This window comes from Misgurnus anguillicaudatus, unplaced genomic scaffold, assembly GCF_027580225.2.
Source record: "Misgurnus anguillicaudatus unplaced genomic scaffold, ASM2758022v2 HiC_scaffold_29, whole genome shotgun sequence".
NCBI classification, from domain to species: domain Eukaryota; kingdom Metazoa; phylum Chordata; class Actinopteri; order Cypriniformes; family Cobitidae; genus Misgurnus; species Misgurnus anguillicaudatus.
This window is the reverse complement of record NW_027395279.1, coordinates 9150511-9438868: the sequence shown is the minus strand read 5'-3', so window position 1 is coordinate 9438868 and position 288358 is coordinate 9150511. Positions and strand designations below refer to the sequence as shown.

General features: G+C 38.0%; 12 protein-coding genes across 18 annotated transcripts; 4 read left to right on the top strand and 8 right to left on the bottom strand.

Annotated features, from left to right (window-relative positions):
- The first annotated feature begins 46054 nt into the window (after window positions 1-46054).
- LOC129436604 (prostaglandin E2 receptor EP1 subtype) lies at window positions 46055-50940 on the top strand. The gene is made up of 3 exons (XM_055194830.2): window positions 46055-46517; window positions 48901-49790; window positions 49910-50940. Exons 2-3 carry the CDS (start codon window positions 48945-48947, stop codon window positions 50183-50185), a joined length of 1122 nt encoding a protein of 373 aa, XP_055050805.2. The 5' UTR covers window positions 46055-46517; window positions 48901-48944; the 3' UTR covers window positions 50186-50940.
- Window positions 50941-52943: 2003 nt separating this feature from the next.
- Window positions 52944-70023, top strand: LOC129436605 (interleukin enhancer-binding factor 3 homolog). Of its 2 annotated transcripts, XM_055194831.2 has the most exons (19): window positions 52947-53079; window positions 54927-55002; window positions 55163-55386; window positions 55473-55653; window positions 55842-55989; window positions 58065-58156; window positions 60242-60337; window positions 60445-60556; window positions 62579-62676; window positions 62766-62877; window positions 63079-63189; window positions 63274-63479; window positions 63560-63715; window positions 63801-63938; window positions 64049-64192; window positions 64286-64409; window positions 65914-65961; window positions 68853-69218; window positions 69307-70023. In XM_055194831.2, the coding sequence occupies exons 2-19, from the start codon at window positions 55000-55002 to the stop codon at window positions 69459-69461; spliced, it is 2514 nt and encodes an 837-aa protein (XP_055050806.2). In that variant the 5' UTR covers window positions 52947-53079; window positions 54927-54999; the 3' UTR covers window positions 69462-70023. The 2 variants fall into 2 exon arrangements, with proteins under 2 accessions (XP_055050807.2, XP_055050806.2); XM_055194832.2 differs by lacking the exons at window positions 68853-69218; window positions 69307-70023 and adding an exon at window positions 66505-66893 and having other exon boundaries at window positions 52944-53079.
- A 196-nt stretch (window positions 70024-70219) lies between these two features.
- On the bottom strand, window positions 70220-77435 carry LOC129436607 (intelectin). Its single transcript, XM_055194833.2, has 7 exons — window positions 77276-77435; window positions 77011-77157; window positions 76386-76633; window positions 76143-76301; window positions 70801-70921; window positions 70607-70710; window positions 70220-70510 (listed from the first exon to the last, which is right to left on the bottom strand). Exons 1-7 carry the CDS (start codon window positions 77325-77327, stop codon window positions 70373-70375), a joined length of 969 nt encoding a protein of 322 aa, XP_055050808.2. The 5' UTR covers window positions 77328-77435; the 3' UTR covers window positions 70220-70372.
- Window positions 77436-78640: 1205 nt separating this feature from the next.
- LOC129436608 (phenylalanine--tRNA ligase alpha subunit) lies at window positions 78641-86993 on the top strand. Its single transcript, XM_055194834.2, has 13 exons — window positions 78641-78841; window positions 79367-79504; window positions 81659-81757; window positions 81867-81985; window positions 83132-83224; window positions 83354-83482; window positions 83723-83838; window positions 83951-84035; window positions 84147-84246; window positions 84341-84509; window positions 84730-84807; window positions 86313-86427; window positions 86585-86993. The coding sequence occupies exons 1-13, from the start codon at window positions 78695-78697 to the stop codon at window positions 86688-86690; spliced, it is 1494 nt and encodes a 497-aa protein (XP_055050809.1). The 5' UTR covers window positions 78641-78694; the 3' UTR covers window positions 86691-86993.
- Window positions 86994-94579: 7586 nt separating this feature from the next.
- Window positions 94580-216436, top strand: LOC129436618 (synaptonemal complex central element protein 2). Of its 5 annotated transcripts, none has more exons than XM_055194848.2 (5): window positions 94580-94647; window positions 95218-95307; window positions 95411-95487; window positions 95583-95790; window positions 95941-96439. In XM_055194848.2, the coding sequence occupies exons 2-5, from the start codon at window positions 95221-95223 to the stop codon at window positions 96133-96135; spliced, it is 567 nt and encodes a 188-aa protein (XP_055050823.2). In that variant the 5' UTR covers window positions 94580-94647; window positions 95218-95220; the 3' UTR covers window positions 96136-96439. The 5 variants fall into 5 exon arrangements, with proteins under 5 accessions (XP_055050823.2, XP_055050824.2, XP_055050825.2 ...); XM_055194849.2 differs by having other exon boundaries at window positions 94589-94637; XM_055194850.2 differs by having other exon boundaries at window positions 94644-94754.
- LOC129436616 (GTPase IMAP family member 7-like) lies at window positions 129979-131469 on the bottom strand. The gene is made up of 2 exons (XM_055194845.2): window positions 131356-131469; window positions 129979-131277 (listed from the first exon to the last, which is right to left on the bottom strand). The coding sequence occupies exons 1-2, from the start codon at window positions 131372-131374 to the stop codon at window positions 130364-130366; spliced, it is 933 nt and encodes a 310-aa protein (XP_055050820.2). The 5' UTR covers window positions 131375-131469; the 3' UTR covers window positions 129979-130363.
- Window positions 146312-147846, bottom strand: LOC141362908 (GTPase IMAP family member 4-like). Its single transcript, XM_073865176.1, has 2 exons — window positions 147757-147846; window positions 146312-147678 (listed from the first exon to the last, which is right to left on the bottom strand). Exons 1-2 carry the CDS (start codon window positions 147773-147775, stop codon window positions 146642-146644), a joined length of 1056 nt encoding a protein of 351 aa, XP_073721277.1. The 5' UTR covers window positions 147776-147846; the 3' UTR covers window positions 146312-146641.
- On the bottom strand, window positions 155605-181256 carry LOC129425795 (GTPase IMAP family member 8). The gene is made up of 11 exons (XM_073864934.1): window positions 181238-181256; window positions 181120-181167; window positions 178532-179491; window positions 172219-172284; window positions 171841-172131; window positions 171645-171760; window positions 171436-171534; window positions 170958-171081; window positions 167995-168099; window positions 157011-157034; window positions 155605-156932 (listed from the first exon to the last, which is right to left on the bottom strand). Exons 1-11 carry the CDS (start codon window positions 181254-181256, stop codon window positions 155878-155880), a joined length of 2907 nt encoding a protein of 968 aa, XP_073721035.1. The 3' UTR covers window positions 155605-155877.
- Window positions 195441-198194, bottom strand: LOC129447654 (E3 SUMO-protein ligase ZBED1-like). The gene is made up of 2 exons (XM_073865006.1): window positions 197031-198194; window positions 195441-196641 (listed from the first exon to the last, which is right to left on the bottom strand). Exons 1-2 carry the CDS (start codon window positions 198098-198100, stop codon window positions 195969-195971), a joined length of 1743 nt encoding a protein of 580 aa, XP_073721107.1. The 5' UTR covers window positions 198101-198194; the 3' UTR covers window positions 195441-195968.
- A 2023-nt stretch (window positions 216437-218459) lies between the features above and the next one.
- On the bottom strand, window positions 218460-281820 carry LOC129436611 (NXPE family member 3-like). Of its 2 annotated transcripts, none has more exons than XM_073865159.1 (8): window positions 281785-281820; window positions 224533-224597; window positions 223879-224310; window positions 223379-223794; window positions 223223-223299; window positions 222263-222466; window positions 219346-219683; window positions 218460-219254 (listed from the first exon to the last, which is right to left on the bottom strand). In XM_073865159.1, exons 1-8 carry the CDS (start codon window positions 281810-281812, stop codon window positions 219060-219062), a joined length of 1755 nt encoding a protein of 584 aa, XP_073721260.1. In that variant the 5' UTR covers window positions 281813-281820; the 3' UTR covers window positions 218460-219059. The 2 variants fall into 2 exon arrangements, with proteins under 2 accessions (XP_073721260.1, XP_073721259.1); XM_073865158.1 differs by lacking the exon at window positions 281785-281820 and adding an exon at window positions 225043-225145.
- On the bottom strand, window positions 229973-243743 carry LOC141362800 (NXPE family member 3-like). Its single transcript, XM_073865049.1, has 9 exons — window positions 243388-243743; window positions 237804-238002; window positions 236427-236491; window positions 235833-236264; window positions 235333-235748; window positions 235150-235226; window positions 234691-234894; window positions 232706-233043; window positions 229973-231050 (listed from the first exon to the last, which is right to left on the bottom strand). Exons 2-9 carry the CDS (start codon window positions 237865-237867, stop codon window positions 230856-230858), a joined length of 1791 nt encoding a protein of 596 aa, XP_073721150.1. The 5' UTR covers window positions 237868-238002; window positions 243388-243743; the 3' UTR covers window positions 229973-230855.
- On the bottom strand, window positions 265832-280652 carry LOC141349161 (NXPE family member 3-like). Its single transcript, XM_073864933.1, has 7 exons — window positions 280632-280652; window positions 280043-280474; window positions 279543-279958; window positions 279385-279461; window positions 272137-272340; window positions 266216-266553; window positions 265832-266124 (listed from the first exon to the last, which is right to left on the bottom strand). The coding sequence occupies exons 1-7, from the start codon at window positions 280650-280652 to the stop codon at window positions 265930-265932; spliced, it is 1683 nt and encodes a 560-aa protein (XP_073721034.1). The 3' UTR covers window positions 265832-265929.
- Window positions 281821-288358: the final 6538 nt, after the last annotated feature.

The window sequence follows — 288358 nt, the reverse complement described above, 5'->3', positions numbered from 1 at the left end:
ATGTCATTACTTGTCATTAAAATGTCAATAAGTGTTAATACTATGTCAAATAAAATAGACATGTTAAAATATTATACTGTAACTTTATTTACACTCACCTAAAGGATTATTAGGAACACCTGTTCAATTTCTCATTAATGCAATGGTGTAATGGTGTGGGGGATGTTTTCTTGGCACACTTTAGGCCCCTTAGTGCCAATTGGGCATCATTTAAATGCCACGGCCTACCTGAGCATTGTTTCTGACCATGTCCATCCCTTTATGACCACCATGTACCCATCCTCTGATGACTACTTCCAGCAGGATAATGCACCATGTTACAAAGCTCGAATCATTTCAAATTGGTTTCTTGAACATGACAATGAGTTCACTGTACTAAAATGGCCCCCACAGTCACCAGATCTCAACCCAATAGAGCATCTTTGGGATGTGGTGGAACGGGAGCTTCGTGCCCTGGATGTGCATCCCACAAATCTCCATCAACTGCAAGATGCTATCCTATTAATATGGGCCAACATTTCTAAAGAATACTTTCAGCACCTAGTTGAATCAAAGCCGCATAGAATTAAGGCAGTTCTGAAGGAGAAAGGGGGTCAAACACAGTATTAGTATGGTGTTCCTAATAATCCTTTAGGTGAGTGTATATGCACAATACATAAAAAACTGACAACTAACAGAACTTGTTATTCCTCACACAGAGGGCTCTGAAATTTTCTGACATCAGTCTCCAAATGCAATAAAATATAATTTTATCAATTTTAATTAGTATTATTATATCATTATTGGATGATTGATTTTATTTCTGTGACACCTGGAGGAAACTTAAAAAAAAACATTATGAAGATTCTTAAGATCTTCATTATGAAAAAGAAACATTATTCGTGATGCTGTTATTTGACAGAGTATTAACACTTAATGACATTTTAATGACAAATTATATTTGTACCACTGTAGTTGAGGTCAAGAAAAATATTCATGACGCTGTTATAAAACTATTTGACATAGTATTAACATTTAATTACATTTTAATGACAAATTATATTTGTACCACTGTAGTTGAGGTCAAGAAAAATATTCATGACGCTGTTATAAAACTATTTGACAGAATATTAACACTTCATGACATTTTAACAACAAATTATATTTGTACACTGCAAAAAAAGATTTTCAAGAAAAAAAATGTATTTGTATTTTTGTCTTGTTTTCAGTAAAAATATCTAAAAATTCTTAAATTAAGATGCTTTTTCTTAATGAGCAAAACAACCCAAGAAAATAATCTGCCAATGGGGTAAGCAAATTTTTCTTAAATTGTTCTTGAATTTAGTGTTTAAGAAAAATTATCAAGATTTTTTTGCTTACCCCATTGGCAGATTTTTTTTGCTTGTTTTATGCACAAAATCACTTAAATTTGATATTTTTGGTCTCAAAACTAGACTTATTTTCTTGGGTCGTTTTGCTCATCAAGAAAAAGCATTCTAATTTAAGAATTTTTGATATTTTTACTGAAAACAAGACAAAAATACTAAGTATTTTTTTCTTGAAAATCATTTTTTGCAGTGTACCACTGTAGTTTAGGTCAAGAAAAATATTCATGATGATGTTATAAAACTATTTGACAGAGTATTAACACTTTATAACATTTTCCTGACAATTCAATTTGTATTTGTAAAAAGTGATCAGTTATGTTGTCTTGGTAAGATCAAGTAGTCATGACAAAGACATCTCAAACAATTTCATCTTTGCAATAAAAATGACATAACTGAACAAATGACACTTTTTGACAGATGTGATAAGTAAGGAATAATTGATGACGGGCCATTGAATTATAAGAAAATAATGCACACCAAGGTGGTAATGTTACACCGCAGGTGTGCATTATTTTCAATTAATTTAAAGGACCGGAGTCAATTATTCCTCTTATACCACGGTTACCACAAACATTGCTCCGGTGCCTATTTTTAAGACATTTGAAAAGATAGGTGTGCGGTTTACAGAAAAATAATCAACACCCATAGAACATTTCTCAGCCAATCAGAATGCAGCATTCAACAGACCCGTGGTATAAACGTGCATAAAATCTCCTTCCAACATAAAGTGTTACCGGGTGGTGTCGCAGTAACATCTACAGTAGAGACCATATTTTCACAGTGTACATTTGTGCAATGTTTTTTTAGACATGTCATGTGACTCTGAAAACGAATGTTTTAGTGATTTACTGTTTAGTGATTTACATAAAATCGTCCTACATAATGTAAAGAACACTGTGTGAAAATATAACCTTGACATTTTTAATATTAAAGGAATATTCCATTTTCTTAAAAGAAAAATCCAGATAATTTACTTACCACCATGTCATCCAAAATAACAAATATACACTTTTAAAGCACAACTTCTCATCTAGATCCGGTCGTCATGCGCTAGCGTGACCCGACGCAATACGTCATCACGTCAAGAGGTCACAGAGGACAAACGCGAAACTCCGCCCCAGTGTTTACAAGTGTCTTGAAAGAGGACCGTTCCTTCATTGTTGTATGTTAACTTATACTAATTAATGTCTTTGTGTCAGTTTATTGTTTACAATGGTCCGCAAATGTGCGTTTTATATATGTAACACGTGACCTCCCTACGTCACTACGCATTTACGTTAGGTCGCGCTGGACCGGACCTAAACGAAAAGTTGTGCTTTAAAAGTGTATATTTGTTATTTTTATTGTCATAAATGACAATCGTTTTGCTAGATAAGACCCTTATGCCTCGTTTGGGATTGTTTATAGTCCTTTGAAACTCTGTTGAAAAAAACTGTTAAGTGTTGAGTTAAGCGTTAAGTGTTGGTGTCTATTAAAGTCCATTAAAATGAGAAAAATCCTGCAATGTTTTCCTCAAAAAACATCATTTCTTCTCGACTGAACAAAGAAAGACATAAACATTTTGGATGACATTGTGGTGAGTAAATTATCTGGATTTTTCTTTTAAGAAAATGGAATATTCCTTTAACTACGTATGGTGAAATCAAAATTTGAAGCTCTGTAATGCGTGTTGCTTTAATGAAAGCGATGAAGAGGTGAATCCATGTGCAAAAGGTGTTTTATTGTAAAATCCCAATAAGGGCCAGCAAACAAATCCAAACAGGGTTATCCAATAATCGAAATCCAAATACAGGCTAGGTTCAGGGCAGGCAGAGTAACAATCAAAATCCAAGGTAACAGGCACAGGTCAAAAAACAGGCAGATCCAGGTAACAGATTAAACAGATAAACAGATAACAAAAACAGAATTCAGGTAACAGGTCTCAGACAGGTAACAGACAGGCTTACTATATATAGACAGACAGGAAGTGTGAACTGTGACATGGCATGATGAATATCAAAATAAAAGTCAGAACAGAGCAGGGTATCAAAATAAAAGTCCAAAATACAAAAATACACAGAACACAAGTAAACACAGAACAAAACCATTACAGAACCCCCCCTCTAAAGGGCGACTCCTGGAGCCCAACATACACATAATAAAGTCCAATAGAGGGTGGGCGGGCGGGCCAGGACCTCTTGGCGAAGGCAGGGCAGTTCAGGAGAGGTCCTGGGTCATATGGCCAGTATGGTCCAGGAACATGAGGCAGATGCGGGCCTGGGTCATGGGGCAGATGCGGACCTGGGTCATGGGGCAGATGCGGGCCTGGGTCATGGGGCAGATGCGGGCCTGGGTCATGGGGCAGGCTAGGACCTGGGTCATGGGGCAGGCTAGGACCTGGGTCATGGGGCAGGCTAGGACCTGGGTCATGGGGCAGGCTAGGACCTGGGTCATGGGGCAGGCTAGGACCTGGGTCATGGGGCAGGCTTGGACCTGGGTCATGGGGCAGACATGGAGCTAGATCATGAGGCAGGAATAGACCTGGAACACAGGGAGAGGAAGGGTCCGAGCACACTTCGGCCTCCGCCTTGGTGTCCTCTGCCTCCTCCCTGTGTCCGGGTACTACCCCCCCCCCAAAAAAACTTGGGAAAGCTCCCAAAGCCCAGGGTGGCGATGTCCCAGGTGGTGGACCAGATGAATCAGACAAGACAGGTGAATCGGGCAGGACAGACGAATCAGATGAGTCGGGCAGGACAGACGAATCAGATGAGTCGGGCAGGACAGACGAATCAGATGAGTCGGGCAGGACAGACGAATCAGATGAGTCGGGCAGGACAGACGAATCAGATGAGTCGGGCAGGACAGACGAATCAGATGAGTCGGGCAGGACAGACGAATCAGATGAGTCGGGCAGGACAGACGAATCAGATGAGTCGGGCAGGACAGACGAATCAGATGAGTCGAACAGATCAGATGAGTCGAGCAGATCAGATGAGTCGGGCAGATCAGATGAGTCGGGCAGATCAGATGAGACGGGCAGATCAGATGAGACGGGCAGATCAGATGAGACGGGCAGATCAGATGAGACGGGCAGATCAGATGAGACGGGCAGATCAGATGAGACGGGCAGATCAGATGAGACGGGCAGATCAGATGAGACGGGCAGATCAGATGAGACGGGCAGATCAGATGAGACGGGCAGATCAGATGAGACGGGCAGATCAGATGAGACGGATGAATCAGATGCAGGGCCTTGAGGAACCTCGGGAATAACAGAGCAGAAGGCAGACCAGACGCACCACAGGGCTATGGCAAATTCAGGTAGTATATATTCAAGAAGACATACCTCAGCGGTAGCTGGTTCAGGCATGGCGGCCATTTTGATGGCAGGTGCAGGGTGAATGATAGCCCTCCTAAGTGCTGGTGTGGTGGTGACGACGGCCCTCTGAAGCTCAGGTGCAGGAATGGTTGTAGCTCTCTCGAGAACAGGTGCAGAGACAGGCAGGATGGCGGCCATTTTGGGAACGGGCAGGATGGCGGCCATTTTAGGGACAGGCAGGATGGCGGCCATTTTGGGAGCAAGCATGGTGGCGGCCATTTTATGATCAGGCATGACATATTCAGGTTTGGGCAGAACCGGCATGAAATGGCTTGATGGGTTGTGTAAATTCACTGGAGGTGTATCCGCAACACCCACAGTAAATGGTGAGCCACACAGTAACAAAGCAAAGTCAATATAACTCTCCAGGGACCAGGCAGACATATCACGTGGCATACACAAGCGCGGCCATTCGTCCAAAGCATTATAGAACAGGTTCTTCAGAGTAATGTCATCAAAATGTACCTTGTAACTCAAGTCCAAAAAATCCTTAACATATTCCTCAATCGGACGGTGGTTCTGACGGAGTGCAAGTAGTGCATAAACAGGTTTCATGGTGCTGGTGGGAGATTACTGACCTTTGCTGGATTCCGGTTGTGGCTGAATATTCTGTAATGCGTGTTGCTTTAATGAAAGCGATGAAGAGGTGAATCCATGTGCAAAAGGTGTTTTATTGTAAAATCCCAATAAGGGCCAGCAAACAAATCCAAACAGGGTTATCCAATAATCGAAATCCAAATACAGGCTAGGTTCAGGGCAGGCAGAGTAACAATCAAAATCCAAGGTAACAGGCACAGGTCAAAAAACAGGCAGATCCAGGTAACAGATTAAACAGATAAACAGATAACAAAAACAGAATTCAGGTAACAGGTCTCAGACAGGTAACAGACAGGCTTACTATATATAGACAGACAGGAAGTGTGAACTGTGACATGGCATGATGAATATCAAAATAAAAGTCAGAACAGAGCAGGGTATCAAAATAAAAGTCCAAAATACAAAAATACACAGAACACAAGTAAACACAGAACAAAACCATTACAAGCTCCTTATCTCATAATTGGATTATGAGACTTCAGTCTGGATTTTACAGACAGCATAAGATATACAAGGTCTCTCTGCACTCCGTGTCTAAAGAGATCAAACACGTCTCTGTGGTTTTCTGGTATGAAGATATGGCTGGAGTTCAGTCTAAGTCTATGAGTTTTTTCACCTGTCATCATGACAGGCAAAAATCTTAATTCACTAAGAAAAGAAGCAGCACACCTCTCTTCAACAACAAGCATGCTTTAAAGAGATAGTTCAGCCAAAAATAAAAGCTCTATCATCATGTTCTTATCCTCTTGTTGTAAACTTAAACGATATTTTGATAAGTGATTGTAAGCAAGCAGTTAATGGTACCCATTGACTTCCATAGTTGGATAACCAAATACTATGGATGTCAGTGGGTACCAACAAGTGTGAGCTTTTTTCAAATATAGCAAACTCATACAGGTTTTGAACAACATGAGAATGAGTAAATTATGTTTTTTTCGGCTGAATTATCCCTTTAAGGGCAAAATGAATTAAATATTTCAGTATTCTTCTGTATTACATTCAGTATTTCATTTTCCTTTTTTACTTCCACCTGTTTCTGATATAGTAACTTTTTTTGCACATTTTAAAACCACTTTACAAAAATGCAGATGAATAAAAGCCTGCTATCAATGTTTTTGTGTCTTTCTAAAAATGATTCCCTCAAATGACTCCTCCTAGAGCCAAAGTAGAAGATCTAAAGACACGATTTCACAAACAAACACACATGGCTAAATATAGATAATTGTAGGAAGCAGGTTTCATTTAAGAGCAGTCTCCTGGCTCGGCTATTGATTGCATTGACGCATTGAGGAACATTAAGTCCAGATTCATGTATTGCCCTTTTGGTGCACAGTGTCAGCGTGAAGTCTTGAGTAGTTTTGCATTGATAACTGCTGTAATAGGAAGAATGCCATGATTTGAGTTTGATGATGTTTGTGTTCCTGTTTGCATATCTTTCTGTGAATCTTTCAACAGGATCTCTCTCTGTCCTCCGGAGTGATATATCAGGAAAAACTGGAGCCGGTCAGCCTGTCTGTGCTGTGTATATGCATGTATGTCTGTTTGTTTCCTTGTGTGTGTGTGTATGTGTGTACCTGGTAATTATCACGTTGTGGGGACCAATTGTCCCCACAAAGATAGAAATACCAGTAATTTTGTGACCTTGTGGGGACATTTTGAGGTCCCCATGAGGAAACAAGCTTATAAAGCTTAAAACAGAATGATGTTTCTTGAAAATGTGAAGTAGGATAAAAGTTTCTGTGCTGGTTTGGGTTAGGGAATATAATATACAGTTTGTACAGTATAAACCATTATGTCTATGGAATGTCCCCACAAAACATGGAAACCAGAATGTGTGTGTGCGCGTGTGTGCGTGTGTGCGCGTGCGTGCGCGCGCATATGTGTGTGTGTGTGTGTGTGTGTGCATGAATGTGTGTGTGGATGCTTTCAGCGGAAATAACATAAACAAACAGCTTTTGTGGCCCAAACCTAACTTCTGGTATTCCTCCACAAAAAAATTCATAACAAGTCCTTCCAGAGTAGATTATTTCTGACAACAAGCAAAATAAATAACCAGCAATTACCTGAGTTCATATCACAGCTAAAGCGTATCAACCATTACACTGAGCTACACTGCCAAAAATGACTTTTTTTACTTAGTATTTTTGTCTTGTTTTTAGTAGAATATCTAACAATTCTTAAATTAAGATGCATTTTCTTGATGAGCAAAATGACCTAAGAAAATAAGTCTAGTTTATAGGCAAAAAAAATGTACAATTTAAGTGAATTCGTGCTTAAAACAAGTTAAAATATCTGCCAGTGGGGTGAGAAAATAAGGGCCTGTTTACACGAGAACGCTTGAGGGTGAAAACGTAAAAATATTTTATCGGATGTGCATTTCGATTACATGGTGACGGCGTTTTTTGGGTTAAAAAACGCAAAAAAGTGAAACCACCCTCCAGAGGGGAAATCTTAAAAACGATCTACCCTCACGTTCCCGTCTAAAGGGTAAAACCACAAAAGTCTGCTCACGGTGGCATTCGTCGCATACGCGTTTACGTCACAGGCATACGCCAGTTCAGGAAAATAACAACAAACATGTCGGATTATTTCCATACGTTGGACCTTCAAGTTACCATAGCAGCTTTGATAAATATACAAGTCTTTCCAGCAGTTGTACGAAATATTCACAGCTAGTATTACTGATCAGAGAAGGCGCATTAATTACCTCCATCAAATTGTTGATGCGTCAATTCGTCGGTGGCAAACCAGATGGCTTTGGATGAGACCTGGGACAACAAGGAAGAAGGTTGTACGCAGGCACGCGGACTTGGTGGTGTTGTGTGTCAGTGCTTCACATTGCCACCTAGCCGCCTGGAGTGCATACTACATCGAATATCACATATTTTTGCGTCACCGTATACACGCAGATTTCTTCCTCAATACGCTTGTATAAAAGCGGAATAAAACGTGATAACGCAACGCCACTTTTGCGTTTTCTTTTCAGATCATTTCCATGTAAACGTAACCTTAATCTTAAAATCTTTTTTCTTTAACGATTAATTCAATCAAAATGTTCTCACCCCATTGGCAGATATTTTTGCTTGTGAGAGAGAGAGAGAGAGAGAGAGAGAGAGAGAGAGAGAGAGAGAGAGAGAGAGAGAGAGAGAGAGAGAGAGAGAGAGAGATTAAGTGATAAAATATGCTTGTAATCTAAGGAGGGAAAAACAGATCATGTTCCCTCAAGATATTTTGTAATGTACTACTGTATCAAAAATGTATTTATCATTATTAGTAATATGTGTTCTACACTGCAAAAAAATGACTTTCTTATTTAGTATTTTTGTTTTGTTTTCAGTACAAATAACTCTTAAATTAAGATGTATATTCTTGATGAGCAAAATAACCCTAATAAGTCAACAAAAAAATACAAAAATACAAAAAAATATACTATTTAAGTGAATGCACTGCAAAAAATGTTTTTTAAAAAAAATCTTAGTATTTTTGTCTTGTTTTCAGTAAAAATATCTAAAAAAGTTTAAATTAAGATGCTTTTTCTTGATGAGCAAAATGACCCAAGAAAATAAGTCTGGTTTTAAGACCAAATATATCAAATTTAAGTGATATTGTGCATAAAACAAGCAAAAAAATCTGCCAATGGGGTAAGCAAAATTGTCTTGAATTTTTCTTGAATTTAGTGTTTAAGAAAAATGTTCAATATTTTTTTTGCTTAGCCCATTGGCAGATTTTTTTGCTTGATTTATGCACAAAATCGCTTAAATTTGATATTTTTTGGTCTAAAACCTAGACTTATTTTCTTGGTTTGTTTTGCTCATCAAGAAAAAGCATCTTTATTTAAGAATTTTTAGATATTTGTACTGAAAGCAAGACAAAAATACTAAGATTTTTTTTCTTGAAAATCTTTTTTTTTCTTTGCAGTGTGTGCTTAAAATATTAGTCTATTTCCTTAAAAAAATCCCAAATGAGGCATAAGGGTCTTATCTAGTGAAATTATTGTCATTTTTGACAAGAAAAATAAAAAATATGCACTTTTAAACCACAACTTCTTTTCTTCCTCGGGCTGTGTGACGCGCCAGCGCGGCCTCACGTAATTTTTTTTCGGTTTAAAAGTGCATATATTTATTTTTCGTGTCAAAAATGACAATCGTTTCGCTAGATAAGACCCTAATGCCTCATTTGGGACAAGCAAAAATATCTGCCAATGGGGGTGAGAATTTTTTTTCTTGAATTAAGTGTTTAAGACAAAAGTTACCCTATTTCAAGATTTTTTTTTACTCACCCTATTGGCAGATAATTTTGCTTGTTTTAAGCACAAATTAACTTGAATTGTATATTGGTTGTCTAAAAACTAAACTTATTTTCCTAGGTAATTTTTTAATTTAGGAAAAAGCATCTTAATTTAAGAATTTTTGGATATTTGTACTGAAAACAAGATAAAATACTAAGTAAGAAAGTCGTTTTTGCAGTGACAACTTTTTTGCAACTTCGATTTTCAAATAGTTGTATCTCGGACAAATATTGTCCTAATAAACCTTAGCACACCAATCAAAAGCTTATTTATTAAACTTTTAGAAAATGTATTCATTTCAATTTTTAAGTGAATGTCTCACTTTTGCCTCTGTGGGATTTGGGTTCTTGTTTTTTTTTTTTTTTAAGTATACGTTTTTGTATGATTGACATTCTACAAATTCATCTCAAATCCCTCAGCACTACTTACTCGTGGTAAAATTACCGCATTGCTCATGCTATTGTGGCTTATTGGTTCATTTAATTCGGATATTCAAAATTCAACCATTGCTTTATTAATTTTTCCAGTAAAATACTGTGAGTCCTGGATGTTGGATGACTTCTTGTGAAAACAGCATGAACATTGTCAGGTTGAAGATCAAGGAGATTTCTGTATACATTTTAACCTTTAAATAGCAAGAGTGGGCTGTTATCTTCTGAGAAGAGATTATTTATCTCATTACGTTTGTTTAGGAGGATGGCCAGTGTAGTTGCAGTCATTCATCTGAATTTATCTTGCCTGGTGATAGTTTCACACAATAATAACATGCTCTCGGTTTAGCATTGAGAACGTTTGTTTTGTTTGGCAAACAAAGATGCGTGAGGATCAGTTGCACTTGATCCAAACAGACTATTTCAGAACAATCGCTGTTTTCTTGATCCCGGACAGCGAGCGGATGTTTGATGTGCTGTACTGTATATTTGGCACAAGCGCCGCAGCAAGAAGAGGTATACAGAAGATACGGTCATCAACAAACACCTCCATGATGGAGCAAAAATAGATCATACAAAAGCAATTAAACAAATCTTTCATGAGTGACTCATGGTTTCAGATCGTGTGATGATTTCCACTATCCAGCAGCACGCACTGACAAACCTGTGTGTTTGTCTATTGAAGTTTATGGTTGACAGATGATTCAACACAGCTCAACACCTTTACATAAAAACAAGGCCTACGAGTGGAAAAGTTTATCTGTGTGTCATTTAAAGCAATAGTACATTGAAAATAAAAAACCTCCCTAGCTTTTGCGCTAAACAGTAGCCAACATTTAAAGCCCATCTATCATCAGAAAAAGAAGTCTGTACATCTCAGATGGGTTAATACACTGCAAAAAAATATTTTCAAGAAAAAAAATCTTTCTAATAAAAATATCTAAATTTTTTTAAACTAAGATGCTTTTTCTTGATGAGGAAAACGACCCAAGAAAATAAGTCTAGTTTTAGACCAAAAATATCAAATTTAAGTGATTTTGTGCATAAAACAAACAAACAAACAAAAAAATCTGCCAATGGGGTAAGCAAAAAATTCTAATTCACTAATTCACTAAATTCTAGAAAAAATCAAGAAAATTTTGCTTAACCCGTTGGGAGATTTTTTTGCTTGTTTTAAGAAAAAGCATCTTAATATAATAGTTTTTAGATTTCTTTACTGAAAACAAGAAAAAATACTAAAAAATACAATTTTGTATGTATTTTGAAGCTAAATACGTTTGTGAGAGAAAACGATTCATATTTTGAGCGTATTTAGCACTCATGTTTGAATATAAACACATCTAGAATCCAAAATTGCGGCATATCGACTTCACACCAGTACGTAAGACGATTATTGGTTTCTCGAGAGTCTCGTAATTGCGTGTTACTGTCACAATGCAAATGAGCTAAATATTTTACTTGTTATAATTTTATTACATTTTTTATGTTAAAATATTTTCCCTTATCTAGTGGGAAATAGGCAAGATATAGTGGAAGAGAGCTGGGGAGATGTTTTTATATTTTTTAACAGACTGATTCCATGGAAAGTCGTGTTATAGTCATGCAAAATTTGATTAATTTATTCGTGTCCATGGAAAGACATTTTTTTGTGCCTTGAGAACGAATGTCTTTTTTGTGTAACTCGCACAAATTTCTATAAATAGTTTTTTCGTGTCATTTTATGTATTGTTTTCTCATTGTATTTTCCTATTTTCTTACCATTGTCGCTTGGGGTTGGGATCACTTTCTGCGACATCCTAACCCTAATATATTAAGTTCATCCTAACCCAAACCCAAAATCTAACCCCAACCTCAAGCGACAATGATTTAAAAATAAGAAAATGAGAAAACAATACATAGACGGACACGAAAAACTCGATAGAAATTTTTGCGAGTGTCACGAAAAAGACATTCGTGCTCAAGACACAAAGACAAGCTGAATTTCGTGCCATGGATACGAATAAATTACCAAAATTAATTATAACACGACTTTCCGTGAGATCATGTTGAGTTTTAATCAACAGATGCAGAAAATACCAAATCTGCATAACGTTTGGAGGCTATAATCAGTCCTTCCAGAAAAACGCTGAGTTTTTTTGTGATTGTTGCGGGCAAAAATCCTCGATTTTGCGGCACGTTTTCTTAAAAAATGCGATGGAATATGCGGGATATTTATGCGATGGAATTGCGTGAATTTGCGAAAATTGCGGAGCTTGCAAAAACTGCGGAAACTTGCAAAAGCTGCAATGATGTTCACGTCATATAATCACGTCACTTCATAACGTTCCCATGGCAATAGAGGACACGGCTGCGCTTTTGGGAAGTAAATGCAACATTTTTCAACCTTCTGCTAATATATATGTGACTTTTTGCTACGAAAATGCGGAGATTATGAAATCATGCAAGCCCTGCATATTTTGTGCGCGGAAATATGTAATTAATGCGGTGAAAGTGCGTCGTATTTGGAAAAAATGCAGCCCCGCATAAATATGCAAACTTTGGCTGATTATGCAATATATCGCGCGATCGCACAATCGCGTTTTTCTGGAGGGACTGTATAACAAGTATAAAAGATGGAAATCCTCTACGTTTTAAACTAGAACTGTATTAAATTCACTCCATGCACTCAGTCCCCCCATTTCCAATTCTGTCCTTGGGTGCATCCCAATTTGAAGGCTGAGTCCCCTGAAGGCCATATCCGAAGGCCAATGATGTCACCGTACCATGACAAAATAGATCAGATGGATCCAGCCTTGGCTATCCCAAGATTCAAGGCGCTCCTGTGACGTCTGGTTATTTTAAAATAAACATAACTGTAGTTAAATAAAAGTGTATATTTTGCAAATTAAAAGTCCCTGTTGTGTTTACTATTATAAATTATATTCTAATTATATTAATTAATTAATATTATTGCTGCAATACTGTGCATGTTGCATTTTACTTTTGTATATTTCTAATGTTGGTAAATTTGATATACTGATGGGTAGTTTAATTTAGATCAATGCGTCATATTCTCTAAAATAAAGTACAAATATATTATTTTATATTATTTATTTTTTAAAGTTTAAAACATCTCTGCTGTTGTGTCACGCTGACTGGCACGGTGGGCCAAAACAACAGGTGTTGTAACTCGCTTCAGAGGCTAGATCCCAATTGGGATGCACCCCTTATCTAGCCTTATATACACAGTTGACACTAAGTAAGCCATTTTGTGGATGTTTATGTCAACAAAACACTTTGAATGTTTGATGCTATTAACTCATTCACCACCTTTCAGCCTTTTTGAGAAAAGTTGCCCACTGGCATTTTTGTGATTTTAACAAAAGTTTCATAAAATTCCTTGCAGGAAAAATGATCTTCTATAAATATATAAACATACAAATTATATCAAATTAAAGAACACACCCTCTGCTTTCAAACAAACAATAAACAAACAAACAAACAAACAAAATTGGGAAAAAACGTTTCATTATATATTTACTTTTTCCACTTAATTTAACAACTGAAATATGGATATTTCTCTTCAAAAGTACAACATTTTGAGCAAAAAGCTTAAAAAATTGCGTTTTTGTAAAGGAATTTATGTTAGAGATCAGACTCAGAATGACTATCAAACATAAAGGCAGTTCAAATAAATCATTAAATATTTTTAACTTCCGTTTTTGATAAATTCGGTTTGGGGCCATCCAGTGGATAAAAGCGGTATTACACTTTCACTTTGAAATTCGTCCAGAAAGGCATATTTATTAGTTAAATATTAACTCATAATTGACGAGATAACTCGTCAATGGCGGTGAATGAGTTAATACATTGCTGCTTTTCGTTAAACATCCCAATCTGTCTGACACAGACACATTGGCTTAGCCGATATCATTTTATTTTAAATGCGTTGCACCTACTACGCATGTTAATTAGCCCTCATTATAGTATCGGTAGACCGTCTGCTTAAAATCTGTAAACAATTCATTGTGATGATCTCCCGAACAAACAGTAGTGCTAGTAGTGTGAGTTTGGGTTGGGACTTTCTGTTTGACAGACTGTTTACCAAAATTTGACATTACAGTAACCATGTTTGGTGTTTCCGAAATGAACTCTCTCTTCTTAAAAGTACAACGATCAAATGTAATTCCCTAAAATGTGAAGTATGTATTTTAAATCCCATCAGCTTCATTGTTTCCATTCTTTCAACATCTGGGCTGTTAATCACGTTAATCTGAACGGTTTAATGTTGAAGATGCTTCCTGTGGAGCAGATGAGATTTTGGACTCTGCAGGCTCTTCTGATGAGCCGTCCAAACAGGTTTGACCTGGTTTAACAGAAAATAACTCCAGTCTGTCTTCTCCTCCACATGCAGCTTGGCTGAAGATTTACATCTGAAGATTACAGGAAATACTTTGGTGTTCTGTATTTATGAATAGTGCCTTATGGGCTTGCCTGAAAATTTTGCATGTGGATCCAAAGTTTGTTTCATCCTTGCAAGTTTCCAGTTATCATGTGGAGATTATTTCTTAAATCCGATGACTGAATGCCTGTCCAAATCAAAGTCTGCATTTTTACTGCTACTATTTATAGTTTTCTAAATCACAATATCTTTCTCATCAAACATAAAATGTTGTATTAATAGGACCGAGAGCTGTAGGTTACAGGAAATCAAGTATGGTCCAGTGATTTTCAATTACAGAGGAACTCTCTTGTCATTAGTTAATGGTTTATATTCAATCATTTTTATTTAGCAGGCTAATGAAAGCAACTGGCAGGATACACACGACTGCCATCCAAACCTGACTTATTCAGCAATGTGGAGAACTTCATAGTCAGTTTGTACATGAATGAATGGAAACTGCTCCAGATTAGTAAAGGTATGTGCATATACTGTACATATTTTCCAAATATCACTACTAATACAAAAATCCAATTTCAGTTGTTTTTACATCAGTTGTTTATTATCACTTATTTTAAAGGCATATCTGCTTAACATAATAACATTTAAATTACAACCCTGCTGACAATATTTTTGCTGTTAGTATTGCTAAATCACATCGTACACAGTTTCAGCAGTAACAACATAAACAAGCAGCTTTTGTGGTCAACACGTAACTTTCGGTTAACTCTGCTAAGACTAAATAACAACAAAGTACTTTAAACGTAGTTTATTTATAAAACAAGCAAAATAAACAACACGTAGATTACCTAAACCAAATCATTTGTTATTTTCAACAAGGTATTTGTTCAAGAGTTCAGTTTAGCAACTAGTCCGACCATTAAAAAATTGAAACTGGAAGTAAAGTTCAGACCAGATGTGTATCGCGTCACCGCACGTGCGTCCGATGAAACCGTCTATATACATATTTGCTTAATAGCACTATGAAATGAACAAAAAAATAAGCTTACTTTTATATTAAAATGGTACATTCCTAAAAAAAACCTGTGTTCTGCTGTGAATAAAATATCGGGTTATGAGATTTGCAAATCTTTGCATTCAGATGTTTTTTTACTGTAATTTTTTTAGAATTTTAATGAAATGTAAAAATGCTATGGTACTAAAAACCCATAATTTAGTTACCTCTATAAAACCTTTGACATACAGTAATAGATTTAACAAGACATTACACTGGAAAAAATGATTCATTGAATTTAATTAAATTTTTTAAGGTTGCAATCAATTTATTTAAGCTATATTTAAACAAAAAAGATTAGTAACGTAAAATAAAATATAAAACTTTTGTTTAAATGTAGCTTAAATAAATTTTACCACTTACCTTAAAAATAAAAATAAAATTAAAATTGATTAAATTCAATGAATCATTTTTTTCAGTGTACATTAATTTTTACAGTAAAATAAAGAAAAAAGTAAAATGTTTCAAAAAATAAAATGTGTGAATTACCATATATTTTATGTTGAAAATCTGTATAATATTGAACTTATTATATACATATATTAATTATACATGTACATTTACTGTAAATTATTGTTTAAATTATGGGTAAAAAAGTGACTGCATGCATGATTTCACATTTGTTTATTTTTCCTCTTATTTGTTACCAGTTATGTACATAAAGGTGTTTTATGTTACATTTTGTGCTGTTTAGCATATTTTTTAATGCTATAAATGTATGCGCTAAACAAATACATTTAAATTGAATGAATGTTCTCTATTGTGAAGCTGCTGGCTCTTTGATCGCCCCCTGGTGGCTGGCTGCAGTACAAGTCATAAGCCCCGCCCTCTCCATGCAAACGAACGGGACTCGGGTCAAAATAAAAAAATAAATTACACTTCCAATCAAATTTTCCGAAAGATGGTTTTACTTCTTGCTCACTACTGCGCAGGACTTGTCCCGAAATCGTTACTGCGCAAGACCCAAGATGTCAGCGCCACTGGCGGCTTCACTTTTCACCAATGGAAGAGAGCGAACGGGCGTCATCCATCTTTTTTTACAGGCTATGTTTCACACCGACGAAATTAGTTGAATGTAACTCGCCTTATATTAGCAAGACAAAAGAGGCGTTTTGATTTGGACGTGCAAGCATTTGGGCGGAAGTTTGATGCTGCAGCATAGCCTCATAAGCCTAGTCCACAGATTCCTTCTGCGCATGCTCTTGCTCCAAACTGACGTTTTGCGTAACATGTCAGAGCCCATCGTCGTACATTTTACGTTCAACTATGGAAGGAAGCGACGTCGTGTCATACACCTTTACAGTCTATGGATCAAATGTGCCAGTGTTATATTGGTAGCTATGTTAACACTTTAACAAACTTAAACTAACTTACTCAGCTACAGGTCTTAATCAACCTCTGCATCAAATTACCTCAAAGAGAAAACTAAATCCTAGAAAGTTTGCACTAAAGCCAAGTATTGCAAAAATGACACAATTTTTGGATTGTGAAGTAAAGCCACAGTAAAAACAGTTCATTAGTTTGCAGTTGCCAGAAGGTCTTGTGTGACTCGTTCAGAACAGTATAAACACTGTGACTGGGTTTACACATTGAAAACATTGCGTTGTTTGTTTGTCCAGCAGCCCAACCAGCCAAACATGGGCTTAACCAATAAATTGGGTCCTGGACTGTTTTGGTCTGACCAGTGAGAAACAGACGAGTGTACTGGAAATTACGGGCAATTCTGTTTGGTTCTGCTAGTGGGAAATAAATGTTATTTCTCAACTTTTAATGAGATTTAAATTGTACTTAACACAGAGTTAGTCATTATTGTTTGTAACTTTCTCTCAAGAAATTTTGTTTATGTTTTTTGTTCTGGTTTTGCCATTAGGTTTAGAATTAATGCTGGATGTCCAGCAGAGCCAAAAAAGTCCATGTTGTTTACTTGGCAAGATTGCTAGGGATGATCTGTCTCAACCTATTTATGGAAGATCAACAGATACACGCAGTTATATGTGGACAGCAGATGATCACAAATACAGATGTACTAAACTCAGGTCTGATTTTCTTTGGGGATTTAATAAAAGTGTTAACAAAAAGCTTACCAAATCTATCCATAAGATGAATGTGATAGCTATTCTTAAGTTTGTGGACAAATGTTTAAATATTTGTACTTGTAAACGGTTTTAAATTAAATTGGGAAGATATTTCCAAGATTAATACGCAGATGTTTAGAAAAAAGATTTAATATACACCTGTCTACAGGTACATGTGTATATATGCTACCCAGTCTCACAAAATTGTGTACTTATCACGTAATTTTTTTATTCTTTTTCGTGATACTGTCACGAATTTCCGCATTTTTCCGCAGTCAAAATTTTTGAGTTAACTAATATTTTTAAGTTACATTATGGTAGAATTTTAAAGCAACCAGGTAAATTACTTTTTTTAAGCTGAACCAACAAATCTTTTTTATATTGTGTGCAACACAAAAGGAATTTGTGAAGAACCTATAGAATTTCATTGTGACCAAAAGACAAAGTTTTTGACTTTAACCAACTCAATATGTATATATCAGCCCAGTCACACGAAATGATGTACCTATAGTCACGTAATTTTTTATTCTTTTTCATGATATTGTCACGAATTTCCGCATTTTTTCGTATGATCGTATCACGAATTTCTGTTTACGTGTCATTGTCACGTATTGGTTACTCAACTGCTTTTTCCTATTTTCAAACTATTGTCGCTTCGGTTTAGGGAATTTGGTGTTTGCATTAGGTTGTCACTGGCATTACGAAGTATTGGTTTATACTATTTTTTCTGATTTATTTTTTTATATTTTCTACATTTTAAAACATTGACGTCTGCCGTTAGGGTTAGAGTTGGGTTTGGGAAAGGATGTCATTTTATGTAAATCTAACCCTAAACCGAAGCGTCAATGGTAAGAAAATAGGAAAAAACAGTTGAGTAACCAACACGTGACAATGACACATAAACAGAAATTCGTGATACGATACGATCATACGAAAAAATGTGGAAATTCGTGACAATATCATGAAAAAGAATAAAAAATTACGGTACGTAATTTCGTGTGCCTGGGCTGATATATACATATTGAGTTGGTTAAAGTCAAAAACTTTGTCTTTTGGTCACAATGAAATTCTATAGGTTCCTCACAAATTCCTTTTGTATTGCACACAATATAAAAAAGATTTGTTGGTTCAACTTAAAAAAGTAATTTACCTGGTTGCCTTAAAATTCTACCTTAATGTAACTTAAAAATATTAGTTAACTCAAACATTTTTATGGCAACTAAAGCATACCAGCAAACTGGTTTGGAAGAACATGACAGGTATTTTTGGGTAAAATTAAAAAAAAGACAAAGCTCATTTAGTACATGACATGTCAATGTTATCCATAAAATATTTAACAATTTATATTTAGTTTCTTATACTTACATCAGAGAAGTGTTTAATACTCAGTGTGTATGTGTGTGTATTTGTACTTATAACCCCTTTATTCGTTTGCCTATATTATGCTTTATTTATTGCCTTTGTTATTTTTTTCTTGTTGTCACATACCAAAGTCTCACTGAAGATATAATCTGACATAATACACCCGTAAGTGTTATCACACACACACACAAGGGAATCAAACAGAAGATTTCAGTGGAATCAGGCTGTGGAATTTATAAACATGACAATTTCCTATCATTCCTTAAATAAAATATAGATAACACTGGACATTTTTAAAGTTCATGCATTTGTCTTGTTTACACAGAATGACAGTGTGGTTAAATATAGCTAGTTGAACTTTAAAACTTGCATATATTTATTTTTTTCATCTATTTATTTATTTTCCAGCTGTTAACAGTTCACCCAAAAATGAAAATCTTGTTATCATTTATTCGCCCTCAAGTTGTTACAGACGTGTATACATTTATATGCTCTGCTAAACACAAAGGAAGATATTTGTAATGAAGCAGAAATAGGAGCACCATTGACTTCCACAGTACACTCTAAAAAAACAAACGGTGCTATATAGCACCAAAACAATTGCTTTGGATCGTAACGATAGAAGAACCATTTTAGTGCCATATAGCACCGGTGAAGCACCAGTGAAGCACCAGTGTAGAACCATATAGGGGCCATATAGCACCACATATGGTTCTACATAGCACTATATGGTTCTACACAGGTGCTTCACTGGTGCTTCACTGGTTCTTCACCGGTGCTATATGGCACTAAAAATGGTTCTTCTATCGTTACGATCCAAAGCAACTGTTTTGGTGCTATATAGCACCGTTTGTTTTTTAGAGTGTAGAAAAACAAAAACTATGGAAGTCAATTGTGCTCAGAAACGGTTTGGTTACAAACACTGCTCAAAATATATTTATTTGCGTTAAGCAGAACAAAGAAATGTATGCAGGTCTGTAACAACCTGTAAATCAGTGGTTCTCAATCTTTTTTCATTTTCTGTAAAAAAAACCGAAGCATGTTTGGCAAATCAACATATTTTATAAGTTATGTCAACTTTTTTTTAAGCCAAAACATAAAAAAGTAGGTTGAATTGACTTGTAAAACCAAGATGTTTTAATTTTTTTACAGTGCACAGCAATATTTCAAGCCCCCCCCTCCACTCTCTCAATTACTACCTAATTAAATAGAGCTTGGTATGATGTAAATGTGTTACAAAATAACCAAAAAATAATAAATATCTTGATTTTTGATCGATTTAGCGTATTATAACCCTTGTTTTGTATTATTTTGGATAACTTTAAGTCATCTTGAGGCCCCATTTGAAAGCAGTTAAAGCCCCCCTGTGGGCCCCGGACCCCTAGTTCAGAAACACTGCTGTAAATTATGACAGAATTTTCATATTTGGGGGAACTATCCCTTTAAGTCCTTTATTTGTCTGCAGCAAAACCTGAAATTATTAAATAATTTTCACATTTTTGCTATACTAAGGTGAGGCAACAGATGGATACACACTAGCAAACAATCTCTGGCGGTTGTAAGCAGTGAAGAAAGAATTTGCCGTTGAACTGTCCTAATATTGCTTTTCTGCTAATGGCTTTTAAATTCGTCCCTAGTACCAGCATACTGTACAATGGGCAGTCCAAAGTTGAAGTCCTTGCTGTACCTATAGCAAATATTACAGTATTACTGTTCAACATGTTTGTAATTGTGTTTGGCTGCTTAAGCAACAATTATAAATAATATAAACAAATAAAATTGCACAAAAATGGTTTTGCAATAAATAAAGTATATACACTTCAAATATTAAAGGTGCAGTGAGTAATTTTTAGAAGGAAATGCAGAAGACAGAAATGCAATAATACATACCTATATTATCAGGGGTGTATAAAGACCTTTAATAATGAACCGCTATGTGTTTATTACCTTAGAACGAGACCTTTTTATCTACATACACCGGGGGTCCCCTTATATGGAAGTCACCATTTTGTGCCCCCATTTTTCTACAGAAGCCCTTAACGGACAATTTTTTTTACTAAGTTGTCTCCGAAGATGACATGTTTGTCTGGTGGCGGCTACCATAGCTTCTCTATGTGTTTCAAAATTGAGGGGTGAGCAGTGGACTAAGCTGTTGGTTGCAATTCGCAACCTCACCACTAAATGCCGCTAAAATTTACACACTGCACCTTTAATACTTAAAGGGATAGTTCACCTAAAAACTGAAAATTCTGTCATCATTTACTGACCCTCGAGTTGTTACGAACTTGTATAAATGTATTTGTTCTGATGAACACAAAGCCAAAGGAAGATATTTTGAGTAGTTTGTAACCAAACTGTTTTTGAACACCATTGACTTCAATAGTATTTGCTTTCCTATAGACGGTTTCAGCAGTAACAACATAAACAAGCGCCTTTCGTGGAAAACATGCAACTTCCGGTAAAATTTGCTAAGAATAAATAACAACAAAATCTGTTTAAAGTAGTTTATTTATACAAGCCGCAACATAAACAACATGTAGAGTACCTACTACCTAGTAAACCAAAACAGTTCAGTTTCAGCAACTAGTCAGACCATTAAACAAACAGAAACCAGAAGTAAAGTTCGGACCACACGTGTAAGCGCGTCACCGCACGTGCGTCCGATGAAACCGTCTATATGGAAGTCAATAGGTACCGCCAATATATAATAACATCTTCTTTTGTGTTCAACAGAATAAAGAAACTCAAACAGGTTAACAACATGAGGATTAGTAAATGAAAAGATTTTCATTTTTGGGTAAACTTTATGCCTTTAAAGGTAAACACCACAGTTTTTCAATATTTTACTATGTTCTTACTTCAGTTTGGACAAATTAATACATACCAATCTTTTTTCAATGCGTGCACTTAATTTTTATACAGCGCGTTGTGAATGTGTTAGCAGTTAGCCTAGCCCCATTCATTCCTTAGGATCCAAACAGGGAAGAATTAAGAAGCCACCAAACACTTCAACCTCAAGCGCAGTAATATTGACGGAAGTTTGAGCAGGAGTGGGAGTAGTCAGGAGTGATGATGTTACTACGTGCCGCGGTCAAAGTGCTACAAACTAAGTGCTCTTACGCCATAAATTACAGTTCTCATATTTATCCGCTTAAAAAAATCGCTACATTTTATTTTGTGCCACCATAATTACTTGTGTAACTACTCATGTAACAGTCTTTAAATAGGGAAAACATGGAAATGTTTGGTGGCTCAAATTCATCCTGTTTGGATCCATAGGAATGAATGGGGCTAGGCTAATTGCTAACACATTTATGACACACTGAACAAAAATTAAGTGCACGCATTGAAAACAGATAGGTATGTTTTAATTCGTCTAATTGAGGTAAGAACATAGTAAAATATTGAAAAACGTGTGGTGTTTTCCTTTAAAAACTAAACTTTTTAAAATGAAAAAAAAAAAATCCAAATTGTATTCCAATTGTTTCAAATTGTATCACAAATTGCAATACAAGGTTTTACATGGTTGCATGGAAATCCAACTCAGTATGCATCGCCTGTACAATATTTAGACTTCTGTCAAGGCTTTGAATGTCTTCAATAAAATACTCAAAACAATGTCAATAAGTAACTCATTTAGATGAGTAGTTTTCTTTCAGCACAGCTCCTGATGAAACGGAACAGTATGTGCATTAGTCTGGCGGTGGAAATGTGTGTGTTGTGAAGCAGACGTTCGCACAGCTCTCAGGGAAGGGTGTGAGAGCCAAAAGCTGGCCATGACCCAAAGCACACATGCTAGAAGTTACCAGCGTCTCTTACTTTGTAACTTAATGTAATATCAGCACAGCCTTCAGTGTAGCATGCATGACTAAAAAGCATTGACCATGATTGATCTTCTCTTGCATTTGGGTGAATTGGCTGAATGCAAAAAATGTAGAAACATAATACAGAACGTTTAAGATGATTCTACATATATACAAAAATCCTTTTGCTACAACCTTTGCTACTAAATGTAAAAACTCAGCTGAGTTGTGTAAAAAACCGTTTGAGAGTCCACTCAACAAACTCAATAAACAAGACAAGTTATGAATGAATGGCGGACCTTCTTGCTATTCAGATACTAATGATTTGACGGGAAAGAGTCTCCAGTACTCGACACATGAAAGGTTGTTTTGGTTTGGGCCCTTCCTGCCCCCAAATGGCCACTGGTAATTCTGTCTTTGGAGCTTTGGCCAATTTGTGCTAGGAAAAACAGTTCATGGTGCCAATTTCACCTTGTTCGGTAGGTTAAAGGGAATGTGGACAAAATAGTCTTAAAAATGAGCCCAGTTCTCAGGAAATCTTGTAGGAAAATTACAAGCACGCTGTCCTTGAGAAAATTGCACTATTATAGCGGTCTTGCGTCTATGAAGAACCACAAATGGTGATTTGATACTTGTTCTTCAGCTCCCACTTGTGTAAATTACATATGGGTCAAAAAGCAACAGTGGTCCAAAATCACAATGCAAAACTAAATCTGAGCCGTATAAGGAGAGGGACCAAAGAGATATTGGGCTCTATCTTACACCCGGCGCAATGCGGGACGCAAGTGTCTTTTGCTAGTTTCCACCCTGCGCAATTATCATTTTCACGTTTAGCGCCATGTTGTTTAAATAGCAAATGCATTTGCGCCCCCTTTTGCGCCCATGGGCGTTCTGGTCTGAAAACGAGGTGTGTTCAGGCGCATTGTTGGCGCGTTGCTATTTTGAGGCAACTAACAGACTACGCCATTGACCAACAGAAACCTGGTCTAAAGTCTATTAGTAATGCGCGCCTAAAAACGGGACAACAACGTGGGTTTGCTCATCACATACATGAATGCGTAGCAGCACAAAAATGCTTTTAAATATGAAAGATTAAAGGATTGAATGTAAAAGATTATTATCGAGTCTCTTGGACATAAATGAGAACCGATTATGAGACAATAGAAGGTGCAAAGAGCTGCTTTACCTGTAAGTAAATAAATGCTTTGCTTTAAAAAAAATTCATCTGTTTTTAAATGTTTTTTTAATGCTACCTCACGGATTTTATGTATATGATGACTCTGTACCTGTGGATATGGTGAGATGAGAAACATTTTTAAGTAATGCTTAAAAAATACTTGCGACGCTGTCCAAGTGCTGAAACGTGCGGAGAGCCGTTTGTAAATTATTTTTCTCCTGTTTGTTACAAATAAAGTATTTTTAGAGTACAAACCTTTTCTTACATACTTGTAATTTTTTTTGATGATATTGGATAGCCATACATTTAAAGCAATTAAAGCCTGCTTTTTTACTTCCATGACTAAAAGAAAATGGGTTTTAAAGGTTTTAATAAAAAAATAACAATTTCAAGTCTGTCATCTAAATAGGGATTAGACATAGCACCAGCGCAAGAGGCTTTTAAAGGGGATGAGAGCTGAGACTCTCATTGGTTTGTTGCACGTTACGCCCAAAATACTCCCATTACTCATTAAAAAATAGGACCAACCCTTTTCGATCATGTGCTCGGCGCACAAACCATTGCTCCTGTTGTTAAATTATCAAAAGTAGATTCGGACACGCCCATTTAGACGTTGCGCTGTGCGCTCTAGACAATGCGCTTAGATTGTTAAAATAGGGCCCATTATCATCCATTTAAGTACACTTTTGTACCTAAAAGGTGCACATTGGTACATACTGGTATCTCAAAAGTACATATCTGCACCTAATAGTACATATTAGGACCTTATAAAAGGTCCCAGTGACAACTTTTGTGTCATTTCTCTGAGAGTGTATTGTATTTTCAATGTAATGAAAATGTGATCTTATGAGAATTTGTGTGTATTTTTACCTAATTATACTTGCGTTTCACGTATAATATCAATGTGTTGACGTGACTAATACATTAATTATTTATGTATTAATCGCTAAACAGACGTACATATTTCATCAAAGCAAAAAATGCAAACGAAGTGCTGCATGGGGTGTAAAATGCTCTTCTCGGTGCTCTTTGGATGCAAGGGATAATTCTAATCAATATATAAGAAATCTCCAAGGCACTCGAATGGTGTAGAAATGGTTAAAAAGCCTTTATTTCACATGGCTTAATCTTTAAAAACAACGCGTAGGTGTAGTTGTCACCTGTTTTTAAAGATTAAGCCATGTGAAATAAAGGCTTTTTAACCATTTCTACACCATTCGAGTGCCTTGGTGTAATGGGTTGCTTTAAAGAAAGCGATGAAGAGGAGAATCCATGTGCAAAAGGTGTTTATTTGTAAAATCCCAATAAAGGGCCAGCAACCAAATCCAAACAGGGTAAATCCAGTACACGTAATCCAAATAACAGGCGAGAGGTCAAGGCAGGCAGAGTCACAATCATAAATCCAATAAAACAGGCGTGGGTCAAATAACAGGCAGATACAGGTTAGCAGAAACAGATAAACAGGTCACAGATCACGAAAACAGGTAACAGGCTGGGCATACGGATGTAATATACAGCAGGGAACAGGTGTACAGGAAGTGACTTATATACAGGAACAAACAGGAAGTGTGAAGCGTGACATGGCATGATGAGTTTCAAAATAAAAGTCCAAACAGAGCAGAGAATAAAATACAAGAACAAATAACAAAAATACACAAAATACAAGAAAATACAAGACAAAACCTTACAGAATCCCCCCTCTAAAGGGCGACTCCCGGAGCCCAACATTCACAAAACAAAGTCCAAATAGAGGGTGGGCGGGCGGGCCAGGACCTCTTGGCAAGGCAGGGCAGTTCGTAAGAGGTCCTGGGTCATGAGGCCAGGATGGTCCAGGGTCGTGGGGCCAGCATGGTCCCGGATCATGAGGCAGATGTAGGCCTGGGTCATGGGGCAGGCTAGGACCTGGGTCATGGGGCAGGCTTGGACCTGGGTCATGGGGCAGGCTTGGACCTGGGTCATGGGGCAGGCTTGGACCTGGGTCATGGGGCAGGCTTGGACCTGGGTCATGGGGCAGGCTTGGACCTGGGTCATGGGGCAGGCAGGGACCTGGGTCATGGGGCAGGAATAGACCTGGCACACAAGGAGAGGAAGGGTCTGAGCACACTTCGGCCTCCGCCTTGGTGTCCTCTGCCTCCTCCCTGTGTCCGGGTACTACCCCCCCCCCAAAAAAACTTGGGAAAGCTCCCACTGTCCCAGGTGGCGATGTCTCAGACGGTGAATCAGGCCGGACAGACAAATCCGATGAGTCAGGCAGATCAGATGAGTCGGATGAATCAGATGAGTCGGATGAATCAGATGAGTCGGATGAATTAGAAGAATCAGAGGAGTCGGGCGGATCAGGTGAATCAGGCAGATCAGGTGAATCAGGCAGATCAGGTGAATCAGGCAGGTCAGGTGAATCAGGCAGGTCAGGTGAATCAGGCAGGTCAGGTGAATCAGGCAGGTCAGGTGAATCAGGCAGGTCAGGTGAATCAGGCAGGTCAGGTGAATCAGGCCGGTCAGGTGAGTCCAGGGGTTCGGGTTCAGGGCCTTGAGAAACACAAGAGACAAACGAGCAGCAGGCAGACCAAACGCACCACAGGGCTATGGCAAACTCAGAAAGTCTATAGTCCAGGAGACATACCTCAGCTGTTGGTTCAGGCATGGCGGCTATCTTCACGACAGGTGCAGGGTGAAAAATAGCTCTCCTAGGTGCAGGTGTGGTGGTGACGATGGCCCTCTGAATAACAGGTGCAGGAATGGTGATAGCTTTTTCACAAACGGGTGCAGGTGTGGTGGTGATGATGGCTCTCTGAAGTACAGGGGTAAGAATGGTGGTGGTTTTCTCAAAAACAGGTACAGGTGCAGAAACAGGGAGGATGGCGGCCATTTTGGGAACAGGCAGGGTGGCGGCCATTTTAGGGACAGGCAGGATGGCGGCCATTTTGGGAGCAAGCATGGTGGCGGCCATTTTGATGTCAGGTGCTGGGTGAATAATAGCCCTCATGAGTGCAGGTGTGGTGGTGATGATAGCTCTCTGAAGCTCAGGTGCCGGAATGATGGTAGCTTTCTCACAAACAGGTGCAAGTGCAGAGACAGGCAGGATGGCGGCCATTTTAGGAACAGGCATGGTGGCAGCCATTTTACGATCAGGCATGGTGGCAGCCACTTTAGGAACAGGCATGGTGGCGGCCATTTTGGAATCAGGCAGAACATAAACAGGTTTAGGCAGAACGGGCAGAACATGGCTAGGTGTGTGGTGAATATTCCCTGGTTCATTATCCACCACACCCACAGTGAACGGAGAACCACACAACAACAAAGCAAAGTCACTATAACTCTCAAGGGACCAGGCAGACATATCGTGTGGCATACACAAACGCAACCACTCATCAAGAGCATTATAAAAAAATGGTTTTAAAGTGTCCTCATCGTAATGCACTTGATTACTTAAATCCAAAAAGTCACTTACAAAATCCTCAATGGGCCGGTGGTTCTGACGGAGTGCAAGTAGTGCATAAACAGGTTTCATGGTGCTGGTGGGAGATTACTGACCTTTGCTGGATTCCGGGTTATGGCTGATTATTCTGTAATGGGTTGCTTTAAAGAAAGCGATGAAGAGGAGAATCCATGTGCAAAAGGTGTTTATTTGTAAAATCCCAATAAAGGGCCAGCAACCAAATCCAAACAGGGTAAATCCAGTACACGTAATCCAAATAACAGGCGAGAGGTAGGGATGGCTGACGCGAAACAGTCGTTCCGAAGCTTTGCGAGATCCCGAAGCGCAGATGTGTCGAAACACTGATCCGAAGCGTGATTCAAAACACCCATGTCACGTGACTATGACCAAATGAAGCCTCGAAGTGTTTCACTAAGTGTTTCATCAGGTGTGGTCTGCCGAATCAGCCTTTGATTGGCACGGTCGGGAACAGACAACACAATCGCACATCTGTATAAAAGTGAAATAAACGCATATTGACCTTGTGGGTTTTTGTGAGAGGAGTTTTTTAAAGGCTGGAGAAATTATCTGTAAAAAAAGAAGTAGGCTAATTCCTTTCACACACAGCAGTTATTTATATGTGACATGGTGGCTTGATATATTTTATTAATTTCTTATTGTTTTATGAGGTATTTATTTATTTATTTAATAGACCATCTTACAGTTATTGACAATAATGAGCCTAAAAGCTCATGTAGTTGTCAAACAGATGTTAAAACAACAACAAAAAAATATGTAACTTCATTGTGACAACGGTAATAATAACGCATTTTCCAGGGTTCGATCCAAGGGTTTTTTGCATGAGAGTCGATGACACTACCCACTCTCCCACCTGATCACTTGTGTTAATCAATCAACAGGTGGGATACAATTTGTCAGCGCTCGTCTAAAACCTTGTCAAGGCTGCTCTATGGTAATACGTGCGATTGACCACTAGATGTCACTGTGGAGGCGGTTTCGAACCATGTTTCGAAGCCTCGACACAATTGATTCAACTGTTTCAGTGTTTCACGAAGCCTCGCTCTGCCCATCACTAGCGAGAGGTCAAGGCAGGCAGAGTCACAATCATAAATCCAATAAAACAGGCGTGGGTCAAATAACAGGCAGATACAGGTTAGCAGAAACAGATAAACAGGTCACAGATCACGAAAACAGGTAACAGGCTGGGCATACGGATGTAATATACAGCAGGGAACAGGTGTACAGGAAGTGACTTATATACAGGAACAAACAGGAAGTGTGAAGCTTGACATGGCATGATGAGTTTCAAAATAAAAGTCCAAACAGAGCAGAGAATAAAATACAAGAACAAATAACAAAAATACACAAAATACAAGAAAATACAAGACAAAACCTTACACTTGGAGACGTACATATTTGTTGTATGTATTCCAATTCATAAATATAAAAATCGTGGGCATTAGCGTACGTTTCTTATTTGTGTTTATTATTTTAATAATGTTTTCAGTCGTATTTTCTGACTTATTTATTTAAGTTACTTTACTCATTTACCTAATAACATGTTCATGACTTTTAGAGAATTACACAATATTCAACAAGACTATGCTTTAGACCTTAAAATTAATAACATTTCTGTAATCATTTAACCATTTTGTAATGTTTAGTTTGTTTCCAATGACACCCAAAAGGTGTTTTCTCCTATCAACAACCATTACATCAGAACCAGACTGATCTCATAGAAAATCATGTAAAATTTGATTAATTTATTCGTGTCCATGGCACGAAATTCACCTTTTTTACGTGCCTTGAGCACAAATGTATTTTTCGTGTTCAATTCAATTCAATTCAATTCAATTTTATTTATATAGCGCTTTTCACAATTTGGTAATTGTATCAAAGCAGCTTTACATAATAGATGCAGTGAAAAGCACAGAAAATCGACAGATAGCACAACATAATAAACGATAGCACAAGCAGTTAAATTTGCTACGGCTATAAACCAACATTATAAGCAAACGTATAACTAATGTAACGTATAGAAGTTAAGCCCAAAAAGACTGCCTCCCCGGGTTGAAAAACCCCCTAGGAGAAAAAAACCCCGGAATTTTAGCCGGGGAAGTAAAAAAAGTCATAGGAGGAAAAAACACATATACTGTCACGGTAGGAAAATCCATTGTTTTCCTCCGTGTCATGTTTGTATGTGTGTGTTGTTCACTTACCCTGCCATGTGCTCGTTAGAGCAATCCCTGTCACCTGTGTGTTGATTGTCTCGCTCCAGCTGTTCATCATTACATCATCTCCATATATACTCACCTGACTTTCTGTTCCCTGCCAGATTCTATTGTTTGCTCAGTCTCCGTGTTGTTTGGTTGTTCCGTGTGCATTGGATTACGTGTTTCAGTTTGGATGTGTATTGTCGTCGTCGTCTTCGTGTGGATGTTCCGTGTCAGTCTGGATTTCACCACTGCTCACCACTCCACCAACGTCGCACTCAAAACACCAACTTCCACCGTAGTCATCGTCACCATTGCCAGCAACAACACCGGACTGGATTACTTCCGCATTGACATTGAATACTCTCTCTTTGTTTATATTTAATAAACATTGTTTCATTTTACACCTGCGTTTGCTTCCGTCTCTTACAAGTCATTACAGAAGAATCTGGCCAACATGGAAGCAGCAGGTGGTCAACCAATCTCCGCGTTGGAGGAGTTTCTCCAGCGATCGATGGCTCGTATGGATCATCAGGATAAGACCATCGAAGATATGCGGAAGGCCGTCCAGGTAATGGTGGCGAAGGTTTCCGAGCTCTCTCAGCGATCTCCGGACATCACGCCTCCCACTGCGCCACCCATGCCGCCCGCACCATCTTCACCTCCAGGGGGTAGTTTCATCCCGGAACCGAGACTTCCGATCCCGGAGAGATACGCCGGTGAGCCCAACTATTGCCGTACTTTTCTCTCTCACTGTTCTTTACATTTCGCCCAACAGCCCCGGACATTCTTCCTCGAGGAAACCAAGGTAGCGTTTACGCTCTCACTTCTCTCGGGCAAGGCTGCCCTCTGGGGGACGGCGGTATGGGAAAACAAGGACAACTGTTGTTCCTCGTTCGCCTCGCTTTCTGAAGAGATGAAAAGGGTTTTCGACCGCTCCGTCGCCGGGAGGGAGGCCGCCCGTCTCCTCACGGATCTCCAGCAGGGGGAGCGGTCGGTCTCAGACTATGCCATCGAGTTCCGTACCCTGGCGGCGGAGTGCAGGTGGAACGAGGAAGCGCAGTGGGATCAGTTTCTGCATGGGTTGGCGGATCGGATCCAGCGAGAGATCGTTACGGCGGAGTTACCCACCTCTCTTAATGGGCTGGTGGATTTGGCGATCCGGGTTGACGCACGCCTGTCCATTTCAGTCAGAAGAAGGACTCACGCCACGTCCCAGTTGAGAGGGGAAGATGCAGGTCCATCCAGTGAAGTGTCCGCCGGCGGTCTCTCAGATCCGAAGCCCATGCAGGTGGGTCGAGCTCGGTTACCCCGGGAGGAGAGAATGCGGCGGAGATCCCTGGGACTTTGCAGGTACTGTGGCGAGCTGGGTCACCAATGTCAGCGGTGCCCGGTTAAAGGACCACACCCGATAGCCAGGCAGAGGCTACTTTCGGGCGGGATCTCCGCACAGAGGACCTCTATGACATCTACCTTCCTCCCGGTGAGACTACGGTGGTCCACGAAGTCACACACTGGGCACGCACTTCTGGATTCGGGGGCGGAGGGCAATTTCATCGATAGCTCTCTGGCACGTAAGCTTCAGCTACAGTTCATTCCACTCACCCACCAGATTGAGCCCTTCGCCCTCAATGGACATCCATTACCCACTATCAAGCACACCACTGCACCCATTACACTCATCACATCTGGGAATCACACTGAGACAATTTCATTTTTTATTACTGACACTGCTCTCGCCCCCATAGTTCTTGGACATCCTTGGCTTCATCTCCATAATCCCAGGATTGACTGGAAATTGGGTTCCGTTATCAGCTGGAGCGAGGAGTGTCATAAGTCCTGTCTTGTCTCTGCTTGTGTTTCTGTGTCTGAGTCTGTGTTTCAGGGGAAAGCAGTGGATTTGTCTACCGTGCCCGCGGAGTACCACGACCTGAAGGAGGTGTTCAGTAAGTCGCGGGCTGATTCTCTTCCTCCTCATCGTCCCTATGACTGTGCGATAGACTTATTGCCAGGTACGTTTCCGCCTAAGGGCAAGTTATACTCTCTGTCCGTTCCGGAGATGGAGGCCATGGAGAAATATATTTCTGATTCTCTGGCAACGGGGTTCATTCGCCCTTCCTCATCTCCAGCGGGGGCGGGGTTCTTTTTTGTGGGGAAGAAGGACGGATCCTTGCGACCTTGTATTGACTACCGAGGGTTGAACAACATCACGGTAAAGAATACTTATCCTTTGCCGTTGATGTCTTCAGCTTTCGAGAGGTTGCAGGGAGCGTCCGTTTTCACTAAATTGGACTTACGTAATGCATATCATTTGGTTCGCATCAGGAAGGGGGATGAATGGAAGACTGCGTTTAACACCCCTCGTGGCCATTTTGAGTACTGCGTGATGCCTTTCGGTCTCACGAACTCGCCGGCAGTCTTCCAAGCACTCGTTAATGACGTGTTGCGAGACATGGTAGACCAATTCATATATGTTTACCTGGATGACATATTGATTTTTTCTTCGTCTCTCCAGGAACATTTGCAACACGTACGACGAGTGCTTCTGCGGTTGTTAGAGAATGGGCTTTTTGTCAAGGCGGAAAAATGCGTTTTTCATGCACAGTCTGTTTCTTTTTTAGGACACATCATTTCGACTGAGGGTGTTCGCATGGATCCTGAGAAGGTTAAGGCTGTGGTAGATTGGCCATCCCCAGAGTCTCGCAAGGCCCTGCAGAGATTTCTGGGGTTCGCCAATTTTTACCGGCGTTTCATTCGCAATTTCAGCCAACTAGCCGCACCTCTGACCGCTTTGACCTCCCCTGGTTTGACGTTCAGGTGGTCAGATGCAGCTGAGGCTGCATTTGCCAAACTGAAAAGCTGCTTTGTTTCAGCTCCCATTCTCGTTACCCCTGATCGTTCACGTCAATTCATAGTGGAGGTCGACGCGTCAGAGGTGGGGGTAGGAGCAGTGTTGTCCCAGCGCGCATCCTCAGACGGAAAGGTTCATCCTTGCGTGTATTATTCCCATCGTTTATCTCCTGCGGAAGTTAACTATGACATTGGCAATCGAGAGTTGTTGGCGGTCAAGCTAGCACTGGAAGAATGGCGTCACTGGCTTGAAGGGTCGGGTGTACCTTTCATTGTATGGACGGACCATAAGAATCTCGAATACATTAGAACTGCCAAAAGACTTAACTCCAGGCAGGCTCGGTGGGCATTGTTTTTCGGTCGTTTCGATTTTACACTTTCTTACCGGCCGGGTTCCAAAAACATCAAACCCGATGCTTTATCCCGTCTTTTTGAGCGTTCCGATCGTACTGCTACTCCCGAGCCCATTTTACCGGAGAAAATCATTATCTCCGCGCTCAGATGGGAGGTCGAATCGAAGGTTTTGACAGCCTTAGAAGGGGTAACGCCCCCGGCTCGCTGCCCACCGAACCGTTTATTTGTGCCGGAAGGGTTACGGTCAGACGTCCTCCAGTGGGGTCATGGTTCCAGTGTTGCTTGTCACCCAGGGGTTAGTAGAACTAGGTTTCTAGTCAAGCAACGATTTTGGTGGCCTGGTATGGCTCGTGACGTCCACGACTTCGTCTTGGCTTGTTCGGTTTGTGCCGTTGGTAAGACTTCCAATCGTCCTCCAGATGGGTTACTTTTACCGCTTTCTGTCCCTTCGAGACCCTGGTCCCACATTTCGCTAGATTTTATTACCGCCCTCCCACCCTCTAAGGGTAATACGGTGATTTTGACCGTAGTGGACCGGTTCTCGAACGCGACCCATTTCATTCCCTTGCCCAAATTACCATCAGCCAAGGAAACAGCGGTAGCTGTCATTGACCACGTCTTCCGAATACATGGCCTCCCGACAGACGTGGTCTCTGACAGGGGTCCCCAGTTTGTGTCCAAATTTTGGCGAGAGTTCTGCAAATTGCTAGGGGCGACTGTTAGTCTTTCGTCCGGGTTTCATCCCCAGAGCAACGGTCAAACCGAGCGAGCCAATCAGGACGTCGAAAGGGTGTTGCGATGTCTGGTTTCCAAGAATCCTTCGTCCTGGTGTCAGCAACTCTCAATTGTGGAGTACGCACACAATTCTCTGCCGGTGTCATCTACGGGCATGTCTCCATTCAAGTGTAGTTTAGGGTACCAACCACCTAATTTTGTCAGTACTGAATCCGAGGTGTCGGTTCCCTCCGCAAACGCACTAGTCCAGAGGTGCCACCGCACCTGGACCAGAGCTCGCAGAGCTCTGCTCCAGGCAAGGTCACGCACCAAGGCCAAGGCCGATCGCCACCGGTCGAAGCCTCCCCGATACGTCGTCGGTCAAAGAGTGTGGCTTTCAACCCAGAATATTCCGATGCGTTCCGTCTCGAATAAACTTGCTCCCAAATTTATTGGCCCGTTTTCTGTTACCAAGATCATTAATCCGGTAACAGTGCGTCTTAGCCTTCCTCCTGCGTACAGGAGGGTTCACCCCGTCTTTCACGTTTCCAAAATTAAACCGGTGATTTTTTCCCGTCTTAATCCGCCTGCCCCGGTTCCCCCTCCGCCTCGTATCGTTAATGGGGAGACCACATATTCGGTTAACCGTATTCTGGACTCCAGACGGAGGGGACGCGGATTTCAGTACTTGGTGGATTGGGAAGGTTACGGTCCGGAGGAGAGAAGGTGGGTTCCTGCTCGGGACATACTGGATCACCGCCTTATTGATGAATTCAATCAGCAGGTAAAGCAGGCTGGGAACGCCGAGGGGCGTTCCTAGGGGAGGGGGTACTGTCACGGTAGGAAAATCCATTGTTTTCCTCCGTGTCATGTTTGTATGTGTGTGTTGTTCACTTACCCTGCCATGTGCTCGTTAGAGCAATCCCTGTCACCTGTGTGTTGATTGTCTCGCTCCAGCTGTTCATCATTACATCATCTCCATATATACTCACCTGACTTTCTGTTTCCTGCCAGATTCTATTGTTTGCTCAGTCTCCGTGTTGTTTGGTTGTTCCGTGTGCATTGGATTACGTGTTTCAGTTTGGATGTGTATTGTCGTCGTCGTCTTCGTGTGGATGTTCCGTGTCAGTCTGGATTTCACCACTGCTCACCACTCCACCAACGTCGCACTCAAAACACCAACTTCCACCGTAGTCATCGTCACCATTGCCAGCAACAACACCGGACTGGATTACTTCCGCATTGACATTGAATACTCTCTCTTTGTTTATATTTAATAAACATTGTTTCATTTTACACCTGCGTTTGCTTCCGTCTCTTACAAGTCATTACATATACACATTGAAACGGAAGGAGATTAAGCGGAGATTAAGCTGAGATTTTATGTATTGTTTTCTCATTGTTTTTTCGTATATTCTTACATTTGTCCCTTGGGGTTGAGGTAAGAATCGCTTTCTGTTACATTTTTCCAGGCGAGAATAGTTATAAAAGTTGAAGAAAAACATGTAGAAACCAATACAAAAAAGTACATCCTAACCCAAAACCCAAATCTAACCCCAACCCCAGGTGACAATGATTTAAAAATAGAGAAAAAATTAGAAAACAGTACATAAAATGACACGAAAAAGAAATTCGTGCCACGGACACGAAAAACTATTTTGTGTGAGTAACACGAAAAAGACATTCATGCTCAAGGCACATAAAAAAAACGAATTTCGTGCTATGGACAGGAATAAATTAATCACATTTTTCATGACTATAACACGACTTTCCGCCAGATCGTGTTGATCAAAACACAACAAAAGATGTTAATTTAATTCATTCGTTGTAATCCACATCTTTAAAATTCATATGTGTTATGAATTCATATAAATAAGGTAAGTAAATATTATACCTTTCAAAATATGCAATATGTCAATAGTACCATAATGCTGCACTGGTCTTGATTTCAACTGTTATTTATTTGCAGGACCCTAAAAGGTTTTTGGCCCAAAGGACATCGTGTCATGGAGGAACTAAAAGCTTTTCTAAGATAATCAACAATTTGTGTTCGGGTTTATGTGGTTCTTTAATCTCAGCAGGTTTTGATGATGCCAAATTACAAGCAAGGGTTAGAGATAAATCTCAGTTTGGATAGATGTTTGCCATTTGCAATGATGATTCATTTCAGATTTTAGAGATCCAGGAAGAATTTGTGCGCATTGTACCAGAAACCAAAATCAAGTAATTGTATTAGTATCACAGCAGGGGTTATTGCGGATCAGAATAGAGAAAACATTTTAGCGTTAAGTGTTCAGAATAAGAAAATCCACTGAGACTACAGATGAGCCTGAAAATATGACAGCATTGTGTCATTGTGGGATTAGCAAGATTGACCTCTTATCTGTCAGCCTAAAGGAAACTTTGTGTGCGTAGAGGAAACCAAAAGCAATTAATTTAGTCCTTCACGGTTTAAAATATCACATTTAGTGAAACATTTTATAGGCCGGAGGGTCTGGATGCCTTTGTTAGAGACCTTTCAACAAAATATTCCACTTGTGTTTTTTATATGATACTGGTCTGTGGGGATTTTCATGTGGGCATTTTAATTGCCTCTTTAAAGATGTTGTTTGTGGCACAGTCTTTGAAAATATATTTTCGTCTTTCGAGGTTTAAATCCTAAGAACATAAAGCCATGGGCCATTAAAATTTAAAGGAAAGATCTTGGGTGAAAAATTTACATGTTGTTGATTTATTATATCACTATTATTTTTAAGCTTTAAGCTAAAAAAAAATGCTCATTTTCCAGCTCCCCTACAGTTAAACATTAGATTTTTACAGTTTTGTGAATCCATTCAGCTGATCTCCGGGTCTGGCGGTACCACTTTTAGCATAGCTTAGCATAATCCATTAAATCTGATTGGACCATTAGCATTGAGCTCAAAAATGACCAAAAGAGTTTTAATATTTTTTCTACTTAAAACTTGACTCTTCTGTAGTTACATTGTGTACTAAGACTGACAGAAAATAAAAAAATTTGATTTTCTAGACCGATATGGCTAGGAACTATATTCTGGTGTAATAATCAATGACTTTACTGTCGTATTATGTCTGCAGCAGGCGCAATGGTATATTACTCAAAGCCTGAAAGTAGTCCCCTATTTTCGGGCACTACAGAATATCAATGCACCTCTTGCAGCCATGTTACGGAAGCAAAGTCCTTGATTATTACAGTCAATAGTCCCTTTCACACATACAGTCTTTACTGGTAATTTACTGGTAAATTGCAGTTAACAGATCATGTGTGAACAGAATCTTTCCGGTAAATCAGTGCTCCCAATTTACCAGTAAGACAGGTTGTAAGATTACCAGTAATTTACCGGTAAGCCGCGCTATGTGTGAACGAAAATTATAGGATAACCGGCATTTAGAACGAACGACGTCAGACCGTGCTGACAGCTTCAGGCCAATCATAGCGTTTTAATACAAATGACTCGTTTACCCCCGCACTGTTTACGGACGTTTCCACACACATGCTGCTTGAAAGTTGAGCACACCTGAAGTTTACGTCCACATTTCTTCACAAAAGTTGTTTAAAACAGCTTACCGCCGAATTGCTGACGTCCTTACGCGCCCTCTGTGAAGCCTAAAGTGCAAACAGTACTGTTGTTAAAAACGCATTTTCGGTTTGACGTCGTCTCATTCAATGTTGTTTGGTCATGAGCAACTTCGCGACTGTTTACCACAGACGTGAAAACAGCGGATTGTTTACAAATACAACACTGAGCTTGCCGCGTGCTACAGGTACTTCCGCTTTCTCAACGAATTTACCGGTATTTTGATACTGATGTGTGAATGATGTCTTACTGGTAAAATAACGGAACGCCACTGCGTGTGTGAACAGCACATTTTTGTATTTACTGGTAAATTCATTCTGGTAAATTCATGGTAATTTACCAGAATTACTGTGTGAAAGAGGCTAATGACTGTAGACGGGGCTTTGTTTGTGTGATGTCACACAGTGTGTCTAATAAGACTGCTTTGTTCAATGAGGATTAAAAAGAATGAGAGGGTGAATTTTATTTTTTATGGTACGGTTGTTGTGTTCACACACTGCATTTATGTCCTTTTACACCTTGTAAAAGTGGATTTTGCATGATGTGTGTCTTTTAAAATGCTTATGACTGATCTAAGACAATGAAACACTATAGCAGGCCATTACGACAAAATTTATAGCTATTAAACTTAAAGGCCTTGAAAGAAACCACTGAGGGCCACAACACCTCTTAGACATCACTTTATTAATCTTCCGAGTCAATAAATCTATGGCTGTTTCTGGTCGCTGTCAGCACAGGTACTTGACTCTGAGACAGACTGGAAAATTACTTTATTGGGGAGATGTGCTGTTTGTCATGAGCTCACGGTGTGGCACATCTGATTAACCTGCCAACATTTACAGTTTATAGTTTCAAGGGAATTTACCGTTCTGGCCGATGCTGGGAGCTAATTTTTTATTCGTCTTTTATGAGGGCTAACTGAGCTGCTGAACGGCTTGCCAGACACAGATAAGAAACTCAAAACATGCCAACATATGTGTGTGTGTGGTGAACAGAAGAGGTGGTTTAGCTTCATAATTCCAGTAGTTCCTGTTACATAATGCAACGGTATGTTACAGTTCTCTGATAGTGCCCAATGCAGTGCACTACAAAGGGTTAAAACTAAAAGGAAATGTAAATGCTAAGAGAATTTATCCATCAGTCAATGTATACCACCGCAGTATGACACAAAGGCTATGTGTAAAATAGCTCCCTATACCCTTAAAAAGTGCACTATTTTAGGGGACAGTTATTTGTAGTTGTGTTGGAAATTATAGTGGACATTATAGAGTGCTATTCTTCAATCCCATAATCAGGGCTTTGAACTAGATTTTTTCCCAATTGGTTTGTTCCGAACAGAAACAGTATTTTAACGTTTCCGGTTCAACCCTAAACTTGACATTCCTGAACCTGTTAGAACAAAAAAATAAAGTTCCTGAACCGGTTGATAACGTTTCATGTGGGACAAACAATTAAGTAGGCTGATCATTAGGACATTAAACTTAAATTATTAGTCTACATGTCTATTTTGTCATCAAACATTAAAAAAGGCTACATTATGTAAGCGGCATAACTGTACTTCTGACATGCCTACATTTGTCAGCATACATGAATTAAGACAAGGACAATTTCTGCCATGTCGTTTATTGGCAAACAACTTAAATGTTTTTATTAGAAAAAGAATACTGTGGTATTTCGAGATCATTATGTTTGTATGTGTCCTGTCAGGAACAGAACGATTATTCGCTTGCTTTTTGAAACGCGTCTCTCCGTGTATGCACTTTTGAGTGCACTTAAACACGTCGAATGGACGAATTCCAAACAGCGCTTCGGAAAAAGATGCAGCAAAAACAGTCGCTCCACATAAAGTGTAAATTACGTTGTTTTTCAGTGCTTTATTCGCCAAATGTATTTTAACTCTTTCACCGCCAGCATTTTTAAAAAAAGTTGCCAGCCAGCGCCAGCATTTTTCATGATTTTCACCAAAGTTTAATGCCTTCCAGAAAATGTTCTTCTTCAGATATATAAACATACAATATACCAAATAAAAGAACAGACCCTCTGCTTTCAAAAAAAAAAAAAAAACGTTTCATCCTACCTTGATTAGTTCTTTTGTAATCAGCTTTTGAATATGGGTAGGTTTCTGCAAAAACACCACATTTTGAGCAAAAAGCAAAAAGAGATAATTCCATTTTTGTGACGGACTTTTCATAGAGATCCCATTCAGAGCGATCTTTAAAACAGACACGGACATGCAGCAGCTTGCCAGAGGGCAATACTTCCGGGTTTAAAAAGGAAGGGCGCCACCTAGTGGATAAAAGCGGTATTGCGGAAAGACGGAAATACTCGTCATTGGCGGGGAAGCGTTTTCTCTTGATTGACGAGATATCTCGTCAATGGCGGGGAAAGAGTTAATGGGCTACAGTATGAGACACAGTAGCGCAACTTTCTCTCAGGTTTATACATCAAAAGTTCAGATCTTTGAAGGGCATAGGGATAATCGCGTTTGATTGGAGTTGGACCGGACACATTTAACCGCATGTGCGTCGGTGCATACAGAAAATTGCTCACTTTAGTGCCTTTTTGCGGTTAAATTGTTTAAAATCACTTAAGTGTTTACATTTACAAGCCTTTGAAACACGTGCAAATGATCAACTTTCACTCTATTTAAATTTGCGTATTAATCTTCGAATCGCAAGCAAGCCGAACCGTGGGTCGTGATCATACACTGTAAAAAAAATCCGTAGAAATTTGCAGCTGGGTTGCCGGTAACTTACTGTAGATTTAAATTTATGTTATTACTGGCTACATTTTGTTCAAAGTTAAATGAAAATTAATCATTTACAAGTCTTTGTCTTTACAGAATAAAACTAGAAAAACAGCATCAAGCAAAACATTCTGGGAAACAAAATCTGAAGCAAAAAACAGAAAAAGGTTTATGATGATTTCTGGTTCCCAGAATGCTTTGCATGAGGCTGTTATTGTATAGTTTTATTCTGTAAAGATAAAGACTTGTTAATATTTAAAAATTATTCAACTTTGAACAAACTCTTGCCAGTAAATAACATAAAATTAAATCTACGGTAATTTACCGGCAACCCAGCTGCAATACCATCGTAATTTCTACGGATTTTTTTACAGTGTAGACTGTAAAAAAAGATGGACGACGCCTGTTCGCTCTCTCTTCATTGGTAAAAAGTGAAGCCGCCAGTGCCCGATACAGCGCTGACATCTTGGGACTTGAGTCTGCGCAGTAGCGATTTCGGGACCAGTCCTGCGTAGTAGTGAGCAGGAAGTAAAGCCGCGAAACCCCACCCTCGCTCTCGCAGAATGCGCATATCACACGATATAACAGCTGTCAATCATGACGTGACACCACCGTTTTTATATCATTAAATAACTAACTAAACACAAACTTATTTTAAAAACAAACATTTGAATTTACATCAGCGTGATAAAAACTACAGTAAATGACAGAAAAAATTTTTGTTGGTCTCAAGTCCCATTGAATAACATTGGGAGGCGGGGTTTATGACCTATACTGGGACCAGTCACTGGGGGGCGATCGAGACGTTTTGGCTTCAATTTTCAGGGCTTGTGCGGCACGCTTGGTCGTGATCAATTATGACCTGGTACACCACTAATTAGTATTAAAAAAACAAACATCTTGAGATGCTTTGTAACCTATAATATTTACCTCTTATGATTAAGCATTAGAGACTTAGGCTTGAGTAGACTACTTGCTACTCATTTCTCTGAGTCAACGACGACCGGAAGTAAACTTCACCGAGTCATATTGCACAGAAATCTTCTGTCAAAGAATGAAAAAAATAACGGTATTAACCAGTTACCATTATTTTAAATAAACAATTCTGTTCCGGAACATATATTTTTTAAAGTTTCTGGTTTCGTTTCTGTTCCTTGCAAAACATCGAAAGTTTCAGATTTTTGTTTTCATTCCATGAACCAGTTCAAAGCCTTGCCCATAATGCATTGCAGTGTAAGGTCACTGGAATTTTAGTGAGCTTAATTCAGAAATTATAAAGAAATTCTGAAAGGTTCTAAAGAAGTATGCCTTCTTCAATTATACGTCACAGTTTTTTGCCTGTTGCTTTGCTCAGATGGTGCCAAGCGTGCGACTGCATGAGATCATGAACATTTTTGGTTTATAGGCAATCAGACTTTAATATTCCTAATTATAGCTCAACCATCGGAAAGGCCAAAAACAGCTCACACAGATAAATCTTACAGCAATTTTGAAAATATGCAATTCATCATACTTACCCCTGAACATTAAAATGGCAATTATTTACTGTTGATTCGGTTAACTTAGTATTTTAAATTTTTGTTTTCTCAACAATTTAACTAACTAGCCCAGCAAACTAGCACAGAATTTCACGTTCGGTAAATTTGGTACTTTGCATCATGTCATATGAGATGTGTTGTTTGTTTCCCAGACAGGTCTTGGCAATGTCACTGCTTAAAAAAACCATTGCAGTGCACAACAGTCCCAATTCTCAAATGTTTGCTTAACTTTGAGGACAAGGTGACCACAGTTGTGCAATAAGACCCTGAGGCTGTCAGACTGTGTTGTGAATATAAGATCCTTCTCGGCATTATCTGTTTATCTTTATATTTATTTATTTATTTATTTTTAAGTAAGTCTTCAGTCATTAATCCGTTTATCAAAGTGGCATTCAAATGTTAAAATATATGAGACTCCATAACAGTTTCCATCATCGCGCTCATCATTTCCCCGCAAAGACCAAATATCCCAGAGGAGGAAATGTGGGTTGCCAAGATGCTGTACATCAAACATTGAAACGTCATATGCTCTCTGTGTCTCTGACCTCTCTGCCAGGTTCAATCTTTGATGGCTGTGAATCTCGCTCAAAATGTCCCTGGAGAAAATGGCTCCAGGTTTTTAAGTCACTTTCGGGTCTGTATCAATTCACTTTATAGACTTTCTCCTTTTTTCTCTTCAAACAGCATACACATTACATTTTATTTTGGGTAAAAATGCAAGGAGCACCAGAGCCAAAGAGACTTGGTTAGGCTCTTTTGAAGTGATCTTGTGTGCTTTCCTTGAATATTGAACTAACTTCTTCAATACAAATGAATAAGAAAATTTCCCCTGTGGCGTATTTTGTGAGCTTAAAGCTGATGACATTAGAATGTCTAATTAAGATGTTTTGTCTTCGTCTGCGTCTCACTAGAGGTCACGATTCAATACTCATCAAATTTACAGCATTAACCAAAATTAGGCAAATCTAAAGCCATCATATGATTTTATTGCTCATCCATCAATTTGGTCATGTGACCAAGATGTAGTTATAGGGGATATTTTGGTTAAAGCTTAGGGTATAGTTTACCATCTGGTTATCATCACTTTGCAGGATACTTAAATCACACTGTTAGTCACTTTGAATAAAAATACTTGCATGTGCAAAAAATGACATGGGAAAGAAATCACAAATGTTTCTTTGACAGAAATGAGAATGACTTTTCTCCGGATAAGGTGACACCACACAGTTTTAGAGGAAATCTTAAACTTTTCTCAGATTTGCCAAGATAGCAAAGTCTTCAATCAACAATAAGATATTTCAAAATAAACTGGAACATTTCTCAATGATCCCGCCAAGACCAAATTGTTCTTTTTCGGGGTTTTTTGTTATGACCAGTAAGTCTGAGGCTTGAAGATGTTCGACTGTATCCGTCCGTAATGGTTCAGACAATAGGAACAACCAAAACCACAAAAGATGCGTAATGTCAGAAAACTATAGGAAGTCATTATGTGTTTAGTGCCTCAATCTGAGCCCAGTTTGAGATGTTGGTTAGATTTCTACTGAAACACTCTGAAAGGAGATTAAAGGGACACTCCACTTTTTTTGAAAATATGCTTATTAAACATTTGATTTTTACCTTTTTGGAATCAATTCAGCTGATCTCCGCGTCTGGCGGTATCACTTTTAGCATAGCTTACACTCTAAAAAAAACAAACGGTGCTATATAGAACCAAAACTGTTGATTTGAATCGTAACCATAGAAGAACCGTTTTTAGTGCCATATAGCACCGGTGAAGCACCTGTGTAGAACTATATAGGGGCCATATAGCACCACTATAGCACCACATTTGGTTCTACATAGCACTATATGGTTCTACACAGGTGCTTCACCGGTGCTTCACCGGTGCTATATGCCACTAAAAACGGTTCTTCTATGATTACGAGCAAAGAACCACTTTTGGTGCTATATAGCACCGTTTGTTTTTAGAGTGTAGCACAATCCATTGAATCTGCCCTACTGAAAAATCCAGCTAAACCAGCATAAGCTGGTGAGCTGGTTTTAGCTGGTCCCCAGCTTGGTTTTAGCTGGTTTTGCTGGTGTAGGAAGCTGGTTTTGCTGGTGTAGCAAGCTGGTCTAGGTGTGTTTTGGTCACATTTTAAGCTGGTCTAGCTGGACTTAGCTGTTCATGCTGGAATACCAGCTGGCCCACCAGCATGACCAGCTTTGTAAGACTGGGAGGACCAGCATAAACCACTTTAAACCATCTAAAACCAGCTACCAGCTTATGCTGGTTTTAGCTGGATTTTTCAGTAGGGTGATTAGACCATTAGCATCGCTAACTATATGCGAACTATATTTGCATATAGTTACATTGTACTAAGACCGACAGAAAATTTAAAGTTGCAATTTTCTAGGCCGAAATGGCTAGGAATTATAGTTATAAGCAGCCGAAAAGAGTCCCCTTAGTATCTTTCAATGGCAAGGGACTATTTTCGGGCAGTGCATAGTCCTTGATTATTACGCCAGAATGAGAGTATAGTTCCTAGCCATATCTGCCTAGAAAATGGCAACTTTTAATTTTCTGTCGGTCTTAGTACACGATGTAACTACAAAGGAGACAAGTTTTAAATAGAAAAAATATCGAAACCCTTTTGTTATTTTTTAGCGTGATGCTAATGGTCTAATCAGATTCAATGGATTATGCTAAGCTATGCTAAAAGTGGTACCGCCAGACCCGGAGATCAGCTGAATGGATTCCAAAACGGTAAAAATCAAATGTTTAACTCTAGGGGAGCTGGAAAATGAGCATATTTTCTCTTTAAAGGCACTAAACGTTTTTTTTTTAAAGAAAAATCTGAGGAACAGAATATAACAGAGCATTTTTTTCTCTTTTTTTTGCAGTTTATTCTCAACTACTAAAGCAGATAATAAATAAAGAAGCATATCTTCATGACCTTTGTAACCTTTGGTTTGTTAGGTATGTTTTCTAATCCAAACCATATCTTTGCACTTTTGTTTCCAGAAAGTATGCAGGAATGGAGGTGAATTCTGCATTATATTCTTCTTGCATTTGGAATCCAAAAGACCTTTTTACCATCTTGTGTGATCTTTTTAAATTAGTGCTGTGGGGATTTATTTGAATGTATTAATATAAACCGATTCAGACCTGTCAATATACAGAGCAATGTGATTATTATATATTTTACTATGTCAGTGGTCCCCAACCTTTTTCACTTCAAGGCCCCCTAGTTGCCCACAACAATATTTGAAGGCCCCCGCTCACTTAATTTTTTCATATAAAATTAAATAAAACTTGGAATTACTAGACAGATGTATGTGTGCTACTAAAATGGCCAAAACATCTCAAAACATCTTGATTTTTGCTTATTTTAATGCTTGTTTTGTCCCATTTTTAATAATTTAAACCAGCCTCCTGCTTGGGAAACATTGTATTATGCGCTGCAAAAGCAATCACACCAATCCTTTCAGTTGACACAGGCTTAGTGCCAAAAGTATGCAGTTTAGGAAAATATGTAATGTCAATAGGCCTCTTGTTAGATGAACTTGATCGCCCTTTTATACAGTAACCACCAGCTGCTGTACTCACAACATTTTCCTGTTCCTACACACTCAAATAAAAGCAGATTATGCTCTGTGTTAATTTTATAAGATGACAATATTAAACATTATCTGGTGCAAAATGTACACATCTTGTCAGCACACAGCATGTGCACAAAAATTGCTCATTCACAGCCAAGAGAAATATAAAATATATCTTCAACATTCTCTCTTGGCTCATTTCTCTTCCTTCCCACCCAGTCTGGAATGTTATCATTCCCATCTTTAATTCCTAGACCAGACAAATTCAAAATTGCATTAAAATGCTAATTCTGCTCTGATAACTGCCTTCAACTTTTCCTTAGCAACCACATAGTTAAAAATGTGCATTTCATTTATTTGGCTATATTAGACTGTTGCTTAAGCAGACATGTGTTATGGTCCTGATAATGTCCATGAAAAACTTAGTCTTAGCTGATAAGTCAATTGCATCCAAGCCAGCAATTTTCTGTCTATATGATAAACGGCACTTTCAATGACTCAGAAATAGACTAAGAAACCTACAAACAAATGTGTTATCAAACATGTGGTACGTAATTCATGTTTCATGTGACGCAGCAACACAGTTGACAAAATAATTAATTTTCATTAACATATTAATGAACATAAGTCATCCCTTACGAAAATTAACCGAGGTTTATTGCGTTAAAAGTGTACCATTTTTTCATCAGCAAAACTATGATTTTACTACACTAACCATGGTTTAACTTTGGTTTTTAGTCAAAACCATGGTTATTTTGTGGTTACCATAACTGTAGCAAAACCTTGGTTAAATGTTGTAAGGGATTTGCCAAATAATCAATTTACCACATTAAGGGGATATAATATCAAACCAACTAGTTTTTATCTGACTTTTTGGCTGACACGAAATGTACCCAATGACTAAATTAAGACTTTAGTCTGGATTTCAGGCTCACATAAATATCTAAACAATCTGCGTGCATCTCTACTGCCCCAAAATACTCCACGTGCTCATGACAGCCAAAAGTGCTGCACGCGCCCACAGCCGCCCACAACTGCTGCACTAACCTATATGATGCCCAGAAATGATGCACGAGCTCACTGCGCGCTTCCATGTCCACTTGCGCCGCACTCAACACCTATAACTAATGCCGAAAACGATGCACGCGCTCTTTGTGCCAAAACCGTGGACCGTTTATTATGCTTCGATGCACAACGACAATTTGCAGCATCAGTGAGCGCGTAAATATCTCCTGAAGCCTTTACAAGTGCCCGTGCTATAAATACAGCAGCGCGCGCGGACACTGGCCAGTTCACAAGCTATAAAACTCGTGATGGACGTCTCTCTTTCTCTCTCTCCCTCTTGGCTGCTTTTACAAACTTCAACTTGACATTTTAATAGGCTTTTCTCAGACTGACCAAAAATACAAAGATTGTTGTCGGACAACAGGACTTTTTCTTCTGGAAATATTTTTTCTTCTGGAAAGACTTGTGGAAACCTAATGTCGCCTTTTGATTCAAAGGAAGTTTATTTCTACCTGTGCTGTTTAAAGTGAAAATGTTGTTTAGGTGGAGTGATCCAGACTTGGATAATATACAGTGGATCTCAAATGGTAAGTGGTTGGCTTATTATTCTATTTACAGTTTTTGCCTATTGCTTACACACTAAATCCGAATGCTTAGACCAAAGCCTCAATACCTAAACTTCTTGTAGCATATGCTTAAACACAGTGTAACCATAGCTTAAACACATTGTCAACTTTGCACTTTGTTTGCAATTCTGTAGCACACTTATTGCGAAACACTACACACGTTTTCTTACATTAGACACATTTTTAAAAAACGAAATCACCTATTATCATTGGGAAAACACTCTGTTCAAATTGCAAAAGTCATCTGGCAATTATAGGCACTTACATACACACCTGAATACACTTGTACAGAAAACAGAACACCAATCGGTCTGAGTCTTAGAACTACAAATAGGCCTCAGGTAAGACATTCTGAGAACTTTGCAAGCATGGAGGCAATGCGAGTAAGAGTAAGAGGAGGACAAAGAGAGAGAGGAGTTGGACGTGGACATGGAAGAGGACAAAGACGAGGACCAGTGCGGAGACGTGTATCGGATGACATCAGGGCTACTCTGGTGGACCATGTCATAAATCATGGCCTATCTACTCCTGTACCTACTGTATGTGTCACATGATTCTGTATCATATTACAGTATTACTGTACAGTACTATTCAAAAATGAGTAGTGCTGTGAAGTATATGTCGCCTGTGATGTCGACGAGGTCTTGTGGCCAGATCCGAACAGAAGGAGGGATCCATAAGACCCCCCAGGCCCCCACCACACACATACATGCGCACACAAACACAAAACAAGTGTGTTTTTCCCCACAATAGCAGTTTATCCAGTATTTGTTTTGTTTTTTACTTTTGTTTTGTGGCTAAATGTGATGACTTGTGGTTCTATTTTTCTTTATTTCTTTAAGAATGTTTTTTTGGGGGGGTAAAAACTCTTGTTTGATTACTGAATAAATTTCAACAAATAAATATATCTTTAAATAAATCTACTTTTGAGTTTTACTAAAGACTGAGTCTAAGAAAATTACGATAAAAACAAAACCACAAAGACTGCAGTGTTATATATAAAGCGGATCAGTGTGTTGCTGGTGATATGAAAGAGTAATTCAAATGGTGCTTGTGTGTATGGTTTTGTTACAAGAATTTCATTTTTAGAAAGGAGTGCTAAGTTTTGATTGCAGTGTTTCATTTTGGCATGGATGTGAGTTGTTAATCTCCAAGTGCTATGTCTGTGTGCCTTGTGTGTAGAGTTTTGACATAATTAGCCAAATTTTGCAAAAAGTGTGTAAGCAATAGGCAAAAACTGTAAGGGAATAGAAAAACTTGCCATTACCCCCCCATCTCTCTCTCTCTCTGTGGTTTTACTTAATGTTACTTTATGAACATTATGTTACTTTGTAATGTGCAAATAACCAATATAGCATATATAGAAAGGCTATACAGTCCATATATGGTTACACTGTCAGATAAAATGTACAAAAGCTGTCACTGACGGTACCTTTGAGATTTATTAAAACTCTTTAAGTACAAATGTGTACTGATAGCTTTTGTACCTTTATTTCTGAGAGTGCAATATAGATACAGACAGTTAGTATAATGAATATGAAAAAAATATATAAAGTAAAAGCTATTTCCAGCTGATCCGACCTTTTATATTTACTTTTGTTGGTGATAATTTAATGTTATTGGGTTGATTCATTTAATTTATTTACATGACTCACCATTTACTTTAAGATTATCTTATAAAACATTTTAAAGTGTACCAAAAATTATCAGCTCTCTCAACATTTTTAAGAAGTTGTTTAGTTTGTGTTATTGAAAAATACTGTGTTTTGGTCAGCGGTCAAAAGTGTTGAAATTTGTACTGCACTTTTTGCTTTCTCATGTACCCTGAAGGGGAAATTGTGAAAAACAATGTTCCTATTCACTGTATGTGCAAGGTGTGTCAGTAAATGCTGCCAGCTTAATTTATCTCATTGGATGTCACTCTATAAATAGAAATAGGGATATAATTACTTGCTTAAGACTTTTATTATGTTTTTTATTTATGTAATGCAAACACAGAAAGTGACTCTATTTACATGTGATAAATAACAAGAGAGAAACAAAAACATACATATTCCCAAATCCATTCTGATCATTTCTGTGTATTTGTGAATGTATGTTTGTGTGAAAAATGACAAATAGTTCCCACCCCATGCCACCACTTGCATGCCAATCCTACCCTATTTCCTTTTTGGGTGCTTATTGCTTAAGAATTTGAACAGATTAAATTGTTCCAAGTTGACCAGGCATGCATCTCTCCTGATAATAAAGCTAATTTGACTGAATACAGTTGTATATTCACCATCCTAGCTATAAATGCACATCAGCGGTTATTTAAAGCACTCTTTTCTTTATTTCTCTTTAGGTATGAATCTCTAAGGTTATCGGTGCCCATCCCATAGCCTGGAGATGTTAGCCATTCAGCACTACAACAACTCAGCTCCGGTTCTGGAAGAGCATTTCGCCAATCAGACGCAGAAGTTATCTGTGGAGACAGAGGTGCAATGCATGGAAAACCTGACCAGCCCCTCAACAAGCCCTATGATAGCTGGCCTATCCATGACACTGGGCATTGTGTCCAATATCATAGCACTGATCATCTTGGCCAAAGCTTACGCCCGCCGGCGGAAACATTCGAAGGCCACCTTCCTGCTCTTCGCCAGTTCCCTAGTGGCCACGGACCTCGCCGGTCACGTAATCCCCGGTGCCCTGGTCCTGCGGCTTTACCAGTCCGGCACTGCCGGGCGGCACGGAGAGCCGGATGCCATTTGCCATTTCTTGGGCGGCAGCATGGTGTTCTTCGGATTGTGCGCGCTGTTTCTCGGATGTGTAATGGCAGCTGAGAGGTGCATGGGCGTGACACAGCCTCTCGTGCATGCCCGCATGGTATGCACTGCGTACACCAAGATAGTTCTGGTGATTATATGGTCTTTTGCTTTATTTATAGCACTTTTGCCCTCCATCCATTTGGGTAGATATACCTACCAGTACCCAGGGACCTGGTGCTTCATTAAGGTGTTAGACAAGGACACAACCATCACAGATGTGATATTTGTGCTGCTCTTCTCTGGACTAGGACTGACGTCACTGGCCGTGGCATTTATATGCAACACAATCAGTGGTGTGACGCTGGTGATCGCCCGACTTCGCCAGAGGACCTCCCACCGGAGATCAGCCAAATCACATGATATTGAGATGGTGGCACAATTGGTGGGGATTATGGTCACTTCTTGCATCTGTTGGAGCCCTCTGCTGGTGAGTATAACCACTACAACAAAGCTACTTACAGTATGGGTGTTAAATCAGTACTTACATTCAGTGCTGGTTCATATGGTTTCAACATGGTACTGACTAAATGGCTCTTTTTTTAACAGATCTTTGGGCTGATGTCAGTCATTAAGTCATACCGTGGTTGTATGAGCGATGATCTACAGTCCTACCAGACTTTATTGGTAATGGGAGTGCGTCTTGCTTCCTGGAACCAGATTCTGGACCCTTGGGTGTACATTCTTTTACGCCGGGCAATCCTCAGGAAGATTTACCGTTTGACCACCGGACGAAATCCCAAGAGAGGGAGCACATTCCGGCGCTGGGAGATTAGCTCCTTCCAGAACTCGATTAATCGGAAAAACGCGATTAATCTAAAATGATGAACTGTGATTAAGGCCTGGCACGTGGAAGAGACATGGAAAATATTTAGAGGAAAATCTGAAGGATCGTATTAACCACATATTTGCACTGCAGTGGCACAGAAAGAAGGCAATACACCTGTGCTCAAATCATGAATGTAGGAGCAGCATACTGGAAGTTAAACTCAAGCTATATCAGCAAAATGCTGGTTTAACCACAGAGACTTTCAATCATAAATGCTAAATAAAATGTGAAATGTGACTGTGAGTTTGACTAACATCTGCATGTTTCCTTTTTTTACTAAGTGATGGCCAGTAAAACTACATTTCTTGATAACAAATGACGTTTAAAAAAACATGAAAAATAGAAATCAGATTACAAATGTTCTCTGCCATAGAAGTCACAATAATAAAATGTGTTGTTTGTACCTATCTGTATGTTTTAATGGTTTAGCTATATTCAGGGTCAACATCCACCATCGTAATTTGTAAATCTGTCAATTCATTGTTAAGTGATCTCTTTAGCAACTTCACTCAAATCTCAAGCTTCCAGGTGTATTTCATATTTTTGTATGCTGTTTTCAGCATGGTGTAATTCAAGAAATAGTATTATAAATAATAAAAAGTGTAAATATTAAAGCAATGTAAAGGCAGAGCTTTTACTTGTCCAGAAGTATAAACAAAATGTTATTATGGTTTTACTGTTCTTGTATCTGTATATGTGTGTTTACCTTAATTATTTGTGATCTTGAAAAGTAAAAGGAATGGTAAATGTATTGAATGTTTTTTTTTACCAAAAAAGTCCAAAAGGTTATCTATCTTTCTTTTGATCAGCAATGGTAAGCTCTCAAAGCAGATTGGACACAACCTTAAAGGAAAACACCACCGTTTAACTGAACTGATTAATACCTATCTTTTTTCAATGCGTGCACTTTAAATATTTGTACAGTGCTTCTTGAATGTGTTAACATTTAGCCTAGCCCCATTCATTCATATGGCTCCAAACAAAAGTTTTATTTTGTGCCACCATACTTACTTCTGTAACTACTCATCTTTAAAGGAATAGTCCATTTTCTTAATCAAAAATCCAGATAATTTACTCACCACCATGTCATCCAAAAAAATTTATGTTTTTTTTTTGTTCAGTCGAGAAGAAATTATGTTTTTTTTTTTTTTGAAAAACATTGCAGGATTTTTCTCATTTTAATGGACTTTAATAGAGCCCAACACTTAATACCTAACTCAACACTTAACAATTTTTTTCAACGGTGTTTCAAAAGACTATAAACGATCCCAAACGAGGCATAAGGGTCTTATCTAGCGAAACAATTGTCATTTTTGACAAGAAAAATAACAAATATGCACTTTTAAACCACAACTTTTCATCTAGGTCCGGCCGTGATGCGCCAGCGTGACCCCACGCAATACGTCATGACGTCAAGAGGTCACAGAGGACGAACGCGAAACTACGCCCCAGTGTTTACAAGTGTTGAGAAAGACCGTTCCGATGTTGTTGTATGTGAAATGATACCAATTAATGTCTTTGTGTCAGTTTATTGTTTACAATGGTCCGCAAATGTGCGTTTCATATATGTAACACGTGACCTTTCCACGACATTACGCAATTACATTAGGTCATGCTGGCGTATCACAGGATCGGACCTAGACGAGAAGTTGTGGTTTAAAAGTGCATATTTTTATTTTTCATGTCAAAAATGACAATCGTTTTGCTAGATAAGACCCTTATGCCTCGTTTGGGATCGTTTATAGACCTTTGAAACTCTGTTGAAAAAACCTGTTAAGTGTTGAGTTAAGTATTAAATGTTGGGCTCTATTAAAGTCCATTAAAATGAGAAAAATCCTGCAATGTTTTCCTCAAAAAACATAATTTCTTCTCGACTGAACAAAGAAAGACATCAACATTTTGGATGACATGGTGGTGAGTAAATTATCTAGATTTTTCTTTTAAGAAAATTGACTATTCCTTTAAACAGAAAAAACATGAAAGTGTTTGATGGCTTCTAAATTCATCCCTCTTTGGATCCTAAGGAATGAATGGGGCTAGGCTAAATGCTAACACATTCACGAGGCGCTGTACAAAGATTAAAAGTGCACGAATTGAAAAAAGATAGGTATGTATCAATTTGTCTAAGTTAAAGTAAGAACATAGTAAAATATTGAAAAAATGGTGGTGTTTTTCTTTAAAAGTAGTTTTTTACCTTTTTTGTGTTAAATAGTGACAAAGTATATAATTTTCTAGTTTGTGTAAAAGAAAGGTTTCAGATTATTTAGATTTATCTGATCAAAAAGCAGTTATTATAGATGTATTGTGTGTTAGTGTCTCCGTACCATAAACATTACAACCAAATCAAAATTTCGTACAACCCTGATATTGCATTTTAATTTTATATATGGTTTATTCACCCACACACTTTATTATCCCATATTATTGACTTTTACATATTATTAAGAAGATGTCTATGAGACTCAAAAATGCATTTCTTTCGTTAGTTTATCATTATGCTGCATCGCCCCCAATCGACTAAAGCCGTGTCCTGCACTGTCTATGCCTCGTATCATATGGCCTCGTATAAACAGAATATATAAACGTCTAAATTTTTACGTGAATAAGAAAACTTATTCATAGGATATCGTAAAATAAATGGCTTGACAACAAAACGTATTAATAAGTCTCAGTGGACATTTGAAATGATCTTCCATATAAATCACGATTTATTTAAATGCATCTGATTTCGCAATATACACGCCCCCGCCGCCTCGGCGGCACACTGACTAATCCTATTGGTCAACTGGAATCACGTGTCATGCGTCATCTTATCCCACGGCCAGCCCAGGGCACGCTGATTGTCTACAGCGGCAGCATAGCGGTTGGTTGCATCTTCGTCGCTGAACTGGTGAGTTGATCATAAAATATATCAAATCTACAATATTTAACTTGGTATTAAGTAATTGTAGATAAATACATTTACATTTACTCCTAATGTCTATTTTAGGCTGTTTGGTGTAGTCTGCAAATATGTAAATATTTACCGCAAAGGCGGCGGCTAACGGTTAGCATGCTAGCACGTCGTACTTTCATTAAAAATCGTTGCAGCCAAGAAATAATTGTAGAATAATTTAATACGTGTGTCTAAATGAATTACATAAACGTTTTTACTGTCTCGTGTTTAACGGAAATTCACATTCAGATGGCAATAAATGTATCAGCTTAGCTTGTTGGGGGAAGGGCCACGACCATTTTATGTTTAATGTCTCTCATTGTTCTTAAAAACGAGGCAAGCTCCATACATTTTTTGTGTATATGTTAAATTTCAACGTTTTTTTCAGCGTATTTCGGATAATGAATGTAATTTTGGTGACTACTTTCTTTCATGATGCTTCAGCTCTCGGGTGAACACGACCTCATTGTCTGACTGCATTAAAATGGCCGCACAGCTGTTGTGTATACAGAGTTGACCCAGAGTATTTCTTAACGATAACATATAATGCTTTTGTTTTTGCTGTTTAATGAATACATGCGTGCATATTTCGTTATTTTTAGCCGTAATTGTATGGTTTATGATGTATTGATTTTGAAATTGTGTCCAACAATGGTTTTGCTTTGCAACGACGACCCCATCTTTTAAAAGTAAATATTGAGATGAATGTTTAGTTGTGTTCTTGTATAAAATGTTAAATTAAAAAATTTCCTTTGTTTTCATAAACATGTTTATTTTAAAGGGCAGCTTACCATCTCGAGCTGGATCTGGTCTTTGTTTGGTTAACTATAATAACTTAAAGTAAGATGCTCTGTTATGTAAAACTATTACTAGTAATTTCCGCAAAAAGTCCTTGAAAATATGCAATAAATTTCATTTGTACCCACCACCAAGATACAGAGATGAGCGTGACCCTGAGCGAACAGATAGAATTTCTAGTTATCACTTATGCGACTGGAAAAAACAGAATCAAGAGTACAACAAAACCTATTCTATCAGTACCAATCAATACAGCATTATGGCATTTCAATCCAGTAAATAAAGTTTCCAGTCCATCATTAATGAAAATTTTGGTTTGTTAATTTCATGCACTTTGAACTAGGGGTGCCACAACTAATCGAAAAAAATTGATAATAGATGTTTCTTCATACAGCGTAAGCAAAGTTGGGCACTTTTTTTTCTAACTATAGTGAAAATTCTAAGTGAGTAAATATTTAGTTTTTATCCTATCAGTCGATTAATCGCAAAATAATCGCCTATGAAAACAGTCGTTAGTTGCAGCCCTACTTTGAACTATGCTGTCTTTCACAGCAACGATTTCAACTGTAAATGGGAACGTTTTATGTGGTTTCGCTCTTCGTTTGCACAACAATGGCATTTTGGGTTCATTAAAATGAAAACTTTTGAATATGGGTTTCACAGTGCAAGTGCGAAGTCGTTTGTGTAAACTATGTAAACGCGAATCTGAGATATTTGTGACATCATGCGCACGTGTTAATTCCGTTAATTGGCTTGCACAATATAACCAAAACAACAGGCAACATACAGAGTTTTTTTAACATTTCTCCCAGAAAGCTTACAAAATTTTGGCGCTTTATAGTTCAGGTTCACTTGTATTAATAAACCCATCTCATCATCCATCTAAACAAACTGCTTGATGCATTTTCCATCTTGATTTTTTGGAGTATTTATCGCTATGTAGGCGAATGAGCTGAATTTTGGAGGTGAAATCCCAAATAACTTGCATTTGTATTTCATTACAGTCCAACTGGAGCAGCATTTCTCTGTCTCGGATAGACCAACACTGCAAACCTGAAGCACCATTTTATTGCAGCTATGGTAAGTACACAATGTTAAGATCTATGTTTAAACTGTGTAGGTGTTTACCCACAGAAGATCTGTAAATTTGGACTTGCAAATTGTGACTACAGATGTCTCATTTATATCTAGCTTTATATATATTTTAAATATACGCTTTTATTACTTTGTTTCTGTAAAGCCTCCTCCAATTCGTCACCGCTCCATGCGCATCTTTGTCAATGATGATCGCCACGTCATGGCCAGGCACTCAACCATCTATCCCACCCAAGAAGAGCTCGAGGGAGTGCAGAACATGGTGTCCCACACTGAACGAGCTCTTAAGGGTGTCTCTGATTGGCTGGACGAGCAAGAGAAGGGAACCGCCAAAGCAAACACCTTGGAGCCGGAAGGAGAAAAAGAGACGTAAGTGATCTTGTATTCAGACTTTTGCCCATTATGCATTTTGTGTACTTTAAACCTGATTTTGCCTTTTCTACGTTGTCCTCCAGAGAGCCCAAGCCTGGGGACCAGCTCACACGGTCTCTGCGCGGAGTAATGCGCGTTGGGCTGGTCGCTAAAGGTCTTCTGCTGAAGGGAGATCTGGACCTGGAGCTTGTGCTGTTGTGCAAAGACAAACCCACCATCACCTTACTGAAGAAGGTTGCAGAGAATCTAGCCGAGCAACTTAAGGTACATCAACATGATGCATCCTGTTTAACAAAGTCCTTTTTTAGTTCCTACAGATCCAGTTTAGTAGTTCTTGCGGTATTATTGCAATGATTATATTTTGGTGCATCTCCTATGGAGCACAATTCTGTAGTGCAGTAGTGTAGTATACTATAATATATTACCCATCTTGTAAAATATCTCTCATGTAGGTCATCACCGAAGAGAAATATGAAGTCAAGCCTTTTGTCCGCGAGGCCACCATTGTCATCAAAAACTCCAAAGAGCGACCTTTGACTTTGACCATTCACCTGACGTCACCTCTCGTGCGGGAGGAGGTGGAGAAGCAAGCAGCTGGAGGTAGAGTTTGATCCTGCACATCTTACGCCACCTATAACCACCCTCACCCCACAGACAGGAAGGGCAGATGGGACGGACTCGGGCAGGGATATTGTTTATTGGGCCTTCAATGGAGCTTGGGGATGTTGTGTACAAAATAGCCATGTAACACAGTTTGCTATGTTTAATGCCACCTAAAGTGTGATGTTTAGTTTTGATGGCCCAATATACAGTAAAAAAAAAATGGGAATGAGAAGCAGAGGAACATGGCCCTTACCCTTTAAAGTATTTTTTAAAAAAGTTTCATGAAGGCTTACTGAGAATTAGGAAACAAAAATCACAAACCTTGTTGTTTGCATGTGTGCATATATTGAAGGATTGGAACAGTTTGCATTGCAGCAAAAATGAGAAGCAAAAACATTACTGAGCTCTGGTTCTTAGAGTCGCCAGAACTTGTTGCCTGTGCCTTTAAACGGCTTAAAGCGGGCCATAGGGGTTATAGATAATGCTAGACATTTGGACACGATGTAAAGTCTATGTACAGACACTGTATGCAGAGTGCTTAATAATAGTAATTTAGTGGATCACAGTTAAAGTTTATAGTATAGAGGGTGAGTTTTAAAGTCAACATGAAATTAAAATTGATCTTTTGCTTATTCCTGGCCTTATTACATCTTTAACCCCCGGTTTCACAGACAAGGCTTAAGGCTAGTCCTAGACTCAAACGCATGTACGGATCTTAAAGGGGACATATCATGAAAATCTGGCTTTCATATTTAAGTGCTATAATTGGGTCCCCAGTGCTTCTATCAACCTAGAAAACGTGAAAAAGATCAACCCAGTAACTTAGTTTTGGTAAACCATTCTCTGCAAGTATGTGAAAAAATAGGTCATTGAAATGTGTGATGTCAGAAGGGGGTAATACCCCCCATAATCTGCACTATCCAACCAGTGCAGAGATCAGCACATTTGTATTTAAAAGGACGTGCCTCAAAAACAGCTACAAAGTGTCTTTTTTTAAGCAAAAATTTAATGCGTATGTACTCTGGGGACACCAAAGATTTATTTCACATATTGAAATGTCCCCTTTAAAACTTGCACATACAGATCTTAAAATATGCCAGGGTATTGATTTGTCTTAAGATGCACACCAGTAACATTTTTCTAAGGCATGTTTTTAAAAAATATGCTTAAACGCCATAATTTAACTAACCAGGCCTAGACCTCGTTTTAGCTAAGCCTTGTCTGTAAAACCTGGCCTAAATGTTATAACTTGCTTTACATCTGACATTACCACATCACATTTCTGATGATGCCACCTTTGGTAACCAAATGTTAACCTTTTGGTAATGGCTATTTTGACTCTTTCCATCAACAAACACTATAATGGGTCCTAAATGGATTTTCATGTTGACTTTAAATCAGACACACATTTTTCTTGACCGGACAGCAAACATAAAGAAATAAATATAGAGGTGAGGCTGAACTGAAGCCTAGCCCTATCTGTGACCCCACGGTTAATGACACCTGCCTCAGGACATCACAAGCCATCAGTTTTGCTGCAGTGTGGACTTGTTTGGATAATACCTTTTGTGTATCTAACTACTGCTGCCTGTGGTTCAAAATCTGATTCTCTCTGTCAAGCCTTCTAGTTTGTCAATTTTAGGGACGCTGGACCTTTGACCAACTGGACACTCTCTGTCTCGGAAGGGGCAAGGCAGTGCACCCAGAACAAAGCGGGGGCGAGGAGGAGGGGTTTCCCTATTACGCATAAAAGCATCCGGATCTTAATAATTTTAGGGCACATAAAAATTCTCAAACCCTCCTCTTAATATGTATCAGTTCCTTGTAAATATATACACCTGCATGCATCTTAAAGGGAAATAAAGATCTTCACCCGGTTTTTAAATCTGTTCACCCGGTCCCAGATGGTTGTTTTTATATATGTCGGTTTATTTACCATGGGGTAGTTCTTCCTCCTCTCCCCTCCACACTGCCTTTGGTAGGGGTTATCTGCCTCCTCTCCCCCTGGCCGAGAGACAGAAAAACCCCCTTGGTCAAACTGTACATTGTCTTCTTATTCCACCTGCCAATAGAAACGCTATCAGTCAACGATCCCCCGGATGTTCTGGACAGGCAGAAATGCCTGGCTGCATTGGCGTCTCTCCGCCACGCCAAGTGGTTCCAGGTTTGCATCTTGTCTTTATTTGTCTTCTAGTAGTTGAGTTTTCGTTTTTGTTCAGTTTTCGTGTTAACATTATTTCATGCTTTATCTTTTCAGTTTTGTGTGGATTTTTCAGTGTTTTCGTATATTAATTTATTTGTGGGAGTGTATTGGCCTATGGTAACGCGTTATATTCTTGCTGAATGGTTTAAATTGTCTTACTTCTCCCTGATAAGCTTAACAGTTATTATTTGTGTATTACATTGCAAGACAGTTTTGTTTTTGAGAAACTGGGACATGCTAGTATTTTATTCAGACTGTCACATTTGGAGTGCAGATACTACCTGCCTCTTAATTTTACAATCTTAAGTGCAGAATCAATATATTGGGTGCAATATTTCTACTTTGTCGTATTATTTGACACACATGACAACTAGGGCTGCACGATAAATCGCATGCGATTGCCATGCGCGTCTTGTCAGTAAAGCCACTTCCTTGATTAGTAGGACATCGCCACTAGCTGCTTTCAGATGGAGTGGCATTTACTACACAAAAACGTAGTTTCCTGGAAAGCTAGGCAATATCCTATTCATAATCGCAGGCGATTCATCTGCGATTATGAATGGCTTGTCGGTGAACTACAGCTTTGTGTAGTAAATGCCGCTCCATTTGAAAGCAGGTGATGGCGATTTACTGCTATTCAAGGAACCGGCTTTACAAACAAGATGAGCATGACAATCGCATGCGATTTATTGTGCAGCCCTAATGAGACTTATCTTTTGCTGGTCTTGCGTTTTTGTTATTATTGCAAGCCTTGTAATCATTACGAAAATTATCTGACAGTATAAAGAGGAACGTTTTGGGTTCATTACAAGTTTATTATCAGAATTTGTGGTGTGATGTTAATATTTTGCGTCAACGTATTTTTTGCGTCGTCAGCATCGATGACGTCGACGCGTTGTCCTAGCCCTAATATTAAAATAGTGTTTTAAAACAGCCATGATACTTTAATGTTACATGTCACTAGTATGGTAAAATAAAAACTAAATTGGACGGTCTCATAACACAGATTGAAGGGAAATGTGATAACTTGCTCAAGTGCGTGATATGATTATACCGTGAAAGTTTAGATAAACTATAACGTTTGTAAAATTAATCTGAACTATATTAAAATATATTTTAAAACTGAAATTATATGATGCCACACGTAAAATATCGATATGAGGTACCTTTATTTTTACGCACCTTATGTTCACTGTATCCACCTTTTTGCGAAAGCGCATGTTTTCGTCTTCTGAAAAATACTGGCGCGGGTACTGTACACGGACCCTTGCAAATGCATAAAAACACAAATATACTTTGTTTAAATATGATAAAAAGTGAATCGAAATTGTATAACATAATTTATTATGAGGTATCGGCCTACGTTGTATTGATGCCTAATAGAATTAATATTGCATTTTGACGAGATGTCCAATTTAAACCCCAACTTTGCTATTTGCACCATAACTTTTAATGTTATGCCCGAATTTTTGTTTATGAATAGTTTAACTTGTTTTGAACTCAAAATTTGATTTTTATTTGAAGTTTGTGTTATTGCTGGTGCTCTTGCTAGTTACGTTTGGTTTAGATTTTTTTTTATACAGCTTTTTTGTGGCAAAAAGAAATATTGCACCTTTTCTGCCATTCAGGATTTCATTAATCCTCTGCAATGCATATTTTATAAATACAGCTGCAGCTTCCAGATCAAAGACAATAGCTTCTTTATTTTTTATCTTTTAGAATAATCTAGCTTTTATCAACTCACAATTCTGATATTCAGTGTTTTATCAGAAATCAAAAAAATAAGCTGAGTTTGTAATTTTTTTTAATCTTGATGTTTTTTATGTACTTTATGAAATAATATCTGTCATATACAAAGGTGCTAAATAGAGCAGTATGTATTTTGTACATCTTAACCACCTTCATCACATTGCTAATGCTTAGCCACACACGTTATTCTGTATCTGCACCATTTTGTTTTTTCGTACTTTGTTTTAGTGTTGTTGTGCCTCATTGTGAGTCTATGAAATAAACTGGTGGGTCTATCCTTCCTGCTTGTGTTTCTAGGCCAGGGCTAATGGACTCCGATCCTGTGTGATCGTCATCCGCATCTTTAGGGATTTGTGCGCTCGTGTTTCCACCTGGGCCCCTCTTACTGGATGGGTGAGTCCCAAAAGCCTTTCGTGTCATCTTGTTCTGGTATTTCTAATCCTGTGATTATGTTCAGCAGGTAGAAAAACATTCATTTTAATGCCTCTTATTTCTTGAAGCCATTAGAACTGCTGTGCGAGAAAGCGATTGGCACCGGGAACCGACCAATGGGAGCGGGAGAAGCCCTCCGCAGAGTTCTAGAGTGTCTTGGATCTGGAATCCTCTTGGAAGGTCAGTGTTCACTGCTCTTGCCTCCTTAGGGGCTTGACACACCAAAGCGTCTGAAATGCCTAAAAATGCCTGGAGGATGCCAGCTGAGTGCTTTGGTAGATGTGATACTAAAGGTGTGAGCCAGTTGGTTGATACTTGTCCCGCCCCTCCTCCACTGTGGTTGGACGGGCGTGTGAGAACTGACATTGACGAGTGGAGCTTTTCACCCAAAGTTGAGTCTTTCAACTCTCGGCACTCAGAGCTGAGCGTGGAAAAACACAGAGCGCCGGCTTTCAGCGCAGAAAAAATGCTAGCTGCTGGCTTATTTGAAAAACTGAGAGCTTCCATTGGTAATTGACAATTGAAAACATGCGCCGGCCGCGGGCGTAAAAGCCTTGGTGTGCACGCCCCCTAAAGCCCCTTAACTGGCACAGCTCTTTTTGAGTGGAGAGGGGAGGGGTGGTGATAAGATGATGAACACCTTCAAATTAATATAACTGGCATTTTTTTGGTCTAGAAGCCTAATCTTAATCTTGTTTTCAAATATGACACCTAAAGTTTTTCAACTGTCTGGAGGTGAAAAATGAAATCAAAAATTGTTATATATATTTTTTTTATAATGAATAAAATAATGCAATAAAGTATATATTTTATACATAAAATTATCACCACAAGTGGGGTGTGTTACACTTTTAGTGGTTTTACCAACAACAGCCACTAGGTGTCAACGATTTGCTGCATACTCTTGTCACAAATTAATAAATTACTATCACTGCATTATTATTACTGCTAAAAGGTTTTGAAATATGAAAACTGCATTCTTAAACCTTTTCAGCTATATATATATATATATATATATATATATATATATATATATATATATATATATATATATATATATATATATATATATATATATATATATATATATATATATATATATATATATATATATATATATATATATATATATATATATATATATTAGTTTGTCGTTATAGATTAAAATTTACATGTAAAATATTGAAGTAAGCGGGTGTCCTGCTCATAGTACAGCACCCGTTAATGGGTGTAAAGGCACGCTGTGTAAGATTTCTGCATTAAAAATCCAAAAATTACTAGCACAGGTTTATATATTAAGTCTTCTCGCATTATCCCAAATGGTTTTTAATGATTGATTGAATCCAGATAGTTCACTGGTTTACCCACAGGGCTCCAGACTAACTTTTTTAACTAGGAGCACAGTGGCCCCCAACTGAAAATTTTAGGGGCACATACCGTAAATCAACATGCTAACCAAATATTCACATTTCTACCAAGTAATACACTGTATTACTAATAAATATTTTGATGATAGATGCAGAAAGTACAATGTGCGGTTTTAAATTCAGTGTCACATCAGAAAAAAAGGTCAAATTTACTGGTCGCACATGTGCGACTGGATGTAAAATTCAGTGGCACACACTCAAATTTTGGTGGCAAAATGCGTCTGGAGTCCTGACAACGTTATGCCATTGTTCATAGGGTCGCCTTTTAGTAATGTTATTGGTTTAAACCATGTTAAATGTGTCCCACTACATGCAGCGATGTGCAGACTGACCGGCCAAATTTTTTGCTTTTTAAGATTTTTAAATTTTTGTCATCAAGCTGCGCCTTTATTTTGCATGGTGACCTTTAGTGGTGGAAAATGTTGATTCATCAGGCTTACATATGTAACAAATGCTGTTGCCAATATTGTATTTCCCAAAAAGTTATAAATTGAATTGAATTAAATGAATTGTGTCAAAATAGCACAGTGTTTAGTTAGATGTACAAAACTGCATCATTAAACAATTTTTTTTATATTTAAGTAGCGGAGCACAAAGTTTGCTGTAAAATAAAATCATTTTTACTAATTTACTCCAAAATATATGAGTAGATGACTCATTTAAATGTAGACCTTTCCAAAAATGTAATTATACTGCAGAGGCAACTTTATCAATTGCCTTGAAATTTATAAAAGCTATTTCTGACCTGTTAAAATGTGTGTGTGTGTGCTCTTAGGTGGTCCAGGCATCTGTGACCCATGTGAAAAGGAACCAACTGATGCCATTAGTCACATGAACACCCAACAACGAGAGGACATTACACAAAGTGCTCAGGTATAACCCGAATTCGCTGTATATTTGATACTTATCTATGTTTAATTGTTTGGGATTTTTAATGAGAAAGTCATCTTTTTGATTGACAGCATGCCTTGAGGCTTTCTGCTTTTGGACAGCTGCACAAAGTTCTTGGTATGGACCCGCTCCCCTCGAAGATGCCCAGAAAACCAAGAAGTGAAACTATTATAGACTACACGGGTAAAACTGTGGTCCTTTACTCCACAAAACGCATCTTTTTAATATCTCACACTTTTGTTAGTATGTTTCTTTACGCATACTGTACTTTTTGAAGAATAGTTTGAGAACTATATACTTAAAGCAACTGAGAATTAATGAAATTGAACTGCTTGCTTGACCTAAGTGAGAAAAATACTCAATTTCTGTCATCTATCGCTACAGTTCAGATCCCACCCAGCGCGAACTACGTACCCCCACTGAAACGCCCTATAGAGGAGGAGACAACGGACGAGAAGAATCCAAATAAGAAGAAAAAGAAGTTGCAGAAGAAATGTAAATATTACTTTTTATTTAGCACATAACAAAGTACAACTGTTTGTGTCTGTGCAGATCATAAACTTTGTTTCCACCCCATAGCTACGGACGATAAGGCTGAACCTTCGCAGGCAATGAATGCTCTGATGCGACTGAACCAGCTGAAGCCAGGGCTCCAGTATAAACTCATCTCTCAGACCGGTCCGGTTCACGTGCCGGTTTTCACCATGGCTGTGGAGGTGGATGGAAAGACCTTTGAAGCTTCAGGTCCCTCCAAACGTGCAGCGAAGCTACATGTGGCTGTCAAAGTAAGAGACCTTGATATGTTAAAAGATAGAAAAGATTTACCATGCCAAAAACTAAATCCATCTTAAATGTGATCCTCTAGGTCTTGCAAGATATGGGTCTGCCTACCGGAGTTGTTGCCGAAACAACAGTGAAACAAGAAGAGCCACTGGTGACCCCACAGGAGACCATGCTACCACCAGTGGCACAAATGGAGCCAGAGCTAGCATCCACCAACACGGACAACATTAATGACGAGGTATTGAAGTTCATCTGACAGCATAATATGAAGTGTAAAAAGTGGCTTGTTCGAATCTGAAATCTGGTTTCTGGTGGTCTATCAGAACTCTCGAGCGCAGGGCCCTATCCTCACCAAACATGGGAAGAATCCGGTGATGGAGCTAAATGAGAAACGCAGGGGACTGAAGTACGAGCTCATCTCTGAAACGGGCGGAAGCCATGACAAGCGCTTCGTCATGGAGGTAACATACGTAACCTTATTTATACTGGGCAAATACTAGTGATCTCCACTAGTGAACTAAAATACTTCTGCTTTGTGTATCATGATGTTTCTTATATTTGCCCTCTGTAGGTGGAGATCGATGGAGAGAAGTTTCAGGGTACCGGTTCTAATAAAAAGGTGGCAAAGGCTTATGCGGCATTGGCAGCCCTGGAGAAGCTCTTCCCAGAAGGCTCAAATGCGGACGCAAACAAGAAAAAGAAAATGGCTTCAATGGTACGACTCCTTTCATCAGATTTCTTGTTAATTAGCATTTGCTGGAAAGAGAGAATGTTATCTCTGATTGGCTGATTTGCTTTTTTTCTTTAGCATCCCACTGGATTTATGATGAGTGGGCCTCCTGGTGACCTGGCAGCCAATCCTAGGGGCAGAGGAAGAGGGCGTGGAAGGGGGCGGGGTAGAGGATTTAACAACGGTGGAGGATTTAATCAAGGTAATCTTTATGATAAAAAAAATCTATTCTTTATCTTTTTGTTCTTTGTGTCTTTTTGCTGTTTTTCTTTCTACTTTTATTTAATTTCTTATTATTTATTTTAGGTTTTTGTCTTTTTTGTTCTTTCAGTTTTTTTTCAATCTTTCATTCATTCTGTCTGTCTTCTTTCTTGCTTTTGTTGTTTTAACTGTTGTTTGTTTGTTCTTTAATTCTTTCATCTGTGTGTTTTTCCTTTCTTTTGTTCGTTCTATTTTCTATTTCTTTTATTCTTTCTTTCTTTTCTTCATTCCTTTTGTCTTTTGGTTTTCATCCTTTTTCTGTTTTGCTCCTTTATTCGTTCCTTCTGTTCATTCTGTTTTAAAATTGTTTGTCTTGTTCTTTCTATCTTTTGTTCGTTCTATTTTCCATTCCTTTTTATCTTTCATTCTTTCTGGTTTTCATTCCTTTTTCTGTTCATTATTTTTCATTCGTTCTTTTTTCATTCGTTTTGTCTTTTTGTTCTTTCTTGCTCCTTTTTCTGTTCCTTCCGTCTTTTGTTCATTCTGTTTAAAATTTTTCTGTCTTTTGTTCTTTCTATTTTCCATTACTTATATCTTTCATTCTTTCGGGTTTTTGTTTCTTTCTTTCGTTCCTTTTGTCTTTCGTTATTTCATCTTTTCTTTCCTTCTGTTTTGTTCATTCTGTTTTATTTTTTGTTCTTTCTATCTTTTGTGTGTTCTATTTTACATTCCTTTTATCTTTCATTCTTTCTGTTTTTCTATTTCGTTCCTTCCGTCTTTTGTTCCTTTTGTCTTCCGTTATTTCTGTCGTCTTTTCCTTCCTTCCTTCATTCATTCATTCATTCATTCAGTATGTGTTTTGTTCCTTCTATTTTTAATTCTTTCTGTCTTTTGTTCATTCTTTTTTCGTTCATTTTGTCTTACGTTATTTCTTTCTTGCTCCTTTTGTCGTTCCTTACGTCTTTTGTTCATTCTGTTTTAAAAAAAAATTCTGTCTTTTGTTTGTTCTATTTTCCATTCCTTTTATCTTTCATTCTTTCTGATTTTCTTTTTTGTTCCTTTTGTCTTTCGTTCCTTCGTTTAAACCTTCGTTCGTTCTGTGTTTTGTTTCTTTAATTTTTCTTTCTTTCTGTCTTTCATAAATTATTTCTTTGTTCTTTCTACCTTTTGTTTTTTCTTTTGTTCTGTTTTTCTTTTTTCTTATTTCGTTCTGTTTTTCTTTCCTTCTATCTTTTTGTTCTTTTTGTCTTTTGTTATTTCTGTCTTAAATTTTTTTCTTTATTTAGTTCTTTCAATTTTGTTTTGTTTGTTTGTTTGTTTTCTTTTGTTTCTTCTTATGTTCTTTTTTATCTTTCTTTCCTTCCCTGTTTTCGTTCTTTATATCCTTTCTTTTGTTTGTTCGTTCTGTCTTTCTTTCTTTTGTTCTTTTTTTCTAAATCTTTCATTAGAGGAAAAAAGACTAGTTGAAAATGTTTTTAATTATTATTATTATTTTTTTTACTTAGGTGGATATGGATCATATGGCTATGGGAGCAATGCTAACACTGGCTACAGTGAGTATTTTTTCGTATTTTAGTTGGAGGCGATGATGTCATTTAGTTTATTCATAGCAAGAATCGCCATTATGGCTTTTAATATCCAGAATGTTTTTTCAGAGTTCTCTTTTTGGTCTTTGTTGCCTTTGACATCAGAATATCATCTTGCTTTGAAAGTCTGAATTTACTCCTGATTTTAGTTAAACTGGTTCTGGATCTTTTTACTGGACATTTCGACATTCAATGAACATAGATCTACGTCTGTGCTCTGTCCGCCATCCATTTGATTTCTCTGCTTTGTTGAGCCATGGGACGCAAACTTTCCTCGGCGAAAAACGAGAAACCTTTCCCACATGCCAATGCCATTTTCTGAGGAAAGACCTTCTTTAGGGTGACCGGAGCAGAGAAATCTAAAAAAAAGCAAACAAAAAACAAATTGATTCAGCTTAATAACTGATTGAAATTATTGACTCATGTCCATCGACTTTGGTCATGGCATGCCAAATCAATAACACAGAAGAGATCTAATTCTGTGCTTCTCTGCTCTGTTTCATCCTATAGGTGACTTTGTCTCAGACTCCTATGGCAACAACGAATTTGCGACACAATCCGACGAGTCTTTTCAATAAGCATGCAAAATAAATGAAAACTAGAGACTTGGTTTACCCGCATTATGAATTGTACTTGTGAAGTATTTCCCACGATCTCACCTTTAAAAAAAAAACTCCCCGACGATCACCTTAACACTGTGGATGCAAATGGGACTATGCTGCATTTGGCTGCTGTGGAAACCAGAAAAAGACGTGATTGGTCGTTGACCTGTTTTTCGTGCTGTGATTGAATTTTCAGTTTTCACTTGAAGTCACTGTATGAGCCATTTTTGCCTCCGGTTTTGTTGTACTTTTCTGAAATTATGTCAGTAGTAATTACATTTCAATTAGTCTCTTCTGTGCATTGTCATGTCGTGTCGTTTTTTTAATTTTTTAAATGACAAATAAATCTTTTGTATTGTGGTGAATACCATTGACTGTAAAGAATGGGTTTCTTAACGGGTTATGGAAAGGGGTAGATGCAGATTTTTTTAAAACATGCATTGTGAACCAGTGAACAAACAAAGCATCTATTTGCAGCATTTTTATTGTTTTATAGTTTGCTTGGTATTTAGTTGCTTCATAATAAAATCTGTGTAAATTTTTTTACCTGCAAGACAAACAAAACATTTAATAAATCTCGATGATAAATCTCGAAGGTTTGAGGTCGTGTGCGCGTGCGTGTGTGTGTTGGGGATGGGCGATAATTTCCATGTGATTGTCATTGCGCATCTCGTCAGTCGGTTTCTTAATTAATTGTAAATTGCTTTCAGATGGAGCGGCATTTACTACACAAAGCCGTAGTTCACTTACAATCAGGGCTATTTTGCACTTATTATTGCGGATATATCGCCTGCGATACGCATATGATATGGCCCAGCTTGTCAGTGAACTATGGCTTTGTGTAGTAAATGCCGCTCCATCTGAAAGCAGCTGATGGTGTTTTATATAGACGGTTTCAGCAGTAACAAAATAAACAAGCGGCTAATAACAAAAAAGTACTTTAAACATATAGTTTATTTATATAACAAGCAAAAACAACAACACATAGATTATATAGGACACCAAAACGTGTTATTTTCAATGAGGCATTTGTTCAAGAGATCAGTTTAGCAACTAGTCAGACCATTAAAAAAAAATAACCGGAAGTAAAGTTCGGATCCAGACGTGCATCACGTGCGTCCGATGAAACCGTCTATTACTAATAAAGGAACTGGCTTCACTGACGAGAAGCGCATGATATTGCATGCAAATTTGTGTGCGTGTGTGTGTTTTGTGATGACTTTTTGCTGTGAATATTAATTTGCTAAAGTTGCATTCAAACTAACCAGTAGTAACAACTTTTTTTAATCCAATTGGAATCATTTTATTCCAGTTATATAAAATCTGGAACCATAAAATAAAATTTTATGAACAATTATAATTGGCTAATGGCGTTATTGTAACGTGACTTTTAAACAATACTGGATATTTATTAGGGATGCACCGATAGGATTTTTTTGGGCCGATACCGATTTAAACAGACAACTTCTGGCCGATACCGATATTAAACACTTGTATACAATACTATACAGTTGGTCTATTAGCTAGTTTATTTCTGCATCAAATTATTTTTACTGAACATGGATTGGATCTAATTAACATTCAACTGACCAACATGATAAGAGAGGCACAAATTAAGCTAAAACAAATATAATAAGACAGCATGACAACCTTCAAAGGTGGTTTTTGCTATTCAGCATTTATTTTATTAACAACATTAACTAATTTTTTACATATAATGGATTTCTTTATGCAGTTAATTAATAATCAATCGGTATCGGCCTTTCTCGTGCTATTGCCGATATGCCGATGGTTTCAAATTCATCAAAAATCGGCCGATAAATATCGGTGGCCGATACATCGGTGCATCACTAATATTTATTATGTTTGAATGTTCAAAAGATTGAAGTCAGGTTGGAAACAACCTAATTTATCATGGATAACAAAAAGCTGTAAATGTTTTTAGGTTTTTGGTTCAATAAATGTAAAAAGTATGCACAAATTAATTTGACATTATGACTGTGCAACCTATAAAAGTACATTTTGGTTTCATTTTTTTTCCATCACCATGTATGGATGTTTATTTTGTACCAAGATGCAATGTACAGCAAAAATGTTTTTAGGCTCTTACTGAAAGAAAAGCCATTAAAAACTCAAAACCGTCTGAAAATGTATGTCAAATCCTTATGTGAAGTATCAATTATTGTAATTTATAATTATTGGTTATTGTAAATCTTTGATCAATCCGAGTGATTTTATTGTTTGGTCCCTTTACAGATTTCTACAATAACGAGGGATCAAACGGTGGTTCGGTGGCCTCGGGTCCTGGACCTACCGGACCAGTCGCAAACACTACCGGAGGATCATCAGGACCTCCCGGCTTCGGTTCATATTACCAAAATGAAGGAGGCTACACAGCCCCTGCTCCAGCACCAAAAGTAACTCCCAAAAAGCCACCTATGCTCCAAAACACAAAGCCTCAAGGGACCGGAGCAGGTCAGGGTTCAGGCTTCGGTCAGTACAACCAGGGCTTCGTACCGGCCAAGAAAAACTTCGGCCAACCACAAGGCGGAGGTGGAAACTTCAACTACAGCACGGCTTATCCGTCCCAGGTGACCGGAGGGCAGGACTACGGCTATGAAGGTGAGGAAAAACAATCACAGGATTGTGCGCTTTTACAAATTTGTTCGGTTTAATTTTATAATATAAAGTATCATTTCTTATCCCGCAGGTTACAACAACCAAGCAAACTACAACGCACCGCAGCAACAGCAACAACAGGGTGGAGCCAACCAAAACCAGAATTTTGGTGGTAACACTTCTTACAACAGTGGACCAGTTGGATACGGTCGAGGAGATCCCAATATGAACTACCAGTACAGATAAACAGACCATATTTGTGTGCTCTGCCCTTATTATTCCGCTTTTCATTGTAGAGTTCCCAATCTTAGGCTTTGATCACCATCAGACCACCTTGGACTTTAAATGGCAGTGTCTTTAGACTTTGTGCAGAATAGTGTATTTCTATGTTTCTTTAAGTTGTATTCCTTATCGGTTCTTGAAATCTGTGAACTTTCCCTAAACTGCTGTCTGAAGCATAGCATGTGAAGACCAGATGTTAGTTATTACGCAGTGGCATCCAGATATGATTTTAACCATTCGGAAATGTAAAAATATAAGATGCGTTAAGTTGTAAATCTTTTGTTTTATCTTGTTTTTTTCCTTCCTCCAGTTGACCAGCAACATTTCTTGACTTTGCCTGTGATTGTTAACTTTTTTTTTTAGAATGCACCTGTGATATGTTTTAAGTGCTTTTGTGAATGTAAAGGTCGTGACGTGTCAGGTCGGTGTATCATTTGGCATTTTTGGGACGGGGGACCTTTTTATTTTCTGAACAATGTGGAGAAGAATGTGTGGTGTTTGTAATAAAGGATTTTATTTTGGAGGATCTCTGGTGTTTATGAATGCAGTCATATCTCCAAATATTTGTTGGAGTCTTGCAATTCCATAGATAAAGTCTAACCAACTAAATTACTGTTGTTGTTGGTCTTATTCATCAAGCGCTTTTCTAGGTTACCCCTTTTGGTGGCAAAACCATTTAAAGATCGGCATGGGAGTAAATAATGAAAATATAGAAATTAAAGTAATAAGTAAACTATTTTTATTGCAGTTCTGTTTTTTTATTTACCAAAAGTTTACTTCAAAGCAAGGCTTTAGCCTTCCCAATTTCTATTTAATACATTGTTACGCATGCTTTCACAGCAGTTTGAAACTTAATGAATGATCTGTTGATACTTTTATCGATAGAATAGCATAACCGTTGATTCAATCATTTCTTTAGATGCACTTTTGGTCTCGTCGGCGCTCCAGTCAAGAGCCGTGAAGTCTCCACAATGGAAACGCTCCTGAAAAAATCCTCCACCACCAATGCAATACTGAAAAAAACAAAATTGTATCAGATTGACAACTTAACCAACACTACTATGCTTGTGATATTGATTCATTTAAACAAGGAGGAAAGCTTTACTTACATGTTGAGTGTTGCATCCAGTTGGTTTAACTCCAGAGCACATGGCTAAGGCTGATTTATCCGTGTTAAATGCTCTGAAGGTGACGAAACCAGACTCAAACTCATCTAAGATGAAAAACATCACAATTTAAATCCAATAAAAAGCATTATTATATGCTATACTTGATTCTCAGAATATTTGTAGGTGTTTTATACCCTTTAAAGATGATCCATACAGGGCTGTAGTTGAATCTTTGTCTCCAGTATCATATACTACTGGACTGCTGGGTCCCATGTCAGCCTTACATTCACCTGCTGCAAACTTCAGAGGATATTTCTGTCCAAACAGGAACAGAATTTAGAAATGTTAGTGTCTATGTGAGATATTATCTTTATACACTAGTCAACATTCAAAGTTGTCCTATAAGGCAAGAACACGTATTGTTCAATATTTTAAGACAACTTTTATGAAAGGTTTTGATCCACTTAAAATGTTGACTAGTAGTATATTTAGCAAAGGTTTGCTGATTTTATATATGTCAGTCCATTTTATACACATTTGTTTGTTTTTTGCAGCTTGTTTTGTCAGTGTAAAGTCACTAGAGAGAATTGCTTCTAAACAAATGTATTGCTGAAACACATGACAAGCAGTGTTGGGGTAGTTACTCAAAAAATGTAATTAGTTACTAGTTACTAGTTACTTCTTTAAATTGTAATGAGATTACTTTACTAGTTACTGCATTTGAAAAGTAACTTCACTACTTATTACTTTACTTTCCTTTTTCTTAATTTACCACATAGATACAAGGACATGGTTTAGGCGGGGTCGGCTGATGATGAGTGACTACTTTAAATGACCGGCCAGGGCTCTACAATAACTTTTTGCACTGGTGCACTTTTCTTAGGTGCACCAGCACAAAAGTTAGGTGCACCATAATTTTTGACCACATCGGATTTATAGTTCGCCCAAAAATTAAAATTCTGTATAATTTACTCACTCTCATGTTGTTACAAACCTGTATAAATGTCTTTGTTCTGGTGAACATGAATGAAAATATTTTGAGGAACGTTTGTAACCAAACCATTCATGAGCCCCATTCACTTCAATAGTATTATTTTTTCCTACTATAGAAGTGAATGGGGCTCATGCTTGGTTTGGTTATTAACATTTCTCAAAATATGTTGCTTCGTGTTTATCAGAACAAAGAAATGTATACAGGTTTGTAACAAAATGAGGGAGAGTTAATGATGACAGAATTTTTTTTTGGGTGAACTGTCCCTTTAACACCGCAAGTTAGGCTATTTTATAATTTTCATGTTGTCATTCCATTTTCCTTATACAAGTCATGCACAGTCCTGTTTGATAACCCGCATCCGCGCGATTAAAATAACAGTTGACCCGTTATCCGACATCAGCATCAATTTATTTCATACCGTTTTACATAAAGTTTGCGACCGGCCGCACCGCAAATCGTGATGCAAGTAGAAACCTTTAAAGATCTTCATGCAGAACATTGACAGAAATAAGCACAGGACCATGACTGTTCACATTTATAATCATTTAATGTGAAACTTTGTGAGGGTCGGCAGATTGACAGCTGAGCGGACAGCAGTGTTTGAACACTCATAAGCGCTGCGCTTATATTTATTATTACCTTATAAATTGATGATATGATTGCAGTGATTCCAAAGGGATGTCCAAAAAAACTCAAGTAGAATGTTAAATGTTTAAAGTTCAATGTCTCTTTCTCGCTGCCCTGTGTAAACCCACGCGGGTGATGGCATGAAACGCGTGAGGAGCTTGCATTTTGCATTACCTTAAATTACCTTAAATTATGGTCATACAAATAAAAGTAAAACAACATTCAAAACTGTAATGTGTACATGTATTTATGTAAAGTAACACTCGCAATAATAACAAAACATTGTGCTATTTTAAATAGGTAAAAAGTGTTTTTTGCTGCATCGGTTTGGGAGCACGTAACACAAAAAATAAACTCATATAGGCTATAGGCTAGTTTTGAATTCGTTTTGTTAATTTGCTAATTATTTAAGTGAAACACATTTAATATAGGCTTATTTATTTTATTATTTTTTCACCAAAGAAAGACGTAACCATCACGTTCTATTCATTTTAATGCTTTTTGCGCATAAACTAAACCCTTGGGGGAATTATTTATAAATGAATCAACAACGCAAATCAAGGAATTAACTTATTTCTCTATTTAAGACAGTCTGGCAGGGCGGTAACAGCGATTCATCAAACACCGAAAAGTTTATAGGATTAGATTTGGAAGTAAGATTATGAAGAAAACAGCGGTCCTGACTCCTGGCTTTTTTCTATAAATTGGGCGCACGCGACATTGCTGTTCGGGTTACGTTCAAATAATTTTCTTTAAAAGAATTATGCTCTGGGTCTGACTCGATTGAGGTTCATTAACTTACCTAATTCCGTCTTCGGACCTCTCGATCCCTGACCGGTAAATTAAGCAGGATCTTTCGCCACAAGTGTTGTATTGCCATGCTGGGCTTACAAACAAATGCTCAGACAGGTTGCTCATCGCGTTGTCAGCAGTTGAAAGACACTTGTCGTGTGGGCTGTGGGCATAGTGTGCATTTCACACGAATATTTTTGTACTTTCGAGCAATACGCTGAAAGTAATGTGAATATCGCCCCAGTGGCTGAAACCCTCCGTCTTTATTTCCCGCTCCCATTTGCACCAGCAGCTACGTCAAATCAATCTCTATGGCAACGGCACACGTACAGGGACACGCATGCACGCACCACTTAAACAGACAGAACTTTACACCCAGGCAAACACTGCTTGGGTAACGCAGGAAAGCGCGTTCCTATAGTCTAGTAAAGTAGTGTAGTTACCAATATTATTAGTGTAATGCGTTACTTTACTTCGTTACCCAAAAAAGTAATATAGTTACTGTAATCCGTTACTTTGTAACTTGTTACCCCCAACACTGATGACAAGGTATGTGGTGCTGACCCAATACGGCAAAAAATATATTTTATAGTATATTACAACAGTTCATAAGTGGTGTCACTGATTTGGGAAAAGAACACACACAAAATGGCCGATTTTCGATATAAAAAGTGATTGTAAACTTGATTTTTGTTTACCTTTTTCACAGTCTTGGACATGTCAAAGATTGGTAAAAACATTGGCTTAGAATCATTTTTAGTTTTTGTGTAGCATCAGTTTTTATTTTTTCTCCCTCATTTATTGTAAGTGGCTGTTTTCGCCCCATTGACTTCCATTATAACCACATTTTTTGATTGCTATGATTGCCTTTTTATCATGCATTTTTTAATGTTGGTGTTTTTTTTCCTTTTGCTAAGAGGTCAAATTTGTCATTTTTACTGTTGATCACCATGTGGCACTATTAACCCTTTGGTAGCCCTGTGCAAAAACAAAGCTTAATTTCTGGCTTCTACATGGAGTTATATGGAGTATAACTCCATAATAAAAGCATATTTGTGTGTGTGTTCTGTGTGCGTGCGTGCGTGTGTGTGTGCATGAAAAAAGATATTCTGTAAAAATCTTCTCTGCATTAGATTTATGAACATAAAACAAAAACAGCCACTAAAGGTAAAAAAGTAAAAACTGATGCTACACAAAAACTAAAAATGCTTCAAAGCCAATGTTTTTACCAATCTTTGACATGCCCAAGACTGTACTGTAAAAAAGGTTTTAAAAAATCCAGTTTACAATCACTTTTTATATTGAACATCTATCATTTTGTGTGTATTTTGTGTGTGTATGTTTTCATCCACTAACAAGAAGAAAGGTAGTAAATTTGAACAATGCACAAGGGTAAATATATTTCAAAATATAGCCTACAAAAATGGCCAATAAATATATTTGCTGAATATATTTTGGAATATGTTTATTACAAAAATATATTTTTCACTGATATATTTTTTGGACATTTGTTGTATATTTTGAAACATATTTAAAAGTAAATACATTTTAAAGCATTAAAAATATTTAGCCCTCCATATATTTTAGGAAGGAAATATATTCAAAAAAATAAAATAACAGTTTTAAAAAGGTTCAAATTAAATGTATTTTTAACTTCAAAAATATACTATATAAAATAAACTTCTATTTAGTATATATTTAAAATATATTCAGGCAAAAAAGATTTTTTTTCATATGGGATGTAAAATTAGAAATGTATTTGCTTGCCTTTAAAATACATTTTGAAATATATTTTTAAAACATGAAGGTTAAAACTAAACATATTTCCAAATTCAAAAATATATTCAATTGAGCATTACTTTCTACAAAATGTATTTAGCATATTTTTGAAATATATTTTTGGCCAGAAAAAAAAATTTTTGTCATATGGGGAATTGTGGAGTTAAGCTGTTTTCTAACATTTCTCTGTTCAGAGTTTGGGCGGGGCTAAAACGGTGGCCTGATGATGCACTGGAGCCACCGAGCATGGCCCTGCCCCTAAAACAATTACGAGCATCCATTCAAGTTGCAGCGGTATTTGAAAGCTAGGGAGGCCTATGCTGCGTCCGAAACCGCCTACTACATACTATATAGTACGCGAAAAGCAGTAGGCGAGGCGAGTAGTATGTCCGAATACATATCGAAAAACAGTATGCAAAAAGTCCCCGGATGACCTACTACTTCCGGTTAGATTTTGCAGTGTGCATACGATGTACGCTTCACTATCCCATGATGCCCCGGGAGAGGAGTTATCCAACGAAGAAGACGAGGCATGCGGTTGTTTTCGCGCTGAAATGACATGACGTGATGACGACGTATGTCACGTGATGTAGCAACATGGCGGATGTAGTACGTCCGAATCTCATTCATACTACCGGGATTCATACTATACAGTACCTACTGTTTTAATGCCAAGTAAGTAGGTACTTCATCTAATTCAGTACCTACTATACAGTATGCGGTTTCGGACGCAGCCCTAGTCCACACATATACGGGTATTTTAATAAACACAGTTGTTCCCTTCTTCATTAAAAAAATCTGCAAACACGCAAAAACCTGGTATATTTATCGCTTTTATAACAGTTCCGTTTCAGTCACCTCATACTGCGTTTGCGTGTGGACAAATAGCCAAACCGCATAGAAAAAAAGTATTTTTTTAGCCCTGACAGCAGACACACCCCCCATTTGAGAACAGCTTGCTTGTTTTTTCAAGATTAATGACGTTGTTTTTCACTCTGTTCGCGAAGTGTGTTTGAGAAACAATTGCACAACTACCTCTAAAGTTTACACATCAAGAGTTATAAACTTCAAAGGGAACGGGGCATAGGGATGATCACTTCCGATTGGAAAATGTCCTTAATATCGGACTTTAACTCTGGCTTTTGTCCAATTAGCCTTTAATATCCTGTTTCACAGCATTAAGCCAACAATTTTTTAGCAATACATCTACAAATGTTCTGTTTGCTGAGACTACTTTATTACTTCAGTACTTAAGTACTCTAGCTTATGGAAATTATTTAAACATGTTCTGAATTCTGTATATTGGTATAAAGTTAATAAGACCAGCAGCACTGTGTGATTTACCTTGAATAAGTGGTACAGGTTTCCACCATGCTCACGAAGAAAGTGGCTTTCTGTATGATAGCGAAGGATCGCAGCAGTCGTCCAATCTTTCAACACTTTATTATTGGGAACGTGCCACACTGCCACGTCCTGTGCTTGAATGTCATAGTACCCAAGATTCTGTAGGATGTCAAATCAAATGCCATTGATCATCACCTTTTCATTCAGTAACTGATGGTTAGTTGAAGTGTCGTGATTTATCACCTTGTAATCGTCACCAGTCGAGCTCTCCGCCGTTCCAAAAGTTGCAGTGTTTGCCCATGTTTCCTCTCCCTCTGGCCTGTGTTGGTCATTGCCCTGCTGACTTGACCATCGGTCACCGACGGTGCACGCCCCATGAATGTTGTTCTCGTGTACACTGGCCACAAGTGTCCAACCTCCTCCGGCTGTGGTCATATCACAGAAGGTCTGGTACACTGTACCGCTCTTGGTTGTCAGGAAGTATATACCATCTAAAGTGAAATAAAAATCCCACATAGAAATTTCAATGCCAACCCTGTTGAACAAACAAATACTGGTGGTTTCCATTGCAAATACCATTATGAACCCCCATTTAAAGCATTACAAAATTGCTTTATGTAGTGTTTTTGGTCTTATTTCAATAGAATACAATCTTCTAGATAACATCCCACCAACAGAACCCAACACATTACCCGTAGAGACCCACAGAGACCACTATAGTTTCCATTAAAACCAATACAATTCCCATTATAACCATTTAATACATTACATTTGGTTGTTTTCTTTCTGCAGGAAAGACCGTAAACTCCAAAGTCCAAAAATGAAATATTCACAAATGTAAAAGTTTTAATCAGGGCAGCCTACTTACTCTGAGTAGCACCATATTTCTCTTTAATATCCAGACAGCTCTGGGAGAGGATCCTTAACTTGGCGTGATACTTGCCTAATTCTGGGTTTATATACGTGCCATTTATAGTAATGGGTCTTGGGGTGACATTTCCCAAAACACGGAGTCCTGCAGACAGAAGTTGAGACATGTCAATATTAAAAAATTTTCAAATTATATTTAAATCATATAAATGTAGTTGAACATTCCAGAGTAAATACTACAGCAGTACTCATGATGAACTTACCCGTGTGACTTAAATGCATAAAGCACATCAGAAACAAAATGAAGCGTAGCATTTTTTCCGTTTTAAGCTTGTAGCTCTTTTCTAATGAAGGTTCAAAACTTTCCTCCGTGACTGTGTCTTCGGTCCAGCTTATATTGGAATAAATGTAATGTATTGGGCAACAAAGTCAATATGTTTTAGTCTGTAATCATTAAATACACAATGATCAGCGCTGCATATGAAATCATGGGAATGCCCATTATTGAAACATTGTTTGCAATTCAGGGTTTATGCAGTTTTTACAGATCCAGAGACAAACCATTTGTTTGTCCTGTAAACATTGTGCCATAAATGCCCACTTTCATGTGATGACCCTTCTAAGGCCAATGTCCACAGATATTACTGTCTGTCCCGTAATTTTAAGGGACAAGGGAATTTCCAAACAAGTGTCATTTAACACAAGTGTATTTTCTCATTAACAAATGTAAACAAAGATTTGAAAGGGATAGTTCACCCAAAAATTAAAATTTTGTCATCATATATTCACTCTCATGTTGTTACAATCCTGTATAAATTTCTTTGTTTTGACGAACATGAAGGTAGATATTTTGAGGAATGTTTGTAATCAAACTTTTGTGGACCCCATTCACTGCCATGGTATTCTTATTCCTACTATGGAAGTGAATGGGGCTCACAAACTGTTTGATTACAAACGTTCCTCAAAATATCTTCATTAATGTTCATCAAAACAAATACGGGTTTGTAACAACATGAGAGTGAGAAAAAAATGACAGAATTTTTATTTTTGGGTGAACTATCCCTTTAAGCATGAGAAAACAATGAAAAGCGCTGTATAAATGCAGTCCATTTACCAAAACTTAATGTTTTAATGTTTTTGTTTATGATAACACTATTTGTTCTGTGTGTTTATTTGGCATCAGCAAACATTCATATTTTAAAGTCTTAATATTGAAATAAAAAATACGGAAATAAAAAATAGTTTTCATCATTATTATCGTGTTTCCATGTTACCATAATTTTGTTTGGTAAACAACACGTTTAACTATTTTTAAGTATGGGGCTAAGGAAAAAAACATACTAACATAAAATACAGAAATATCAGATAACATAAAACTATGTGTGGAAAAAGCTCTTTCATGTCAAGAAATTTTTTGAAAAAAAGTTACTAAGTGTGTTCTGTGTTTTGGTTCCTGAGGAGCTGTGCAAACAGATCAGCGTGACATCAAAGTACCGCGATAGCTTTCGCAGAACTTTGATGTCATATTTCGGTCAGTCTGCGCAGCACTGCATTATGTCAAACGCAGCTCTTCTTCTCGTTATTTACGGTAATTATAAACACGCGCGTGTCTGTTTTTATAATTACGGTAGTGTGCGTGACATCACGTCCGGTTCCTCATCCGAGCAGAAGGCGACTTCAGCATGGCTGACACCGGTCTTTTAGAGTCTTTATTGCGGCTAGTGGAGGCCTCAGACTCCGGGATTGACAGTCAGGATGCCGCAGCGAATCTCAGTCTCGATCATCAGCTGATCGTCGGAGCTGTGAAGAGTCTGCAGGCTTTAGGAGAGGTAAACATCTCCGGCTGATGCAACAGCCCTGTCAATGAGACTTATTCAATGTCTGAACGGCAAATTATAATGAGATTGAGGGGGAATTAGCGTTGAATTATGTAGAAATGATCTACCCAGATGATATGTAGCTACTAATAATATAATTGAAATATAGTAATGTAAGTTAGACACATATTTATGTCTGTTTATATACATCCCAAGATAAACCATCAAAGAAATTATAATGGATTGAATGGTTGTAACTTAGTGGGAACTGTATTTTTCATAATGGAAACTATAATGGGTCTCTGCTGGTAATGTGTTGGGTTCTTTTAGTGGGATGTTATCTGATGGATGGAAACCAATAGACACAATCCTATTAGAATAAGACCCAAAACACACTACATTAAGGAATTTTGCAATGGTTTTAATGATAAAAGGCTTCATAATGGTTTTGTAATGGAAAACATTAGAATTTGTATGGTTTTTTGTTGGTGCATTGTCTAATATGAATGGCTTGTGATTGGTGGATGATGTGTTCAGGTGATCACAGCAGAACAGAGATCCTCCAAACACTGGGAGCTGACAGGAGAGGGCTCTGAGATCGCCGAACAGGGCAGTCATGAAGCCCGAGTCTTCAATGCCATCCCCGCTGAGGGTCTGCCACAGAATGAACTCATGGTGAGAGAGATTTATAAATATACATTATAATTTAAATATTTAAGAAATATATGTAAGCGTGAAGATTCAGACAGTCAAGGACAAGAACCCTGAATAGGTTTATGTTAAAATAATGATCAACTTGTCTTGTACTGTAAATTTTTTTTTTACACAATACTTAACAATAAATGCACACATATAAGTAATTCCAGCGTTATGCACGTAACATTTGTAGTCACGCTAAAATATTATCTGTCAGATAATATATTGCCAGTATATTGAACATATATTGATTGATCTGTTTATATTTTCCTAAACACTTGGGATCTCATTTATAAATGGGTCTGGAAAAGTGCATACCCCAGTTCCCATGCAAAGGTTGTGATCTATAACAAACAAACTTGACAGGAGAATGAACTTGCAGGGTGGGATCTGAGGATGATTAATGTACACACACTTGCAGGTGATCTGTGATTTATAAAGGGAACATTGCTTTGTTTTATGAGTCTTAATATTTTTTTGGCATATGCCATTTTTGGCTTTTGTGCTTACGTAGAGTTTTAGTGAGGATCATACGCACAGATTTATAAATGAGACCCCTGATGAAAGACTCTAGACATCAGAAAAATATCAGTCTATACACGTGATTTCTATTTTAGATAAGAGAAATATGCATTCATTATGGATGTGGAAAAGGACATACATTTTTATGAGAGATGACATAGTTTGTTGGATTTTTTTAAATTAAAATACACAAACCAGAAGCAATAATACCCAACAAATAGAGAAGGAATGACCCTTCAAATAACACATAACAGTGTTCCCATGGGTCATGGAATTTCTGAAATATCATAAAATTTTGAAAGTCAGGGAATTTCAGGGATTTTTGTTTGTTGCTTTAAATTTTGGTTTCCATTTCTCAAAATGTAATCCACTTTTTAACCATTTCCAGGTCCAAGCCACCACTGACAGTAATTTAAACAGCTGTATATTGGCACTGTTTATGAATTTCACGCATTTAAGCTAAATTTTTATAAATTCACAGTGTACACTACGTTATCCAGACTCACGCCTTATGGCATCTCAGACATAGGTCATGGAAATTCAGCTTTTTAGTCAGTGAAAGTCAGGGAATTTGACTTCGAGTGTGAACCCTGTATAAAGTTATTAATGTTTCTGGGTCCATTCATGGGAAATAAGTACCGTTATGGATGACTATTGTAAAATCGGCCCTTACCCGACGACTATATGGAAAATCTAAATAAATGCTTCAGAAACTTTTAGAGAGACCTCACATAAGTGTGTATAAAACCACCAGATATTGACATCTGAGCAGAGGTGTATAATACTTAAAGGAACAGTATGTAGGATTGTGGCCAAAACTGATATTGCAATCATAAAACTTGTGGCTAAAACTGGTACTGCAATCACACAACTGGTGGCCGATACACAACATGACAACATAAACATCAGTTGAGGGCTGCAACTCCACTTTTTAAATGACAATATCCTGGCCAGACCACTGTTGTCAGTGATATAAATATTTGAAATGAAAATGATTTCTTAATGTCTAGTGACATATCAGGGCCATTTTTGATTAATTGATATAAATTTCTTACATACTGTTCCTTTAATTATTTTAGCTACATTTTCCAAGCATCTATGCTTTATCAGAGTGTTTGTCTTTGGAAAAAATGTACTTTTCTTTATTAAAAAATGTTCACTACATTCTAAAGCATAGAATCATGCTGTGTATTCATTATATATTGCCTTTTAAAATTGATTTAATGCCTAATTACATTAAATTTACATTCTTGAGTAAAAGTACGAAAAATAATTTGTTCTTAAGTAAAAGTACAAAAAATAACTAGATGTTTAAGGTACTTAAATATTAAATATAAACCAAAAACTTGAAATTATGAAATGTAGTGGAGTAAAAATTATGATAATATGTTTTGGAATGAAAAACACTAATAAAATATGAATAATTGAAAATTTACTTTTAGGTAGAAAGTAAAAATACTTAAGTACTATACATCTCTGCATCTGAGCTACTAGTATGTTGAAAACCTTTGTCAAAATCTTTATTTTTCACGATAAGGTTGACATTTGCATGAAATATGTTTTAAAACATATGAAGCCTGTGATATCTTAATTTTCCTGTACTGTTTTTAGAAAATGCCAAGCGGGAAGGTTGGATTCAGCAAGGCCATGTCTAACAAATGGATCCGTTTGGATAAAGGTCATGAGGGAGGACCCAGAATCTTCAGAACCGTGAGTTTTATATCAAGTAGTCTAATCTTTACATTATTGCACAGATATAACTAAACTAATAACAATTATTAGTAACTAATGTTGTGTGTGTTATGAACTCATGTTTCAGGTGGAAACCATTGAAGACACAGTGAGGGGGAAACTGCAGCTGGTGCAGAAGGGACAATCCTCAAAACTGGAAGAGAAAGAAAAGAATGAACTGAAGAAACGAAAACTGCTTGCTGAAGTGTAAGACAGAGTCCTGTTTACACCTGATATTATTGACATATATATTATTATATACATGTCATTATTATTATAGACAGGCTCTAAAAGGGGATGAATCCCATAGACCCCCCAATGTTAAAATGTCTAACTTTACATCCTGGTACAATAATGGGTTTTGGTCTATATAGCTAATTTTGCCCTTAATGGCAACTGCGAGGGGAGTGAATTTTTTTGTAACTCATCCATTTAAATTAAATTAAGCCTTAAAGTTCTGCATAATTAACTCTTTCCCCTGCCAATGACGAGTATTTCCGGCTTTCTGTAATACCGCTATTATCCGCAACTCATAAAACCCGAAAGTATCACCCTAGTGCAAACAGCTTTACTGTATGTCCGTGTAAGTTTTGAGATCGCTCTGCATCTGATCTCCATCAAAAGTCCTTCACAAAAAAGGCGACCGCCGGCTCCGCCCACTTTGGGTTTCAGAAATGCTTTTCAGAAACATACGTGTGATGTCACAGACCATGTTTAAAACAGTCTGTTGTTTACACCTGATAGTAATATGCCTATTTAATTTTTAGGAGGACTGAGCACAGTTTGTATATCGCACACAACATCAGATTGCAGGAAATCTTAAAAGTGTGCAATTTATTTAACTTAAATAATGATTAGTTGTTATTATAAGTTATGTCAGTGGTTCCCAAACTTTTTCAGCGTGCGGCCCCCCTTGTGTACAGTGCATTTTTCTGCGGCCCCCCAAAAGACAATTTATGATAAAAACAGTTTAAAAATGTAATATTTTAATTAAACAAAACATATTAAATGATACCTAGTAGTGCTGTTGGTTAGTTGGCTTATTATTTTTTAGGTTTAATTACACAGAATTCATGATAAATGAATGTATTTTATAAAATGTCATAAAACTGGGGCCCCCCTGGCACCATCTCGCGGCCCCCCGTTTGAAAACCACTGGGTTATGTGACAGCACTGTGCTTGTGAAGCTTTGTGTTGTTTTTCATCATGATCAGTAGGAGGCGCCATAGGTTTTTCTTTTTTACATGCAACCTAGAATCACTTTCACATGAAACTTTTTCTCTCTTGTTTATTTTATTCATGAGAAAGTCATGTTTTTTCGAATATATTTATTCTCCCATTTGTTTTTTTCAGGACGGTTAAGTCATACTTGATAGCTAAAGGAAGCAACTTCAGTACCACCATTACAAAAGCAGAGACAGAACTCACACCAGAGATGATCGCCAGGTGACATTTTTTAGTTTGCATATTTGTCCTTTCATTTTCCATCTCCGATATGTGCATTGTTTTTCTCTGGTCTTTAACCGTGTCTCATTTGAATCTTGTTTTCTTCTGGTCTTTTTGTCGATTTCTCAGTGGAAGCTGGAAGGAGAAGAAATTTAAGCCTTATAATTTTGAAGCAATGGGCGTGGCTTTAGACTGCGGTCACCTGCATCCGCTCTTGAAGGTCCGGACGCAGTTCAGACAGATCTTCCTCGAGATGGGGTCGGTCCATTACACTTAACCCACCTCAGCCAAAAAATTTTTAGTTATTTTGAGAAGTGTCATCATGTAGTCAGATTTGTAATAAATAATGTTTACAATGATATCTGGTTTGGAGAAACTGTAAATAATTCAATGCAACCAGCAAATAGGTCTCATGGTGATTCATAATCTTATAATAGTGTTATCACCTTACTGCTATTGGTTATTTCCTTATATATTAATGCTGTCTATCATTCACAGGTTCACAGAAATGCCCACTAATAACTATATCGAGAGCTCCTTCTGGAACTTTGATTCCCTGTTTCAGCCCCAGCAGCATCCAGCGAGAGACCAACACGACACCTTTTTCCTTTCTGGTAAATTAAATGATCACCTCTGTGCCAGACATTTTCTAAACTTATAATCGACTTGTCTCTGATTATACCACTTGCCATCAAAGCATATTTTTGTGATGTTTGTGTTTTTTAGATCCAGCACTGGCTCATGAGTTTCCTCAGGACTATCTGGAAAGAGTAAAGAAGGTTCATTCTGAAGGTGGTTATGGATCACAAGGGTAAGACGATCCAGATGTGAAATTTGTTAATGTGCGATATAAAAATCTCCTCCTTTCTGTACTGTATTATTAGATATTTTTATTATTATAACATTTAGTATGAATTTTAAGGTATAAGTATGATTGGAAAATTGAAGAGGCTCAGAAAAACATCCTTCGAACACACACCACAGCGGTCAGTGCTCGGATGCTGTATAAACTCGCACAGCAGGTGAGGAAGCACTCTGTCAATGTTTAATAAAAACATTAAAATGCACATATAGCAAGCAGTGTTTGAGATCTTGGCGGTTTTGTTTGTCTTATAGGAGAAGTTTACACCAGTGAAGTACTTTTCCATCGATAGAGTTTTCCGTAACGAAACGCTGGATGCGACTCATCTGGCGGAGTTTCATCAGATCGAGGGTGTGGTGGCCGACTATGGTCTGACCCTGGGTGACCTCATGGGCATTCTGCACCAGTTCTTTACCAAACTAGGTATTTATAAGTAGTTACTTAACTAGTTCATCATAGTTGAACGCCTCTCCCAATATGCAAAAATTTAAGATTTGTAAGATTTGTTTTTGTGTAAAAGTTGTGTCACAGTCATTTAACATGATAAATACCCTACTGAAGTGTTTCTCAATAAACGGATAAATTGCTCGATTTTGAATTTTTAGACAATCTGTGATTATTATGGTTTAATATTTTATTTCAGGAATTACAAAATTACGCTTCAAGCCTGCTTACAATCCTTACACTGAACCTAGCATGGAGGTTTTTAGCTATCATGAAGGTAAAGTTCTCTATCTATCTATCTATCTATCTATCTATCTATCTATCTATCTATCTATCTATCTATCTATCTATCTATCTATCTATCTATCTATCTATCTATCTATCTATCTATCTATCTAGCGCAAATAGAAATGGCAGAACTGTTTGAATTATTAAATATCCATCCATCCATCCATCCATCCATCCATCCATCCATCCATCCATCCATCCATCCATCCATCCATCCATCCATCCATCCATCCATCCATCCATCCATCCATCCATCCATCCATCCATCCATCCATCCATCCATCCATCCATCCATCCATCCATCCATCCATCCATCCATCCATCCATCCATCCATCCATCCATCCATCCATCCATCCATCCATCCATCCATCCATCCATCCATCCATCCATCCATCCATCCATCCATCCATCCATCCATCCATCCATCCATCCATCCATCCATCCATCCATCCATCCATCCATCCATCCATCCATCCATCCATCCATCCATCCATCCATCCATCCATCCATCCATCCATCCATCCATCCATCCATCCATCCATCCATCCATCCATCCATCCATCCATCCATCCATCCATCCATCCATCCATCCATCCATCCATCCATCCATCCATCCATCCATCCATCCATCCATCCATCCATCCATCCATCCATCCATCCATCCATCCATCCATCCATCCATCCATCCATCCATCCATCCATCCATCCATCCATCCATCCATCCATCCATCCATCCATCCATCCATCCATCCATCCATCCATCCATCCATCCATCCATCCATCCATCCATCCATCCATCCATCCATCCATCCATCCATCCATCCATCCATCCATCCATCCATCCCAAATAGAAATGGCAGAACTGTGTGAATTATTAAATATCATATTGTATATTAAAGCCGCCTTTCCATTGTTCATGATATTTGGACACGGCTGTCAGAGTTTCGCCACCTTGTCACAGTCGTCATTAAATTTTAGTTTAATCGTAGATCTTTGCCAACATGGGAAAGAAGCTCATTTTAGAGGTCTTCTCGGTCCAAAGAAATGTATGCGACCCGAAATGACCAGAATCACTTTTTTCCGAACCCGACGTGCACAAAAATTTTTTTCAAAGAAAGACACGACTGGAGACAAACTCGACAAAATTAGACCCGAGTCCGACCAAAAGGCAATTTTTTTTGGACCCAAATGTAAACGAATGTAAAGTGTGTATCATGCGGTATAGACGCGAATGTAAAAATTTTTGTACGTACCCAAAGCCAAAACGGATCGAAAATTACTCATCCGCAGATGGTCATCACTTCATGCAGTCCCTTTGCGACTCTCCATAGGAAATAATTGACTTCCGCTTAATTGGCCGTTGTTTATCGTGTACAGTAAAAAGGCGACTTAAGGTGTTTGTTTCCACATACTCCACTAATATCTAAAAAAAACATTGAACATTTGAACTGTAGTTTGATAATGTAAAACCTAACAAACTAAATCTCTTTCAGGTTTAAAGAAGTGGGTTGAGGTGGGGAACTCTGGGGTCTTCAGGCCGGAAATGCTGTTGCCAATGGGTTTGCCGGAGGGCGTGTCTGTCATCGCCTGGGGTCTGTCCTTAGAGAGGCAAGTCAACACTCAATACATATATAGATTATAAGTATCTGTTATTCCACATAAAACAGCTATATATATATATATATATATATATATATATATATATATATATATATGTCCATTTGTTTCTCGTACCTTTATTATTTTTATTTTCGCTTTCTGTTAGGCCTACCATGATCAAGTATGGCATCAACAACATCCGGGAGCTCGTGGGGCACAAAGTCAACCTACAGATGGTTTACGACAGCCCTATATGTCGACTGGACTCTTAAACTATACGCACTCGTTTGTCTACGCAGGATTACTCATTCACAAAAGCTTGTCGAAATACGCAATGCATATGGATTCGTTGATAGTCTTGATGGGACTCCATTGTTACCAAGTCACCCTGATTTACATTCTTCTCCTCGGACATTGAGTTTGAAAGGATTGTGTTGGATAGGCCGACATCAAAGTTGTAGGGGATTCGAGTAACGAGAAAAAACGATTCACTTGTTTGCATGCTAAATCTGACAACCTACAGATATTGTGTACCACTCAATACCAAATACAGAAATCCCCAGAGAATTGGTTAATTTGTATATTTCTGATGTCAACTGTATCATATTTGATGATTTTAAATAATGTGATTAGTCAGATACGCCCGTTTATCATCAGAGCTTTGTTTAAAGAGCCACACAGATTTTTTCCCACAGCCTGTAATACAATAAAACCTATTGAAGTCCTCTACTATAGAAATGCTAAATTAAAATAATTTCAAGTCACTATTGAAGTCATTTAATAATGCATTTAATGAAACTATAGCCATTTGTAAATCCTGGCCTGTTTAAAGTTTAAAGACTGTAAGACAATTACATCTTTTAAGATACCCGTGTTTGTCTACTGTTAAAAACTCTCAAGAGGTTTAAGTGAAGGTTGTACACCATTTGTTTAAATCCAGTGAACGCGGCTAAGCTTTCTGCCCTTCATGTAAATTTTCCTGATCGGTTTTCTCCCAACATTTCTTTGTGGGCCCCTGAGTGTACACATAATTGTTGGTCTATTTAAACATGCTGAATGGCTCAATAATTGGACAAACTCAGCCGTTGGGTTAAATCAACCCAGAAAACGTTTCAATTTGATCCAACAATAGGTTTAAACAACCCTGCATAGCTTAAATTACAATTGTTTAGGTTTGGTTTGTCCCTTTTTGTCCCAATGCTTGGATAAAACAAACTTTATTTGGGGGTGTGTATCATTGTTTTCCTCATTTTAAGATGTCTCGAGACTCCTATGTTATATTCCTCAAAGTGACAGTGTGTGTGACCTCTATAAGGGTTATTAAGGTAAAACAATATACACATTATATATATCATATGAACACAGTCCTGATTTGAGAGGGTTTGTTTGGCAATATTTCGTTTTTGGGCTTCATTATAAATGTCTTGGCTCACTGGTTGCTCTTTAGGAGACGAGGGAATCCTTTGTGAAGGATTACGTCTTGTTTACGTAAGTGTAGTGACATCTTAAGTGCCCGGGTCAAGGTAATGCCCTGTCGATTGGAAATAGCCTGAGATCAGCCTTAGTGTAGTCACAGCTTAACATTTACTACCTATACAAATTTCTAAACTGGATTCAAATAATTAACCACCAGAAATGAAATTCACTAGTATTTTTTATTCTCCATATTATTTTAAAAATATATTTTTAGTAGGGCTGTCAAAAGATGTTTGTTTGTGTTTACATAACATATGTGTGGGTACTGTGATTAATTATATTTATATATAAAACCCTCCCAATCATGTAGATATTTAAGAAAAATTGGTTATATTTATATATAAAATATTTATATATAATATAAATTATACATATGTATATACAGTATTTAAATGCAAATATTTCTTAAATATATACATGAATGTGTGTGTGTATATATACACAATATTTACACACAGTACACACACATATGTTTTGTAAACACAAACTTATTTTGGATGCGATTAATCTTTTGACAGCCTTAATTTTTAGTTTCTTATAAGAGACTGTGGGCATTGCACCTTACCATACTTGACAATCGGGTCACTTTTTTAATGTATAGTATACATATATTAATGTTAAATAATAAGGAATATTGGGTTATATCACAGTTCTTTATTTACAGAAATTGTGATCATTTATAACATCATGAATTTTATTCCAGTGCAAAACCATCCCCAAGAAATGTTTAAAGACATCCAACATTCAAATGAATCAACAATTTCCAAAAGGCCCCGTCTCAATCATCCAGTAAGCTTCTTGATCCTTTCAATTTATTTGGCTTTAGGCATCCATCCAAACAAATGTTCCCTGCTCTGATTTCCAAGCGTCCTGTAAAGCGACGCTCCTTTTGAGACCGCCTGACACTGATGAGATTTTTCGCTTTTATTTGAGCTGTAAGTCTGGAGTTATGCCATTAATGCTGAATGAGAATGTAATGCAAAGCATTTCAAGTCCCGGTGTTTTTTTTTTTTTTTTTTTGGTAAATTAATCCTTCTTTTGGGGTTAACTTGTGATGATGTGCAGCAATGCTTATAATGGAGTTTCTATAATCGCCTTATAAAACCACACATAAGTATGACTCAAGCAATCCGTCTTTTGCATTTCCAAGTGACATTTCCGAATCCAAAAACTGGCAAGAAAAAATATGATACGGAGAAAAGCTGTAACAAAATGCTTTTGGGTTCCAGACGGATATATTTAAGTAGGGAAGGTCGTAGGGTTTGATTCCCATGGAATGCATGCAGTGATGAATTGCATGTCTGGAAGTCACTTTGGAGGATGATGTATAAATGTTACTGTTTCAGGATCTTAATAAACACAGCCAAAAACAAATATACGTTCAGATATGCACATAATAAATGTACTGAGGTGTCTTTTGATGTACAACTTATGTCCATGAATCCTGTGTTTGTTTTCCTGCTTTTTAAAGTCTCAACCCATGCAGTGGATTTTACAGCGTCCTAATCATAGGTTTTGCCCTTTCCATTAAAGTTTCATTGTTTGTTGTCTCTCAGATATCTCGTGAAATAGTATAAGTTGCTCCAGGACTGTTGGGTACAGATGAGCTGTTGTGGGTGGTGGATGTGGGAAAGAAAGAGGGAATGTATGGTATAGTGGTCAGCATGAGAGGGCTGAGCTGAGGGCTGTCGTCTGATGATATGGGGATAACCACATCATCCTGATCCCACACGTGAAAGGCATTTGAATGGGAGAGAGTCAAGGCTATGGGTAGGTGACTGGGTCTGATGCTTGACAAGTCACTGTCTTTATCTTCATCTTCTTCATTAGGGCCAAGCACACAGTCTGTCAAGAGGGATACATGTAATGTTATAACATAATTAAAAAATATATTTCATAAAGTTATTCCTATTCATCCCTATTCTATAACATTTGTATGTGATCAAATATCATTCTTGTTTTATCATTTAAGTTAGATTAGGTTTACTGTATAGTACACTAGAAAAATTGATAGCAACCTAGGGTTCGTGTAATTTCTCAATGGCAACAATAAATACCTTTGTGTTGGCATGCAGCCTAACTCCAGCATACACTTTTAATAAAGAGTATACATTGTAGAAGTGCAGAATGATACGTATCTTACCTACTACATCATTTGCCAGGTCTTTGATCAGATGTCCAACTATTGCATAGGCGACTGCAACAATGACCAATGCTGCCATTAAAAGGTACAAAACTCCTTTTGGCAAGGGTATAAGATCTCTAGCCACAGGCTTGTAGTCTTTAAACATCGGCTCCTCGTTTGGGAAGGAGTATTGAAAAGCATGTCCAGCCTTTTCCGTAAAATCGATACTTGTAACGTTGACTGAATTCATTACCAGTCTCTCTTTTAATACCAAATCCATCTCAGTAGGCAGAGTTTATTTCCAATGTGCATTTCTTTTCCCATGAATGTTGTTTTGATTTCTCAGAAAAAGCTCCTCTTTGTATACTAATCTGTAAAAAAAAAAATCCAGATTCAAACATCATAGCTTCACATAGTATTTGTTTGATCAAGGTTAAAAATAACCAAACTTGGGAAACCAAAAACTTTCCATTGCACCTTTATTTTTAAGGTTGTAGTTTAATTTGGATATTGTACAGACTTGTTTACTTTATCTATAAAGAAATAAGGTAAAGATATGTATTTATTTTTGCAACAAGAAAGACGACAGTAGGCTATTAACAATCAAATTTCCACATTGTTATTGAAGTCACTAAAGGTTGTAAACAATTTACACATCTAATGTAGGCTAAATGACTTTTAATCAATAATTAATAAATTTGTTAGATTTATTTATATTAACAATATTATTTCGCTCACCTTCATCTCAGCTGTCCGTTTCGTAGCGACAGAAGGTGTGTATCTATTACTTCAAGACTCATTTTGCTCGATGTTCTTCTTTATTTATTGCTTTTGGCTATTGAAGTATGATATTTCTATTTTCTGTATGTTGAACAAAAAACTGTGAAAATCGCTAAATAAATAAAACTGAATTGATAAAATGTAATTGAATCGAATCCAGAGTCAAATGGACGTGTTGCGCATGCGCGTCAGTGCAGTGTGCGCTGTCCGCGGTGCTGAAGCCGCTCAACGTCCGCGCGCCTCACGGCTGAAGGCAAATTTAGCTCTCAGCCTGAACAACATTTACAAGACCGCCCACTTTCCAGCCGTGTTAATCCGCTGCTCATCATTGGATAGAGGTAGATAAACGTCTTGATCCAGCCCACACTGAATTGATAATAGCAGTGCTGCTCACGTCTGACGTCCCTTAATTCACGCTAAGTTAAGGATTCCACGAAGATGGTGATCCCTCTGAATAAGACATGTTTTCCTATTGACTCGCGTCTACTCGACTAATCTTGCTTTGCATTCGCAGAAATAAAACACTGTGCAATACGTCCAATATAGCCTATTATAATTATGGCTAACATGCTGGTGATTTTTTAAAAGTAATTTCTAATGGTAATTTTTCTCCATCAGCATTCAGCAAAAAACATAATTGGTAAATTTGTGTAATCTGTCAATGTCAGGGCTCCAGACTAACATTTTTCACTAGGAGCACAATGGCCCCCAAATGAAAATTTTAGGGGTGCAAACAGAAAATTTAGGGGCACACACCGTTAATCAACATGCTAACCAAATATTTACATTTCTACTAATTTCCACTGTATTACTAATAAATACTTTGATGATAGATGCAGAAAGTACAATGCGCTGTTTCAAATTCAGTGGCACATCACAAAAAAAAGGTTAAATTTACTGGTCGCACATGTGCGGATGTAAAATTCAGTGGCACACTCTCAAATTTTGGTGGCAAAATTATTATTTAAATAATATATTGATAGAGCAATATGTTTATATGCAGTTGATAATAAATACACTGTAAAGGTTGGCAAATACCTACCCAATGCAACAATAACCAGACATTACATAAAACCCTTAGGCTGTTTGTTGGCAGTAAGTTTGTGACTTTGTTCTTGATTCATGGAACTGTTTAATCTCTACTTAAATGCTTAATTAGACCTGGTGCACTTTGTACCTTTAGCTTGTCACTGGGACTGTACAGCCTTCATAGGTACTGGATAACTGCTGTTTGCTTTTGCACATTATGATGTACAGAAATCTTAACTTTAAGGGTAGGTAAGGTATAAATACAATTCTGTCTTATAGTAAAACATACAGAAAAAGAAAAAAAAAATGAAAGAAAATATTTGACACATTTTTATGCATGTTTTGAAGGGGACATATTACAAAGATCTAACTTTTTTCATGTTTAAGTGCTATAATTGGGTCACCAGTGCTTGTATCAACCTAAAAAATGTGAAAAAAAAGATCTTCACGAGCCCCCACTGTAGTTTTGGTAAACCATTCTCTGAAAGCATGTGAAAAAATAGGTTATTTAAATTTGGCTCCCCTTGTGATGTCAGAAGAGGATAATACCACCCCTTAATTTGCACTATCCAACCACGGCACTGCCTTTTAGACCCTGTCCCAAATGGCACACACTGCTTGTGGACTTCCTCAGAGTACACACTTTGATGACATCATGTAGTGCAGACCCTTGACGCGAGTCCACGAGGGCAACCAGAGTCGTATTTTGGGACAGACTCAAGGATCACGCCGGAAATAGGAAAAGAACGCTTGCCCATCAGTGTGAACTTCTTCCATACGTCATCTGATTGCTCTTTCGCAAGGACTTTTAAGTTGTTAAAGTGTGTGGAGCCTGCAGCAGTGCGCGCTTCGCCCAAAGACTGCATCGAGGGTGCAAAGGGGGTGCTGATGAGCACACTTCGGAGCGTAAAAATGACAGATGGGACACCCTACGGAGTCGTAGACTAAGCGAGCATCCGCATTTTAAGAGAAATTCCACATTCTGTGAAATGTCCCTCTTAACTTTTAAATCACTATAGTTTTATATTGACTAACATTTATTTTTGTGTTATTCCTGGGTAACATGAAGATCAATATTCTCTCATAATAGATAAAAACAATAACCTGATGAAATCTTTATGCTTGTTCATCAACTTATTATTTTTTTTCAAGTTTCTGTGCGGAAATAGTCAAATAAATTTTAAGCTCCAGCTAAACAGTATTTCCCTTACATAACATTTTGAGCTCATAGGATTTGTTGATTTCCTAATGGCCCGCTTTAAAATCATCGTGGCTTGACAGAAGACTATGAGTCTCCTGTGTAAGTGGTTCTGTTTCACTTCATGAAAAGACCTTTTATCTACCTTATTACATTTTCTTCATGTATTTCCTCCAGGCCAAGGCGAAGACAGGGCACAAATAAACAGAAATAATCACTCTGGGGTTTTTTGGTAAATATACAGACCCAAACACCTTACAACTACTAAAGGTGTTTGGCCCAAACAACTATAGTTACTACAGAAATATAGCAATTTGTCATACCTTATATAATTACTAACCCTGGTCTCAAATAAACATTTTCTTCTTTTCATTGTATTATGACAGTGTGCTTATTTTATAAGGTGAACAAATGCTGAGCATTCATAATATCTAAATCTCAAATGTTGTCTCTAAACATCCTGTTCTCTTCTCTCTACCTCTCAGAGAGTTTTCTATTTTGGAACGAGCGTTTTAAATGAAATCTGGCACCTGAATTGACTCTGAACATTTGTCCACATTTGAACATTTTGCTTTTTTTGCAGCCCGATATGTATGATGTTGTGATTCTGCATTTTTATTAATTCAAGAGAAATTCATATTTTGCTTACTTGACTAAATTGAATTATGTTATCATCAAAATACATGTTTGTCAGAAATATTATACAATTTTGACAATTGTTACATATTTTCTATGTGCGATGTGTAGATTTTATAAACTTTATATTGAGTATGTAGGATGATAGTTAGGTTTTTTGATCAGTTTGACACTTGTGCGTGTTTTGCTTTGCTCATGTATATGCCATCTGCCTCTGAACAGTGAGGATTATCTGTGACCTCCGACATTCATCTCATTATTGCAGTCCATTATGGTGCGAGCTAGGCCAGGCCTGAATGTATTTCCATTTACGGATTACTGCTCAGATGTTGACCTGAGACAGTACTACACATCATGGGCCTGAGTCTCTAGAGAGGAAACTAAGAGGAAACACAAAACATGAGAAACCATTATTGAAAATTCTAATGGATTTAATGATTATAATAGGAATTTATTGATTTTAATAGACAATATAGGGCTGCCTTTGCTGGTATGTGTTGGTGGGATGTTATATGGTAGGTGAAAACCAATACAACACCATTAAATTCTACTGGAATAAGACCCAAAAACACACTACTGTATGTAAAGGAATTCTGTAATGGAAAACTGATGGTTCATAAAGTTATTAAGCACTATAATGGCACAAAAGTTTTTGCAAGATGATATTTTGTGTAGAACTATAAAAATCCCAAATGCACTAATCCTTGAAACTATACTTGATGTCAAATTGAACCATGTATTGTATATAAAATATTTTCATATTTAGGCAGTAAAAAAACATATTTTTTTTTTTTACAAAAAAGCATGTTTTAATAAATTACACATGCATTAAATTATAAAAAATATACCCACGTTTTCCGATCAAACAAACGAATGAACATGTAACATTATTTTGATGTAAGCAACGCGACGTTTACTACTTCAGAAGGGCGCTCGCGAGCAGGTCACGCGCATCGTCTGGAGGGATCTGTCGACGTGAGTGAATGTAAGCAACTCTGAATAAACTTAAGGAAATATTACCACACCTGTATTACTTTCACGTATGAATAGTTACAGTCGATAAAAATTCCCTCAGGGACACATTACTCGACGGTAAAATTTTACTGTAGTAAATAAATCCAGTCAAACAGTCTCGGTCTTGCTAACAAGCTGCTAATTAACGTTACGTGACAAGTGAACTCGACGAACTTCCACGCTAATATGTTAACTAACGAAAAACTCAACGGACGTTTTAAAAAATGGACACTATTGCACTTAAGTCGACTGAAATTAGTCTTGTGTGACCTTTGCTCACAAACAAAACAAAAATTAGTTACCATATTAACGGTAAGTTACAATATTGTTTTTAGATAAGTTACAGTATGTATCGTGGGAATCCGATAAAATGTAATATCGTCGAAGCACAATACACAAATATGATAGTAAATCGATAACATTATATATTGATGAAGACTGCCATGATCTGAAAGGGTCCTAGTGAATATAAATATATTGTGTGACGACACATTCTATTTATATAACTCCTTATATTGTGTTTGTGTGTATGTTTATTTAGGCCATGGCTCAGCAGTTTTTTGGAAATTTAGGGTCCATGACATTACAGTCAACACCTAAAGCCAGTCATCAGCACCATGCATCAGCAAAGGTAGGCTATATAAGATATGTAAACCAATATATGTCATTTAATGTTTCCTAATAATATTTAATTATCTGATATAGTATGAGTACTGAACTTCCTGTCAATGCAGGTGTCAGATGATGGAAATAACTCGATAGGTGAGACAATGCCATATGGTACACTGGATGAGGGCATCGAGCAGCAAAGGCGAGCCAGTTAAACCAACTTAGTTATCATGTATCATATCATGTGATTATTTGTTTATTGATGATGATTGTAATCATCTTCCATCTCTTGCACAGCGAGGACTCTGGTATCTCCGTTTCAAAATCCTCAACTGGAAGTTCACCGGTTAACAGTACTGTGGAAGATGTTGCGGTGCAGTCTCCAACAAATTCAAGAATCCATGATATTGGAAAAAGAGCACAGGACCTTATCGAGAGGATCAATGAGAGACGGGCCATGGATCAACATGTGATAAACAGCTTTGAGGAGAAACTCCTAAAAAAGGTATTTAGCTGTATGCAAAAAAAACTAAAAGTGGGAAGCAAATGCAAGGGTATCTAATTGTTCGTCTTTGTTTCAAACAAATATACTCAGATTGATTATACATTAGTTGAGGGTTGTATGCTGTATACCGGGTCCTGTGTGTTTATGCAGGTGGGTGAGATATGTCAGCAGGTTAAGGAGCAGATGTTTGACTATTATGAGCAGCACAGTCAGGGGTTGCAGGCCAGCATCACTGAACTCTCTGAGGTTCTGGAAAGAAGCAGTCAGCTCAGCATGGAGTTACAGGAAGCCAGTCAAACCCTTGAAGCCATTAATAAAGGCCTACAGCACAGCACAGAGCAGTAAAGGTTTAACATAAACCAACGGTGCTCTTTGTAAAGCTTAACAGCAATAACATAATATGAGAAAACTGTTAGAATTCATTATATACATTTAATTTGATATGATTTTATTTATATAATTAATAGAGGTAGTGAGTTTTGTTTATGAGATTTGTTCGATATATCGGTTTAAAGTTGAATTGCTATGTTGTTCAGATAGATGTGCAGTACTTTGGAGGGACATGCTAAAGTTTATTAGCATAGTATGTGTTAATATTTTTCTGTATGAAATGTGTTTGTTTGAAATACACATTTTAAGCTTTACATTATGTATTAAGGTTTTTGACTATTATTGTTTTTGGATCTGCAGTTTGGGTTGGCTAACAGCATTCTGTTAGTCTCAGTTACTCATGTTTGAGCTTTGTAGGATGATTTTTTCCCACCCAAGCACAAGTTATTGAAAACTCATTTAATGAGCTGTTCTTTAAATATAGATGACAGTATTCATTTCTTAACAAAAAGCAGAGAACATTCAGGGGTGGTTTCCTGGACAATATTTAGATTAGTTCAGGACTAGGCCTTAGTTAAATTAGGTCATTTTAGTAGTTTTTACAAACAAACCTTACAAAAAACATTACTTGTGTGAATCTTAAGACAAAACAATGGCACTGATATGTTAACTCTTTCCCCGCCATTAACGAGTTATCTCGTCAATTAAAGGTAGGGTTTCACATTTTGAAAAATGCTAACGTAGCAATGAAATAACGATCCCGCCCTCAAGTCAAATCGCCATCCAAATTCACGCCTCTTTCAAAACACATGAACACGCACAGATCAGACAGTCACATCTCATGTCTCATTCAGCAGTAAGAAAAATTTGCAGTACAAAGTGAATAACATTTCCAAAATAACCAACATAAACAACTGGTTTACATCAGAATTAGTTTAAGCACACTTTCGGTTGTGTAGACGTAGTAAATATCGTTACGCTAATCCGTAAACGAACACAATTTTCATAAGCTACACAACGTTTCATCAAAGTAGAATATCCAATCCATCTCAATACAAACATATTGCGTATCTACCTTACCAAAATAAACAGTGCAACGACTCTTTCAGACCCTTTGCAGCTCCTGCAGCTGTTTCATCTTGTGGTAAAGCAGTAAAGTTACCGATGTTAATTTGGGTTTTTGCTCTTTGCTGATCCAGGCAGTTTTTGCTGTTGTTGTTATAAAACATGACTTTCGTTTTGTGCCTCCTGTGTAGGTTGTCAATTCAGCAGAAAAGTTTGCTGTTCTCACTGTTTACAGACAGGAGGTGAGCGCACGTGAACGCGTCGATGACGTATGATGTCTGCGTGGACTCGCTGCGCAGAGAGCATTCAAATTACGCTTATGAGGGACAAAAAAGAAAACGTCAGTTCGGATCGAAATTTATGATTGGTTTAACATTTCACAGATGACAAACATTTCTACAAATACATTTAAACAACTTAACACAGTGATTGCTTTCAGGATGTGAGGAGACTTTTATCCAGCATAACTAAAAATGTTTCGGGATCAAATCTGTTACCCTACCTTTAAGAGAAAACATTTCACTGCCAATGATGCTTTCATGACGCAAGTTTTTACGATAATTTGTAATTCTGCTATTGTTCACTAGATGGCACTCTTATCCAATTTATAAAAAACTGAAGCATGAAAAAATTTTAAACTTCGCACATGTTTTGATCTTTGTTCAGAATCGGATCTCTAATGCTGCGTTTACACCAACCGCGTTTCAGGTGTCAAAATCGCGTCTACCGTGCCTATTTTACCGCTTGAACAGACGCGCAGAAAAAGCAAGCATTTGACACGCGTCAGAGTCAAAATCCGCTTCTTGTGGAAGGGGCAAGTGCTATGTGGTTGTCTGTTTGCAAGATGACTGATGTTGATTGTGCATTTATTGAGAGAGTTACCAGTTTGTATTTGGTAACCTTACTATAGGGGGAAAATAAACGGCGCGGGTAGATAAACGTCATGTGACTCAAAAGTGAAATGTGTATTACAACTTACCAGGTTGCCCAATGTCATCACTGACACAATCTTCCAAAAGTGAAATGTGTATTACAACTTACCATGTTGCCCAATGTCATCACTGACACAATCTTCCAAGTGAGGTCCTTTTTATTCCTGTCTCTATAGAAATAAGAACTTGTGTCGTATAGCTCCGGGTGACTGCTCACGGACAATATCAAGCGTTCCTTCAGGTTGAATGAGTGACTCCGGGCGGGGCTGCCGCCACAGCAGGAGCAGCAGGCTCCTGATTGGTTAACGCGGCGTGAAATTCCAACAAAGTTCAAATTTTTTTAATTTGGACGTCAGCCGGCAATTCGCGTCAAACACAAAATGCACAAAAAGCACCATTCGTGCGTACCGCGCCAGGCGCTCAATTCGCACGAACTAGGCGCACGAATAGGGCGAAAACGCGTCTTCCGCGCAGCGCCAAATGCATCATCCGCGCCGCGAGACCTCCAGATGCGCGTCAACGCGTCTTCACATTGACTTAACATTGAAATCCCTCGCGCTTCACGCCTCTACCGCGGTTGGTGTAAACTCAGCAAAAGAAAATTACTTTACATAAATGCAAATATTTCAGCTTTTTGCTCAAAATTTTAAACCTACCCATATTTAAGAGGTTATAAAAAGAGAACTAATGAAGATAGGATAAACTATTTTCCCCATTTTGTTTGTTTGAAAGCAGAGGTTCTGTTTTTCCATTTGATATATTTGTATGTTTATATATTTATAGAAGAAATTCATTTTGTGAAACTTTCCTGAAAATCACAAAAAATGCTGGCGGACAACTTAAAAAAAAAGTCTGTCGGGGAATGAGTGAAGACATGTCAGTGCAAGATGTTTATACGTTAAGGCAGCTCAAACAAACATTTTAGTCTGGGACTAGGATAAGCCTGCCCCTCAGTGTTCAGTAACATGCAATGTTGGGTTAAAAACTTTCAGACATTTACTTAACAGCAGCTTTTAAAGCAATAACAAAAGCCATTTTACCTCAAGGTGATATGTCCTACAATTATAAGCACAAACTGTCAAGTTAAAGTGTCAGGATTTATGAAATGATGTATTGCGTTTTAAAATCTAGAATACGGAAAATCAAATTAAGTTGTTGGTTTGCTTTGGTTTAAGGCAAGAAAAGGAAACCACTACAACAATATTAGGGGTCACGTGGGTGATTGATTAACATGGTGTTGTCAAGGTCTTATAGTTGCTAAGGTGTTTCATTTGCTAGTGTTTGACATGGTTGCTAGGCGGAGGCTTACTTGCCCAAGTATTGGATGGCATAGTTGGTTTAATTGCATATCTGGAAGAAAACAACATGCTAAATCAATAGGCACCTGTATGGCTGTGTAGACCGAAATGCTCTGCATGATGTGGTTCAACTTTCTACCGACTGTTATGGCACGAGTGTCGTGACTGGCCATTTACTGTAGATGCACATGTGAGGTCGCAACAGTACACCCCATTTATTGTCAGTTTCACTAATTCTGACAGACACAGAACTATAACCAAAGCACTGCCATATAATTGGGCCCCTAGTGTTTCTAATCATGGAAAAGATCAACCCAGTAACTAAGATTTGATAAAACCATTTTCTGCAAGCATGTGAAAAAATAGGTCATTAAAATTTGGCTTCCTTTGTGATGTCAGAAGTGGGGTTAATCTTATAAAAAATTCAAACTTCTGTCATCTATAAGATTATGATAACAGGATTATATAACATTTTTAGTCGTATGCTTAGATTTGTACAATTGATCAGTATAGGAAGGAAGTAATGTTGTAGTGGCTGTTTGAGTAAATTTAGTAAGTCTACAGCCCCACCGTGTGGTCAAAGATTGTAATTGCAAAACAATTCTGTTTACTTTTATAAACACATGTGGTTTTAACCGCATTGCTGTGCATTAACTAGGGTGGCTAGGATGACGTTTCTTGTGATTCAAGAGTACATGTTCAGGTTTCTATGCTGGCCACTCTCTTCACCTCAAAGAACATATGCCACCAAACTTGTGCCACCAGAGCCGTAACTTTGGGACGAAAGAGCATTTTATGTTACAAGTGGTTTAAATTAAACTAAAATGTTGAAGGCTCTCTTTATTATGCAGAAACAGGTATTGACTTGCTTTTTGTATGCATAAAATTTTCTGAATATTTGTTACCTGACTCTCTAAACCTTGGACTTTTTAAATCGTCTCACTACCACTCCAAACTTTAGTGGTTGGAACCAAAATTACCAGAATACTTACAGAATATTAGTATATTCTATATTATAATTTTATAGTCTACAAATATAAAAAGGACAAAGAACATTTACAGAATGTATTGTATATCACAAAATATCTTCAGTGAAAAATGACATTCATATTCATGCAGAAATAACTAAGCAATTTAAAATCATTATGATGAATACATTACACACCTTCATTTCTGTTGGCCATATATTTCATATTTGTTAAACTTTTATAATTTTTTTAATTGATTATTTGATTTTATTGATTATTACATCAAGTACACAACACAAAATTTTACAAAAATTTAGATTTATAAGAAAAATTGCAGTAACGTTTGTCTTTTACTGCTTTGTGTGTATTAATAAAACCTTCTTAAGTCTTCAAATATTTACTCACCTTATAAACAATTGATACATATATTTTGGTATTTCACATTTTTGTTTATTAAAATTAGCTTTTGCTGATTAAACATTTCAAATATAAACATTGTAATACATACTTTGCAGACAAATCAATAAATGTACACACAATCATACTAAAGAACATACTTATTTTTAGACAAATGATGGAGGTCAAATTTTGCTTATTAAAAATACCTTTAATCAATTATTATTATACTTGTAAATTTTTTTCTTTGTAATTTTTTTAAAGCCATGTAACATTGTCTAGAATAGATTAAGAGAGGTTTTTATGAAATATTGCAGCGAATATTGTTCAAGGCAGCTTTTGAGAATGGTTGCTGTTGCTTTAGTTGCAGCTCTTCTATTTTCGTTACGATGTTTTGGTTCTCCATGTGCAACCTCTGAATCTTTTCATTCATTAGGTGGTTATGCTTTTCATTTATACTTTTTAGCTCTGCTTCCTTTAAGCTAAAATGTTGCTTTAATGTCTCTTCTCTCTGTTTTTGTTCTTCAGTATTTTTAGTCTCCAGGCTTCTCAGTTGTTCTTGCAGCTGCGATTCCCTCAATTTCAGCTGCTGTATCTCTTGATCAAACACTTCCATCATTCTCTGAAACTCAGCAATGTTAATATCTTTCTCTTTTTCAGCAGCTTGCATTTGCTGTTGTAAATCACCTTGAGTTTTTTTATGTTCTCCCAGAATTTCATATGTTTTGTTGGAAAAGTACTGACCATTGTTCTCTCTTACCATATTTTGGATCTTATGGATGAGTGCTGACACTTGTTGATGGCATTTATCTCTATTGTTGAAAACATGATATCTGCCTCCACACATGTCAACTACAGCTTTAAGATCTACTTCAACCTCTCTTATCAGATCAATACTTTTGTCGAGATCGTCTCCCCTTGTGAAAAGAATCATTGCATATTTAATGGGATCTTCTCCAAAGACCTCCTGTATTTTCTAGACTGCTTCTTTCTCTTCCTCTGTGAAATGACCAATTGCCAGAATAAGTAGAAAGACGTGCGGTCCAGGGTAGGACATGTCAATGCATTTAAATGCTTCCTTTATAAGCCGTTCATCAGACCATCCAGTAGTGTCCACCACTGTGATTTCTTTATTAACATCATAACCTGCGAGGCTCTTCACGCAGATGGGGAGAAATGGCAGCAGCAGGTGGAATGAAGGAGGTATCGGCAGTAGGTGCTGCTGGAAGGGCTGTTGCTAAAGTCCTGTGCAGAAAGACACTTGTTAATCCCTTGGTAGCTGATGTAGAGAAAGCGGGAGCATCGGGGACCAATGGAGCAGGTGTTAAATTTGATGGTATTGGGAATTGATGAAGGTTGATTTTTCAGAAACTAGATTCTGGCTTCAATATCACAGAGGGCCAATTGAATATTCTAAACGGCTGACAACACAGGATCCTCTGTTTGTTGAATTGGTGAGGTGTTATCAGGTCGATCTGTCACTGATGTTTTTTTTACTTGAAACGTGTTTTCTTTTTGCAGTGGCCTTTTTGGGGCCGGATGTTGGAGTAGATTGAGTTGGAGGTATTTCAGGATGTTTTTTTTTAGGAAGAATTGGAATAATTGCTGATGATTTATTCTGAGCGGTGCCTGGCTGTACAGAGTCACAAAAATTTTCTAAGAGGGCCATTCTGAAATGCTCACCAGCCATTCAAAAATGCTCACCAGCTTATGCTGGTCTTAGCTGGATTTTTCAGTAGGGTGTACGCCTTAAGTAGGGAATGATGTGGTGTGACACACTTTTTTCCAGGTGAGCTGGCATTGCGGTGAGTTGAAACTTTTCAGAATGCCACACTGCAGGTCACGTAACAAGAACCAACCAAACAGCTTCACCCTTTACCTATCATGACGTTGTCATGTAAACATTATATCCTTACATATCACCTCAAGATCGAGGAATAGCTATTATTTTGACACAATACAAACAGAAAGGTAAGGTAAGGTAAGGTAACTTTATTTGTACCCAAGAATAGATTTTGGTTGCAGGTAAAAAGATTGGATTATTTACACAGATACACACACTTAGGCAACATTGACAAAAAACAGTGACACAACAATAATTCAAGTGCTTTAGACAAGGATACAGATAAATAGATAAAATATACATCATATTATTAATATCAGTTTCAGTAACTGATATACAAAAAAGGATGTATTTTAAAAATTACAGGAAACTATAAGAGTCAAATTAGCAATAAATAAATACATAAAATACATGAGGAAAGCTGTCATTAAATTTGGTTTTAATTTAATAGTAGCCTAAGTGCTATTTAACATTCTAATAGCTGAGGGTCAAAACTGACTCTGCATCTTTTAGTTTTGCAAACAGGCATTTTATATCTGCGGCCTGATGGAAGAGGCTGAAATTCACCATATAGTGGGTGGGATCCGTCCTCTGAGATCGTCCCAACTAGCTTCTGTAGCTGCCTACTATGTAGGGATGCTAAATTCAGCTGTGTCTCTCCAATCAGCCTACTGGAGAGACACAGCTGAGACAACCATCTTAGGCCAGGCAGAAAGTTCAAGGGAGCTCGGGAACGGCCATCTTGAACCGGGCAGAGAGTCTTAGGCTCAGCTAACTTGGTCGAGACAGGAAGCTCAGGGGACTCTAATTCGGACCTTTCAGCCGAAACAGGAAGTGAAGAGGACTCAGGTTCAAACCTTTCAGTTGTGACGAAGTGCAGGAGACTCCGGTTCAGACCTTTCAGCCGTGACAGGAAGTTCAGGAGCCTCGGGTTCATGGACTTGTGGGACCTCTTGTGAAACAAAAGAGCAGAAAGCAGACCACACACACCACAGAGCCATGGTAAATACAGGGAACACAGAAGTCAAAGGACATAGCTTGGGCACCATAGGATCCATGGAACTGGAGACCACCCGACTAGAAATACCAGCTGCCCACACTGACACTAGTGGAGAGATTAGAAACCAATTATTCCGCTCCTCCATTAATCGTTTCTCCCTCTCAGCAGCTTGGATTTGCATCTTTAACTCAGCTTCTCTTGGTATGTATTTTTGTAATAGTTGGTATGTCGTGTTAGAAAATCACTGCCCTTTGTTGTTTCTCACCATATCTTGGATCTTCTTGAGGAGTGTTGATACTTGTTTACGTTTTTTATCTTTATTGTTGAAAACATGATATCTGCCCCCACACTCCTCAACTAAAGCTTTAAAGGGAAACTTCACCCATTTGCATTAAGCTTTGTACCGTTGGAACCCCAGTCATGTTTTTGAATGGTCGTGCACCATTCCCTCAGTTTCCCCTGAGAGGGGAGAAATACTGATTTCAGTGAGGCACTTCCTTCTTTCAATGATGTAAAAATCGTCATTTTGCGTCATTGAAAGAAGGAAATCCTGTATCTCTATTGAGTGTGAAAGACTACAGACACTCATTCCTCATTTTTCCAAGGTGGGGGCTATGGGTGGGACCCACTCACGCTTCAGAACAATTACAGATAAGTGGGTGGGACTTACGAAAATATACGAACACAGACCGAAAAAAAACGACCAGCCGCCATCTTTATGCTAAGCTAAGCTAAACAGAAGTTGTGGAGCGAGCCAGAATTCATGTTACAATAACAGTGGAAGTTAATCAATATTACATGGAAGAGGGTGATTTTACAAGCGTGATGCTCTAATCCGCTGTTCATTGCACCTTTATGAGCCACAATACTGCAAAGAGCTGAGGCAGATGTAGGAACAGAAGCCCGATGAGTAGGCCGGAGCCTGGGCGTCGGCTGGGTAGAGGAGCCGGGGGAAGACACCGCTACCATCGGCCTCTGCTGCGTAGAGAAGCTTGCCTGTTCTCTCGCTGTGTGCCCTCTTTATAACATTTCTGCATCAGATAAGGATATGGACGTTTGTTTGGTGAAGGTTTCTATGCAAGAGAGGAACTTTGCGCGCGTTTGGAACGTTTATTTCACGGACATGTTTCGGTTTACGAGCAGACGCGCTGCGGAGTATATAAGCTTGGACGGACTCGCGCCGTTTGCTTTCGGTTTAACATTTCTGGATCAGATAAGGATATGGACGTTTGTTTTGTGAATGTTTCTGGTCGCGTGCTTATTTCAAAGACGTGTTTCGGTTTACGAGCACAAGCTCCAACAGCTGAGGCAGCGCGTCTGTGGAGATATTATGCAGGGGACGCGTTTGTGTGGAGGATGCAGGGATAAACGGACGTCTGACTAAAGTGAGTGTTTATATTTTCTTTGTTATACTAACGTGGCATTTATGTACACAATAGCATATCTGAGCGGTGTTTTATATGTCTATATTGTGAGAGCAGTGAGGCCAATAATAACACAAATGTAATTACAGTAAACAAGAGACAAAAAGAAAATTGGTAAAACTAAATAAACATTTAAAATGCATACACTTTTTTTTTTTAAGTACTTGGAAAGACATTTGTACTGCGGATCTGAAACCGCACGTTACTGTTTGAATAAGACTTTGCTACACACCAGGCCAGAGTGTTATTGTGTGTACCACAATGTAACATCACGTTTAAAAGTAAATCATGATTGGTGTCAGTCAGACACAGTGGTGGTGGCTATTTTCTTTGTTTTACTAACGTGGCATTTATGTACATAATAGCATGTCTGCGCTGTGTTCCGATTAATGGGAGTGGCTTGCAGAGCTGTGCATTGTGGTGCATAGTGGCAGTTGTAGTTTTTCATACAAATGTGCTCTAAAGTCACATTTTGTCTTTTCTCTGTCAAATAGGCACAAAATTCTACATTTATGTTACATTTTGACTACAAATATGACTCACTTTCCATAAAGATTAATGTTCCTATCGGTGAAATGGCCCTTTAAGAGCTGGTGTAGCCTCTCTTACATAGTCATTGATACGTTTGTTTCCATCCAGATCGTCTCCTCTTGTGAACAGGATCATTGTGTATTTATTGGAATCTCCAACAAAGACCTCCCGTATTTTCTGGACTGTTTCTTTCTCTTCATTGGTGAAACGACCAATCCTTAACACAAGTAGAAAGACATGTGGTCCAGGGTAGGCCAGGTCGATGCACTTGACTGCTTCCTCTTTAAGCTCTTCATCAGATAGCTCCGTATCACACCATCCAGGAGTGTCCACCACTGTGACGACTTTATCATCAACAATTTCAGTAGCTTTCTTGCACTGCCTGGTCACTGACTTGGAGCTTGATTCTTTGTGAAAAACCTCCTTTCCAAGGATGGTATTTCCTGTGGCACTCTTCCCACATCCTGTTATCCCAACCAGTATAATACGCACCTTATTTCCTAGGGAACAAAAATAAATATTAACATATAGTTTTAAATAATGTATTCTTGGGGGCCAGTCACACCAAAAGCGTTTATGGCAGTTGCAGGCGCCTTTTTTGAATGATATTCTATGGGCAGGGCGCGTTTGCGCGCTGTTTATGTGCGCCGAGCGCCTTGCGGCTTTTTGCCGCCTACCGCGCACGCGTTTTTGAATGAGCGCTGAGAGCGGAGAAGCGCCCGACGTCATTCGCGTCTTTTTTATTGTCCAATCGAATGAGGGGAGAGGCGGGCCTTACGTTGTGGTGATGGAAGTTTACAGTTGCTTTGAAGAACCGGACTCCACTCGCTCACTCTCTCCTGCGTGTTTGTGCACCTCTCACCCTAAAACAAGGTCAGAGCAAGCACCCTCTTTTTAAAGTTTCTGCTAATATGACAGTTAATAGCAAAAGAGCGCTCATGCTTCAATATTTGATTGACAAGACAGATGACTCGGTGGTTGCTTAGCAATATGAAAAGCCGCGTCGCACTGCTGTTTGTTTAAAAAAGGCAGTGCGTTGCGCCTTGCGTTTGCAAGCGTTTAAAGCGCTTTTGGTGTGACTGGCCCCTTACTGTTCATTTATTTCTGCTACAAACCTTCAGATTGTGTATCCATGTTCACTCAGTATGACTAAGAACCAGACAGGAGTGAGTTTATAAGGGCTGGGCTTGTTCCTTGCGATCTAAAACAGAAACTAAGATACTGCAAGCACATCACACTGACATATTGCCCCCATTAGAGCACAACACTGAACTGCATCTTACCATAAACAGGTTAAACAACTTTTCTTTGTGACTTTCAAAGTAATAAATAATAGGCATAGTCATTTTGAACCCTGATGAGTTGCCTGATAAAGATCAGTTGATCGAAACGTTGCAACGCAACTTTCATTAAAAAAATTTTTTCAGCAAGCAGATAGTGTGCGGGAATTGTTCCTTGTATATTTTGAGACTTTTTATCGTCTTATCCTACGCACCTATCTATTGACTTCAGGTGTGCGACGCTAATTTGTTTAACCATGTATTTTTAAAATAAAAAGATAAGACAATAAAATTATATACATTTCAATTATTGTTTAAAACAATAATTTTTAACAAAATTAAAAAAGTAAACAAATTACAAGCACAATAAAACACAACAGAAGAAACATTCAAACAGGGGCGCATCTATAAAATTATTCATGAGGTCGTAAAGGGGTGGCATGAGATCTATGAGGGGTGGCAACATTGATGAGCATTATTCTCACAGATTCAAGAAATGACTCACATATTTGGTGTATACACTGGGGCACACAATTTTTTTATTGGTCTGTAAAAATTAAATAAAGACTAATGTGTAATTGACTTTACCTAAACCTGATATTTTCCATGTTGTACATATAATAAGACTAACGTTATTTAAATAAACATGTGAAATTTAGAAAATTTTAGATCAATTTAAATATTATACATTTATAAACTGATGCATTTTTTTCTTTGGAGAAATGTAAATTGTCCAGGTTGTATGCAATGGGTTGTACATAGCGCAAGCCAACTCAATAGACATCATAGCACTTTCTCAATATTTCTTTCTCTGGGTAAGAGATTGTACTTTTAAGATTATTTCAGGTGAGATTATGTAAGGAATAATTGATTAGGGCCATTAACACAGCGTAAGTGCATTATTTTCGAATAATTCAAAGGAGCGGAGTCAATTATTCCGTTTATACCACAGTTACAAAAAACATTGCTCTGGTGCCTATTTTTAAGACTTTTAACAAGTTAGGTGTGCGTTTATTGAAAAATAATCAACTAGAGCCCGACCGATATGCATTTTTTGGGGCCGATGCCGATACAGATATTAGAGAGTAAAAAATAGGGCTGCACGATTAATCGTTTTTAAACCGAAATCGCGATGTGAATGGATGCGATTTTCGAATCGCAAGAAATGCGATTATTTCGATTCAAAACTATTAAATATAACAATCATCTAGTACGCAGTTTTTGACAGTTCGCTTCATGCGCATTTTACGTTTGATGCAGTTTAGACCAATAGAGTGCATGAACACTGAGGTGCTGACTACACGTCATCACACCATTTGGAAAACATGAGCGCGAGCAGCAGTTCAACTCCTAAACAAAGTGTACGGTCATATGATTTCCGCGATGCGGAAAACACGGACAGAATCGCGAAATGCATACAAATGGAATTAACTCCACAACGCGGAATGTCATGAAGTTGGCAGATTTTGGATTCAGTCATTTTAAAAACGCATTATAACTCATTAACCGGCAAATGAAAGGACAGAAATGCGCGAAAACATTTCCCTTTTGTGTAATGTTGGACTTAAAGAAAGGTGTATATACGTCCGTTTCTCGTCATGCATCGCAAACAATGACAAACGCCTCATCAGACTATAAGCAGGTTTCATTAAAGCCCGGAACACAGCAGACGAAACAGGTACATTATACTTTCTTGCACGCGCACATATGCACCGCTTTGAATATTTACAGGCATGAGGGTTCATGAAGCGCGCACACAGAGAGCAGTCAGCACACGCGTGATCACTAAACTTAAGTTTTCTTTCTTGTCTAAGTGAACATAAACAGCTGGATGTTTATCAGTAGGCTATATTGAAGCAGAGCAGTTTAGCTGTCTTGTGTCTTAAAGTGACAGTAACCTGGTGCTTTCTGTGTCAGAAATGTTTATTACACACCAAAAATTAAAATCACTCCTTACTCTTAACTGAACAAGCTTCTGCAGCTCCACATTTAAAATCCTACAGTGAGGACTGTGCAGTCTTTTATTTGTATTTTTTGCTTATGTTAAATCATAGATTCTAATAACTAATATATTTACATTTATTACAGATGCCTGAAAAGTAAAACAAGATGAGTATAGTCTTATGATTAAAAGAAAAACTAAACATTTGCTTGTCAGATGCATTGTTGTAGTGACAGCCAAAATACATTGGCCTATATGTTATTTTAAATAAAACTTTCAAAAAAAAATATTAAATTGTATTTTTTTTAATGTTCTTAGATTAAAAAAAAAGTTTGTCTGCAGAATAGCAAAGTCCTGCAGACAACTTGGTACAATGTTTAAGAGGTTTTAAATAAACAGTAGCACAGCATCTTTCTTTGGTGCTATTAAAACCACCACAACAAACCTGGATCTACCTCTTTTATTATATACTAATGAATCGCACTTTAAATCGCGAATCGCAATTTTGATCAGAAAAATCGCAATTAGATTTTTTCTCCGAATCGTGCAGCCCTAGTAAAAAAAGACCGATAACGATATATCGGCCGATATTCATTATGTGCATATTAATGTTACAGTACACATATACTACAGTATATTATACTACTACAGTACTGTACATAGAATACACTATATACATTAACAGAATATACTATATATAAATACTTTTTGCAATGATCACTCTATGATCACACCACAAATGTGGTGATCAAACACTTAAAATGACGTGACAAAGACATGTAATATAGGCAGGTGTGTTTTACAAGTTAACAATAAACTTTATTATCCAAAATGATTCTGATATAAGTGCACAAAACAGTAAATTTGACTTATTATAAATAACTTTAAAACACAAACAAAACAAAATACATATAACTTAAACCATTGTCAGTTTTAACGAGAATAATGTTATATTGGGATTATTTTAAAAAATGGAAACTTATAAAGTCATTGTTTATTAGCTTTAGAGTAAGTTATGGACTTCACAAATTAATTAAAAACTTACCATTAAGACGACAATGCTTGAATTACTGACAACATACTGATGTAGGCTAATGTTTAATGTACTGCACAACTTTTTTATAACACGAACCCACAGTGTTCTGCCGGGACTTTAAACTTTTATAAAACTAAAGCGTCTGCTCTCCGCCTCTTTTATTTAAGAAAGGGTGTAAAGTTGCGCGAGCTTATTTAATCAATTGCTTTGAAATGAGCATGTAACAGCACTAGCAGCTGTACTCCCACAGACTGCACGTCAGTTTAAGCGCGTCCTTTCTCCGCCTCGCGTCATTTCTTCCGCTTGCGTTTGAAACAACTCGCAAGTGGACAAAAAAGACTGATTAAAACCACCAAATGTAAACAGGAATGTGTCTCTCTCGTCCACTTATAATCCAATCGACCAAAGCGCGTCTTAATACCAGGTGTAAAATGTTTTGAAGAAACCGCGTGACTGCCGTGGCCGCCACCTGAACTGAGAGACTGACTGAAGTGAATGGGGTGGGGTGGGGGATTGGCTGATGTCACTACAGTGAGTGACCTGAGTCGCCATTAGCAACCAATAGGGCGCACTCTGCTGGACAAACAAGTACTTACATCTTTCAAAAGCATTTAATGTGTTCTGTAAGGAACGTTCATATCGGCTTCATATCTGCGGCTAATACGCCGATACAGATATATCTGCGACATGCTCATATCGGCCGATAAAATCGGCAAAACGATAAATCGGTCGGGCTCTATAATCAACACCCATTAAACATTTCTCAGTCAATCAGAATAAAGCATTCAACAGACCCGTGGTGTAAACATGTACAATCTTTAAATCTACAGTCGATTGGTAAAGATTATATTTAAAATTTTACATTTTTGATTTCGGAATTGTGAGTTCCAGGCACGACAAGTGGGTGCCAGCTCTTGTTTACCCAATTAATGAGCCTCATCTTGGCCACTCCTTAAAAACCCTGGTTTTGATAGTTGTGTCTAGTGGTCAGTGCCAGACTGGGACAAAAAATCGGCCTGGCATTTTACTAGAATCAGAATCTTTGTGCAACTTTGACTATGTAAACCAACTCAAAGCCATATAATGATTAACCCTCTGGGGTCCGACCATTTTGGGACACTGTCAGAGGTTCTGACATGCTCTTACATTTGGTCTTTTTTGAGTTGCTTTAAAACATAATAATGGCAAGTGTCTCATACCACTGCGTTCAGCACAAACTGGGCTAAAATATTATATGAGCTACATGTATGTACATGTTTGTATTTTTGAGAGAAAAATGTTTATGCGTGGTTTTTAAAAAGCAAAAATTTTAAGTCACTGATATAAGTCCACAAAACCCATACTAAACATGTTTTAACAAGACCTTTCTAAACAGAATCTAGTAGTCTAGAGTTTTTTCTTTAAAATGATGTGAAAATCATCATGCCTACTTATTCAGATAAAACAATATATTGATTTAGAAATTGTAAGACACTTTTTGTTTAGAGGGGCCGTATGCGAGAAGGATTGATTGATAGCTAGCAAACAAAGACTCGCGTAATGAGCTGCATAATGAGGCAGGAATGTTGGGAACTACAGTAAAGAATGTGAGGACAAATGTATACATGTTTGTTTGAGGTTTATTAAGAAATTAACAATATAATCAAAATAGAAATGATGGTCAGTAGTAGGGGTGGGCTATATGACCAAATTTTTCTATCACGATGGGATTAATTTTATGTCATGATAACGATATGTATCACGGTAGAGTTTTTGGTAACACTTTACGGTAATGGTACATGAATTATCATGAATTCATGTATAAATTCATGCATGAAATATGCATTCATTTATGCATTAATATCTCATGAATCATCAAGAACTAACACGAGTTCAACGTCTTTCATTCATGACTTCATGGATGAACAACACCTTAATTAAAACATTAACTAAGAGGAGTACATCATCATGAATTATGATTTATTACACATGATCATGAGGTTTTCTTTGTTCACAAAAATCGGTCTTCACCACCCATTGTGGATAAAGCTACAGTAGTGGTGGTACATAAATCATCATATATTCCATTATTAACTAAGCATTAACTATCAATGACTTCATCATGTGTGTGGCCCCTCAACTAAAGTGGTGACTTGGTGCTTTGAAACACTTATGAACAATGTGGCATAACTGGGAAATGACATCAATATGAAAGTGAAGGTTCAAGCCGTTGCAAACAATGTACTGTGGACACAAATGGACTTTGATCTTAACTTTTACTGCTTTATTCAGTATATATAAACAGTATAAACCAGTTGAATCAACAGCTGGAAAGAGCTGAGAAGGAAATTAGTACATACACCATGAACTTTATTTTAAGTGCCTGTATATCTCAAAACTTTTCAAAAACATAAAGCTGTTTTACAAAAAAGAAAAAAAATGTTTTACAAACAGCTTGACCTCTTTTAGGTTAAGAAGTCACCTTTTATGTACAACATTTTATATATTAATTACAATTATTGGCTAACAGGGAAACTGGTGCCGAATGTCCTTCAATAAACGACCAAGTAATCCTTGCTTATGCTTGTTTCCAAGCCAGTAGGTCCATTCTATTACTGCAAGTGTGTTTGTGCCATGTATTTGTTTAGTTTAGTTTTGTTCAGCATTTAATATTTCATGATATGGAGGAGTCCACATCAGTAGCTTTATACTGTACATTAAAAGGTGACTCTTTACCAAAAAAGATCAACCTGTTTGTAAAATATTTTTTCTTTTTTTTTCTTTTTTGTAAAACAGCTTTATGTTTTTGAAAAGTTTTGAGATATACAGGCACTTAAAATAAAGTTCATGGTGTATGTACCAATTTCCTTCTCAGCCCTTTCCAGCTGAATAAAGCAGTACAACTGGTTTATACTGTTTATATATACTGAATAAAGCAGTACAAGTTAAGATCAAAGTCCATTTGTGTCCACAGTACATTGTTTGCAACGGCTTGAACCTTCACTTTCATATTGATGTCATTTCCCAGTTATGCCACATTGTTCATAAGTGTTTCAAAGCACCAAGTCACCACTTTAGTTGAGGGGCCACACACATGATGAAGTCATTGATAGTTAATGCTTAGTTAATAATGGAATATATGATGATTTACCACCACTACTGTAGCTTTATCCACAATGGGTGATGAAGACCGATTTTTTTTGTGAACAAAGAAAACCTCATGATCATGTGTAATAAATCATAATTCATGATGATGTACTCCTCTTAGTTAATGTTTTAATTAAGGTGTTGTTCATCCATGAAGTCATGAATGAAAAATGTTGAACTCGTGTTAGTTCTTGATGATTCATGAGATATTAATGCATAAATGAATGCATATTTCATGCATGAATTTATACATGAATTCATGATAATTCATGTACAATAAGGTTTAAATCTTTAATACCATAGAAATGTTCATAATTCTCACAAAAACATATACAATCATAGAAAGAAGATAAAAACAAACAAACCTCAAGCTCTCTGAAGATAAACAGTCAATGATATAAGAATGATAATAAATAATTATGCATGTATGTATAGGCCTATATATTTTTTTATTTAAGGTAGAAAAGTGATTTAATCAGGAGCAGTGAGAGTTTTTCTCTCAATGCTGTTTGATTAACACGAGTGACAGACAGGAGCAAAATTAGGTAACTTCCCCTTTAAGACCAAAGTCCGGATCCAATACACTGTTACACATGCGCTTTCTCTTTTAGCTGTTTACTTTCTCTTAAGACCTAACTGGTCATGTTTATGAGGATGCTTGCAAAGACGGGAATTTTGACGCATATGTGTATTTAAGGCCAATAAAGCGGAAAAATGCTCACGAGCTTAATGAGCAGCGGTCGCGCAACTTGCGCGCTCCTCACAGACAGAAAGAGCAGCGGTTGGGCGACTTGTCCGCTCCTGACACACAGAAAGAACGAATGCATACAGATATGTTGTCTGTGTTTCAATGGCTTAAAATAACTTGTTTTAAAACTGCAGTGCTTAAATATGTGTACAAACGGAGCGTGACGTTGGCGCGTAACCTCGATAGAAACGATAGTCCAAAATCTCTACCGGTTGACAAATTTCTACCGGTTAATTATGTCTACCGGTTTATCGTCCACCCCTAGTCAGTAGGACATTTTCAGTTTATTTGGAAACAAACTCTATTCAAAAACTTAACTTGTATAAGAAACTGATAAACAACAGAACTGTAAACTTCATGTGGCTCATGTTACCATATAACTTTGTCCAAAAGGTGTTTTTCCACTTCATAGTTTTGCACTGATAAGAGGGATGCAGACCTGTAAGAGAGTTATAAACAGCTTTTAGCATAAATTGTCCACAGAAATACCCTTACACATAACTTATGGGTAAATATTGCTGATAGTACATTCATATAAACTCTCTATCATGTACATAAACTAAATTCAGAACATCTCAAATAAACATCTGCAGTGATTAGTTATATAAACAGCTGTTTTCAGATGACTGTTTTCAGATGCCCATCCCCTTATCGTCTTCTGCTTCTGTTTTAAACGTGTTTCTGTAAGCGTGTATGAACTTTAAAAACACATCGCATATGGCTTCCATGTGCACGAGCTCACGTTTCCGTGTAACGTGGCGCTCATAAAAACAGTGTCGCGTGTAAAGCGACATGTATGGAATTACCTTGCATGTAAACAATATGGAATCATATTACAGCAAATCTCGCAGTGCAGCATTACTCAAAGAGAATACAAAAGTGAATAACTGTGTCTAAAGCACTATTCGGACGGGATTAGTTTTCCAAACGACATTTGAGTTTCAACGTGTCCCCCAGGACGTCTGTGATTTTATGTACCGATTCGGACGGGATTAAAATGATGCAGGCTATTCCAGAGATGGGAGTGTCTGTTTCATGCATTTGGGCGTTGCAGTAGCACGTGCTCTGGATACGCGTGTTTGTAATGTTTAATATTTTGCTTTAAATGTAATTTATTAATTTAATTTTAACAAATCAAAATAAAATATACAAACCCTACTAAAATGTTAGCCTACGTGTTTTATATAACTGTCTGCTTATAATAAACACAAAGAAATGAAGAAATAATGATTAATAAAATGTATTATCTTTATTAATTAACATTACCATTCCGGAGTTGAACAACTTTGAACGGAGTTTCTTATAATGTTAATGATATTACAGTGGCCAGTCTTAATAGTGTATGATATTTAGCTCTGGAACTCAGGAAATACAATATACGCGCATTAGTAAGACCTTACGGCAGATCACGTCGGCCAAAACACGAAATGAACTGCGTTTTCAAAAGATATTGCGGGCAAACACAGACATTTGCATTCGGACGGGATTAAATTTCTCAGAGGACCTCTGAGTTCGGCGAAAAACAGTAAGTAAATTGCTCTGGAATTCTTACGGAGGTCGTCAGAGAAAAACACAGACATGGCCGATTCGGACGGGATTAAAAACACGGAGGACCTCTGAGAAGCACGATTTTCTCAGAGGTCCCCCTGTAAAACTAATCCCGTAAAGTCTTTAAATCTGATAAACTTTACGCTTTGTTTACTATGGTTTGAACCGCTCGTCTGTTGATTTCCATGTCAACAGCGGGTACCACCTGTGGGCGTGAACGAATTAAAGATAATGAAGTCAGCCAGGAAAAACTGTACTCTCTTTACTTCAATGCAGATTATATAAACAGTTTATATTTTGTTTTCGATTATATTTAGCTTGTTTAAAAGTAGACATTTCAGGCTTTCTTTGGATATGTGTATCATGCTTGTGTGACGAGTATTCGCAGAGTTTCAATTGATTTTTGTAACGTGTTTTGAGAGACAGCTTGCGGAGACAGAAATGGCTGGATGCACACCCTGTTTATTTTCTTTATTTGACATAACACAAAGATCTGTTGTTATTGTGAATGAACACATATTAAGGAAGACCCTTTACTGTTTCAAATGATGTCAAACACGTAAGTGTATGATTATTAATGATAGAGTATTTTAAGTTGATTCTGCCATGATAAGGAAAAACGCAGCGTCACGTTTTTGGTTTATTGACGGTTTCAGCAGTAACAACATAAACAAGCAGCTGTCGTGGTCCGCAGGTAACTTCCGGTAAACTCCGCTAAGAATAAATAACAACAAAGTTCTTTAAACTTAGTTTATTTATATAACGAGCAAAAAACAACACACAGATTACATAGGAAACCAAAACATTAGTTATTTTTGACAAGGCATTTTGTGATGAGAGCCAGCATGGCTCCCTCTGCTGGCCTGCAGAGGCTTCTCCCATACATCACCCTCAGGACTTCATTACCCATCATCCCATGCACTAGTCTGATCAGCACCACACCTGTTTCCTGTTTTTATAATTACATGGACTATATAGCTCACTCAGAACTCATTCACTTTGCGAAGTATTGTTACCCTGTCTGTATACCGAGGGCTTATCCTGTTCTGTGTCTTTCTGTTTTTGACCTGGCCTGTTTATTGTTGATGATTGTTTGCTGCCTGCCCTGACCTTTGCCTGGATATATTGACTACTGTTTTTGGATGGCCTATGCTGTGTTCGTTTGCCTGGTTTTTGACCTTAGCCTGTTTGTGGATTACTCTTCAATAAACCTGCTTTTGGATCTAACCCGTTTTACAGTTCATGACAGAATACTTCGCCACACAAGATTCAGCGGTTTACCTCATCCACTCCGGTCGTTTTTTTCTACACCAGCCATGGAACAATCAGCCAAATCCAAACTCAACTTTTCATTGTTTATTTGCCATAACCCATTTCAGAATTACCCACCCAATATTGACCCAGAAAGTTTGTTGCTAAAACTACGCCAAGGAATCCGCCCGATAGAGGAATATGTGGAGGAATTACTTAATCTAAGCTATCGAGTGAACTTTGGCGATTTAGCTCTGAAAGACTTTTTCTGTTTTGGCCTGAATGACCATTTACGCTACCTCATGCCCAACAGTCGGGAAATTGGGTCTTTTCAGGACTTTATTGACTTTGCATTGTTGTTGAGTGGGTCCTCCTTCACTGTGTGAAGCTCCATGGGCTGGGCAGTCAGATCACCCACAGATGTCTGTCCAGTGACCTTGCCATGTCTATTTTGCGTGTGTGTCTGCCGCTGCTCGCCGGTCTCTACTGTTCTCGTCTATTTTCTTCTGTTGGACTTCGTTGTGTTGATCTATCTACGTGTGCCTGCCACTATAAACCGGGGCTTTCTTGCCCTGCTGGACTATTTTTTATTTTTTTGTTGAACTACTCTTGTGGATCGTATCTTTTCTCAGCTCATCCCGAATTTTCCCGGAAGCATCGCTGCTTGTGTCAATCCGTGGATTATTGCTACAAACTTTCCTTCCGTGGACTACTGTGGATTATTCCTACAAACTCTCAATCCGTGGACTATTGCTACAAACTTTCAATCTGTGGACTACTGCTACAAACTTTCATCCGTGGACCTCTGCTACAAACTTTAACACACCTGAAAACACACTCGTTCTGTTTTGCTACGGACCAGCACACCGGCTCCTTTTCTGCATGAGCTTTCTTCCTCTCTCTCTTCACTGCGACTACTTTGTGGTAAGTGTGTTGTGACCCACTTGTCTCATTGTTGTCCCCGGTCTGTTTTGTGGTTTGCGTACTAATATACGCTGATTACTTCGCGGACTGGTGTGTGATGTGAGCCTGGTTGGCTAACATGTAGCTTTAGCGGGTTGTGGTTGTGTTGCCTGTGTAAACCCTACTGTTTGTGTTGTGAGCTATTCATGTTAGCATTGTAGCATTTACGTTTGCAGAGTTACTTGTGGAAACTTTGCCGTGTCGCTGTCATGTTCTCCGCTGGCACTTGTACTAAAGTCCTCTCAGCTTGCTCTATACTGTGTGTGTGTATTTTTTACAATTTGGAAATGGAGTATGTTTACACCCCCACTTCTCTCAAACTTCTACGCTGCTACACCCCTTTGGATTCAACGCTGTATAAACTCTGTAGCTCGCTCGGTATTACTCGTCGTCCACGCTATATTCATCGCGGTAAAAGAAGACCGACTCTTATTTATGGACATGATGCGCCAATTCCATCTACGTTTACGCCCGATCGCTGTAGGCGCCACCAGCATAAGAACAGTGGAATTAACTTCGAAAACCTGCGTTATCCCACCAGACTGTCTGCAGCTCCCTCGATGTCAAATCAGAACTTTAACATTTCTCTTCTAAATGCGCTATCAATCACAAACAAAACATCCATAATAAATGATCTTATCCTTGAGAAAAAATTGAATTTGTTTTGTATCTCAGAGACTTGGCAGCAACCTGGCGATTGTATTCATTTAAATATGCTGACTCCCCCTGGCTATTGTTATATAGCCAAACCAAGATTGGTAGGGAGAGGAGGCGGGTTGGCAGTAGTACACCGCTCCGATCTGACTGTTAAAGAACTCAGGCCATTCGAAGTGACATCTTTTGAATACATTGCTGTGAAGGTTGTTATCACCATACCCATTTTACTACTGTTAATCTACCGCCCCCCAAAACCATCTGTTAATTTTCTGTCTGAATTGAATGAACTTCTCACTGTTATCTCATCTCTCTGCTCTGCCATGATTATGTTAGGGGATTTTAACATACATGTGGATGTTAATTGCTCTTACACCTCTGAGTTTAACTCTGTGTTGGACTGTTTTAATCTAACACAGCATGTTGATTTTCCTACCCATAACCATGGCCACACTCTTGATCTGCTCTGCTCCTCTGGCATTGATGACATCTCTGTTTCTGGTTCCCTCTCTGGTATATCTGACCATAAGTTAATTGAATGCTGTTTTCATTCTGTCAAAACTTCAACCTCCTCTGAGAAAACAACTATTACTGGTCGTAATATCAGGTCAATTGACAACAGTATGCTAGCTTCCTCCATACAGGCCTCACCATTATCTGCCCTGGATGAGAACTCATCCCCGGATAACCTGGTTAAAATGTATAATGACTCCCTGAACATCCTGCTTGATGGCTTAGCCCCTGTCAGGTCTAGGCTTGTCCCAATAAACCGTAGGTGTCCCTGGTTTACCCCTGAGCTCAGGCATCTAAAGGCAAATGGCCGCCGTCTTGAACGGCTATATAAAAAAACTGGCCTTACAATCCATTCTTTGCTCTACACTGAACATACCCAGACCTATAGGGATGCCCTCAACACTGCCCGCTCAAACTACTACTCATCACTCATCACCTCCTCCCTGTCCAGGCCAAAAACCTTATTTAGGACTGTAGACAAACTTCTGAAACCCCCTGTCATTGCATGCTCTAAAACCCCTGAACAATGCCAGGTTTTCTTACAGTTCTTTGATGACAAAATCACCCAAATTTATAACACCTTTAGCACCCATGTCAGCTCACAAACTACTCCTCCGCCCTTGGGCCCACAGCTCTCCCAATTTACAGCTATTGACTCTACCACTATCACCGACATCATTGTTAAGTCTAACTCTTCAACCTGTCAGCTCGATCCTGTCCCCACCCCTTTACTAAAGGCCTGTGTCATATCCCTAGCTGAACCCATTACTCTGATTATAAATGCCTGTCTCAATTCTGGTAATGTCCCTGCTGCACTCAAAACCGCTGTAATTACACCCATTCTCAAAAAACCAAATTCTGACCCTACATCACTGCTAAACTACCGTCCTATCTCCAACCTCCCCTTTCTGGCTAAGGTATTAGAAAAAGTGGTGGCATCACAACTTCACACTTTTCTACACCATCACAACCTGTATGAGCCTTTTCAATCTGGTTTCCGCCCGTTTCATAGCACAGAGACTGCCCTACTACGCATAGTCAACGATCTTCTTCTGTCTGTGGACTCCGGCTCACTTAATATTCTCATCCTTCTCGATCTTAGTGCTGCATTTGACACAATAAATCACAATGTCTTAATCTCCCGTCTGTCTGCTATTGGTGTTTCTGGCAAAGCCCTAAATTGGTTCCAATCATACCTCACAAACAGGAAGCAATTTGTTGCACTTGGTTCACATAAGTCTTCCCAGTCCTCAGTCACTCGTGGTGTCCCTCAGGGTTCTGTTCTCGGGCCACTCCTTTTTCTCATATACATCTTCCCTATTGGTCAGATTATTCGCAGCCACGGTCTAAATTTCCACTGCTATGCAGATGACATTCAACTATATCTTACCACCACTTCACCCTCTGATCCCCCCCCGCACTCACTCACTGACTGTCTCTCTGATTTAAAAACATGGATGCAAAATAACTTTCTTAAACTAAACACAGATAAAACTGAAATTCTGCTGGTTGGCCCTAAAAGCATGCTCACCAAACCATACACCTTCACCCTTAATATTGATGATTCACCTGTTCACTCTACCGCGACTGTCAAAAACCTTGGGATTACATTTGACTCCACTCTCAGTTTTGACCATCATATCAAATCAGTCACAAAAACTGCCTTCTTTCACCTCCGTAACATTGCCCGCATTCGACCCTTCCTTCCTGTCAGTGATGCACAGACCCTGGTTCACTCCTTCGTCATGTCCCGCTTAGACTACTGTAACTCACTTTTCCTCGGTCTCCCCACCAAATCCCTTCAAAGATTGCAATATATTCAAAACTCTGCAGCCAGGCTACTTACACATACAAAAAGATCTGCCCATATCACCCCCATTCTCCATCAGCTTCACTGGCTACCAGTTTCATCCCGGATCACATACAAAGTACTACTACTCACCTTCAAAGCCCTCCATAACCTTGCTCCTCCATACATTTGCAACCTCTTAAATTCTTACACTCCCCCCCGCCTGCTCAGATCATCTGACCAAAACCTCCTTCTCATTCCCCGCACTAGACTTTCCACCGTTGGTGGTAGGTCTTTCAGCGCCCAGGCACCAAAACTCTGGAACTCCCTCCCACAACCTCTACGTGACAGTACTTCTCTTCCTTTCTTTAAAACCCATCTCAAGACATTTCTGTTTAACGAACACTTCTCTCCACACATTTCATAGTCTGTTAACTAAATGTTTGTTGTTTTGTTAGTTGTATTCAATTTCTTTGTTTCATGTGTAATGTTTATCTGACTGTGTGTTTCTATTTCAATGTAAAGCGACCTTGGGTTTGAGAAAGGCGCTATATAAAATAAACTTATTATTATTATTATTATTATTATTTTGCCAAAGCCAGTAGAAGCCATGCCTGTCTCCGTTCCTAAAATGGCCGCCACCATGTCTGTCCCTGTTCCTAAAATTAGTGCTGCCGCGAATAGTCGACGTAGTCGACGTAATCGACGATGAAAATTTGTTGACGGCAATTTTTTTAGTCGAGGAGTCGCATATTTATTTTTTTCCATCTCAAACGGCCCACTGTAATTCTGTCTCATGTCTCAAATGGCTCAATGTAATTCACCTCCACACCAGTCTGTGCGCTGTGCACGCCCTGCTGGTTAATCTGCTATGCTATCATCTTTCTTCCCTCTCCCCCTGCCTTCACTGCTTTAATTTTGAAAAATTGGCGGTGGCAGGTGAGTCTATGGAATTATGAGTCGGAAAGCTTCCGAAGTATGAAAGTATTTTAAGCCAAGTTGTGATAAAAGAGTGGTCTGTTACACCGTGCCAAACGTCGCTGGCTTATCACGGGAGCACAACGACAATGCACGAGCATCTCAAACGAAAACACTCGGGAGTTATTGACGATACACCCACAGAGAATAGGACAACGTAAGTAACTGTTATATGATTATTAATGAAATGGCGAGCTAGTCAGTACTGTTTTATTAACTCTTTTGAGAAGTACAATGACTCTGTCTTTGGATGTTAAAGGCTATCAGTGTTTGCTCGTGATTCCGCCACGGAATCAACACTGGACGCAACAAATCGATTTTTCATGATTCCCATTTACATTTTTATTTTACTATTTTAAACGGCTCAATTCATTGTTGCGAGTGTTCAGCGCGTCTCTCTCTCTCTCTCTCTCTCTCTCTCTCTATCACTCATGTTGCTTGCAGTGCCTCGACCGCGCGCGCCTCTCTCTTACGTGACAGTGAAAAGGTGGCAGTGTTTTTAATGTACTTTCTTTTTTGCGTAAACGTCAACATTCACAGATGTCTCTGACAAAGACGACTGATCGAGTTAACATGACTTGAAGAAAGATTAGCAGTAGTGTGAGTCTGTGTGCGAGCTTTCTCCCTCCCTATGATGCTGTATGCCGTGTTCTGTAGTCTATGTAACAACAACAGTGTATTCTCTTATATTTCTGAATTTGCACCGAATTGTCTGCGCTATATCACTCGCATTTAAAATCAAGAAATGGCTCAAAACACAACAACAATTATGAGAAGAGCAACAGCAGTAAAGCTACAATGTAAATGTATGGTGATTTTTGCATATCTAAATCAGGATTTTAGCAGCAGTTAAAGGAACAGCTGGTTGGATAAAAATGGGTCATCAAATGATGGGTCATGTTTAGTCACTATTTTATAGGCTACAACAGAACAGATAATATGTAAAATAGCATTCAGTTGTGTTAAAATGCAATATAAGATCAAAGAGTAGAAGTGAAACATTTCATATTTCTGTTAAGCATCTACTTTGCACTGGAAGTTTTTATTATTATTTATATTGTTTACATTGTAATTTTTTATTTGGTAACATTTAAGTTATTCATATTGTTTATGACACCGGTGGGTTCAAAATAAAATGGACACAATGAAATAACAAACACTTGAGTTTTTTTTAATTAGTCGTTTAGAATAGTCGACTATTCGAAAAATTAGTCGAAAGATTAGTCGTTAGAAAATTAGTCGTTAGTGGCAGCACTACCTAAAATCGATGCCACCATGCCTGTATCTATGTCCAGGATGGCAATCAGAAGAACACCCTTCTCTAAGAGGGCCGCCAGGCCTGCACCAGTTCCCAAAATGGCCGCCACCATGATTGCACCTGTTTTCAAGATGGCTACTGCCATACCTCCACCTGTTATCAAGAGGGCCATTGCCATATCTACACCTATTCCCCAGAGGGCCGTTGCCATACCTGCACCTGTTATCAAGATGGCCGCCATGCCTGCACCAGTTCACAAGATGGCTGCTGCCGCACCAGAGCCCGTTCACAAGATGGCTGCTGCCGCACCCGAGCCAGTTCACAAGATGGCTGCTGCAGCACCCGAGCCAGTTCACAAGATGGCTGCCACACCCGAGCCAGTTCACAAGATGGCTGCCGCCGCACCCGAGCCAGTTCTCAAGATGGCCGGCTCTACAGTGTTACTGGTGAATTTCCGGAACAAACGGCTAGTCTCGAGTCTGGTGGACACTCCACTGGTGTCAGTGCGGGCAGCTGGTGTTCCTAGTGGGGTGGTCTCAAGAAAAGTGGTCTCCAGATTCGTGGAACCTATGGTGCCCGAGGTATGTTCTTTGACTTCTGTGTTTCTGGTATTTACTATGGCTCTGTGGTGTGTGTGGTCTGCTTTCTGCTCTACTGTTCCACAAGAGGTCTCTCAAGGCCATGAACCTGAGTCTCCGGAACTTCCTGTCATGGCTGAAAGGTCTGAACCTGAGTCTCCTGAACTTCCTTCCATGGCTGATAGGTCTGAACATGAGTCTCCGGAACTTCCTTTCACGGCTGAAGGGTCAGCTAACATGGTCACCCTCCATAGATATGTACACTAGATGTCGCCTTGGCTAAGGCAGTTCATTGGACCGAATGCGTCAACTAGAGCCGCCATCTTGAAACAGGGGAATCCCGCATCAGCGTCACTGTAGGCAATGGTGTAACCGAAATAAAATCACCATAAATCGTCATGAACACGATTTTCTTGGTTTTCTTTTGGTTCGTTTTAACAGTCAGACATGTATTTAGCATTTAATACAGAAAAAATAAAAGTTTTGATTTTATGAAAATTTACTTTTTCTAACTGTAATGCATAGTGCTAGTAGCCCTAACATCCATACGCAGCACAAAAGTCCAGCATCGTTCATGAATTCGAAGTACAGGCGGAGATAGCAGCTTTACCTAGATACTTCCTATGACAAGACCCCTGATCTAAGATGGCGGTGGTTTTGACGCATGCTCAGAGCCCCAAGGCGACATCTAGTGTATATATCTATGGTCACCCCCAAGCTCCTTGAACTCTCTGCCTGGTCCAAAATGGCCACTCCTGAGCTCCCTGAACTCTGTGCCTGGTCCAAAATGGGTGATTCCAAGCTCCTTGAACTTTCTGCCTGGCCCAAGATGGCTGATCCCGAGCTCCCTGAACTCTCTGCCTGGTCAAAGATGGCTGACTAGACTTCCTGCTCTGCCGGCTCTACCCTGGCTTCCTGCTCTGCCGGCTCAGCCCTGGCTTCCTGCTCTGCCGGCTCCGCCCTGGCTTCCTGCTCTGCCGTCTTCGCCCTAGCTTCCTGCTCTGCCGGTTCCACCCTGGCTTCCTAACCCTCTGCCATTACGTGGACCTGGTCCACCATACCACCTCCTGTTCGGCCTCCATTCCACCACCCTCTGCTTCTACCTAGGGAGTGTCTGGAATCCACTCCTAGGGGTGGGGCTCTGTAATTAGAGCCAACGTGGCTAGAGGCTTCTCCCATACATCACTCTCAGGACTTCATTACCCATCATCCCATGCACTAGTCTGATCAGCACCACACCTGTTTCTTGTTTTTATAATTACCTGGACTATATAGCTCACTCAGAACTCATTCACTTTGTGAAGTATTGTTACTCTATCTGCAAACCGAGCGCTTATCCTGTTATCATGTTCTGTGTCTTTCTGTTTTTGACCCTAAATAACAGTCTCAACTAAAAAACATAGACATTTACTATGGTAACTTTATGATGAATAAATAATTTATCAGGTCTACCAAATAAGGATTTTATCCTACAAAGCAATAAAAGCCGTGGTAAAAAACTGATCAAAGATGATGACAGCAGAATGTCAGGTAATATCTGTGTCTGATAAATGCATGGTGCAGAGGAGGTTGTTAAACTTTAAATACTTTGACTAAAATAGTGACATTTTTACATTTAAAATATCGGAAATGATGAGAACATTTTGATTATTATGTACATATAGAAAATCGGCCAAACATATCGGCCATCGGCTGCTCTGATTTCTAAATATCGGCATCGGCCAGAGAAAAAGCCATATCGGTCGACCTCTAGAACAATCAGCCAAATCCAACATCAACTCTACTGGTATTTGCCATAACCTATTTCAGAATTACACACCCAATATTGACCCAGGAAGTTTGTTGCTAGAACTACGCCAAGGAAACTGCCCGATAAAGGAATATGTGGAGGAATCCCTTAATTCCTTAATAATAGCCTGTTTGTGGATTACTCTTCAATAAACCTGCATTTGGATCTAACCCGTTTCACAGTTCATGACACATTTGTTTAAGAGATCAGTTTAGCAACTAGTCAGACCATTAAAAAAACCAAACCAGAAGTAAACTTTGGATCCAGACGTGTATCGCGTCAGCGTACGTGCGTCCGATGAAACCGTCTATAAGAGCTGACATGTGACATTAGAATAATATAATGCAAGCACTGTAAAAGGCTTTGCAGATTTTAAAAATCTGCTAATTGTCTTAACCAGTATACACAACCATTCTGACCACCTTAAGATAACACTGAGACCTGTTTGTTACAATGTAGTCGTAGTCATGCGGCAGAGCCACAAGTGCAATTACAGTGTGAGCAGAATTATGAGGTACATTAATATTTTGATCACTTTTTTTGTACTTTTTTGTATTTTTTGTGACCCTGCCGCCCCAATTGACATTTCTAGTAGTCTATTGGTCAAATATTAAATAATGTATTTTCTGTGTTAAACCTTTTTTTTGGCATATATATTTTAAAGCAATGAGTGAAACGTTTGTTTCTCCTCATTCTTAATAAATTACAAAATAAAGCAATAAACCCCAAGATGCAGTGGGTTACCAGTGCATTTTATAACAGCTATGGGGCGTTGTTAGGCCTAACAATGCCCCTTAGCTGTTATAAAATGCACTGGTAACCCGGTTACTTCATATGCATAACGTTAGTGGGATTTTATAAAATAAAACACAAATAAGTTGTAATTATATTAGTACAAATATTACTCTTCCGCCAAACAAAGTAGTTCCTCAGAATCAAGTGTGGCTGCAACAGGGCGCAGATCACAACCAACACAGACGCAGCAAAGACACAATGAAAATATGATTTAAGACTGTGGTGTTTATTTTATAAATCACCATTCATCTAATTTATACATTAACATTTATATTGTGCAACTGTTGAAGTGATGATCAAATATTCTTGGAAGCATGCTTTTATATTTGTCTTCTTTAAATAAACATAAAATATAAAATGAAAGAACAGACCATCCGCTTTCAAACAAAAACAAACAAAAAAAGGACATCCTACCTTCATTTGTTCTCTTATCACCTCTCAAATTTTTTAGCTAAAAGCAGAGATAATTCCATTTTTGTGAAGAACTTTTGTAAGAGATCAGATTCAGAGCCATGATGAAAACACGCTGTTTTCAGTGTTGAGTGAATGCGTCAGTGTTTAAGTTGGGTAAGATTGCCACCCGGTGGATAATAGCAGATGTATGAACTTGAGTTATAATCTCCTCAGACAACGTTTTCTCTTTATCGACGAGATGACTCAACAATATTTATTGACATTTATCTGGATATCGCCATTAATTGTGCAATTGTAGACAAATTAAAAATACGATTAAAGACTGGTATTTATTTTCATAAATCAGTACGCAGCAACAGTGGCGCAGTGATACTTATGTAATGCGGTCTGAACCGTGAGGTTACCTGTGTATTTTATCACGGCTTAGAACGCGTTTCAACCAATCAGAATGAAGAACCAGAACTGCCCGTTTTATAAGGGACCTTTTACAATGTAAACTATACTATACATTCTGTAAATAAAAGACATCTTAATTATCAGTTTACATATTAAAACCCCTCAATTCTATCAATACTCACCTGCATAAATTGACTTATTTGTGTATGTTTGGATGACTTGCTCTGCGTTTCCAAGTCTGGTATTACAGAACAGAACCAGGTCTATAACCACAATAGAGAGTGAAAAAGACATAATTTCTATTCTGTTACTGAAACTTTTTTCCATTTAAAAATAAAATAAAAAGATAACTAAACTTAAAACACAGAAAACCTGTTTAGGGTTACATATTTTTATAATTTGCAACTGTCCTTATTGTCTCATAGATCTCTTATTGTTTTAGATAGCACATGAAATGGAAAGGAACACACCCAGTTCTTATAATCTCACGCAACCATTGAGTTATTTATGATCAACAACACAAAAGCAATTATTCTTACAGGTATCCATACAAAATAATACAAAATTGTTTACATGAAGGTGCACATACTTATTGAAGAAAAAAGACATCTTAATTATCAGTTACCATATCAAAAACTCACAACACTATCAATACTCACCTGCATTCATTTACTTATTTGTGAATCAATAAATATACATGTTTGGTTGACTTGCTTGCATGAATGTTTGTGTGCGTGCATGCGCTTGTTAAACCTATTAGCCATGGGTGGCAAGAAACAAACTGACAGACAAAAAACTTTCCATTTAAAGAGAATCCTGGGTCTCTTATTGATGCTGCTGCTCTTGATTCAGAAGAACGTAAAGACTGTGATTTGTTCATTTCTGATGTACTGATACACAACATTGTTGATCAGACTAACCTGTATGCAGATTAGGGATGTGCATTTATGTCATTTTTTCATTTAAATTAATCCATAGGTCTGAAGAACGAGTACTCGATTAACTGGGGGCGGGGCAATCAAAGGGGCACGTCATGGTGAAAATGAAAATATTTTTATTAAAAAGACTCAAATAAAACTTAATTTGAAGAAACTATGATAGAACAATGAACACATACTAGATTTTTAATTAATTAGAAACCTCTAACAGGAAAAGCTGCGTAATGAAGTGAAACTAAAGGGTTAATAAACACAAACCGAAGCTCTTTCTATATGATGCACTCTGCATAATATTAAGCCTTTTTACAACATAAAGGTAGAACGTGCATCTATCTGCATGACTTCAACTAAGTTTTCAACTAAGTTATCTAAAAAAAAGAAAGTTTAACTCCCTTTGTGGATTTGCATTATAAACGGCGCACTTTTAAACGCGTCCAGTCAAAGCTCAAGCTTCATAACATTAAGCAGCTTTTGCTATAATTTTAGCGTTTAGCTGTGTCGTGTCATCCTCTTACCTCAGTCAAGATGTAATGTTAATGCTCGTATGGCTTTCTGGTATCTCTTCACAATTGATGTTTAAATATGAGATGATAACCCATTGAAATTTTGACGGCGCTGTACATTTTGGACCTGACTGACTGTATTTCCGAAAATCACGGCATCCTTTTAAACCATAGTGCCTCAGTTATGTAAGTTGTGGCCGGCTTCACGGGCTGGCAGTCTGCCGCACATTGCTCGGATCGGTGGGTTCCTGCTGCGCGCCAGGCGCGGTCGCGCGGAATTATCTGTTTGTTTTTGAATCACGCATGGTAATGTTACTGATGTCATACGCCGGTCTGCGTAGCTCGACACGACGTCAAACACGCATCTCCAGACCCAGTCTTTACTACTACATGCGCTTGTAACGCTAACCAGACATCCAAATGCAGCCATATCCACAATAAATAAATAAACCCACATGATCATCGTTTTCGTGATCGATCATCGATGCCACGTTCGAGTACTCGAGCAATCGAGTACTCGTGCACATCCCTAATGCAGATCAGTGTATTTAGGCCATGGATGATACTTTACATTATGCTAGAAGTCATTCATGGAAGCCTTTCACAGTTTCAGAAATCTGCTGTTTTTTCTTACAGGCATCATTCATAAGCCTGAACTTGATATGTACTGGTCTTAAAATTAAATGTTTGCTACCCCCTATTTTAGCAAGGACACGTCTCGCAACAGGTTTAAAATTATATGGAGATTTCTTCACTTCAATGATAATACAGCAAGGCCAGCCAATAACACTGACAGGCTATACAACTGAAAACAATATTTGCAATCGACTATTTTTCCATCTGTTTTAACAGTAGTTGCTTTTTTCCACGTTTCGAGTTTTTGTTGCCATTTACATCATTTAAGATCATTGTAGCTGATAATCCTAAACTTTGCTGCAGTTTTTAAAAAATGTTTTCCTCTCTCAAATCAACTTTTTAATCAAATTACATTCCTCCGAGCAATGTTTGAAATGGCTTATTTGAATTAAAAATTCAGCAGCAGATATATCTAAAGCAATAAGTGAAACGTTTGTTTCTCCTCTTTCTTAATAAATTACAAAAGGGACCTTTTACAATGTAAAGTATACTATACATTCTGTAAATAAAAGACATCTTAATGATCAGTTTCCATATTAAAACCCCTCAATTCTATCAATACTCACCAGCATAAATTGACTTGTGTATGTTTGGATGACTTGCTCTGTGTTTCCAAGTCTGGTATTACATAACAGAACCAGGTCTATAACCACAATAGAGAGTGAAAAAGACATAATTTCTATTATGTTACTGAAATTTTTTTCCATTTTTAAAAAAGATTAAAAAGTGAACTAAACTTACAACACAGAAAACCTGTTTGGGGTTACATATATTTATAATTTGCAACTGTCCTTATTGTCTCCAAGATCTCTTATTGTTTTAGATAAATGTACACACCCAGTTCTTATAATCTCACGCAACCATTGAGTTATTTATGATCAACAACACAAAAACAATTATTCTTACAGGTATCCATACAAAATAATACAAAATTGTTTACATGAAGGTGCACATACATATTGAAAAATAAAAGGCATCTTAATTATCAGTTACCATATCAAAAACTCACAATACTATCAATACTCACCTGCATTCATTTACTTATTTGTGCATCAATAAATATACATGTTTGGTTGACTTGCTTGCGTGAATGTTTGTGTGCGTGCATGAGCCTTTTTTAAACCTATTAGCCATGGGTGGCAAGAAACAAACTGACAGACAAAAAACTTTCCCTTCAATGAGAATCCTGGGTCTCTCATTGATGCTGCTGCTGCTACATTCTGGGAATTGTTACGCAGTTTACAAGATAAATTTTACTCAGATAAATGACAGTGCTTAAATTGTATTTATTTTTTATTTACATATACATTGTTAAAGGTTTTATTTATTAGAAAATATGAAATCTGAATGTATTTTGCTTTAAAAGCAAGAGTCTTCCCCACTAAAGAGCAATATTTTTGCAGGATGAAAGTCGCTACAAGAAATATAGGAAACACAATTTTGTCTGATGATTTACTGAACAGTTATACAGATTTTTTTCAAGGTTTTAAATCATGCAGCAGACAGAATTAAAGAGACAATATAATGTGTTTTTAAAAGCGTGAATCGATTTGATAGTAAGTGTTTTTAAAATCCAAAATCATTTTATCATTGAGATACATTATGAGTAATTCTGAAAAACTTTTAAGAGACCTCTAGATTAACAAGGCTTTCATGAAATACAGCAACTCCAGCTTTCTTGTTGAGATTTATACATTGCTTCCCTTTCAGCAATCTTTTTTTCGAGCAGCTGTGTTAGTTCAGCTATGTTTCTGCTTTCTTCTTCCTTTTGCTTATTTGCAGACATCATTGTAAACTGGTCAATCAATTTTCTGACTTGTTCTCGTTGTTGTTTTAGTTGTTCCTTTAGCTCTGCTTCTCTCTGCCTGTAGTGTTTATTCCGCTCGTCCACTAATACAAATCGTTTCTCCCTCTCAGCAGCTTGGATTAGCTCCTTTAACTCAGCTTCTCTTGTTATGTATTTTTGTAATAGTTGGTATGTCGTGTTAGAAAAGCACTGGCCATTGTTGTTTCTCACCATATCTTGGATCTTCTTAAGAAGTGTTGTTACTTGGTTACGGTTTTTATCTTTATTGTTGAAAACATGATATCTGCCCCCACACTCCTCAACTAAAGCTTTAAGATCTGTTGCAGCCTCTCTTACATAGTCATTAATACGTTTGTTTCCCTCCAGATCGTCTCCTCTTGTGAACAAAATCATTGTGTATTTATTTGAATCTTCACCAAAGACCTCCCGTATTTTCTGGACAGTTTTTTTCTCTTCTTTGGTGAAACGACCAATCCTTAACACAAGTAGAAAGACATGCGGTCCAGGGTAGGCCAGGTCGATGCACTTGACTGCTTCCTCTTTAAGCTCTTCATCAGATAGCTCCGTATCACACCATCCAGGAGTGTCCACCACTGTGACTTCTTTATCACCAACAATTTCAGTAGCTTTCTTACACTGCCTGGTCACTGACTTGGAGCTTAATTCTTGGTGAAAAACCTCCTTTCCAAGGATGGTATTTCCTGTGGCACTCTTCCCACATCCTGTTATCCCAACCAGGATAATACGCACCTTATTTCCTAGGGAACAAAAATAAACATTAACAAATAGTTCTTATTAATGTATCCTCTTACTGTTCATCCATTTCTGCTACAAACCTTCAGATTGTATATCCATGTTCACTCAGTATGACTAAGAACCAGAGAGGAGTGAGTTTATAAGGGCTGGGCTTGTTCCTTGTGATCTAAAACAGAAACTAAGATACTGCAAAGACATCACACTGACATATGGCCCCCATTAGAGCATAACACTGAACTGCATCTTACCATAAACAGGTTTTACAACTTCCCTTTGTGACTTTGTTGTCGTGAAGCTCTCTCTATCCAGATAATGCAACACCAAATTGATCCTCCCTCGTTTTGTTCAAAACTCTTCTTGGGTCGTTTGGTTGGCCCGTACGCTTACAGGAGCTGACACAACCAGCAGCAGACGGTACAGAGATATCCATAAGTCCATAAGCAAGCGCGTAGTTCCGCATTTGTCCACAACACTGGCTGCGTCCGAAACCTCAAGACTGTGAGGACTGTGAGGACTTGTGGCCTTGCTGCCTCATGAGGACATGACTTCGGCACCGGATGGCCTGAAGGCCGCTCAGAGAAAGGCTTTCCGACGTGCTTCAAAGGCAGCGTGTTTGAAATATAAACAGAGAGCGCCTTTGTGATAACTAATCACATATTTGAAAACTACAATACTAATTTCTCGCTAGAAATGAAATTAAAATGCTTAAAAAGTGAAAATATACGTTTATTTTCACTAAATTTGTGCTCCAGCCGCTTCCTTGGCCGCCATTTTATTTTTTCGATCTCGACCAGTGTTCTCATGTGGGTTACGTCAGTAAAGGCGGTGACAAAGGGTCACATGGATATTAACGTCATTGACAGGAGACTGCACTGCCCCGTGTCAATGTTTTGAATGGAAATTTTCTCACGATTTACAAGTAGTTGAAAACATTACAGATATTGATAGTAATCAGCTGGACAAAATATATAACACTGGCCTAGTGGTTTTTGGAGATTTTACTGCAAATATCTTACAAATTGCACCTTTAAACACAATATAAGAAACGTTTTCATGGATTCAAGAAATTATTCACATATTTGGTGTATACACTGGGGCACACAATTTTTATATTGGTCTGTTAAATAAAATTAAATAAAAACTAATGTGTAATTGACTTTACCTAAGCCTGATAGTTGTATTAGAAAGACAGATAAAATAAATTAGATGGTGAGGTATATTTAAGTTCTGCTACATTCATAGAGTTCTACTTAACCAAGTGTAATTTACTAACCAACAATATTTTTTATTGTTTTTATTTATTTACCATCATTTATGTAAAATTTTCACATTGTAAAATGTAATGATAGTGAAGGAACTTGAATGAATAAATGAAATTTAAGTCTGTGCCTAAACAATATTGGCATTTATTTGATGACTTTAAATTGTCCATTTCAGGTCAATAAAATATTATACATTCATGAATAGATTTTTTTCTTTGGAGAAATGTATATTTTCCAATGTTGTACACATAATAAGACTAACGTTATTTGGATAAACAAGTGACATTTAGAAAATTTTAGATCAATTTAAATATTATACATTTATAAACAGATGCATTTTTTTCTTTGGAGAAATGTAAATTGTCCAGGTTGTACATGCAATGGGTTGTACATAGCGCAAGCTAACTCAATAGACATCATAGCAGTTTCTCAATATTTCTTTCTCTGGGTAAGAGATTGTACTTTTAAGATTATTTTAGGTGAGATTATGTAAGGAATAATTGATGACGGGCCATTGAACACCGCCTGTGTGCATTATTTTCGAATAATTCAAAGGACCGGAGTTAATTATAACGTTTATACCACAGTTACCAAATTGCTCTGGTGCCTGTTTTTAAGACATTTGACAAGTTATGTGTGCATTTATTGAAAAATAATCAACACTCATTAAACATTTCTCAGTCAATCAGAATAAAGCATTCAACAGACCCGTGGTATAAACAGCAGTCGTTTGGTAAAGTATATTTTTAAATTTTACATTTTTGATTTCAGAATTGTGAGTTCCAGGCACGTCAAGTGGGTGCCAGCTCTCGTTTACCCAATTAATGAGCCTCATCTTGGCCACTCCTAAAAAACTCTGGTTTTGATAGTTGTGTCTAGTGTTCAGTGCTAGACTGCGACAAAAAATCAGCCTGGCATTTTACTAGAATCAGAATGTTTGTGCAACCTTGACTATGTAAACCAACTCAAAGCCATATAATGATCAAGTAGAAAAGTATAAGAGCTGAAACGTGACATTAGAATAATATAATGCAAGCACTGTAAAAGGCTTCACAGATTTTAAAAATCTGCTAATTGTCTTAACCAGTCTGCACAACTATTCTGACCACCTTATGATAACACTGAGACCTGATAAATGTTGCAATGTAGTCGTATTAATGGGGCAGAGCCACGAGTGCAATAACAGTGTGAGCAGAATTATGAGGTACATTTATTGTTTTGATCACCTTTTTTCTGTACACCTTTTACCAATTCAAAACACTACCATTAATTTTCATCTTATTTTTTGTGACCCTGCCACCCCAATTGACATTTCTAGTCTATTGGTCAAACATTAAATAATGAATTTTCTTTGTTAAACCTTTTTTGGCAGATATATTTTAAAGCAATGAGTGAAACGTTTGTTTCTCCTCATTCTTAATAAATTACAAAAGGGACCTTTTACAATGTAAACAATGTAAAATCTTAATTATCAGTTTCAATATTAAAACCTCTCAGTTCTATCAATACTCACCTGCATAAATTGACTTATTTGTGTATGTTTTGTTGACTTGCTCTGTGTTTCCAAGTCTGGTGTTACATAACAGAACCAGGTCTATAACACATAGAGAGTGAAAAAGACATAATTTCTATTCTGTTACTGAAAATTGTTTCCATTTAAAAAAAAAAAAGATAACTAAACTTAAAACACAGAAAACCTGTTTGGGGTTACATATATTTATAATTTGCAACTGTCCTTATTGTCTCCTAGATCTCTTATTGTTTTAGATAGCACATGAAATGGAAAGGAACACACCCAGTTCTTATAATCTCATGCAACCATCTCCCTAAACCGAAGCAACAATGGTTTGAAAATAGGAAAAAGCAGTTGAGGAACCAATCCGTGAGAATGTCACGCAAAAGAAGTCTGTGGCAGGGCCACGGAAATATGCTGAGATCCGTGAGAATGCCACGGAAAAATTAGCAAAAAATTTGTCTACAAACAAAACTTTGTGAGATCATGTTGGTTAAGGAAGCAGAATATACAATTGTGCAGGAGGAAATTAAACAAAAGGAAAAAATGAAAGATATACAATCAGAACTTGAGCGTTTAAAAGGAAATACAAGCTGCTCGCGCAAAACTTGAGATTTACGACAGAGAAGTGAACATGGATATGGAATATCAGCAAATACAACCAAACAGTATACCCTTTTCTGTTGGTCACCAATCAGTTAATGAAGCATCAGCTGGCTCTAGTAACTTACATTCAATAACGCCACAAAACAATGTGTCCATCCATATGCCAAATCAAACGATGAACAGTCCAAACCCTCAAATTGTCATGCAAACACCTCTCACTGACATTTCTCAGTTGGCCCAAGCAATTCAAAATAGTATAGCTGTAAACAGAATTCCAGTGCTCAGACCTGCAAACTTGTCGCTTTTCGGCGACAATCGCCGTTTTCTTGGTCAATTGGGTCATTCACGTGAATCGCGTAGAACCGGAGAGTTTTTTTTTGAGGTGGTGGGGGGGGGGGGGGGGGTCGGGAGGCTGCCCTTTATCTGAATGCCATGCGGGCTAGAATTGCCAAACATTATTGGATAATTCTTATAATTGACACTTCTCTGGGCCAATCGGAATCTTGGCATTTGCTTTTCTCTGGGCCAATCGGAATCTTAGCACTTCCTTCAGAATCTTGAAGACAGCGCGCGAGCGCGGTCCTTTGGATGAGAGACACACCTGGCCATCACGCGAGTCTGATGGACACTTTTAACGTGAAGGAACCATCTTATTCAAGGTAAGTCAACTTTTTTGGACCAAAAACAACAACTACTTGTTTGCTTGATTTAAATTAGCGTTAGCTACCGCTTATATTGTATTTTTAGGAACGAGTCTACGCAGAGTAATGCACAAACGTAGACCTTGCATAAAGTTTGCCTATGCTTCGAGCAAAATGACTAATGTTAGCTAACTTAGCAGGACGATTGTTAGCTAGGCTTATCGTTACCCGGGTGCTCTGCCCTGAGTTCCGAGATATACGGCTACTACTCAAATTCTGAGCTAACGTTACCCTGAATAACTTCATTACAGTGGATGGCGTGCGCGCTTGCGCAGGCAGTCATTCGTGATGTGGGTAAATGTTTACACAATAGCTGATGCGAGAGTAATGTTGAAGGAAAACCCACCGTTTTTCAATATTTTACTATGTTCTTACCTCAACTTAAACTAATTAATACATACCTATCTTTTTTAAATGCATGCACTTAATCTTTGTACATCGCGTTGTGAATGTGATTTAGCCTAGCCCCGTTCATTCCTGGTGGTTGTATACCTGGTAAACAGTAATTTTTAACAACAGGGCTGTTTAGACAAAACAATCTGGCGAGCGTGTTGTCCTAGGCTAATACACCAACAGCAAATTTCTGTATAATAAAGGGCTACATTTTGCATCAAAGTCTGTCAATGAAATCTTTACATTGTGTTGTAAGTTGAATTTACATTATGAACACTAGCACTTTGAAATTGTTTATTCAATGTAAGGAGCCCTACATATAAAATGCATTATTATTATAATTATTGAACAGAAATGTATGTTGATATTCACTGCATATCAGCCATACAGTATGGAGACACGTTGTTTTATCATATTAGTCCTATGTATGATAGTTTGCAAGGTTATATTTTAATGATTTTAATTTACTTTCAGGCAATGGTTCTGGGCACTTTGGTGGAGCACTCACTGCCATTCACAATGGCCCGTCATCGTCATCCTTGCACAGATGCCGGCTGAGGACAAAGTGGCTCTATCGCACGAACATCGGCAAAATATATATATATATTTTTTTATTTCTGTCTGTCTCTTGTTATTTTTTATTTCAGTGTCATGCTTCACAACACTTCAAGGCGTTTCTGTGAGTTGTAAATAAAAACATTTGTAAAATATTAAATGTGTCATTCTCCTTAAGCTTCAAGGATGTTTTAACATTGATTTTTGATTAAAGTATGGTGATTTTTGTTAACTCACGTCCAGAATCATATTAAAGTCACACAAAAAAATAGAGCTGGGGTAACCGCCCCAAAAGTACACCCCAAACCCCCCCCCCCCCCCCCCGCATGACACTGTCACCTTTTTTTCTCTGATGAGTTTGCAGGTCTGAGTGCTAATGCCCACAGTTTTCAGTGGAGATCCAATAAACTAAATTGAATGGAAGGCTTCATTCTCTTCACTTGTGGACTGCAAAGGCATCTCACCCGCTGATAAACTTCATCTACTAAAACGGTATGTCTTGAGGGCACATTTTTTCGCAGTGACGAAGAGGCATACAGGGATGCATGGCAAAAGCTTGAAAAAATGGCCTAAAATAAACTCAAAGGACGCAGAAGGACTAAGGGCATTTTCTGACTTTCTAAATGCATGTCTCCAAGCCACACCACACGTAAAAGGCCTAGAGATTCTTAGTGACCTGCGAGGAAAATCAAAAATTGCTGCAGAAAGTTCCTGACTGGCTGGCAGCCTGTTGGAATCGACAGGTAACAGTTACACTTATGGAAGGAAAGGATTTTTCCTCTTTCAAGGACTTTGACTTTGCACATTTTGTGAAAGTCGAAGGGGAGATCGCATGCAACCCGGTCACCACTTCTCATGCGTTGCACTACTTTTCGGATACGAGCATGTTATGGACAATGCACCTATTTAATAGCCAAAAACAGTAAAGAGGGGATTCCCTGTTCATTGGTAATAGCCAAAGCCCGTGTTTTTCCCACCAAGCTAACTACAATCCCTAGACTTGAGCTAACTGCAGCTGTAGTTTCAGTCTCCATTAGTAACATGTTGAGAGAAAAACTCTGCTACGCTCAAATCAAAGATTATTTCTGGACAGATTCTAAGGTAGTTTTGGGCCATGTAAACAATGAGGCACGTCGTTTACATACCATTGTAGCAAATAGGGTCCAAATGATTCGCCAAAGTACACAACCTCAGCAATGGTTATACGTGCCATCTGAAGAGAACCCAGCCGACATTGCATCTAGGGGTAAATCTGTCACTGAGCTTCTCGCTTCTAACTGGTTCACCAGCCCCTCCTTTCTTTGGGAGAAAGACCTGCCCGCAACACAAAGTGCAGAGCTAGAACTGTCTCTTGGAGATCCTGAAGTCAGAAAAATACAGACAATGTTAACCAAAGTCACAGAGACATTCAGCCTTTCAGAACATTTTTGTCCAAGTTTTCGTCATGGTCCAAGGCAGTCAAAGCTGTAGCACGTCTCATCAGAAGTGCCAAGAAAGTCAAATCAAATGCGCCGGCTACAGTGAGTGAACAAGAAAGTGCAGTATGTGTCATCATTTAGGATGTTCAAAGACAAACGTATGGTAACGTATAAGATAAAACTAATAAACATAGGCAACCAGCTCCCACATCACAACAAACTGTTCCACTTAGACATTTTCAGGACACGGACGGTCTCGTTAAGGGCGGAGGGAAACTTTAGTCTATCAAAGACTCTTTCAAACACCCCATTGTGATTCCAAAGGAAGATCATGTGACCAAACTCATAATAGCTCACTGTCACAATAAAGTAAAGCATCAAGGAAAGGGCTTCACCACAAATGAAATCAGATCCAGTGGCTACTGGATCCCAGGGATGAGCAGAATCGTTGCTTCTTTTATCCGCCAGTGTGTCATCTGCCGCAGACTCCGCAAGGCTCTGCAGGGTCAGAGAATGAGCGACCTACCTGCAGAATGCTTAGAGCCCTCTCCACCATTCACATACTGCGGTATGGACTGTTTTTGCCCTTTTGTAACTACAGAAGGTCGAAAAACACACAAACAGTATGGACTTTGTTCACATGCTTTTGCTCTCGAGCCATTCACATTGAGCTATTAGAGGACCTATCCACTGACACATTCATTAATTCACTAAGGTTTTTCATTGCTATCAGAGGTGCAATTCGCCAAATCAGATGTGACCAGGGAACAAACTTTGTCGGTGCAAAGAATGAGTTTATAGCTGCCCTAAGTGAACTGGACTCTGAAAGACTGAGCACTTACCTGTCTCAAAACCAGTGCGACTTTGTGATGAATGCACCCCACTCCAGTCACGCAGGCGGAGTGTGGGAGCGCCCGATAAGGACTGTCAGAAGTGTGTTGAATACTACTCTGTCACTGGCGCATGGTAGACTAAATGATGCTTCACTATAGACTTTATTTTATGAAGCTATGGCCATAGTTAACAGTCGCCCGCTGACTGTAGACGACCTTAACAACCCTGACAGCTTGGAACCACTTACCCCTAACCCCCTGCTTCACATGAAATCCAGCACAACTCTGCCCCCACCTGGTGCCTTTCCAAAGGAGGACCTCTATGTAGCAAAGAGATGGCGTCGTGTGCAGTTTTTGACTGAACAGTTTTAGTGCAGGTGGAGGCGTAAATATTTGCACAACATTATTGCTAGGCAGCGCTGGCACTTACCAAAAAGGAATCTAACAGAAGGTGACATTGTGTTGGACATTGATGAACTGTCACCCAGAGGTGAATGGAAACTTGCCAGAGTCCTGGAGACTGTTAAAGGCAAGGACGGACTCGTGAGACGAGTGAAAATCTCCTTTGGAGATAAAAAACTGAATAACAAGGGTCAACGCAGTAGTAAGCTATCTATTGTGGAGCATCCTGTGCAAAAGTTAATTCTGATATTAGAATGTTCATAAACTAATTAAGAGAAATGGTTATTTGTTGTTGAAAATTCTCTGTTGTGGTTATACTGATATAACAAAACGTATAATTTTGTGAGAGTGTAAATAACCATCAGTATATTTTGTAGGAAATGTCTTTGTTTTTTATTTTAAAATTCTACAGTGCAATGTTTTGACTTCCGGTGTTAAGCTTCGCGCTTTGTGTTTAGGTTTGAGTGGAGCACGCGCTTGGGTTAGTGCAGTTTTAGTATAACGATAGCGTTCATCAACACTGGATGATAAAATATACGTGTAATTCATGCTTGCAGCCAGTGTTAATTTCGTTGACGATGAAGAAAAATATTCGTCAAAGAAACTTTTTTCACGGAAGAAAACTAAATGAAAACTAAATAAAAGTCAGATATGATGGCGAAGACTGTAACGAAATATAACTGACACTTTAGTCAACAAATAAAAATAAGACGAAAATGTTAAGGAGGGACGAATGGAGAAAAGATCAAATCAGAGCTACTCATTTTGTGGGGAAAGTTTTGTGGGATCCAATCAGAGCGAATCTTTGAGGGTAGGTTGTTCTACGCTGAACAGAAGCCGGCAGCAGAGGCATTTAAAAAAACCAGCGGCAAAGTTCGTTTTCACAACAGGTTGTTTACATTTTATTTAGTTATACAGTCTTAGTTACCCAGCTTTGGATGATTTCTGTTGACTTCGCTCATTAGCAACACGCTAACGTTTTGCAGTACACCTGGTCCGAAGACATGTCTCACTAACAACACCAATGTCAGAGCTAATGTCTAATCTTGTCACACTTCAAATATGACAACAAGACTGCCTGTAAAGACGACTCATCCAGAAATACATGCGAAGGTGAGCATACACGCTAAGGTTATTTTATCAGATAAACCACCGTGTTTTCGCTAAACTTGGAATAACATAGAAAGAAAGGAATACACATCTGAACTGTATTGATTGCGTTGGATTGTCTCTGTCTGTGTGTCTGCGCACGTGTGTGTGTCTGTGTGTCCATGTCATTTAGGAGATTGCATATCTTTTTCAGGGACCATGTATATTTTTAGGTAGAGCGGGCCTTATGCTTATTTTATGTGAGATTATCTTTTGTGAAAAAGCCACAGTCAGTGTTTTTGACATTAAGAATAAAATAAAATACGTGTTTTCTACAATAACCATTAAATCTGTGTCTGTATTGCATAGTCAAACATTAATACCATTCCAAAACTTAAGACTCTTATGATATTTAGTCGACTAAAACTAGACTAAGACTAAAAGATGTCAGATGACTAAAATAAGACTAAAACTAAATGGTGTGTTATTCAAAAGACTAAGACTAAACAGGGGTGTGATTCTTCCGGATAAATCCGGAATTCCGCCTTTTCGACCTGAAAATGAGGCTTTCGTGAATCATGCAAATCCAATTTTTTGTGTGTGCGTGTGGGATTGCAAGGCACCGTTACAAATAACCGCATATCACTACGCATTAGTCTATTTATTTGCCACGATGGAACTTCATTCAAAGCACAGCTCACCAAAGAGCTTGCAGTCAGATCTCCGGCGTGTGTTGTTGGCTGCGAATTAAAAAAAAAACATGCGTTTGCCAACAAATAGTATGAGAGAAACACATCCTTCACTCTCAACCAAACTAACAAACTAGCCAATCAGAAGTAGAATGGGGAGGGGTCTTTGAGGTGCGGCTGAGGTCCAGCTACAGATGCCGCGCGGCCGCGGTGAAGTCGTAACAAGTTACGTTGTCAGCAGGATGAAGAGTAAGTTTATGAAGCCTAAGTAAGACAACCTAATTGATAAAAGACCTAAATCAGTGGCGCTGGGCATGGATAGAAGGAATAGGCAGAGACAAACAGCATTTTAGTAGTAAGAAAATTAAGAGAACCCGCCAGGTGTTTGCTGCTTTGACAAAGCTGTCAGTTTCAAATCAGGCTATGCCAGTAATGTAAATATCAGATTTCTCGTCGAGGTGAAATGCTGTCTCGCAATATCAATATAAAGTTGCGTTTGTGTCTAAACGTTTGCTTGCATTATTATTCTGTAATCACTTACGTTAACGCACGCATATAAGTTACGCAAACCGATCCAACGTCATCCTGATGAACACACGCATACGTTTGCTCCTCTTAATGGTTTGTGAATCTGGCTGTAATGCTTGCGACTACAGAATAATATAATGACAAACACACACATTCATGGTTCTGTTTTGTGTGTGTGTGTGCGTGCGTGTGTGTGTGTGTGTGTGTGTGTGTGTGTGTGAAATGCGTAGCTCGACTGTGCCAAAAGAACTATGCAAAAGACATGCACTTGACTGCCTTTCCAGAAAGTCATAACATTTGAATTAAGTAGCAAATGTTGTAATCAATAATTAATCTGTATTAAATGCCCCACTAATTATTCTATAAACATTAAACATGTTTTGACCAATAGCAAATCCCATTTATCAAATTGTGTATGTGGCTTGTGTGCCTTATTATTACCATATGCAACCAAAGATTTTACTAAAAGGGCATACATTTGTTTAGAAGAACATAAAAATCCTCATAGATCTAGTTACTTATTTTTACTCTCAAAATGCACCACATTGATGTATTTACTTTTAAATGCACAAAATGATTTTGTTCAGTCTGATGCAGTGGCAAGGCTACATAATGGTCAGGGTGGCACTCTCCCACGCATTGACGATTGGCCACTCAGATCGATCAACTTTGAGCCCAAATTATATTTCAACTGTATTTCATTTTATATAAATGTGTGTGTGTGCGCGTGCGTGCATGTGTGCATATGTATTTCACCACGTCATGGTAGGTGTGCCGTATATTTTCCTGCTTTTTTGTCCTTTGCCAATCACACCTATGACTAAATCAGAATTTGCTTCCAAAATTAACACTGCTGCAGCCCCTCAGAAAAGGTATGTTTAATAGTTTGACAAATGCATATTTTGTCTGTTAATGTGTTCGTTTTGCACAAATGTAAAGCTAGTGGATTTTGAACCGTGTTAGCTAATAAATCGTATGTTTATGTAAATTGCAGCTCTTACGTTGTTGATATGGTGAACAGAATAAATTTAACAAAGGATTAAAGCATCATAAAAACCATCAGTAAAGGTTTCGGGTGGCATGCTACATAATCGAAGTTGACCAAAGTGCTGTACATAAAAATATAATAATAATACAATTATAAAATTAAACATCGTTACACAATGAAACTTAAAATAAAAGACAACAAGAATACACAATTGCTACCCCTCGTTTGGTCAATGATAAAATATGTCAGGCCAAACACCGAAATACATAATAAAACACTAAAACCTTCAATGCGAAGGAATAGTTATAAAACCCATCTCTCTAATTACACTGGCCATAGATAAAGCTATCCATTACCACCACCAGTCATACACAATCAAATGCCACAGTAAATAAATAAGATTTCAATTTACGCTTGAATTCATTAAGAGAGAAACACTCACAAACATACTGTTAGGTTATACATACGTATAGGTTTGAAAGGAACCACATTTAGTGCTGTGCAATTATCATTAAAAGCAAAACCGGAGTCTCCGTGCCTCCGAGCACACATGCAATTCTTCTGCCATCTCTCCTCCTCATCTCCTCCTTTTTTCTTCTGTGTTTTTGAACTTGGGGCTCGAGTCCGACCTAAGGTTCGAGCTACCTTTAAGAACAGCAAGCTAAGTTCGTTTACCATTAATTATCTGAATGGGCAGGCAAACTCGTGAAACAATGAAAGTAAAACAATCCGCTATAATATGGTTTTACACGTCTATAGAAAATATACTAAAAATAAAGCAGTTATTAATTTTCCTAATGCATGGTTGTTTGACCTTTACTTCTGTTAAAACGTTATACATTTGGCAAAGGAGGTTTTTCAGCACTTTGTTCGAACAGCAACTCAGCGACCACTCACCCCCGCGAATTATGTTTAAAAGCTGAAACGGGTCCGCGGTGTAAAAAGAAGGTTAGGGATCCCTGCACTAGTGGAATGGATTTTGACTAACATCGCTTTGATAAGTGAACTGACAAATGCGCTAAATTAGAGAAAAAGTGGGTGGGTCCATTATCATTGGTCTTAAAAAGTGGGTGGGTCCTGTCCCACCCATGTATAATGGTTCCAGCGCTCATGATCTTAATGATCAGTTTCCATATTAAAACCCCTCAATTCTATCAATACTCACTTGCATAAATTGACTTATTTGTGTATGTTTGGATGACTTGCTCTGTGTTTCCAAGTCTGGTATTACATAACAGAACCAGGTCTATAACCACAATAGAGAGTGAAAGACATAATTTCTATTCTGTTACTGAAAATTGTTTCCATTTAAAAAATAAATAAAAAGATAACTAAACTTACAACACAGAAAACCTGTTTGGGGTTACATATATTTATAATTTGCAACTGTCCTTATTGTCTCCTAGATCTCTTATTGTTTTAGAAAAAGAAACACACCCAGTTCTTGTAATCTCACGCAACCATTGAGCTATTTATGATCAACAACACGAAAGCAAATATTTTTACAGGTATCCATACAAAATAATACAAAATTGTTTACATGAAGGTGCACATACATATTGCAGAAAAAAAGGCATCTTAATTATCAGTTACCAAATAAAAAAAAACTCACAACACTATCAATACTCACCTGCATTCATTTACTTATTTGTGCATCAATAAATATACAGTGCCTTGCGAAAGTATTCGGCCCCCTTGAACTTTTTGACCTTTTGCCACATTTCAGGCTTCAAACATAAAGATATAAAACTGTCATTTTTTGTAAAGAATAAACAACAACTGGGACACAATGATGAAGTGGAACGAATTTTATTGGATATTTCAAAAAAATGTTAACAAATAAAAAACTGAAAAATTGGGCGTGCAAAATTATTCAGCCCCATTAAGTTAATACTTTGTAGCGCCACCTTTTGCTGCGATTACAGCTGTAAGTCGCTTGGGGTATGTCTCTATCAGTTTTGCATGTCGAGAGACTGAAATTTTTGCCCATTCCTCCTTGCAAAACAGCTCGAGCTCAGTGAGGTTGGATGGAGAGCATTTGTGAACAGCAGTTTTCAGTTCTTTCCACAGATTCTCGATTGGATTCAAGTCTGGACTTTGACTTGGCCATTCTAACACCTGGTTTATTTGTGAACCATTCCAATGTAGATTTTGCTTTATGTTTTGGATCATTGTCTCGTTGGAAGACAAATCTCCGTCCCAGTTGGAGTTGGTAGGTTTGGCCACTGTATTGTTATTGCTGTTTGTGGAGCCTGGGCTGTCTACAGAGATCGCGTTTTTTACAGTTTGATCAGCAGTCAGGTAGCAAGCAGATAGTGAGGAGATGTTTGCTTTATGAAATAAAAAATGTTTTATGGTCTAAAACACATGAATTCAATTCGCTTAGAGCACCTTTAAAACACAGAAAACCTGTTTGGGGTTACATATATTTATAATTTGCAACTGTCCTTATTGTCTCATAGATCTCTTATTGTTTTAGATAAAGGAACACACCCAGTTCTTATAATCTCACGCAACCATTGAGCTATTTATGATCAACAACACAAAAGCAAATATTCTTACAGGTATCCATACAAAATAATACAAAATTGTTTACATGAAGGTGCACATACATATTAAAGAATAAAAGGCATCTTAATTATCAGTTACCATATCAAAAACTCACAATACTATCAATACTCGCTAGGGCTGTCACTTTTGAGAAAAATCAAATTCGAACGGATTTCGAATATCATGCAATGTATCCGAATATATTCAAATATCTAGGCGCTACCCGCGCGCATAAAAAAAACCCCCACCGTAATGGAGATTCAATCACAAAATTATTAACAGTGACAGTCATAAACAGGGCTGACTGATTACTTTTTTTACTTAATGTTTGAAACAGCAGATTATCAACAACAGCAGCAGGAGTATATAGGCAGGCCCAAACGGAATTCGCGCCCACAGATTTCGGCAGAAAACTCTGCAGAATTGCGCAGATTTAATGCCCGTCATTGACAAGCAAACACACATTTCCTGCGCTTGAGCGTGTTAGTGAGAAGTAATCTCATTGACAACAAGCACACATACATAGCCTATACTGCGCATTTGTGAGCCATCATTGACAAGTACATTAACCCTGCTTGTGCTGTTTGCTTGCCCGTTTTCAATGATAGAGAGCACAAACCATTTGATACTTGAGATGAAATTAAACTTACCGCTGAGTTAAGCAGATCTCGCTTGACTCTGTCGTCTATGTGACGTGCGACAATCAGCACATGATCATTTCAAATCCGTTTACAAGACGACATGCTGTTGTTGTTTAATATAAAGTTTACATTGTGTTGTAAAAATGATGCAAATTATCTTCATACATGCTAATTTCACAATGAACGTATTAACACAAGTTTTTTATTCTGCTTTAATATTTAACACTATAAACAATGGAAATCGCGATTCGGTCGTGGGCCGATTCTGAATCGATTCACAAATGTTAGTTTACAAAATACGTTATCAGAGCCAAAAGGCGGAACTTAACTGGGGGTGCGGTGCTGCACACGGACAACTTAAGAGAGTGCGCATAGCGGAGCTTACAAGAGCAGAAGAGAAAGAAATAAGATCTAGAACAGCCCTGTTTGACTCATTCTAAACTGCAAGAAAACATGATGCACTTTGGGATAGTCTTGCTCTGCCTTTTCTCTGTTCAGTGAGCGGCAGAGAAATACTCTACCAAATATTCACCTGCATTCATTTACTTATTTGTGCATCAATAAATATACATGTTTGGTTGACTTGCCTGCATGAATGTTTGTGTGCGTGCTTGAGCGCTTGTTAAACCTATTAGCCATGGGTGGCAAGAAACAAACTGACAGACAAAAAACTTTCCCTTCAATGAGGATCCTGGGTCTCTCATTGATGCTGCTGCTGCTACATTCTGGGAATTGTTACGCAGTTTACAAGATAAATTTTACTCAGATAAATGACAGCGCTTAAATTGTATTTAATTTATATTTACATTGTTAAAGGTTTTATTTATTAGAAAATATGAAATCTGAATGTATTTTGCACTTTGAGTCCTCCCCACTAAAGTGAGAAAGTGAGCAATGTTTTTGTTGTGCAGGATGAAAGTCGTTACAACATTTTCTTTGAGACAAAAAATTACACTGAATTTATGATGCAATATAAGAAACACAATTTTGTCTGATTTGCTAAACAATATACAAATTTTTTAAAGGTTCTAAATCACGCAGCAGACAGAATAAAAGAGACAATATAAATGTGTTTTTAACAGCGTGAATTGATTTAATAGTAAGTGGCTGTTTTTAAAATCCAAAATCATTTTATCATTGAGATACATTATGAGTTAATCTAAAAAACTTTTAAGAGACCTCTAGATTAACAAGACTTTCATGAAATACAGCAACTCCAACTTTCTTGTTGACATTCATACATTGCTTCCCTTTCAGCAATAATTGCTTTCCTTTCAGCAATCTTTTTTTCCAGTAGCTGATTTAGTTTGGCTTTGAATTCTTCCTTTTCCTTATTGTTTCTGCTTTCTTCTTCCCATTGCTTATTTTTTGAGCTTTCTTCTTCCTTTTGCATATTGTTTCTGCTTTCTTCTTCCTTTTGCATATTTGTCATTGTAAACTGGTTAATCAATTTTCTGACTCGTTGTTGTTGCTGCTGTTGTTGTTGTTTAAGTCGTTGCTCTAGCTCTTCCTCTCTCTTCTTGTAGTGTTTCTTCTCCTCCTCCAGTTTTTTGCGCCTAGCTTTTTCTAATTGGATCTCCCTCTCAGCAGCTTGAATTTGCTTCTGTAACTCAGCTTCTCTTGTTATGTATTTTTGTAATTGTTGGTATGTTGTGTTAGAAAAACATTGTCCGTTGTTGTTTCTCACCATATCTTGGATCTTCTTAAGAAGTGTTGTTACTTGGTTACGGTTTTTATCTTTATTGTTGAAAACATGATATCTGTTCCCACACTCATCAAATAAAGCTTTAAGATCTGTTGCAGCCTCTCTTACATAGTCATTAATACGTTTGTTTCCCTCCAGATCGTCTCCTCTTGTGAACAAAATCATTGTGTATTTATTTGAATCTTCACCAAAGACCTCCCGTATTTTCTGGACAGTTTTTTTCTCTTCATCTGTGAAACGACCAATCATTAACACAAGTAGAAAGACATGCGGTCCAGGATAGGCCAGGTCGATGCACTTGACTATTTCCTCTTTAAGCTCTTCATCAGATAGCTCCGTATCACACCATCCAGGAGTGTCCACCACTGTGACTTCTTTATCACCAACAATTTCAGTAGCTTTCTTACACTGCCTGGTCACTGACTTGGAGCTTAATTCTTGGTGAAAAACCTCCTTTCCAAGGATGGTATTTCCTGTGACACTCTTCCCACATCCTGTTTTCCCAACCAGGATAATACGCACCTTATTTCCTAGGGAACAAAAATAAACATTAACAAATAGTTCTTATTAATGTATCCTCTTACTGTTCATCCATTTCTGCTACAAACCTTCAGATTGTATATCCATGTTCACTCAGTATGACAAAGAACCAGACAGAAGTGAGTTTATAAAGGCTGGGCTTGTTCCTTGTGATCTAAAACAGAAACTAAGATACTGCAAAGACATCACACTGACATATGGCCCCATTAGAGCATAACAATGAACTGCATCTTACCATGAACAGGTTTTACAACTTCTCTTTGTGTCTTTATAAGATTAAAAACTTTCAAATTAATAAATAATATAGGCATAGTCATTTTCATTGTTTTTGAATCATGTATTCTTAAAATAAAAAGATAAGACAATAAAAATTATATACATTTCAAATATTGTTTAAAACAATAATTTTTAACAATATTAATTTAAAAAGTACACAAATTACAAGCACAATTAAACACAACAGAAGAAACATTCAAACAGGGGCGGATCTATAAAATTATTTTTGAGGTGGTAAGGGGGTGGCATGAGAACTATGAGGAGTGGCAACACTGGTGAGCATCATTCTCATGGATTCAAGAAATTATTCACATATTTGGTGTATACACTGGGGCACACAATTTTTATATTGGTCTGTAAAAATTAAATAAAAACTAATGTATAATTGACTTTACCTAAACCTGATAGCTGTATTAGAAAATTATTACAATTAAATGAGATGGTGAGGTATATTTAAGTTCTGCTACATATATAAGTATAAGTATAATTTGCTAACCAACAATACAGATTATGCCTATGGATACAGTTATAAACATTTATTTTTGATAAATGTAAAATGTTCACGTTGTAAAATGTTAATTAACTAATAGCAATTTATACATGTTGATTTACATATCTGAATGTAAATATTTCAATATATGTTTATTGCTCTTAAAATTTCAAAATAAAAAAAGACTATACAAGTGCAAAATAATGCATTCTTAGTCAGAGGTAGCATTCAGAAAAGGGTTTGCTGCTCATACTGTGCAGTTTAGTAACAGTATAAAAATCTCAAATTCAAATTACTTTATTTTACATGCATTTATGAGCAAAACCTCTTTAATGTGCCTTTTGATGGCCAGTGTAACTTTTATAACTTGATTTGTTTAATCCACATTGTTTTCGTGCTGTTCTAGTCCATTTAATGACAGATATAAACACAATTATAGACTTAAGAAGCACATATAATATTAAATCTCTTTCTCTTAAGTTTGTTAAGATAGATTAGGACTCATTTACTGCTGGACAGAGTGTGAATGAAAGCGCAGTCTTCTGGCAACAGTGACATATTCATTGCTTTCTGTTAAATTGCTCAAAATCATGTTTAAAACACACTTCACATTCATGATTTTATGGTAAAATGACACTTTTTCGCGTCAATCCACGAGCATTTAAACCATAAACCAAGCACTTTCACATAATTGAGCATGAGAAGCGCAGCAGAACCGACGCAGAAACGATTGCAGCACTGTTGCTACAGAGCCGCGAGCTCGCGCTGCCCATGCGGCAGGGTGCATGCTTGTTAACGTGGGTGCTGAAAAAAACACGCGCCGCACGTACTGCTCACACTTGCTGTGTGAAACCGGCGTGGACTGAAGCCACTCGCGTTGCTACTATTCTACGCTGCCGCCTTTTTGGGTCTGACGAATCGACGAGCATATTTTGTGTCAACGTATTTTTTTCGTCGACGTTGTCGATTACGTTGACGCGTTTTCTCAGCCCTAAACTTGAATGAATAAATGAAATGTAAGTCTGTGCCTAAACAATATTGGCATTTATTTGATGACTTTAAATTGTCCATTTCAGGTCAATAAAAATATTATACATTCATAAATAGATTTTTTTCTTTTTTCTTTTTTTCCTTTGAAGAAATGTACATTTTCCATGTTGTACATATAACATGGAATGTGTACGTAGGTGTACGTAGCTGGTTAATTTTATGGATTGAGAAATTTTTAAGCAATAGGCCCCAAACAGTCCGTGTTAATGGAGTCTCATCTGACTGCATAGTCTTACATTCTGGATTACCACAGGGATGTGTATTATCCCCTTTGCTCTTCTCTGTTTATACTAATGAGCTCCAGTGCAACAGGGATGATCTTGCCCTGATTAAATATGCTGAAGATCTGGTTTTAATCTCTTGACAAACAGACATGAACTGTTCCACCTATTTTTTTTGAGTGTATTGAAATTCTTGTACAATGGTTTGACAACAGTCATTTACGGTTGAACATTGGAAAGACAACGAAATTATGTTGTGGGAATCAGAAATGTACAACTGCTTTCCCATACAACCAAGTTACTATAAGAGGTGTAAAAATAGAGCATGTCCAAAATTTTAAATATATAGGCACAATTTTCGATGACAAACTTTCGTTCCAGGATAATGTGGACTATGTACATAAGAAAACTAGACAACATTTAAGTCAACTAGGGAGTTGCGAAACTTCCACATCGAAAGGAAAAATTTAACTTCTGTATATAGATCAATGATTGAAAGCATTTTAACTTACAACATCGTTTCATGGTATGGAAATTTAACAATGAAACACAAGAATAAACTAACACGAGTAATTAATGAAGTGAAAAGATTATCGGTCATAAACAGAGTACATTGAACTATTTTCACATTCTCTGGAGAAAAGGGCGTTAGCGGTTTACTCAGACCAGACTCATCCCCTCCTCTACTTCCAAAGACAAATTTCTGTCCAGTGAATCTGATCAATCAATCAATCAATCAATCAATCAATCAATCAATCAATCAATCAATCAATCAATCAATCAATCAATCAATCAATCAATCAATCAATCAATCAATCAATCAATCAATCAATCGTTATTTGGATAAACAAGTGAAATTTAAGGTGGTGTCCTGAACCTCATTGGCATTCGTTTGATGACCATAAATTATCTATTTTAGAATTGTATTTAAATATTATAAATTTATAAACAAATGCATTTTTTTCTTTGGAGAAATGTAAATTTTCCAGGTTGTACATGCAATGGGTTGTACATAGCGCAAGCCAACTCAATAGACATCATAGCAGTTTCTCAATATTTCTTTCTCTGGGTAAGAGATTGTACTTTTAAGATTATTTTAGGTGAGGTTATGTAAGGAATAATTGATGGCGGGCCATTGAACACCGTGTGTGTGCATATTTCAAAGGAGCGGAGTCAATTATTCCGTTTATACCACAGTTACCAAAAACATTGCTCTGGTGCCTGTTTTTAAGACTTTTGACAAGTTAGGTGTGCGGTTTATTGAAAAATAATCAACACCCATTAAACATTTCTCAGCCAATCAGAATAAAGCATTCAATAGACCCGTTGTGTAAACATGTACAATCTTTAAATTTGCAGTCGATTGGTAAAGATTATTTTAAAAATTTTACATTTTTGATTTCAGAATTGTGAGTTCCAGGCACGTCAAGTGGGTGCCAGCTCTTGTTTACCCGATTAATGAGCCTCATCTTGGCCACTCCTAAAAAACTCTGGTTTTGATAGTTGTGTCTAGTGTTCAGTGCTAGACTGCGACAAAAAATCAGCCTGGCATTTTACTAGAATCACAATCTTTGTGCAACCTTGACTATGTAAATCAACTCAAAGCCATATAATGATTAAGTAGAAAAGTATAGATCCCTTCAAGGTTTGTAAACATTGAATGACTATTGGGTGCGCGCGCAGCATGGGGTCAAAGTGTTCATACCATTCAGTCTTAATATAATTTAATCTAACAGGGCTGAAAAATAATGACTTGCCTGAAAATGAAGTGAGCACTACAAACACAAGCCTCTTTGATCTTTGTATTGCCCTAGTCTGCACGTTTAATTGCTTGCAGCCACATATGTTGTATTTCTTGAGATTCTGCAGGAATCCCAAAAAACGTAACGTCAGACCTAGTGCGATTTTCAAAGCCCCCAACGTAAGTATGCATTTTTGACATACCGAATAATACCCAACTCAATCTGCTGCAATGACGTTTCTGACCCTGACATGCGCAGTGGGAACCGCCTGTGACGTGAACTGAAGGGGTCTAATAGAGCTGACACGTGACATTACAATAATTTAATGCAAGCACTGTAAAAGGCTTCGCAGATTTAAAAAAATCTGCTAATTGTCTTAACCAGTGAGCACAACCATTCTGACCACCCTATGATAACAATGAGACCTGATAAATGTTGCAATGTAGTCGTATTCATGCGGCAGAGCCACAAGTGCAATTACAGTGTGAGCAGAATTATGAGGTACATTTAATGTTTTGATCACCTTTTTTTCTGTACACCTTTTACCAATTCAAAACCACAGCAATCTTACAACTACCATTAATTTTCATCCTATTTTTTGTGACCCTGCCGCCCCAATTGACATTGACATTTCTAGTCTATTGGTCAAACATTAAATAATGAATTTTCCTTGTTAAACCGTTTTTGGCAGATATATTTTAAACCAATGAGTGAAACGTTTGTTTCTCCTCTTTCTTTATAAATTACAAAAGGGACCTTTTACAATGTAAACTATACTATACATTTTGTAAATAAAAGACATCTTAATTATCAGTTACCATATTAAAACCTCTCAGTTCTATCAATACTCACCTGCATAAATTTACTTATTTGTGTATGTTTGGATGACTTGACCTGTGTTTGGGGTGTTTTCCAGAAAGGAGGTTATATGACGTACCCGGGTAAGTTTAGGAGTAAGCAAGCGGATAACATCTGCTTTCGGTTCCAAAAACGTAGGTAACTTTCGGGTTATGTAAGTAACCATAGCAACTGACTCTCTGAAGATAACCTGCTCCGGAGCAGGTTGTGTTGCAGGGTAAGTTCATTTTAGTTAATAAAACGAGGCTCCGGAGGATGTCTGCGCATGCGTGTACTTATGATGAGCGTGCAGCGGGCGTGGAAGCATATATTTTGCATATTGTTACAATGTTAAAGCATTTATTTTATTACATTTACAGTCGAGAATATTTATTGCTGTCTTAAAAAATGTATGATATTTTCTTTAAAGAAACCTTTTTTTAATAACATGGATTGATATTTGTGATTGGACTAATTACTATACATTTAATTATGTCCATTATTAATAAAAATTTATTCATGTTTGTGTTCAGACTAAATACTATACATTTAATTATGTCCATTATTAATATCTCCAAATATCAGTGGATGTATGAAACCCATCAGTTAATTAATGTTAACAATAAAGTACATTTCCATATCAATTTTGTCAATTCATAAATAACTTTCACTCACTAGATAATTTGAGATGAATCTAAAGTTCTAATGAATTTGTCATTATTGAGCCAGAAATCTTAACCTATGCTACTTAAGTGACAATCTGGCAATGTTACAGTAAATAGGTATAACAAATAGAAACACATGATGCCTATCATAATAATAATTACTGAGGGACAGAAGTTACCCCTGCCTGCAGTCTCTGATAGGCATGTGCATCTAACCTGACCCACAGAATGACACAGATAAAGCACATGATTTAACACTGACCCACAGAATGACACAGGTGAAGACTTCATTAGGTGAAACACCATTAAATCACAGACATGGCATAGTGGTCAGATATTTACTATTATCAGTTATAATCATGTAAACAATGAAATAAAATTATAAATAAATATTTAGTATAATATTTATTTCTTAAACATGCACTTCAGATCCTTAGAACTCTCTCTACATTTAATCTATAGTTGGTCTTTTCCTAAATCACCTTTTTTTTCTTTAAAATGGGCCTTTTGCAGCTGCTTTCCTGAGCTATCATTTATGAGCCAAAGGGAAATTGAGATATTTGGTTATATTAGATGATACAGGACATTTTAGAACATGTTACTATTGACACTAATGTAACATTTCTGTTTTCCACTTCTGTCACAGCAGATCCTAATTGTCCAATGCAAATGAATGATCATTTTTAGTGTAGTGTACTGAAAAGGATTACACAAAATTATTGAAAATCTGTAAGGACTGTAAGCCTTACAAGAGGGTGCATTAATCTATCAGCTATCAGTAAATGTTAAAAAAAGATACAGTGTTATACAATAGAAAGTCCAAAAACTAAACAGGGTCACCCAAAGGAGCAGAAGTAAAATAAGTAAAATATAGTGAATATTATCATAGTGCATTTTATGATAATGACAGATTTATGCACTTTATGTGCCACAACCCTTACAAAAATTAACCATGGTTTTATTGGTGTAAAATTGTAGTAACCATGTTTTTTTGGTGCATTGATTACTATCAGCAAAACCATGGTTTTACTACACTAACCATGGTTTAAATATGGTTTTTGAAAACCATGGTTGTCAAAACCATGGTTATTTTTCGTAATAGAAAAGATAATTTTAATTAAATATAAGTAATATATTTAAAATCATAAAATCTATGACTATTTTTACAGGCTTTTAAATAATATTTAAATAATATTATGTGTATTTTCGTTGAGACACATATAATATTGGACTTAAATGGGGTAAAATAGTTTTGTATTAATTATTTAATTAATTAATTTGATCTGTTTTGTAATCACGCACATCTAAGCCGATTATAAAACGTTGATTTGGCCAGAAAGTATTGGTTTATAATGTTATTTCTCATTTAAAAACGTTTAAGTTCTCTTACGTTTCCATGGTGACTCGTGAAATCTGTAATCCATTGACAATGCCTTTATGTTGTTACCATGAGCGCGCATTAACTCTGGGTTACTTTCAGCGGGTTGATTGAACTAACTCTTAAACTGTGTTTTGGAACCGACATACCCCAAGTAAGCAAGTTTGGGGTTGATCAACCCAAATCTTAGGGTTAATCTGATATATTCTGTTACTGAAAATTGTTTCCATTTTTAAAAAAAATAAAAAGATAACTAAACTTAAAACACAGAAAACTTGTTTGGGGTTACATATATTTATAATTTGCAACTGTCCTTATTGTCTTGTAGATCTCTTATTGTTTTAGATAGCACATGAAATGGAAAGGAACACACCCAGTTCTTATAATCTCACGCAACCATTGAGCTATTTATGATCAACAACACCAAAGCAATTATTCGTACAGGGGCCCGTACCATGAAAATGGTTAAACAAACTCAGGGTTACAGGATTAGTTTCAGGTTGACAAAACCAAGCCAATGTGCAGGCCTTGTTGGTAAAAGCTATTTTCATGGTACCCAAAACCCAGGATTTGCACAAACTAATCCTAAACAAAGCTGGTTAACCAGCTAAACCAGCTTCATGGTATAGGCCCCAGGTATCCATACAGAATGGTACAAAATTGTTTACATGAAGGTGCACATACATATTGAAAAATCAAAAGGCATCTTAAATAATCAGTTACCATATCAAAAAATCACAACACTCAATACTCACCTGCATTCATTTACTTATTTGTGAATCAATAAATATACATGTTTGGTTGACTTGCTTGCATAAATGTTTGTGTGCGTGCATGCGCTTGTTAAACCTATTAGCCATGGGTGGCAAGAAACAAACTGACAGACAAAAAACTTTCCATTTAAAGAGAATCCTGGGTCTCTCATTGATGCTGCTGCTCTTGATTCAGAAGAACGTAAAGACTTTGATTTATTCATTTCTGATGTACTGATACACAACATTGTTGATCAGACTAACCTGTATGCAGATCAGTGTATTTAGGATGTAGTGTATGGATGATACTTTACAATATGATAAGATAAATGACAGCGCTTAAATTGTATTTATTTTATATTTACATATACATTGTTAAAGGTTTTATTTATGATAAAATATGAAATCTGAATGTATTTTGCTTTAAAATGCACTTTGATGGAGTCCTCCCCACTAAAGTGAGAAAGTCAGCAATGTTTTTGTTGTGCAGGATGAAAGTCGCTACAACATTTTCTTTGACACAAAAAATTACACTGAATTTATGATGCTATATAAGAAACACAATTTTGTCTGATTGACTAAACAATATACAGATTTTTTTAATGGTTTTAATCACGCAGCAGACAGAATAAAAGAGACAATATAAATGATGTGTTTTTAACAGCGTGAATTGATTTGATAGTAAGTGGCTGTTTTTAAAATCCAAAATCATTTTATCATTGAGATACATTGAGTTATTCTAAAAAACTTTTAAGAGACCTCTAGATTAACAAGGCTTTCATGAAATACAGCAACTCCAACTTTCTTGTTGAGATTTATACATTGCTTCCCTTTCAGCAATCTTTTTTTCGAGCAGCTGTGTTAGTTCAGCTATGTTTCTGCTTTCTTCTTCCTTTTGCTTATTTGCAGACATCATTGTAAACTGGTCAATCAATTTTCTGACTCGTTGTTGTTGTTGTTGCTGTTGTTGCTGTTGTTGTTGCTGTTGTTGTTGTTGTTGTTGTTGTTGTTGTTGTTGTTGCTGTTGTTGTTGTTGTTGTTGCTGTTTATGTTGTTGTTGCTGTTGATGTTGTTGTTGTTGTTGTTTTAGTCGTTGCTTTAGCTCTTCCTCTCTCTGCTTGTAGTGTTTATTCTCCAGCATCAGTATTTTGCACCTAGCTTTTCCGGCTTGCATCTCCCTCTCAGCAGCTTGGATTAGCTCCATTAACTCAGCTTCTCTTGTTATGTATTTTTGTAATTGTTGGTATGTTGTGTTAGAAAAACATTGTCCGTTGTTGTTTCTCACCATATCTTGGATCTTCTTAAGAAGTGTTGTTACTTGGTTACGGTTTTTATCTTTATTGTTGAAAACATGATATCTGCCCCCACACTCCTCAACTAAAGCTTTAAGATCTGGTGCAGCCTCTCTTACATAGTCATTAATACGTTTGTTTCCATCCAGATCGTCTCCTCTTGTGAACAAAATCATTGTGTATTTATTGGAATCTTCACCAAAGACCTCCCATATTTTCTGGACAGTTTTTTTCTCTTCATCTGTGAAACGACCAACCATTAACACAAGTAGAAAGACATGCGGTCCAGGATAGGCCAGGTCCATGCACTTGACTGCTTCCTCTTTAAGCTCTTCATCAGATAGCTCCGTATCACACCATCCAGGAGTGTCCACCACTGTGACTTCTTTATCACCAACAATTTCAGTAGCTTTCTTACACTGCCTGGTCACTGACTTGGAGCTTAATTCTTGGTGAAAAACATTTTTTCCAAGGATGGTATTTCCTGTGGCACTCTTCCCACATCCTGTTTTCCCAACCAGGATAATACGCACCTTATTTCCTAGGGAACAAAAATAAACATTAACAAATAGTTCTTATTAATGTATCCTCTTACTGTTCATCCATTTCTGCTACAAACCTTCAGATTGTGGATCCATGTTCACTCAGTATGACAAATCACCAGACAGAAGTGAGTTTATAAGGGCTGGGCTTGTTCCTTGTGATTTAAAACAGAAACTAAGATACTGCAAGCACATCACACTGACATATGGCCCCATCAGAGCATAACACTGAACTGCATCTTACCATAAACAGGTTTTACAACTTTTCTTTATATTCTCTTGACTTTATAAGATAAAAAACTTTCAAAGTAAAAAATAATAGGCATAGTCATTTTCATTGTTTTGAACCATGTATTTTTAAAATAAAAAGATAAGACAATATTATTATTAATATTGTTTTAATATTAATATTAATATTAAACAATATTAATTAAAAAAGTAAACAAATTACAAGCACAATTAAGCACAACAGAAGAAACATTCAAACAGGGTCTGATCTAGAAAATTATTTTTGAGGTGGTAAGGGGGTGGCATGAGAACTATGAGGGGTGGCAACACTGGTGAGCATCCTTGCAAAATTTTTATGGTTTCAAGAAATTATTCACATATTTGGTGTATACACTGGGGCACACAATTTTTTTATTGACTGTAAAAATTTAATGAAGACTAATGTGTAATTGACTTTACCTAAACCTGATAGTTGTATTAGAAAGACAGATAAAATAAATTAGATGGTGAGGTATATTTAAGTTCTGCTACATTTATGGAGTTCTACCTAACAATTTACTAACCAACAATAAAGATTATGCCTATGGATACATTTATATACAGTTATAATCGTTTATTTTTGATAAATTAAAAATTTCCATGTTGTAAAATGTAATGATAGTGAAGGAACTTGAATGAATAAATGAAATTTAAGTTTGTGCCTAAACAATATTGGCATTTATTTGATGACTTTAATTGTCCATTTCAGGTCAATACAAATATTATACATTCATAAATAGATTTTTTCTTTTTTTTCTTTTTTCCTTTGAAGAAATGTACATTTTCCATGTTGTACATATAACATGGAAGGTGTACGTAGGTGTACGTAGCTGGTTAATTTTATGGATTGAGAAATTTTTAAGCAATAGGCCCCAAACAGTCCGTGTTAATGGAGTCTCATCTGACTGCATAGTCTTACATTCTGGGTTACCACAGGGATGTGTATTATCCCCTTTGCTCTTCTCTGTTTATACTAATGAGCTCCAGTGCAACAGGGATGATCTTGCCCTGATTAAATATGCTGAAGATCTGGTTTTAATCTGTTCCACCTATTTTTTTTGAGTGTATTGAAATTCTTGTACAATGGTTTGACAACAGTCATTTACGGTTGAACATTGGAAAGACAACAAAATTTTGTTGTGGGAATCAGAAATGTACAACTGCTTTCTCATACGAACAAGTTACTATAAGAGGTGTAAAAATAGAGCAAGTCCAAAATTTTAAATATATAGGCACAGTTTTCGATGACAAACTTTCGTTCCAGGATAATGTGGACTATGTACATAAGAAAACTAGACAACATTTAAGTCAACTAGGAAGTTGCGAAACTTCCACATCGAAAGGAAAATTTTAACTTCTGTATATAGATCAATGATTGAAAGCATTTTAACTTACAACATCGTTTCATGGTACATTGCAAAAACTATTTTCATATTTTTTGGAGAAAAGGATGTTAGCAGTTTACTCAGACCAGACTATCCCCTCCACTATTTGAGGTCCTTCCTTCGGGGCGTAGGCTACGTGCACCATATGCCAAAAACATTTTTAAAAGATCATTTATCCCATTGGCATTGACTGTTTTAAACGCAATCCAACGTCTCCATTGACTTTGTTTTGCGTGAGGCCGCCTCCTTGTCAGTTCTGGCTTATAACAAGAAACAGAATAATGCCCAAAAGCTGCTGTGTGACAAAATGTACAGCTAACAAGCCAAAGAACCCAGAAATAAGTTTTTATAAGCTGTCGAGCTGTAAAACCCAGCCTTTAAGGAGAATAAAGTGGATTGCGCCTACGTTTCCCCCTACGCAGTTCTACTAATAGGAGTACTATGAAAAGTTGCCTGTTTCCAGTTTTGTGTCTTTAAACACTCGTTTATTGGGCTCGAAAGCTTTTAACACTCTGGGGTCGACGGCAGCGCGGGCGCCGCAAACTCTTTATTTTTCAATCACTCCGCAAAGAGACTTGTATAAATTATATCTGTATGTCTAAAATCAGCAGAGTTATCTATCATTTAAAACGTTAAAGTGTCTAGTACTTTTCTGTCCACTCCCAATTAAAACAGAATGTTGTGCTTTTCGCAAAATTAAGCAAATAAACATGATGCGTGTTTTGTTCTCTCTCCCTCAGTTAAGTCCTTTCAGAAACACGTCAGAAAAATTAACTGTAACTTAACGAATACTTGTCATATAAACAAAAGATACATGTCTACATAATGCTTGGAATGTTTGCTTTTGGAAGACGTAAGTAAAATCGAAAACAAATATTGTAATTCGTTGTTAAATGTGTTAGAAGAGGGAGATGTACCGTCTTTCTCGTGTTCCTGCATTATTTATAATGAGCCACGCCCCGCTCCATTGAAGAGAAGAGCAGAGATCATCCATATTCATTAGTCAACCCCAGTCAATGGAGACCCCGTCTCTGTAGCCATTCAGTCAGTCGCAGTGCTGTGTTGAGTTTTAATCCAAGTGCTGGTGACATGACATCTACTTGTTTACTCAGACTGTAACTTAAGTTATCTCCAGACGCGAGTGTGTGTGCTTCATCAAACAGACACGATCGACGTCCAAACGCACACAGAAATACCTCATATTTGACGCGCTTTGTGGTATCATAATAAGATATGCGATTGTAAACATCACATCTACTTGTTTACTCGCGCCTAAAGTTATCTCCAAACAGACGCGAGTGCGTGTGTCAGTGACGCGATGTCCAAACGCACACACAAACACGATGCCTCATATTTGACGCGCTTTGTGGTATCATAATAAGATATGCGATTGTAAACATCACATCTACTTGTTTACTCGCGCCTAAAGTTATCTCCAAACAGACGCGAGTTTGTGTGCTTCGTCAGTGACGCGATGTCCAAATGCACACACACAAACACAGGATGCCTCATATCATATTTGACGCGCTTTGTGGTATTCTTATAAAAGGTGCCATTGCAAACATCACATACTTGTTTACTCGCATTAAAGTTATCTCCAAAAAGACGCGAGTGTGTGCTTTGTCAGTGTGACGGGATCGAGGTCCAAACGCACACAAAAACACACGATGCCTCATATTTGACGTGCTTTGTGGTAAAATTATAAAATATGCTCTCTCGCCTGTAAATACAAGTTATCTCCAGGCGCTTATGTTTTCTTTGTGCTTCCGTCAGACGCGGTCGACGGCCAAACGCACACACAAACACACAATGCCTCATATTTGACGCACTTTTGTATTAAGACGCATCTAAACACATCTAAAACCCTGTTTGTTCGCGTATATCTCTGCACAGTAAGTGGTCGCATATCTAGGATGCATTCGTCGATTCGCATGCTGCGATTGGTGGTCCAGATGCAACTAATTTTGAGTGACAGAAAAACTGACCAATCATACTAGGGCTGCAGCTATCGATTCTTTTTGTAATTGATTAATCTAGCACTGAATCGATCGATTAATCGAGTAATTGGATAAAATTTGTGTGTGTGTTTTAAAACAACCAAAACAAATAATGCATAACAAAAATGACATGGCTGTAAAATGTTCAAGCATTTGGCTTTTATTTCTAAAAAAACAGAGGTATTGACATTTGGCTCCAAAAAATAAGCCTATTTATTTCCATTTTTCCCATTTAGTGTTTACAAGTGCCAGTGCCAACAATTACGCACTTTAATTTATTAATATGCACAACAGGGTTCATGCTGTAATCTAGCCCTGACATCAAAGTAAATATCTGGTTTATGGACATTTCTACACATGCAGCATTTACCATTAGGCTACTAAGCAATAACATATAATTTCTGGGGTGAGCCTATTTGTTGTGGTAACAACCTGTGTGTGCGCGCACACGTGCACCTGTGTGTCTGTGTGTGTGGGTGTGTTTGTGTGTGTGTGCACGCGTTCTGTGTGTGAGGAAGAGTGACACCCCAGTCAGACATTGAGTTGCTTCATTGCATTTTGGTACGGCAGAAATACATACATTCCTTTTCAATAGAACGCTGCATTTGGTTTGCATCACTTGCATTGCGGTGCATCTTAGGTTAAGAATCCGTTCGAAAAATCACAACATCACGTCCTGCTGTATACAGCAAATGCATGCAGCTGAAATTATTGTTGCGTGGTTACATAAAAGTTTAAGCATAACTTTGCGCGATCGGTCTGACTCTCGTGAGAGAGACGATGGTGCATGCATGTGTGTGAAGGGGTTCTTTTTTAAGCTATACTCTCTTGCAATTGAACGTGAATACGTTTACTACTTAAAACATCAAAGCTAAACATCATATCTAGTCAAACTGCATAACGACATCGATACAAATACAGTATGGGATTAACATCAGCGAAAGCTACGTTACCTTGATTCATCAACGCTTGGTGAAACAGCAGTGGATTTCGGTTCAGATGCTGAATGTAATGTAATTATATGAATGTAATGATCCCAAACTTTAGACATTCTCTCTCTGCCTTTTATTGGACATATTTACTCTCCGCTATCGCGCCAACTAAATTCAAAATGTATCACGCGTTATGGTGTGCTTCCTGAACATTGAACACCGTCCGTGTGAATCAGATCTCGGCGCGTGTAGAGGAATTTAACGAGGCTTCGAGGCAGAATTTTTGCATCAAGGAATTTTTTGAATCGAGTTAAACAATTAACTCGATGAATCGTTTCAGCCCTAAATCATACTGTTCCTCTGAATGGGTGGGTTCTCTTATCACTAACTCTCATAGATATGTATTATGTATCTATTATGACAAATTCTGCTCGCTCGCTCGGTTTGTGTTTTAAAGATAAGTGTGACTTTACTGCGGTCTTTTTCGGTTTATTTAGTTTTGTGTTAATTATATTCACAAAGTATTTGAATAAATTGGTAATGTAAAACTATTCTCCGCTGTAAATTAATTGTGTGCTCAATTGCGACGCCCTGTGTTGAATTTTCCCGCGGAAAACATGAACCATTGCTGACTGAAATGTTTAAAAATGGCGTCTTCCTGGAGTACAGTATTATTACTGAAGGGAAATATAACATTATTCATTTAATTCCACAAAAGGTAAGTAAGATATTAAATGTATAAGTTATCTTTTTAAAATGTTTAAGCTTTCTACATAATGTAAATTGAACATTTATTATTATTATTATCATTCATTTTGGGATCTAAGTGGGTGCCAGCTCTCATTTACCCAATTAATGAGCCTCATCTTGGCCACTGCTAAAAAACTCTGGTTTTGATAGTTGTGTCTAGTGTTCAGTGCTAGACTGCGACAAAAAATCGGCCTGGCATTTTACTAGGTTCACAATGTTTGTGCAACCTTGACTATGTAAACCAACTCAGTCATATAATGATTAAGTAGAAAAGTATAAGAGCTGACACGTGACATTAGAATAATATAATGCAAGCACTGTAAAAGGCTTTGCAGATTTTAAAAATCTGCTATCTGCTAATTATTTTACCCCCAGTCACATTAGCTACAAGATACAGAGACAGAGCGACAGGTTACCATTCATTTTCAATGGGAGTGTCCGTTTTCCAGGGAAGAGCTCGCTGCTGCACCGAGCAAGGTGAGGCCAAAATAGACAAGAAGGCTATTTTATGCAAATGCTGAGAGATCAGCCAATCGGAGTGAAGGGGCAGCGTGACGTAGGACTGTGGCTCGAAAAAAATTCAAGATGGCGGAAAATGCGTATTTCTGTATATATCTGATAAGTTTGGCATTTTATCTCATATATTTTGTTACTTTTATCAAGAAATAAATACTTTTAAATCCAAAATCATCGTCCTTGTAACTTAACAATACCTCTGACTTTTAATATCGCATTTAGATACTAGCCAAGGAACGCCCATCAAGCGAGTGCGTGTCGCTCACTTTTGTAGCTAATGTGACTGTAGGGTTAACCAGTGTGCAAAACCATTCTGACCACCTTATGATAACACTGAGACCTGAAAAATGTTGCAATGTAGTCGTAGTGGCAGAGCCACGAGTGCAATTACAGTGTGAGCAGAATTATGAGGTACATTTAATGTTTTGATCACCTTTTTTTCTGTACACCTTTTACCAATTCAAAACCACAGCAATCTTACAACTACCATTAATTTTCATCCTATTTTTGTGACCCTGCCGCCCCAATTGATTTTTCTAGTAGTCTATTGGTCAAATATTAAATAATGAATTTTCTGTGTTAAACCTTTTTTGCCCCATTTTAGTTGTAAAAGAAAGCATGCATCATTATTCTGCACACGTGAATTAAGGTGTTTTTACCTACACCCATCATTAACAATAATATATTACTTATATGACTATATAAAAAATTGTGGTATATATGAAGAGTTTCGTTGCAAAACGAGATAAATCCGTTTTTAAGCCATTTCTCAATCTGAAGGTTGCAGCCTCCGGATGCCGTATTTCTAAGCTGTATACGTCATCAAGACTCTCTTATTTCACAATATTAACAATTATAAAGTTGACTATTATACTTAGTTAATCGTAAATTGTTGCAGTATGCTTATGACTTGCAAATGTAATGCTCAGTTTACCTTAATAAAGCAGGCTTGATGACGTATGCAGCCTGCATATTTGACCTCCGGAGGCTGCAGCCTTCCAATTCAGAAACGACCAGACGTATTTCCTTGCCTTTTTCCAAACAAATATTGTTGCATCCTCTCTCTCTCCCTCGCCACCAGGATTTTCCGCAATGGCGCTCGTTTTTTCTCTCTTTTGTGTGAAAATTGTCGCTCCAAATCATATGATCCAAGCAGACCGAAAGTCTGCAGCTTTGTAATACGTCACGCGAGTGACTGCGGAACGCAGCAAATGAGGAAGAGAGAAGAGAGAAACGCTCGGATCTGATTGGTGAATGAATAGGGTTTGGTTTTACACTGTGAGCAAGTTTGAATGCTATAGCATCCTGGGTTGTAATGTAAATACCATAGACACTGTAAAAGAAAGGTAAATACGTGAACACAGCATCTGAATACAGCGAACTATATGCAAGATAATCGCCGTCATTTATAAAGAACATCGCATTTATGTATGAATCAAGAGTTTATATAAAAAAATTGCCTTAAAGGGGAAACGAACCCAGGTCGCCCGTGTCATAGGTCCGTGTCACTAAAACAGTACCACGGAGTCACATACTATAAGTTGCTCTCCACACTCCTTAAGTAGCCTCCAGCAAAATTCACGTTAAAAACAAATTGTGTGGAGGAAGTGACGTATGCCGTAAAGCAGTCGAATTTTGTAATTTTTTTGGTGCTCTGGTTACTACCAGAAACCCTAAGTTTTAAAATACGAGTAAAAGTGATACAGACCCCGTCAGGCTATGGTAGACATGTCATTCAACCTATTTAAAGTCGATGTACTATCACAAGGGTCTTGAAAATGTATTATGAAGGCTGAAAAATTACATGGTGTCACTTTAAAAAAAATAAATTTAATTACTGTGAACTTGAGTCATGTGCATGATGCACTTATATTTAAGTAGTGTGAACTTAAATATAAGTGCATAAGTACATATGACTCAATTTGTTTAAGTTCATAGTACTCAAATGTATGTGTTTTAAATCTAATGCAACCGGTTTACTTAAATGGTTTGAGTTGACTTTTAGGTTTTACAGTGAACAATAAAAAAGGTGTTATCTCATTTTGTAACAAAACTCTTTGTCTTAGTCAAAACATCAAGACTAATGTGGTTTGGAATTGGTAAAAAGGTGTTTGGAAAAATTTGTGATCAAAACATTGATGTACCTGATCTGTGTGGGCTGCCGTTCGAAACAGGTTTTGGCCCAGAAGAGTGTTTCCTGAAGCACTCTTTCCTGCTCCTTGCTTACCCAACAGAACAATTCTCACTTCTTCCATTGTAGATGAAAGTTAAAATAAAAAAGAGAGAAAGTCTGCAAATTTAATCAAACAAAGTTTTGACTCAGTTTTATTGAAACATACATATTTTGATAGCTTTAAAAACTGTAATTCTACAGTTACATAACATTTTCTAATTTTTCTTTTTAAGATAAAAAAATACTGTGAACATTTAAATCTTTGTCTAGAAATAAGTAATTATCAGAGTACTTGTTTAGTTTCAGTGCAGTCTGTCTTTCTGGTTCTGCTAAAATGACGAACTGCTTTTGTGTGATGTCACATATGCTGTAAATCAAGAGCCCCATCTACTGGAGCTCATCATAAACACGTTTATGATTCTGTATTTCACTTTACTGCAGCATAACTACTAAAATATCTTAGATTTCAAGTCTTTCGCCAGCCCATACAAACTTATTGAGAAATATCAAAAAGAATGAGCATGTTCTTCCATTCAATTTATCTCGTCGTTTGGGCAAACAAAGAGGGTAAAATGAAAGGCACCTTAAAACTGAAGTATCACAGTGATCATATCTTTAAAAATGAATATGTAATATATTGAGGTATTTATGTATGCTTCATAGTTGCATATAAAGTAAACATTATACGATTTTTAGACAATTCTAAATAAATTAATATTTGTAAATAAAAAAGATGTAAAATGTTGTGTAACGTATTACACACTCAAGATATCTGAAACCCGCAGGACAAGCTTTAAATTACCGTTATAGACAGAAATTATTAAATAACTGATATGAGATAAAAATTCAGGTACCACCCTTCATTGTTAACTTGCACATGCTTAATGTTGTTGCACAGAGCACATAGCAGGCCAACCATATCATCCGGGAGCTTTTTGCAGATGTCTTTCTATATCTTTGAAAGCTGTTAAGAAACACACAACTTCAGTCATTTAAAGAGGTAAACCAATCTTCCGGTCACTATCATGAAGCAACCACGGATGTGACTTTAACTTCATTTTATCACCTGGCCGTTTAGGAATGGTTTAAATCCTGACAGTAGCTGTAAACAGCCTCCAAATGACTGAATCCAGAGGGAACAATTAAAAAAAAGTCCTGTTGAATCAACATCTGAAATCTTTCTTAAAGAGTTCACATCTACCTCCAAGAAAACCAACCGACTGTGCAGAGACAAAAGAGTCGCATTTCACCAAAATACCTCATCGGTTTCTTGTCTCCCCCTCTCCTCATTTTTTCAGCTCAGAGCACCTTAAATTTCACTTATACATGCACAAAGAATCTGGTCTTGTTTGATATCATTTCAAATGTCTCAGTGCAAGTGGTACTGCGGTCTCACTCCTATAACAACAGAATTCAATAATTAAAGCAAACTTCAATCAATGTTGAGAAACACCTTCCACCTTAAACACATAAACCAACCCCCTACGGTATGCAGATTAGGTGCAGCCCCTGAGTTCACAAGATCCAATCACTACAAAATTTCTATTATTATTATTATTATTTTAATTTTTCTCTGGATATTTAAGGAAAATGGGTTTAGTGGGATTTTCTATATTTAGAAATTAACCCAATTATGTTGTGTCCTTAAAGCTCACATAACATACGTCGTTTTTCCAATATAATGTTAATCTTGGTTGCCTATAGAGTATTACTTCATCCTTCATACAGTATATCAAAAGAGTCTTTCGTGTTGTCATATTATTAAAAGACAGAACGACCTTTCCGAGTTTTTTCGGGAAAAGGGGATCACTTGAAGGCGTGCGGTGGGCGGAGCTTAAGAGTTACAGTACGCGCAAGCCTTTGGTTACTTAAACAGCTGTGACATCGATGAAAATCAAACTTTAATAAAAACATTTTTTAAATAACCAGCCTTACATTATACATATATGATCCAGAATTGGATACTGAGTCAGTAATGGCCCAACAGCAGCAACGATTACAGCAGGACGTCTCTATCCGGTAATTAATCCTTGTTTGTTTATCTGCTATTTTAATAAAAAAGCAACGTAATTATTGATGTATTTTATCTGCATTTGCCCGTTTTAAAAGGTGTAAATGCAGTACAATGTCAACTGAGGTGGAAAATGTTTGCTGTTGTTGGTGTTGTTTACATTACATGCACATATGCAAACAAAACACGTGAGATTTTGATTTACTTATGCCTGTGGTTGGGACTCCTAAATGGGGTCTTTTAGTTGTAAACGTCGAAAATCCGGTGTCAAACTGAGCCTTTTTGTAAAGCAGTCCTCTCCGAAATGCAGCCAGGGAAGCAAGGACGACAGTTTGCTGAGGCTGCGTTTGTAACCTGATACGCTCTCATTGTGAGAGCGTGTTTATTAAAAATGTTGTGGTCACAGCGTCTGCTTCCCACGCTGGCGTTTCAGCTGTTAATTCAGCCTTTGTCAGTCTGTAGAGAGGCGCGAGTGATACAGGGTGAGTGTGAGCGACTCGTTGCCGGTTGTTACCTGCAACCCGTTCCTCCCCCCGCTACGCTTGTTTTCACCTGTCGGTTTAGAATAAGAGGCAGAGTTTTCGTCTTCGGGTGAATTCACTGCCACAGAAACATCTGCACGAGCATAGGTCAGACTCCGTGATATGGCAGGAACTGCGTGCTGTCATTGACCTCGTCCTTCGGTGATGAACGTGACAGCATGCCCTCTGGGTCAAGCGATGTCCACTTTTGGGGTCCAAGAGAGATGTTTCTGGCTTTACTTGCACAGATGGGAGATGTTGAGAAGGTTTGCTTTCTTGTCATACCCATCTCGCGAATAAGGCTGTTTGGTATACTGCACAGGATTCTACTCTTGTTCTACCCAGTAAGGAAGCAGATGGAGGCTGTTAAACATGTTTCACCTCGGCGTGACTCGACTGTTCTCACTGTCCCAGTCTTTTCTGTTGTCTGCTCCCAGGCAGCCTCTGCTTCCTGCGGTTCTGGCCTCACCTTCAATCTACGAAGATGGCTGGCCCCAGAGAAGATCTACCCGTAGGAAGACAGGTCGTAAGGTGACTGTGAGGGACCCTTTTGGTTCCTGAGCAGCCCTGACGATCCCGTTCCAGGGAGGGAATCTCGACCAGCGGGCCTGGCCCTATGAAGTAAGGAAGCAGATGGAGGCTGTTAAACATGTTTCACCTCTGCTAACTCGACCGTTCTCACTGTCCCAGTCTAGTCTGTCGTCTGCTCCCAGGCAGCCTCTGCTTCCTGCGGTTCTGGCGTCACCTTCAATCTACGGAGATGGCCGGCCCCAGAGAAAATCTAGCCGTAGGAAGACAGGCCGTAAGGTGACTGTGAGGGACCCCTTTTGGTTCCTGAGCAGCCCTGATGATCCCATTCCAGTGAGGGAATCTCGAACAGCGGGCCTGGCCCAATGAGCCATTTTCAACGTTCTCTGGCCTTTGCGAGACGGATCCCTTTCCGTCTTATTTTCAGTTGGGTCCCCATGGTGGCCTAATGCCCACATGGTCGATAAAAGAGTAATTTCCATTTTTACTCCCTTGGCTATGATTTTTCTCTTTCAGGCACCGGACGACTCTCAGGAGCCCAACGGTCGATGAGTATGCCTGTTTCCTCAAACAACGTCTTCTCAGGAGAGACGAGTGATGGCGGGGAACATTTGCCTTCGCCCCATGCACTATGAAGCAGATAATTTAGTTCCCCTAGTACATTTTTTGGCAGCGTGGCTATCGCTACCCAGCCTGTTGCATTGGTTGCTATGCAGGTACAGAGCAAAGTCAAAGAGGAAGAGCATCAAGTTCTTCTTGTAGCGTCCCTGTGGCCCAACCAGACCTGGTACTCGGAGCTCTTGGTACTAGCGACCGCCCCTCCTTGGCCAATTCCCTTGAGACAGGACCTACTGGGCACGATTTGGCACCCGAGGCCGGACCTCTGAAACCTCCACGTCTGACTTCTGAATCACTTAGATTTCGAGGGTAGGTCATTGGGACAGCACGACCTGATTTGTAGGTTCCTGAGAGGTGCGAGGAGGTAAAATCCACCCAGACCGCGCCTCATCCCCTCTTGGGACCTTTGATCGAGCTTCTCAGACACAAGCAAATTAATGGATGCATGTTGAGACCCCGACAGAAAACAGCTTCGGAAAAAGATAACTGAAGTGTAATTAAATTGTTTAGTTGGTCTCAAGTCCCATTGAATAACATGGGGGAGGCGGAGTTTATGACCTATACTGGGACCAGTCACTGGGGAGTAATCGAGATGTTTTGGCTTCACTTTTCAGGGCTTGTTCAGCACGCTTGGGGCCGACGGACTAAAAAGGGCATACAAAAAATTACTACATCAAATAACAATCAAATGGATTTTTTTACAGAATTTAAGTGCAATTAAGAACAAACGCTTCCAGGCCAATGAAGGCTTTTAAGGCAATACATATTTCGGCTATTATCCCCTAGGTGGCGCTCTTCCCCAACTTATAAAACTAAACCATTCACTCAGAAACAGGAAGAACTCTGTGAATGTTTTTATCATCGCTCTGAATCTGATCTCTAACAAAAGTTTTTTTTACAAAAATGCAATTATCTCAGCTTTTAGCTCAAAATTTTGTATTTTTTAAGAAACCTACCCATATTTGAGAGGTGATAAAAAGAGAACAAAGTTAGGATGAAACTTTTTTTATTCAAAGCAGAGGGACTGTTCTTTCATTTAATATATTGTATGTTTATATATTTAAAGATAACATTTTTCTGGAAGGCTTTAAAAAAATGCTGGTGCTGGTTGGCAACTTAAAATAAAAAACGCTGGTAAATATGTTAGCTACTTTAGCGTATTCTGCACATTGCTTTTGGGGAGGGAGTGGAATGCATGAAACACGTTAAGTTCTGTGAAGATCTTTCCACACCCATGATATTAGATCAGTAAGTGGTTAACTACATGTTAACATGAACCTAATAAAGAACTGCACTTACACAGCATTTATAAGTTAAAGGGACACTTCACCGATTTGCATTAAGCTTTGTATCGTTAGAACCCCAATCATGTTTTTCAATGGTCATGCATCATTCCCTCAGTTTCCCCTGAGACGGGAGAAAAACTGATTTCAGTGAGGCACTTTGCCATTTTGCATCATTGAAAGAAGGAAATTCTGTATCTCTGTTGAGTGTGAAAGACTACAGACACTCATTCCTCATTTTTCCAAGGTGGGGGCTATGGGAGGGACCCACTCACGCTATAGACCTATTACAGATCAGTGACTTACGAAAATATACAAACACAGACGAAAAATGATCAGCCGCCATCTTTATGCTAAGCTAACAGACGTTGTGGAGCGAGCCAGACTTCATGTTACAATAATAGTGGAAGGTAATCGATATGATATGGAAGAGGGTGATTTTGCAAGCGTGATGCTCTAATCAGCTGTTCGTGGCACCTTTATGAGCCACAATACAGCGAAGAGCTTAGGCAGATGGAGGAACAGAAGTCCGAGGATTAGGCCTAGTAGTGCCTGTACTCTCTGTACAAAATTTCTGCATCAGATCAGGATATGGACGTTTGTTTAGTGAATAATCCCGGCCAAGGAAGGTACTTTCGGCTTATGAGCACAAGCGCTGAGTCAGCGCGTCTGTGGAGTATATTGTTACCTACCGGAGCAGGCCACTAATGCCCCTCCGGATGTTCCACCTCGAGGAGGTCCCCAAAAGCACCCCAATGACCAAGCAGCGAGACCAGTAAAAATGTAACAACTTTATTTAAATTATTTAAATCAGGATGGGAAGGGAAGTTAAAATAATCTCTGTCGTGCTCTTCTTTGCAGGGGGAGTGAGAGAGGGGCCAAGGGAAGGGGACGGAGCTCCTTCGTCCATGGTAAGTATAGTTTCTTCTTTGCGTTCTAATCATGGCTTCCTTTGTTTCTCCTTAGTGCACACGTGGCGCCCTCCTCGGCTCCTGGAGGCAAGAAGAACACACAATTACTAGGGGGGAAAATCCAGTGGTCACCTGTGATTCGAGGGCCTCCCTCGTCGAAGCCTGGTGTCAACCACGGAACGGGGCCAAAGCAGTGCCTCGTTGAGAGAGGTAGATCCTTTCTCCTGTTCCTCGGAGGTCCTCCCTTCTCCGTTTCCTGTGATCACAAAACAATTGAGTATTTATGCTCTGGTTCTCGTTCCAGGTGCCGCAGGTATACTGCGTAAGACCCACAGGGGTAATAGGTAAGTATAATTCTTGATTTTTGGGTTTCAGGCTTTTAGCTTGCCGACGTGCTACGTGGGACTCTCAGGCGTGACAAGTATAACTCTTAGTTTAAGTTTCAGGTTTTCAGCTTGCTGACGGGCTACGTGGGACTCTCAGGTGTGACAAGTATAACTCTTAGTTTAAGTTTCAGGTTTTCAGCTTGTATGTGTGTATGTATATAGGCTTTACTCACACTACTTCCTTAAACAGCGTTGCAGAGTGTGAAGAGGAAACTGTACATCACCTGACCGGGGGACCAGAACGGGTGGCTGGATGTTAGCTCGCTCTCCGCCCCGTCCAGGGGTCTGAGGTGTACCTGTTTCAAAGGGGGCAGCAGTTTCTCCTCCAAAATACAACAGTGCCAGTTAGGTAAGTATAACTCTGAATTTGGACTTCTAGGCTGTTTACAGCTCAACGCAGTTATTGGTGCAGTGCTTCAATCGCTGTACTCACAGTTTTTCCTCTGCGGTGAGATACACACGAGCCAGGGGGGATAATGAGGTAAGTCCACGATGGTACCACCGCTTCAGCACTTCCACGAGCCGGCTTACACGGTACTTCAACTGGACCTGGGATAAGTATGAATGGCAGGAGACACAGCACTACACTGCAACACTCCAGTGCACACACATCAAATTAGCACACTCACCCACAGCAGCACACACTCTTTCGTGAAATATAAGGCCAATATTCTCACACTCTGTCCAGCAATGTGCCGGGGGAAAGCCGTTGGAGCCCGTCACGGTGAGTGGAATAAGGTTCGTCCGCCCACTGGTGTGTATTTCGCCCTGATTTGCGTTGCTAGGGGTTACCCGGAAGTGCCAGTGTTTGCGGGAGTTGGTCTGGGTGGAACCTTCCCTCGCTGCTTTTCGTTCCGCCTGTTCGTCACTTGTGACAATATTGTGCGGTGGACGCGTTTGTGTGCAGGATGCAGCATTTTCTATTTTGGGAATATACATGTTTGGCCAAGCACTCTCAAAAATTTATCAGAAACTGAATGAAGCTTGCTCCTACCCAAGCTTCATACCGTATATGAACAGCGGCGTCCTGGATACATATTTTAGAACCCTAAACTGGAAGCGACAGCTAAAACCTGCAGGGATAAATGGACACCTGACTATAAAGTGAGTGTTTTTATTTTCTTTGCTTTACTAACGTGGCATTTATGTACACAATAGCATATCTCAGCGGTCTTCTGATTAATGGGAGTGGTTTGCAGAGCAGTGCATTGTGGGAGTTGTAGTTTTCCATAAAAATGTGCCCTAAAGTCACGTTCTGTCTTTTCTTGGTTAGATAGGCACAAAATTCAAATTTGTTACATTTCAACTACAAACATGACCCACTTTCAATAAAGATTAATGTTTCTACCGGTGAAATGTTCCTTTAATATTAATTCCAAACCTTCGCATAAAGCATTACAATGAAATCAAAGATATAAATACCTTACAATTTTGAGATGGACATGGTCTTTGATGAATTTCTCCAAACTAAGTATACAAGGATGTACATTGGCCATGGTTAAAAACAAATTGAATGACATTTTCAGAATGCCTCTGAAACCAAGTCAGTGATACTAGAGTTAAACCAAAATAACCAGACATCCATCTAAATTCTGTAAGTGTAAAAGTAATAATCTGATTCGTACACAGGCAAAGGACTTTTTTTCCTTATAAATGCCTTGCATTTATATGATTGTCTTGCATTTATATTGAAATACAATATTTTTATTTCACATAAACACAGCCTAAGTCAGTGTTAAAGCTACACAGGTTTGAATAGTCTTTCATAAACAATCAAAATCTGTCAGAAACACACAGTCAAGCTTCAATTTCTTTATATCCAAGTGGCTCCTCTTGTTTAAATAATTAGTAGCTTGACACACATTTTGAATATGCAATTAAGAAATTTTGGTGGTAACCTAATGATACCTTAATCATGAAATTAAACTGCCAATAGGTGGCGACATATGCCCATCTCAATTATTGAGTCATTCATTCAAACAGCTGATGCTTGACAGCTGTGCTTACCATTATTTATTAAAATATCTTTATCATTTGTCACAATACTCCCATAGTATTTGTTTTTCCTACTATTGAAGTGAATGGTCCCGTCAGTTGTGTGTTTTTGCTTGTGTGCAAAATTTAATTATCTAATTTAAAATGATCAAAATGTCTTTTTTTGTGTTCATCAGAATAAAAAACTCATATAGGTTTAGAACAACATGAGGGTGAGAAAATTATGACAGAATTTTTATTGAACTATCCCTTTAGCCCACACTTAAAAAAAATTATGTAGAAATTACAGTATAACTGCACTTTAAAAAATAATAAGTCATATCTACTTAATAAAATTGTGGCAACAAATTACAAGCATTATCGTTTAATTACATTCAACAAAATTGAGTTAGAATTACTTAACAAACTCCTTAATAGTAACCCATTCAAAAAGATAAACTAATACATTTTTATTTAAACAAAATATTGGGTATACAGGGCAAAGAACTAGCTCTATACAATAAATAATACTTAATTATACTATTTTGCAATTATACTATTTTAGCTATTAATACTATTATTAATATTGAGTATTGTTAATTTTATCTGATTTCAGAATCACAGACAAAGATGAATCAATTCTTATTTTATTGCAGTCAAAAGAGCAGAAAAGCATCAAATTTTTAATGGTGTAACAGTGTAAACTTCAAAAAGTACTTTACAGTCTTTAAAGAAATCTGTACACATTTCCTGACAACGGAAGGTTCCATGTTTGTGTTCTGCTACATTGATTCACACCCAGAACATCAGACAGCAGTTTAGACTTGAGGTACTGTAATCTGTTTATAAACTTTGAAGAATCCAGCTCCAAGAAAAGTTTCTAAAACAACTTAAAAGATATACTTTAGATGCCTGGGATACTGGAGATTCAATGCATAGATCCAATACGAGGAGGATAAAGCATACACTGGGAACACCTTTAAGGCCTCTAACAATTCCAGCTTTCCTTGTGCTGTCACTTGTAGAAGATCCATTCTTTACAATTACAGCCATCACAAGCTGCTCAAGTCCCGCCTCTTCATTATCCTGCAACATTAAACAACAATTATGTCTTAAAACCTTTATAATACTTTAATGACATTTATACAGCTTGAATATTGAAATAATCCACATATTAAATTCTTGATTTACTCGTCTCACCTTTCGTGTAATTAAATGAATAAATTTTCCCTCAGGAGGGCAGGAGATAACTCCAGTAACATTACTGGCATTGTGAGCAAACAGTTAGGTAAATAAGTTGCTCTAAGAAAATGTTTATATTCAAATAGATGATATCTTTATGAACCTACTGCAGATTTTTGCTTTAAAACATACATTCTCACCTGAAAAGCTTTCAACCCTATACTGACAAAATCCAGCTAAGACCAGCATAAGCTGTTGAGCTGGTTTTAGCTGATCTCCCCACTTGGTTTTGGCTGGTATTGCTGGTGAAGCAAGCTGTTCTTGCTGTGTTTTGGTCACCTTTAAACTGGTCTAGCTGGACTTAGCTGGTCAGGCTGGAATACCAGCTGACCCACTAGCTTAACCAGCTTTGCCAGGCTGGGAGGACCAGTTTAAACCAGATACTGCCACCTTAAACCAGCTACTAGCTTATGCTGGTCTTAGCTGGATTTTCCAGTAGGGAAAACTTTGAATTGTGTCACACTACAGTAATATTTCCTAAATCCGTTAGGTCAGCGCTCACAACCTGCATATCAACCTGAAATGTTTTTTAATTTAAAAGAGCTCATTTGTATTTGTATTTTTACAGGTACACAATAAGAATAGCTTAATCCTTCACAAAAACAAGTAGTAGTTTTTATTCCAGTCATTTAACACAAAAAATTACCAAAAAACATTAAATTAATTTTATTAAATAAAGGTTACATATTCAATTTCATAAAATCTACAAACCTGCAGAATGACTTTTTACAGTGCACATGGTTCTACTGTCCATTCATTTATTTCATATCCCATTTCAGTTTACTTATTTTGAATTCCTTTTCACACAGAATAATGTTTTGTTAATAATATACATTATTATTACCTCCAATGTAGGGCTAGTTACACTATAGTTCACTGTTTTTATGTCTATATGTGCCACCCCTCTCTCTGAGTCTGTGCCCCAGCCTGGCCCCCCCTGGAAAATTGTCTAGACCTGCCCCTGAGTATCAACACTAATTAACACTAATAAAAGCATGCTTTTTAAAGGTGCAATATGTAGAATTCACCGCTAGAGGGCGCCAAATCAAAACAATAACAATGACGTAGATTACTGACGCTCTGAAGCAGCGTGGAATTATGGGATTTGTTGTCTTTAATTCAACCGCTGATGGCCATCAATCAGATAGGAATGAGAAATCATGTTAACACATGAGGTAAAGTTATCAAGTTTTATAAATGTTGCGTTTGATGACATCGTTTTATTTCATTATGTAAAGTTTCATGTAATGTTCAAAACTAAATTGTTAGTCATAGATGTTACAGTATTAGTCCAATTCGATGGTGTGTTAACAAAGCACAGAATGTGTTCAAACTTACAATCTATGATTTTTCACATATTGACAGTACAAATCTTATTGCAAGGTTATGATGTTAATTATAAAAGCTGCACTGTAGCTGCTACGGTACAAAACTCTATCCAATACTGGACTTAGTAAATGTCTGAAAATTACCATTTTGACACGACACAATTGAATGTTGTGTGTTATGTTATATTGCAGGACAATACCTCTTGATGTGCACTTTATCGTCTGCTCGAAGACGCACTGATTATAGTCTAAAAATAATCTTGTGATCGATATAATAGCATAAGATTTTTAAAGGGTTACAAATCAAAACAGCTCAACTTTTTGCGTAAAACACAAGCAAGATCAGCATCTCTATCTAGTTAAATGTTGTCGCGAAGCTCTCTTCATCCAGATAATGCAACACCCATATTAATCCTCATTCTTTCTCTCTTCTTGTCCCAAACTATTCTTGGGTCGTTTGTTTGGGCCGTACACTTACGGGAGCTGTCTTTGCTGAAAAATCAAGCGGCAGACTGTTAATTATTGCATGTGCTTTGTAAATGCCCAGCCTGGTCCACTGTTAATACGTAGTATTTACATGTAACTTTAAAAAACAAAAACATATTTTTTGTACGTTTAAATAGATGCTAAATGTACAATGTAGACGTATTTACAACATTTAAACGTAGCATTATTACGTTTTGACAGCTGAAAAACGTAAAACTTTTACGTATCTTTCATTCCATAAAGATTGCTGTATAATACTTTTAACCATTTTTGCGATATGTTACCACTTTAACCCTACCCCAAACCTTACCCTGAACCCAAACCTTACCCTAAACCCAAACTGTTTTTATACAAAATGTTTAAATACGTAATGTATTCTTTTTATATTATGCAACGTAACGGAGAGATATGTTTAGGAACATATTAGTAACAATATAGCATTCAAAAGATATTTTAAGGTGCCACAGTCCTACGCAAAACAGTTTATTAAAATCATTTAACGTTACTGTTTCAAAAATCATAAGAGACAGATGTAATCACAACTTATTTATTGCAAATATTAAAATCAGTACCAAAAGTAGTTAAAATGACGATGTGCTGCAGCCGCGGTCCTCTCTGGAGTATATGAAGTAAAGTAAAGAGAAGTATTAAAGTTATTAATCACGGCGCGCTTTTTCATTTCAAACGTACACCAGCGGAAATGGAAATAACGCAAATATGTCACGTGGCAATCAAAGAGCCAATGAGCTTTTGATATCACTGCCGTAAAACAATGTGTCGTAAAGCTTCTTGAGGCGGGATGTTTGAATTCACATTAACGAACGCACGATCTGACGTTACGGTTGCTGATGAGAACTCGGATAAAGATCGCTGGATAAAGGGCTGAATTTGGATCTGTTCCTCGCAATCGTATGAAATTTAAAGATGTCGATTATAGCAAATGAATAAAAGTAACATCTTTTGTGAATTTATGTTGTATTTTGATGTAATTATTGCTTAGTAGTAAGACAGCAGGAGAAATCGCGTTTTTGTGTGTCATGGCAAACAAACTAATTATAAATGCAGAAATGCTATTCATTTTAAAGTTTTAAAATGTTAAATATTGTGAAATTCTCTGAATATCGTAATAATTTCATTAGGTAAATGGGTAAACTGTCTTAATGAGTCAGAAAATATGACTGAAAACATGTCATTGTTATGAGTAAGAAACGCCAATGCCCGCGATTTTAATATTTATGAATAGGAATAACTTACTTACAAATTTGTACGTTTGTAAAGCTGTAAATACGTAAATAATTTACGTATTAGTCCTGTCAAAACGTCGATATTGTACGTTTCAGTGTGTTTTAAACGTAAGTAAATGTACGTATTGTACAACCACACTGAAACGTAAAAATACACACGTATTCTCATGAGATCACGTTGAAATGCCTGATATTCAGTAATAGTGTTTGCTTGCATTCATTCATGTATGTATAGAAGTCACAAGTGCTTTGGCTACCTCATGTGAAATGTCTATACAAAGCCTTTACGAATGGGAACAATCAAAATTGAAAGGTAAATGTCTAATCTTATCAGTTTAGCAGTCATGTTTTCTTAATAGGGAGGAAAAGACAAAAAAAAACACTCATAAAGGCCGGGTTTATAACTTAAATACACACATGAAAGTTTTTTTTTTCAAACAATGCTGTCTATGGACATGCATACCTGTACACAAAATGCACAAAAAAGGGCTTGGCATCCCTGACAAATAAAATTTTTATTGGGCCTGTTTTTGGATTCCCAGTGATACTGTCCAGGTATACTGTCCCAAACTTTTATTGATTATTTTTTATTGATTATTAAAGTAGATAATACAAAATTTGATATATAAATACATTTGCAGTAACATTTATCTTTTACGGCTCTGTGTATTGACAAAACCATCTTTAGTCTTCAGATATATTTTATAAACAGTTGATACATATATTTGGGTATTTTACATTTTTTGTTTATTAGAATTTGCTTTTGCTGATTAAACATTTCATTTATAAACATTGTAATACATACTTTGCAGACAAATCAATAAATGTACACACAATCATACTAAAGAACTCGATTCTTTACAGACAGATGATGGGGGTCAAATTTTGCTTATTACAAAATACTTTTATTCAATTACTATTATACTTGTAAATAGTATAACATTTATAATTGTGTCAGATGTTTCATTAATATTGGAGTGTGCATTTTTTTCAAACCTGGTTAAATGGTCTAGAATAGATTAAGAGAGGTTTTTATGAAATATTGCAGCGAATATTGTTCAAGGCAGCTTTTGAGAATGGTTGCTGTTGCTTTAGTTGCAGCTCTTGTATTTTTGTTAAGATGTTTTGGTTCTCCATGTGCAACCTCTGAATCTTTTCATTCATTATGTGGTTATGCTTTTCATTGATACTTTTTAGCTCTGCTTCCTTCAAGCTAAACTGTTGCTTTAATCTCTCTTCTTTCTGTTTTTGTTCTTCCAGCTCCGTCCGCATACAACTTATCCTATCAGTATTTTTAGTCTCCAGGCTTCTCAGTTGTTCTTGCAGCTGCGATTCCCTCAATTTCAGCTGCTGCATCTCTTGATCAAACACTTCCATCATTCTCTGAAACTCGGCAATGTTAATATCTTTCTCTTTTTCAGCAGCTTGCATTTGCTGTTGTAAATCACCTTGAGTTTTTTTATGTTCTCCCAGAATTTCGTATGTTTTGTTGGAAAAGTACTGACCATTGTTGTCTCTCACCATATTTTGGATCTTCTGGATGAGTGCTGACACTTGTTGATGGCTTTTATCTCTATTGTTGAAAACATGATATCTGCCTCCACACATGTCAACTACAGCTTTAAGATCTACTTCAGCCTCTCTTATATACTCATCGATACTTTTGTCCTCTAGATCGTCTCCTCTTGTGAAAAGAATCATTGTGTATTTAATGGCATTTTCACCAAAGACCTCCTGTATTTTCTGGACTGCTTCTTTCTCTTCCTCTGTGAAACGACCAATTGCCAGAATAAGTAGGAAGACGTGCGGTCCAGGGTAGGACATGTCAATGCATTTAAATGCTTCCTTTATAAGCTCTTCATCAGACCATCCAGGAGTGTCCACCACTGTGATTTCTTTATTATCAACAATTTCAGTAGCCTTCTTGCACTCCCTGGTCACAGACTTGGAGCTTGTTTCTTTTTGAAAAACCTCCTGTCCAAGGATGGTGTTTCCAGATGTACAGTCTTGTTCAAAATAATAGCAGTACAATGTGACTAACCAGAATAATCAAGGTTTTTAGTATATTTTTTATTGCTACGTGGCAAACAAGTTACCAGTAGGTTCAGTAGATTCTCAGAAAACAAACAAGACCCAGCATTCATGATATGCACGCTCTTAAGGCTGTGCAATTGGGGTATTAGTTGAAAGGGGTGTGTTCAAAAAAATAGCAGTGTCTACCTTTGACTGTACAAACTCAAAACTATTTTGTACAAATATTTTTTTTTCTGGGATTTAGCAATCCTGTGAATCACTAAACTAATATTTAGTTGTATGACCACAGTTTTTTAAAACTGCTTGACATCTGTGTGGCATGGAGTCAACCAACTTGTGGCACCTCTCAGCTGTTATTCCACTCCATGATTCTTTAACAACATTCCACAATTCATTCACATTTCTTGGTTTTGCTTCAGAAACAGCATTTTTGATATCACCCCACAAGTTCTCAATTGGATTAAGGTCTGGAGATTGGGCTGGCCACTCCATAACATTAATTTTGTTGGTTTGGAACCAAGACTTTGCCCTTTTACTAGTCTGTTTTGGGTCATTGTCTTGTTGAAACAACCATTTCAAGGGCATGTCCTCTTCAGCATAGTGCAACATGACCTCTTCAAGTATTTTAACATATGCAAACTGATCCATGATCCCTGGTATGCGATAAATAGGCCCAACACCATAGTAGGAGAAACATGCCCATATCATGATGCTTGCACCTCCATGCTTCACTGTCTTCACTGTGTACTGTGGCTTGAATTCAGAGTTTGGGGGTCGTCTCACAAACTGCCTGTGGCCCTTGGACCCAAAAAGAACAATTTTACTCTCATCAGTCCACAAAATGTTCCTCCATTTCTCTTTAGGCCAGTTGATGTGTTATTTGGCAAATTGTAACCTCTTCTGCACATGCCTTTTTTTTAACAGAGGGACTTTGCGGGGGATTCTTGAAAATAGATTAGCTTCACACAGACGTCTTCTAACTGTCACAGTACTTACAGGTAACTCCAGACTGTCTTTGATCATCCTGGAGGTGATCATTGGCTGAGCCTTTGCCATTCTGGTTATTCTTCTATCCATTTTGATGGTTGTCTTCCGTTTTCTTCCACGTCTCTCTGGTTTTGCTCTCCATTTTAAGGCATTGGAGATCATTTTAGCTGAACAGCCTATCATTTTTTGCACCTCTTTATAGGTTTTCCCCTCTCCAATCAACTTTTTAATCAAAGTACGCTGTTCTTCTGAACAATGTCTTGAACGACCCATTTTCCTCAGCTTTCAAATGCATGTTCAACAAGTGTTGGCTTCATCCTTAAATAGGGGCCACCTGATTCACACCTGTTTCTTCACAAAATTGATGACCTCAGTGATTGAATGCCACACTGCTATTTTTTTGAACACACCCCTTTCAACTAATTCAACTAATTGCCCAATTGCACAGCCTTAAGAGCGTGCATATCATGAATGCTGGGTCTCATTTGTTTTCTGAGAATCTACTGAACCTACTGGTAACTTGTTTGCCACGTAGCAATAAAAAAATATACTAAAAACCTTGATTATTCTGGTTAGTCACATTGTACTGCTATTATTTTGAACAAGACTGTACTCTTCCCAACCCCTGTTTTCCCCACCATGACGATCCTAATCTCTTCTGCTTACAAGAAAAAACGGTCAAAATGTAATACACAAATGTATAAATAAATGTTAATGTTTCTTCTACATACCTTTGAATTGTAGAGCCATTTTCACTATAACAGAGACTTAAAAAAAGGGGAGCTTATAATGGCTGAACTTGATCCAATCCTTTCCATGTGTGAATGTCTTGGCATTTTAAAAGCTTACACTCTGAAACAAGACATAACAAGGACAATTTCACATATCTAGAAATGCACGTGTTCCCAGACAGGTTTTGCAACTGATCTGCAACAGCATTGTTCACATATCCAGAGTCAACTCATCCAGTTAGTGTTGCTGTATGAATTGTTTTCTTAAAGGTGAACAATAATATAACTGCAAATAAATATTATTTCTAGTGGTGCACAAATTTTGTACTAGTTTCTAGACTAATAGTGAATAAAGGCATGCCATTGACTAATCTGGAACCAATGTGCTAAAGTTTTAGTAACTCATCTATTGTTTGTGAAGAACGTAAGAAATGTAGCGTTTTGGCATGGTTTTTAAGTAATGTATTAATCAAAACATTTTATTTTACATGCCCTAAAGACCCTATTAAATCAACACATGGTGTATTTGAGCAGTTTAAACCCTTAAATGTTAGTTCACCCCAAAATGACAATTTCATCACAAGACACTTACCCCTGTGTCGTTCTCAACCACCAAGTAGAACACATTTTTAGATATTTTTGATTAAAACCGGGAGGCTTGTGACTGTCCCATAAACTGCAGTTTGTTTTTCACAAACCAAAAAGGTCCATGTGCCATCAGTATTTCAATAATAATATTAATAAAGACTTTTGTGCATACAGTAAAGAAGGCAAGGCAAGTTTATTTGTATAGCACATTTCAGAGGTAATTCAAAGGCTTTACATATAGAGATATAAAAACAATTTAAAGGAATAGTCTACTCATTTTCAATATTAAAATATATTATTACCTTAACTAAGAATTGTTGATACATCCCTCTATCATCTGTGTGCGTGCACGTAAGCGCTGGAGCGCGCTGCGACGCTTCGATAGCATTTAGCTTAGCCCCATTCATTCAATGGTACCATTTAGATAAAGTTAGAAGTGACCAAACACATCAACGTTTTTCCTATTTAAGACGAGTAGTTATACGAGCAAGTTTGGTGGTACAAAATAAAACGTAGCGCTTTTCTTAAGGTCAAGGTCAAGGTTTTTTATTTATATAGCACCTTTACACAACACGAATGTTGACCAAAGTGCTTCTTAGCGGATTTAAAAGAGGAACTATATTTTATGGCGTAATAGCACTTTTGGGAGTACTTCGACTCGGCGCAGTAACACCCTGCCTCTCCCATTATAAGAGTGAGAAGGGGAGCGGACTTTTCAGGAGAGTCGAAGTGAAAATTAAAAACACCCAACATAAAACTTAATTTTGAAGAAACTATGACAGAAATGAACACATACTAGAATATTTTTAACAGATACCTTTAACGGGAATAGCTGTGTGATAGGGTGACCAGATGAGATTGGCTGAAATTCGGGACGGGGGGGGGGGCAGACGTAACGGTGTGTGTGTGTGGGGGGGGGGGGGGGTTAATCCAATAATAGTTTTATTTATTAATTTTATGTAATAATAAAAGACAATGAATTTCAAACTGAATCAATCATATTAATATAAGTACATATGCATATAAATACATTTATATATACGTATAGTATTTTATACTTTATACAATAATAGTTCATTCATACAATAATAGTTTTCTTTATTTTACTTAATAATAAAAATAAGGAATTTTTAAACTGAAGTTACTGAACTAATCATATTTTTATTAATATAAGTAGCCTACATATGCGTATAAATTTATATAATACGTATAGAAGTATTTTTTTATATAATAAGTATAGAAGTATTTTTAACAAAGTGCCTTGCCTGCCCTCGACCAATCTGACTCCTTCACGCGACTGACTGTCACTGCCTGCACTTTCAACTGTCCTCGCGGCTGCTGCAACTTTTGCTCTCTTAGTCAACTCTATAAAACAAAAGGTCCTATTGTCTTTCTGCATATAGATGAATTAGATAAATTTATAGAAACAATACAACGTCAGCATATTTCGCGGAGGTTTTAACTGCTGCGAGCACAATGAGATCCTACAGTATAAAAACAAGATGCTGCAGCCAATGAGCAGCCGGCGGCGGCGGGCTGCAACCAATGAGCAGCCGGCGGCGGCGGGCTGCAGCCAATGAGCAGCCGGCGGGGGCTGGCTGCAGGATGACTTAACCTCCTCGCTCATGTTTTATCAGACAACTACTACTCAAGATTTTGCTTTAATTTTCGGGGAAATTATAGCGGGATTCGGGATTAACATTTAGCTTCAGTATGATTTTCGGGACAATTAGAGCAGGATTCGGGATTCGGGACAGCAGCTTAGATTTCGGGACTGTCCCGAATTTTTCGGGACGTCTGGTCACCCTAGCTGTGTGATGAAGTGAAACTAAAGGGTTAATAAACCCAAACTGAAGCAGAACGTCTGGCGAACGATGACAGAACTGTAAAAACTGATTATTTCCCACTATTAATAATAAGATCTAAGATTTTTTTCTATGTACACAAAAGGGCTATTTCTTTCAAATATTGTTCACAAATCTGTGTTAGTGAGCACTTATCCTTTGCTGAGTTAATTCATCTACCTCACAGGTGTGGCATATCAACATGTTGATTAAACAGCAGGATTATTGCATAGGTGTGCCCTAGGCTGGCCACAATAAAAGGCCACTCTAAAATGTACAGTTTTACTGTATTAGGGGGTCCGAAAACCAGTCAGTATCTGGTGGGACCACCATTCGCCTTACGCAGTGCTCATTCAGGTCGGTTATGACAATGAACTGCAGTCAAGTCGAGACCCAGATGAGGACAACAAGCATGCAAATGAGCTTCAGTGAGAGATTTTTGACAGTTTTTGCAGAAATTCTTCAGTTATGCAAATCGATTATTGCAGCAGCTGTCTGGGTGGCTGGTCTCTGACGATCTTGGAGGTGAAGATGCTGGATGTGGAGGTTCTGGGCTGGTGTGTGATTAAGAAAAGAGACCCGGCTGGGTCGGCTGGCCTTTCTTTGTGGAGTTTGCATGTTCTCCCTGTGTCAGCGTAGGGACCTAAGAGCACTGTTTCAATCACACTTTCATCTCCTGTGTGTGTGTGTGTGTGTCCTCGTGTCCTCACCAGCCTGGTAAATAAAAGACATCTTAATTATTAATTACCATATATAAAAAACATACATACATATATACATATAAAAACCCTAAATTCTATCAATGCTCATCAGCATTCCTTTACTTATCTGTGCATCAATAGATCAATAGATAAGGAAAGGGACATTGGCCCTCATTTATGAAAAGTGCGTACACCAAATTTCCAGCGTACACCCAAAACCACGGTGACTTTGAGATTTATCAATATGGACGTTGGCGTAAGGCACGCTCAAATCCTACGCCAGCTCAGGAGGTGGTGTTCGCACGTTTTGAGTTAGTGCAGAAATGCGCCGAAAAAAGTTCCTAACACAAAAAACGCACTGACAAACTAAAATAGTATATGATATATTATGACCCACTGTAAAAAAACGACAACAACATAGCAATTATAAACTTCAGTGTTTTTTTTTTTGCAACATGAACTTCAATGTTTAATTGGTGTGACTTTACGAAAGCATTTGATTTGTAGGCATATGTATTCCTTCAGTTGAGAGCCTGTGAGCTTTACCTGATGTTTCAGGGCAAAGCATGTGAACGGAGATTAGTGGGAGAGGAGCAGTAATATTACCATCAGAGCGCCTTTCCGAAAATTCCGCTCACTCAGCACCGCTCGTTGAACCCAGAACTCGTTAGCAAAACGTTATGGAATTCAAGCCTTATACATAAATGTAAAGTAAAAATCAAAGTTAAGATTGAGCAGGAAGAAAAAATTGAAAGGGACTGCGGAGAAACTGTAAAAGTTAGCAAATATTCATCCTGGAATCTGAAGCGGCACATTGCAAGAAAGCACAAGGATGTGCTACGAAAACATGGTAATGCATCAAAAGGTAAGCTAGTTACATACCATTTGATGATAAATAAATACAGATGAGGTAAGGTAAAATGCTTGTGTTGAATGGAGCCATAAATCCGATCATGATGACATCCGGACAAAATCATGGCCACGAATTATCTTTTATGCTAGTTATGGACACTTCTTTTTCTTATTTAGTCTAAAGTATGCCCATAAATTAAGAATTCGTTCCCAATATTCAACAGTTTGTTCCTTGGAATTAATTATTATATTTTGTAATTACTATTACAATTATTATTACTTCAAATTATGAATTAGCTTCGTAAAACATGTGGATGTCGTGGAAACAAATTGTTAATTTGAATTATATCCGGAGCTCCATGTCAAACTGGATCTAAGATATAGCTAACAAACAACTGTATGTAAATACAGAACAACACACTACAAAAGTTACTACATCATTTTAAAATATTATTTAAAAAAAACTTAACCAAACCATTAAGCAGACTTAGAATTTAGATGTAGGCAACAGTAAATAATAATAATAATAATAATAATAATAAATAATTATTCTTCTAAATATCAATAAGCGTCATTAATAATAAAAATATTACAAATTGTCATGAAATTATTAATGTGTCTTTAATCCCACTTTTTAAACTCCCAAATAAAACAATTTTGTTTCTTTCCACTTCCCCAGTTTCTCTTCTTTGCCGTCTTCTGTGTGTCCATGTTGTAAAATGAGGTCGTGGGGGAGGCGGAGACTTGAATTTATATGGGCGTGTTATTCTAATGACGGTCGTTTTCAGCGGCGGCATTTATGAAGGGCAGGTATTGCTTACACCTGAATTTCAAAGGTACGCACAGCTTCATAAATCAGGCGGTGAGAGGAGTGTACACATAATCTTAAGCCAACATATACACCCGTTTCTACTCGAGAATGATAAATGAGGGCCATTTCTAAAGATAACTAAACTTTAAACACAGAAAACCTGTTTGGGAATACATATGTTAATAACTTGCAACTGTCCATATTGTCTCCTAGATCTCTTATTATTTTAGAAAGCATTTTCAAAATGCCAAGCTAAACCCATGAAATGGGAAGGAACACGTCCGGGTCTTATACTCGCACCCAACCATCAAGTTATTTATGATCAACAACACGAAGGCAATGATTCTTTAACAGGTGAAATCCAGGCTAAAGTCTCATAATCTAATTATGAGCATCAAAGTTTGATTTCGGTCAATGATGTGATATTGATTTTAATTTTTGACATGACCTTAGTCTATATTACACATATCGAGGTTATTTTTTGTGTAGTAAAATAAAATTATTTCAGCTGAGTTTTCACAGGCAGGACCACACACTGCAAAAAATGACTTTCTTACTTAGTATTTTTGTCTTGTTTTCGGTACAAATATCTAAAAATTCTTAAACTAAGATGTCTTTTCTTCATGAGCAAAATGACCCAAAAAAATAAGTCTAGTTATTAGACAAAAAATATCAAATTTTAGTGAATTTGTGCTAAAAACGAGCAAAAATATCTGCCAATATCGAATTTTATTTTTGTGACTGATTATATTTTTGCCAATAACCACTAAACACCTTTTCAGTGCTAATTATCCATTGCGCATCTTTAGTAAATATCAACATCGTTATTTATCGCCAAAATGATGGCGTGCGTTGGCACAAGCTGTTAGTAAATCTGGCCCTTAAAATGAAGGTAAAAATATGTTTATTTCAGATGGTTAAGTAAGCAATAAGGTACGAGAGGCTGTGCTGTATCGTGAATAAGTAACGGCTGAAGGGCGTTGTTAGGCACGACGCGAAGCGGAGTGCCTGCAACCCCTTCAGCCGTTACTTATTCACGATACAGCACTTGCCTCAAGTACCTTATTGCTTTTATAAAACAGTTACCACACAATATTAAAGTAAAAAAAAATATTAGTGCAACTTTCATGAAGTTAAATCAATAAAAGCATTCCTTCCACTAGAAAAAATAGTCCCTGACTGCGAACAACAACATGAAAGCTCAAATAAAAACAACAAACTGTTCTCAGACTTTGTCTCATTATATGTTTATGTGTTGCTAAGGGCGCAGTGATATTAAATAGAACCGTTGGGTGAAGCGGTCATAGCAGTGTTTTATCGTGAATAAAGCACACCTATTGACCAATCAGAATCAAGGATTGGAACTAACAGTTTTATAATTAAAGATACAAGTCACATTAACACCAGGCTCTCTCACCACTCAGTGCACTAAATCACCAGAATTCTAATCACATGCACCTGGTGCACCCATCATACACAAAGAGTACTATTTAAGCACACACTTCCCTCTGCCACATCATCTGGTTTCTGTTATGGAAAAGGACTCTTTACTCATTAATACTCCTTACCTGCTTTCTCCATACCCTCACCCCATATCCTCTAACTTTACCCAACTCCTCTACAATAATACTCACCTGAAACCCACCCCTGGAACCACCATCTGCATATCTCTGGTGTGTGTGTTTATCCTCACCAACCTGGTAAATAAAAGACATCTTAATTGTCAATTACCATATCAAAATCTCTCAATTCTATCAATGCTCACCAGCATTCCTTTACTTATCTGTGCATCAATATATCAATAGATAGTGAAAGGGACATTGTTTCTATTCTGTTACTGAAAATTGTTTGCATGTTTTTTAAAACTAAATATAACTAAACTTTTAACACAGAAAACCTGTTTGGAAATACAAATGTTCATAACTTGCAGCTGTCCTTATTGTCTCCTAGATCTCTTATTATTTTAGATAGCATTTACACAATGCCAAGCTAAACCCATGAAATGGAAAGGAACACGTCCAGGTCTTATACCTGCACGCAACCATCGAGTTATTTATGATTAACAACACTAAAGCAATAATCCTATAACAGGTGAAATCCAGGCTAAAGTCTCATAATGTAATTAGAGCATCAAAGTTTGATTTCGGTCATTGATGTGATATTGATTTTAATCTTTGACATGACCTCAGTCAGTATTAAAGATATCAAGGTTATATATTTTACAGAACATTTTTACAAGAAAGTAGGATGATGATGCAGGTACATACAGTGCTTTTTAACAAATAGTGGTAGCATGTGGAGGACCGGGAGTGCCGCTTAAAAATAAAAGAAAGATTCAATTTAGTAATTTGATGATTTGAAAATAAAAATGTAAATAAATAACTTTGTAAAAGAAAAAATAATAGACACATGTAGGCCCAATCCCATTTCTACCCCTTACCCCTACACTTTCACTTACCCCTTTATTTAGTGAGTTTATGTGAAGGGCTAGGGATTTCTCAATTGTCTTTAGTTGGAGGGAAAGTGCACAATAGTACAGCAACATAGACAAATGTAAAAAAGTAAATGCAAATGGACTGGCAATCCGAAACACCGGGAGTTTTCCTATGCATGTAGGTTGGTAGTATTGATCAACTAGTAGTGGGTTACGACTGGCAGGGCTAACTAAGGAAAAATCTGAACAACATGCAAAGTTCTGTATCTGCAGTAAGACTGGCTGTGTCAATGATGTAGTTCACCCTTGAGAAATATTTGAATCCTGTCTGTAAAGAAATATGATTGGTGGGTTCAAATAAAGAATTCAAATGTGTGTCCTGTGATGGATTGATCATCTATACAGGGTGTACCCTGCTTGTGGCCTGAGATGCTAGAATAGGCTCCAACCTTCCCGTAGCCTTGCATACGATGAGCCCTCTTGGAAACGGTTGGTTGGATGGATGGATGGAGTGAAATTATTTGATAAGAATTTAGCAGTGCACTCACTGCTTTATTTTATCCTTTTGTGATTGTTAATGAATTATTAGGACTATGTAATAGTTTTATACTATTGTGAATTTTAGAGATCCAGCTGTGTTAGGGGCCATTTACATGTCACGTCTTTTACTTGCAAAATTATGTTATTTTAAATTAAGACACGCGGCAAGCGCGCTCAAGTAGGGAGAGCGACGTGGTGCAACATACTCTTTGTTTTTTTTCAGGTATGCCGGCACTGCATTGAGTTGAAAATTGTTCAAGTTCAGAATGTTGCACTGCAGGTCATGTGACAAGAACCCACCAATCAGCTTTACCCTTTACCTATTAATAATGTATCATGTAAACATTGTATCCTTACATATCACCAAAGAGTATAGAAGTACCAAGAGGCAAAACACAATAGAATGTTCCATTGCAACAAACGCACCCATGGCGGTCCTGCAGATTTTCCAGGCGCAGGTGCTGAAGGCCCTGGATGAGGGCAGCATGTATTTAAACACCTTCAGGGATCTGAGGGCAGCTACAGACTTCTCGCTGAAGGCTACAAAGTAGTCAGCGCAAGCCATCGGAGGCAGCATGGGTGATGAATTGCCAGCTGTGGTTATATCTCACTGAAAGAGGTCGACAGGAAGACGCTGCTCAACGCACCCGTTTCTCCATCTGGCCTGTTCGACGGTGTGGTGGACACCATCACGGAGCGTTTCTCGGAAGAAACGGAGCGGTGACTTCCTGCCTCGCTGCCCTGCGTCTCATGGCCTGGTGTGACCGCTGCTGTCAAGACATCGCTCCAAATCTGCGCCACGCCGGCCGGCAGTGCAACCCCTCGTGACGACGACCCTCGCAGCGAGAACTGACGTGGTGGTGCGTCATAAGAGCCCCTGGCAGGAATCCTTCAGGAAACGGGGTAATAAAACGGATATGGATATTGGGAAGAGTGCACGTTACAGTTACGAATGGATGTATGCGAGTGCTCTGACCCTGGTTCGATCCCAAGCTATTCAGTGAGGGTGCCCATCTTGGGTTGGTCACAAGGAAGAAAGTGGTCATGACGGAGGTGTCGCTAACGGGCTGGGGAGCCCTATGCAATGGCGTTTCAGCTTCGGGCTCCTGGTCGCAGACAGAGTGGTCATGGCATATTAACCGCCTAGAGCTCATAGCATCTATCTAGCACTGCAGAGCTTTATGATGTTGATCGGGGGCCATCATGTTTTTGTCAGGGCGGACAACACTACGGTAGTCTCATACATCAATTGCCAGGGAGCGGTGCACTCCAGGCCTCTGTTCAGACAGGCAGAGATGATGCTGCTGTAGGAGGATCATCATCTCCTTTTAATAAGAGCGACGCATGTCCCTGGCAAGATGAAGTGCAGACCTTGAGATCTCAGGCGAACGGCTCGAGAAGTGGAAACTTCACGTGTGTAGTGTGTGCGGGAACCACTGACTGCTGCAAAGTGTGCTTGATACGCTGAAGCTAAGCTATGCTAAGCGAATAGGAGATGTCGTGGGGTCTCTGTGAATGCTGAATGCTTACAGTTTGGACCTGTAGACTACAACATTACGCTGAAACCCAGAGCAGGTTATGTGCCTAAATCACTATATACGCCATTTAGAGCACATGTTATTTCAATCTCCGCTTTTTCCTTTGACAGCGCGGCGTCTACGGATGCACTAGTCCAGAGTGAGCTTTGCCTGGTGAGAGCCCTCAAGGCTTATATCGACTGCTTGGCGCCGTTCCAGACAGTGGAGCAGCTGTTTATTTGTTATGGGGGCAGCGCTAAAGGATAACCTGTTTCCAAACAAAGACTTTTTCATTGGGAGGTTGATACTATTTCACTGGCATACAATAGCCAGGGAGTGGAGTGCCCTTTGGATATTAGAGCCTATTCTACGAGAGCGATCGTAGCTCCATGGGCTTGGTCTAAAGGCGCATCTATCCAGGATTTTTGCTTGACTGTTGATTGGTCATCTCAGAACACCTTTGCTAGGTTTTACAATCTGCATGTCTTCTCCTTGGCTTTCCAAGTGCTTTCGGTGAGTACGCCCTCTACCTCCAGTGCCTGGTTTGTTATTTTATTAGGGCGTGTGTGGGGTGGTGCTACCACACCACTATTTTGTGAATATCATAGTGGCGAATGCTCTCCACCCGCTGGGTGTTTAAGTTGTGGATTTACTGCAAGAGTACCGCGTACAGTACTACTCCTTGGTTACTCAAATTATTTCCTGCATCCTTGGCGCCGGAAACTGTCTGCTCGCTGGATGCTTAAGTCATGTGTTTACTACAGTTGAATTATCTCCCATTGTCATGACTTTGGTCTTTCGTCTGTTCCGTTTCTTTTGTTTTTGGTGTGTGTGTGTTTTGTGTTTTGACAGTTCTCACGTGCGCGTCTGCCACCGGAGTGATCTCATTATCACTGATTTCATTTACCTGCGACATCCACCTGTTTCTCATTTGTCTCCCCATTCGTTTGGTATTTAAGCTCTCTGTGTTTTGTTGCTCCTTGCGAGTTCGTCATTGTTATGTTGATTTATTCTTGTCATGTCGTGTTCGCCGTTTTTGTTGGATTTATACATTTTTGACCTTTTTGTATTTTTTGCTCTGCCTGCTCTGTCTGCTTTCTCTCGTTCACCTCTCATTAGGACACCTCTCTCTGCCCTGCCGGTCTTATGCTCTACTGTCTCCCGTTTGTGACCGCTGCCCGGTAGCACTGAGTGAGCTCCTCTCCGCCGCTCTGCCGTTTCATTGGACTTTATGCTTTGTGCTGTCCAACGTACGAGCCCTGACACCCATAGTTTTAACACCGGACCTCGTCCGCTTGTTGGGTACTGCAATATGTGACTACAAGAATGCTGCGTTTATTGCTGCTCGCCTAGTTATTTAGATATCTTCCACAACCTGTGTGCCGGACGCCAGCTGCTCGCTAGGTATTGTATTTTCCGGACTATAAGTCACACTTTTTTTCATAGTTTGGCTAGTGACGCGACTTGTAAGTCAGTATGAATTCTTTTGACATATATGAACCAAAAGACAACATTATCGTCTACAGCCGTGAGAGTCCGCTATATGCTGCTCCTGTATTTATGTAATTCATTGAATTCAGTGATGTGGAATAACGATACTGCGAACTTGATGCTCGTTGGCTTGTTTTGTTTATTTAGCCTATTCAGCCTTACAGGTATGGTCCCGGTATAGCTGCCGCGCTTTTCCATGTCAAGATCCCTTTCCAATGAGCAGGTTGTGCTGGAAAATTTGTGAGATTTTATTAATGCATTTATGTCTTTGGCTTGCTCTATGCCCTAAACATGAAGGATGACAAGGACTTAACGCGCCGCTGCTCTCATTGAAAATGAATGTCTTCCGGCCACTTTGACGCTCTCGCCGGTGGCGGTATGAATGCACAGTTACTCTGCACTTTTGGGCGTTTTTCCAGACAGGGTTTAGATTAATCCAGGACAAGGCCTTAGTTATATCACATTTAGGTAGTTTTTACAGACAAACCTGACAAAAAGTGAGGCAAAACAATTGTCAAAACAAACTTTGTTATTAAAAATAATTATTTTCTAATTTCTACTGTGCAGACCATTTCTGTATATTTACAATTTTAAGGTATTAAAAATAAAAAATAAATACAATATTACAAAATAGCTTAGTGTTTAATGTAAATAGATTTTTCATTTTCTTTTATAAAGGAAACAATTCAATATGGTTCCTTACAAACCCATTTGAAAAATGCTTTCGAGTTATTTAACACTAAACTCTCATTTCTATTTATACTCCCCTTCATTCCTTTTATTTATCTATGCATATATGCCTGTTTGGTTGACTTGCTCTGTGTCTGGTAATGCATGGTCTGGTAATGCATAACAAAACTAGATCTATAACCACAATAGATAGTTAAACTAAGATAACTAAACTTTAACCACAGAAAACCTGTTCGGGATAACATATGTTTATAACTTGCAACTGTCCTTATTGTCTCCTAGAGCTCTTATTATTTTAGATAGCATTGTTAAAATGCCAAGCTAATCCCATGAACATGTCCTGTTCTTATTTCTTATTCACCTTATTTTCCACGACAACAAGGGCGGCGCCATTTCGCTCATTTTGTCAACGTTCTTCCGGCCGCATAGACGATGAGCAGCTGAGGCAGTGACTGAAGGCGACGCGTTAAGCTTAAAAAGCTCACTCGAGCGCCTTTATGTTTCTTTCTTACAAATTTTAAGCCAACCGAGGAACACCCTTATCCCAAGTAATGGGTCGACTACGATGTTCCGGTAACTTTAAACCACGCCGGGTGTTGAAAAGGTGGCCAGTTTCAGGTAAGCTATCTTAGCTAACTTTGTGCTCGTTCGCCTAAAGTTAGATTTGTGAAGTCCGTTCTACAAATACACTTAAGATCAGTAACATTAGTTTATAAAATGCAACTATTTGAATGGTTTTAATTGTCCACCTATATTTTTATATTTACGATAGTACAACGAGATATTATAGTACATTGCATTCTTACAGTAGCCCACGTGATTCCTACAAGTTACTGAGATTTCAGATGCTAGAATGTCAGTTCATTTCTCATTCAGATATTGACCTATTAAACAACGTATTATTTAACACTGAAGTTAAAGGCTGTGTGTATAATGTTACTGTCTCGTTTTAATGCATCTCTCTCTTACACACTGTTCTGTTTAAGTATGGGTGCCATTTATATATTAATTCTTATGATGCAAGTTTATTTTAAATACTAACATAAAACTGTTTATGGTTATATTGTTTTCACAGATGCATTGATGTGTAGTGAATACTACAACTAGTGATGCAGTGGACAACTGTGAGGATGATACAATCAACATCTTCCTAAACTGTGATGCAGAAACACAATGGGAGGATCCATCCGTCTCTGACCACAACTACACTTTAAAATCACAACTCAACCTGAAGCAACCTACATCTGATATGGGAAAACAATGGTGCAGTTTCCCTGACAGGGCTTATCCTGGTCCCAGGCTAAAATGCATATTTGAGCTACAATAATTTAAAAACAACTTTTACTGACATACCTCAACATATATGAGTGCCATTGTTTTGTCACAAGATGCGCACCAGTCTTGTTTTTTTGTAGGGTTTGCTTGTAAAAACTTAAATGTCCTAATATAATTAAATCCTAGTCCTGTAAACCCTGTCCGAGAAACTGCTTCAATGTGTTGAGCTGGCAGAAATGTACACATCTCTGCTGAGAAACAACCATCTTTGGTTCAGCTTTACACAGGGTTGATATTGCATCCATTACACAGTCGCCAAGCACTTTACCAGTACATACACCAACAGCTTCCAGATAAACACTTGGGATCAGCTCCTGATGACTCCGATAAAGCTGCGTCTTAATTTATTGCAGGGTGGTCTTGCTTTACATGTTGTAAAGTTACATTAAACCTTCATATGTGATCAGATGTCATGCAGTGATATTAAACATTTACAGTGTGATCAGATGTTCTGCAATTATCTTAAACCTTTACAATGTGATCAGATGTTGTGCAGTTATATTAAACCTTTACAATGTGATCAGATGTTGTGCAGTTATTAAACATTTACAGTGTGATCAGATGTTGTGCATTTATATTAAACCTTTACAATGTGATCAGATGTTGTGCAATTCGATTGATGGGACGATATAAGACTATCCGAGCGTCTTATGAAGTTTTCTCCGTGCTCCTTATTTAAAACATTAACAGCAGTAGCGATATTTGTCATTTGGCTAAAGTTATAGTGAACTACAAACAATCTTCTAACCCCCAAACTAACCACCGAATGCACTGTGCCATATTAGCAGCGGAAGTCGGTTGACAAAATGCGGAAGAGCGAAGAATTAAAAAGGGGCGTGGCGGAATAAGGTGAATAATCTCACGCAACCTTTGAGTGATGATCAAAAACACTAAAGCAATGATCCTATTAGGTATCCCATACAAAATCACATGAAGAAACATATTTTCCCCTTACAATTGTTTGACCCTAAAGTCTCATAATTATGTATGGAGGACCAAGAGTGCCCCTTAAAAAAGAATCAAATTTAATCAATTTAATGATTTGAACATAAAAATGTAAATTAATAAGTAACTTTGTAAATGAAAAATAATGGATATATTTAAAACTTTTTTGTAATTCAAGTTTTACAATGTATTTAAATGGAACAATAATCCTGTGTATTTGAAAATAATTTTCAATAGAAAACTAAATAAACAATTACAAATTATTTCATTCATGATATTTACATTTTCTGTGTTTTTCCCTGCTTCTATTAATGTAAGGTGCTTTGAAACAATTACCTATTGTGAAATAAAATTTAATTGAATTGAAATGAATCCTTAGGATATCATTCTGAAACATGGCTTTTCTTACCAATGCTGTGCTGACGACACGCAACTCCATCTCTTATTTTAACTAGTGCTGTCAATCGATTAAAAAAAATTAACTAATTAATCGCACAATCTTTTGAAATTAATCGCGATTAATCGCAATTAAAAGACAAACTTTTTGGATATGTAAATGTAAAACGTAAATAATTAATGTAAACTCAAGACAAAGAAACTATTTAAATTCAAAATATGATTGTTTATTGGAATTTTTGTTTAACTTGTAACACAGATTTTCTCATGTAAACAACATACCTGCAATAAACCATCAATATCCTCCAAATTAACTGTTGGCTTGAAAGCCATATTTATTACAGAAATAAAAACAGGCATGTAAGTGCCATTTGAATTTCAAAACAATCAATGCAAATAAAAAACAAAAATGATTTCCATGTTGAATTCTAAGTGGACTGCAAAAAAATTCCAAAGTATAGTCATTGCAAATATGGAAATTGGAAAATATAATAATAATAAAGGAATGAATACAAACAATTGTACTCATTGTAACGTTGTATTGCTGAGAGTTGAGAACATTAATTATGAAGTAAAAACTATTTTGCTTAGTCCTCCTTTACATTCAGCCAGTTGCTGAGACAGACCAGTCTGTTGACATTATCAGGGGACAATGTGGCCCTTTTCTTTTGAACGATGTGACCTGAGAGTGAGAACAGTCTCTCACAAGGCACCGTTGTAGCAGGGGTTGACAGATACTTGCATGCTATTGGTGCCAGCCTTGCATGTGTTGCTTCTCTCTTTTTCCACCACTGTAGTGGACAACCCTCCATGTGCAATTTGGGCTCTGCTTTGTAGCGGTTAAGACACTGTTCTATGGACTCTTCTTCTTCATCTGATTCTGAATCAGAAGAAACCAGCAAGACGGAGATCCTTCTCTTCTTTGGTGGCTGTTGGTCTGTTGTCTCTTTAGACTCTTGTTTTCCAGGACTCTGTGCCATTAACAGCTTGCTTAGTGAAGCCCACACCTCATTCCTTTCATCTTTGGGAAGACACTTTAGGTCTTTAAACCTTGGGTCAATTGCAGTAGCGATCTTCAGCCATGTGAGATTAGTGTTGTCCTTCCTTTTAGATAGGTCTGAAGTAAAATCATTTTTGAATTTTACTACATAGGCTGGATCATCCTCTGTGGACTCCATAATTTTGAACAAGTGGCACAAGGCTGGCAATACCACTGAGCAGGAGATGTACTGCTCTCCTCCCAGCAGTTCAGTTACATATCTGTAATGGAAAGCACAAGATGTTGCTATTAAATGCAAAGAAACTAATTTTGTGCCAGTATGTAACATGTACACTTACACTCTCACACTCACTCATTCTCTCTCTCTCTCTCTCACACACACACACACACACACACACACACACACACACACACACACACACACACACACACACACACACACACACACACACACACACACACACAATTGTATTTTATTTACATTACATTGTTCAACACCATATTTATTTCTTCTTCACCTTTAATAATGTTTTACACTAATCTTAACTTTTTTGTTTTACGCAGCATGCCTTGGCAGCGGGCACACAGGCACACACAGGTGGGGGATAGTGAAAACAGACAAGAGACGGAAAAAATAATATTAATCTACCTGCAAGGTTCAAGTAGTTCCTCCAGCTTTTGCAGTTTGGCGAGCTCCTGTGTAGTCAACATGGCAACATTGCTCTTTTGCTGAGCCAGGGTAGTGGTCAGTGGAGATTTGTTTCGCTGAATTCGCTTGGCCATCTCTAGGGTAGAATTCCATCTAGTCGTAACGTCCTGAACGAGAGATTCTTGTTTCTGTCCACATGCAACTTGCTGTTCCATTAGTTCGTGAGCGTTGGATGGACTATGCTTAAAGTGCCCAACGATCTTGCGACATTTAGCTAGGACACTTTCAAATCCACTGCCGTGAATGGAAACTGTGACAGTTCGTTGCAAAATGTGGGCCGTGCAGGGCAGGTGTTCAAATGGAAGTAGTCTCGCGGCAGCAACCATATTACGAGCACTGTCAGTGCCAAGTGTGCTTAACTTGTCCTCGATTTCCCATTCCCTTGCCACATCGAGAAAATGATCCGCACATGCCTCAGCGTACTGTCGTTCCTCAGTTTTAGACACGGTTAGTGCGAATGAATGCAATTTCCATTCTTTATCAACGAAGTGCGCTGTGATGCCTAAGTAGTTGTCATTGCTCACAGAAGTCCAGTGGTCCCCTGTCAGTGCGATGTGTGTCGCTTGCTGTAATGTGTTCATCCTCCGTGCCTTCTCATCGTCATACAAAGTGTGTATTTTTGACATGATGGTTCCTCTTGAGGGCATATTGTATGAGGCGTCTCCGGATGCAGTTCTTATGATGTCCCGCAGTCCATCGTCATCTACTATGTTGATGGGTCGGCAGTTTTTAGCTATCCAACTAACCAAAGCATTCATTACCTTATCACTTACAGATCTTGTCATTTTACCACGAACGCACTCCTGCAATTTACATTGGCGAGGCCCCGTAGAGATGGTTTCGGTGGGGTGTTTTGCTTTTAAGTGATATGCCAAAGACGAATTACTTCTGTGGTAATTAAATTCGGCTTTGCAAAATGCACAGATTACTTTTGTTTTATCCACAGAACCATCCGGCAGAGTTTTATATTGAAACTTTCCGTCTAAAACTCCTTCCTTGGTCTTATCCATATTTCTGTGCACGTTGAACACACATGGGCCACAACCGGAAATAAAAAAAACTGCAACCGCGTTAATTGCGTTAATTTTTTTTAACGCGTTAAATGTTTCAAATTAATCGCATGCGTTAACGCGCTAATTTTGACAGCACTAATTTTAACCAAACGATTCCACGGTTTCCACTCAGATTTCTGCCTCCTTGAGTGATGTTGCAGCTGAACCTTACAAAGACAGAACTGCTTGTGATCTCGGCAGACCTGACAATACAACACAACCTTATTCAGTTGGGCTCATCTACCATATCCATGTCCAGACAGCCGGTAACTTTGGAGTGATCATTGACGACCAGCTGAGCTTCACTGATTACATTGCTAACACTGCACAATCCTGTGAATTTTTCCTTTACAACATCAGGAAAATCAGATAATTTCTGTCCGAGCATACAAATCCTTGACCTAGTCCTAAGCAGACTGGACTACTGTAATGCTCTCCTGGCTGGCCTTCTAGCCTCCACAGCCAGACCTCTACAGATTATCCAGAATGTGGCAGGCAAAGTGGTCTTTAATGAACCGAAGAGACCACATGTCACACCCCTCCTTATCAATTTACATTGGGTCCCTGTAGCTGCCCGCATCAAGTTCGCACCTCTATACCTACACTCACTTATTCGGTCGTATGTGCACTCCAGATATCTGCGCTCTGCAAGCGAACGGTGGCTTGTGGTGCCATCACAAAAGGACACACCTTCTTCTGGACTGTTCCCCGTTGGTGGAATTTTCACAGGTTGGAGCGGACCACCACTACCGTGAGTCACGCTCCTCCCTCTGTTTCCACCCTGAGGAGGTCCCAAAACACCCCAATGAACAAACAGACGAGAGATATAAAATTTAACAAGGTTTATTGAAAAAAAGGGGAGGGGGAAAGAGGGGATCTAAAAAAAAGCAACTTCTGGAACCAGGAGGGGGGCTGACATGGATGCGCTCGTCCTCCTGGATTTAAAAGGGGCGTGGAAGGGGACGTCTCTTATTTGGCCTCGTGAACTGCAGGTAAGTACTCCAGACTTGACTTTCTCTTCTCACCCGTAAACTGCAGGGGATTTTCTCCAGACCCGTACTCCTGGACTCACAAGAGGATGTAACAGGTAAAGGTATACAAGTAAGTACAATGGCTCTTATGTTCGGGTGTACAGAGGGTATACAGGTAAGTGCACTGGGCTCTTAGCTTTGAGACGTTCAGGAGGTATACGGTCAGCACACTGAGTTCTCAGCGTTGGGTGTACAGAAGTTGTCGAGGTAAGCATGCAGGTACATATCACAGCTCTTAGCTTCGGGCGTACAGAAAATATACAGATAAGTGCACTGAGGTCTACAGGTGAATATACTGGGCTCTTAGCTTTGGGCAGACAGGAGGCATACAGGTAAGTACGCAGGCTTTTAGCTTTGGCTGTACACAAGGTTTTACAGGTGGGTATACTGGGCTCTTAGCTTTGGGCAGACAGGAGGCATACAGGTAGGTACATGTGCGTTAAGCTTTAAGCATACGGGGGGTTTTACGGGTGAGTATACTGGGCTCTTAGCTTTGGACAGACAGGAGGCATACAGGTAAGTACATGGGGCTTTTAGCTTTGGGCGTACAGGTGGGTTTTTACAAGTAAGTATACCGGGCTCTTAGCTTTGGGGAGACAGGAGGCATACAGGTAAGTACATGGGGCTTTTAGCTTTGGGCGTACAGGTGGGTGTTTACAGGTAAGTATACTGAGCTCTTAGCTTTGGGCTGACAGGAGCCACACAGGGAAGTACACGGGGCTTTTAGCTTTGGGCGTACAGGTGGTTTTACAGGTGAGTATACTGGTAAGTTTGACTTACGGCAAACAGGTGGACGCATATACAGGACTTTAGCCATTCGAGGTTCAGACGGGTGGAGGAGACGTGTGTGTACACAGCCAAATCCTTGTTTTCCACTTGCAGGTAGACTTACGAAGGACACCCAGGCGTTCACTTCCCAACACTCAGTGGAAACAGTCCCACGCCGATACGAGCCCGTAGCTCAGGACCTGCAAGCTGGTAGTAGAGAACACACAATTTCATTTACTTTTATCTAGGGGTCTAAAGACGCAAAATAAGTCAGAAATTATAGACTCTGGCCTTAATTTCAGGAGTCATGTGAAAGCAAAAAGCAAATTCGCTTACTACCACCTCAGAAATATAGCCAAAATCAGAAGTTTTGTCTCAAGACAGGACTTGGAGAAACTTGTTCACGCTTTCATCACCAGCAGAGTGGATTATTGCAATGGACTTCTTACTGGGATCCCCAAAAAGACCATTAGACAGCTTCAGCTCATACAGAACACAGCTGCTGCCAGACCAGAACCAAAAAATCTGAGCACATTACTCCAGGCCTCTAGTCCTTACACTGGCTTTCTGTTACATTTAAATTTGATTTTAAAGTATTATTACTCATTTATAAATCACTTAATGGCTTAGGATGCTAACTGAATATAAACCTAACAGATTACTCAGATCATTATGATCAGGTCCGTTAGAAATACCAAGGGTTCACTCAAAACAAGGGTGCGTCAGCAGTTAGCGAGAGGCAACCTTTCGATCTCTGATGAAGCCAATATGGAAGTGATTTTAACTGCAATTCACAGAGTGGCTGCTAAAGGCTAGCTCCAAAAGGGAGTCAATTTCTATAGACCTCCATGTTAAAATGACCAACTTTACAGTAGAAAGTATGTTTACAGCCTGGTACAAAAAGTGGTTTTGGTCTATATATAGGGCCCTATAATTTCCGCGATCACGGAATCGCGGACGGTATCGCGGAATTGGCTAATTAACACGGAATCTAGTATTAACGCGGAATTTTGCGGAATTTTACATATTTTGAATAAAATTATGTTTTTGTGTGGGAGACGAACGTATGTCTGGGGGAAATGCAAACCGGGGGAAGTAAATCTGAGCGACACGCCCCCTCCCGTCGTTTCAGACCTCCTCCAAAACACTGAAACCATGGCGAAGCGGCTCTCCACGACTCTGCTTTCGTCAGAGAAAAAATCAAGAAATTCGACGCTAAGCACTTAGTTCCGAGCAGGTCTCACATGACTTTTATGTGACCGGAGAACTGTTATTTTGGAAGTTTAGTCAACACTCTGTTCACGGTGAGCGCTAAGATACATGCACTCTCTCATCCATGTCTGTCTCACTGTACCTCTCACGGTCACGCGCTCACGCATCTGTCCGAAGTGCGAACACAAATCCTCATGTATTTGTTCAGTTTTATGCATTTCAAGCGAGCTGAGGCAAACTAACTACCCCTCGCATTTAAAATATAATCATCTGCATCATGGCGCTGCTCTCTGTCTCTCTTTCGCTCGCACGTGCAAAGAGCTGCGTGATCACGCTGTCCTAAGTCAGATCACTATCCTGTGTATGTTTGTAAAGTTATATGCATTTCAAGCGATTGTGTATAAAATATGGATCGCGTTCCGCTGGATTGATGTGTTTAAGGCACTTCTGAAGGCACCACTGCGTTGACACCTTGTTGTAGCCTCCTGCAACAACACTAAAAAACAATGCATTGAATTGAGTTGTGTGTGCGCGTGCGCGCGTGTGTATATGTGCGTGTGTAAATGCATCTTTTATAGTCATTAAGTAATCCTGTTATCCAGTTTTCCCCCCAAATCATTTACATTTTAATCATTAACATTACAGGCACACTCTTTTTATGACTAAAATAAAAGTAAAGGGTAAAAAATATAATTGCCAAAAATTAAAACGGATAAAACGGAATTTGCAAAAATTAAAACGGAGAAAACGGAATTTGGGAAAAAATAAAACGGAATTTGGGAAAAAATAAAACGGATTTTATAGGGCCCTATATATAGCTAAGCTGAGGGGGGCATATACTTTTTTACAGTCTATGGCATTAAGCTATTATGCCACCTGTAACTGAAATCAGCTTCCAGAAGAGATCAGATGTGCTTCAACAGTAAACAGTTTTAAATATAGATTAAAACACATCTGTTTAACCCTGCATTTACTGAATGAGCTCTGTGCTGCTTCAGACTGCCTACACTTTTATACACGTTTTATTGTTTTTCACACATTTTAAACAGTTTTCATTTATTTTCTTTTAATTGTTATTTTAAATTCTTATGTATCTGTCAGGAATGGCAAGACAGATGAACCCAGGCCCAGACACAGATAGAACACTGAACAGTTTATTGGACAAAATAAGAAAACAAAAACTCACAAGGGGGTAAAACAAGACAATATACACAGGACTGGATGAACACTAAACTGGACTACATGACATTAAACTAGACTTGACTGACTAAACACTTAACAACATACAATAACAGACAATAAACTTGGCTTACTCAATATTGAAACAGACAGCAAACAGATCAGGATAACACAGTACGATCACAGACAGAACACTGGGCACAAAGACTTTAAATCGGGGCAAAATAAATTACAGACACATGAAAAGAATCACAAGAAAGCGAGGAAAAAGTGACGAGACCCGGGAAAATGCATGGTCAGAATAAACCAATACTAAAACCACGCATCTTCCACATAAACATGGTAATGCCAGAACCCTGTCACAAAGACTGGATCAAATTCAAGACAAGATTCTGACAGTACAACCCCCCCCCCCCCCCTTAAGGAGTGGCTAACAGACGCTCCTCAGGGGGAACACTAAACCCTGGACATAACTGACTGACAGACAGACGAGACCCAAGAAAATATTACAAATAACAACAAAGGCAGACAGGCATAAATAAACGGGTTGGGTTTGAATAATAAAAATTACAAACAAGGGAGGGGGGGCAAAAGAGTTCATGGAAGGTGGTGGAGGTGAGTTTTTAGTTCTGGGCTTTCTGGGTGAAGCGGGGAGTCTTGTGGAAGACATGGGAAGGGCATTGCAGGAAGGGGCAAAGTCTGACAAGGGTGGGGAGGAAAGGGAGTCGAAAGGGGATAAGGAGACAGAGGAAGGAAGCCAGGTGGACCGGCAGGATGATGCAGGTGAACTGGGGAAAACAACAGACGGGGCAGGCAAAACAGGAGACACAGAGACTGGGTGGGACGGGGAAACAGACGGCTGGAGTTGCGCAGGCTCTGGCTGCGGCTGCGTGGGTTGCGCAGACTCTGGCTGTGGCTGCATGGGTTGCTCAGGTTCTGGCTGCGGCTGCGCTAGCTGCGTATCAAAGGCTGGGGAGGCTGCAGCTGGCTGAAGAGCCAAGGACCCCTTCTTCCTCTTCTTCTTCTTAGGGCGTGGCGCAGAGAGTGTAATTGAAGGAGGAGGCGGAGTGGTGGGCATGGCGGGCTCTGTAGAGGACCCCTCGGAGGGCGACTCCCAGGAGATCCTCCACTTGCGCTTTCCTCTGAGACTGACCGGCTGTGCTGAGCTGCCGAGGATCAGGGCTGAGAGTTCTGGGTCCCCCTGCGTCGCCACTCCAAGAATAAAACCCTCATCAGTTGGAGGCAGTGGGCTGGACAAAGACCTAGGAGGTGGCGTACCCCTCTGGTCCTGTTGCCGCAGGGTGAGATGGTCTATCAGATCCCAGTAGGGCAACTGTAGCAGACTCTGTCCTTCGTGAAGAGGTGGAGGGTCGTTCAGACCAGCTACCAAATAGGCACTGGCCAGAATCTCACTGTAACACCCCCTACTTCTCTCCACTGCCAGGGCATAGTCCTTGAGATGAAGCTCTCACTGGGGTGAAAAGGGCGCACTACCTGAGAGGGTCTGGGTGGAGATGGAGCTCCACCACATCGGGTCTGAGGCACACTGCATGGCTGAAGGGGCTGGGTTCAGTTTTGCTGTGATCGTTCTGTCAGGAATGGCAAGAGAGATGAACCCAGGCGCAGATGCGGCTAGAACACTAAACAGTTTATTGGACAAAACAAGAAAACAAAAACCCACAAGGAGATAAAACAAGACAATATACACAGGACTGGATGAACACTAAACTGGACTATATAACATTAAACTACACTTGACTGACTAAACACTAACAACATACAATAAACGGACAATAAACTTGGCTTACTCAATATTGAAACAGACAGCAAACAGATCAGGATAACACAGTACGATCACAGACAGACCACTGGGCACAAAGACTTAAAATAGGGACAAAATAAATTACAGACACCTGAAAAGAATCACAAGCAATGAGGAAAAAGTGACGAGACCCGGGAAATGTGTGGTCAGAATAAACCAATACTAAAACCACGCATCTCCCACAAAGACTAGATAAAGTTCAAGACAAGATTCTAACAGGATCTTTGTTTTATTGTGATTTTGTTGTGTGTCTTGAATGACCTCTGTGTATGAAATGTGCTATACAAACTTGCCTTGCCTTGCCTTGCCGTGCCTTGCCTTGGCTTGCCTTGCCCTCGCTTGCCCTTCTCTATTTTCCTCTTTTATCTTTCTGTACGTTTTCTGTGAAAAACACGTATTGATGATGCAAGGATGCTCACCAGTTTTGCAACTCCTCATAGTTCTCATGCCACCTCCTTGCCACCCCATAAATACTTTTCTAGATCCGCCCTTGTTTGAATGTTTCTTCTATTGTGTTTTATTGTGCCTTGTAAAAACACTTATGTATTGCTGTTCTTGTGTTGCTCTAATTGCTTCTATTGTTTATCTCATTTGTAAGTCACTTTGGACAAAAGCTTCTGCTAAAGGACTAAATGTAAAATGTCATCTAAAAATAACTTGACATACAGCTATTATTGTCAAAATAGCTGGCAACAAAAGTGAGTACACCCTAAGTGATAATACATGTATATAATTTAACCATGCAAAGCCACATGTCCTGTTCATCATGTTCAAGTTTTATGTTCATACAAATGTGTGTGTCCTGTATAAGAACTGTTCAAATTTGATGCTTTTAGTACAATTCTCTCATACTTGACCACTGAATGTTGAACATGGCACCTCATGGCAAAGGACTCACTATGGATATAAGAATTAGAAATGTTGCTCTCCACAAAGATGGCATAGGCTATAAGAAGATAAGTAACATCCTGAAACTGAAGTTACAGTACAGTGGCCAGGATCATACCAAGGTTTTGCAAGATGGTTTCCACTTGAAACGGCACATGCAAGGGTCGATCAAATAAGTTGAGTCTTCATGCAGAAGCTGGCTTAAAAACTGATGCATGAGTGCTGGCAACATTGATTTACAGGTTGCAAATGCAAAAGTTCAGATTATCAGTGCTCACCATAAGCCACTGCAGCAATTCGGTTTGAATGGCCGTCATTCCAGAAGGAATCCTCTTCTGAAGCTGGCTCACAAGAAAACAAGGAAACAGTTTGCTGAAGACAATCTGTCCAAGAGCAAGAATTACTGGAACCATGTCTTGTGGTTTGATGGGACAAAGCTAAAACAAACTTGCTTAGCTCATGTGTGGCGACTGAGCACTGATTATACAGATGTTCTTTGTCACTGCTAATTAGTGTAACGATTAACCGTGCAAATGCGCGTTTTCTCAATGAATACATTTGAATGAATTACGGTGAAATCCAGGCACATCCGAATGCCAGGGGGCGCTCCCGTGGAGAAACTCCCTTTGTTCCACAGAAGAAGTAGCATTACGAATGCTAATACAGGAAATGTCTACAGGAATATTTTTATCGCTGTTCTTCAAATTGTTTCAGGTATTTTCATGATAATAAAGAATATTTTAAATGATTGTGTTTAACAAGTGTTGCTTTTTTAAATGCACTTTATAAACGACTCCGACTCATAATGATTTTAGATTGATAAGGACTTCCTACTGACCAAATGCCGTTGTACACGCGCAAGCTGTGCATAAAACAAAGAATCACAGCCTTGCGATTCAGAATCGATTTCAGACAGGCATTTTTAATGGGACACACGGTTGAATCGTTACATCCCTACTGCTAATACAATAAACTTCTTATATAAAAAAAGTTTTTTATTTTTATATGGATGAAATAACTGACAACTAAGGAAAATCCCAAATTCAGTATCTCAGAAAATTAGAATATTACTTAAGACCAAAACAAAGAAAGGTTTTTAGAATTCTTGGCCAACTGAAAAGTATGAACATAATAAGTATGAGCATGTACAGCACTCAATACTTAGTTGGGGCATCTTTTGCCTGAATTACTACAGCAATGCTCTTCTGCATTGTTGAGTCTGGCATATCGCATCTTCCTCTTCACAATACCCCATAGGTTTTTATGGGGTTAAAGTCAGGTTTAAGAAAAGGGATACCATGGTCCTTAAACCAGGTACTGGTACCTTTGGCACTGTGGGCAGGTGCCAAGTCCTGTTGGGAAATGAAATCTGCATCTCCATAAAGTTGGTCAGCAGCAGGAAGCATGAAGTGCCCTAAAACTTTCAGGTATGCGGCTGCGTCGACCTTAGACCCCAGAAAACACAGTAGACCAACACCAACAGATGACATGGCACCCCAAACCATCACTGACTGTGGAAACTTTACACTGAACCTCAAGCAACGTGAATTTTGTGCCTCTCCTCTCTTCCTCCAGATTCTGGGACCCTTACTTCCAAAGGAAATGCAAAATTTACTTTCATCAGAGAACATACAGTCTTGTTCAAAATAATAGCAGTACAATGTGACTAACCAGAATAATCAAGGTTTTTAGTATATTTTTTATTGCTACGTGGCAAACAAGTTACCAGTAGGTTCAGTAGATTCTCAGAAAACAAACAAGACCCAGCATTCATGATATGCACGCTCTTAAGGCTGTGCAATTGGGCAATTAGTTGAAAGGGGTGTGTTAAAAAAATAGAAGTGTCTACCTTTGACTGTACAAACTCAAAACTATTTTGTACAAATATTTTTTTTCTGGGATTTAGCAATCCTGTGAATCACTAAACTAATATTTAGTTGTATGACCACAGTTTTTTAAAACTGCTTGACATCTGTGTGGCATGGAGTCAACCAACTTGTGGCACCTCTCAGCTGTTATTCCACTCCATGATTCTTTAACAACATTCCACAATTCATTCACATTTGTTGGTTTTGCTTCAGAAACAGCATTTTTGATATCACCCCACAAGTTCTCAATTGGATTAAGGTCTGGAGATTGGGCTGGCCACTCCATAACATTAATTTTGTTGGTTTGGAACCAAGACTTTGCCCGTTTACTAGTGTGTTTTGGGTCATTGTCTTGTTGAAACAACCATTTCAAGGGCATGTCCTCTTCAGCATAGGGCAACATGACCTCTCCAAGTATTTTAACATGCAAACTGATCCATGATCCCTGGTATGCGATAAATAGGCCCAACACCATAGTAGAAGAAACATGCCCATATCATGATGCTTGCACCTCCATGCTTCACTGTCTTCACTGTGTACTGTGGCTTGAATTCAGAGTTTGGGGGTCGTCTCACAAACTGCCTGTGGCCCTTGGACCCAAAAAGAACAATTTTACTCTCATCAGTCCACAAAATGTTCCTCCATTTCTCTTTAGGCCAGTTGATGTGTTCTTTGGCAAATTGTAACCTCTTCTGCACATGCCTTTTTTTAACAGAGGGACTTTGCGGGGGATTCTTGAAAATAGATTAGCTTCACACAGACGTCTTCTAACTGTCACAGTACTTACAGGTAACTCCAGACTGTCTTTGATCATCCTGGAGGTGATCATTGGCTGAGCCTTTGCCATTCTGGTTATCTTCTATCCATTTTGATGGTTGTCTTCCGTTTTCTTCCACGTCTCTCTGGTTTTGCTCTCCATTTTAAGGCATTGGAGATCATTTTAGCTGAACAGCCTATCATTTTTGCACCTCTTTATAGGTTTTCCCCTCTCCAATCAACTTTTTAATCAAAGTACGCTGTTCTTCTGAACAATGTCTTGAACGACCCATTTTCCTCAGCTTTCAAATGCATGTTCAACAAGTGTTGGCTTCATCCTTAAATAGGGGCCACCTGATTCACACCTGTTTCTTCACAAAATTGATGACCTCAGTGATTGAATGCCACACTGCTTTTTTTAACACACCGCTTTCAACTAATTCAACTAATTGCCCAATTGCACAGCCTTAAGAGCGTGCATATCATGAATGCTGGGTCTCATTTGTTTTCTGAGACCTACTGGTAACTTTTTTGCCACGTAGCAATAAAAAAATATACTAAAAACCTTGATAATTCTGGTTAGCCACATTGTGCTGCTATTATTTTGAACAATACTGTAACTTTAAACCATTAAGCAGCAGTCCAGTCTTTTTTGTCTTTAGCCCAGGCGAGACGCTTCTGACGCTGTCTGTTGTTCATGAGTGGCTTGACACAAGGACCAACTTTATGGAGATGCAGATTTCATTTCCCAACAGGACTAAGTACCTGATTTAAGGACCATGGTATCCCTGTTCTTAATGGGCCAGCAAACTCGCCTGACCTTAAGGCGATAGTATAGTGAAGAGGAAGATGCGATATACCAGACCCAACAATGCAAAAGAGCAGAAGGCTAATATCAGAGCAACCTGAGCAGTGCCACAGACTGATCGACTACATGCCACGCCACATTGCTGCAGTAATTCAGGCAAAATGAGCCCCAACTAAGTATTGAATGCTGTACATGCTCATAGTTTTCATGTTCATACTTTTCAGTTGGCCAAGATTTCTAAAAATCCTTTCTTTGTATTGGTCTTACGTAATATTAAAATTTTCTGAGATACTGAATTTGGGATTTTTGGAAATAAACAGTTGAAATAAATCAGTCTGTGTGTAATGAATGAATATAATAAACAAATTTGACTTTTTGAATGGAATTAGTGAAATTAATCAACTTTTTCATGATATTCTAATTATATGACCAGCACCTGTACTTTACATCTGTCTAAATTTCACCAGCCTCATTCTGGACCATTATTATCAAAGAATAGGATGATTGACCTCTGACCAATAAAATACAATGATGTAAGATTAAACCTCTTTTTGATGCAGAAAGTATATGTTGTCTGAATTGGCACACTTATTTTTATTCATATATTTTATACGTAGTGGACAACAGGGCTGTGCCATCCACTTTATAGATATTAGGGATTAATACAGCTGTTATGTCAAAATTGTAGTATAAATATAGTATAAAAATCCTTACTACAGTAGATCTCATTGTTTGAATAAAAACGTTTGCTTAAAATTGACTAAATCTAAATTTTAGTGGTTTGTTTTATAATACTGTCAGTGCATTAGTCACCACTCACTTGGGTTTTCAGAAGTCATTTTTTTGTATAGTGTTTTTTCATTAAAATAAACACTATAGTGCTTATTTATTCAGTTTGATCATTTATAGTTTAGCTAGTTCACATACAGTAGTTCACTCATTAAAAAGATTTATTATCAATTACAGCAAATACATTTTTATATACATGAATATGTTTTCTGTAGATAAAGGATTACATGAACAAAGAATCAACACCACCAAATTTTAATCTTGTAAATTTTATCCTACACTTCTTACATTTCACTCTTGTGTTGCGCATTAAACATTATCTACAATCATTTTATTCAATTATTATTATTTTCCTCTTGTGAAAAAAGTTAAAATTGAATGCAAAAACACCACAAATATATTCACTATCACTAAACCATTAAAAATTTGTCATCTTTAGAAATGTTGCATTAGGTTTGATGTCACAAATAATTGGCTTGCACATGTGATTGTATCAAGAAAATATACATATATATTTTTGACATTTAAAAAGTGAGAATGAACAATGATGAAAGTCGCTACAACAATGTTTTCTTTGAGAAAAAATTACACTGAATTTATGATGCTATATCAGAAACACAATTTTGTCTGATTTACTAAACAGTTATACAGATTTTTTTCCAGGTTTAAATCATGCAGCAAGCAGAAATAAAGAGACAATATAAATGATGTGTTTTTAAAAGCATGAATTGATTTGATAGTGTCTGTTTTTAAAATCCAAAATCATTTTACCATTGAGAAGATACATTATGAGTAATTCTGAAAACCTTTAAGAAACCTCTAGATTAACAAGGCTTTCATGAAATACAACATTTCGACTTTTCTTGTAGACGTTTTAACATTGCTTCCTTGTCAGCCATTTCTTTTTCCAGCTGCTTTGTTAGTTCAGCTACTTTTCTGCTTTCTTCGTCCTTTTGCTTATTTGCAGATATCACTGAAAACTGATCAATCAATTTTTTGACTTTTTGTTCATGTTGTTGTTTTTGTATTTCTTGTTGTTGTTGTTGTAGTTGTTGCTCTAGCTCTGCCTCTCTCTGCTTGTAGTGTTTATTCTCCTCCATCAGTATTTTTAACCTAGCATTTTTGGCTTGTTTCTCCCTCTCAGCAGCTTGGATTTGCTCCTTTAACTCAGCTTCTCTTACTTTGTATTTTTGTAATAGTTGGTATGTCGTGTTAGAAAAGCACTGGCCATTGTTGCTTTTCACCATATCTTGGATCTTCTTTAGGAGTGTTGTTACTTGGTTACGGTTTTCATCTCTATTGTTGAAAACATGATATCTGCCCCCACACTCATTAACTAAAGCTTTAAGATCTGTTGCAGCCTCTCTTACATAGTCAATGATACATTTGTCCTCTTCCAGATCGTCTCCTCTCGTGAACAGGATCATTGTGTATTTAATGGAATCTTCACCAAAGATCTCCTGTATTTTCTGGACAGTTTTTTTCTCTTCTTCTGTGAAACGACCAATCCTTAACACAAGTAGAAAGACATGCGGTCCAGGGTAGGACAGGTCAATGCACTTGACTGTTTCTGCTGTCAACTTTTTGTCAGATAGCTCCGTATCACACCATCCAGGAGTGTCCACCACTGTGATTTCTTTATCACCAACAATTTCAGTAACCTTTGTGCACTCCCTGGTCACTGACTTGGAGCTTGATTCTTTGTGAAAAACCTCCTTTCCAAGGATGGTATTTCCTGTGGCACTCTTCCCACTGCCCGTTTTCCCAACCAGGATAATACGCACCTTATTACCTAGGGAACAAAAATTAACATTAACAAATAGTTTTTAATATTGTATATTCTTAATGTTTATTGATTTCTGCTACAAACCTTCAGATTGTGGATCCATGTTCACTCAGTATGACAAAGAACCAGAGAGGAGTGAGATTATAAAGGCTGGGCTTGTTCCTTGCGATCTACAACAGAAAATAAGATACTGCAAAGACATCACACTGACATATGGGCCCCATTAGAGCATAACAATGAACTGCATCTTTCCCTAAACAGGTTTTACAACTTCTCTTTGTGTCTTTATAAGATAAAAAAAAACGTTCAATGTAATAAATAATAGGCATAGTTATTTTCATTGTTTTTGAACCATGTATTCTTAAAATAAAAATTAGTGCTGGGCAAAGATTAATCGCGATTAATCACATACAAAATAATATTTTTTTGCATAATTTGTTTGTGTACTGTGTGAAATTATTATGTATGTTTAACCACACAAACACATACAGTCTTGTTCAAAATAATAGCAGTCCAATGTGACTAACCAGAATAATCAAGGTTTTTAGTATATTTTTTTATTGCTACGTGGCAAACAAGTTACCAGTAGGTTCAGTAGATTCTCAGAAAACAAATGAGACCCAGCATTCATGATATGCACGCTCTTAAGGCTGAGCAATTGGGCAATTAGTTGAATTAGTTGAAAGGGGTGTGTTCAAAAAAATTGCAGTGTGGCATTCAATCACTAAGGTCATCAATTTTGTGAAGAAACAGGTGTGAATCAGGTGGCCCCTATTTAAGGATGAAGCCAACACTTGTTGAACATGCATTTGAAAGCTGAGGAAAATGGGTTGTTCAAGACATTGTTCAGAAGAACAGCGTACTTTGATTAAAAAGTTGATTGGAGAGGGGAAAACCTATAAAGAGGTGCAAAAAATGATAGGCTGTTCAGCTAAAATGATCTCCAATGCCTTAAAATGGAGAGCAAAACCAGAGAGACGTGGAAGAAAACGGAAGACAACCATCAAAATGGATAGAAGATAACCAGAATGGCAAAGGCTCAGCCAATGATCACCTCCAGGATGATCAAAGACAGTCTGGAGTTACCTGTAAGTACTGTGACAGTTAGAAGACGTCTGTGTGAAGCTAATCTATTTTCAAGAATCCCCCGCAAAGTCCCTCTGTTAAAAAAAAGGCATGTGCAGAAGAGGTTACAATTTGCCAAAGAACACATCAACTGGCCTAAAGAGAAATGGAGGAACATTTTGTGGACTGATGAGAGTAAAATTGTTCTTTTTGGGTCCAAGGGCCACAGGCAGTTTGTGAGGCGACCCCCAAACTCTGAATTAAAGCCACAGTACACAGTGAAGACAGTGAAGCATGGAGGTGCAAGCATCATGATATGGGCATGTTTCTCCTACTATGGTGTTGGGCCTATTTATCGCATACCAGGGATCATGGATCAGTTTGCATATGTTAAAATACTTGAAGAGGTCATGTTGCCCTATGCTGAAGAGGACATGCCCTTGAAATGGTTGTTTCAACAAGACAATGACCCAAAACACACTAGTAAACGGGCAAAGTCTTGGTTCCAAACCAACAAAATTAATGTTATGGAGTGGCCAGCCCAATCTCCAGACCTTAATCCAATTGAGAACTTGTGGGGTGATATCAAAAATGCTGTTTCTGAAGCAAAACCAAGAAATGTGAATGAATTGTGGAATGTTGTTAAATAATCATGGAGTGGAATAACAGCTGAGAGGTGCCACAAGTTGGTTGACTCCATGCCACACAGATGTCAAGCAGTTTTAAAAAAACTGTGGTCATACAAGTAAATATTAGTTTAGTGATTCACAGGATTGCTAAATCCCAGAAAAAAAATGTTTGTACAAAATAGTTTTGAGTTTGTACAGTCAAAGGTAGACACTGCTATTTTTTTGAACACACCCCTTTCAACTAATTGCCCAATTGCACAGCCTTAAGAGCGTGCATATCATGAATGCTGGGTCTTGTTTGTTTTCTGAGAATCTACTGAACCTACTGGTAACTTGTTTGCCACGTAGCAATAAAAAATATACTAAAAACCTTGATTATTCTGGTTAGTCACATTGTACTGCTATTATTTTGAACAATACTGTACATAGATTAATTTCAGATTTTTTATTTATAAATTAATGTTTAAAATTTATATATGTAATATAGAATATATAAAAATATATACACATGTAAATGTTTTTTAAATACATACATAAATGTGTGTGTATTTATATATACATAATTACACACAGCACACACTCATATATTATGCTAAAAATCACTTTTATTTTGTATGCGATTAATCGCAATTAATCTTTGCCTAGCACTAAAAAGATATGACAATAACAATTAGCCTAACTATATAAATGTTAAATATTGTTAAAAAAATAGTAACAGTAATTTAAAGTAAACAAATTACGTTTACACTTAGTCATTTAGCAGACGCTTTTTGTCCAAAGTGACTTACAAATGAGGTAAACAATAGGAGCAATTAGAGCAAAACAAGAACTGCAATAAATAAGTGCACTGGAAATAGTCTCATCAAATTTAACACTGTACGCAAGCCAGGTTTTTTAACAAAGCACAATTAAACACAATAGAAGAAACATTCAAACAGGGGCAGATCTAGAAAATTATTTATGATGTGGTAAGCATCATTCTCATGGATTCAAGAAATTATTCACATATTTGGTGTATTCACTGGGGAGCACATTTTTATATTAGTCTGTAAAATGTGTAATTGACCTTAACCTGGTAGCTGTATTGGAAAGACAAATAAATTAAAGACAGATAAATTCAATTAGATGGTAAGGTATATTTAAGTTCTGCTACATTAATAGATTTCTACTTAATTCTATGCCAAGTTTAATGTATATACTTGTATACATTTTTAAACATTTATTTTTTAAAAAATTTAAAGTTTCCACATTGTTCACTGTAATGATTGTGAAGGAACTTGGATGAATAAGTAAAATTTGAGTTTGCGCCTAAACCCTTTAAATTGTCCATTTCTAGTCAATTAAAATATTATATATATTTATAAATAGACACATTTTTTTTCTTCTGAGAAATTTATATTTTCCATGTTTTGCATAATAAAAATAAAGTAACTTGGATTAAAAAACGAAATTTATGTTGGTGTCCTTAACCCCATTGGCATTAATTTGATTTTAATTTCAGATACATTTGAATATTATACATTTATAAACATATGCATTTTTTCCCCATTTGGATTACATTGTGTGCAGAATTATTATGCATGTTAATATTTTGATCACCTTTTTTTCTGCACACCTTTTACCAATTCCAAATCACAGCAATCTTAATAAGTACCATTTATTTTGTATATATAATTTCATCCTATATATGTGACCCTGCTGCTCCATTACATTTCTAGTATTGGTCACACCTCAATTTTGCAATTTCTATAGCATTCACTACTGTATAAACAAAATCCATAGAAATTACAGTGTTACTTGCAGCTGCTTGCCGGTGATTTACCGTAAATTTATGTTATTTACTGGCAAGAGTTTGTTCAAAGTTAAATAAATGTTAAATATTAACAAGTCTTTATATTTACAGAATAAAACTATACAATAACAGCCTCATGCAAAGCATTCTGGGAACAGGAATTATCATTAAACTTTTTCTGTTTTTTGCTTCAGATTTTGTTTCCCAGAATGTTTTGCTTGATGCTGTTATTTTAGTTTTACTCTGTAAAGACAAAGACTTGTAAATGTTTAATGCTCATATAACTTTGAACAAAATGTTGCCAGTAAATAACATACATTTAAATCTACGGTAAGTAACCGGCAACCAGCTGGAAGTAATACTGTAATTTCTACTGATTTCTAGTGTTGTGTTTTTCTCATGGACATTTAATTATTAATTTTCAGTGTTTGTTAAACCTTTTTGGCCCCTTTTACTCGTAAAAGAAACCGTGCCTAATTATTTTGCACACCTCCAGCCATCATTAACAACAATAATATATTACTTATATGACTTTATAAAAAAATTGGAAACAAAAAGTTCTTTTTATTGCAGACACTTGCAGTCAAAGAAAAACAGGTAAACGTGTACAAACATGTATGTATTTATTTTTAGCATTCATTTTACAAAATATTTGTTTACAGAATGTAACAACTGGTCAATCAGAGTCCAGTATTGCTATATGAATATAACTATAAATATTATTACAGTATACAGTAAATTGCAATATAATCAGAATTTGAAGAAGGGGTTGATTTTAGTAAGTAAAGGGTAAAAGTGGAAAAATAAATTGTGTGATAAGCTGAGAGAAGTAAAGATCATAGAATGCAGATGGTTTAGGTTTAGTGGGTCCATTGATCATGTTGTGCCCTCCCTGAACATCATGCATGCACTGAGGAGCATTTTCCTGATATAAACTAAGCATCATACAAATCCGTTTACAACTAACGGCTTCTAAACAGCTTAGATATAAAACCTGAATTGCCTTGAGGAGTAGGTTCTCTGTTCTTCTGTTTTTTTTTATTCTCTTGATTCAATCTTTCACCAAGCATAGTTTTTATTTCTTGTAGACACCTTTCCAAATGGTCTAGACGCGCTATCATTTTTTCAAGTTTTTCTGTATTGGTTCTCTGTAACTCTAACATCAACTCAATGTCCCTTCTATCAACAGATATGTGCTCCATTCTATTATAATCTTGTCTATGAGCTCCCTTACTATCATTGCTAGATATTTTATTAATGGGCATCACTATTTCTGTGTCTTTCTCTTCTTTATCAATCGGTTTCCTCACTTCTCTTATTTGGCTTTGTTTTTCTCTTTTCTCATTCATTTCACTGTATTTCCCCAACTTTGTTTCTGTATTTTTATGTTTAGTAGTATATTTGCTTGCTGCCAAATTCTCTTCATTTGTCTGCCATGGCTCTTGTTTTCTTTGTTGATCTTTATTTTGATACATAGTCTTTGTGTAACACTTTTTAGCATTGTTTTCAACCATACGATTGATCTTCTGTAAAATAGAAGAAACTTGACTTTGAATGTTTTTGTTTTTGTCTCTGTTGTTGAACACATGGTATCCAGAACACATCTCAAGTATATTCTTTAGGTCTTCTTGTGTATTTTTAAGGTAGTCTTCAATGGTCTTCCCTTCCAGATCGTCTCCTCTGGTGAACAGCAGTAGCATGTGTTTGTAAGCTTCAGGGCCAAATTCAGTCATAATATCGATGATTGTTTTTATCTCTTCGTAAGTAAATCTTCCGAGGGGCAAGACCAGGAGAAACACATGAGGTCCAGGACTGCACATGTCAATGCATTTCATGATCTCCTGCTTAATTTCAGTCTCAGATGAAGAATCGGGCCATCCAGGTGTATCAACCACCGTGATCCGTTGCTTGCCTATAGTGGATGTTTGCGCTGAACAGATCTGGGTTACTCGAACTGTGTGGGCTGCCGTTCGAAATTGGTTACGACCTAAAAGAGTGTTTCCTGATGCACTCTTTCCTGCTCCTTGCTTACCCAACAGAACAATTCTCAATTCTTCCATTGTAGCTCTTAGCTGAAAAAGGTAAAAGTAAAAAACAAACATTATTATATTATATTTTGATGCTTTAAAAACTGTAGTCACATTTTCTAATTTCTCTTATTTTTATTATTTTCCTGAAAATAATAAAAATACAATAAACATTTAAATCTTTGTCTATAAAAGAGTTATTATCAGAGTACCTGTTAAGTTTCAGTGCAGTCTGTCTTTCTGGTTCTGCTAAAATGACAAACAGCTTTATTCTTTAGTTCAATGCTCAGAAAAGATGCTCCTCCTCTTTTTGTGTGATGTCACATATGCTGTAAATCAAGAGCACCATCTGCTGGAAGTCATCAAAAACAAGTTTCTGATTCTGTATTTCACTTTACTGAAGCATGTCTATTAAAATGTTTTTTGTCCATATCATAGAGAGCCCTTAGTGAAATAATAATTATGATGGCATATTTTAGTAAACTTGATTAGGATACAAACATTTTTGCAAATGGTGTGCGTAGAAATATAAAACTGATTTATTTAGGTACACTGTAAAAAAATTCCGAAGAAATTGCAGCTGGGTTGCCGGTAATTTACCGTAGATTTACATTTATGTTATTTACTGGCAAGAGATTGTTCAAAGTTAAATGAACATTAAACATTTACAAGTCTTTTTATTTACAGAGTAAAACTAAAAAACAGCATCAAGCAAAACATTCTGGGAAACAAAATCTGAAGCAAAAAACAGAAAAAGGTTGATGATGATTTCTGTTTCCCAGAAGGCTTTGCATGAGGCTGTTATTGTATAGTTTTATTCTGTGAAGATAAAGACTTGTTAATATTTAAAATTTATTTAACTTTGAACAAACTCTTGCCAGTAAATAACATAAATGTAAATCTACGGTAAATTACCGGCAACCCAGCTGCAATAACATTGAAATTTCTACGGAATTTTTTTACAGTGTAGGCAAAATCAGTTACATACTTAAATGACAGAGAGTATGCTGTATGTCCTGTTCTCTATTTAGTAGTGCAATATATCAGGTTAGCAATTTTGTAGTGGTGTTTGATTTTTGTTCATTCAATGTCGTTCCCTCATTTTAATCCGCAAATCACAGCACTAACAAAACTGTTCAATCATTCAAGGCCTCATATCTGCCAGTCAAACACCTGAGAGATTAATAAATCATTCATATTTGAATAAACAAATAAAATAATACACAATCTCCTTATATAAAAATTTTGTGATTTATATAAACTGAAAAAATTAAAGCAATACTCCAAATGCTTACAATAATGCTAATGATTGAATCTTAAGTAATCTTAAGTGTTTAAAAAATTCCAGTCTAGTTTTCGACCATTGCATAGTACAGAGACCGCCATGGTAAAAGTCGTTAATTTTTTTATTTGACCTTTATTTAATGACCTACTGATGTCAGCTGATTCTGGACTCTTAACATTACTCATCTTACTCGATCTAAGTGCAGCCTTTGATACACTTTCCCATCATGTTCTCTTAGATAGATTACTTTCAATAGGTATCACTGGCATTCAGATCCTATCTTTCCGGATGCACTCAAAAATTTCAGGTCATACTCGTCATCTTTCACTGCTGGTGTCCCTCAAGGCTCTGTTCTCGGCCCTCTTTTATTTATCATTTACTTACTACCCCTTGGTAACATCTTCAGGAAATATGGCATTAGTTTTCATTGCTATGCGGATGACACCCAGCTCTACTCATCATCCAAACCAAATTCTAGTCTTCTGTCAACCTCTCTCTCAGATTGTCTAGACGTCTAGAGTATAAGATTCTGTTTCTCACTTTCAAAGCTCTTCATAATCTAGCACCCTTATATCTCTCTGAACTGCTTCACATCTACACCCCAAGGTCTCCCTTGTAGTACCTTCTGTTCGCTTAGTCACTATGGGGTCCAGGGCATTCAGCTGTGCTGCCCCTCATCTCTGGAATCTCTGAAAACGTACCTATTTAAATCAGCTTTTTCTGATCAGTTTTAAATATTGTATGTTTTACTGTTGATGTTCTGTTGTATTGTCTTGAGTTGTTTTATGACTGTCATTTTACTGTACGGTGTCCTTGAGTGCTCTCTTTTTGCTGTCCACATTAGAATGACATAGGTTAGAGATTATATAAAGAATAGTAATACGACGATACACAAGTAATAAAGAATAGAATAAACAAGTAATAAATTATAAAAGACAAACATTAAGGGTTGTTATGTGACGTACACAGTTGGGTGCAATGCAGGAACGATGTAAGTGTGCAACTAGTGAAAAGAAACACCTTTTTAGTTTGTTGGTGCCAGATTTTGTTCGACAGTTTGTAATTTATCTGCCACCCTCAGCAGTTTCTGCCACTATTTATTATATTGTAAAAAACACTTAGCCTATAGTGTATTACCATGTTTAACACATTCAATGTATATAAAATAAAATAAAGACTGTTGCTTTTATTCCCTGATTGTTCCTGACAAAATCATTCAGGGCAAATGAAAGAAAGCAAAATGTCTATCTCATTTTTGATGATGACAGGACCTGGATGAATTTTTTCTTCATTGTAGTGACAGGCTGTCATTTGCCAAACATCCAAAATATAAACACCAACATCTTGAAAAGCCCACCGTAGGATTCTGTCCAACTGCAGAGAATACCAGTCACTGCCAAACACATCCTATTACAAAGACAGAAATACACCTTATAGGCTAAATATACATATATACAAGTTTCTCTGTAAATGATTTTGTTTGATATTATTGACTTACCTTATAGCCGGTGTTGACAGTCTTGATTATAACGGTAGTATCTGGTGCCCGTTGTAACATATCTAGTACAGCTTTGCGGATCCTCAACACTCTGCGGGTGTAGTAATCAAGAGGGTATGTTGTGAAGTGTGGCCCCAGATTAAATACAATAACAGTGTGAGGTCCTCCAGTCAGATCGTCAATCTCATTACTGACATAGTGCAGATTAGTCACTTCTGTTTTCAGACAGCGTAGAGGAAGACCATGAGACCTCCAGTGTAAGTCAATGTTGTTCTCCACATCCACTGCTAGAAGAGGCCCTGCCTTATATTGAACATGCTGGTTCATCCGCTTTAAAGCTGCAGTGAAAAACACCAACAATGTTGATCCCAAACTTGTATTTGTCATTTGGTATCGACATTTAAACCATGACCAGTGTTGGGTGTAGTTACAAAGTAATTAGTTACTGTAACTTAATTACTTTTTCCTTGAAAAAAAAACTATTTTTTATTTTCCAGTGCTTCTAAAGTAAATAAACTAAATATTGTGTATGTACTGTAGAACAATTACTGTAATTTCCGGCGTATAACACGCATCAATCAAAAATGCATCATGAAGACGTGCCTGTCTTCTTGTTTACTTGTTTTATGTTTTATACTAATAAATACTTTAATCTGCACTTGAATCCTCACTCTCCTCTGCCTCATTCACAACAGAACAACTAGCTAACATGGATCCAGCAGAGATTTTGTTTTGTTTATGCCATGAACTTTCCCCGCTCGAGGAACATGTAAATGTGTTCTTGGACCTCTGTAACCTGGTGGATTTTGAAGGGCATTTTTCGCAATGGATTAGAGGACAATGTGCGCTGTTTAATGCCTCGTGGCAGAGAAAAAGGGGCATTGTCACACTTTGTGAACCTAGCGCTGCGGTTAAACGGGTCCTCTCACCATGTCCAGGGTTGTGGTGGACGGGTTCCTAAATATTTTATTGGGGGGGCAGTAGGCATTGGGGTTCGTGGGATCCGGAGCCAGAGCAGCCATGGATGCCTGAATGCACTACGATCTGTCCTGTCTTTTGTGCGCCCGAGCCTGTTCACAAGATGGCTGCTATACCGATGGGCCCAGTTGGGGCCTGTGCGAACCGGTTGGTCGCTAGCCTAGCAGATACCCCGATGGTGTCGGTTTGGTCGGCCGGCATCCTTAAGCCACCTGTCTCCACAATCGGGCCGATCACGTCAACGGAACCAGCCGGGCCGATCGGGTCGACATGATTGATCGCGTCAGCCAGGTCGACCAGAATGACGGATTCAGCCGGTTCAACCAATTTTTTTGCTTTTTCCAAATTCAATGAGTCAACCATATCAAGTAATTCTATCAAGTTCACTGAGTCAACCGAGTCAAGTGAGTCATCTGATTAGTCTGAAACACCTGAGCCAAACGAGTCATTTGAGTCAATGGGACAATCTGAATCATCTGACTCTTCTGAACTTTTTGAAACTTCTCTGTTTGTCTTGGCTTTGGGGTGTGCTTGGTCTGTTTTTTTGCTCTTCTGCTTCACAGGAAGTCTCTCAATCTCATAAGCCAGTCATCCAGAACTCCCTGTCATGGCTGGAAGGTTTGAATCTGTGTCATCTACACTCTCTGTCATGGCTGGAAGGTCCGAACCTTATGCACTTTTTGTCACGAGCGAATCACCAGTGTCAAGAGAATCGGCATAACCAGTAAGGTCACGTGAGTCTTCTGCACTTTCTGTCATGGCTGAGAAGTTTACATTTGAGTCCCCTGAGCTTTTTTCGACCAAGTTAGCTGAACCTTTTGAATCTGAAGCCTGTTTTGGAATTTCCTGAGTTTCCTGTAACCCATAATTCAGCCATTATGGTCACGCCCAAGCTCCATAGACCCTCTGCCCTTGCCAGAATGGCTTTGCATGACTCTGATGAACTCTCTGCCCTGTCTAAGATGGCGGACTTTGAACTCTCTACCTCATCCAAAATGGCTCTCACTGAACTCTTTGCTCTGTCAAAGATGGAAAATTTTAAACTCTCTGCCTGGTCCAAAATGACTCTGCCTGCATTAACCAGTCTCTCTGCTCCGCCTACCTTGAGTTTGTTTTCCTGGCTTTGCCAGCCTCTCTCTCTCTTGTGTCTATCTACAGGCCCAGAGCACCTCCAGCACCACCATGGGTTGCGGTTCCGACCAGCTCGCTGATTTTGTCTGAAACTGCGCCCTGGTCTCCAGCTCTGCTCTGGTCTCTGGCTCTACCTGTGGCATCACCCTGGCTTCCAGCTCTCCTCTGGTCTCTGGTCCCGCCTTTGGCTCCACCCTGACCATCTGCTCTGCCGGCTTCACCCTGGCTTCATACTCTGCCTGCACCGCCTTGGCCTCCTGCTCTGCCTGCACTGCCTTGGCTGACTTCACTCGATCCTCCACCACATGAACTTTACCCACCCTCCCACCCCTGTTGTTCCTGGACTTTACTCTTTACGGCCCTGGGAGCATCTGAAAGCCATTCTTGGGGGGGGGGGGGGGGTTCTGTCATGATCCTGTCTGTGTTTTGCCCTGTTTCTGTTTGCTGTTTTGCCCTGCTAGCACTACAGACACACAGGAGTTGCCTGCAAATCAGAATTTTCTTGTCCTGAATTATTTATTTATTCATTCATATTCATTTATATTACTTGTATACGTTTTTTTATTGTAAAAAAACAATTGTGGGCCCCCCGGTGGCCACGGGGCCCTAAGCAGCCGCTTAGTTCGCTTATGCCTCGGGCGGCCCTGAGTAATCTAATTGCATGATTGAAGATGTAATTACTAACTAATTAATTTTTTTGAGTAACTTACCCAACACTGACCATGACTGAGTCAAATTACCTAATTAATCTAAAATCTTACTGAACCAGTAAACATTCAATGCTTTTCATTTATAGTGAGAATCTCACTTGGTACTGCTTTCAGCAAGAATTCAAACCACTGTCTCAAAGTAGAGTCTCCCATCATGTGGATGTGTTTGTCTTTCAGGCACTGTGTTGTTGTTTCGGTAGTAAAATTACGGGTTCTACACACAAAGGACTCCCAAACATCATTCAGGTAAAACCCAGCTGGAACTGGTGTGTGCAAACCAGCACGACATTTCTGTGTTACATCTGCAGACAAAAGTGAAACTGAAAGTTGAAATTGTATTTTCACAATGCCAAATTAAAGTTCCCGTTCTTCCTGTGTTTTTGAAACTTTGAATGTGTTTACAGTGCACCATACATATTTCACGTGTAAAAAAACTCTTTGTTCACACAATTTATTTATCTCTATAGCGCTGTTTTTACTGTCCTAAAAACGTGCTGATGTCTTCCTTGTTCTATGAAGTATGAATTTCTTCTTCAGAAATACGTAACAAGTTCTGATTGTGTCGTTTGTTTAGTGTGTTGTGATTCGACAGCAGCTTAGCTTAGCAGAGCCGTTTGAGCTTAGCTGGCAACTAACGTATTCCTGTGGGCGGAGTTTAGTCAATAAAATGTTCGTCTGACGTCATTAATGCAGGAAGTAGAGGGCTGTAATCCAAACTGGCCATTCGCTGTAGGCTTTGAAAAAGGAATTCTATTAAAGAAAATATATCGCCTGGCAGTGAACTTTGAGCTTTATCATTTTACAGGTATTATTTATGCTATTAAAGCAACATTACACACTAACTATAATGTTTAAAAAATGGTAACAGGAAGAACGTGACCTTTAATTAAAAGGGTTTAGTAAACGAAATGCATTTCTACTTTATTGCATTTCTACTTTTAGTAATCACAAATGCATAGAAATCCTTTAATAAATTATTTATGTGGACTTTCTGACTCCAGTTATGTTGCAGGCAGTGTAAATTTATCACATACGGTCGGTCTAAAAGGTTGCCATACCAATTTGCACTGTTTCACTGGAAGGAAGAATCTTGATTGGTGTTATTTGTCCATTGATGTTTTTGTTGGTTTCATTCCTGTCAAAAATAACGTTACTGACGGTTTTTCCCTTCAGTGCTAAAAAATGCTAAATAGGATGCAAAAAATTATTCTTACATAAACATTGCTTCTTTGGCAGTCAAACATTCGTTATACCCGCCCATAGAGTGATAGACACGAGCGCTGCATGGCAGGGATTTGGGTCTCTGACAGCGCCATTCTTCTCCACTGCGAAAATCTTTGTAATCACAGCAGCAATCTCCAGTCAGCATCCTCTCCAGTCCATTCTGGTCCCACTTCACATTACACATAACTGTTTCTGTCAACCTGGTCCCATTTGGTCCTGGTCCTTCAAAATATCCGTTAAAGTAAACTCTGTCTGAATCGGTGTCTCTGTGATGCTTGAGGACCTGCACAGCTTCACTGGAGTGGATCAGACGCACAGCCACCTGTGCCTGTCCAACCCACAGCAGAAGAAAACGCACAGAGTAAGAGCCATTGAGCAAATCCACCACCTCCCCAAACACACTGGCCTATGACAGAAAAACATTAGATTAGATAAAGATCAGTACTCAGTAAACATCACTGATACAGCAAACATGTAAGAGGTACAGTACCTTTTGGGGATTTTCAGAAGAGAAAAGCTTTGCTTGAAAGAAATCTCCACCATAACATTTATATTTATTGTTAAAGTCTCTGGCATGGATAGTAACAAAAAGCTCCTCTCCTATTTGGTAGCTGTCTTTCAGGTTCTGAATGATGAAAGTGGAGTGAGCTGCACTTGTACTCATAGACACATTTGTGATTGATCTGTCCGGTTCAGCCCAGTAGAGTTTCTGCTGTAAACTGGAGTACCTTTCTGAACTGATTCCAAATTCAGAGTAAAATGAACTTGAACTTGATTCTGAATCTTCTGAATTGATTTCTAGCAGAACATCAGCAGGAGATGTGGAGAAGTTTCTGGAGTTGCAAAGTTTGGCAACGTGCTGAAACAAAAACTTGTTTGGAGGTGGTTTTTCTTCTTTACTTCCCATGTAAGTCCATACAACCTACAAGGTTAATAATCATACTGCTAATAAAAGTGTCATGAAAACAAATCTAAAAACGAATAATTTAACTTTATACAGTGATTGAGATGCAAAGTTAGCTACAGAGCATTGCTTGGTCCCAAAGGTATGTACAGAAACTAGGTACAGAAACTAATGACTGAATTAAAGCTACACCTACATGCTCAGACATGATTTTCACATAAGTCGTATTTCTAGTCTTACCAAAAATCCTGTAATTTCAAAGCACAGGCCAGTAAACAACAACTTTAAGCGTCTCTCCTTGTGAACTGTGAAATGAAAATTTGTCATTGACATAGTGTCGTTAATAAGATATGTTACGATATTTCAAAAGAATTACAAACACGTTAAAATAAAGAAAACATTCAATGATAATAAATATGCAACTTTTCAAGAATAAGACAAGCCTGTAGCATTTTGATTATGAGTTTGTAAAGTAATGTTACGAAAACTAATGGTAAGATTAAGAGATGGATTTAAGAACATACTTTAAAATACTTTGTGTAGCCTTCCCAAAATAAAATATGTTAGTAAAATAATATAATTTGCATCTGGTTAGCAGCAGTTATACGACTTGGTTCATCGTAATCTTATCTAAAAAAAAAACAGCAAAATAACTTATACTAACTAATAGACTGTGACCGAGTGCATTTTTCTATTAAATTCCATACTAAAATGTTATTAAATGTTATTAAAGTATTTTGTATAACTTACTGTATAGTCGGCATGTTTCGAGGTTCATTTTGTTACTTGAAGCCATGTGTAAGTACAATGTCATTCAGGTATCCGTGTTTATAAGTGACATTGTGCGTCATCGTGTTGTTGTCAAACTGGTTATTCAACCTGCAATTCAAACATTTTAACGGCATTCCTTGGACTGACACCAAATGGGTGAATTCAGAGGAAACTATTTTCTAAAAAAAAAAAAACATTGAATTCCTGCGACAATGAACATCTAAAAATCTTTCTCAAAGAGTTTACATCTAACTCCAAGATGACCGCTGTTTGGAGACAGAAGAGTCACACCTCACCAAGAGGTCTGACACTATGTAACTTCTATCATGCTATGCATATCTGGTATGCAGCTCATGTAACAAGTTTTGCTAAAGCAATAAGCCTATGCCATACATGCTAATGTACTGTACTTAATAATAATATATAGTTAATAATCCATTTATAACAAAGACCCTACAGTTGGATACAGCAAAGTTTGCGTCTAATAATGCCATATGCAAATTAGGTGATAACCCTAAACCGAAGCGACAATGGTAAGAAAATAGGACAAAACAGTAACCAATCCGTGAGAATGCCACGGAAAAGAAAGTCTGTGTCAGGGCCACGGAAATATGCGGAGATCCGTGAGAATGCCACGGAAAAATTTGCAAAAAATTCCGTGACTATGCCTTAAACCAATGATTTACTCACCTCGAAGCCGTCCGAGATGCATGTGTCCATCGTTTTTCAGACAAACACATTTTCAGTTATTTTAGAAAATGTTTAAGATCTTTCAGTTCATTAAATGTGAAGTTACTGGGTCCAAGACCTTTAAGTAAAAAAATGTGCATCCATTCTTCACAAAATAAATCCAAACGGCTCCAGGATGATAAATAAAGGTCTTCTGAGGGTAATCCGCGGGGTGTTGTTGTAGAAATATCCATATATAAAACTTTATAAACCAAAATAACTACCTTCCGGTAGCGCCGCCATCTTAGACTCCTCTGTTTCAGGAGAGAGTATTAGCGTAGTGTACGCACTTTTCTTAGTGACGTATGACAAATTCGGAGGGCGGGGGCACTGGGCAGCAGCAGAGTAACCTCCGTACGCTGCGTAAAGCTCTGATCTTGAATGCGGACGCGACTAAGATGGCGGCATTACCGGAAAGGAGTTATTTTAGTTTATAAAGTTTTAAATGTGTATATTTCTACAACGAAACTGCGAGGATTACCCTCAGAAGGCCTTTGTTTATCATCGTGGAGCCGTTTGGATTTATTTTGTGAAGGATGGATGCACGGGGCCACAAATAAGAGACAATGCACTTTTAATAGCGGATGGACCGCAACATACTCTTGGTTAAGACCTGTAGATGGAAAGCAGAGAGAGTTTTTTGCATTTTATCCAAAAGCAATTTTTTGTGGGCCATGGTGGTAGTGTCTTGGGGCCCTATTTTAAAGATCTAAGTGCATTGCTGAATGGATAGCCAACATGATCTATGTTATCTGAAAAAATAATTTACAAATATGCAAGAAAAGGTTTGTACTCTAAAAATACTTTTATCTCTTGTTTGTTACAAATAAAGAATTTACAAACGTGTGGAGGGCCTTCAGCACTTGGACAGTGCCGTGAGTTTTTTAAAAAGCATTACTTAAAACTCATCATATCCACAGGTACAGAGTCATCATATACAATAAATCTGTGGGGTAGCATTTAAAAAATATTTGCATTTGTTTAAAGCAAAACTTTTAATTACTTACCAGGCTACAAGTGAAACAGCTCTTTACGCCTTCTAACATCTCATATTCGATCCTCATTTATGTCCAAGAGACTCAATAATAATCTTTTACATTTTAGTCCTTTGATTATTCATGTTTTAAAACGTTTGTGTGCTGCTGCGCATCCATGTGTGTTTGATAAGCAAACGCGCGTTGTCATCCCATTTATAGGCACATATTACTAACACACTCTTTAAATAACAAAAACAATATTGCGCCATTGACTTTAGACTTTAGACCAGGTTTTAGTTGGTCAATGGCATTGTAGTATTGTAGTTACCTCAAAATAGCAACGCGGCAACAATGCACACACCTCGTTTTCAGACCAGAACCCCCATGGGCATAAAATTGACGCAGAAACTTTGTGTTCCAAGTTCACGTCTTATATTAAACTGTTATATCACATGATTTTCATAACAGAAACACCCAATAGCAAAGTGGCATCACGCATTATTAAGGTTCGGTTACTGGGGTCACGCGATGTACATGCTGCCGCGTTTATGTGTACTTTTAAATCATTAGACTACTTAAAGCATTAAAATAGTTGTGCAATTTGAAAAAATGTGTTTTTATTACCCATATCTGAAAACTTCTTTAGATTTCTCCAACTCCGCTTTGACTTTAATCGAGATAAAGTGTGAACTCAACGAGAGATGCTGTCCTCTGCTTTTTTTCGAGTTTAGATTTGAGCTACTGTTTAAACTGTTTCCACCAGTTGTTTTTTTCTGCGGGTTGAAGATGAAAAGACTTCAATCATTAGTTATTGTTATTTGGGCTGTGAATAGTCATTGGGATAATTTTGGGCTAGTTTTGAATGTCCATTTGGGATGGTTCTGATACGCAAATCTGGCAACCCTGGCTTGCGCACAAACCATTTTTCTCGTCGTTACATTAGCAAAAGTGGCATCAGACACGCCTATTTAGACCGTGCGCTTTAAACAATGCGCTTAGATCATTAAAATAGGGCCCTATATGTTTTTTTGATAATCATCAATTGTTTTTTCCAACATGACAGTCTAGACTTAAAATTTATCAGTATTTCAGAAATGTAAAATAATTCTGACCCTTTCAAATCACAACTTTTATTTGACGTCCTTTGTCTTATGTTTGTTTTAATTCTTGTAATAGGCAGTTCTATCAGTTCAGTTCAGTTTCACTTTATTGTCCCCTAGGGGAAACTTGTCTTACAGCCAGGTAAACATACAACAGATAACACCACAAAACACTTACTGTAAACCACACAAGCAACAATTAAAAACTATTACACTACCACTCAATCTATTCAAATCATTCTGCAAATTTAACAACAAGGTTGCACTTGGTATAAAAGAGTTCTTTGTCCTATTTAGTTAAAACAAGGGACTCTGAATCTCCGGCCTGAGAGAAGAACTTCAAAAGAACAATGAAGGGGGTGGTTTACACAGTCCAATATGGCATCTGCTTTCCTCATAACCTGCTTCTCATAAATATTTGTCAAGGAAACCTGTGGAAAGCCTTACCAGCATCCTTCACAATATGGCTGAGGTAATTTTTCTCCCACAGGCCGATGCCCCCATACCAGGCAATAAAAGCAAAAGTAAGGACAGGTTCAATAAAAGATTTATAAAATAGAGACAAAATAACCTTGTCCACATTAAAAGAGTTAAGCTTCCTTAGGAAGAACAATCGTTATTGTCCCTTCTTAGGGGCCAGTCACACCAAAAGCGCTTTAAACGCTTGCAAACGCAAGGCGCGACGCACTGCCTTTTTTTAAAAAAAGAGCAGTGCGACGCGGCTTTTCATATTGCTAAGCAACCACCGAGTCAGCTGTCTTGTCAATCCAATATTGAAGCGTGAGCGCTCTTTTGCTGTTAACTCTCATATTAGCAGAAACTTTAAAAAGAGGACACTTGCTCTGACCTTGTTTGAGGGTGAGATGTGCACAAACACTCATGAGAGAGTGAGCGAGTGGAGTCCGGTTCTTCAAAGCAGCTGTAAACTTCCCTCACCACAACGTAAGGCCGCCTCTCCCCTCATTCGATTGGACAATGCAAAGACGCGAATGACGTCGAGCGCTTCTCCGCTCTCAGCGCTCCTTCAAAAACGCGTGCGCGGCAGGCGGCAAAAAACCGCAAGGCGCTCGGCGCGCATAAACAGCGCGCAAACGCGCCCTGCCCATAGAATATCATTCAAAAAAGGCGCCTGCAACTGCCATAAACACTTTTGGTGTGACTGGCCCCTTACAGATCATCTCTGTGTTTATATCAAATTTGAGTTTACTGTCTATCACCCATCTGTTCTATGACAGATGCTGAGAAGATTTTGAATAAAATAATTTGTAACACTTTACAATGAAGTTGTATTTGTTAACATTATTAAATGCATTAACTAACAAGCAATATAGTTTAACAGCATTTATTAATCTTTGTTAAATGACAAGTTCTGTATTTTACACTTAAAGCCCTGTTTTCAGATTGTTTATGATGAAATAGAACGGTTTTGACTGAAATTTCGACATATGCGGCTGCCCTGAGAATTTTCGGGTGTTTGTGTTTCACCTCCCACCTCTACAATGGGTGTATAGGTGCACTGGAACAATCCTTCCTAAAATGCATTAAACTTTCCTTTACAAAGACGTGAAACACACCGAGTGGTCAGGGGTGTTCACTGATATGCTCACACGAAAATCGCTGCAAAAGCTTTCCAACAGGTTTTATCGTAGTTTTTGCCAACTCCATTGACTTGTATTAGATGTGCTGTGAGGTACGGTATTACTCCGCACCGGGAATTTTGTTTCTATTCTTGCAATTGGCAAAGACGGATTAGCGCCACCAACTGGGCTGGAGTGTCTATTATTCAAGCTCTCAGCGGAAGAATATACGGGTGTGAGGCGTTTGGAAAAATAGGTCCACAAGTTAACAACGAATGCTAAAACACCTGTAGGAAAGCATCTTTTGCAGCGATTTTTGTGTGAGCATATCAGTGAACACCCCTGACCACTCGGTGAGTTTCACGTCTTTGTAAACGAAAGTTTAATGCATTATAGGAAGGATTTTTCCAGTGCACCTATACACCCATTGTAGAGGTAGGAGGTGAAACACAAACACCCGAAAATTCTCGGGGCAGACGCATATGTCGAAACTTCAGTCAAAACCGTTCTATTTCATCATAAACAATCTGAAAACAGGGCTTTAACTCTTTCCCCGCCATTGACGAGATATCTCATCAATCAAGAGAAAACGCTTCCCCGCCAATGACGAGTATTTCCATCTTTCCGCAATACCGCTATTATCCACTTTTTAAACCCGGAAGTATTGCCCTATGGCAAGCTGCTGCATGTCCGTGTCTGTTTTAAAGATCGCTCTGAATGGGATCTCTATGAAAAGTCAGTCACAAAAATGGAATTATCTCTGCTTTTTGCTCAAAATGTGGTGTTTTTGCAGAAACCTACCCATATTCAAAAGCTGATTACAAAAGAACTACTCAAGGTAGGATGAAAGTTTTTTTTTTGTTTGAAAGCAGAGGGTCTGTTCTTTCATTTGATATATTGTATGTTTATTTGAAGAAGAACATTTTCTGGAAGGCATTAAACTTTGGTGAAAATCATGAAAAACGCTGGCGCTGGCTGGCAACTTTTTTAAAAAATGCTGGCGGTGAAAGAGTTAAGTGTAAAATTCCGAACTTGTCCTTAAATGTTAGTACAATTATTTATGTTAGTTAACAAATACAACCTTATTGTAAAGTGTTACCAAATAATTAATTAAAAGAAAGCCATACCCAGATGAGAGAATTAGGAAATATTGTGCAATCCATGTGCTTTAAATGCTGTACATTCCGAAATGTTTGTAGATGCAGAATCCCTGTATGCATAGCAGAACATTTATGAGATGGAATAAGAGGAAAATGTTCCTATGTGTCTCCAAGAAGTCAGAATGCTACAATGCTATCATCTTGGATCAAACATCTAATTTAAATCATAACCTTTAATTGCACACTGTGGTGAAAACAAAAATGAATGTAAAAATCTCCTTTTTTATCTCTTGATTGCTCCTGACAAAATCATTCAGGGCAAATGAAAGAAAGAAAAATGTCTATCTCATTTTTGATGATAACAGGACCTGGATGAATGTCCTCTTTGTTGTAGTGACAGGCTGTCATTTGCCAAACATCCAAAATATAAACACCAACATGCTGAAAAGCCCACCGTAGGATTCTGTCCAACTGCAGAGAATACCAGTCACTGCCAAACACATCCTATTACAAAGACAGAAACACACCTTAGGCTACACTGTTAGACTTAACTGTAATTTCTACAGTTACTAACCACAAAATGCCCAGTAAAATGCCATCATTTTCTTTTACAGTTCATTACTGTAATATGCATTGCATTATGGGTATTAACATTTGATTTACAGTGATTTACTGTATGTTTTGAATTTGCGGTAGACTGCTGTAAAACAACAGCAGTAGTGCTACTGTAGTTGAATAAAATAGTGTTATAAAAGCATATAAAATGGAAATATAAAATTGATCTATGAAATGAAATACATTTTATCCGTTATGCTTTTACAAGTGAAGCAAATTTCAAAATGTGAATTGTTTTTCAGAAGTGTAAATAATTTATTGAGAATTGTAGATGGAAACAAAAAAGGTATTATGGGTAAATGCTTGACCGTCAGATTTGAATTTGACCTGAAGACTTCAAAACACTAGTGATGCCAAGATTTCGCTTCTCGGAGTGTCGGGAGAGTGACAGAAGAGGCAACTTGGGGAGTGTAGCGAGTAACTTTCATCAAGTGACTCTATGGCACTGTGGTAGTGTTATGGACCTACAACACGGGTTTACCCTTACCCTTCAAGGCAATATTTTTTTAAAACTAGGTTACAGTAAGGGTATTATACTTTAAAATAGAACTGCTGTAAAGGCATCATATTGTAAAAAACATGTACAGTTATAAGTTACCGCATATATACACAGAGCCTGCGCCAGACCATAACTATCAGGGGGCATGCGACTTCCAAGGGGGGGGGGTACGAAATTAGCAACAATAACTTGCAAAACAAAGCATTAAAACAACAAATACAGTGCGAGCACACACTCATACAACTGGTACAGACTGTCCACTTTTTTCCGTATAAAGTGCAGAAGATCACAAACTAATCAGTATTACCATAATCACGTCGCAATGCTGTTTACATACAGTTCACATTTAAGCTTGCGTAAATGAAAACAACGCTACACTGTAAAAAAAATGTGTAGAAATTACAATGTTATTGGGTTGCCGGTAATTTACTGTAGATTTAAATTTATGTTATTTACTTTTTTTACAGTGTAACTTACCTTTAAAAAAAGCTGAAGGCGGCATGTGCGAACATTAAGCTTCCTTAAAACAGTGTTCTGTAGATTTGAAAATTGTGCCTCGACCTCTAATCTCCGAGTTTGAGCCAATCGGTGTTTGCATGAAGTCAGATGCAGCAGGCGGTGCTGGTTCGTTCTAAATGTTCTAATATCCATATATTAAACGATCCATAAAATGCCGCGATAAACACGTTGCTAGTATCAAGTCACATTAATATGCTAAAGACGTAAAGACACATGAGACGCCGCAATACAACCAATCAGAGAAACTGGTCTATTTTAATAAAAAAAAACATATATCAACTATATTCTCCTCATTTGATTACATTAAAAGTCATGAAACATTCAATGTTTAATTTATTTTAATTATTTTTGATATATGTATTAAATTAATAAAAAAAACTGTGTAGGGGGTGCAACAACCTCTTTGGGGGTCACGCCCCGCGAAAGCCCCCCCTTGACGCCGGCCCTGCATATACAATAAAAAGTCTAACAGTGTAAATATCAGCAAACATGCAAACTACTTTCTTTGATATTATTAACTTCTTACCTTATAGCCGGTGTTGACAGTCTTGATTATAACGGTAGTTTCTGGTGCCCGTTGTAACATATCTAGCACAGCTTTGCGGATCCTCAACACTCTGTGGGTGTAGATATCGAGAGGGTATGTTGTGAAGTGTGGCCCCAGATTAAATATAATAACAGTGTGAGGTCCTCCAGTCAGATCATCAATCTCATTACTGACGTAGTGCAGATTAGTCACTTCTGTTTTCAGACAGCGTAGAGGAAGACCGTGAGCCCTCCAGTGTAAGTCAATGTTGTTTTCCACATCCACTGCTAGAAGAGGCCCTGCCTCATATTGAACATGCAGGTTCATCCGCTTTAAAGCTGCAGTGAAAACCACCAACAATGATGATCCCAAAATTTGTATTTGTCATTTGGTATCGACATGTAAACCATGACCAGTGTTGGGTGTAGTTACTAAGTAATTAGTTTCTGTAATTTATTTTTTCCTTGAAAAAGTAAAGTAAGGGATTACTCTTACTTTTCCAGTAATTTAATTACAGTTACTTCTAAAGTAAATAAACTAAATGTTGTGTATGGACTGTAGAACAATTACCATATTTTCTAGACTATAAGTTGCTGCGGAGTATAAATTGCATTTATTAAAAATAGGGGTTCGTATGTTAATGAATACAAACAGTTATTTACACGATACACAATAGTGTATTGAACGTACCTGGAAGGCTGAATCAAGTAAATCACAGTGTAAAACATAGCATTTCCTGCTGCCAGCAGGTGGCGCTCTAACTTTTACTCAATATTGCCATGTTGATGTGTTCAGGCCAGGACACTTATGAAACTTGTAAAGCGGGGTAAGATTGGACGTTTTAAGCCTGAGTTAGAACAACTTCCTGTTTTATTGCAAAAGAGAGAAATTTGGCAGGCTGCCAAGGACACACCCTTCATCGAATTGTCAAGATCTCTGCAATTTAGTATCGCAAAGGCCTTTAGATGACACAGACCAAGTATGATAATGATCTGATAAATTCTCTAGGAGGAGTTTGTTGAGGTACAAAGCCCAGAAATGGCAAAATTTGCATTCAAACTACAGAGAAAACAAAAAATGTCCCACTTCCTGTGGGGTTTAGAGCTTGGCTCCAAGAGACTTTTTTGTAGGTCTTTGGGTGATACATGATTCTACCACATTTCGTATCTGTTCATTTAGCGTGGGGGGGCTGCTTATTTAAATTTTTGTAGGTGGCGCTATAGAAGCATTTTTACACCCCCGGATTTGAAGCCTATATCAAATGAAAATTTTAGCCACATTTAATACGTGTGCAATGTTTCATGACTTTTTGAGCTTGTTTAGGCTGTCAAAAATGCAATTCATTTACCGATATTTTATGAGGCTACCACTGACACGCCCTTTAACAAAAAGTCAAGGTCATCGCTATTTATCATCACAAAAGGTCTTGAGATTAGACTGATAAAATATGATGTTGATATGGTTAAATCTCTAAGAGCAGTAGGTCACAGCGTAAAACATGGTATTCCCTGCTGCCTCTAGGTGGCACTATGACTGTTACTGAATGTTACTGAGTTGCCATGTTGATGTGTTCAGGCCAAGACCCTTGTGAAACATGTTAAGCGTGGGGCAGATTGGACATTGTATGCCTTATAACAACTTCCTGTTTCATGGCGAAAACGCAGAAATTTTTGTCAGGACACCACGGACACACCCTCCAACAAAAAGATTTTACATTTCATAAAAATTCATAAAATTTTACATTTCACAAATCACGTTAGTGACCGCACCAGAGCAAGCACACTTTTGCAGTTCCTCTGGAAATGCATTTTTTTTAGTTTGTAAAGTAATCTAATTACATGAATGAAGATGTAATTAGTAGCTAATTACTTTTTTTGAGTAACTTACCCAACACTGACCATGACTGAGTCAAACTAACTAATTAAGCTAAAATCTTACTTAACCAGTAAACATTCAATGCTTTTAATTTATAGTAAGAATCTCACTCGGTACTGCTTTCAGCAAGAAGTCAAACCATTGTCTCAAAGTAGAGTCTCCCATCATGTGGATGTGTTTGTCTTTCAGGCACTGTGTTGTTGTTTCGGTAGTAAAATTACGGGTTCTACACACAAAGGACTCCCAAACATCATTCAGGTAAAACCCAGCTGGAACTGGTGTGTGCAAACCAGCACGACATTTCTGTGTTACATCTGCAGACAAAAGTGAAACTGAAAGTTGAAATTGTATTTTCATAATGCCAAATTAAAGTTAACCGTTCTTCCTGTATTTTTGTTTCTTTGAATGTGTTTACAGTGTGCAATATAACATGTGTTCATGTTTCACATGTAAAAAAGCCACATTCTTTTTCACACAAATTATTTATCTCTATACCACTGCTTTCACTGTCCTAAAAACAGTCTGTCTGCGCCTGGGTTCATTCCTCAGCCATTCCTGACATATCATACCAATTCGCACTGTTTCATTGGAAGGAAGAATCTTGATTGGTGTTCTTTGTCCAATGATGTCTTTGTTGGTTTCACTCCTGTCAAAAATAACATAACTGATTGTTTTTTCCCTTCAGTGTTCATGCTATATGCTTAAAAAATGCTAAATAGGATGCACTTTTAATGCAAAAAAATGACTCTTACATAAACATTGCTTCTTTGGCCGTCACGCGTTTAATATACCCGCCCATAGAGTGATAGACACGAGCGCTGCATGGCAGGGATTTGGGTCTCTGACAGCGCCATTCTTCTCCACTGCGAAAATCTTTGTAATCACAGCAGCAATCTCCAGTCCCCATCCTCTCCAGTCCATTCTGGTCCCACTTCACATTACACGTCACTGTTTCTTTCAACTTGTTTCCATTTGGTCCTAGTCCTTCAAAATATCCATTAAAGTAAACTCTGTCTGAATCAGTTTCTCTGTGATGCTTGAGGACCTGCACAGCTTCACTGGAGTGGATCAGACGCACAGCCACCTGTGCCTGTCCAACCCACGGCAGAAGAAAACGCACAGAGTAAGAGCCATTGAGCAAATCCACAACCTCCCCAAACACACTGGCCTGTGACAGAAGAACATTAGATCAGATAAAGATCAGTACTCAGTAAACATCACTGATACAGCAAACATGTAAGAGGTTCAGTACCTTTTGGGGACTTCTGGATGAGAAAAGCTTTGCTTGAAAGAAATCTCCTCCATAACGTTTAGATTCATTGTTAAAGTCCCTGGCATGGATAGTAACAAAAAGCTCCTCTCCTATTTGGTAGCTGTCTTTCAGGTTCTGAATGATGAAAGTGGAGTGAGCCGAACTTGTACTCATAGACACATCTGTGATTGATCTGTCTGGTTCAGCCCAGAAGAGTTCCTGCTGTAAACTGGAGTAACTTTCTGAACTGATTCCAAATTCAGAGTAAAATGAACTTGAATTTGACTCTGAGTCTTCAGAAGTGATTTCTAGCAGAACATCAGCAGGAGATGTGACGTTGTTTCTGGAGTTGAAAAGTTTGGCAAAGTGCTGAAACAAAATGCTGATTGGAGGTTGTTTCCCTTCTTGACTTTCAACGTAAGTCCATACAACCTAAAAGATTAATAATTATACTGGTATTAAATGTATGCAAAGTAGTACAGAGCCTTGCTTGGTCCCAAAAGTATATATAGAATAATGACTGAATAAGATACACCTACAGTACATGATCAGACATGATTTTCAGATATTCAAATGGCTTATTTCTAGTCTTACCAAAAATCCTGTAATTCCAAGTAACAGGCCAGTAAACATCAACTTTAGGCATCTCTGCCTATGAACTGTGAAATAAAATTTTGTCATTGACATAGTGTTCATTAACTAGATGTTTGTAATTCTTTTGAAATATCATAACAGATGTTACAATAAAGAAAAACATTCAATGATAATAAATCTGCAACTTTTCAAGAATAAGACAAGCCCATAGCATTTTAAATATGATTTAATGAAAAGTATTTGATGAAAAGTAATGTTATGAAAACAATTGGTAAGATTAAGAGATTAAATAGGCTATGAAAATTAACATATTTTGATGTACCGTACAAAATATCAATATTACAAAAAAATGCATACAGGATCCCAAAGCAAGTTGTTTCATGAATGAAACCAGATGAATTTAAGAAAATATTTTATGCGTAGCCTTCCCAAAATAAAATATGTTAAAAAAAATTCATCTGGTTAACAATTTTACGACTTGATCTTATCTAAAAAAAAGACAGCAAAATGACTTAGGCTAATAGATTGTTTAATTAAATATATTTATTGTTACATTTCACTTTTTTTGAAAATATGCTCATTTTCCAGCTCCCCTAGAGTTAAACATTTGAATCTTACCGTTTTGGAATCCATTCAGCTGATCTCCGGGTCTGGCGCTAGCACTTTTAGCATAGCTTAGCACAATCCATTGAATCTGATTAGACCATTAGCATTGCGCTAAAAAATAACCAAAGAATTTAGATATTTTTCCTATTTAAAACTTGATTCTTTTGTAGTTACATCCTGTATTTATTATTATTATTATTTACTGTTGCCTATGGACAGAATATTAAAGTTACGATTTTCTGGGCAGATATGGCTAGCAACTATACTCTCAAACTGGCGTAATAATCAAGGACTTTTACTGCAGCACGCTAGTGATATTACGCACTGCCCGAAAATAGTCCCCTTGGTTACTTTCAATAGCAGGGGACTATTTTTGGGCAGTGCATAATATCACTACGCCTGCTGTAGCCATGTTATAGCAGCAAAGTCCTTGATTATAATGCCAGAATGAGAGTATAGTTCCTAGACATATCTGCCTAGAAAATCACAACTTTTAATTTTCTGTCGGTCTAAATACAGGATGTAACTGCAGAAGAGTCAAGTTTTAAATAGGATGAAATATCAAAACTCTTTGGTTATTTTTTAGCTTGATGCTAATGGTCTAATCAGCTATGCTAAATGCTAAAAGTGTTAACGCCAGACCCAGAGATTACCTGAATGGATTTCAAAAATGGTAAAAACCAAATGTTTAACTCTAGGGGAGCTGGAAAATTAGCATATTTTCAAAAAAGTGGAATGTTTAACGTTATTAAAGTATTTTGTATAACTTACTGTATAGGCTGCATGTTTTGAGGTTCATTTTGTTACTTGAAGCCATGTGTAACTTCAATGACATTCATGTATCAGTGTTTATGAGTGACATCGAAATCTGCGTCATCGTGTCTTTATCCAAACAATCGAAACATTTTAACAGCGTCCCTTGGAGCTTTAAGACTGACACCAAATGGCTGAATCCAGAGGGAACTATTATCTAAAAAAAAAAAAAATTCCTGTAAGAATCAACATCTGAAATCTTTCTCAAAGAGTTTACATCTAATTCCCACTGTTTGGAGATACACCTCACCATCTGTTTCTCGTCTCCCCCTCTCCCTACGCTGTCAAACCTGATAAGTTACAGGTGCAGTGTGCAAATTTTAGAAGGATCCTTTTACATCAATGCAAAATAATATACTAAAACTATATCATGAGTGGTGTGTAAAGATGACAGTATAAAATGAACTGTATTGTTTTTATTACCTTAGAATGAGACGTTTTATCTAAATACACCACGGGTCCCCTTACATGGAAGCCACCATTTTGTGCCATCATGTTTCTACAGTAGCCCTAAACGGACAAACTGCTCTACAGAGAGCATTTGTCACTAGGTTGTCTCAGACAATGACATGTTTGTCCTGTGACGGCTAACGTAGCTTCTCTATTATGGCGCTCCAAATGACTCTATTGGAGACGAGACTGACAAGGACGACAGATAACACACGTGTATGCGTGCGTGTACGTCTCCATGTGTTTTATATGGAGACGTACACGCAAGTATCACGTCGCATAAACACGTCAATAACGTGTAGCTGTTGATCTATACAGGCGTCACGTTAGAAATCACCGTGTGGATAACGTCTGTAAGTAGAAACGTCTGAAGGACATGCGTCTGCCATGCGCGTGGAGAACGTGCTTCTGTCTGGCGCGTGAAGACGGTTTCAGCAGTAACAACAAGAGCGGCTTCCGAAGAATAAATAGCAACAAAGTCCTTTTAAAGTAGTTTATTTATATAACAAGCAAAATAATTAAATATCTAATGCTGAATTTCTTTTAATGTACCATTACGTCGGGTATCCCAATGCTAGATGTTACGTTGTTATCAAAGTGTACTGTCATGTATTGTCATGATACGATCTGCTGAGGGTAAAATAAAACATGCTAATAAAATTTAGATAAAGTGTTTTATTATTGTATTAAACTAGTGTTTAATTTTTTTCTGATTGCTACTAGGCTACTACTGAGGATGTAATGTCATTACATTTAAAACCGTTTAAGATAAATGGACTGTTTAATAGAGCTATACACCAAATACGGAAAAATCCAGCTAAGACCAGCATAAGCTGGTGAGCTGGTTTTAGCTGGTCTCCCAGCTTGGTTTTAGCTGGTATTGCTTGTTTTGGTCACTTTTTAAGCTGGTCTAGCTGGACTTAGCTGGTCAGGCTGGAAGACTAGCTGACCCACCAGCTGGGAGGACCAGCCTAGACCAGCTACTGCCACCTTAAACCAGTTAAAACCAGCTACCAGCTTATGCTGGTCTTTGCTTGATTTTTTTAGTAGGGTTTAACATTTGCTGTAATTATGCAGCTGGTTGCCAGTAACTTACTGTAGAAGATAAAGATTGTAAATGTTTCATGTTCATTTAACAAACTGTTGCCAGTAAATGACATAAATGTAAAATCTATAGTGAGTTACTGGCAGCTAGTTGCCAGTAATACCCAGTAATGCTGTAATTTCTACAGAATTTTTTTTACAGTCTAGATCCCCACTAGAACTTTATTATACCTGTCAGCTAAGATATGTCTATCAAACTAGGTAATTTGAAACAAATGCAAAACAATTCTATAGGCTTTGTTTAATTAAATAAATAAACACGTGATAGCTGTTGTCTGTGGTTTGTTCTAGTTGAAACTTAAGCACTGCATTGGTTATAGCCTAAAATTTATATTAACTGTAAACTTATTCTGCAACTCTTTGGAATGTTGCTCCAGGATCAAACAGGATTTTACTTCATAAAATCATGTTCCCTCAAACTCTAGTAAATGCTGGGTTGTTATTAACTCAGGCCTGGTTACTGTATTATACCGAACAGACCAGTGGGTTATCAATGACCCAAATACTGGGTTGTTTTTCCTATGGTACAACCCAGCATTGGGTCATTTTTAACCCAATGCTGGGTTAGACAGATTTTTAAATGCAGCGCTCCATAAAACACTCCATATGCAACTGCACAGGTAACCAGAAACTGACTAGCAAAACGTAGTGATGATAGATATTATTTGATAGACTAGTAAATGTGGATTAAGGATGTTTAAAATCTCTAGCCTGGTGGTCAGGACACGAATGAATCAAATCAGCAGATTTGCAAGGATTATTTATCTCCACATATATCATAAATAAAAATTAGCAGGTAAACTTTGCAGTATACCACATTATATTTTTCCTACTACTGTATGTGAATTCCATATTATAGACGAGAGTATTCAACGGCAATGGCAATACATATCCTCACAACATTATTATTGATCAAAACTTTGACGAAAATTATTTTCAAAGGAACTGTATTCTTACAGTTATTCAAAGATGCACAAATTATTCTGCATATGATTTGAATAATAGACGAGAGTATTCATATAACGGCAATGAACGTCTCATATGGCAATAAATATCCATATATAACTTAACACAACAGCATATTGACATTAATAAACGGACAAGGAAGCAGGATTGACATGTAAATTGTATTATTATTACCGGAAAAACAGCAATATTACTGAAATAAACTCAGAGAAAATGCGCAAAACACGCTGTTAACCGCATTAACAAGTCTAAGCAATTAAAGTGGAAAAAACATTATTATCTCTTATAACTTTTTATGACAAAAATTATATTTAAAGGAAATGTATTCTTAGAGTTATTTAAAGATGCACAAATTATTTCCTGTTTAAGAGCATGTTCGTCTCTGGCCTCGCTCTGTTATGTAATAGCTGATTGACAGGTGCGCATCCTCGTCTTTCAAACAGGTATCATTATAACCTTTATAACAATAAAGTAAACTTTATACTTCCACTGTGTTTGTCTATGAATTACATACGTCGGCAAAATATTATTATTTGAAAATAATATTTATTTATTATTTGCAAATTACTATCTTATTTGAATAAATTTGTATTGCTGCTTCCACAGACATCAGTGTGTAAACTTAATGTAGGCTATTGTCTTACCAGTGCTTATGTGTATTTAAATGTCTGAAATCTAAAATAAACATTATGAGGTTGAAAACACTGCATAGTGTTGATATATGACAGCGCTTAGCTCGTCCGTCTGGCTCAGCATCAACCAACGCGAAAGACGTTTGAATCTGGCAGTAATGTCACGACACTGGACATTCTAAATCCAATATGGGGATAAGGTTGAACATTCTAACCATGAATACAAAAATGAAAAAGAGGGGGCACAAATCAGATCTGAGGGGGCAATGCCCCCTTTTGCCCCCTCGTGCCTGATATCTTCCTCATTACACACATGTTTAAATCTTCAGCTCATTAGTAGAGACTGCAAGACCTGAACTGGGTGTGTAAGGTAACTGAATGAGGTGTGTCACAAAAGGTAAACATGCAAAATGTGCAGAACTAGACAGGTTTGAAAACCCCTGTTATAGATAATTTACAGCCAAGATTGTGTAATTAAAACATTACAATATAACATGTTATATAAACCAACGACAGCGCTTATAATTACCTATATTTTTAATTTATAATGCAGCAAATTTAAATTCACATTTTTCAATTCTGTGTGACTTAATTTGGAAAATAATTTTTAAATGAAAATCTGCCAACTGAGACAAAAATGTGAGTTTTTTTTTATATTTACAATTATGTTCCTGTAGTAAGTAGTTTACATCTTTAAAAATTCATTAGAAAATAATTTTGTCCTTTTGAAAGAGGTGGAACATTTGCCAATAAGCGATGCCTTGCCGCCACCTACTGGCGGCCTTATATTTTATTTACTTATGTTTGGTTCTCTTTCATTTTGGCATTGACAGTCAGTTTATATGAGCTTGCTAGGAGTTCATTTTTATATTGACACATATACAGAGCATAAGGATGCCCGGCCAGTTTATTTTATTATTCATTTTAGTATACTGTACTTCCTGTCCCAATGCATGCATTTGTTATGACATTACTTTTTTGATCACACATTGTATTGTCTTGATTTTTCTCAAGGATGTTAAATATTTATTTTACAAGTTTATAAAAGGCTATTTTAAATAGCTATTTATATGATATTTCTATCTGCTATTGAAATTACTTAATCTAATTTAAAAACATCTTAAATGATCGGATTTTCCAGCCCACACTGGTTGAATGGTGTCTTAAATAACACAAGCCCTTCATACAAGTAACTGTATAACAGTTTATATGTGCACTATTTTGAAATTAGACACGGTAGGTATATGACGTTAAGACGAACGCACGTTCTCCACATGTATGACAGACGCTAGTTCTCCACACGCATGTCATTTTGTTGTGAAACTGAAACAGATCTCAGTTCAGAGAACGACCGGTCCTGTCACAGACATTAATTACACTATGATTTCAATCTATGACATGACATTACTCAGTCAATATTTAAAAAATTAAGGTAATATTTTCACAAAACGTTCTTAGATTAGGCTGATTTCATGTCGATAACAGTACATCTAAAAAAAATATGGGTTTTCACAGACAGGGTCACAATTGATCCCTAAAAACAAAGGGCACCAATCATTTGATTAGAATAAAAGCACCTAACAATGCTCGAAATTTGTATTAGAATGTTAAAATATCAAAATATTAAAATAATATAAAAATTTGCATTTGTGTTATTCTTAAGGTTAGTTTACTGTTACTCTATAATGTGGACAAAATAGCCTACTTACACTTCTTCAGACATTAACCTTTGTTTGTAATCACAAACCATTCGCACAGTATGTTTTCATTCAGATCCGTGGTTCATGTATCAGCTGTTCATTGGACATTAGTTACTAAATGAAAATTGGGATGCACCCATAGAAATAGTTTTCTGGCTGGATCATTCGAAGGACAGAGACTTTGAAGGCGAGGACGAGTTTTTGATAGATGCAACAGCCGAAGTCCACCAAGCAAACTGAAATGAAATGTAGATTTAAATGCATCCTTTTAAACAATCAAGCAGCCATCCGCACCATCCTACATTTGGAGTATTGCTTTCTTGATATACTGTTTGCACTGTGCAATGAACGGGTGATACAATTTCTATTATGCATTTGGAAAATTGTTTCCTGGATGCACTGTTGGCTTAAATCCCTTTTATTGAAAGTAATCCATAAACAGCGGTAATGAGTGATACATGCACTGAGAAATCAATAAGCTTTGCTATGACTGGCAAATCCTAAGCACTCCATGGTCTTATGGGACAGAAAATGGATCTTACATCCACATTTTGAAATCTTAGCACAAGCAGTTAACCATCTGAGTATTTCTTATCAACTATTTTATGAGGAATTGAACATATTGAACACACATATTGTGATCATATCGACCTGGAACATAAATCAATACTTAAACACTTAACCTCTTACCTTAGCCAGTATGTTGTTACGGTGAAGCAAGGCAAGACAAGGTGGCGGATCCAAATGCAATATTTTTTATTAAAAATAAAGGGGTAATCCACAATCATAATCCATAAACAGGCAGAAGGTCATACACAGGTACTCGATCCATAAACAAAACAAAAAAAAAACGACAACAAAGAAATGTTGTGCTTTTCTTTATGGGTTCTTTAAGAATAAAATACTCAAGCCGTAGGTTTCATTTTCAAAAGAGAGACTTATTAACCAGACAAATAAAAGCCGAGCAGTCCTGGTGAGCCATCCTGAACAAAACCCAGGACAAAACTTCAAGACCAACTGAAACTATTTTCCCTGTACTACAGTATTTAAGCCTTGCTCACACGCAAGCCTTTACTTTACCTTCCCAAGGGTTTGTAATATGAAGCAGCATATGGTTTATATCATACGTATAAGAAACACATTCCTTGTCCCTCACCATGTACAACCCCAAACAAGGGCGTATGTTTGATTCTGGCAATGGTGGGGACATAAATAAAATGGTCGCATTGCAAAAACTGTTTATCATCGTTTACTTGACATAAACAACAGACAACTCAGTATGCACGTTACTCAGTGACATCTGACTCGCCACCCCCGGTGCCATCCCAAATTTAATGTACTATAATAAACAATTCGTTATGTCCTAGAGCCTAATAAACAGTAACTGTTAAAGTCTTTGTCAAAAAAAAGAAAATCACTTTGTAACATATATGAATCCATATTTACTTTATAACATTGAAGAATATGCAATTAATATTGAATTCTTAATTTAATTTTGCCAAAAAAAAACAGTGTTAGAGTAGGTATGTATATCATGCTGTTTCCTGAACAACGTTTATTAACGTTTCTGTAGTTCACATTAAATCTTCTTTTCATTAACAGACAGTTAATCAGTGTGAAAAAAAATAGTTTAAGTTTAAAATGCAACCTTACATTATGTCTACATCTGTGCAAGTAATGACCACAGTGCGGTAATGTAAAGTATTCAGCAATCATGACATGAATTCATGTTTTTACCATGTTGGGGTTATTTTCTTTCATGGATTAGGGACCCCCTAAATAACCTTGCCACAAGGTTGACACAAGTTTGCAACTCCTCAGGTTAACATGGGATTGTCGTGTATTGGTGAAAACACTGTCCTTGAATCATTATCTGACACAACTTGTTCCGTATTTTGTACAGTTACAGTGGGTATAATAATACTTTCTTCCTCACTTACCTGTAGCCCGAATAATCACGCGCGTCTTGTTGAGTGAACTTTGGCGCGTTGTACAAAGTAAAACCATCCTATCACACTTAGCGAGTAAAAAAAGCCTATCATAAAATGATGAGGTTAGAGAGGCGGGACTCAAGAAATGCTAATCCATTCATATTAGCAATGTGAGTTAGAGAGGCGGGACTAAAGAAATGCTAATCCAATCATATTAGCGATTTGAGTTACGAAGGCGGGCATTGCAGAGAACGAAAGCTGTTAACCGTTTGTGTACCACATAGAGCGTTATTTTTACAGAACGGGATTGCAAAAGATTTCTAATCTCATTTAAATGATTCCTGAAAATAATATAATAAGTAAAAAAATAGAAAACACAAGAATAAGACGGACATCAGTTGTTATATATAAATTAGGGCTGTCAAAATTAACGCGTTAATAACGCGTTAACGCAAATTCATTTTAACGCCACTAATTTTATTAACGGAGATTAACGCAACGCGCAATTTCTGTTTGACCCTTGGTCCAGCCCATAGTTGAATGAACAGAGACGCAGACAAATGTGACTCTCTCTAAATGAGTAAAAGGTTTTCATAGAAATAAGAACATTAAGCAAATCGTCTACCAAATCCAATGCTCTAAATGCTCGTTGGACATCTGATATGATCTTTATTTATACGTCTGAGAGGTTTAACCTTCCCGTCCTCCTAATGCTTAATCTAATACAAAGATGCGTCTCAATTCATTTTGGTTTCGCTTTTATGCATGACTTATAAAATAGACTGCAGGACTTGCTTGATGTTAAAAGAGTCATTAAGAGAGATAAAGTTCGGTACCTGATTAATGTTAAAGAGTTATTAAGAGCGACAAGACTCAAAAGCGATCCCCTCACGCTGACTGACTGATATCTGAAGCGCGTGCACACAGACGCGCGAGTGCGCGACCCGGATATATAGACATCTACACAAAATTACAGTTTTACAAATATCTGTTTTGATAAGAATTCACGCAGGTAGGCTCTATAATCTGTTATGTTTTAAGTAAATGTTTGGTTAACTGTTGGGTAAAACTATCTGATGTGTAACATTATATTAGATCACTTAGATTTTAAGCAGTCTGTCTCAATGTCAATCAAACAAAAGGAAAAAAAGTTGAACATACATTGATGATGTTTTTGCTTTGTGTGTGCTAAATCTATTAGTTTTACCAGTGATTTTAAGGTATTGATGTGGTAATATAATGTATGGATGTGGAAATGTTTGTGGTAATTTGACTCTTTCAACTTCAAACACGTGTAGTTCTGTCATATTTTGTTATATTTCAACAAATCATGCATTGTTCTATGTTTTAATAGAGAATGTCAAAATATGAACAACTATTTTTTTAAAATTTGCTAATTCCGACTCAACTTGCCAGCACAGGTCACAAATGATGCAGCAGCAAACAAAAATGGAGAAAGAAAAATCTTCTGAAAGGAAAATTCATATACAAAACAATGGCTGGTGATTCTGTTAAAATGTAAACAGGCTGTTGTTAACATACATTTGCATAAAGCATCTATATATGTATATATGATTAGAATATTAAAAACCTGAAAAGTGTTAAATTAGGGTAAATTTAGAATGGATAAAAATGTGCGATTAATTTGCGATTAATCGCAGTTAACTCATGAAATCATGCGATTAATCTAGATTAATTTTTTTAATCTATTGACAGCCCTAATATAAATACAGATAAATTTTGGTCGAAATTATTGCTAGGGACAATTCAGTCTTCCCTGAATATTGGTAAGGACATGTCCCTAGCGTCCCACCCTAAATCTACGCCCATGACCCCAAATCAGAAAAAGTTGGGACACTGTAGAAATTGTGAGTTAAAAAGGAATGGAATAATTAACAAATCTCATAAACTTATATTTTATTCAGAATAGAATATAGATAACAAATCAAATGTTGAAAGTGAGATATTTTGAAATGTCATGCCAAATATTGGCTCATTTTGGATTTCATGAGAGCTACACATTCCAAAAAAAGTTGGGACAGAGGCCAGAAAAGTTAAATGTACATATAAGGAACAGCTGGAAGAGGAACAATGTTTAGGAATAGGAATGTTGGTCTATTTTTGTCTAATACAGGCTTCTAGTTGCTCAACTGCCTTAGGTCTTTTTTGTCGCATCTTCCTCTTTATGATGCACCAAATGTTTTCTATGGGTGAAAGATCTGGACTGCAGGCTGGCCATTTCAGTACTTAGATCCTTCATCTATGCAGTCTTGACATTGTAATTAATGCAGTATGTGGTCTGGCATTGTCATGTTGGAAAATGCAAGGTCTTCCCTGAAAGAGATGACGTCTGAATAGGATCATATGTATCTAGAACTTGGATAAACCTTTCAGCATTGATGGTGCCTTTCCAGATGTGTAAGCTGCCCATGACACACGCACTCATGCAACCCCAAACCATGAGAGATGCAGGCTTCTGAACTGAGCGCTAATAACAACTTGGGTTCACTTTTACATCTTAAGCTTCACGATTCCTGTTATAAAGCATTTCCTGTTGAATTTTCCTAAGTCTATAATTCCATAAGTTTTACATATTCTTGATTGTAATCTTTACTGTACCATTCTGAAATCTCTGTTTTTCCTTTTTCTATTTTAATGTTTTTGTTACAACGTTGAAACAACAGTGAAGTGAACGGTTGAAAAGAGACAATAAAATAATGTTTTATAATTTGTGAATCATTCAGGGAAAAAAATTAAAAACTCATTTTATGAAATTGATGAAAATATTTAAAAATGTAATCCGTTCATCCGCACGCGCAACTGCATCCAAAAGGGGGCGCCACGCGAGTGAGAAATTATGAAAACATGACGAGTAAGTTTCTAAATAATAATGCTAATCTTATTTTGACTCGATCATTATTGGCTTCTGTAGATGGACATTAGAAATGTTTTGTGCAAAGCAGGGAAAAGGAAGCAGAAAGGAGAGATGATAAGTTTAAGGGAGGTAAGACAAACTACATCCACACTCAGTCAGTTCTCAAATACTAGAGGAAAAATCTCAGGAAAACCTTTTGTCAAGTCTATAGGATTGCATTGTTGCTGAGAAAATCAACAGATGTATGTGTTATACTGTTCTGTATTTCAACTGTAGGACACTACATAAACAGTTAGCAGTAACTGTGACTAGTATAGCAGTCATAAATAGACTGGTTTCTTAAAATATTCTTGCAAAGATAAGTTATCAATCATTGCTATCATTGTATAATGTAAAAAAAGTTTCTCTGCTGTCATTATTTCCAACATTTTATGCCAAATATGCCTCCAAACATGTTAATAATGTTAGGTATGATGAAGATTATACGTAAATATTTTTAAATACATATTTATCTTTTGCAGTACCTGTTGCACTGTTAGTCTGAAGTAAATCCTTCTCCCAGCAAAGCTGTTGGCTTCGCAGGTTCATGTGTTTTGGGGGCGTGGCTTTAGAAGAAACCAAGACGGGAGGGGTGTCGTTAGAGGTCTATACAGACACTCGATATTTATACTCTTTTTTTCAGAGTACTTACATTTTAATTATGTATTGGTATATAAAGACAGTTTAAACAAATTTGTAGAAAAGTTTTTTTTAGATAATTCCTGCCTTTCCTGCCTTTAATTCACATATGTTGAAAGTGTGACGTTGAAACAACGTCGTGAAATCAACGTTGAAATTTTTTGCAAAACCAAAAGGTAAAAGCCGCGTCTCTACAGTCATGTGACTTCCCGCGGTTCACAACAGAGCCAGAGGAGAAGACAATGCTTGCTATTTTTGGACCAAAATGTATTTTCGATGCTTCAACACTGTCACAGGTCGGAGCGGACCACCAATGCTGTGGGTCGCGCTCCTCCCTCTATTTCCACCCCGAGGAGTTCCTGAAATGCCCCAATGAGCAGACAGACAAGAGAGCTAAAATTATAATAAAGCTTTATTTATGTTAAAAGGGGAAAAGGGAAGGGGAATTTAAATATTTAAAAAGCTTCTGTGGCTGGAGGATACAGCTTGCAGCTCAGGACACCGGCGTCACTTCCTTAATGTGCAGGTGGGGGGATACAGGTAAGTACATGGGACTTTTAACTCCTTGGCTCACTGGTAGGCGTACAGGTCAGTGCTCGGGACTCGGTCTCTCCGACTCACAGGTGGACATACAGGCACGTACTTGGAACTTGGTCTCTTCGACTCACAGGTGGGCGTACAGGTAGGTGCAGGACTTTAACTCTTGGGCTTGCAGTTCAGTATATGGGCAAGTAAACAGGGCTTTAATCCTCGGGCAGACCGATGGGTATACAGGTGAGTACACAGGGCTTTGGCTTTTGGGCGTACAGGTAAGCATACAGGTGAGTACACAGGGCTTTAGCCCTTCGGGCATACAGGTGGATGGAGGCTTTTAAAGGGCGTTTGCCAGGTAAAATTTTTCAACTAATTTGTGCAATTTGCTTGTTGATAATAAACATTTAAACTGTTATCCATTGTATTTTATGTTGTTGGGTATCACAAAACCCGAAAAAGTATGAAAAAGTACAGCGGTTTGCAATGATTCTCCTTTCCCCCACAACGCACTGTATGACGTCACGCTGGGGAGAGAATTTACCAAAGCCGCCTTGAGAGCATTGAGAATGACTATAGAAAGACGAGTAAAGTACAGATCAATATCGCAGATTATTTAGATAGATAGATAGATAGAAAGACAGATAGATAGACAGATAGATAGACAGATAGATAGATAGACAGACAGATGGATAGGCTAGTATAGAGAGATAGGCAGACAGCCAGATAGCATAACGTTAGCATATCTTCGTGTAGAAAGTAAACAAACAATTAACATACTCGTGCATGCTGGCTTGAGGGGGTCCATGATCCTGCCTGAAATGGGTGTAACTTTATGCGATCTTCAGCAGAAACGGTTTTGGCAGCATGTCTCTAATCCTTGAAGGTGAGTGAAGCACGTCACATCTGTTCGCGGGTACCAGCGACCCAAACGCACTCACTTTCTTACAGCCAGTAGCGGAATGGCAATCGGTAGAGTCGGGACTTTCCCGGTGGGCCGATCTGATAATAGTTAATTTCGAGTTATATTAGCAACACCGTCTGGCGGCGTGATGTGCGGCCGGTTCCCGCAGCCCGCTGGTCAAAATGCAGCCTCTCTGCTCAACAAAGTATATAAAAGTGCTCAACCTGTTCGGCAGGTCCAAACATGTACAGGATTTATAAAAATACGGTGATCAATGAGCGGTTCCTCCTCAAATGGCATAGCCTGTCGTGATGTAAAAAGCAGCCGAACGCCTGTTTATTACAGAATGTATGCGGTCGGATCCGAGTGTGCTGCAGCTGCTGATTGTTGCTGCGTATAAAATGATCGTGTGATTCGTTATAATCGCATAAACAATATAACAAAGCATCCTTTTATTTCACAAAACAATATATTTGAGATATTATTTGATAGACTAGTAAGTGTGGATTAAGGATGTTTAAAAATCTCTAGCCTGGTGGTCAGGACATGAATGGATCAAATCAGCAGATAAGTTTTATTTATCTCCACATATATCATAAATAATAATTAGCAAGGTAACTTTGCAGTATAACACATTATATATTTCCTACGATGTATATATGATTTTCAAATTATATACGTAAGTATTAAACAGGAATAAATGTCTAATCTATCTTTATGGCTCTATCTGAGTCTTTCTCCACTTCTCCCCAACGTGACGTCATCGCAGAATTGCGTTAAAAAAACTGTTAATACCAAAAACGTAAAAAAAGTGGTCTTTAAGACCATTTTTGAGACATTTTAAAAATTATACACATATCTTGAGTGATTTATGTACCCATTAATCGACAGTGGTGGTTAACCTGCAACATGCACTTTAACTTTTCACCTACAGGTAGACGTACAAGCAAGCATTCAGGGCTTTAGCCCTTCGACATTCCAGAGAGCAGTCAGGTGACGGTGCAGAGATTTAGCTCTTTAGCATGCAGGCTGGTGGCAGAAGACACACAATTGAGTACACTAGTATTGACTCGGATGGACATACAATGGAAGATTCAGCACTTTAACTCTTCACATACAGGCAAGGTGGCAGGTAAGAACACTGAGCTTTGGCTCTTCAGCATGCAAGCAAACATACAGACCAGTGGCTGGTAGCAATGAGAGGAGACACGGCAATGTGCAGGTAAGGGTGGAGTCTTTAACTTTTCGGCTTACTGGTTGAGGGAGGCAAGCAACATCCAATCTCCTTTCTCAGACAGCTGAGCGTGGCTCCGAGTCTTGGCTAATAGTGCAGGTTTAGCCGTGGGACTGACACAGGGGGTATTGAGGTCACGAACAGGAGACTCCTTCCTCCTCCTTTGCTACCTCCAGCAAGAAAACACGGATACAAACAGACTGGGTGATTAGCAGACACTGATAATTAGATTGTAGATAGTGACACTTAAACACATTCAAACTGACCCACTGATGTCATATGGAACACTTTGATGATGTTTTTATTACCTTTCTGGACATGGAAACCGTACATAGATTTTCAATGAAGGGGACAGAAAGCTCTTGGACTAAATCTAACGTTAAAACATCTGAAACTGTGTTCCGTAGATGAATGGAGGTCCTCTGAGTTTAGAACGACATATGGGTGAGTCATTAATGACATTATTTTCATTTTTGGGCAAACTATCCTTATTTAGTAGTCACGCTGTTCCCTTTGGGAGCGGGGTTGAAAACACAAGCCACTTAGGCTATGTCCACACGAAGTCGGTGCATTCCCTATCCGATAATTTTTTTCCTTGCTCTAAAAAAATAATCCCTAAACACGAAACCACTGAAACCGACTGAAAGCGGTGTAGTATATATGCCGGACCAGTATGGGGCGCTGTAATTCTGCCACAGATATACACTATACACGGAGAAGAAGACTTTGAGCATGCGCATAACCAACGTATGGTGTTGTCCATTATCGCTTGTTGGTCACCACAATTGCATAGAAGCAAAAGATTTTGCTGTAATAAAGCTAGTAGGCTTTAGTAGCTTCTGTAGCACGAACACAATCACGTAGTCCGCCGTTATTGTTGTTGCTGTTATGTGTGACGCTTCCGACACGTGACGTGATGACGTTTTCGCTTCACAAAATATACAGATTGGCTGTACAGACGAAACCGCAAGGGTGTCGGTTTCAGATTTATCCACTTTAGGACCCGGTTTCAAAAAATAGTAGATTCAGTCTCCCAAAACGCCGGATCTGTGTGGATGAAACGCCAATAAGATAACACATTTATACGTATACGGTGATACGCGTCTCCGTGTGGACAGCCCCTTATACAGTATGTAAATATACATACAGTACAGACAATAAAGCCCCCCCCCCCGCTGCACGCTAGAATCTCCGGAAAACCAAGCTGATTTCAACCGCAAAATGTATGCTTGTAAATGTACATAAACTGCTATCTCAAACATGGAGAGGATTCTGCAATAAAAACGAAAATCACAAATTTTGAAAAAAAAACTTTGTTTCTCATTTTCTCGAAAGTTGGGCTGCCGACTTGTGTCACTGTTTTCTGTGACGGGTCACATTTTATTTTCCTTTCCTTCCTCTGTAGCATACCAAATTTTAAAGCTCTAATTGTACATCATGCCTCTCTTCTTTATCGGATTAATAGGAGTCTGATTTGATTTCAGAACAGGCAGTCACACCTCTTAACATAAGTTCTTGATCAGCCTTTACATTTGTCTAGCTGATTTTCTCAAATAGATTTTCTGTGTCTCTATGGATTTACTGGATCTTGAACATTGACAGGCTGTTCCACTCTTCCCCCTTTCACTCAAAGGCTGATACGATAGATATAGTCCAGTGTAGTCCAGTTTTTCTCTTGTCTCCAAGAACATTTTTGTCTTTGTGGGTCTCCTTCTGGATTCCACTCAGTCTTTTTGTTTTTCATCTTTGTAATTGTTCTTAAACATATGCGCAGTGTCCCCCTTCACTGCTTGAGATCATAGTCCCATTCATGAGTCCTCTGTCCAGCTTAAGAGTTGCTCCTCTCTTTGCTCCTCCAACACTTTGATGTCACACACAGTTTCTACCATTATCTGTTTCTTGCCAGTTTTTTATTCACTTTCTTGAATGTCAAAGGATGTGAGTGTTCAGCCCAACAAGCAGGACTGGGGGTAAAACCAGTACTGATTACTAGGGCCCCAAGGAAATAGAGGGCCCTTGAAAAGTCTGGAATATACTTTATTTTATCTGGATATTTTCATTTCCTAATTAAATTTCATAATTAATGTCAGATGAAATGTAAAGTTAGTGTTTGACTGACTATATTTTGTATAAGTAAAAACTATCTAAAGTCTCACACCAATAAAATATGACTGAATCAAGTCTTGTTTGGTTATCATCTGCTTTTTCTTTGTATAATTTGTCTGTGTCATTCAACCTTTAATAATTGTTCTGTCTTTTTCATTTTTTAATCTTTACCTAATAATTTGGATTCTACTTTGTTTCTTTAATTTTTTTTCTTCTTCAGAGCGTTCTTCAACAGCTTCACTTTTCACTTTTTTAAATTCCCTTAAGCAATTGGAATTGACCCTTGCAGGTCACATCTGGTGATCATAAAGTACCTCTCCCTTTTCCTCTTCTCCTTCTCTGTCTCTCTTCAAGGATTTCTTAGGCTGTTAATTAATTCTTCTTTTTCTTTCTTTAAGTTTCTATTTTTATTTAGTTATATTTGTTCTCACACAATGCCACATCAAATGTTTCCTCATTTAAACATTTAAGCGTCTTCTAATTCTCCACACAATAGTTGTTCAATCCTACTTTGTCCATTAATCTGACTGCCATGATCTTTTCTTGCAATATAACAAACCTTATATTTTATAATTAGTTCTCATCTTATCCACTTCACAAACGTATTGTTTTAATTTGTCCAATTGATATATTCTCCCAAACAGTTAATCAGATTCCCAATGTGTCTTTAAAACAAGATTCTTTCAAATAATGTCAAACCCCATCACCCATTTTTGTCCCTTTTTGGACAACCTGTACTTTTCCTTTTGAGCACACTTATTTATTTTAATCAATCATTTAAATGAATTATTCAGATTCTAGAAGTGGCTGTGTACTTCACTATAATAATTAATATTTTTGGCTACAATAACTGCACAATATCTTCAAATATTATCTTTACTACCCAGCATTTGTATCGTATTCATATTCATACTTATATTCTTACTCATATTCACATACTTTCAAACTGTATTCCCTTTCCACAGAGCCACAGAAGAAAAACACACCCACTGCTCATGCAGCCCACACTTTTCCTCATCTCAGACGTGCACTCTCAGACTCATGCTATACACAGTACACTCTCACACAGAAACAAATACAATTAAATAACACAAAACTGTACTTTACCTAAAGTACCTTCCTAACTAATGCTTCGAAGACTCTGTTTCATGCCCTTCATTCGGACACTTTTAAAGGGTAAATGAACTGTATCCTTTGTGCCCTCAAACCACCAACATACCTTTGCATATATTAAAAAAACATTGCAAGAATCAAATTAGCACTTTCGTCACCAAATTTCATTCTAAAATATAAGCTAAACATTGGTAGGAAACGAGTGGGCACAGAGCTCACCCAATTTCAGTATGAAACGAAAAACAAAAAACATGTTTTACGCACAAAGACATTTACGTTTTTCTTGATTTTTTTGTAAATTAATCACAATGTTAAACTGCAAATTCTGTATGGAACTGGGAGATATATGATTCTCATTCACAGTACTGAATTAACGTTTTGTGGTGATACATTGCATTTTCTTCAACTTCTCACTTTAAAGTTTTCATGACAACACAATGGGGGCGCGAACCGTTATGACGCTGCCATGGATACTTTTTAGACCATCTTATACTAGCGTTGTGGAGGACTCTCACCTTGAACTGTCAGAAGGACTTTAGCCTACTAGAAGGAAACAGCCTTCCTGGGGCGCATCCTCACGTTTGAGAAACACCCAACATAGTGAGAAAACGTGCTCAACAGTTTGTCCATTTAGATACAATGTGCACGCAATAGCGACTTCCAGAACCGGCGGTATAGGTAAAAACGGCTTATTCTAAGTTAATAAAAACAAAAAAGTTTGTCTGACCAGCAACCATCGGCTGCTCCCATTTAATATACTGCGATTTGATTAGTTATAGGCAATTTAGGCTTACATTTAAATTTACACAACACATTGACTGATAGGCTAGAGACAGACAGAGTGTACATATTAATAGATACATAGATATATATAGACAGCTAGATTAATAGATATATACATACAGAGATAGATTATAGATACATATATAAATACATAGATTATAGATACATAGATAGATTCATATAGATAGATTTGGATAGATAGATAAAATGGAGGCTCCCCAGAAGAGATGCCGTATATCTGTGGTGTGGGAGCATTTCCATTTAGAAACCCCAAATAAAGTGAGATGTGTGTATTGTGATCGGTATCTAGCCTACTGCAACAATACATCATCCATGATGCGCCATTTAAGGAGCACTCATCAAATAATGAACCAGAAGGGTATACTTTTAATAGATGTGTACTAATTGAAGCTTGCACAGCAAAAAGGAAATGCAACGCCACAATGACCAAACTACCCATGTAATTGGCCATAACTGTCATATTATTGTCACATTATAAATATGCTTTTCTCCTGTTTTGGCTGATAGGCTCACATCTGCAAGAAGGTCTGCACTCCAGATGTGGAGGTTATGAGAGTTTTAGAGCCTTGGCTACACTGCTGGACCCAAGGTTCAAAAATGTGGCATTTGGAAATGCTGCCAAAGTCCAGGAAGCTGAAAAGCACATCACACTGGAGTGTGCTTCACTGACGCGTTCAAACACAAATCAGTTTCAGCCTGTGTTATGTTATGTAATCTGAATCATTTAATATATACTTCATATATGCCATCAGTTTAGGAATTGTGACTAATTGCTGTTTTCATTTTTATTCAGAGCCAGAAATGTCAACATCAGACCCATCGTCATCATCAACATTAACACCAGTAGACACAGGACAGTTTATGGGAACTTTTTAATACTCGTATCCATCAAACCCAGATGATACAAAATGCTGATGCCACAGTGGAAGTGAAAAAAATACATCAACGATGCATCTTTGCCTAGAACTCATGAACTTACTGGAAAGAGAGAGCAGTAATCTTTCCTCATTTGTATGTCCTTCCTAAAAATATCTTTGTATGCCAACAACAAGTGTCCCTTGTGAGAGGATTTTTTCAAAGGCTGGAGAAATTATCTGTAAAAAAGAAGTAGGCTAAGTCCTCCCACAGCAGAGAAATTAATATTTTTGAATAAAAATCTCTAAAAAAAAGTGAGACATTGTGGCTTGATTTATTTGATTAATATTCATTTTCATGACCAAAATAACATTATGCACAGTGAGGAGCATATAGGTTACAAGCTTCACATATTAGAAAAATACAATAATAAAATAAACAACACATTTTTTTGGCTCAACACCTGTAAGTGACCACTAGGTGTCACCGTTGAGACGAGAATCGGATTAATTCGAAGCCTTGAAACAATTGGCGCTTTTCCATTGCATAGTACCCCACAGTTTAGTTTAGTTTGGGTCAGGTCTGCTCACCTCACTTTGGCTGGGTTAGCTTTTCCATCGAGTTTGGTAACACTTCGAAGTGGGAAGGATTATAGGTGTGTCGTTATATTTGCGCTGCATACTGCTGTAATATCATACAAGTGAGAGCGTCGTTGTACATTCCCATACATTTATTTATTTCTCAGTCCGCCACAAAATTAAAATTGGTCACCACAAATAGATGTTTGCACATCACGTTTATCACATAACGTTACCTCAGTCTCACATGACAGTTTCTTTTCAAACACCCGTGGCGTCAGCCGACGGCGCTCCACTAAGCCTCATTGAAGTTGCATTTAAGCATATATAATGCTGGTGTGCTTGTCGCGAATGTTCCGCCACAATCTGCAAGTTTGGAAAAAAACTGGTATGGTGTCCCTGATTCTCAACCTGTGGATGTTTTTCATTGCTAAAAGGGAGTTTGGGAACTTATAGCAGAGCACAGATGACAACATTTTTGCTTGAGACAGCACAAGCTAGCACAGGTAAAGCTAATCTACATTATAGTGATGATGCTGTAGTAACGATTCTCTTAGACCAATCAGTGACCTACAGTGTTTTCGCATCACGTTTGGTATCAGCTCGGGTCACTTGGAACCCCAACTGACGTGGTATGAAAAAAAGAATTGGGTACTACGTACTGCACCCAATGGAAAAGCTCCCAAAAGTAAGCTGACCCGACTCAAACTAAACCAAACCGTGAAGTACTATGCAATGGAAAAGCACCAAACATGGCCCATTTGGTTCAACTGTTTCATTGCTTCACAAAGCCTTAATCTACCCATCACTAGATTAAAGAAGGCGCTAAAATGCAGAGTAAAGTCGGGGCGGAGCTAATAGGGCTCTGCTTAAGGGGGTTGCGTGTGCGGCACAGTCCTTGCCTGGGGCCCTAGAGCACTGTACTTTTATCGATCCGAGTCCGAGCGCGCTTTTGTCATTAAGATGCGATTGTTTTGAAAAAAGCAGGAAGTAAAGCTCTCTCTTAACACTGGAACCCACCGTAATGATAAGTCTGTGTTTTTTATTCTGTGTCGTTTGGTGTGCGATTACAGACAGCCCTCTCACATGTCATCATATTGCTTAGTTGATCTGTCACGTGTGCAGCGCGGCCATTCACGTAACCCCGTGACGGTTTTGGGGGTCAAACGCGCTCGAGAGCGGTTTGGTTTGTACAGTGTGAGTGCGCCCTGAGTGCGTGCATCTGGGGGAGTAGGGAGGGGTGACAATCGCGCTGGGGCATGGTTCTCTTTCTCTTAAAGATCGGAAGGTGACCCTTAGTTACCATATATACCGTCGCAGTTGGCCCCCAATTTGCAAAATCCTCAACTGTGGATAATGTAATTATGCCGCAATAGTTAGTCTGTCTGAAACTAAGCTGATTAAACCACATCACTGTGACACTTCATTACATGTGAACGGCCCCTACGCTAATATGATTTTGTTTTTCTCTCCCTGTCTCGACCCCGAGGACAATGAGACAAACAGACCCAGTTCTGATGTGAAAGTCGGCACACCTCTGATCTACTGGTCGTCCTTCAACGTGATGCCCAGTTGATGCCTGACCAACGATCACCGGCAGGACCCGCTTAATCTCCGTATCCGTTTATATGTGTGTATATATATGTATATCTCCCAAGGGTTTTTCCCTCCTAGGACTTTTTTTATTTCCTCGGCTAAAAGCCCGGGGGTTTTTTTTCTCCTAGGGTTTTTTTTACCCCGGGGAGGCAGCTTTCTTGGGCTTAACTTAGCTTCCTCTTCTAGATGTTACATTAGTAATACGCTCGCTTATAATGTCGAGTCATAGCCGCAGCAAATTTGACTGCTTATGCTATCGTGTATTATGTTGTGCTATCTGTCGTTTTTCTGTGCTTTTACTGCTTCTATTAATGTAAAACTGCTTTGAAACAATTAACTATTGTGAAAAGCGTTATATAAATAAAACTGAATTGAATTGAATTGAAAATGGTTTGGTTTGGATAATGTGAGTGCGCCATATTTCACGTTTCAAAAATGAGGTTCTTGCAAGAGTTTTTGTAAGACTAGTGCCTTTTCTTAGTGCCAGTCAGCCCCAAAATAAAAGTCTTTTGTTTACATGCATACACGTTCGTTCTTATTATTATTTATCCTTATGTAAGCATATAAAATGCCGTTTCCACACCAGGAAATAAAATGTCACACAAAGATTGTTGGATTCGTTATCTAATTGGCTACATGTTCTGTCTATCAATATTTTCCATGAAGTCATTGGAGGAACAAGTGAGTCAGATGACGTTACGATATTTGACAGCGCTGTTTGGATATTATGTATTATACTCTCGCCTACTTTTACAAACAAGCTTGACCGCTGGTTTTGAACACGAGTCGAGTGTAATCTCATATACAAGTGTTACAATGTAAATAGTTCTCAGATTGTATATTATATTCTATTACAAGACGTGCATGTGAAATCTGATGTAAACAATGGACAATATATGAAGAGTTTGGTTCCAAAACGCAATAAACGCCATTTTTGAAAAAAAATGAGTTACTGCCAGAATCAGTATTATATCAGGTCAGTATTAAAAAATAAATTCTTAATTTTACGCAAAATCCAATATCCGCCGTGTTATTCTGTCATCTTTTCTCCCTTTTTTCCCAAAATGCAATAAACGCCACTCCCCCTTTTCTACAGAATGCCATAAATCCACTCCACAGATTACAGCGCACCATTCACACAATGTAAACAAACCATGGCAGCGCGTTGAGTACACGGAGCCCTAGTTTTCCTCATCTACTTTGTACTTCGTGATCAACAAACAAACAAAAGCAAAATAATACTTTAATAGCATTGATAAACCTGTGATGGTTTTCTGTGACGGGAAAGAAACGTAAGCCATCAACATCTAATAATTTACGCAAGAGGCACTCGGAGACGGGTGCTTATTGTTTGCCCGGGCCGACAGCATATTAACACATTGACCCCAGGGGATCTTATGAAAAACTTTCCATAATGTAACTCAAAGTCAACGAAAATTGAGCAGGACCAAAACATTTTACAGCTGATCGCTGTGGAAAATATTAAGCGACGACGTCAAGTATAACCGCAGCAATGACAGTGTTCTTAATATGACAAAGTGTTTTGATTAATGACATTAATGTTTATATTTTTAATTAGTGTGTACAACTAGTCAACTAAACTAGTCAACTATAACATGGCAAAGATGAATGCACATCTATATAGGCGATTGATTCAATAGATTTATAGCATTTTGAATAAAAACTTGTCATGGATTTATTGCATTTTGTGGAAAAAATTATCCGTTTTTATAATAAATCTTTGAAAATCAAGTTATGGATTTGAATTTTTTATGTTTTTATAACCTAAAGATGCTATGTGAAAGTTTGTAACAGAAAATAGTGGTTTTCATCTTGTCACTTTCTTGGTATAGAAAACACGTTTTTACCGAAATTAGTCAAAATGGATTTATGGCGTTTTGGAACCAAAGTCTTCATGGTGGATTTCGTTTCATAAAACAAACTTGAACTAGTTCAACTCCGGTTACTATGGAAACTTATGCTTGGAAACTAGCCTGGTCCGGGGCAGGCTAACTGTCTAAGCCTCAACTGTTGCTTAACTAGACTTCCACTAACATTGAACTGTAAATGCAATGATATTACAGTTGACTCTTTGACATTTTATTTGACTTTATTAACCACTATTAATCTAACAATTAAAGAAAATCAACTTAAATATTAAATTTGATGAATTCTGTTACAATAATAGACATTTGTTTCATAATATGGTATGTTATAGGCCTATCAAATGTTGAATATAAATGATAATCGTAACTACCCCAATATAAGAATAATAGCCACAACAGTAACATTTGTATCTAAATTTAAGATATATCTAAATCCATATAATTGCTATGTATTGATGAAATATTTAAGCAATATCGCTCGAGTAGGAGTGTGATATAGGCCGAGTGCCGGAGGCAATCACAGCCGTGATGATATAGAGCTATATCACACGACTCCGAGAGCGATATTGCTTTTATACAACAGTTCGACGGCACACGTTTGAAAAACGAAAACTAGAAAACAACAACGGAGTTATTTTAAAAGCCTCTTTGTTTGAGAACTACTTCTTCCGCCACGGGTTTGAGGGCGGCCAGAATGACAGGTAACACTTTCGGCTGCTTTGAATCTCATATTAACTCAATGGACGGATTCGCCGTTTTAAAATATTACAATTTCTTGGTCACAAAGTGTAGTTTTAAGCAGGGCTTAAAAACGAAAAAAAATATCAATCGTTTCACTCCGAGCAGAATCGATATTTTAACGTTTCCGTTCCTCATTGAACATTTACGTTCCGAAAACGGTTTACTTAGAAAAAATACCGGTTAATAACGTTATTTTAATTCAGGCTATACTTTAACAAATGCATGCATACAGACTAATTTTCACACAAAAATAATAACATAACACATGATATAACTAAACTTCAACATTTCATTAATTGTGAAAACCACAAAAGAAATACCTACATTAATTTTAAGTATAAACAGCTGAAAAAAACGACCTGTTTTATGCCGGTCTTTTACTGGTTGAAACCGCAGCATACTCTGCTGGATGTTTATGTTAAATGTGCCTCTGTAAGTTACCTCAGTGATTCCCGGCTACTGTACTTCTCCCCCACATCCTTCAATATTGCAGACAGACTTGTTATAGGAATAGTCTACTCCTTTTCAATATTAAAATATGTTATTACCTTAACTAAGAACTGTTGATACATCCCTCTATCATCTGTGTGCGTGCACGTAAGCGCTGGAGCGCGCTGCGATGCTTCGATAGCATTTAGCTTAGCCCCATTCATTCAATTGTACCATTTAGAGATAAAGTTAGAAGTGACCAAACACATCAACGTTTTTCCTATTTAAGACGAGTAGTTATACGAGCAAGTTTGGTGCTACAAAATAAAACTTAGCGCTTTTCTAAGCGGATTTAAAAGAGGAACTATATTTTATGGCGTAATAGCACTTTTGGGAGTACTTCGACTCGGCGCAGTAACACCCTCCCTCTCCCATTATGAGAGTGAGAAGGGGAGCGGACTTTTCAGGCGAGTCGAAGTACTCCCAAAGTCACATGTTGTACTGTTTAATTCATGATTGGTCACTGATAAAGTACAATATTAAAGAAAACGATAAAATAACGTTATTAACCGGTTAATGGTAATTTTAAATAAACGTTTCTGTTCCGAACGATTAAAATTGATTTTGTTTTCGTTTTCGTTTTTGTTCCTGTTAAAATTTCGTTCGTTTCCGGTTTTCGTTTTCGTTCCTTGAACCGGTTCAGAGCCCTGGTTTTAAGATTAGTTCAGTCGAGAATGCATATGTATTATATTTAAATATACAGTAGATTAGTAAAGATAGCGCCTGTTTGAACATTTGCTTAGTGAGATTCGGTACTTATGAGAACCAAAGCATGAGCGGACGTCAGTGTTCACTCGCCCCGCTGACCACCGCCCTCTCTGGGCTACATCTCTGACAGGGATTCCCTGGCTCTCATGCTGGCCTGATGGTCAAAAATTAGATCAAATCAGCAGTATTTGGTGTCATGATGAAAATATTACTTGTTTTCTTATTTGTATTTAGTGTCTTTTGTGTTGTTATTGTTATGGCGCGAGGTAAAAGTTAATAAAACTATACTTCTATATTACTATTTCATCTTAACGCGATACGAGCACTCGGTTATTATTAGACTTCGTTCTTGTCAGTACTATATAAAACAGTTTTTTATAAGTGTCAGAGAGATGTTTTTGCATGCGGCTTATAAATATACCAGTGGCGATATCTCATAACATGTTTTAATAGTCACGTCGCGATTAAATAAATGATCAATGTCCACATTTAAAAGCTGCGGTGCTTACCTACAGTTCCACTGTGTTTTCGCGTTCTGATAAGAGATATAGCTCCAGAAAAAAATGAGTGTTTATATTCCTCTTTCCAAGTATTAATCGTCCACACGATGTGACAAGACATTTCTCCCATTAACTTTAACGTAACATCCAAGAGCGCTGATCTTTGACGGAATAATAACTTCCGATTGGGGATTCACAGACTGATTTATGAGGTAGTGAACTAATGAGACACACGGAGAGTGTTTAAAAACAGGGCGTCTGTGTTTTTCCATTCAGAGATGAGCCTGTTTAGGACCTCCATTCACTAGGTGGCGGAATGATACGAAAGGTGAAGCGGTTACTGTGCCGTTGTCAGCACAATATCGCATAGCTCTAAGCCAATCAGATTCGAGAACCAGAAAGAACTGTTGTATAAATATATATATATTTCATTCAGATTGTCTGTCATACAGAAAGGAGATTTAATTTAAATAGGCTATACAACACACACAAGACAAGTACAGTCATTGAATTTTTTATGCTTGGTGTGCATAAAAATGCACATTATTTTAAAGATCTACAGTATTTGTATCTTTCTCTAGTTGTTCAATTTTTCTTGAAATTTAAAAAAATCGTTATGGTGTCTGCATGTCTGAAGGAACACAATATAATTATGTGATGGTATGCTCTTGGCATTTTGTTGTAATGACTTAAAACTTTTTTTGCCTGTGATCCCAGAGAAGATTGTGAGTGTCCTGCAGACAATAATTGTTCACCACACAAGTAGGCTTGTACTGACTTACAGTATAGACGTACAGTATAATGTGCTTATACCTCAGGCTTCTCTTCAACTAATCCTCCTGAAACCATTCATAAAACTCTGTTTATCTATCAACACCTAACACTAAACTGTTAAAAAAATTATGTAGTGACAGTATTACTGTCAGCTGTTTGCCAGTAACTTACTGTAGATTTAAATGTATGTTATTTACTGGCAACAGTTTGTTCAAAGTTAAATGAACATTAAACATTAACAAGTCTTTTTATTTACAGGATAAAACTATAAAATAACAGCCTCATGCAAAGCATTCTGGGAACCAAAATATGAAGAAAACAACAGAAAAAGGTTGATGAGGATTTCTGGTTCCCAAAATCCTTTGCATGAGGCTGTTATTTTATAGTTTTACCTTTACCTTTATCACATTACATTTAAGCTGGTTTGCCAAGTGCCAATAAAACCGAAGAAGAAGAGGTTTACACAGCGTGATATGCACGTGGTGCGGGCGTGAGCTAACGTTAACGCGGTGGAGTTCTGTCTGTCAGTTGGTTGGTTGAGACCTCAACATGGCTTCTGGCAACCACAGGGGAGCGGTATGTAGAACTTAAAGTGTTTAGCTAGTGTTTAGCTGAAACGAGTCGTTATAGGGAGTGAGTCTTTTTCCTGATATTTTTGTCACGTCACACGAACGCATCCACGTCACATGAGATACTAATCTCCGTCTACAGCCTTGCCCGCATGAGAAACAAAAACTATCACCCGCCCACAGCTAGTTAGTGTGTGTAAACATCAGCTCACGCTGTGTTTTCAGTTTGTGTTGTTTTCGCTACCAAAGGAGACTTTTTCAAGGAGGGATATACTAAACAGGTCTGGCTGTGAAGAATCAGTGCTTAAAATAAATTTTTAACGGAGGGATTTAGACATTTGGCAGTGAAAGATGGTTCAGTACCCACTTTATTTGGAACAGCATGTGTCTCCTAACCACAACCTGTAAGTATGATTATAGCTACATACTTGCTTAAATGAGTTTATCATAATTTTGTCTATCATAATTTTTATTGCTTGGATTAATGATGAATGATGTCGTTGTCATAGTCAAGTTAGCAAGCGGTTAACGCATGCTGCACTTTCGGTTTTGCTATGACCCGGTTATTTTACATAAATGCTTAAATGAGTGTAAAATGTCTATAGTCGTTTTTATTGCTTGGATTATCGATGAATGATATCGTTGTTTAAACTCTATATGCTGTCAGAGTCACTTCCCATTGCCTCCTCATGCCTGTATCAATGGGAAACCTTCAAATGTGAAGAAAAAACAGCGAGAGATCATGAGAGAGAGAGTGCCAGTTCCCGCTGAACATTGACATAATATTATAAATAATAACGTAAAATATACAAAATGATTGTTCAATCTTACTTGTGAAATGTAATCCCATGTGATCTGGAATCAATACTGTGCCGGATATTGCAACCATAAGCCGCACAAAATACGGGCATATTGCTTTCTTTCCATTAACTTCAATTGACTCTGATGCTAGTGTACAGTGAGGAGACCCATCCAATATGGCGCCGACGCTTGATGCGTTCCAGCATGGCATGAGGTGTCTACGTATATAATGTCTATGGCGCTGACATCTTGGGTCTTGAGTCTGTGCAGTAGCAATTTCGGGACCAGTCATGCGCAGTAGTGAGCAGGAAGTGAAGCCGCGAAATCAAAACCCCGCCCTCGCTCTCGTAGAATGCGCATATCACACGATATCACAGCTGTCAATCATGACGTGACACCACTGTTTTTATATCATTAAATAACTGACTAAACACAAACCTATTTTAAAAAAGAACATTTGAATTTTCATCAGCGTGATTAAAAACTACAGTAAATGACAGAAACCAGCTTCGGAAAAAAGATAATTGAAGTGTAATACATTTTTTTAGTTGGTCTCAAGTCTCATTGAATAACATGGGGGAGGCGGGGTTTATGACCTATACTGGGACCAGTCACTGGGGCCGATCGAGATGTTTTGGCTTCAGTTTTTAGGGCTTGTGCGGCACGCTTGAGTAAAACCATTGTTAATTTTCGTTAGGGAAAAGATATTCATAATTCATATGTTTAAAATCATATATAAAATCTATGATTATTTTTACAGGCTTTAAAATAATATTTTAATAATATTGTGTGTATTTTCGATGAGACACATATAATATTAGACTTAAATGGGGTAAAATAGGTTCGGATTAATTATTTAATTTATTTGTTTTGTAGTCACGCACTTCTAAGCCAATTATAAAACGTTGATTGTGTCAGAAAGTATTGGTTTATAATGTTATTTCTCATTTAAAAACTTTTAAGTTCTCTGACGTTTCCATGGTGACTCGTGAAATCTGTGATCCATTGACATTGCCTTTATGTTGTTACCGTGAGCGTGCATTAACTCTGGGTTACTTTCAGTGGGTTGATTGAACTAACTTTTAACCTGTGTTTCAGAACCGACATACCCAGAGTAAGCAAGTTTGGGGTTGATCAACCCAAAGTTCAGGGTTAATCTGATGGTAAGTTAACCCTGCTTTCTGGAATACACCCCAGGTATAGACCATTTCAAAAGATGTAAACAACACTGGTTAAAGAATTATATAAAGAATAAGACAATAAACAAGTAATTAAGGGTTGTTATGTGATGTACACAGTTAGGTTATATAAATAAACCTGCAAAGTAACAGCAATGTGCAATGTAGGAACAATGTAAGTGAAAAGAAATACGTTTTAGTTTGTTTGTGCCAGATTTTGTTTTATAGTTTGTAATTTTTTTCCCGCCCTCAGCAGTTTCTGCCACTATTACTTATATTGTAAAAGAAACTTATAGTGTATTACCATGTTTAACACATTCAATATATATATAAAATAAAATTGAAGACTGTACTTTTACCTCCTCATTGCTCCTGACAAAATCATTCAGGGCAAATGAAAGAAAGCAAAATGTCTATCTCATTTTTGATGATGACAGGACCTGGATGGATGTCCTCTTCGTTGTAGTGACAGGCTGTCATTTGCCAAACATCCAAAATATAAACATTAACATCCTGAAAAGCCCACCGTATGATTCTGTCCAACTGCAGAGAATACCAGTCACTGCCAAACACATCCTATTACAAAGACAGAAATACACCTTAGAGGCTAAATATACATACAAGTTTCTCTGTAAATGATTTTGTTTGATATTATGAACTAACTTACCTTATAGCCGGTGTTGACAGTCTTGATTATAAAGGTAGTGTCTGGTGCCCGTTGTAACATATCTAGCACAGCTTTGCGGATCCTCAACACTCTGCGGGTGTAGTAATCGAGAGGGTATGTTGTGAAGTGTGGCCCCAGATTAAATACAATAAAAGTGTGAGGTCCTCCAGTCAGATCGTCAATCTCATTACTGATGTAGTGAATATTAGTAACTTGTGTTTTAACAAAGCGTAGAGGAAGACCGTGAGACCTCCAGTGTAAGTCAATGTTGTTCTCCACATCCACTGCTATAAGAGGCCCTGCCTGATATTCAACATGCAGGTCCATCCACTTTAAACCTGCAGTGAAAAACACCAACAATGATTATGATGCACAAATTTGTATTTGTCATTTGATATCGACATATAAACCATGACCAGTGTTGGATGTAGTTACTAAATAATTAGTTACTGTAATTTAATTAATTTTCCCTTGAAAAAGGAAAGTAATGGATTATTTTTCCAGTAATTTAATTACTTAAGTGAGAATTGAGAACAATTATATATTATACAATAATGGATTTAACATCAAAATTTAAAGTCTAAGGTTTTAAATGCATGTTTTTTATGAATCCTTCTCACTTTAAATAATTTGGTGAGTTAATAAGAGTAATGGTAACACTCAAGGTCACCCAAGGTGGTTATGCAGCACGACCTGAAGCGGAGCACCTTTACACCGCGGGTTTGCATTATTTTCAAATAATCCAAGGCGTCAATTATTCCTCTTATACCACGCTCACCACAAACATTGCTCAGGTGCCTATTTTTAAGTCTTTTAAAAGGTCAGGTGTGCGGTTTACAGAAAAATAATCAAAACCCATGGAACATTTCTCAGCCAATCAGAATAAAGCATTCAACAGGCCCTACTTAAGGAGCACATATTAATGCCTGATTCTGTATACAAAAAAATTGTATTCAGTATACAATTTGTATACAAAAATTCTTAATTAATCAAGGTAATGATGTGGACTACAGAAGAGAGGTTGACGTATTTGTTACATGGTGTGATGAAAACTTCCTAAAATTGAATGTTGAGAAGACTAAGGAGTTGATTATTGATTTTAGAAGGAAAAAAGAAGTGACATTACCAGTGATAATTAAAGGTCAGAAAATAGAAATTGTTCAGTCTTACAGGTATCTTGGTGTCCATTTGGACATTAAATTAAACTGGAAGAAAAATATTGAGGATGTTTTTAAGAAGGCGCAATCAAGATTATTCTTTTTTAGGAATTTGAGCTCTGGAGTCAGTAGGAAGCTTTTATCAGGGAATTATGGTCAGTGTTTTGTGTTATGCCGTGCTCTTTTGAAAAATCACAAAAAAAATGCTGTTGGCCAACTTAAAAAAGCTGGCGTGGAGTTAATATGATTTATTCGAGCCATTTCAAACCTTATCTATGTATGATTTACAGGGCCGCCTTAACCTAATGTGAGACCTAAGGTTTTGTAGGCCCCCCATACCCTCGCTTTATAGTCTCATTTTTTTTAAAGTGTAATATTTAGGTAATCTGTATCACAAAATGCATTAGTTTCTTTCGAGACATACAACAGTGAGTTTTCCCTCTTTGACCCAGAAAACACCATAATATCATTATTAACACATCACTGAACCCACTTGAGCATAAACACAAGACACTTTATTTAACAACCACACACAGCAACTTGTGGTGATAATAAAACCAAAATGTGTAAAAGTATATATGTTTATAAGCTTTATGTTTAAATAGTTTTTGGAATATACAAATTTGCAGAAAATTCATTGAATTAAGACTTGCACCTTTACCGTTGTGTCTCTTTGTAGTTTTTCTAAACCAACAGATGTGTCTACTGTGAGCTAACGTTGCGTCAAACTACATCGCTCCAGCTGCGTGCGTCACTGATATAAACGCGAGTAAACTTAAACTTTATAACAACTAACAGCATTATGTGCGGCACAGTTTCTTGCGCACGTTTGGAGAGACTTCTGCATTGCCAGTAGGGCTGGACGAGAAAATTTGAATATTCGTTCCGTGGGTTGACATTCGATTTTCAGTTTTTAGATTTGAATATATATATATATATTTTTTTTCAGCGTTAATGCAGAGCTTTTGCCAAGCAGGAAGTGTGCTTCACGCTCCCGCTCTGTAGGTGGCGCAGAGAGACCAACATCCTTAGCCAACAGCCACCAAACGCCACCAGTGGAAGAGATTGCCTCAAACGGAAAGCGCGCTTCCTGCTTTGGCATTCTCGCTAATAGTGTTGTAAGTAACGTTTAGTTTCTTGCAAAAACTGATTGATTTGCTTCACAAGACGTCAATACAGTATGTCACACAGAGTTATGGGGGATTACTTTTGTATTGGATATATATGCTTTAGGATATATAAGCCGGATCGGTTGACTTGCATGACGTAGCACTGTGGTTTCTGCAAAATATCTTCTTTATTGTTCTGCTGATGAAAAAAACATATTGGATGGTATAAGTGTTATTAATAAACTTGATTTTGAAAGTATGCTACCGCTTTATTACAGTTTGTTGAACTTCGTTTATTTATTTTCATTGTTTTATTTAAATAGCCTACCCTACGTTGTCAGTAATTACTGTGGTGCTAATTTCTGAAACGGGAATGTTTGTTTGTTAGAAAAATGTTAGGTTACTGTCACCGGGTGACTATAATAGGGCAGAACCAAAAGTGGCGGAGAAAGGTTCCGCCTGAAGATGGTTTCCGCCAGGGCCCAATTTTTAATCAGTTTTGCTTCCTGGTTTCCCTGCCAACGCTGATGACGAGGGAATGAGCAGCAGGTGTGGCAAATTAAATGGAGCAACCTGTGATTGGAGGTGAGGGTGAAGGCAAGCCATATAAAAAGGGCCAAGGAAGCACAAAGAGGGAGTTGGTTTTCGGGTGGGAGTCCCTTTATGCCTTGGGCAAATGCAAACACACGCCCCGTCCCTGGAGGAGCCGAAGGCCGCCGTTGATCCGCTAAAAACACTTATGGTGTAAGGAAAGAGTGCGGCTGCCAGGAGAGGCGAGAAGGACGGGGCTGTGGAACTAATTAAAGGGACACTACACCGGTGCTTGTGGTGTACTTTGTATACGTTGTGTTGCTGCTTTGCAGACGGACCACGCTGGTCGGATCGCTCTCCTGGGGAAGAGAGGAAGAGACAGTCAGCTGACGAAGGAATATTGTGGAGTTTCATTGGAGAAAGAGTGGACACCGAGCCACCAAGAGTGCAGTTAATAGCAGTTGTTGACAACCAAGCGTGAGTAACAGCTGTGGTGCTTATCTGTGCAATACTTGTACGAAGAGTTGTTTTGGTGTGTGCCTTTGTGTTTTTGAGGTCCCTGGCCCCACTGGAGAGGAAAGCGTGGGCGAGCCGCGGGTTGACCGGAAGCACGGACGAAGCATTTGGTAGGAAGCACCGTTCACCAGTAAAACAGTGGCCCTGTGGAAAAAAGGAAGCGCAGGTGAGCCAAAGGAGTGTTAACCAACACGCCGGGCCTGTGAATAACACACATCTCACTCTCAATTGTGATCCAGTTATCGCCCAACCATCCTCTCGAGGTCGTCGTAGCCAGGTGGCAAGGGCGATCTAAATATCACGTGAAGTTGTATAAGAGTGCTGTGGTTGAGTTTCACTGATTGATGGTGTTTACGCTTTACTTGCTGTGTATATGCTGTGCTTGTAGCGTTCGAACTGCCTAGCCTCCGACGAGTCACGAGACGACGACATCCGTTGTGGCCTGGGTCCTAAGGAGAGCGAGAAAATTGAGCCCTGTGCCTGGGGTGTGTCAACGAAAGCTTGGTTCATCCACAGAGCGGACAGTGGTGAAACCCAGTGAGTATTACCAAGAGTGTACCGTGTGGACTGTGGGTTGTAGCGGTGTGTGTACTGAGCTCTCCAACAGAAGCTCGTGGTGAGCGGAGCCCCGACGAAAGTTCGCCCCAATTCGGACCCCAGTTCGTGGAAGAAGGAGGGGGAGTTCGGGAAGCGTTCGGCTCCGTGTCATCGGACCCACTAGTCCCTACGACGCCCGGACAGCCTGAGTGGATGGGCGAAGGAATACGGTGCACTACCACTGTAGCGAAAATCCACTGTTTGCAAGGGAAGCTCTGTGTGCATGAAGATCCCCAGTGCTGTGAGTAACATAACCTGAGAAGTAAACCTGTTCTGTGCTTATAGCAATTACCTACCTGTACAAGTGAAGCTCTGTGTGTATGAAGATTCCCCAGTGCTGTGAGTAAAATGACCTGTGAAGTAAACCTGTTCTGTGCTTATAGCAATTACCTACCTGTGCAAGCGAAGCTTTGTGTGTATGAAGATTCCCCAGTGCTGTGAGTAAAATGACCTGTGAAGTAAACCTGTTCTGTGCTTATAGCAAATACCTACCTGTGCAAGTGAAGCTTTGTGTGTATGAAGATTCCCCAGTGCTGTGAGTAAAGTGACCTGTGAAGTAAAACCGTTCTGTGCTTATAGCAATTACCTACCTGTGCAAGTGAAGCTCGGTGTGCATGAAGATCCCCAGTGCTGTGAGTAACATAACCTGTGAAGTAAACCTGTTCTGTGCTTAAAGCAGTTACCTACCTGTGCAAGTGGAGCTCTGTGTGAGCGAAGATCCCCAGCGCTGAGAAGCGGAGCGTGCCACGGATTGTTGGGCCAGAGCCCCAAAGGAGCCCCCGTCCCCAGTCTTTCCCCCCAAGTGGCCCTGGAGACGAAGAAGAGACATATTAGTTTTAAACTGCCCTTTCCCCTTTCCCCCTTTCCTTTTAAATATTTAATAAAGTTTATTTTAACTGGAATTTACTCGTCTGTCTGGTCATTGGGGTGGTCTTGGGAACCTCCTCGAGGTGGAAGAACTGAGAGGGGTGTGACCTTTAGTTTATTCGGGTCCGCCCCCGGCCGTGACATTACCTTATTAAAAGTATTGCTCTTGTGTTTTGTTTCACTAATGCTGTTCTCGCATGACGCGTGACAGGCACACCACTTCCGGCTTGCGCTGTTCTGTAGGATTTTTAAAGTTTATTAATTCTAAACGTGTCACATGTCCATATTGCACGAAAAAAAGGCACTACACTCCCTTGGGTCCGCAGCAACACATCCGCCACATAATAAAACTGTAGACAGACAGACACACACACACAGAGATTCCTGCCTTTATTAAAGAGAAAAATATGTTCAGCCCCTCCTTCCGAAGCTTCGAATATTCGATTTTATTTCTACTAGAGCTTCGAAGCTCAAAAAATGGTATTCGGAACAGAGACTCAGCTGCACGAACACAGAGAGAGCGAGCACGCATGCGAAAGAGAGAGAGACCTGCACCTTACTGTTGCTTATTAAGAAATTTCAGAAATTACTCTTTCGTTTTTTGGTGGATTATTTCCCGTTTCTCTGTCACACTCAGTCTAACATGCAGGAAGGCCAAGTTGACAACGAGCCCTTAATTACATTACGCGGAATAGAAAAATCTGACTGTTACGTCACGGTAAGCTACCACGGACCAATCAGCAGAAATGTAACGTGCAATTAGAGTGATTGACAGAAAACCTGATAAGGTACAAAACAAAATGACATTTCCAGCTCATCCTGAACGCGAACATGGGAGGCCCCTGAACTTCGGAGGCCCCTGGGCTTCAGCCCAGGTAAGCCTGTGCATTAAGGCGGCCTTGATGATTTACTAAATAGGATTTAGAAAGTAATTAGTAATAAGTAATTAAATACGTTTTGGAGAGAGTAATTTGTAAAGTAATCTAATTACATGATTGAAGATATAATTAGTAACTAATTACTTTTTTTGAGTAACTTACCCAACACTGACATGACTGAGTCAAATTAACAAATTAAGCTCAAATCTTACTGAACCAGTAAACATTCAATGCTTCTAATTTATAGTTATTTAAGAGAATCTCACTTGGTTCTGCTTTCAGCAAGAAGTCAAACCACTGTCTCAAAGAAGAGTCTCCCATCATGTAGATGTGTTTGTCTTTCAGGCACTGTGCTATTGTTCCAGCAGTAAAATGACGGGTCCTACACACAAAGGACTCCCAAACATCATCCAGGTAAAACCCAGCTGGAACTGGTGAGTGCAAACCAGGACGACATTTCTGTGTTACATCTGCAGACAAAAGTTGAAATTGTACTTTCACAATGCCAAATTAAAGCTCCCGTTCTTCCTGTGTTTTTGAAGCTTTGATTGTGTTTACAGTGGGCAATATAACATGTGTTCATGTTTCACGTGTAAAAAAAAAACGCTTTATTTTTTACACAATTTATTTATCTCTATAGCCCTTTACTTCCTGCTTTAATGACCTCAATAAAAGAGTTTTTGACTAAACTCCGCCCACAGGAATACGTCAGTCGCCAGCTAAGATCAAACGGCTCTGCTAATAGTCTAGTAGCCAACTAGGTGAACCCGGAAATGTTGAGTACACCAAAGTTTTATTGCAGAAATGTGAAGTATGGGTCCCCAGCATACAGAAACTACCGGATGCTAATTTGCATATGTTGAGCAATTTGCATAATTTGCATAATTAGCAATATTAGCTTAATCGCCCATTTTGACCACATATTTTGCACTAAATGGCCAATTTCTACAATATGTGAATGGTTTTAGAGGTTTTAGATGATGCTGATTTCATTTCTGGCATTTTCAGATTTTAAAGAGCTAATTTTATTACAAATTTTGATTTATTTATTAAAATTTTTATTACTTTCAATCATAATTTTAGGTTATTTTATGGTAAATAAAATAATCTAACATTTCAGAATCATGAGTGCACTTATAAATGTTGATTCATTGTTTACAGGGTATAGTGAGGCTGAATCCCCTCCTGACACTTTTGAAAATTCAAAATAGCTTTTTGGATAAACAATGAATCTTTGTTAGGCTGAATGTTATGCATTTCTGGATGAAAAAGCAATGCGGGAATTTGACATAACTTGGATCCTGGAACTGTATGATACATAGTAATCGGGTAAACTAAAACTTCGCCAGACGCAAGAGTTAAAACTGAGTCTGGGCAACCCGGGTCAGCTCGCCAACGCAAGGCTAACCAAGAGGGCTTCACCTCTGCACCAAGGCAAACATGTAAATATACAACATATACATGCCATACAAGACAGGCCCCGCAAGTCACTAGGGCCATGCCGGAATGGCAGATGTGCTTTCCAGCTTGGTCCGCAAGTCGCAAAATCAAACGAGGACCCAGTTAAAACTCCGCCAAACGGAGACGGGAGGCTAACCAAGAGGGCCTTACCTCCGTACCACACAAAGCACACACTGGCTACCACCTTCAGGCAAACTGCTATGCCTCACAATTAATAAAAAGGCAGCCTCATCATCTTCACTATTCTCTTCTGTTCTGTCATCATCTTCTCCAGACCCTTCATCTCTTTCTTTGTGTTCTTGGTGTTGTGCAAGTATGTTGCAGTATATACCATCATTGCCTTTGCAGGAACAATAACTGGTACAGCCCAGACCTGCAGCTACACAGCTGCACTTTGCTGATGTACAAGGTTTCAACACAGCTTTGAAACCACAGCTGACAACATCTAACAAAGCAGGAGGAGCAACTGGACTTGAATCCTGTGTGGGCATAAGCAGTTCCTCTCCTTCCTTTAGACCCATCTTCTTGTCCCATCCAAACAAGGTGATATCCACAACCGGTGGATCAGGCTGGTCAGCTGATTTTCATAGTAGCACCTGTAGGTGGGCACGTCTTCCATGAAGGCGCATATTACGTTCTGTAGGAGGTAGTGCTTTCACTGCTGGGGGCCTTTTGCGCTTTCGGTAAATTTCATACGGGCTCCATCCAAGGTTACAGAGTTCCTCTGATTGTAAAGATATTTTAAAGTCGCTATTTTTGCCACTGCATGGTGCAAACAGAAACTTCTTTTCTGACATTTCGACTTGATCAAAACGTTTCTCTTTGTTTTGAAAGTACTTAAAGGACAAGTTCGGTATTTTACACTTAAAGCCCTGTTTTCAGATTGTTTATGATGAAATAGTGAAATAGATTCTTTTGCAGCGATTTTTGTGTGAGCATATAAGTGAACACCCCTGACCACTCGCTGAGTTTCACGTCTTTGTAAACGAAAGTTTAATGCATTTTAGAAAGGATTGTTCCAGTGCACCATTAAACCCATTGTAGAGGTGTGAGGCAAGGCTGTGTGATGTCAGCATTCCTTTTTAACATTGCCATTGACTGGGTAATGCGGAGAACTACTGAAAAACAGACAAGCGGTCTGAGATGGACCCTCAAATATGCACTTGAAGATCTAGACTTTGCTGACGATCTGGCTCTGATCTCCCACACACACCAGCACATTCAGGAGAAGACATACCGCATCAATACATATGCTGAACAGATAGGCTTAAGGATCAACCTGCAGAAAACAAAGGTGATGACACTCAACATACCAAACCCATTACCAGTGCAGGTAAATGGAAAAAATCTTCCAATGACCACAGAATTCACCTATTTGGGCAGCATTGTCAGATATGATGGAGGAGCGGACATTGACATAAAGAATCGTCTTGGCAAAGCCAGAAATGCCCTTAGGATGCTGAATAGTGTTTGGAGATCCAAGCTTTACAGCATAAAGACCAAGTTGAAATTGTACCAGAGCTGTGTGCTTTCCACCCTGCTATATGGCTCAGAGTGCTGGAGGATAACAGACAGTGACCTGAATAAGCTCTCTGTTTTCCATACAAAGAATTTGAGGAGAATCATGAGAATTTTCTGGCCAAACACCATCTCTAATGAGCAGTTGCTTGCGTGTTGCAATCAGGACAGTATTGGGACCATCATCATGAGAAGAAGATGGAGGTGGATTGGGCACTTGATAAGGAGAGAACAAGAAAGTATTACCCGCACAGCCCTTCACTGGACACCAGAGGGCAAACGCAAGAGAGGCAGACCAAAGAACACCTGGCGCCGGACAGTAGAAGGAGAATTAAAGAACATGAACCACACTTGGGGTACCATCCAGAAGCTGGCCCAGAACAGACAGGAGTGGAAGACTTTTGTTGCTGCCCTACATGCCAGTGGCATAACGGGCAGTAAGTAAGTAAAGTAAGAGGTGTGAGGTGAAACAAACACCCAAAAATTCTCAGGGCAGCCGCATATGTCGAAATTTCAGCCAAAACCGTTCTATTTCATCATAAACAATCTGAAAACAGTGCTTTAAGTGTAAAATACCAAACTTGTCCTTTAAACCTAGATCCGAATGGTTAAATTAATACTACACGACAACTTGAGAAAGCAGCAAGAACACTGAATATCAAATGTTTTTAATCCATTCCAGATCAAATCACAAGGAGTCTGAATTTAAAAAAAGAAGAATAATTTTTTTTTTAATAATGGTAACTAATTTTTGAACACCAGATTCACTCACAAAACGGATCTGAATAGAAATTCACAATGTACTAAACAAAACTGTCATTATAACTCATTATAACCTTTTATCTTAATGTGAAAACAAATATGATATAAGAATATAAAAATATCGGCAAGGATAATTTTGACTGTAAAAATAGACTATGCTCCTTTGCTTTACAACATACTTATTGTATATACAACAGCTCACTGCAACAGCTTATTTGCATAAAAACATGACCAGACCTCAAGAAATGTAAACATATTGAGGTTATCAACATTCACATCAAAGAGCATGAGTTCTTGTGATTCTGAAATGTGAGAATATAGTGTTTACCATAAAAATAACCCAAAATTTTGTTCGGAATTAATAAAAAAGTGTCTAAATTAATCCAAATCTGTTATAGAATTACCATTTTGAAGTCTGAAAGTGGCAGAAATGAAATCAGAATCCTCTAAAACCTCTAAAACCACTTACATATTGTAGAAATTGGCCATACAGTGCAAAATATGTGACCAAAATGGACAATTAAGCTAATATTGCTAATTATGCTAATTATGCAAATTGCTCAACATATGCAAATTAGCATCCGACAGTTTCTGTATGTTGGGGACCTATACTTCCCATTCATGCAATAAAACTTTGGTGTACTCAACATTTCCGGGTTCACAATGGGGCTCTATGGGCTGGCTACTAGACTATAAGCTTAACTGCTGTCGAATCACAACACACTAAACAAACTACACAATCAGAACTCGTTACGTATTTCTGAAGGAGGGACTTCATATTACTGTAGGCTTTAGGCTTTAAAAGGGGAATTTTGTTAAAGGACAAGTTGGGTATTTGACACTTAAAGCCCTGTTTTCAGATTGTTTATGATGAAATAGAACGGTTTTGACTGAAATTTCGACATATGCGGCTGCCCCGAGAATTTTCGGGTGTTTGTGTTTCACCAACCACCTTTACAATGGGTTTAATGGTGCACTGGAACAATCCTTCCTAAAATGCATTAAACTTTCGTTTACAAAGACGTGAAACTCACCGAGTGTTCAGGGGTGTTCACTGATATGCTCACACAAAAATCGCTGCAAAAGACGCTTTCCAACAGGTTTTATCGTAGTTTTTGTCCAACTCCATTGACTTGTATTAGATGTGTTGTGAGGTACGGTATTACTCCGCGCCGGGAACTTTGTTTGTATTCATGCAATTGGCAAAGGCGGATTATCGCAACCAACTGGGCTGGAGTGTCTATTATTCAAGCTCTCAGTGGAAGAATGTACGGGTGTGAGACGTTTGGAAAAATAGGTCCACAAGTTTACAACAAATGCTAAAACACCTGTTGGAAAGCATCTTTTGCAGCGATTTTTGTGTGAGCATATCAGTGAACACCCCTGAACACTCGGTGAGTTTCACGTCTTTGTAAACGAAAGTTTAATGCATTTTAGGAAGGATTGTCCCAGTGCACCAATACAGCCATTGTAGAGGTGGGGAGGTGATCCATTAAACACCCGAAAATTCTCAGGGCAGCCGCATATGTCGAAATTTCAGTCAAAACCGTTCTATTTCATCATAAACAATCTGAAAACAGGGCTTTAAGTGTAAAATACCGAACTTGTCCTTTAAAGAAAATATATCGCCTGGCAGTGAACTTTGAGCTTTATCATTTTGCAGGTATTATTTATGCTCTAGCAGCAACATTACAAACTAACTAAAGTTTGAAAAATGGGATCAGGAAGAACGTGACCTTTAATTAAATGGATTAAGTAAACAAAATGCATTTCTACAAGTCACAATTGAAATTGAAAATGTAAAGCTATAGAAGCTAACAAAAAACTTGTTTTCTAGCTGCAGGGTTTTTACATTAATTAAAACCTGAAAATGCAGTATGAAGGAATAAAAAAATGTCCATCCTTGAAAAATCAAATTATTTACTGTAGTGCTAGCTAAGTTTCACAATATTTGATTTCATATATAGACAATAATATTTATTAAAGCTCCACTGTGTACTTTTTTGAGTTAATTCTTAGCAAAAACCCATGTTTTCTTTCAAAAGTATGTGCTCATTCATGTGTAATTACTTCCACCCCACTAATCAAAGTATTCTCGTAAGTGTAGAATCTGCTATTTAAAATACATACGACGAATCGCTCTCTGGCTGAATCCATGTTGTGCCTCCATCTTTGAAATACATTCGCCGACGAGGGACATTCCTGAAAGTCAAGCTCCGCCTTTCGCGCTTTCACGTTGGCCGCTAGCTGAAGCCTCCCGAGGTTGCATGTGTAGGCGGTATACGTCATCAAATATTATTTCAGAATATTAACAATTATAAAGCTGACAATTATTCTTATTTAATTGTAAATAATGTAATATGCTTATGACTTGCGAATGTATGCTCAGTTAATTTAAATAAACCAGGCTTGATGACGTATGCAGCCTGCGACCTGCGTAGACCGAATCCTTCGGATTTTACAACAGCCGCACGCCGTGTTACCTGCGATCTAATGCTTTGATTTGAAAGCCTGTTGAAGACATATTCTCGAGGACATTAAAACAAGTCACCAAGGAAGCGAAACGGGGATTTTAAACGACAACGCGACAGGAAAAGCATCAAGACCAAAGTCAATATTGAAGTTAGTTTTCCAAGATGGGGCTCAATGGACACTGAAGTTGCTACTTTCTATCTTCTCCACAGGTAATTCAGCATATTCGTTTAAATCTAAACAGTCTATGTTGTAAACTTAAAGTTTTTTAGTTCCTTGGCTAACTATAGCATGGTTATGCAGTTAGTGTAAACACGCATGTGGTTTAATGTGTTCGAACAGCCACACGCCGTTTCTCTGCCCATTTATGTAATCTGAGGTACTGAGATAAATGTTTTTCATCTTTTCTGACCTCTAGCACAAACACACGGTGACAGCCATATTTTTAGCCTTTCATTGATAAAACGCCGCTGATCTGCAAGTCTTTCGTTTCATTTTACAAGTGTGTGAAATTTGAGCGATCTTATTTCACCAATATCAGAGAAAGCTGACATATACACGGACATGTAACGTTTACTTAAAACATAAGCATTGGACTCTGACATAATATTAGTTTGCGTCCATTTAAACCCGTCATTACTCCCACTCATGTTTAAATGACAGGAGAGGGACTCGTCCACAGACCATCTCCTCAGTAATCTGGAGAGAAGCGGTCGAAAATGGACAAAAAGAGACGGATTTAAACACCAAGTGTAAACGTGATGTGTCTCTCTCGTCCACTTGTGATCTGATCGACGAAAACACATCTAAATACCAAGTGTTACAGCCCCTGGGATATTTTTCCTCACGTGGATGAAAAAGGAGTGTCCAAGCTACGTTTATGGTTGTTTTTTGTATGTGATTTTAAGCGGACATATCATGACAATCAGACTTTTTACATGTTTAACATAAATCTCTGTGCTTTGACGGATCACAGGCAAAGTACATTGCAAATTGTTCATTTTTTTCATTGCTTTTGCTTTGTAGCTACTGGAAGCCATGTTAACCTTGGCATGACAGGGCCACCGTACTAGTTAAAACGTGTTCCGAATGGGGGGGGGGGGCTAGAAAGTAATATTCAGTTGGTTGTCATATAGAATTTTACCGCTAGATGGGAGTAGATCCTACACAGTGGAGCTTTAAATAAAGCTAATGACAAATGCATAGAAATCCATTGATCAGTTCTTTACGTGGACTTTCTGACTCCAGTTATGTTGCAGACAGTGTAAATTTATCACATGCGGTCTAAAAGGCTGCCATACCAATTCGCGCTGTTTCATTGAAAGGAAGAATCTTGATCGGTGTTCTTTGTCCATTGATCTCTTTGTTGGTTTCACTCCTGTCAAAAATAACATTACTGATTGGTTTTTCCCTTCAGTGTTCAAACTAAAAAAATTTGAATGTGAAAATGTATTCTTACATAAACATTGCTTCTTTGTCAGTCACACGATTGTAATACCCGCCCATAGAGTGATAGACGTAAGCGCTGCATGGCAGGGATTTGGGTCTCTGACAGCGCCATTCTTCTCCACTGCGAGAATCTTTATAATCACAGCAGCAATCTCCAGTCCCCATCCTCTCCAGTCCGTTCTTGTCCCACTTCACATTACAATTCACTGTTTCTGTAAACCTGGTCCCATCTGGTCCTGGTCCTTCAAAATATCCAATAAAGTAAATTCTGTCAGAATCTGTGTCTCTGTGATGCTTGAGGACCTGCACCCCTTCACTGGAGTGGATCAGACGCACAGCCACCTGTGTCTGTCCAACCCACGGCAGAAGAAAACGCACAGAGTAAGAGCCATTGAGCAAATCCACCACCTCCCCAAACACACTGGCCTGTGACAGAAAAGCATTAGATCAGATAAAGATCAGTACTCAGTAAACATCACTGATACAGCAAACATGTAAGAGGTACAGTACCTTTTGGGGATTTTCGGATGAGAAAAGCTTTGCTTGAAAGAAATCTCCTCCATAACGTTTAGATTCATTGTTAAAGTCTCTGGCATGGATAGTAACAAAAAGCTCCTCTCCTATTTGGTAGCTGTCTTTCAGGTTCTGAATGATGAAAGTGGAGTGAGCAGAACTTGTACTCATAGACACATCTGTGATTGATCTGTCTGGTTCAGCCCAGAAGAGTTCCTGCTGTAAACTGGAGTAACTTTCTGAACTGATTCCAATTTCAGAGTAAAATGAACTTGAACTTGACTCTGAGTCTTCTGAAGTGATTTCTAGCAGAACATCAGCAGGAGGGGTGGAGAAGTTTTTGGAGTTGTTAAGTTTGGCAAAGTGCTGAAACAAAATGCTGGTTGGAGTTTGTTTCACTTCTTTACTCCCAAAGTAAGTCCATAAAACCTACAAGGTTAATAATCATACTGCTTAAAAGTGTCATGAAAACGAATTTAAAAACGAATATGAAATGAACTGAATACCGTGATTGAGATGCAAAGTAGGCTACAGAGCATTGCTTGTTATATACAGAAACTAAAGACTGAATTAAAGATACACCTACATGATCAGACATGATTTTCATATCCGAAGTCGGATATTCAAAAGACTTATTTCTAGTCTTACCAAAAATCCAATAATTCCAAGGAACAGGCCAGTAAACAACAACTTTAAGCGCCTCGCCATGTAAACTGTGAAATGAAAATTTGTCATTGACATAGTGTCCATTAATTAAATGTGTTACAATATTTCAAAAGAATTACAAACACGTTAAAATAAAGAAAACATTCAATGATAATAAATTCGCAACATTTCAAGAATAAGAAAAGTAAGATACACTTGATTATTCAAAATACTTAAATAACATTTAAGTAATTAAATTAATAGGACAGTCTATTAGCCTAAGTTAGTCCTTTTTTTAGATAAGATCACGATTAACCAAGTCCTATAATTGCTAACCAGATGTAAATGATATTCGACTTTAGCTATTAAAAGTATCAGTAATATAGGCTATTAAAATAAAAATGATCTGCTGTTATATTTTATTTGTTGATGTGGCTCGAAGACTTCGACTGTATACAATATACTTTCATCAGGTAAGTAGCGAATATGAAAAATTCACAATAAAATCATACAAATCAATACATAATTTCCCCATGGACTTGCATAAGTCATACATACCACATAATATTACAATAGGTACCCTGTAGTTATAAAACACTTAGAGTATAAATATTTTTTTAATTTTCCATATTCTTACCCCGTTATTACCCCAAACTTATCATATTGTTCCCTTATACCTACAAGTATGTACTGTAGAGGTACTCTGTTGTTACAAATAGGTACGCTGTAAATTCTGTTTAATTACACGATACATTGCAGGTTGTAAAATAAAGTGTTACATTAAATAGGCTATACAAAAATTTACATATTTTGATGTACCGTATAAAATCTCAAGAAAATACTTTAAAATACTTTCCCAAAATAAAATATGTTAGTAAAATAATATCATTTACATCTGGTTAGCAGTTATAGGACTTGGTTAATTGTGATCTTATCTAAAAAAAGATAGCAAAATAACTTAGGCTTATAGACTGTTCTATTAACTTTCATTACTTAAATGCTATTTAAGTATTTTGAATAATCAAGTGTATTTTTCTATTAAATTCCATACTAAAATGTTATTAAATGTTATTTAAGTATTTTGTATAACTTACTGTATAGTCTGCATGTTTCGAGGTTCATTTTGTTACTTGAAGCCATGTGTAATGACATTCAGGTATCAGTGTTCATGAGTGACATTAAAATCTGCGTCATCATGTCTTTATCCAAACTGGTTATTCAACCTGCAATTCAAAGATTTTAACAGCATCCCTTGGAGCTGTAAAACTGACACCAAATGGCTGAATTCAGAGGGGATCATTTTCTAAAAAACTGAAATCCTTCTCAAAGAGTTCACATCTGATTCCAAGACGACCACCCCACTGTTTGGAGACAGAAGAGTCACACCTCACCAAGATTACTCACATCTGTTTCTTGTCTCCCCGTCTCCGTAAAACCTGATAAGTTAAGTTAACGTAACTCAAACCATTTACTGTAAGTTTACTGTAACAACATACATAGTACTGTGTACTTAAATATAAGTGTAAATGTATCAATATATATGTTCACAGTACTCATATGCAGGGTTCTAAATTAACACCCGCCAACCCGCCAAATGCGTGTTAAAATTAATTTTGGCGAGTGGTAATAAAAACTTACTAGCCAGTTTGGCTGGTGATGCATGAGGCATTGCATGAATGATACATAAAGCACTGTTCTCAGACATTTATCCCTCTGGCAGTACTTCCTACATTTCCCATAAATACTGTGCCGTAATGCTACGTGATAATGCTTCATACACCTGTGGCAGCCACTGAGGCAAAGAACAGTATATACAGTCTTGTTCAAAATAAAGCAGTACAATGTGACTAACCAGAATAATCAAGGTTTTTAGTATATTTTTTATTGCTACGTGGCAAACAAGTTACCAGTAGGTTCAGTAGATTCTCAGAAAACAAACAAGACCCAGCATTCATGATATGCACGCTCTTAAGGCTGTGCAATTGGGCAATTAGTTGAAAGGGGTGTGTTCAAAAAAATAGCAGTGTCTACCTTTGACTGTACAAACTCAAAACTATTTTGTACAAAAAAAAATTTTTCTGGGATTTAGCAATCCTGTGAATCACTAAACTAATATTTAGTTGTATGACCACAGTTTTTTAAAACTGCTTGACATCTGTGTGGCATGGAGTCAACCAACTTGTGGCACCTCTCAGCTGTTATTCCACTCCATGATTCTTTAACAACATTCCACAATTCATTCACATTTCTTGGGTTTGCTTCAGAAACAGCATTTTTGATATCACCCCACAAGTTCTCAATTGGATTAAGGTCTGGAGATTGGGCTGGCCACTCCATAACATTAATTTTGTTGGTTTGGAACCAAGACTTTGCCCGTTTACTACTGTGTTTTGGGTCATTGTCTTGTTGAAACAACCATTTCAAGGGCATGTCCTCTTCAGCATAGGGCAACATGACCTCTTCAAGTATTTTAACATATGCAAGCTGTAAGGTATCACCCACAAGCCCAACGACAGATACAAGTGGAGTGGGTGAAGGGGTCTCGTGTTCGTTCCTTCCTCAGCGCTTCTAGAAGAATAATTCCATATCATGATTAATTTCTTTGATCTCTGTGTTTAAATTATAATCTGACTCCAATTTAATATACTAAGAATTTAGTGCATTATTCCAATTATCTGTTGATCATAATTTAGATGTTTGATTATTTATAAATTCCCATAGTCTTAATTATTCGTTCATTAGGGACCCGATATCGCACAGGATATACGCCGGCCGTTTGCGTACATCTCACGGACACAAAATTGCCAGTTCTGATCTTAGTCAGAGGTTGCTGGGTAAACTAATATTTTTATGTCTGGCCGCCCCATGCTTGCTCCGATCATAAAAATAGTTACTTTAGTCACGATCATGCAACTTGCTAAGGCAGGTGATAGACATAAATCTGAGAGTCCTGGTGAATGTGCTACCTGCTCCATTCAACATCAAAACACCAGTGTGATCATATCCTGACATACTTATTTTGCGGTAATATCAGACTCCTTCTAATCTACTGGAAATAATAATTTCTGAAAGAATTAAAATAAATCAATACAATTCCTGAAGAATTCAGATGAATCAAATGTAACAATTTATTATACCAGGCAGGTTTCAGCTTCAAACATAAATTAAACAATATCATACAGAATTTGATTCAATTCCAATTAATTAAAATGATCAACATTTGCAAAAGTTACAAAGTCATACCTGGCAATAGACACTCTGGCTACAGAGTACTTCCATCATGAATATAATATACCCAAAATGGTGTAGGAAGATTCTTGTTAAAGATTTCTCCCATAATGTTTGAATACACACACAAAGTGTGGGGAAGTTTCTTGCTAAAGAATACTTCCCAGAGTCTCTTGCCAAGCCACCTTATATACACAGAACGAGACAAAGAATAACATCTCAAATCAGAATTTGGTTGGTCGGTTCTCGTGACCTAAAGGAGCCCAAATGGGACCAGCGGAATGTGATAAATAGGCCCAACACCATAGTAGGAGAAACATGCCCATATCATGATGCTTGCACCTCCATGCTTCACTGTCTTCACTGTGTACTTGAATTCAGAGTTTGGGGGTCGTCTCACAAACTGCCTGTGGCCCTTGGACCCAAAAAGAACAATTTTACTCTCATCAGTCCACAAAATGTTCCTCCATTTCTCTTTAGGCCAGTTGATGTGTTCTTTGGCAAATTGTAACCTCTTCTGCACATGCCTTTTTTTTAACAGAGGGACTTTGCGGGAGATTCTTGAAAATAGATTAGCTTCACACAGATGTCTTCTAACTGTCACAGTACTTACAGGTAACTCCAGACTGTCTTTGATCATCCTGGAGGTGATCATTGGCTGAGCCTTTGCCATTCTGGTTATTCTTCTATCAATTTTGATGGTTGTCATCGTTTTTCTTCCACGTCTCTCTGGTTTTGCTCTCCATTTTAAGGCATTGGAGATCATTTTAGCTGAACAGCCTATCATTTTTTGCACCTCTTTATAGGTTTTCCCCTCTCCAATCAACTTTTTAATCAAAGTACGCTGTTCTTCTGAACAATGTCTTGAACGACCCATTTTCCTCAGCTTTCAAATGCATGTTCAACAAGTGTTGGCTTCATCCTTAAATAGGGGCCACCTGATTCACACCTGTTTCTTCACAAAATTGATGACCTCAGTGATTGAATGCCACACTGCTATTTTTTTGAACACACCCCTTTCAACTAATTGCCCAATTGCACAGCCTTAAGAGCGTGCATATCATGAATGCTGGGTCTCATTAGTTTTCTGAGAATCTACTGAACCTACTGGTAACTTGTTTGCCACGTAGCAATAAAAAATATACTAAAAACATTGATTATTCTGGTTAGTCACATTGTACTGCTATTATTTTGAAAAAGACTGTATCTAGGTTGAATTTAGACTACCCCACCCTGGGAATTTCACCCAGAGAATATTATCCCCACTCAGGTTCACTACTAATGACAGAAAAGCATGGAGACACAAGTATTTATAAAAAATTACAAAAAGGGTTTTATTATAATTAATGATAAAACAAACAAACACACACACACACACACACACACACACACACACACACACACACTATAAGACAAGCAAGACTCAGTTTTACTTCCAATTCATCCATGCAGGCCGCCCATTAAAACGGATCATTTCTCTAACCAGCCTCAAAACCAGGGTACAAAATTGCCTATTACTTATTGCTTTTGATGTTTTTGGATGTAAAAACCATGCAAACGTCATGAGTAGACCTCAGACAACAGTATAAAACAATAAAAATGACAGAGGAAGGGCACCTTTTACTCCTTCTGCAAAACAAAATATAAAGGAAACAAAAGAAGGTAATTTAAGGTCTTATAATATGGACCTAATCTCCAATGAGGGAATACGTATACGCAGATAATATGCAGGAGGAAATGAAGCACAGCAGTATCACGACATTGTGTCAGTAGTATCAAACTGGCCTACAACAAAACAGTGGTAACACTGCACAAACTGTAGTTCTCCGTAATTGTGGGGCCAGGCACTCAAAAGGAACACGCTGGAAACGGTAACAACAGCCTGCAGCTTAAAGCAAACAGACGAGCGTCCCCAAAGACGCGCACGTTGAGCCTAAATGCAAGGGCAGGTGAATGACGTCACCTAACTCAGAATGGGTGTGTAGCATAATGAGCTTTCCAGGTCATTATGCTACACACCCATTGGCTGCGCGCAGTTTGCGGTGAAACTAGGGCGAAAACCATGGAAAGTAATGGAGCGTGTCCAGCAAAACACAAGGAAGACGGAACGTGCCCCAGTGTAAATCTTTTGTGGGTGTTAAATCTCAAGTTTAAATTTTAGCGGTTAACTACTGTAGTAATAGCGGCAACACGGATCTATATGCAATGTAGTTACCCAACTTACGCTTGTAAAAGCAACGCAGCAGTTGCACTGACGCATACACCCAAAAATCCATGTCCGTGCGCGTCTTTGGGTTCATCCACGAACTGTCAGGATTCTGCCATCGGAGTCTTGCTTTGTGTTTATGTTTTAGTATGATGGCAGGGTTCTGACAGTCTCTTATTCTATGTGGAGGCTCATGGCCTTGTATTTTGGGTCATGTGCCTCTGGTGTCTCGTCTCTTGTCTCCGCCTCCCGTTCTCCCAGCTCATCATTTAATCATTACCCTCACCCGTTTTCCCCTTGTTATCCTGTTTAGTTTCTCATATTTAATGCCCTCGTGTTCTCAGTCCTGAGGGGTATTGCACAAAAGCAAGATAAGGGATTAAGCTGGGATTTTCCATTTATCCTGGCTGAATTTAGCCCTGACTCGGTTGCATGAAGGGAGGCTAAATTAATCTACATTAAGTTACTATGGAGATTTACTCTTTGCAGCTAGCCTGCTCCAGAGCAGGCTAACAACCAGGCTAAGATTAATCCTAGTGATTCATTTTACGAGTTCGCCTCACTGACAATAAAGTGGGACTGCTAATATGCGTGAGTGGCGTGCTGTCCCGGGGCGAAGGTTCCGAGCTCGGGAAATACCCCCCGAGTTCGGAACGTTCGTCCCTTGACAGGGGAAGGAGACCCGGGCATGGGGCGTGCCCTGACCCGGGTTATCCCGGTGCTGAGCTAAATGTACGTAGTGAGGCGAAGGGGTGCAGGTGGGTTTGCGGTAATTTTCCAGAGAATGAGGGTAAGGACTCTATGATTATTTATAGAGCTCATAGAGCTTTATAGAGTTCAGAATCAGCCCCTCTAATTAATTTGTCCAGTTTTTTTCTGTCCACCAGACCACTGCATACAAATTTATGCTGGACACCACAGACTTATAAAACATCCACAGCATAGTATAGCAGACTATACCATTTCAGATTAATCAGCTAGTTCCTCTGAATCCTACTAGATATTCATGTGTTTTAGTCACTTCATGGTCTTGCATCAAAATACTAGATATACTGTCATTTATTTAGTGTTATTATTAAGAGTGCTGTCAGGTTTGATGAATACATTTATTAATGCAGTTGTTGAGATAAGAAATGGCGGATGAAGTTGAAATGCGGTTTCAATTAAGCACATATGTAGACTAGCATTAAGGCATGAGAAATACTTGATTGAGAGTTACGGATTCTCATGTGATGTAAGAAATGTCAGTCTAGCACTGAAATCACTTCCACAAGACTGCAAATAACAGGAAGAGATTACTCCATAAAGTGTTACATTAGGGCAGTCACAGTAGAACAGGCATTCTTTTGTGTTACAGCTTTCCCTATTGTCATTGGATGCAGTGGATTGCACCCACCCCTGTGGCAGATATATGAGACTTTTTTAATGTTAAACTTAGTACAGACGATAAAATATGTCAGCAGACACTACCTTATGTGTAGATTTATTTCTGCAGTCAAGTCTGCAGCATGCAGAATTTCTTAATCTTGATTTTCTGAAAGTGATGGATGGTCCAAATTATTATGCACATTATATTTTTGTTTGTTTTTTAAAATAAAGTCAGCAAGTTTACAAATTGTATTTTAATCTCAATAGTGATATGACAGTGTGCCTGTATTCTATTTAAATACATCATTTCACATATTTAAAATCTTAAAAGATACTTTATTACTTAAAAAATATGCAAATTATGCTTTTCCAAATTATGATGCAAAATGCACTTTATCAAAATTCAGTGTGTTAAAATAATCCACAAAACAGATATCTGTCAAATGTGCTGCATGGACAGATAATACTAATAAAAAAATGTAAATCAAATAACGTATTTAACACAAGTTACATAATAATATCAGCATATTTTGACAAGACTTTAACTCTCCCATTCATTAAACTTGTAAGCTATAGTTTCTGTCTTTATTTCACTTGAATATGCTAGTATATTTTATCCCAGAGTTGATGTTTGAATATGAATTATAGTGCTGTCCACCTCACACATCTTTCATATAATGATGCTCCACAGACGGTTTATAGGACTAAGGTCAAAGGATGATGTGGTAATACCTTATTTTTTCTTATTTTATGCCCATATGAATTAAAATGGTCAGTGGGGCTTTTTTCCAGCATGCTATAGTGTATTATCCTGCATGAAAGTAAATTAATTTTAGAAGACATGACCCCCCCACACATTTTTAAGG

Bases quoted from the DNA above. Each gene is read 5' to 3' on its own strand.
- LOC129436604 (XM_055194830.2), top strand. From the start codon at position 48,945: ATGTTAGCCATTCAGCACTACAACAACTCAGCTCCGGTTCTGGAAGAG. The intron at 49,791-49,909 runs GTGAGTATAACC...TTTTTTTAACAG, and splicing joins TCTGTTGGAGCCCTCTGCTG to ATCTTTGGGCTGATGTCAGT.
- LOC129436605 (XM_055194831.2), top strand. The intron at 60,338-60,444 runs GTGAGTCCCAAA...TATTTCTTGAAG, and splicing joins GGGCCCCTCTTACTGGATGG to CCATTAGAACTGCTGTGCGA. The intron at 64,193-64,285 runs GTACGACTCCTT...TTTTTTCTTTAG, and splicing joins AAAAGAAAATGGCTTCAATG to CATCCCACTGGATTTATGAT.
- LOC129436607 (XM_055194833.2), bottom strand. From the start codon at position 77,327: ATGCTACGCTTCATTTTGTTTCTGATGTGCTTTATGCATTTAAGTCAC. The intron at 77,158-77,275 runs GTAAGTTCATCA...TTCTGTCTGCAG, and splicing joins TATGCATTTAAGTCACACGG to GACTCCGTGTTTTGGGAAAT. The intron at 70,922-76,142 runs GTAAATCACACA...CTGTTTGGACAG, and splicing joins ACCTGTACCACTTATTCAAG to AAATATCCTCTGAAGTTTGC.
- LOC129436608 (XM_055194834.2), top strand. From the start codon at position 78,695: ATGGCTGACACCGGTCTTTTAGAGTCTTTATTGCGGCTAGTGGAGGCC. The intron at 83,483-83,722 runs GTCGGTCCATTA...TATCATTCACAG, and splicing joins CAGATCTTCCTCGAGATGGG to GTTCACAGAAATGCCCACTA. The intron at 84,036-84,146 runs GTAAGACGATCC...ATGAATTTTAAG, and splicing joins GGTGGTTATGGATCACAAGG to GTATAAGTATGATTGGAAAA.
- LOC129436618 (XM_055194847.2), top strand. From the start codon at position 94,863: ATGTTAACTAACGAAAAACTCAACGGACGTTTTAAAAAATGGACACTA. The intron at 95,488-95,582 runs GCGAGCCAGTTA...TCTCTTGCACAG, and splicing joins GAGGGCATCGAGCAGCAAAG to CGAGGACTCTGGTATCTCCG. The intron at 95,791-95,940 runs GTATTTAGCTGT...GTGTTTATGCAG, and splicing joins AGGAGAAACTCCTAAAAAAG to GTGGGTGAGATATGTCAGCA.
- LOC129425795 (XM_073864934.1), bottom strand. The intron at 171,535-171,644 runs GTGAGTACAGCG...TGTATTTTGGAG, and splicing joins CTCACCGCAGAGGAAAAACT to GAGAAACTGCTGCCCCCTTT. The intron at 171,082-171,435 runs GTGATGTACAGT...TTGTGATCACAG, and splicing joins CGTTCTGGTCCCCCGGTCAG to GAAACGGAGAAGGGAGGACC.
- LOC129447654 (XM_073865006.1), bottom strand. From the start codon at position 198,100: ATGGATAAGACCAAGGAAGGAGTTTTAGACGGAAAGTTTCAATATAAA. The intron at 196,642-197,030 runs GTAGATTAATAT...TTTCCATTACAG, and splicing joins GAACTACTTGAACCTTGCAG to ATATGTAACTGAACTGCTGG.
- LOC129436611 (XM_073865158.1), bottom strand. From the start codon at position 225,106: ATGACATTGTACTTACACATGGCTTCAAGTAACAAAATGAACCTCGAA. The intron at 224,598-225,042 runs GTAAGTTATACA...TTCATTTCACAG, and splicing joins CGAAACATGCCGACTATACA to TTCACAAGGAGAGACGCTTA. The intron at 224,311-224,532 runs GTAAGACTAGAA...TTAACCTTGTAG, and splicing joins TTGAAATTACAGGATTTTTG to GTTGTATGGACTTACATGGG.
- LOC141362800 (XM_073865049.1), bottom strand. From the start codon at position 237,867: ATGTCATTGAAGTTACACATGGCTTCAAGTAACAAAATGAACCTCAAA. The intron at 236,265-236,426 runs GTAAGACTAGAA...TTAATCTTTTAG, and splicing joins TTGGAATTACAGGATTTTTG to GTTGTATGGACTTACGTTGA. The intron at 235,227-235,332 runs GTAAGAGTCATT...TATTTTTGACAG, and splicing joins GCCAAAGAAGCAATGTTTAT to GAGTGAAACCAACAAAGACA.
- LOC141349161 (XM_073864933.1), bottom strand. From the start codon at position 280,652: ATGAAAATCATGTCTGATCAT. The intron at 279,462-279,542 runs GTAAGAATACAT...TATTTTTGACAG, and splicing joins GACAAAGAAGCAATGTTTAT to GAGTGAAACCAACAAAGAGA. The intron at 266,554-272,136 runs GTGAGATTCTCT...TTTTCACTGCAG, and splicing joins CTTGCTGAAAGCAGAACCAA to GTTTAAAGTGGATGGACCTG.